This window comes from Malania oleifera, chromosome 5 (assembly GCF_029873635.1).
Source record: "Malania oleifera isolate guangnan ecotype guangnan chromosome 5, ASM2987363v1, whole genome shotgun sequence".
In the NCBI taxonomy this organism is placed as follows: domain Eukaryota; kingdom Viridiplantae; phylum Streptophyta; class Magnoliopsida; order Santalales; family Ximeniaceae; genus Malania; species Malania oleifera.
The window spans coordinates 94,480,890-94,769,247 of record NC_080421.1 but is presented as its reverse complement, the minus strand read 5'-3'; the positions used below and the strand labels follow the sequence as shown (position 1 = coordinate 94,769,247).

Genomic DNA, 288,358 nt, shown 5'->3' with positions numbered 1-288,358 from the left:
AACAAATTAAGTACACAACCACGTAGTTTATAAGTGCTGAAATTTAAAAGGAGTAGGGAAGAGAATGACACCGAATTTTTATGCGGTTTGGCTATATCTGCCTACGTCCTCGCCTTAGGCAACACACCTAAGGATTTCACTATACCACTCCTTTACGTGCAGAGCAAACCTTTACAACACTCTTTCAATAGGATAGAACCTTCCTCTCCAAGCAATACTTCACGCTTGGTACAATGATTCAACAACCTGAACTATAAAAAACAACAAGAAACAAGAACAAATTCTTGTGTACAAAGACACTCCTAAAATAAAGATGATTAGTACAAGTTAGAACACTAATATACTTCAAATTTAAATATAAATAAAGAATGAATTTAAAGCTCAAGAAATTAATCATCGGGTTTTTCTTTAGATTGAAAGAAGCTTTGTAAGAGCACAAGACCCGAGTGGTTGTATCAGTAGGAATTCAGTATAACTTCAGCAAGAATGTGTGAGTAGGAGAGCTTTGAGAATTAGAGACTTTGAATGCTTGATTGTAAGTAATTGTTGTTACAAAAATCCTTTAGTTTTCCATGTATTTATATAGTTCTAAAAGTAATTCCTTGTTGCCCAAGTTTACTTGGAGTATTTCCCAAGTTTATACAAAGATTGGGGCCCAAGAAAACATTTTTGAAGACTTTTCATCGTTGCTTTATTTTAAAAATTACGAACATCAGTCACCTGACAAAAAGTGTCAGTCGCCTATCACGTTAAAAATCAGCGTATTTCAAAAGTCAGTGCTCTGCCAGTCGCCTGAGTGTGTTCTGTCAGTTGCCTGACTACTGCCAGTCACCTGAGAAAGATTTGTGAGGCGCCTATCACAGTTCTGTTTGCCTTTCTTAAAAACATATAAGCTGTCAGTTGCCTCATAGAATTCAGTCAGCCGCCTGAGAGTGCAATTTCACTATTTTTAAAGTGTTGTTTCCGAAAACTCTTTTGGCTTTTAATCTTGGAAACTTTGATTTGAAATTTGAAAAATGTATTTCCCAAGGTTTTAAAAATGGGTCTCTTAGTCGATAAACATTCCTAAAGAGCTTCAAAGAATCCATATTGATTTTAAATTGAAGTACTTACACAAGACTTCCTTAAGACTAAAAACTCTCTAAGTGTGAAGTCTTCATGAATATCCTTCTGTGAGTCCTTCTTGACCTTGAGCTTCAATATTCTTTAAACTTTCATAAGATTTTTCAAACTTTGATCAATTGAGCTTTCATTTGATCACTTGTTTTTAATGTAGGCTATCAATGCACTCTTGATCTTGAACTCTAATATATGTTTCCTGAAATGTCATCACTTTAACCAAAACATGTTAAATTCTCCTAATGTGTTATCATCAAAATAAGATTCGTAAGCCTTGTTAGGCCAACAATCTCCCCCTTTTTGATGATGACAAATAAAGGGCAAAAGAGAATGAACCTCAATAAGGCTCCACTTTACAATAAGCATACTTTTAACAATATTTTGAAAAAAAATCTTCAGATACCATGTAAGTTCATTTTCCAAGATCGATATATCAATCAAGTATTAGTGCATTTGTCAAGTATTAGTTCATCATAATTCATTTCATCGTATCATCAAAATCATATCATATCTCGTATCATATACCATATCATATCTCATATGTTTATATAGTCTGCGTTTTAGCTCAATTTTGCTCTCATTTTTGCTCAAACTTTCTCCCCCTTTTGACATCAATCAAAAAGAAAAGTAACTCAGCAAAGGCAAATGTACCACACAAAATATATTCATATTCATCCAGAGGTGTACATAGTGTTAAAGACATCTGGAGATACAAATCAAAGTACAAAACAGAAAACTGAAATTTTAACACAAATACATATGGATAACTAAGATACAAAGCAACAGAAAGAGATATCAATCATCATTAGCTACATCATCATCAACTGCATCATCATCCTCAGTATTTTCTTCATCTTCTTCATCTTCTTCTGATTCTTCATCAAGTGCATCATCACTAGGAGGTGCAGAGCTGGTGTCCATAGGATCTCTAGTGTGTGAGGAACTAGCTAGATGTTGTTTAATACATCTAATTCTCTAATCAACTGAGGAATAGTTTATCTATAGAGATGCAACATTTTCTTGAAGAGATTTAACTCCAGACCTCATGTCACTACTAAAGGTGGTGAATTGGTGATAGAAAGGAAGGAACCATGAAGGGCTATCTTCTGTCTGAGGAGCATACTACTGCTCTGGATACTGAACATGTGGTTGCGATTCAAGAGCTTGGTAGCATTGTCGTCCTCCTTTGGGAAACGACCCTTGTTCATGTTTTTCATATCCCATCATCCTAAGGGTAGTGGCAGAAAAGATGTCATAGTGAGTCTGTTTAATAAATGAGGAGGATTGTGTGTTGAGATGAAAGTGTGCAAATATTAAATTTAGAATCCCACCATACGGAAGAACAATGCGACGAGCTTCTTCATTTGTAATCAACCACTTCAAAATGAGGCTTTGTAAATCCAACTTTTTCCCTTTAAGAATAAACCACATTACAAAACAATCTAGAAAAGTACATGGTCATGTGATCCAGCTCATGGTAAAATATTGTAGGTGATCAGTTTTTGAAGGACCAGAGCTTGGCGGTTTAGTTGTTTGTAAAGTGGGGGATTACCAAAGTAAACAGGTTCTTCTTTCATAACTAATGGCAGAAACTCTTCTGGAGTGAAGTCTTGAGCCATTATCCAGGGTTTCTTAGTATGACGACATTCAAAATAACCATGCTTAATATGGATAAATTTAGCTAAGGATTATGTGGTGAGAGTAATTGAACGCCCCATGACCTCAATGGCTAGTCCCAATTCTTGTTTGCTTAAATTTGCATAAAATATTTTGATCAAAGTTGGGTATTATCTAGTGGCTTGATATGTGAGAAACTTCTTCCATCCTAATCTTTCAAACATGGGCAATAGTTCAGGAAAATCGGTTGTAAAGAAGGATGTATCAAGAAATTTACCAAATATAGGATCCGTGAAGCGAAGGTGATTCGTATATAGTTGCTTGGCATGTGAAGAGGTCAGCCATTTTTCAACTTCATCATCTTCAACAGGCATGGAGGTTGAAGCTTTGTTCTTGTGGTATTTTTTTGTGGCATGATGATTCAATGAAAACCCTAGGTATTTGAATGAAAATGAAGTAGGAGTATATGCTACAAGGGAGAATCGAAGGTTTATAAGAAGTTAGAGGCTGGAAATTAAAGGAGAGGAAGTGTTAAATGAGTAAAGAAGCAGAGTCAGGTGGCTGAGGGTTTCAAAAAATGAGGGCTTTTCATATATAAGTGTACAACCCACCTCGTGTCCTGATGAACTTAATTTCATTAGGTAGTAGCGAGTCAATCACCTGACTCACATCACATACTCAGTCTCTTGACATGCAGAGTTCCTATTTTCTTCTTTAAATGTCTTCTCTAATATGTAACAATCCTAGTTTACGTCAAATAGAGGTAAATCGATCCTATGAAAGTGGTTTTGTAAAGATGTCTTCCCATTGATCATTTGTATTCACAAATTCAAGAATTATATCCTCTTTTTGAACATGATCTCTTAAGAAGTGGTGTCTTATATCTATATGTTTTGTTCTTGAATGTGATATTGGATTTTTAGAAATATTTATAGCACTTGTATTATCACACTTAATGAGTATAACTGAGTACTCTAAATTAAAGTCTTTTAATTGTTGTTTCATATAGAGTGTTTGAGCACAACAACTACCCGCTACAACAACATACTCAGCTTCACTAGTGGATTATGCTATGGAATTTTGTTTCTTGGAAACCAAGACACAAGAGATCATCCTAGAAAATGACAAATTCCACTTGTGCTTTTTCTATCAATTTTGCATCCCGTGTAATCTGCATCTGAATAACTAATCATCTCAAATTCAGTGTTCTTAGGATACCATAGACCTAAGTCAATAGAGCCTATTAAATGTCTTACAATTTTTTTTACTGCTATCTGGTGAGATTCCTTAGGAGCTTATTGAAACTGGGCACATATGAATACAGTAAACATTATATCCGGTCTACTAGCTATTAAGTATTGAAACATACTATTATCATACCTCGATAGTATTTTAGTTCAACTGGTTTTCCTTTTTCATCTTTATCAAGGCTTATAGAAGTACTCATTGGTGTTCCTATAGGCTTGCTACTTTCCATGTCAAACTTCTTTAGCATATCTCTCATATATTTTGATTGATTTATAAATGTACCATTTTTAACTTGCTTGATTTGTAATCCTTGGAAGTAATTTAACTATCCCACCATACTCATTTCAAATTCGTTTTGCATACATTTTGCAAATTCCTTACATAAATCAACGCTCGTAGCACCAAATATGATATCACCAACATAAATTTGTATGAGAAGTATATCTTTATTCCTAGGTTTTATAAACAAGGTGCTGTCAACCGTTCCTCTTGAAAAACCATTTTCTAGTAGGAATCCACTCAACTTGTCATACCAAGCTCTAAGAGCTTCTTTTAACCCTTATCATGCTTTTGTTAATTTCAATACATGATTAGGGTTATTTATATCTTCAAAACCAAGAGGTTGTGTTACATAGACTTCTTCATTTATAAATCCATTTAAAAATGCACTCTTTACATCCATTTGATAAAGTTTAAATTTTTGGTGAGATGCATAGGCTAATAACATTCTTATGGCTTCCATTCTTGTTACGAGAGCAAAGGTCTCATCGTAGTCTATTCCTTCTTGATTATATCCTTGAGCTATGAGTCTTGCCTTATTTCTTACTACAATACCATTTTCATCCTTTTTATTCCTAAATACCCATCTAGTTCCAATTATAGAATGGTCATCGGGTATAGGAACTAATTTCCATACTCTATTTCTTTCAAACTGATTTAATTCTTCTTGTATTGCTATTATCCATGAATCATCATTTAACACTTCTTCAATGTTCTCAGGTTCTTCATGGGATAGAAATGCATAATGATTACATAGGTTTTTCAATGAGGATCTAGTTGATACTCCTCGTGATGGTTCTCATATGATTTACCCTATTGGATGATTTCTTAAAAATTTCCATTCTTTAGGTAATTCAAAATTTTCAGTAGAATCATTATGTTGAGTTTCTTCATTTTTCTCTTCTTTCACTTCTATCATTTCTAAGTCTTCTTGTCTTTGTATAGCATCAGTCGTAACTTCTTCAATATCAATTGCTTGTGTAAATGGATTTAATTCATCAAAGGTTACATGAATTGATTCTATAATCGTGAGTGTCCTTTTATTATAGATTCTAAATGCTTTACTATTCATTGCATACCCTAAAAGGATTCCTTCATCTTATTTTGCATCAAATTTCCCTAAATTATCTTTATCATTTAGTACAAAGCACTTGCATCCAAATACATGAAAGTAAGCTATGTGAGGCCTTCTTCCTTTCCATAGTTCATAGGGAATTTTATTTAAGGTTGATCTTATGGAAACTCTATTCATTACATAACATGCGATATTAACCGCTTCAACCCAAAAGTACTTAGGTAATTTGTGTTCATTTAACATGGTCCTAGCCATTTCTTGAAGGGATTTATTCTTTCTTTCAACAACTCCATTTTCTTGTGGAGTTCTAGGTGCTGAAAAATTATATTTTATTCCATGTTCATTGAAAAATTTATCAACATCTTTATTATTGAATTCTCTTCCTTGATCACTCCTAATATTTTAAACACCATATCCTTTTTCATTTTGAATTCTTTTACACAAGTTTATCAACATATTGCAGGCTTCATCTTTTGAAGCTAAGAAGAGTACCCAAGTAAACCTGGAGTAGTTATCAATGATGACGAAAGCATATTACTTTCCTCCTAGACTTTGTGTTCTAGTAGGGCTAAACAAAACTAAGTGAATAAGCTATAATGACTTGCTAGTGGAAATATGTTTCTTATTCTTGAAGCTGGACTTAGTTTGCTTTCCTAATTAACAAGCATCACAAATTTTATCATTTACAAACTTAGTGCTTGGTAGTCCTCCAACTAAGTTCTTTTTAACTAGCTTTGATAGAAGGTCCATACTAGCGTGTCCTAGTCTTCTATGCCATAGCCAACTTGCTTCATTCATGGCTACTAAGCATGTGATATCTTGAGATTTTAGATCTTCAAAATTTATACAATACACGTTATCAATTCTTTTAGCGATGAATAGAACATTATTTTTTTCTCTATTTTCAACAATGCATTTGTCTTGTTTGAAAATTATGTTAAATCCTTTATCACTTAATTGGCTTATACTTAAGAGATTATGTTTCAATCCATCTAGCAATAAAACATCATCAATGGTCAAAGAAGGTTCTCTACCTATTTTTCCAATTCCAATGATTTTACCTTTTGCATTATCGCCGAACATGACGTATCCACCATTTTTTTCTATTAGTGTGGTGAATTTGGATTTATCTCCAGTTATGTGCTTTGAACACCCATTTTCCAAGTACCATTTGTCTTTTGATGGGGTTGTCCTAAAGCAAACATACAAGAAGGGTTCAATGTGTTACTTTTAGGTGCCTAAACCTTCTTAGGTCTTTTTATTTCAGATTTATTTTCTTTGACTTTCTATACTTTCTCGACTTTAACATTTTTTTCTTTTAAATGTGCATTCAAATTTTACATGTCCCTTTTTCTTACACAAGAAGCACATAGCCTGTTCATAAATATTTGTGGAAGATGTGCTTGCATAATACTTTGATTCCTTTACAAAGTATCCCATATATAGATTCTTTTTCTTTTTGCTCTTAATTTCATTATATCCAATTCTTTCTTTGTCTAATGACATTCTTTGGGTTCCAATTAACTTTTCAAAGTTCTCTTTTCCTTTTGTAAAATTGTAAATGATTTTATCCTTATCCTCAATTATACTTTTAAGGTCTTTTATTTCAAAATCTTTCTTACTTGCACTATTTACTTTAAATTTTACCAATTCTTGATACATCATGTTTATCTTCTTCATGACTTCATCAATGTGTGACTCATTTCCTTTTTCAATTGATTTTGAAGTTTCCAGTTGATTTTTGAGTGTTTCTTTTTGTTCTTTTAAAGCTATGTTTCTTTTTTTTTACTTTGATAAACCTATTATGCAATGCAAACAATTCAGCCTGAATTTCTTTATATGATGGCATACTTTCACATGAGTCACTACATGATTCATCACTTGATTCTTCAGATAAGCTAGAATAGTAATTTATCTCAGCATTTTTTGCCATGAAGCAGATGTTTGCTACTTCTTGTTCACTTGATTTGTTTTCCGATTCAATTGTTCTTGTGTCGTCCCATGTAGTAGCTTTCATAGCCTTCTTTTTCTTCTTTTTGTCTTTCTTGAGTTGTGGACAATCAGGTTTAATATGTCTAACCTTTTTATAATTGTAACATGTAGGAGGTTCATTCTTATTTCCTTTTTACTTATTTCTCCGATTTCGAATTTTGCACCTCTAAACTTTCTAGCAAATTTCTTATTTTTCTTGAAGAATTTTTTGAGTCTTCTAGTGAGCAATACTATTTCATCATCATCTAGTTCATTATCATCTTCTTCTTCACTAGAACTTTCTTTTGCAACTTTAAGGGCTATTGACTTCTTGTGTTTGTTATTGAGGGAGTAGTTTTTCCCTAAAACATTGAGGGAGTTTATTATATGAGTGAACCTAGTGTACATACTAGTGATAGTTTCATCCGGGTTCATCCTAAAAGCTTCATATTCGCTAGTGAGTATGTCAATTCTATTGTCTCTCATATCAATCGTTCCTTTATAGGTTACTTCTAATTTATCCCATATTTCTTTGGTTGTTTTGCATGCTATGACCCTATTGAATTCATTTATATCAATGGCACAATATAATGCATTTATAGCCCTTGAGTTTACTTGCAACATCTTGTGATCATTGTTGGTCATCTCCTTTTCTTTTTTAGGTATTTCTTTACCATCCACAATTTTTTGTTGGGACAAGGTCACCATGTGTGACAACTTTCCATGCTTTCCAATCCATAGTTTGTAGATAGATTCTCATTCTTTGTTTCCAAAAGGTTTAGTTAATCCCATAAAAGATAGGAGGTCTAGTTGAGGATTGACCCTTGGCAAAGGGAGATATGCCTAGGTGTGCCATAGAGATCTTTATATAACTTCTAAATTAAGATTTGCTATAACCCCACTCTGTTACCAATTGGAAAGATAAGGTGTACTCCCAAGACCAGAGGTGAATTGAGTTTTTAAAACTTTCTTTTTAAATTTTTTCTTTAAAAGTTCTTTTAGTTTAGTATTAACCCTTTTTTTCATTTTGAGTTAATTTGTAATCACAACAATCAACTTCACAAGTACAATTGATTAGTAACAACCAACACTCAAACTAATCAATGAAGTAAGCTTGATATTGCAATATGAAATACAATAGCAAATCCAACCAAGCTTCCAAAGTCCAAATATTGGTATCAAATAAGTATTTTGAATTTAAGTATGTAGCCAACCAATATATCAACGAGTTTTGGTATTAATCAATCAACGTACTCCCTTGTGGTTTTCACAATTTATTGATCAATCAATGTACTCCCTTATGGTTTCCATGATTCCCAAAGGAAAATTAATATCCAGCAAATTAAGTACACAACCACGCAGTTTATAAGTGCTGAAATTTAAAGAGTAGGGAAGAGAATGACAATGAGTTTTTATGAGGTTTGGCTACACCCACCTACGTACTCTCCTTAGGCAACACACCTAAGGATTTTACTATACCACTCCTTTAAGGGTGGAGCAAACCTTTACAACACTCCTTCAATAGGATAGAGCCTTCCTTTCCAAGCGATACCCCATGCTCGGTACAACGATTCAACAACCTGAACTGTAAAAAAACAACAAGAAACAAGAACAAATTCTTGTGTACAAAGACACTTTCATAATAAAGTTGATTAGTACAAATTAGAGCACTAATATACTTCCAATCTAAATATCAATAAAGAATGAATTTAAAGCTCAAGAAACTAATCACCGAGTTCTTCTTTGGATTGAAAGAAGCTTAGTAAGAGCATAAGACTCGGGTGGTTGTATTAGCAAGAATTCAGTATAACTTCAGCAAGAATGTATGAGTAATAGAGCTTTGAGAATTAAAGACTTTGAATGCTTGATTGTAAGTAATCGTTGTTATAAAAATCTTTTAGTTTTGCATGTATTTATAGAGTTCTAAAAGTAATTTCTTATTGCTCAAGTTTACTTGGAGTAATTCCCAAGTGTATACAAAGTTTAGAGCCCAAGAAAAGATTTTTGAATGCTTTTCAATGTTGCTTTATTTTAAAAATTATGAACCGCAACCACCTGACAAAAAGTGTCAATCACCTGTCATGTTAAAAATCAACGTATTTCAAAAGTTAGTGCTCTATCAGTCGCCTGAGTGTGTTCTGTCAGTCGCCTGACTACTGTCAATCGCATAAGAAAGATATGTGAGGCGCCTATCATAGTTCTTTTTGTCTTTCTTAAAAACATATAAGCTATTAGTCACCTGACAAAATTTGGTCAGCCACCTGAGAGTGCAATTTCATTATTTTTAAGGTTTTGTTTTTGAAAACTCTTTTGGTTTTTAATTTTAGAAACTTTGATTTGAAATTTGAAAAATTTATATCCCGAGGTTTTAAAAATGGGTCTCTAAGGCCATAAACATTCCTATAGAACTTCAAAGCATCTGTATTGATTTTAAATTGAAGTGCTTACACAAGACTTCCTTAAGACTAAAAAATCTCTAAGTTTGAAGTCCTCATGAATATCCTTCGTTGAGTCCATCTTGACCTTGAGCTTCAATATTCTTTAAGATTTCATAAGATTTGTCAAACTTTGATTTGTTGAGCTTTCTTTTGATCACTTGTTTTGAATGTAGGCTATCAATGCACTCTTGATCTTGAACTCTAATGTATGTTTCCTGAAATGTCATCACTTTAATCAAAACATGTTAAATTCCCTTGATTTGTTATCATCAAAATAAGATTCATAAGCCTTGTTAGGCCAACACAACTAGTTTCATTCAAGATCGTAAAGCATTTTATGTTTTAAGATACTAATTTTTCAAAATCAATAGAATAACATTCTCACAACAATTTGCAACAAAAAGTACTTCATGTTTTTCATTTTCAACAATACACTATCCTTTCTAATGGTAATATTATAGCCACCTTTATCACACAATTGATTAATGCTTAATAGATTATGCTCTGAACCTTCTACAAGTAAAACATTTTTAATAACTAAGGAAGGTTCCTTACCAACTTTGCCTATACCAATGATCTTACTTTTGGCGTTGTCTCCAAAGGTAACATATCCTTCTTGATTTGGTGTTAAGGATGTGAACTTGGACTTGTCTCCTGTCATGTGCATTGAGCATCCACTATCCAAGTAACATTTCTCTTTAGAGGAGGTGGACCTAAAGCATACCTACAAAAGGAAGTAAAGTGACTTTTTTTGTTACCCAAATTTTCTTGTGTCCTTCTGCGTTAGCACTAGATTTTTCCTTAATTTTTCAAACCATTTTTGGTTTCAAATTTGATCATTAAAATGGGCAATTAAATTTGATATGACCCTTCTTTTTGCACAAGTAACAAGTGGTATGAGTATAAACATTACTCGAAGAAGTACTAGCATAAAACTTAGATTCTTTTACAAAATAGCCCATGTAAATATTTTTATTTTTCTTATTTTCTTTACCATTATATCTGATACCTTCTTTATCTGAGATCATATTTTAAGAACCCATTAACTTTTCAAAAATTTTCTTTTCCACTCGTAAATTTATAAATTACTTTAGAGTAGTCTTCAACTTTTCTTTCTAAGCTAGAACCCTAACGCTGGTTTGTACTAGATCATTACCATTTACATGCATACTAATGAGAGGAGGAGCCAGCTGCAGCATCTCCATGATGTTGGCACAACATTTCTTCCATCTGTGCTTTCCAGTGACATGATCACACTACATTATCATATAAAACCTTATATTAACAACTTTGGAAGTGTAAACATATATAACACTTGTATTGTAATACTGAGATAGTTTTATAGAACTTAGCACTCAATGATGCACAAATGCTTGCAGTTGTATGCACATCCTATGTAGCTGCAGTATGAACAAAATGGAAAAGTAGATCATGATCTTGCAGTTCATGCAATTGCAATTGAATTAGGAAGAAGCATAAGTCGTTGGTTTCTTGTTATATGTCTTGAGGATATAAGGTAAAATGTAGAGTTTTTTCATTGTATTTATGAAATATAAATAGTAATTGCTATGGGAGATTTCATGCTAGTGAATTAAGGAAAAATAAATTTTGGTTCAAAATAAATTTCAGCTCTACTATTATCAGAATACCCCCTTTCCAAATTGATAGTTCATCTTATAAACATAGATGGTACATGTTAAAAAACAAAATTTCCACATTTAAATAAACTTTCTAATCTAGGAAATGTAAATTTTCACGATTACAACACACTAAGGAGCATAATCCAAGATGAAGTGAACGAATCTTATAGAAATAAAATATTTAAATAAATAAAAAAATCACTTCACAAAAATAAAGAGGTAGACAAAGAGGCACGTAGATCACTTACCGATTAAACGCGAAGGGTTCCGGCAATGGCAGTGGGTAGCGCCGCTATAGGGAGGAGGGAGGAGTGTGAGGGAGCTAGGATAGGGAAGGGTTCAGTAGCATAGTGAGGAGGGAGGAGTGCGAGGGAGCTGGGAAAGGGAAGGGTTCTGGCAATGCAGGGAGGAGGCAGGATTGCAAGGGAACTAGGAGAGGGAAGGGTTTTGGCAGCGCAAGGAGGAGGGAGGAGAGAAAACTGCGAAGGAGCTGGGAGAGGGATCTGCGCAAACCAACGGTGGTAGTGAGCATTGGCAGTGTAGCGAAAAGGGAGGAGGAGGAGGGAGGAGTGCGAGGGAGCTAGGAGAGGGAAGGACAAAGGGTGAAATGGGATTTGGGGGATTCAGTGTGAAGAAAAGAAGGCTTTTAAGAGGTTTTTTGGGTAAGGGTTTTAGTGACAGATTCAAAAGTAGTTACTTCATCATTAATACCCAAAAAATCGTTGCTAATATTTTCCTGTAATAGTTTTAGTGGGAAATCTACCTTTAGTGACAAAAGTATTAGTGACGATTTCATTTCATTTTCGTCGCTAATACGTTGACTATTATTGACGAATTTTATTTTCATCACTACGGCTCATTATTAGTGACAATTTTAGGTCCGTCACTAATAATTTTGTCACTCGCTATATAGACTTTTCTTTAAATTAGAGCCCAATTTGAGTTAAGGATATACTATTGTGACTAATTTTGAAGGATTAAATGACCATTATGGACCTTACTTTAAATTAGAGCCCAATTTGGGCTAAGGGCAGTCAAAGAGCAGGGTAACTTATCTTCCATAAATGCGCTAAACATATCAAGGTTGATTGCCACTTCATCCATGAGGCTTTTGAAGCTCAGACTATCTCTCTTTCTCATGGAGTCTAGCAATCTTCAAGTGGTAGATATTTTCACTAAGGCTCTCACACGGCAACATCATATATAATTTTCTTACGAACAAAAAATTATGCTTATGGATAACCTACATCAATTTGAGGTGGGATGTTAGTAAAAAGCCATAAATTATGCCTTGTTCATAAATAGGAAAGGAGATTTAGCTTACCATGTATAGCTTCCTAAAATGACTTTATGTAACTTAGTTGGCTTACCATATATAGCTTCTTAAGATCACTCTATGTAATTAACATGTACAGAGATTTAATTAACATGTCTTAGATCATACCAAGACATATGATACTTAATTCATTAGACAAGTCTCAATTTGCATAAATATATATATATATATATATATATATATATATATATATATATATGCTCATCTGATATTACTGAGAAGTAACAAGTTAAAAAAAGATACACAAAAGTACAAAGAAAATGTAACTGTCAAAACATAGTTCAATATCAAAAGACAATACCAAACACACACACACACACACATACACACACAAAAATACAGTAATAGAAGAAGAAGAAGAAGAAGACGAAGAAGAAGAAGAAGAAAGACGAGGGGGAGGGGAGGAGGATAAAAAGGAGGCACACTTTTTCGTAGGCGGCGGTAGGTGGAGGCGGTGCTGCGGCTTTCAGTAATGAAGCGGCATAGTGTGTCCAGTGGTGGACCAGCGGAGGTGGTGTGTCCAGCGATGAAGCGATAGCGGTGGGTTTCAATCATACACAGGGAGCACAGAGAGGAGGGAGGGTTTGATTGTGTAGAGAGGTTTGGGATTTCTGTGTGAAATGGAAATAATGGTTATGGGTAAGGGTTTTAGTGATGGTTTCAAACACCGTTGTTAATAGTAGCTTATTAGTAGACTATTAGTGACAGGTTTTTAACAACTGTTACTAATAGCAAATTATCAATGGCAAAAATTTTCGTCACTAATACCCAAAATGTAATGACTCGAAGAATAATGATATTTAAATAATAAAGAGGGAGGGAAATAGAAATAGAAACAGAAGGAGGCAACAGACTTCGTCGACGACATTGCACTTTGGGCTCGTTGATGAGGGTGTCCTTCGTCGACAAGTAGATACCGAGAATATATCTAGGCGACTATGAATTTTGTTGACGCGGGGGGAAGTTCGTCAATGAGATGCCTTCTTGACCTCGTCGACAAGGTGACGTGGCTCGTCAACGAAGGTCACGGTATAAATAGTGTGAAACTCAGTTTTTACGCAGAAAATTTACTAGAATCCTCTCTTTTCTCTCCCCAACGGTTCCTCTTCCCTTCTTCTTTGATTTCGGCCCCATTGTTTGCCAAATCAACGATCTGAGGCCACCACAATGCTCTTGGGGAAGTTCTCCCTAAGTCTGCTAGAGCATATCATAAGTGGGACGGAGTTGAATCTCATCCCAGATTCAGGATAAGGTCTTTTTGTCAAAATTTGGCTTTCCCGCAGTTGTAGGAAATGTAGTACACAATGAAATAGTGATATTTTGTTTTGGGATATTTGATTTTTAGGGTGTTTAGTGGGCAGCCTAGCGGGTGTAGGACCTATCACAGTAGGGATTTTAGTAGGAATTAGGTACGAGAAATACGTTAAGCTAGGCAAACCTATTATGATTCAGTATAAATTATATGTTTTCAGCAAATTATTATTTAGATTATTTATGCAGTTTCAGATCCTGATAATGTTGATATTTAATTGTGTGGCATGAGTTAGTATTAGCTAAGTACAAGGTTTCCATAATTTTTAGAATACCATGATTTTTAGCATACGTACAGAAACTTGTATTTTGCAGTATTTTCAGAATATTATGATATACCTATTTCAAAACCATAACATTCAGTTCATACAGTAAATCAGATATTTTGGTTATTCAGTTAAGCAGATATCTCAAAAACTTAATTATTACAGTTTACTCAACAATTTATATGATGTTATGGTAAAAACAGTATTTTTTTTAGAAATATCAGTTACGTATACAATATCAAACCCTGATGGACCATATTCAACAGCAGAGCACGATACCGTAGCTATATTCAGTTCAGAGTGCAACCCCTATTTAGATAATAGATGGCATTTAGAAGTCGATCGTGCCTATGTTGTGGACAAGCTCCCCATCAGATATGGGTTGAGGGGGCCAATCTGGCTGTCAGAGTTCAATTAACTTACCCTGATTGGCCAACCAGGTTAGGTCCCGCCTTCGGGCCGCACAACCCTGTCATGAGGGTTTAATTCATGACTTCAATTATCTATCCAGGCAAATTTTCACAGTTATTATTTTTATATATTATGATTAGATTTGTAGACAACAATTATACTTATAAGTATTATAAGTATTAGGAATATAAAATTCTAAATAATTAGTTATTTTAAGCTACATAAGCATGTTTTATATGATAATAGGTATACATGTTTTCTCAGTTTTGTTATATAAGGTATTATTTTGTTTAAATTAGATTTTCCAAGTAAATGACTCACTTGCTACACCCTATTAATAGCATGTTTCTTCTTACTGAGCGTCACCGTATCACAATAAGTTTACAATTTTCAGGTGATCCAATTAAGCGAGCAGATCAAGCTCGCAGGTAGAGGGGCTACAGTTCTACCCTGCCAGTAGGGTGAGTGTTTTTGGGAAAGAGGGTATTTTTTTTGTGTAGCCCTAGTTCAGTTATGTATGTATATTTTGAAGGCATTTAGCACTCTGGTATTCTATTGTACATGCATATGGTTATGGATACTTGAATTTAGCTCCACGCTGCTTAGGTTGATGTTTTTATTCCATCAGGAGTTATCAGCGCAGTTTAACTTAATATATAAATATATAGAATTTTAGCAGGCTGTTACAATTCAGTATCAGAGCCTAGGTTGTTAGGTTCTGCAGACTTTAGAGTGCAATGAAAGCAATACCAGAGTATATGAAAAGATTTGAGGTTTGTTCTATAGTCTAGGTATAGGATTACCGTGGTGGTTTCTGTTTTTTTCCTGGGGTGACGTTTTCAGGAAAACTATAGTAAACTATCATCGGATTGTGTGTCTAGGTTGCAGAACTAGATTCTGAATTAAGATTAGGGAAGGTAGTTAGTTATGAATATGGGATTTGAGTTGAATAAAATAGATTAGGTCTGTGTAGGTGATAAGATTTTTAAAGTGTGTTCTTTTTTTCAGGATGGACCCAAGACGCAGTGGCACGAATGCTGGGGGAGAAAGGCCAGGGCCTTCCAGCATGGGTGGTAGCGATACAGATGCAATACTACACAGCGTCACCCAACAGGTGATGGTTGAGATGGCCAGGAGGGGAGCGTAGCTGCACGATTGAGCAGTTTATGCGGATGAAGCCCCCATCCTTTAATGGAGGAGATGACCCGGTTGTAGCTGAGAATTGGGTCCAGGACATCGAAGAGACGCTAGTTGTGCTTCCATGTATAGATGAACAGAAAGTAGTGTTTTAGGTGTTTAAACTGATAGGAGAAGCGAAGCGTTGGTGGAGATCAACGCGACTGATAGAGGAGCAGAGACTGATTCCAGTACTAGTGACATGGGATTGATTCAAGGAGTTGTTCTTCGAGCGATATTTCCCCTCTATCATTCAGAGCACAAAGGCAACAAAGTTTATGCACCTAGTATAGGGGCAGATGACCGTATCCAAGTACACAGCTCAATTTATCGAGTTGTCTCTTTTTGCCCCACAATTAGCACTAGATGAAGAGAAAAAGGTAAGAAAGTTTAAAGAGGGACTGAGGCAAAACTTGTTTGAGCTGGTGATTGGTTTCAGGGCTCAGACATTTACAAAGGTTGTGGACAGAGTTGCCATTATTGAGAGTGGTATACAGAGAGGTATAGCAGCTCATAGTCAGAGGAAGAGTCCTGCGCCTCAGGGTTTCAGGCTGGCTCCAGCAGGGGCCCATGGAGAGGAGGCCGTGATAGGGGAGATCAAAGATAGACGATAGAACCTCATGAGAATCAGGGTGCACAGACCTTCCCGGTGTGTCAGACATGCAGAAGACCTCACTTCGAAGAGTGCCGGGCAGGGAGAGATGTATGCTACCATTATGGGAGACCCAGCCACATGGCATATGCATACCCAGGTCCACCAAAGCAATTCCTAGCTCCCAGGCTCTATCGGGGAGGATATCAAGCACCTCGTGGAGGCCAGCAGAGGAATATGGCCCCGACGAGGGTTTACGCTTTGACGCCATGTGATGTTGAGGTTGCTGCAGATGTGGTGATAGGTACTTTTACTGTTTTTTCACATTCCATTATTGATTTATTTGATTCAGGTGCTACTCATTCCTTTGTCTCTGCATCCTATGTTAAATTATCGAGAAGTGAGACCCAGTCATTAGATATAGAATTTTCAGTAGCTACACCATCAGGATCAGTGATAAGGCGTCAAAAAGTACTTAGAGGCTTTCCAATAGAAATTCAAGGGAGAGTGCTACCTGCTGACCTGATTGTGTTAGATATGTGTGGCTTTGATTTAATACTGGGCATGAATTGGTTGGCAGTAAATCACGCCAGTATTGATTGTCACTAGAAAGCAGTGATTTTTTAACCCTTTAGCGAGCAGGAATTCAGATTCGTTGGTTCACGTGTACGTGCTCTGACGCAGTTGGTGTCAGCCATGCAGGCGTGCAGGTTGCTCCTGGATGGAAGTCAGGGGTTTGTGGCTTTTGTAAAGGAAGTGTCGGGAAATGAATTGAATCTTGAAAGTACACTAGTGGTACGAGAATATCCATATGTTTTCCCAAAGGAGCTACCAGGGTTGCCTCCCGAACATGAGGTGGATTTTTCCATAGATTTACCTCCAGGGACGGCACCAATTTCTAGTTTCTTATCATATGGCTCCAGCTAAATTAGGAGATTTGAAGAATTAGTTGCAAGACTTGCTGAATATGGGATTTATACGACCCAATGCATCGCCATGAGGAGCTCCACTGTTGTTTGTAAAGAAGAAAGACGGGTCTTTGAGGATGTGTATTAATTACATAAAAATCAATAAGGTTACTATTAAGAATAAATATCCTCTACCCCATATAGACGATTTTTTTTATCAACTCCAGGGTACACGGGTGTATTACAAGATCGACCTCAAATCAAGGTTTCATCAAATGAAAGTAAAAGTAGAGGACGTCATGAAGACAGCCTTCAGAACCAGGTACGGGCACTATGAATTTCTCGTTGTGCCTTTTGGTCTGACGAATTCCCCAGTTGTGTTCATGGACTTGATGAATAGATTTTTCATCAGTATTTAAATCAATTTGTAGTGGTTTTTATTGACGATATATTGGTGTACTCGAAGAATTTTGAGGATTATGGGGTGCATTTGGGGCTAGTACTGCAGACACTTAGGGAGGAAAAACGTTACGCCAAGTTTAGCAAGTGTGAGTTTTGGCTTGAGTAAGTTGTATTTTTGGGTCATGTGATTTCAGGAGATGGTATTTCAGTGAATCCCAGCAAGATTGATGCGGTGGTGAATTGGGCTAAGCCGAAAAATGTGCAAGAAGTCAGAATTTTCTTGGGACTGGCAGGTTATTACCATCGTTTTTTTGAGGGTTTTTCAGCTTTGTCAAAGCATCTCACACGTTTGACCAGGAAAAATGCCAAGTTTGTGTGGGATGAAGAATGCGAGCATAGTTTTCACGAATTAAAGCAGCGGCTTGTCACTGCACTAGTACTGACAATTCCATCAGGAGGTGATGGGTATGTGATTTACAGTGATGCGTCTTTGGGAGGGCTCGGTTGTGTACTAATGCAGTATGGTAAAGTGGTAGCATACGCTTCCAGGCAGTTGAAAGAATATGAAAAGAACTACCCTACTCACGATCTAGAATTGGCTGCGGTTGTACACGCACTGAAGATCTGGAGACATTACTTATATGGTGAGAGATGTGAAATATTTTTTGATAATAAAAGCCTAAAGTATTTCTTTACACAGAAAGAATTGAATATGCAGCAAAGGAGGTGGTTAGAACTCATCAAGGATTATGACTGTACCATCAGTTACCACCCAAGTAAAGCAAATGTGGTGGCTGATGCTTTGAGCCATAAATTAGAAGATACAGCACAACTTACAGTAGTAGCTCAACACCCAATTCAGATGGACTTGGAAATACTCGGTGTGGAATTAGTGGAGGATGATCCTCAGGCACTTATTGCCATTGTGTGTGTCTGTGGATGGCAGCATCAGGAAGACAATTTTAGAAGAGGCACACAGATCTCTATACACTGTTCATCCTGGTAGTACGAAAATGTTTAGGGATCTGCAGGGGAATTTCTGGTGGAGTGGCATGAAGAGGGAAAAAGCAGAATTTTTGCAACAGTGCTTGATGTGTCAGCAGGTTAAGGCTAAGCACCAGAGGTCGGCTGGTCAATTGCAGCCACTTTTCATTTCGGAGTGGAAGTGGGACCATGTATCCATGGATTTTGTTACTGGGTTACCGTTGGTGCCGCATGGTCAGAATGCCATCTGGGTAATTATTGATAGGCTAACAAAGACAACTCATTTTCTTCCCATTAGAGTTAGCTACCCTATAAACAGGTTAGTAGAAATTTACATGCAGGAGATTGTTTGACCCCATGGAGTACCGATATCCATAGTCTCGGACCTTGATCCATGTTTTACATTGCAATTCTGGAGGAGCTTCCATGAGGCATTGGGGACTCAGCTAACATTCAACATCTCTTTCCATCCTCAGACAGATGGTTAAGTAGAGAGAACGATTCAGTTACTTGAGGATATGTTGCGAGCGAGTGTATTAGATTTTGGGGGTAGCTGGACTCAATATATGCCATTGGTGGAATTTGCCTATAACAATAGCTACCAGGCTAGCATTGGCATGGCTCCTTATGAAGCACTCTATGGTAGGAGGTGTCATTCCCTTTTATACTGGAGTAAGCTAGGCAAAAGGTGAGTTTTGGGGCCAGAAATAGTACAGCAGGTGTACGATAAAGTTCGACTCATTGGAGATAGAATCAATGCAACACAGATTCGGCAAAAAAGCTATACAGATACTCGCCGCCGGGAACTAGAATTTGAAGTGGGTGATCATGTATTTATGAAAATAACACCATTTAAGGGGATCATGAGGTTTGGGAAGAATGGTAAGTTGAGTCCTAGGTTCATTGGCCCATTTGAGATACTCGAGAGGATTGGGTTAGTGGCTTATCGGCTAGATTTACCACTATCTTTATTCAAGATTCACGATGTGTTTCACGTTTCTATGTTAAGAAAATATGTCCTAGATCCTTCCCATATTATCAGCTACGCAAAATTGGAGCTCAGTGATGTTCTAGCATATGAGGAAGCTCCAATACAGATCTTAGATAGAATAGAACAGGAATTGCGCAGTAAGAAGATACCACTAGTAAAAGTTCTGTGGAGGAACCACACGATAGAAGAAGCTTCTTGGGAGCTTGAAGATGAGATTAGACAGAAATAACCCCACCTGTTTAGTGGGTTATAGTAGTGATGTGTAAATTAAAGTAGCGGTAATTTTGTTTTGTACATTGTAATTGTAATGTAAAGTGTAGGATAGGTAGTATTTTTTTTTTGGGGGAACTTTACTTTATAGTTGTAATCTCCCAGAACTACCCATGTAACCACGGTATTCCTCAGCCATAAGTGAGGGCAGGTAATAAAATAAGTAGACCATTTTGCCTTTAAAGGATGATGAGTTATATAAATAGTAAATTTCGATGACGAAATTTTATAAGGAAGGGATAATGTAATGACCCGAAGAATAGTGATACTTAAATAATAAAAAGGGAGGGAAATGGAAACAAAAACAGAAGGAGGCAGCAGACTTCGAAGCGTTCGTCGACAATGTTGCACTTTGGGCTCGTCGATAAGGGTGTCCTTCATCAACGAGTAGATATTGAGAATATATCTAGGAGACTCTGAATTTCATTGACGAGGTGACGTGGCTCGTTGACGAAGGCCACAGTATAAATAGTGTGAAACTCAGTTTTTACGCATAAAATTTACTGGAATCCTCTCTCTTATCTCCCTTACGGTTCCTCTTCCCTTTTTCTTCGATTTCGGCCCCATTGTTTGCCAAATCGACATTCTAAGGCCACCACAACACTCCTGAGGAAGTTCTTCCTAAGTCTATTGGAGCAGATCATCAGTGGGACGAAGTTGAATTTCATCCCAAATTCAGGGTAAGGTCTTTTTGTCAAAGTTTGGCTTTCCAGAAGTTGTAGAAAATGTAGTACGCAAGGAAATAGTTATGTTTTGTTCTAGGATATTTGATTTTCAGGGTGTTGAGTGGGGGGCCCAGCAGGTGTAGGACCTGTCACAGTAGGGGATTTTAGCAGGAATCAGGGAAGGGAAATATGTTATGTTAGGCAAACCTATTATGATTCAGTATAAATTATATGTTTATTATACAGATTATTTATGCAGTTTTAGAGCCTGATAATGTTGATATTTAATTGTGTGGCATGAGTTAGTATTAGCTCAGTACAAGGTTTCCATAATTTTCAGAATACTGTGATTTTCAGCATACGCACAGAAACTTGTATTTTGCAGTATTTTCAGAATATTGTAATATACCTTTTTCAAAACCATAACATTCAGTTCATATAGTAAATCAGATATTCCAGTTATTCAGTTAAATAGATATATCATAAACTCAGTTATTACAGTTTACTCAGCAATTTATATGATGTTATGATTATTTCAGATGTTACAGGATCATGGTAAAAACAGTATTTTTACAAAAAATATCAATTACGTATATAGTATCAGACCCTGATGGACCATATTCAACGGAAAAGCATGGTACCGTAGCTATATTCAGTTCAGAGTGCAACCCCTATTCAGATAATTGGTGGTATTCAGAAGTCAATCGTGCCTATGTTGTGGACAGACTCCCCATCAAATATGGGTTGAGGGGGCCAATCTGACTGTCGGAGTTCATTTGACTTACCCTAATCGGCTAGTCAGGTTAGGTCCTGCCTTCGAGCCACACAACCCTATCATAAGGGGTTAATTCATGACTTTAGTTATCCATCCAAGGAAATTTTCACAGTTATTATTTATATATGTTATGATCAAATTTATAGACGACAATTATACTCATAAGTTTTATAAGTATTAGGAATAGAACATTCTGCATAATCAGTTTATGTTAAGCTACGTAAGCATGCTTTATATGATAACAAGTATACAGGTTTTCTCAGTTTTGTTATATATGGTATTATTTTTTTTAGATCAGATTTTCCAAGTATATGACTTACTTGCTACACCCTAGTAATAGCATGTTTCTTCTTACTAAGTGTCACCTCATCCTAATAAGTTTACAATTTTCAGGTGATCCAGTTAGGTGAGCAGATCAAGCTCGCAGGTAGAGGGGCTACAGTGTTACCCTACTAGTAGGGTGAGTGTTTTTGGGAAAGAGGGTATTTTTTTTTTGTGTAGCCCTAGTTCAGTTATGTATGTATATTTTGGGAGCATTTAGCACTCTGGTATTCTATTGTATATGTATATGGTTGTGGATACTTGACTTCAGCTTCACGCTGCTTAGGCTGATGTTTTTATTCCATCAGGAGCTATTAGCACAGTTTAACTTAATATATAAATATATAGAATTTTAGCAGGCCGTTACACAAAAAATCATCACTAATAATTTTCCCGCAATAGTTTGAGTGGGAAAAGGGCTTTTAGTGATGAAAGTATTGGTGAAATTTCAATTTCATCACTAAAAGAGCATTATTAGTGATAGTTTTAAAAATTGTCACTAATACTTAGACTATTAGTGATGAATTTGATTTTCGTCACTAATGGCTCATTATTAGTGATGATTTTAGCTCCGTCACTAATAATTTCATCACTAAAAACCCTTTTTTTTTTTTAGTAAATAATGGAGAAGAGCCAAAGAACGAAGGGCTCAAATTGTGGAAATTGGAAAAAGCTTGGCACTAGAAATTTAAGAGAGTTCAAGTAAAGAGAAGGAGCATATTTCGGTTTGAAGGGTTTTTTGAAGCGTAAAAGGTTAGTGCCCCTTTTCTTTTCAATTTTGTTTGTTATGAGTTTGGGTATTTAATTATTTTCATATCTAGTGAACTCAAAATTTAAAGGAACCAGTGGTTTTAAGTAGGGGTGGCAAAATGAGTCGAAACACGACGGGTGACCTGTGACCCATCCATTTAAAACGATTTTGGGTTTTATACAAGCCAACTCATTTATAAATGGGTCAACATGGAACTGATCCATTTATAAATGGGTAAACTTGGGTTTGGGTTGGGTTACTCACGAGTGACCCATTTATTTGGCTCCTAGCTGTCCTATATAAATCCATTAAACCACTCATGTTATAACCCTAAATACGAGGAAAACCTAATTCCTACAACTGCCTCCCCAGCTATCCTATCCACATTTCCACTCCTCCACAAACTAGGGCTCCACTCCAAAATCCCCACTTTCATGCTTGTGTGCCCTCGCTGAGCGTGCTACATGCCAAGTCGCCAACAACAACACAACACCAACTCCCTCACCCTCACACGCTCAGACGCTGAAGGATAGTGGTCATTCGACTCCTTCTAAAGATGCAAAGGTATACATGCTCAGATAGACACAAGCAGAGGTCCCTCATGGCCACAGATCAAGCTCCCTCACAATCCGTTGTAGCTGTTCGGTGTTTGTTTCGGCCTTCGGGTCCCAGACTCCCAGAGACACAGATCTACCATAGAGGTGGAGGTAAGTTACGAATTTTTTATTCTTTTGGGTTCTCAGTTATGACGGAAGAGATCACCTTTGCTCGAGTGCTCAGGCATTTATGACCTTATTATTTCCAAAATGTTGTAAATCTCAGTTCACTGGGAGTGGCTTCCCTCTTTAGAATAAAAAGAATGGACATGATTCCCCAACTCAATCAAACTGTAGCCACCAGTCTTCTTCAATCCTCTCTCCCTCATTAATTTCCTTGTATTTAAAACATCAAACCATCTCCCAACCAAATCATAAATATTGCATAACAAAACATAACCAACAGAATTTATATTTCATTTTACGTAAAATATTTAAATTTTTAAAAAATAAATAAATTATATTTTTTAAACAAAAAACTTGTGACCCACCCGTTTATTAAATGGGCGGGTTAGGGTTTACATGGTTCTGACCCATTTATAAATGGGTCAACCCGAACCCAAAATCGTTTAACCCCAACCCATTTACGACCCGTGCCGAACTCGACCTCTAAACCCATTTTGTCACCCCTAGTTTTAAAGATCAAAAGTCCACATTGAATCTTTACATCTTTGAATAAAAAATTTGTAGCAATCCTCAATACTAGACCTGGGTGTTAAACCTAGACCTAAAATTTTAGCCCAAACCCCTGAATAGCCATATTTAGATCTAGGTTCAATAATCCAAATCTGAGTACCCCAAATCCGAACGGGGGGACCCAGGTTAACTTGATTTAAGTTCAAATCCCTTAACCCATTGACTCATACCCTAATTGGGCTAACCATAATCTAGAAACAAACATGAAAATAAGATGTCATGAGCATCACATTGCCAAATATTCCGAAAGATTCTGTAAACCAAATAACACCTAACAGAATCATCTTTAGTAACTTACTTAGAAGAAAAATCATAATGATACTCGGACCATTAGCAAACTGCTATCCAAAGGGAAAACCATATCTGCTAGGACCTTAAGCTTTATCTTTTTTCTCTATCATGTGCGAATCCTACTTGGCTATAGGACACTAATTTAACCACTTGGGCATCGGCTCGGTTGGGATTTGATTTGTATACAGACTAATGTGAAATCTTTAGTTGTTGTATGCAATTGATTGTAACTTTTGAAGCCATCTTTAGAATCTAACTCCAACTCTGTAATGAAATTCTTCGTTCTACCATTAGCAACTCTTTGGCACAAATGAATATCACCCTTTCCTTTTTGGTCCATTTCACACAAGATTTATGCCACCAGACAATGTTCAATCACTGAACATAATTGACAAAACAACTCCATCTTTATTGTATTTTATACTGAAAAGCCAAGATACATGTTTATTGCATATTTATCCAATTACTGAAGCAAGATAATGGTTGACTTGAAGTTAGTATACTAGAACTTAGACTTGCCATAATTGCAATCCATGTTTTTCATTGAGGATGTTTTTTTTCTAACTATATTTTGATATTCAACATCCAACATAGGTTAGAAGTTGAGTCTTAAAAACTATTTGGAGCGAGAAAAAAATATATAATAAATTTAGAAACCAATTTGGTAGGAAAATAATACTTCACTCTGATTTTAAAGTGTGAGCATGTGCATTAGTATGGCATTGAAAAGGAATTGGATGATAGAATTCCAGGGAATGTTTAAAAGCTCATACAATTTTTACTCAAACAAATTACAAAGCTATGATGAGAGTTTTGAAGTACCTTTTATACATTTGATCTGACAGGCAAATGATTACACATCCTGGTCTAAGATGTCCCAGTAGGTATGATCCTTGATGAGTATGAGTTATCATTTTAAGTTCTCTAGTTAAAGATGAGGCTAACCATTGACAGTTACCTATTTATCATCCACCTAGTTGATTGTTTTCAAAAGAAAGTAGCACTTGGAAATCCAAATGGAGTGGTGGTTTCCTTCCAACCCATAAGCTCTCATATTTGACATCTTGAGTGCTTGTGAAATGATAGAATTTGGGCATATTCCTGGGGTTGTAACAGTAATGAAAGAAATATACGAGTTAACGAATCCCCAAACTTCTTTACCCATAGGTGATGAATTTTTTAGATATTCTTCCTAGATGATTTATTGTGGCTAACTCCAAGAGGAGATTGAATTTAATATTGAGTTGGTGCTAGGAACAGAGCTTATGTCAACGTTTTCATAAAGAATGACGTTAACTAAACTAAGTCAACCTAGGGAGCAACTAGAAGATTTCCTCGACAAGGAATCTTTTCGGCCTAGTATATCATTATAGGTTGCACCTGTGTTATTCACTAAGTGGGACCTTGAGGTTATGCATTAATCACTGGAAGTTGAATCACATTACATTAAGAATTGGTATCGATTTCCAAGGATTAATGAATTATTTGATTAATTGGTAAAATCCCAAAATTTTTTAAGATTGATTTGCAATCTAATTTTCACCAATTAAGAATTAGGAATTTCACATCTCAAAGACAGAACTGAGTACATAAAAAGGTCGCTATAAGTTTCTGGGGTTACCAATGCACCTTGCATTTTCATAGATATAATGAATCATGTTATTCAACCATACTTGGATTAAATTATTATAATTTTAGGGATAATTTTTGGGGTATTCAAAGACTCAAGAAGAGCATGAACAACATTTGTGATTAATTTTACAAACATTATGAGAGTGTCAGTTATATGCTAAAGAGGAAATGTGGGTTCTCGACAATTAATACAAAATTTTTTAGGCATGTCATTACCAAAAGATAATTATCTATTAATTATTATAGGAGGATGTAGTGATCCTAAAAAAAATAAAAATAAAAATAAATAAATAAATTAATTAATTAAAATTAAAAATTAAATCTAATTAATTTTTAATAATAATATAATATTATAATAATATATATTATATAATATATATATATATATATATGTATAACCTAAAGGATCTCAGGTGGATACAGAGACCCCCCCCCCCTTTTCTTTCCTTGTCTCCTCCATTTCCCCCTTCTCTCTCTCCTCTTTTTCTCGGCCAATATTCGGCCAATCGAAAAACTGAAGATACCGCTGGGTTCCTATCTCCGCCACCGACATTCCTATTGGAGCGAATTTATCGTGGGAGCGACGTAGGCACCACTCCTAGGAAAAAGTATACTCCCTCTCTTTCTTGATTTTCTCCTTGAATCTTCAGCTAAATTTACGATCGGGCACCACCACAAACCTAGTCTTGTCATCGTCATTTTGGTCAGAACAAATTTTCAATTTGGGGGTCTTAGGTACCACTCCAAAGTGAGAGTGGGATTTAGGAAATTAAGGAAATTGGTTGTTTTCAGGGGTTTAATTTTTATTTGAAATTTATAAGCCTAGGAAATGTTAGAATAATATTTTATTTAGGGTTGATTTGATTAAATTAGGATTATTGAATCAAGGTTCAGATGAGTGTCGTAGGCATCGTTTTAGGGTCCCTGCTGGCGTAGTTTAGGAAATCAGGTAAGGGGATTAAGTTAAGTTAGAAATTTTATGGAATTTGAATCAATTTAATTGTTATGTTTATATATATATATAACTTGATTTGAGAATTCAGAGGTTATTTTTTAAAACCCCGTTTAGATTGATTCATTTTACAAAATTAGGATATATAATATGTAATTTTGTATAAAATGAATGGTGGATAGTTGAATATATATATATATATATATAAGTGCATTTAAATGTGAAATTATGTGGTAGATGATCTGAATGGGTTGGAAATTATAAAATACTGGATTGTTTGAGAAATACTGGAAATGCTTATGAAAATACTGGAATTGTTTATGAAATGCAGGAGTTTGAAATAATGGTTAGTGGTCGGGTATTGTTTGATTGGCTAAGGGTCATGATTATTGTTTGACGGTCGAGGGCTGAGTTTTAATTAACGGTTATATGCCGAATTGTATTTGTGGCCGAAGGCCGAGTTTTTTGAATAACAAGAAATATATGTGAATTGATGTTTTAAATGGTGATTTTTATTATCTAAATTACATAATATGCTTTAGGAATCCTGGGGACCAGTGTATTGTGAGCTCGGTACCGTTGCTAGTGATTTGTTATGTGGTCGTGTGCGGCTACACCTGTGGTGAGAGGTGTAGGGTGGCCTTGCCTGATTTGCCTACGTGAGGTGAATGTACCCCCTAGGTAAGGGCAATCAAACGAGTAGTTGGAGCTGCATATACCCGCAGAGTATGTTAGCAGAGAATACAGACGACTATTGTCTGGGTGGATCCCCCAAGACATTAGTCAATCCTTCAAGCCGCACAACCTGTGCCATGGGTGAAGTAAATGGTGTGTTTGTCACAGGGAGTGTCTTATATGCATATTTGTTAATTTATGTGAATACGAGTAATTATTAAGATAAGTTCGAGGGCTTGCTGAGAAAGGTGAGTGCCCTAGTAGCAGTAATGGTATTAGAGCAGAGGGAAGCTACTTGAATGGGCGGGTAATCTTCCCTATCCTAGGCTAATTGTGTGTGTGTGAGTGTAAAATAAGAATGATTTCATAAATGTGTTTATCTACTTAGTGAACTAGTTATTTTATATACACTAAATGCATGTTGGCCACACATTGACATTAACCTAGTCTCTCCCTCATTGAGTTGTGCCTTACCTCTACTTTACAAACTATTTTTTTAGGAAATCCTAGGGATCAGGTCTAGCAAGCTAGAGGAGCCGAGCTAGGGGTTTAAATTTATGTAGGTGGTATGTATGGATAGAAATTTATTTTTTTTATAGTTTTATGGGATGTAATTATGTGAAAATGAAGATATTTGTGTATAAAGAGAGTTAGAAATCTAGTAATATAATTTGAGGATTTTTTATTTTATTTCCACTATGTATATGTGTTTCATCTATAAGGAATAAGGCATCAGGTACACAGACGTCACTAAAGTAGCACTCATGGCCCACGTGGCGGGTCAGGGCATTACATGTGTGATGATACTCAATCTAATGTTAATATGTAGTCAAGTTCAAGAGTGTATAATCAATCTATCTTTGAAACTATGTATCAATATTAATCAATCACAATTAGGGTTTCAAAGAGTTCCGATGAGAGTATTCAAAATATTTCAAAAAATGATTATCTCAAAATATTAGCTCAAGAGATATTTAAAGTATAAGCTTGTCAAAAATAATTTTATCACAATCAAAATACAAGCCTCGAAGTCTTGTAATACAAATGCCAAGAGTCACAAGCTTCAAAGTTTTCCCCACACAGTGAAGTTATTAAATAAATCGGGGGGAAAAACTTTGGCTAAAACTCTCAATACAAAATCAATCAAGCAATAAATCAATAAGAGTTTAAGCTAGTATAGACAATGTAAAATCACTCAAGGTACTCTCACCAAGCTAGATTTTGCAAGGGAATAATAAATGGTGAGTATATAGGCTTTGTTTTTGGAAGAGTGAGTTTTGGAAATTTCAGAGAATTTTCACTTAATCAAAAATAATAAATCACCCCTTAATTGAGAAAATGAACCTATATTTATAGACAGGGAAAAAATTATAATCGTTAGGGATACCACGGGGATTATTAAAACTGTTTTAAACGAATTTAATAAAAATAATCCTATTTTAACCTTGGTAAAAATCGAGCAATCCGAGAGTTTCAATCGACCATATTTGAGGTTCGGTTGACCAAAACACTAAGTTCGATCAACCGTGGCATTTTTGAACTGAGGTTTTGGTCAACCATATTTAGGCAATTTTGGACCCTCCAAGGTTCAGTCAACTAGGGCACGTTCAGTTGACCAAATTTTGAAGTTCCGTCGACTAGACCAAATTTTAACTAAAGGTTCAGTCAACCAAAGCGTTGGGAATCACCTGCGATTCAGTTCGGTCGACCGTATGAAGTCAAATTGTTGACTTCCGTATGGTTCAGTCGACCGAATTTTTATATTGTATATGTTCGGTCGACCAAGGCTTAAGTTCCTTAGTCAACAGTGCTTCGGTCGACCAACACATTATAACTAGGCTACTTCGGTTGACTGAGGTGCTTTCAATGTTCATTTTAAGTCCTGATTTTTTATTAAAGGTCACCCCTGTTGACATAGGTATAACTCTTAAGTTTTAGGGGACTTGTTATAAGGTGCTTAGGGACCTAAGGTTAGTCTATGGCCTAGGCTTTTAAATTAAGCCCAAAAAATCATCGTTAGTTGACTGAACTAAGGTCAATCTATGGTCTTGAGCTTATAATCCCTACCATGCATGTGATGAATTAATTATTACATACCTTTGAATAATTTTTACAGACCCAAAATGAATAAAATAAAATAAATTACAATAATAATCACTTTGGATCTCCATTGCCCTTCAAGTCACCATACGCCTCCATATAATTTTACCAATTAATCCTACACAAAAGCTCAAGACAAACATTAAATACCAAGGTATTTCACATAATCAAAATGGGATATGACATATAATGTCAACAATCTCCCCCTTTTTGATGATGACAAATACTTTATGCAAAAGTGGGTACAGTCAAGAAAGACTCCCCTTAAGAATATGCATAAAGAGATTTTTAAAGCTCAAACATGTAATGATTACCCAGTTTTGCCTACTTCTCCCCCTTTTGGCAACAACAAAAAGGGCATGAAAACAAACATAACTGTTTTTGAAAAATTTGGCAATTAAGCATACAAACAGTATAACTGGTCATATAAATGATTTAAATGGCATGAAAACTGAATTAAACCATAAATATGCACAAACCATTGTAATTGAAACATATCATAAGACCTGTGAAAGATTTGAATTTAAAGCACATGGCATATGATAGCAAATAGTTGGTTTGAATACAAACACAGTTTAACTAGTTCGCATGTATTTTTATATGAAGTTACCGAACCAGTTTTACAATTTTAAAAACATATATGTATATAACAGTAATAAGGCAAGAGATGAAGAGTTTTCGTTTTGAAATTAGATCTTGCCATAAAGTATTAAAATTAAATTCCCTTTTTGATATTATCAATGAAGTACTAAGGGTGATGCTTGCCCCCAAAAAAAATTAAAAGATCATGCAAGCAAGCAACATTATTTTGGTTTAACATTTAAACACATCCTTAATATAATCAAAAAAAGTAACCATATAAATCCTAAATTTAACTTCGGAATAATAACTAAAGACAATAACTTTAAAGCACAAACTTAAACATGCAATTAAGAAAATCAATCGAACACAACTCAAATACCAAATATTTTACGCAATCAAGAACTAAACAAAAATTAAAACTTTAACAATAACACTAAACGGAAACACGATAAACATTCAAACTTTAATTAATTAAATTTAAATTAAATAAAGCTCACAAAATTTAAATGTTAGAGAGGACAACTATTTAAAGCACAAAGGAGATCCTTTTTTCTTTTTTTTTTTCCCCTTTTTTTAATAAATCAACCCGGGCTTTAACAAAAGAAATAAACCAAGAAAATACTAATTCTAATGACAATATTAAATAGGAAAAAGAAGGAAAATATATAAGCTTTAATAATAAGATCCAACTATAAATAAAAATTAAAACTTTAAATGAAATCCTATGAAAAAAAATAACAATACTTAATTGACAGATTAAAAGAAAGAATAAAAGGGAGAGAGAGAGAGAGAGAGAGAGAGAGAGAGAGAGAGAGCTAGAGCAACAAGAGCCTTAAAAGAGTCCTCGAGTGGCTAGTGGCTGGCCATGGGTTGAGCGGAAGTAGGTTCTCACGAGTGTTCTAGAGCATTCAGCAGTAGCAACAGGTTCTCACAGGTTTGGGAAGCTTCACGGCACAACAGCAGGGGCTGAAGAAGCTAGATGTAGCTCTCAGGGTGTGGCTAGCTGGTTGTCTTAGGTGTGGCTGGTGTAGTAGGAGGGCTCATGGTAGCAGAGCAGCGGCTGGGATGTAGCAACAGAGAGAGAAAGAAAGAAGAGAAAGGAAAGGAAGGAGAGCAGGAAGAGGAAGGAGGAGAAGGGAAAGGTGGAAAGATAGGGGCAGGGCTAAGAAAGAAGAGGGAGAGAAGGGAGAATGAGAGAGTGAGAAGAGAAGGAAAGGAGGGAGCTAATTCTATGAAGGAAGAAAAAAAAAGAGATTTATAAGAGGGAGGGGGGCTGAGACCTACCTAGCGAGCCCAAGAAACACTTGAACCAAAGGACGCGACCCGGCTACATAGCTGGGTCACATCAAATAATTTTTTAAATTTTTTTTTTTTTTTTGTATTTCTTGGGGAACAAGGGTGATTTTGACTCACCTAGAGCCCATTTTACTTGAAGCTTAAAACACAAAAATTGTAAATAATCTTCTCGTATTTCTCTAGGAATTCGAATCATCTCAATCGGAGCTCAGATGGGAAAATTATGCACAAATTATGAACTAGTACCGGTTTTAGCTCCTGAAAATTTTCTTGCGATAAAAAAATTACCAAAAATTCATAAATTACTCAATAAAATCAAAATATTATAATTAGTACGCCGTGTTAACATAATGAGTGTAATGAGGTATTTAATTAAAAATATAAGCCCCAATACACAAATTAAAACGCCAAATTACGCAGTTTAAGCGTGTAATCACACCCCCCAACTAACGTTTTTCTAGTCTCCAGCAAATAACGTGAATGAATTTCAGGGCTGTATCAACAATTACCAACTCCAGTAAATATGAAATTAATGCTCATGCAACACAATCATACTATTTCATATACAGGAATATAACTGAATTTCACATAAGCTCGTTCATATTCAATGCACACAACTCTGAAGCACGTCACTTATGCAAGTTTCATCATTATATAGCATTTAAGAACAATATACTCACATGAAGTTAACCAGCGGTACAATTCAGAGTTAATGCGGTCATATAAGTTTGAGTATAAACAGGTAAAATCTCGAGCAGTGTGTGATATGTGTGACTCATTACACCTAGGATACCAGTGGATACCTACAGAATGATCGTTTTGACTCGGCCTAACTAGTATACCCTAAAGAAAACTCAAAAAGAATGGGTTCACTCATCATATGTTAGGAGGAGTGTCATGATCAAACATCCCACATATTGCAATGAACAAACGCCAAGTATATGGAGTCGACTAGTCTGAAAAGGATCTAGCCTATTTGTGAGGTGTCGGATCCTTCACCGTAGCATCTTCTCACCTACTCGTCATATCCAACTGAGACCACCCTAGATCAACTTATTCACAAACTTGGCGTGAATACATCTGAGGCATTAAATGGTTGAAGAATCTTTATACGTGAAGAACATGTGTCGTGTCCCTGCCTTTTTGTGGTATTTTATGTGGAGTCGGTATTAACCTTTCATTTCATGTACATTTCTATTTCTTATTCTTTCTTATGCTTATTCTTCAATTTCCATATTTTCTTGGTCAATTAGGACAATCATTACAGTTCTTTTGTTGTCTTCATACCACCAATGAGAATTAAGCTCGAATAGTGGTCCATGAACTAAGTCTATTTCTAGGGATGGTTCATCCTTCACATCTTGAGTGGGGCTATAAGACCTAGGTTTCTATCTCCCCACTAGGTGTCACCTCTAGGCTAGCAAGTCAAACACAGAGAGTAGTGTTCAAAAAATAGTCCAAAAGAAAAGAGAACTGAGTTTCGTGAACTCTGATTTGATGTTAACACTCAAAAGGACGATAAATAGCCCAAGAATATCTCACAAGGTATCATAGTCACCACGGGTGTTCTCTCAGTGCTCACAAGGAACCCTAAGTGTAATGAATCACGTGAATGTGTCCAGTCAGCCTCATGAGATGCTGTGTAAATACAAGAGTGTATATAGTCAGATTAACACAAGTGTACTACCAATCAATTCTTCATGAAGTTACAAAGTCATATAAAGAGAAACTACACATAAATGACCCAAGTGTGTAATTCTTAGGTTATATGCAAGTATGTGAAGGGTACAAGTCAGTGTTAATCATGGCATAGTCGTGTAATTCCTCAATATTCTTTCTTTCTTCCTTCCTTTCTTTTTATTTTTTATTTTTTTATTTTTTTTTCAAATTAATATATAAAACCCAGCAAGTATACGTGCACAGTGTCACATGCAAATGCTCAGCCCCTCCCCCCCCCCCCTAACTAAAGTGCGACATTGTCCTCAATATGAAAGCATTGGGGAAATAAAATAAAATAAAAACTGTGCACAGGAGAAGTAGGGCATACCTGGGTGGAAAAGTAATGGAAAATAAAAACTAAACTACAAGTAAATGTACCTGAAAATTAACTAAAAATAAAATAATATAAAACAAAATGAAAAGAAGGGAAAGAAAAACATCACAGCTGTTTAGCGGAGGCTCTGGAGGAATTTCGTCTAGTAGGTGCAGGTTTATAAATTGAACTAGCAGGTCTCCAAATTTGAGCTGCCACAATGAATCAGTCTTCATACCTACACGAAAGTCAGCCTCAAATGAATTAATACTCTTCAAAAGACCAGACAAGACATGTGCATATTGACTTTCTTGTTTTAATAAGAAAGGGTCTTTATTCAGCATATTTTTCGAGAAATTTACTTTTTTACGAATTGGTGTTTAAGGAAAAGTTGTTGGAATCGTTACTTTTAGTTCTTCAAGAGCATTAGCATTAAAAGTTTTACCTGATTCCTTGAAAGTTAAACATTCACCATTTTGCTCACCATCTTTATCAGGTGTTTCAGCATTGGGCTCTTTGACATTTATTCCAGTTGGGAGTGACAGTTCCACGACTGCCAAGCTCTGAGGATAAGCTACCACAGGTTGGTACTCCTTATTAATATTAGCCTCCTCATTAACTGACTGCTTCACTTCTTGACCCGCTTCCTCTGGCTTTTCTTTGACTTCATCTGTTTCAGCCGTAACTTCAGGTGTCGGGACAACTGGTTGTCTGGCGATGAGCATCTCATGTTGGGAAACATCTTTCCCACTTCTCAAAGTAATGATGGCCTCCGCTATCTCAAGAGAAACATTATGCATTTGTTGATGTTTATGCTGGTATTCTTGAGGACTAGGCTGAGGTTCCACTGAAAATTCCTTTTTTCTAAGATATCCAACAGCGTGCTTACCACATTAACAGTATCCCACAATTCATTTATGTCCTGAGCATACTGATTGATATGAATTTGCATGAATTTCTAGAAGACATCCTCAGGAGACATCCCTGGTGAAGCAGGTGCTGCATTATATTGAAATCTTGATGGTGCATAGCTCTGAGGGATCTGTTGTGGCTAATACTAAGGCGGAAGAGTGACTGGGTAATATGTTGGCTCATATTTATCACCACCATTGATTGGGCTAATAGGTTGCACTATCATGGGTGTCTGATTGTATCGTATATTCCATTGTTGGACACTTTTTGCTAGGTAATCAAAGAATGATAGTGCTTGATCTGGTTCCTTGCTCAAGAGTTCTCCATTGCACATGGTCTGGACAAAGTGCTAGCAATCAAAATTAAGAGTTGTATAAAAGCAATTAACTAACCTCCATGATTCAAACCCGTGATGTGGACAAGTACTTAGCAGATTCTTGAATCTCTCCCAGTAAGCCTAAAAAATCTTGTCATCCATTTGCATAAACTGAATGATCTGTTCCTGCAAAAATTGAGTTCTTTGTGAGGGACAAAACCTATATAGAAATTCACGCTCCATATAAGCCCAATTAGAGATAGAGGGAGGTCTCAAAGAATTAAACCACATCTGCACCCTATCCTTCAAATAGGCAAGAAATAAATGCAGTCTAGTAGATTCATCAATTCAAGCACAAAAGAAAAAAAATATTGCAAGTTAGCTCAAACTTTGTCAGGTGCCGATAAGGGCACTCAGATTCCGTCTCATGGAACTGAGGTAGCAACAACTTCCTCCTGCGCTGCATCATAAAATCAAGTTCGTTATTAGGTAAAACAGTGTAAGATGATGCAGTGGTGTGTGCAAACTGCAAAAAATCCATAAGTGTGCGTGGTGCAGGTGCAGTCATATTTATTTCAAAGCTCATTTATTCTTTTTTTTTCTTTTTCTTTTTCACGAGACTAATTAAAAATAATGAGAAAAACACTAATTTGAGACTAAAACCGACATTCCCCGGCAACGGTACAAAAAACTTGACTCACTCGAAAAATGAGTAGCTTGAAAGCTATCCCAAGTATAGGAGTTTTGTCTGTAATATTCAACTCAAATTTCAGATCGTCTCCTCAGCGAATGCGACCTAATCTCAAATCCTACGTATTTCCAATCGAAAATAAAAAGTTGTTGAACTCAGTTCAAAGTCAGGGTTTAGGGAAGAATTGAAACATGCATTTAACTCCAGAATAATAACTAAAGACAATAACTTTAATGCACAAACTTAAACATGCAATTAATAAATTCAATCGAACACAATTCAAATACCAAATATTTTACGCAATCAAGAACTAAACAAAAATTAAAACTTTAACAATAACACTAAACAAAAACACAATAAATATTCAAACTTTAATTAATTAAACTTAAATTAAATAAAACTCAAAAAATTTAAATGTTAGAGAGGACAAATATTTAAAGCACAAAGAAGATTTTTTTTCTTTTTTTCCCCCTTTTTTAAAAAAATCAACCCGAGCTTTAACGATAGAAATAATCCAAGAAAAGACTAATTCCAATGACAATATTAAATAGGAAAAAGAAGGAAAATATATGAGCTTTAATAATAAGATCCAACAATAAATAAAAATTAAAACTTTAAATGAAATCCTATGAAAAAAAATAACAATATTCAATTGACAGATTAAAAGAAAGAATAAGAGAGAGAGAGAGAGAGAGAGAGAGAGAGAGAGAGAGAGAGAGAGAGAGAGAGAGAGAGAGAGAGAGAGAGCTAGAGTAGCAAGAGCCTTAAGGGAGTCCTCAAGTGGCCGTGAAAGAGGTTGATGTAGCAGAGGCTTGGGTGGCTAGTGGCAAGTCGTGGGTTGAGTGGTAGCAGGTTCTCACGGGTGTTCTGGAGCATTCAACTGCAGCAACAGGTTCTCACGGGTCTACAAAGCTTCACGACATAGCAGCAGAGGCTGAAGAAGTTGGAAGCAGCTCTCGGGTGTGGCTGGCTAGTTGTATCGGGTGTGGCTGGTGCAGCAGGAGGGCTCATGGCAGCAGAGCAACAGTTGGGATGCAACAACAAAGAGAGAAAGAAATAAGAGAAAGGAAAGGAAGGAGAGCAGGAAGAGGAAGGAGGAGAAGGTAAAGGGAGAAATAAAGGGGTGCGGGCTGAAAGAGAAGAGGTAGAGAAGGGAGAATGAGAGAGGAGAAGGGGTCTATGGGGGCTGAGAGAGTCAGAGGGAAAAGGAGAAAGAAAAGGGGGAATGAGAGAGTGAGAAGCGAAGGGAAAGAGGGAGCTGGTTCTACAAAGGAAGAAAAAAAAAGAGATATATAAGAGGGAGGGGGGCTAAGACCTACCCAGTGAGCCCAAGAAACACCTGGACCAAAGGACCAGACCCAACTGCATCACCGGGTCACATCAAATAAATTTTTATTTTTTATTTTTATCTTTTTTTTTTTTTTTTGTATTTCTTGGTGAAAAAGGTTGATTTTGACCCACCTAGAGGCCATTTCTCTCAAAGCTCAAAACAGAAAAAATGTAGATAATCTTCTCATCGTTCTCTAAGATTTTGAATCGTCTCGATCGAAGCTCAAATGGGAAATTATACATAAATTATGAACTAGTACCGGTTTTAACTCTCAAAAATTTTCCTGCAATAAAAAAATGCCAAGAATTCGTTATTTTCTCAATAATACCCAAATATTATAATTAGGACACTGTGTTAACATATTGATCATAATTAGGTATTTAATTAAAAATATAAGCCCCAATGCACAAATTAAAATGCCTAATTATACAGTTTAAGCGAGTAATCACATCCCCCTAACTAACGTTTTGCTAGTCTCTAGAAAATAACGTGAATGAATTTCAGGGCAGTATCTGCAATTACCAACTCCAGCAAACATGAAATTAATGCCCATGCAACACAATCATACTGTTTCACAAACAAGAATATAACTGAATTTCACACAAGCTCGTTCATATTCAATGCACAGAACTCCGAAGCATGTCACTCATGCAAGTTTCATCATTATATAGCATTTAAGAACAATGTACTCACATGAAGTTAACCAGTGGTACAATTCAAAGTTAATGCGATCATATAAGTTCGAGTATAAACATGTGAAATCTTGAGGAGTGTGTGATATATGTGACTCATTACACCTAGGATACCAGTGGACACCTACAGAACGGTCGTTTTGACTCGGCCTAACTGGTATACCCTCAAAAACACTCAAAAAGAATAGGTTCACTCGTCATATGTGAGGAGGAGTGTCACAATCAAACATCCCACATATTGCAATGAACAAACGCTAAGTATATGGAGTCAACTAGTCTGAAAAGGATCTAGCCTATTTGTGAGGTGTCGGATCCTTCACCCTAGCATCTTCTCACCTACTCGTCATATCCAATTGAGACCACCCTGGATCAACTTATTCACAAAATTGATGTGAATACATCTGAGGCATTAAATGGTTGAAGAATCTTCGACCGTGGAGAACATGTGTCATGTCCCTGCCTTTTTTTGGTATTTATGTGGAGCAAGTATTAACCTTTCATTTCATGTGCATTTTCTATTTCTTATTCTTTCTTCTGCTCATTCTTCAATTTACGCCTTTTCTTAGTCAATTAGGGCAATCATTATACTTCTTTTGTTGTCTTCATATCACCAATTGGAATTAAGCTCGAACAGTGGTCCATGAACTAAGTCTATTTCTAGGGGTTGTTCATCTTTCACATCTTGAGTGGGATACAAGACCTAGGTTTCTATCTCCCCACTAGGTGCCACCACTAGGCTAGCAAGTCAAACACAGAGACTAGTGTTCAAGAATAGTCCAGAAGAAAAGAGAACTGAGTTTTGTGAGCTCTGATTTGATGTTAATGCTCAAAAGGATGATAAATAGCTCTAGGATATCTCACAAGGTGTCATAGTCGCCAGGGGTGTTCTCTCAGTGCTCACAAGGAACCATAAGTACAATGAATCACGTGAATGTGTTTAGTTAGCCTCATGATATGTCGTGTAAATACTAGAGTTTATATAGTCAGATTAACACGATTGTACTACCAATCAATTCTTAATGGAGTTACAAAGTCATATAAAGAGAAAAATACACAAAAATGACTCAAGTGTGTAATTCTTAGGTTATATGCAAGTATGTGAAGAGTATAAGTTAGTGTTAATCATGGCATAGTCGTGTATTTCCTTAATATTCTTTCTTTCTTTCTTTCTTTTTATTTTTTTATTTTTTTATTTTTTTTCAAATTAATATATAAAACCCAGCAAGGCACAGTGTTACATGCAAATGCTCACCCCCCCCCCCCCCAAACTAAAGTGGGACATTGTCTTCAATGTGAAAACATAGGGGAAATAAATAAATTAATTAAAAAAACTATGCACGGGAGAAGTAGGGCGTACCTAGGTGGAGAAGTAATGAAAAATACAAACTGAACTACAAGAAAATGTACTTGAAAATTAACTAAAAATAAAATAAGGTAAAACAAAATGAAAAGAAGGGAAAGCAAAACATCACAATTATCTAACGGAGGCTCTGCAGGAATTTCGTTTGGTGGGTGCTGGTCTATAAATTGAACTAGCGGGTCTCCAAATTTGAGACATCACAATGAATATGTATTCATACCTACACGAAATTTGGCCTCAAATGAATTAATACTCTTCAAAAGACCAGACAATACATGTGCAAATTGACTTTCATGTTTTAATAAGAAAGGGTCTTTACTCAGCATATTTTACAAGAAATTTACTTTTTCACGAACTAGTGTTTGAGGAAAAGTTGTTGGAACAGTTACCTTTAGTTCTTCGGAAGCATTAGCATTAAAAATTTTACTTGATTCCTTGAAAGTTAAACATTCACCATTCTGATCACCCTCTTTATCGGGTGTACTAGTAATCTTACCACTGTGGGGATTTGCTTCAGCATTGCGCTCCTTGACATTTACTCCATTCGGGAGTGACGGTTCCACGACTACCAAGCTCTGAGGATAAGGTACCATAGGTTGGTACTCCTTATTAATATTAGCCTCCTTATTAACTAACTGCTTCACTTCTATGCCCGCTTCCTCTGTTTTTCTTTGACTTCATTTGTTTCAGCCGTAACTTCAGGTGTTGGGACAATGGTTGTCTGGAGATGAGCATCTCAGGCTGGAAAACTTCTTTCCCGCTTCTCGAAGTAATGGCGGCCTCCACTGTCTCAAGAGAAACATTATGTATTTGTTGATGTTGCTGCTGGTATTCTTGAGGACTAGGTTGAAGTTCCACTAGAAATTTCTCTTTTTCTAAGATATCCAACTGCGTGCTTATCGTATTAACGGTGTCCCACTATTCATTTATGTCCAAATTATACTGATTGATTTGAATTTGCATGAATTTCTAGAAGGAATCCTCAGGAGTCATCTCTGGTGGAGCAAGTACCGCAGTCAATTGAAATCCTGAGGACGCACAGCTCTGAGGGATCTGTTATGGCTGATACTGAGGCGCAAGAGTGTCTGGGTAATATGTTGGCTCATATTTATCTCCACCACTGGTTGGGCTGATAGGTTGCACTGTCATGGGTGCCTGATTGTATCGTGTATTCCATTGTTGGACACTTTCAGCTAGGTAATCAAAGAATGATAGTGTCTGATCTGGTTCCTTGCTAAAGAGTTCTCCATTGCACATGGTCTGGACAAAGTGCTTGCAATATGGAGTAAGAGCTATAGAGAAACAATTAACTAACCTTCATGATTCAAACCCGTGATGTGGACAAGTACTTAGAAGATCCTTGAATCTCTCTGAGCAAGTCTAAAAAGTCTTGTCACCCTTCTGCATGAACTGAATGATCTATTCCTGCAAAAATTGAGTTCTCTGTGAAGGAAAAAACCTATATAGAAATTCACACTCCATATCATCCCAATTGGAGATAGAGTGAGGTCTCAAAAAATTAAACCACATCTGCACTCTATCCTTCAAAAAGGCAAGAAAATAAACGCAATCTAGTAGATTTATCAATTCGAGCATCAGAGAAAAAAATATTGCAAGTAAGCTCGAACTCCATCAGGTGCCGATAAGGGCACTCAGATTCTATTCAGTAGAACTGAGGTAGCAACGACGTCCTCCCATGCTGCATCATGAAATCAAGTTCATCATCGGGTAAAATAGTGTAAGATGGTGCAGTGGTGTGTGCAAGCCGAAAAAAATCCATAAGCGGCGTGGTGTAGGTGCAGCCATATTTATTTCAAAGCTCAATTCGTCTTTTTTTTTTTTTCTTTTTTATAAGACAAATTAAAAAAAATGAGAAAAACACTAATTTGAGACTAAGACCGACATTCCTCGATAATGGCGCCAAAAACTTGACTCACTCGAAAAATGAGCAGCTCGGAAGCTATCCTAAGTATAGGAGCTCTGTCGTGTAATATTCAGCCCAAAGGCCATCGTCTCTGCCTCGGGGAATGTGACTTAATCTCAAATTGTATGTATTTCCAATCGAAAATAAAAAGTTACAGAACTCAGTTCAGATTAAGGGTTTTCAGGATTGTCTGAGATTTCTTTTGACAAATTAAACGAACATGCAAATTAAACCCTAATCCTATCATGCACTGAATTAAATAACGAGAAACAGAAAACCTCTGTTTAATTAGGCAAGAATTGAAACATGCATTTAACTCTGGAATAATAACTAAAGATGATAAGTTTAATGCACAAACTTAAACATGCAATTAAGAAATTCAATCGAACACAACTCAAATACCAAATATTTTACGCAATTAAGAACTAGACAAAAATTAAAACTTTAACAATAACACTTGTTGGCCTAACTAGGTTTTTCAATCTTGTTTTGATGATAACAAATGTAGATGGTTTAACATGTGTTGTTGAGTGATTTTGTTTCAGGAATACATATCTCAACACAAGTGAAAGAAGCTATAAATCAAAGCCACATCAAGAGAAAGCTTCTCAAATAAATCAAGTATCAAAATACTAAAGCTTGAAGATAAAGAGAAACTCAATGAAAATCTCAGTATCTTAGAGTATCTCAAAGCTTGAAGAACAAAAGCATGAAGACTTGAAATGTTCAAGAATGGCAAAAAGCTTAGAAGTCTTTATGTAAGTGCTTTAATATTTAAATATCCTTTGGAATATTGTTGAAGCTCTTTAAGGGAAAAATATAAACTTAAGAAACTCATTTTTAAATCCCTAAAATATTTTATGAAAAATCAAATCATAAGTGTAAAGCTGAAATGGAAAATCAAAACGAAAAACCAGTCTTTTGTCTGTCCAGTCGACTGACTAAACCAAGGCAAAATTACTCAGCCGACCGACAGTCAGCTGACTGACTCAAAATGAACTGTGTCTTGCCAGCCGACTGACAATTTCTTGAAATAAATTCTTGGGAGACGGAATGGTGTCAGTCGCCCGTCCAGCCGAGTAACTCCACGGGTTTTTGTTTTAAAACTCCAACAGGCAAATTTCAAAATTTGGTTTTTCAAAATATGAACCCTGTAAAAACTTTGGAAACACTCAAAGTGACTTGGGGAACAAGGAAACTAATCCTAGAATACCTTTAAATACCTTTTTGAACCCAAGAATTATACAACAAGAAATCACACAAGCATACTTGCATCATATCTCTCAACCTCTTTCAAAGTTCTGAATTGCTGCTGAAATATCTACCAAAGGTTCTCATACTGAATTTTTCAAAGCATAAAGGAAACCTTGGTGAATTTTACTCTTAAGCTTCAATTCTATTTCTTAGTGGTATTTAAATTATTGAAGTACATAGAGCTGAAATTGTACTAATCTACTCTGTTTTGAGAGTGCTTTGTATGCAATATTTTCTTCATATTTTTGTGTAGTTCTTGGACGGTTCGAGGTGTTTGGATTGTTGGCTAAGCAAGCGGGTATTGCTTAAAGAGGCAGGTTCTAACCTAGTTAAGGAGTGACCAAGTGAGGGGATATCGCTTGGAGAAGGCAGGCTATAGCCTTAACAAAGGAGTGTGTAAAGGTTTGTTCCACCCATTAATGGAACAGGTTTAGTGAATCCTTTGGTAGTTTTTCCAAAGACGAGGATGTAGGCTGTGTTGAAGCCGAACCTCGTAAAAATCTCGGTCTCACTCTCTCTTTCTCTTACTTTTTATTTTTAGTACATATTTCAATTGCGTGGATGGTTTAAATTTGAAATCATATATACTACATAAACTTGGAAATCAAACAAACTCAAAGTTTAATTTTGATTTTGGATTGCGGAAATCGAAATTGAGTACGTTGGTTAAACCATTCTTTACGAAAACCTTACAGGAGTACGTTATTTGGTTAAACACCCAAAGATAAATTTATCAAGAGTTTATTTGAGTTCTAAAGTTTGGAAAGAGTGTGAATATTGTGTGGATTGAGAAAGCTAAATTATTATCAAAAGTGATTGCATTTACAACAGGGCTGCACACAAGTTGTAAAAGCTGAGAATTTCAATGTATATCTTCATTGAATGTGTTTGATTGGTTTGGATAGTGTGGTTGATTGAAAAATTGAGTGTATTGGTTACTTGGTTGTTTTATTAATTGTGTTGTTGATTATACAAAATGATTAAGTTGTTGTGTGATTAACAAACTAAACAAACAAGTTAAAGAATTGGTTAAACAATAAAAGAGGTTAAGAATTCCTAAAAGGAATTAAAAGAAAATTTTAAAATCCCATTCACCCCCCTCCCTCTTGGGCTGCTATCCTAAATTTCAACACTAAACGGAAACACGATAAACATTCAAAATTAAACTTAAATAAAACTCACAAAATTTAAATGTTAGAGAGGACAACTATATAAAGTACAAAGAAGATTCTTTTTTCTTTTCTTTTTTTCCTTTTTTTAAAGAAATAAACTCGAGCTTTAAAAAAAAAATAACCCAAGCAAAGACTAATTATAATGACAATATTAAATAGGAAAAAGAAGGAAAATATATAAGCTTTAATAATAAGATCCAACAATAAATAAAAATTAAAACTTTAAATGAAATCCTATGAAAAAAATAGCAATATTTAATTGACAGATTAAAAGAAAGAATAAAAAAGAAAAAGAAAAATAGAGAGAGAGAGAGAGAGAGAGAGAGAGAGAGAGAGAGAGAGAGAGAGAGAGAGAGAGCTGGAGCAGTAGGAGCCTTAAGGGATTCTTCGAGTGGCCGTGAAGGATGTTGATGCAGGAAAGGCTTGGGTGGCTGGTGGCTGGCCGTGGGTTGAGCGGCAGCAGGTTCTCACGGGTGTTCTGGAGCATTCAGCAGCAGCAACAGGTTCTCACAGGTGTGGGAAGCTTCACGACACAGCACCAATGGCTGAAGAAGCTGGCAATGGCTTTCGGGTGTCGCTAGCTGGTTGTCGCGGTTGTGGCTAGTATAGCAGGAAGGCTCATGGCAGCAAAGCAGTGGCTGGGATGCAGCAATAGAGAGAGAAATAAAGAAGAGAAAGGAAAGGAAGGAGACCAGGAAGAGGAAGGAGGAGAATGGAAAGGGCAATAGAGAGGGGTGTAGATTGAGAGAGAAAAGGGAGAGAAGGGAGAATGAGAGAGGAGATGGGGTCTGCGGGGGCTGAGAGAGTTAGAGGGAAAGGGAGAAAGAGAAGGGGGAATATGAGAGTGAGAAGAGAAGGCAAGGAGGGAGTTGGTTCAGTGAAGGAAGAAAAGAAAGAGATTTATAAGAGGGAGTGGGGTTGATACCTACCCAGCGAGCCCAAGAAACACCCGAACCAAAGGACCCGACCCAGCTGCATGGCCGGGTCACATCAAATAAAATTTTAATTTTTTTTTCTTTTTTTTTCTTTTTGTATTTCTTGGCGAACAAGGGAGATTTTAACCCTCCTAGAGCCCATTTCTCTCAAAGCTCAAAAAACAAAAATTGTAGATAATTTTCTCATCTTTCTTTAGAACTTCAAATTGTCTCGATCGAAGCTCAAATGTGAAAATTATTCACAAATTACAAACTTGTACCGGTTTTAGCTCCCGAAAATTTTCTTGTGATAAAAAAATTGCCAAAAATTCATAAATTTCTCAATAAAACCCGAATATTATAATTAGGTCACCATGTTAACATATTGAGCATAATTAGGTATTTAATTAAAAATATAAGCCCCAATGCATGAATTAAAATACCTAATTACACAATTTAAGTGCGTAATCACGGTACCTAAACAACCAGGTCAATTAGCACAGGGCTGACCTCAACCTTTACAATCAATCCTCACCGGACTGGATTGCAGCCCCCTTAGGCCACGCCTTGAATACAACAGTATTCTCACAATACAAACAGGGTACAATGATTATAGTTCTCAATCAAGCATATATGTACCAAATGTAATCAATCAACCACACATCAACAATATAGGTAATGTAACCTCTGTGATGTGATTTTTGTGCAAGCAACACTCAACAAGATATAATCACACATATGCTCAAGAGTGTATAAACAAGCTATTGCTTTGAAACAAGATATATCAAATATCAATGCAAAATTTGGGTTTCAAAGATGCTAATCAAATATTTCAATCAACTCAAAAAATATTTTCCTTAGTAAAATAGGCACAATAGTTGTTTGAAAAATTATAGCTTGTAAAAACCTTTGCACATAAAAAATGATAGCTATAGGAATCTTGCAAAGACAATGTAAAGATCCTCAAGCTACTAGGTTTTTCCAAACAACAAGATTTATTAAATAAAATCTGTGGGATAAACCTTGCTTAACTCCCCAAAATAAATAAATCAAACAAACAAGAATAATGGGAGTATTAAGTAATTTATACTAAGCAATAACACAAGCAAGAACTCTCAAAAAGTTAAGATTGATCAAGGGAATGAAGGTGTGAGAGTGTTTGGAAGTATTATAGGCAAAATAGGATTTTGGGTTTCAGAGGATTTTGCACTAATGATTTTCTTAATTTCTTGCTAATCCACGCAAATGAAGCCCTATATATAGAAGTTGGGAAAATTATGAACATTTAGGACATGTAGGGTATTATTAGAATTGTTTAAAACCAATTTAGAAATTTTAGCCCTATTCAAGCCTTTTAACCTCGGTAAAAAAGTAAGCAACCTGAGAGTTTTCGGGTGGCTGAGCCTTGGTTCGGTTTCCCGAATAGGCTCAATTAAAAAATCATCTTTTGAACGTTTAGACGCCCGAGTCTGGGTTTGGTTGGCTAACCCAAGGCAAAAATCATTATATCCATATTTTGGTTGCCCGGTCTATACTTCAGTTGACCGAACTCAAGTGTTCGGTCGCCTGAGGGTAAAATGAACGTGAGGTTCGATTGGATGAGTTGGTGAGAACAGTCACCTCAGCGGTTCGGTCGCCCATGGACGGTGCGGTCAAATATATTCGACCGCCCGAATCCAAGTCAACATATTGACTTTTCCACGATTCGCGTGCCCGATGTGTTTTGAGCATAAAGGGTTCAATCACCCGACCTCTCTCACTTTTTATTGTTAATTCCATTTACACTTCAATTTGTTCCCCTAATATTATAAGTGATTATGGGGACTAGTTTGTACACTTGTGTAGGAACCTAAGGTCTGTGAGCTTACAGTTAGCCTATATGCATGATATGCAGAGATTTATTATAGAAATTTTTCCCTAATTACTATTATAGACCTAAATTGTATAATAATGAATTACAGTATAAAATGATATTTAGGGTCTTCATGCTCTATTTCATGTGCCATCAAAGTGTCTATGATTATAAGCCTGCACATAAACTAGATAGTCATCAAATACTTGAGTATTTGTCATTATCAAAACCGAGTGTGACCTATGAGGTCAACATTCTCCCCATTTTTTATGATGACAAATACACCATATAAAAAGTGGGTATAGCCTTGAAAGGTTCTCCCTAACAATATGCATAATGTAAAAAAAAATTTCAATGCAAATGACTTGTCAAGTACTAAGTAATGCTGCTACCCAATTTTTGCCTCTCATCTTTATCTCCCCCTTTTGGCGACAGCAAAAAGAGCTAAAAAATATAAATAGCCAAAGGCATTGGGTATTATGCATTAATACACAAAATAAGTTTGAGAAATTTTTTAAAAATTTTGGCAGCATGTCGTTTGAAAGTAGGACATTTTTAAAAAAAATACCTGTATAAAAATGACCTATTTTGAGTTTTAATGTTAACAGTTTATCCACAACTATTTAACCCAAACAGTTCCAATATAATCAAGATGTAAAACATAAACACAATCATCTTCATGCAGTAGATATGAGAATTATGCATTGCAAAGCACAAATAAATTCATAAAGTCTAAACCGATGAAAGATACCAATAGTTATATCAATTGTTAGACTTAGGATTTGTTAGAAAACTCCCCCTAAGTTGATATACTCTATCAAATGTCTAGGAAGCATCTCTACTATGCATAAGACCTAGTTCACGTCTAATTTGTATGAACCTATCTTCTGGAAGTGGTTTAGTGAAAACGTCAGCCCATTGTTCATTTGTGCACACAAACTCAAGTGCCACATCACCTTTCTGCACATGATCATGAAGGAAATGATGTCTAATCTCAATGTGTTTAGTTCGTGAATGTGAGATAGGGTTCTTTGAAATATTGATTGCACTAGTATTATCACATTTAATTAGTATTGTATTATAGTGCAGCCTAAAATTCATAAATTGTTGTTTCATATAAAGAGTTTGAGCACAACAAATTCCAGCCGCAATATATTTTGCTTCGACTATGGATAAGGCAACTGAATTTTGTTTCTTGGAGAACCGAGAAACGAGAGATTGTCCTAAATAATGACAAGTGCCATTTGTACTCTTCCTATCAACCTTACTGCCGAAAAATTCAACATCAGTATAGCTAACAATCTCAAAGGTCGAATGCTTAGGATACCATAATCCTAACTGTGTGGTTCCAACTAGATGCCTAAGGATTCGTTTTATAGCTAATAGATGAGATTCCTTAGGAGCGGCCTGAACCCTAGCACACATGCACACACTAAACATAATATCAAGTCTACTAGATGTAAGATATAGAAGACTCCCAATCATGTAATGATACAATTTCACATCAACAGGGATTCCTTGCTCATCTTTATCAAGTTTGATGGAAGAACTCATAAGAATACTAAGAATTTTACAATCTTCCATATTAAATTTCTTTAGCAAGTCACTGACATATTTAGATTGGCATATGAAAGTTCCATATTTAGCTTGTTTAATTTGCAGCCCTAAAAAGAAATTAAGTTCACCCACCATGCTCATTTCAATTTCACTTTACATGCATTTGGCAAACTCATTACACAACTCATCATTAGTGGCTCCAAAAATGATATCATCATTATAAATTTGAACGATAAGCATATCATCATTTTTGGATTTGATGAAGAGTGTAGTGTCAATTTTACCACGGGTAAACTCATTTTCTAGTAGAAAACCACTAAACCTCTCATACCAAACTCTAGGAGCTTGCTTCAATCCATACAAGGCTTCAGACAACCGGTATACATGATCTGGATATTTATGATTTTCAAAACCGGGTGGTTGTTCTATATACACTTCTTTATTAATATATCCATTAAGAAAAGTTCTTTTAACTTCCATTTGGAATAATTTAAAGTTTTTAAAAGTGGCATAAGCAAGTAGCATACGAATGACTTCCATCCTAGTAACAGGAGCATAGGTTTCATCAAAATCAATTCCCTCTTTAATATTTTTAGGTTCTTCTTGGGACAAGAAAGAAGAATGACTCACTAAGTTTTTCAAGAAAGATCTTGTGGCTACACCATGGGAAGGTTCACCTATGATTTGATCTATAGGATGGTTCCTAATGAATTTCCAATCTCTAGGCAACTCCTAAATTTTATTCCCAATGTTATTATCTTCAGATGATTTATCATTAATTTCTGAATTCTCACTTGCATTGTTTTCAATAGATAACTTGTCTAAGCATTTTCTAATGTCAATGTCATCTTCATCATTTTTCTTATAAAATGGATTTGATTCATCAAATACAACATGAATAGATTCAATGATAGTTAAGGTTCTTTTATTGAAAACTTTATATGCTTTACTATTAATAGAATAACCTAGGAAAATGCCTTCATCAGATTTAGAATCAAATTTTCCTAGATGCTCATTATCCCTATGCACAAAGCATTTACCACCAAAAACATGAAATAGGAAATATTAGGCCTATGGTTGTTCCACAATTCATAAGGGGTCTTATTTAGTGATGGTCTAATCAACACCCTATTCATGACATAACATGTAGTATTTATGGCCTCAACCCAAAAATATTTATGTAGTTTATGCTCATTCAACATGGTCCTGCCCATTTCTTGTAAAGACCTATTCTTTCTTTCTACCACGCCATTTTGTTGAGGGGTCCTAGGTGTAGAAAAGTTGTGCGATATACCCTCTATGTCACAATAATCTTCTATGCCTTCATTTTTAAATTCAGTCCTCTATCACTTCTTATATGAGTTATCTTATAGCCTTTTTCATTTTGAATTCTCCTGCAAAGCTTAGTAGACTATTCACATTATTCATTTTTATGTGAGAGAAATGGCACTCATATGAACCTAGAATAGTCATCAACAATGACAAAAGCATTTAATTTTCCACCAAGACTTTGCACAAAATTAGGACCAAACAAATCCAAGTGAAGCATTTCAAGTGGTCTAGTGGTAGATATAAATTTCTTTTTCTTAAAGTTAGATTTTGTTTGCTTACCTATTTGACATGCATCACATATTTTATCTTTCACAAATGGTGTTTTAGGAAAGCCGCTAAATCTTTTCTTACTAGTTTTGACAACAAGTCCACGCTAGCGTGTCCTAAGTGCCTATGCCATAATCAACTAGTTTCATTAATTGCAGAAAAAAAAAGTTACTTGTTGTGAAGCTAAATTATCAAAAGTAGTAGTATATACATTTTCATGGCAATCTGCAGTGAAAAGAATTTTATAATCTGATTTTCTTTCAACTATGCATTTATCATTTTAAAATGAAACTTTATATCCTTTATCACACAATTGACTAATGCTCAACACATTATGCTTCAATCCATCAACTAATAGAACATTATCAATAACTAGGGAAGGATCATTACCGACCTTACCTAGGCCGATAATGCGTCCCTTTGCATTGTCACCAAATGTCACATACCCTCCATCATTGGGAGTGATTGAAGCGAATTTTGCCTTGTCTCAGGTTATGTGCCGTGACCACCTGCTATCCAGGTATCACCTGTCCTTGGAGGAGGGCGATCTCAAACACACCTGCAAGATAAACTAAGTAACTGGCGCTAGTCCCCAAATTCTATTGGGTCCATGGGGGTTAGTGACTGATCACCTTTAACTACCCACATCTTTCTAATTTTTACATGTCTCTATTCCTAAGTGGGTAACCAAATTGAATGTGAACGATTTGCTTGCATTTAAAACATTTCATTCTACACTAAGGATCTTTTGGTGGAATTTGAGATTTTGATTCACGTGTGAAATGCCCCAAGTAAAGATTAGGTCATCGAACATTCTCAAAGCCATTAAAACCAAGACCCTCTTTATTGAGACAATTTCTTTGGGCTTCAAATAGTTTTTCAAAATTGTGTTGGCCATCAATGAATTTAAAAACAATTTTGGAGCTATCCTCCAATTTTCTTTCAAGCTCATTAATTTTCAAATCCTTTTTTTAAAGAATCGAAGCATGAGAATTTTTTACCATTTCAAATAATTTTGACCAATTTCTGCATTTCTTTTTCAAAACATCATTTTCCTTGGTCATTTTATTCAACAATTTAGACACACGAATATATTTAAATTTCAATTCTCTAAAAGTAGGCATGCTATCAGATTGACAATCATCAGATGAATAATATGAAGATGAAGAGCAAAAAGATGATACCTCATCATCATGTGCCATCAAGCATAGATTGGCAACCTCTGAGTTGCTACGGTTTGAGTCTGAGTCACTGCTACTTAGTTTATCCCATGAAGTGTCTTCTTGCATGGCTTTCTTCTTTTTCCTAACATCCTTTTTCAGTAGTGGACAATCCGATTTGATATGCCCAACCTTGTTGCAATTATAGCACATAGGAGCATTTGACTTTTCCTTTCTTTTACTAAACTCTCCCTTATCAGATGCAAACTCCCTATATCTTTTGTATGGCTTTCTATTCTTCCTAAAGAATTTGCGAAATTTTCTAGTTAGCATGGCCATATCATCCTCAGAATCAGGTTCGCTGCATTCACTAGATGATTAATGGAAGTTTTCAATATAGACATCTTCTTCACCCTATTATGTTCGTTAAGTCTCTCATTTATAGCTAGTTCATAGGTGATCAATGAACCTATCAATTTGTCTAATGTCATTGCCTTAAGGTCTCTACCCTCAGAAATGGTCGTAGCCTTAGCTTCCCAAATAGGAGGCAACCCTCTAAGGATTTTCCTAATCATCTCATATGTAGGATAGGTCTTACCTAATGCATGCAGTGAGTTTATAATGAGTGTGAATCTAGTGTACATACTTTGAATGGACTCACCTACATTCATCCTAAAAGCCTCACATTCACTAGTCAGCATATCTATCCTACTATCTTTTACATCCCTAGTGCCTTCATATGTGACTTCTAATTTATCCCAGATTTCTTTTGTAGTAGCACATGTCATTACTCTAGTAAACTCATTTACATCAAGACCACTATACAAATTATTCATAGCAGTGGCATTTAAACTAACAACTTTCATATCATCATCATTATATTCTTCCTTGGTTTTAGGAACTCTAGCCTCACCCTTTGTTTTCATTGGAACATAATTTCCCTTAGAGACAATCCTCCACACCTTCCAATCTATATTTTGAAGGTAGATGCGCCTCCTCTGTTTCCAAAAAGTGTAATTAACACCACTAAAAATTGGAGGTCGTGTGGAAGAGGGTCTCTCAAGGAAAGGAGTCACGGTGCTATGAGCCATCCTAGATCTTTTGCAAATTAACTATTAAGTCTATGCTACGTGGCTCTGATACCAATTGTTATCTTTACCGTAATCCCAAGAGGGGGGTGAATTGGTATTTTCAAATTTTATACCCTAGGTCAATCCCTTAACAGCAGTGTTACACAAGCCTAGGGTCAATCTAGTGCAAATAAGTAAATCAATATAAATATACAGTGGAAATTAAACTGCCTAAATAATTTAGCTAAGCATGCACAACAAAGTAGTAAATAGAGATGACACCCATAAATGTTATCGAGGTTCAGCAAACTGCCTACGTCCCTGCCTTGACTAACAAGCACAAGGATTACCACTATAAGCTCACTTAAAGGGTGGAACGACACCAAAACAACCAGGTCAATTAGCACAAGGCTGACCTCAACCTTTATAACCAATCCTTACTGGGATGGACCAAATGTAATCAATCCTTACCAGGTGGCTAAACTTTGGTTCAGTCGTCCGAATAGACTCAGTTAAAAAATCAACTTTTGAACGTTCGGGTGCCCGAGTCTGGGTTCGGTTGGCTAACCCAAGGCGAAAATAATTTTGTCTGAATTTTGGTCACCCGGTCTATACTTCGGTTGACCGAACTCAAGCGTTCGGTCGCCCAAGGGTAAAATGAACGTGAGGTTCGGTTGGCTAAGTTGATGAGAACGGTCACCTCAACAGGTTTGGTCACCCGTGGACGGTGCGGTCAAATATGTTCGACCGCCTGAATCCAAGTCAACATGTTGACTTGTCCACAGTTCGCACACCCGATATGTTTTGAACACAAAGAGTTCAGTCGCCCAACCTCTCTCATTTTTTCTTGTTAAGTCCATTTACACTTCAATTTGTCCCCCTGATATTATAAGTGATTATGAGGACTATTTTGTGCACTTGTGTAGGGACCTAAGGTCTCTCTAAGGTCTATGAGCTTATAGTTAGCCTATATGCATGATATGCAGAGATTTATTACATACTTTTTTTCCTAATTACTATTACAAACCCAAATTGAATAATAATGAATTATAACATAAAATGATCTTTAGGGTCTTCAAGCTCTACTTCATGTGTCATCAAAGTGTCTGTGAATATAAACTTGCACATAAACTAGATAGTCATCAAATACTTGAGTATTTGTCATTATCAAAACCGGGTGTGACCTATGAGGTCAACACTAAGAACAATCCATACCTTTTTATAAATCTTTAGGAGCTAGATACGATGTTCAGGATACTTAGAAGAGCCTCAATATTCAAAAAAGCATAGCATGATGCATACGAGTCCATTAGGCTCCTTTCCTAGGGACAGAGCTGAGCTCCTCTAAGTGTTCGATGATTATGCCACGATGAAGCTTAATGTTTTTAGTTTGCACTCATCCTTCCAAAAATATTTTAACATTTATTCTAACATAATCATTTATGTATGAGGTTTTACTTTGGAAAAATTCCTATCAAAATTTCGGCAGCATGTCGTCTGTAAATCAGACATTTTCCCATAAACCTATACCTGACAGGCGGTTGTTTTCAACAAAATAGATCATACAAAGCATGCAATAACCTATAATCTACCACCAACATGCAATTTACATCCACTGCATCCGCCATGTAAGAGGCATTCAATTACAAGCATGCAAACTAGTGGTAATCAACTCAAGATATTCAATATAACTCAATAGTAGTTCACACTAGGAAAAGACAAACTATCCATCAAATAAATTTTAACCATTTATTGAATCATGGATAGTGCTGCAATACTATACACATATAGGCATAAAGGCATAAATGATTTAAGAATATGAGAGCATTTTGATTTATATAGATATGAACGATAAATGCTCCCCCTCAATTATGTACTAATTTATTTTATGCCTTTTTGAATTTTCAAAGTTTTGAGCCAAGTGTTTTAAGATTTTCAATTATTTAATATTGGCGATGAGTGCTTTAGGCTTTAAAGGACCAAAAAGTCACAGTGTATATTCGTTTAAGTGTGATAAGCCTGTTTCTGTCTCTTTTCTTATAAATCTCAATATATGTGAGAGGCGCAAGGTTGGATGGCTTTGAATTTAATTGCATGTGCATAGGTCTCTTTGAATTTTCATTCCATCATCTAGATTTGAAACCTAGTGCAACCACATTAGCCATTCAACTTCATCATTGGGATATGAAGCTCTAAGGATTTGATTTAAAATTTTGAGAGCTATTGAAGCGAGATGGAATAAATACTCTTAAAAATTAAATTATCATTAAGTTCAGAAGAGTATTTAGCAGACGTTGGACATCTTCCAAAATATTTTCTTGATAGTAATCATGTCCAAGCTTGGTCACTGAGCATATAGGAAAATATGAATATTTTTTAATAATGCTCTTTGGAGATTGAAATGTATCCTTCGAATATGATCCCAATTTTTGGAGTAAGGATACAAACCAATCAGAGGATGGATCTTTATCTGATATGATTGTGGTGTGGTAAATCTTTCCAATGATGGAGAAGATGAACCAATTTTTAATTTTGATTAAGAGAAAGATGTCTTTTAATAAGCACCAGAAGAATAAAAAGATGTGATCAGCAGTGCTTAAGCTTAAAGTGATGACTAAAATTTTGATCACTGATTTAAGGCTTTCAAGATGAGTTTAGGATTAGATGATATTTAGCATGTTTAATTTCCTAAAACTCAGTCTTGTGCAATGGATAATGTATGCATAACTTAAAGGTTTACATTCAAGTGTGAATTAAGCATTAGTAATTATATATTAGGCAGATATGTCTTATCCATTTGGAAGTGGATTTTCTTTGCCATGTTTCTGAGATGTAACTTAGTAAATTTTGCATACTTTGGCAAAAATCTTCATATTTTACACAATCATTATGATTTTTCAGATTGGATATATGACTTGAATTTCAACATTGGCTTGATTCTCAAATGATCTTAGTATTCAATATTGCGTATAGTGAATGCATCTACTAAGAATTTTCATATTAAGCAACAACCACTTCCCAAACCTGCAGTCATCACTACCTTCTATACCTAATCCTATGCACTAAGGAAGCATTTGATAACTAGGTAATTTCAATTTGAATCTGATCTTCCTTTGGTCCTAAGAGGTTTGCCTTTATGATTACCCACTTCATTTTCCTATCTAAGCCTCTGGCATTTCTACATAGGTAGGTAAATTTAGTGTGTCATATCATTCTAATGAATAAGCAAGTTTTATGTATATGTGAAGAATCAGGCTTACTCATACTATTTTCATTGGACAAGGCATTAAAAAGCTTATGGGATGTGAAGGATGAACCCTTTTTGAAAGAATTATTTCTTTTGCCTCATAACGGTTTAACATGATTATTCTTTTCATATTTAACTTTGAGTATGACTCAAGAATAATCACCAATTTCTTTCTCTAAGCAGATAATGTTCAATATCTTCTCAATCTTTTTCTTTTATAAGCTGGCATGATAATCCTTTAAATCTTTTAATTGTTTTACCAGTCTCTTATTCTCATTTTTCAAAACACCTTCTGCTTAAACATCCTAGCTGTAATCTTATAAGCATTAATAATTTTATTTTGAGGTTTTTCATAAGATATCTTGCTTCCAATATCATATGCAAACAATTCATCAGAAGATTCAACACACAAATTATCTAAAGAATCAGTGTATGGATTATCAACAATACTACAACATGATTTAACAATGTTTCCACAAGAGGCATCAAATGATTCAACACATGATGTATAGAATTTTTTATTATAGGAATCATCAATAAGATTAGAGAGAATATCATATACCTCGTTATCTGCTAAAACTACTTGCTCATGATTCACCACTACCTGATCATTTAAGCTTGGGGCTTCTGAAGTGGCGATCTCCTTCTCCTGGGACTCTCCATATTTCTTTTCTAGTTTATCCCGGATTTCCTGTGCACTCCTACATGCCACAATATCAACAAAAATATTATAATCTAATGCAAGATATAACATGTCCATGGCATATATGCATGCATTAACCTAATGTCATTTTCATCCAAGGGTATACGAATTCCATTAACAATCACCCGCCAGGCCATCCAATCCTTAATTTTATAAATACGCTCATTCTAATTGTCTAAGTGGTGCAATCGACACCACAAAACAATGGAGGGCTAGTAGGTAACTGTCCCTCTCCAAATGAGGATACACCAATACGAGTCATTGTGATCTTTTGCAAAAGAATGTTTAAGTCTAGTGCAACGAGGCTCTAATACCAATTGTTGGAGCTGATAAAATCCCAAAAGGAGGGTGAATTGGAGATTTAAAAAATTTCTCCCCTAGGTTCAACTAAACCAACAAAAGTATTACACAACTTAGGGTCTTTATAAAAATAGGCTCAATTCCCTAAGCAAGTATGTATGCAAATATTTAAATCAATTAAAACATTTATAGCCATTCAAGTACTAGCATACATATGCGGAATTGAAAGTGCAGAAATTAAACAGAGAGCTGACAAAAAATATGTTATTGGGGTTCGGCCAATACTGCTTACGTCCCCGCCTTTGCTCACAAGCCCAACGATTCCACTATGCCTCACTTAACAAGTGGAGCGACACCTAATACAATCAGGTCAAATTAACACTAGGCTGATCTCAACCTTTACCACCAATCCTTTTGGGCTGGATTAATGCCCCCTCAAGCCATGCATGGAATACACCAATTCCAACAACTATAGTCGGGTCAGATGCGCGCAACTTTAATTTTGACTTTTCCTGTATTCTATTGGCCTAGCTAGGTTTACAACTCTTGATTTTGATGATAACAAAGTAAGACTATTTAATTTGCGTCCAAGTGATGCTATTTCAGTTATTGAAGGCAAAGATGATTTCAGATGAAAAAAGAAACAATTCCGAAAGCTTTTTCAACTTAGACTTCAAATGACATATCTTGAAAGCTCACAAGGATCATATGGAACATGGAAGGCCTTACATAAAAGAAAGTGATCCATAATGAAAGCTCAAATAAGTTTTGTGACAAAGTGAACACAATGCAAAAAGGAATCACCTCAGTGTTTAGGACAAGCTTTGTAAGTACTTCAAGAATTGTTCAAATATGAATTTTCATTTTGAAGCTCATTAGGCAAACAAGACTTAGAGACCTTAGTTTTAAGTCTTGGAACTAATATTTTAAATAAAAACAGATTGAGATTCCAAGTCTAAATAAACAAAGAAAAGAGAAATAAAAAATGTCTTGAAATGATAAATAAGTGTTTTCCAGGCAATTGACTGCACATGGGCAGTCAACTACCATGTTAAAATATCTTTAATAAGAAGACAGTAGCTTAACAGACGACTGTCTAGTGCTTGATAGATGACTGTCAGGGTAGAATGAGACAACTGTGTGTATTTTGCCAGTCATCTGTCACTCTTCTGAATGTTTTAAGAAAATTAGGTTGTTCAGTGCCAGGTGCCTTACTGTTTGGTGATAGCTGACTGCCACCTTACTGGTTATACATTTTTAACATAGAAAACACTGACAGCCGACTACCAGGGTTCTCACAGTTGTCTATCACGCGACAAATTTTAAAATACTCAACGGACATATTTTTAAAATTTCAATTACTTGAGGCTCAAACTAATATAAAACTTGGACCCTACTCCAAGTAAACTTGCTGAGAGAGTTAAATACCTTACTACATCTATAAATACCCTCAAGTTACTTTGATTCAATACCAAGAATTCAATTTCAGCAATCAAACTCTCTCTCAAGCATTCTGAAAATCAAAGCTCTTTGTTACTCACAACTCCCACGAAGTTTACCAAAGTCTTGCTAGTTTTCACACTGATATTGAGCCATAATTGCCAATTCTTTCGTCCATTGAAAGAATCATACGGTGAAAAATTTCTAGAGCTTCAATTTGAATTTCGTATTATGAATTTTATTGAAGTATATAGTTTTTTTATCTGTACTAATCTGCTCTTTGATGAGCAATTCTTGTTCATCTTATTTCAAATCTTTGTAGAAGATTGATAGACGGTTCGAATGTTGAATCTTTGGACCAAATAAGGGAATATTATTTGGAGAAGGCGGGCTCTAGCCTTAACAAAGGAGTGCTGTAAATCAGTGTTGTTTTGCCCTATAAAGGAACTACGATAGTGAATCCTTTGGTGGTTTGCCAAGGGCGAGGACGTAGGTTGTGTTGAAGCTGAACCTCGTAAAACCTTGCGTTTCTCTCTTTCTTCCCTACTCTTTATTTTTCCGAAAAATTTACAAACTGCGTGGATGCTTTATAAATCTCTGAATTCTGAGTGTTTGGTTGTTAAATAGATCGGAAGATAATTTGTTTTGGTTTGATCACCATCGATTGCGGAAATCGAAAGGAACTACGTTGGTTGATCATCCTTAACTTATTAAACTTAAAGTTTATTTAAAAGCTGAACATTGGGAAGAAGTGTATTTTTGGATTTTGACGCAGGGATTATACATATTCAACAAGCTTTACATATTGATAGAGGGCTATTGTTACAAGAATCAAGTGGTTGGTTATTTTTTTTTGGTTGTGATTAATCTGAATAAAATTTGTGATTGTGTTTGAAGTGTTTTTATTGTTATAACTCAGAAGTATTAAATTGAAAATAAAATTTTTAAATCCCAATTCACCCCCCCCCCCCTTGAGAAAATATCCTACATAGGAGTAGCTCCCTTTAGGGAGGGCCAATCCTTAACTCATCCACCAATCTTCTGTGGACGTAACTATACATTTTGGAAAAAGAGAATGCAAATCTATCTCCAACACATGGATTGGAAAGCTTGGAAAGTAGTTATGGATGGAGACTTAATCCCTACTAAGATAGTAGATGGAAAACAAATTCGCAAAGAGAAAAAAGATGTGACCGATATAGACTATAAGATGCTCCAAATAAATTCAAGTGTTATAAATGTCTTATATTGTGCTTTAAATGCTAATGAGTTCAATAGGGTCATGGCCTGCAAAACGGCTAAAGAAATATAGGACAAATTAGAAGTAACATATGAAGGAATAATAGATGTTAGGGGCAACAGGATAGATATGTTAACAAGTGAGTATGAGGCATTCAAAATGAATTCAGATGAAACAATCTCTAGTATGTATACCAAATTTACCCACATAATCAATTCCTTAAGTGCCTTAAGAAAGACTTACACTACCTACGAAATGATTAGAAAAATTCTAAGAGGTCTTCCCTCCATATGGGAACCAAAGGCTACTGCTATCACGGAAGGTAGAAACCTTAAGACCACCTCACTAGATGAACTCATAGGTTCACTACTTACCTATGAAATGACTTTAAAAGAAAGAAATCCTGAACCTAAGCATAAAAAGTCCATCGCATTAAAAGATTTCAGTAACAGCTCAAATGAAGACGAAAACGAATCAAGCGACTTAGACCAAGATGAATTAGCATTCATCACTAAAAGATTAGGCAAATTCTATAGAAGAAACAAAAGATTCCCTAGAAAGTTTAATAAAAAGAAATCTGAAAAAGGAGAGACAAGTAAAAAAGAAAATAAAAGTAAAAATGACCCTCTTATATGCTATCATTGCAAGAAACCAGGGCACATCAAACCGGACTTCCCGTTAGTCAAGAAAGACAAAAAGAAAAAGAAGGAAGCTATGAAGGTCACATGGGATGATTCAAGCTCCAGAGAGATAGAGAACGAGTCAAGTGGACAAGAGATGACGAATATATGCTTCATGGCGAATGACGAAGAGATAAATTCCTACTACTCCTTAATAGAATCTAACAATGAGTCTTGTAATGAGTCTTGCAATAGCATGCCCTCCTATAAGGAATTACAAACTGAGTTGTTTTCTTTACATAAAAGACTCATAAAAGTCTCCAAGAGAAACATAGCTTTAAAAGAACAAAATAAAGAATTAATGAAGCAACTTGAAACATCTAAAACCATTGAAAAGGAGAAAGATTCTTGTATTGAAAAGTTAGAAGAAGAAATAAAAGAAACTACTCAAGAGATAGGCAAAATTAAAAAATTGATAAAAAAAAGTTAGAGATAATTGAACTTAAGAAATCAATAGAGGATAAAGAGAAAACAATTTATAACTTTACCAAAGGAAAAGAAAATTTTGAAAAAATGATTGGACAACAAAGATTATATGGAAATAGAGAAGGAATAGGTTATAATGGTAAAACAAATAAAGGTGTAAGAAGCTATACATGGGATATTTTGTCAAAGAAGCAAAGCACTATGCTAGTACTTCTTCTAACAACAAACATGAACACACGACTTGCTACATGTGCAAGAATAAAGGTCATGTAATGTTCAATTATCCACTAAAAAGAAAATATGATAAAGTTCAAGGAGAATGGAAAGTAAATAATGGAACTAAAAATAATTCAAAGAAAGTTAAGAGAATTTGGGTTCCAAATACTAACACTATGAATCCATCATTGTAGGTGTGCTTTAGGACAACACCATCAACAGATAAGTGGTACTTGGACAGCGGGTGTTTAAGGCACATGACCAGTGATAGAACCAAGTTCACCGCATTAAAATAAAAGGATGAGGGATACGTGACCATCGGCGACAATGTCAAAGGTAAAATTATTGGCATCAAAAAAATAGGTAAAGAACCTTCTCTTACTATTGATAATGTGCTATTGGTAGAAGGATTAAAACACAATCTTTTAAGCACTAGCCAATTAAGTGACAAAGGTTTTGAAATAACTTTTAAGAAAGAAAAATGTGTTCTTCAAAACCCTAAGAACAATAAAACCTTATTTATTGCTCATAGGATAAATAATGTATATTGTATAAACCTTGAGAGCTTAGTAAATCAAAATGTAACTTGTTTGGCTACAATGAATGAAATAAGTTGGCTTTGGCATACGAAACTACGACATGCTAGCATGGACCTATTATCTAAACTATCAAAGAAAAATCTTGTAAAAGGGTTACCAAATAAAAAATTCATAAATGACAAGATGTGTGATGCATGCCAATTAAAAGACCTTTAGAACTCTTGCAGCTAGACCTATTTGGTCCCACTAGAACCCTAAGCCTAGGAGGCAAACAATATGCTTTTGTAATTGTAAATGACTATTCAAGATTTACTTGGGTAATATTCTTAGCAAACAAAGATGAAGCTTGTAACTTGCTAATCACCTTATGCAAGAAATTACAAAATGAAAAAAGGTTATAATGTAACTAATTTTTGAAGTGATCAAGGTAGGGAATTTAAAAACAAAGATGTTGATAAATTTTGTAATGAACATGGAATAAACCATAATTTTTCAGCACCAAGGACTCCACGACAAAATGGAGTTGTAGAAATAAAAAATAGAACTCTCCAAGAAATGGCAAGAACCATGATAAACGAAAATAATCTACCTAAATACTTTTGGGCAGAAGCTGTAAATACAGCTTGTTATATTATAAATAGGGTATCCATTAGGTGAAGCTTAGATAAAACACCATATGAACTATGGAAAGGTAGAAAACCGAACATTTCCTACTGTCATGTATTTGGGTGCAAATGTTTTATTCTTAATACTAAAGATGATTTAGGAAAGTTCGATGCAAAATCTGATGAAGGTATCTTCTTAGGTTATTCCACAAATAGTAAAGCCTATAGGGTTTATAATAAAAGGAATCTTATTATTGTTGAATCCATTCACATAACTTTTGATGAATCAAATAATTATGACAAAGAAGTTAAGAATGATGAAAAAGAAGATATCTTACAAAAAGAAGAAGATCTTGAAACAAAAGAAGAAAACAATGATGAAACCACAAATGAAAGCATCATAGAAAATCAAGAACTACTGAAAGAATGGAAATATGCTAAAAATCACCCAAAAGAACAAATCCTTGGAGAACCATCAAAAGGAGTAACCACTAGAGCATCAATAAAAAATATTTGTAACCATTATGCTTTTTTATCTCAAGATGAACTCAAAAAAATTGAAAAAAACCTTAAAAGGAGATTATTGGATAATAGCTATACAAGAAGAACTCAATCAGTTTGAAAGGAGTCAAGTTTGGCAACTTGTACCTAAACCCAAAGAACAATCAATCATAGGAACCAAATGGGTGTTTAGAAATGAAAATGATGAAAATGGGGTAGTTGTAAGAAATAAAGCTAGGCTAGTAGCACAAAGCTATAATCAAGGAGAAGGTATCGATTACGAAGAAACCTTTGCTCCTGTAGCAAGAATGGATGCTATAAGGATGCTTCTTACCTATTCAACTTATAAAGACTTTAAACTATACCAAATGGATGTAAAAAGTGTATTCTTAAATGGATATATAAATGAAGAAGTTTATGTTAAACAACCTCCAGGATTCGAAGACTCTGAAAATCCAAATCATGTACTCAAGTTAACAAAAGCCTTATATGGGTTGAAACAAGCTCCTAGAGCTTGGTATGAAAGGCTAAGCAAGTTTTTACTCAAAAATAATTTTTCAAGAGGAAAGATAGATAGCACTCTATTCATAAAAACCAAAAATAACAATATGTTTATAGTACAAATTTATGTTGATGATATCATATTTGAAAAAACTCATGAAGATTTGTGTAACGAATTTGCTACAACTATGCAAAGAGAGTTTGAAATGAGCATGATGGGAGAGTTAAATTACTTCCTAGGGTTACAAAATAAACAAGCTAAAAATGGAACATTCATAAATCAAACTAAATATATTAAAGATATGTTGAAAAAGTTCGATATGGAAGAAAGCAAACCCATAGGAACTCCTATGAGCACTTCAACAAGTCTTGACAAAGATGAAAAAGGAAAACAAGTAGACACCAAACATAACCGAGGAATGATAGGAAGTCTACTATATTTAACAGCAAGTAGATCGGATATCATGTTTAGTGTATGTATATGTGCTAGGTTTTAATCAGCTCCTAAGGAATCACATCAAATCGCATTTAAACGAATACTTAGATATTTTCTAGGCACACTCAATCTAGGTTTTTGGTATCTAAAGGGAATTGATTTCGAAATGATAAGTTATTCAGATGCGGATTATACAGGGTGTAAAATAGATAAAAAGAGCACTAGTGGGACTTGTCACTTTCTAGGACACTCACTAGTTTAATGGTTTTCAAAGAAACAAAATTTCATAGCATTATCTACAGATAAAGCAGAATACATAGTAGCTGGGAGCTGTTGTGCCCAAACGTTATATATGAAACAACAATTAAGGGATTTCAAAATACAATATCAAACAATTCCTATAAAGTGTGACAACACAAGTGCTATAAATATTTCAAAAAATCCAGTATCACACTCAACAACAAAACATATTGATATACATCATCACTTCTTAAGAGATAATGTAGATAAGAAAGAAATAGTTCTTGAATTTTTTAACACACGCGATCAATTAGCTCATATATTTACAAAACCACTAACAGAAGATTAATTTGTATTTATCCGACGGGAATTGGAATGTTAAATTATACAAGAAGTCAACTAAGAGAGAAAAGAATTTTCCTACAGGGCAAACAACTGCATGATACTAGGCAGGTGCCTACCAGGCTACTGTCAAGTTGGAAAATCACTCGACAGCCGACTGTCACATTGAAGACAGACGACTGTCTCGCAACGGTTCAACAACCTTACATGAGAGAAACACTCATTTTAAAGTCCCAAACATCTATCCATTCGTATAACCCTCACAAAAATACTTTCTCTATAATTTTTCACTAAGATTCTCTTCTCCAATCCCCTTCCCACTTCACTCCAATCAAACCCTGAATTCTTCTCACCTAGGGTTTCTTCAAATTTTGGCTTCATCAACATGCCAAAAACCAAATCAGTCGCGAAAAAGGACAAAGCATCTTATTCTTCAAGGCCATTTAGCAATGACGAAATTAAAAAATGGTTAGTCTCAGCTCACACAAAAGCTTTGTACCAAAATCACATCTACACTATCGATCCAATATTTGGTAAGGTTCTAGATGTTGCTTTCTTTGAAGAGAATTTTCCTGAGATTCTTAAGCTATTAAAAAACATAGGATGGGACAAGTTTATTCTACACCAAATTAAAGGATATTACCCTGATCAAATCAAACTTTTTTACTCTAACTTGGTAAATAAAGATGTTGGTTTTTCTATCCGAAGTATTAGGCCAAAAGATTACCCTTACTCCACATTTACTAAGAAAAATACTTCGTATAAAGCATGGTGATTTTGAGTGCAATCCCATTGAAAAAAAATGGACAATGGAGCAAGGTTTTACTCCATAAGAATTTCTGCCTCTTGTGATGAATGATCAACCTGTCTATTTTGGAAATCCTCCACAATATAAGCAACTCAATCTGCAAGCTCAAATTCTTCACAAAATTGTGGCTTATAATATACTTCCTAGAGCAGGATCCTTTGATCATATTTCCTTCTTTGATTGCTTCATCATGTGGTGCATACTAAAAGGAAAGAAATTGGATTTAACAAGCCTCATACTTAAATGGATGGTCATGAAGCTAGAATCTACTAGAATTGGACTTCCATATGGTGGCGTACTTTATTTGGTATTTGCTCACTTCCAAGTTGTCACTCCATCCTCCAAAATAGTGAAGCGAACCCATTATAATATATTCTCCTCTACTACTCTAAAAAGAATGGGTTACAAGAAGTACATTGAGGGATGGATGTTTAGGGTAAATAGGCCTACACGACCAGCACCAGAAGAACCTTATCCAGTTCCAGAAGAAGCTGATATGCCTACACGATTTATTCCCTTCTATCAGCACTACTCCAGTTTCAGTACTGACATGAGGGCTGGTTTTGCTTCTCTTCAAGACAAGATCTCAAATATTGATGATAAGTACTCTTTACTAGATAAACGCCTTGACAAAATTGAGCAACGTCTCACTAGTTCAGCACCAAATAATTCTAATTTCGATAAAGAGAGTGATGAAAATGATAATGGCTCACAAAAATCATTGGATGAAGGTTCTCAGGCCAAATAAGAAGAAGAAGAAGAAGAAGATAGTGATACAGCTTCTGATGCTTAACTGAAGTTTTTTTTATGATGTTTGAACTTTTTGTTGTTTTGAATATTACATATGCTCTGCTTATGGTTGTATTATGCCTTTTTGTTGATGTCAAAAAGGGGAGTATATGTGTGCGCAAAGTATTATGTTTCTAGTTTGATGAACTATGTTTATATGTATTTCTATACTTCTATGTTAAATCTGAAATTGAGCTTTAATGTAATAATACTTTATGAAATTATGCTTATTGAAAAGGGAGTATTTTCTGTATCTTTGCTCCATATTTGTCATCATCAAAAAGGGGGAGATTGTTGGCCTAACTAAGTTTACAACTCTTGATTTTGATGATAACAAAGTAAGGCTATCTAATTTGCTTCCAAGTGATGCTATTTCAGTTATTGAAGGCAAAGATGATTTCAGATGATAAAGGGGACAATTTCGAAAGATTTTTCAACTTAGACTTCAAATGACATATCTTGAAAGCTCACAAGGATCAAGGAACATAGAAGGCCTTACATAAAAGAAAGTGATCCATAATGAAAGCTCAAAGAAGTTTTGCGACAAAGTGAACTCAATGCAAAGAGGAGTCACCTCAGTTTTTAGGACAAGCTTTGTAAATACTTCAAGAATGGTTCAAATATGATTTTTCATTTTGAAACTCATTAGGAAAACAAGACTTAGAGACCTTAGTTTTAAGTCTTGGAACTGATCTTTTAAAGAAAAACAAATTGAGATTCCAAGTCTAAAAAACAAAGAAAAGAGAAATGAAAAATGTCTTGAAATAAGAAATAAGTGTTTTCTAGGTGACTGACTGCACATGGACTGTCAACTTCCATGTTAAAAGATCTTTAATAAGAAGACAGTAGCTTGACAGACGACTGTCTACTGTCAAGGTATAATGCGACGGCTGTGTGTGTTTTGCTAGTCGTCTATCACTCTTCTGAATGTTTTAAGAAAATTAGGTTGTTTAGTGCCTGGCGCCAGACTGTTTGGTGATAGGCGACTGCCACCTTACTGGTTATACATTTTTAACATAGAAAACACTGACAGCCGACTGCCAGGGTTCTCACAGTCGTCTGTCACGCAGTAAATTTCGAAATACTCAACGAACATATTTTTAAATATTCAATGACTTGAGGCTCAAACTAATATAAAACTTGAACCCTACTCCAAGTAAACTTTGTAAACAAGTTAAATACCTTTCTACATCTATAAATACCCTCAAGTTACTTTAATTCAATACCAAGAATTCAATTTCAGCAATCAAACTCTCTCTCAAGCATTCTGAAAATCAAAGCTCTTTATTGCTCATAACTCCCACAAGCAATTCTTGTACGTCTTATTTCAAATCTTTGTAGCTGATTGATAGACGGTTCAAGTGTTGAATCATTAGACGAAACAAGGGAATATTTTTTGGAGAAGGCGAGCTCTAGCATTAACAAAGGAGTGCTGTAAATCGGTGCTGTTCCGCCTAGTAAAGGAACTACGATAGTGAATCCTTTGGTGGTTTGCCAAAGGCGAGGACGTAGGCTATGTTGAAGCCGAACTTCGTAAAACCTTGTGTTTCTCTCTTTCTTCCCTACTCTTTATTTTTCAGAAAAATTTACAAACTGCGTGGATGCTTTATAGATCTCTGAATTCTGAGTGTTTGGTTGTTAAATAGATCGGAAGATAATTTGTTTTGATTTGATCAGCATTGATTGCGGAAATTGAAAGGGACTACGTTGGTTGATCATCCTTAACTTATTAAACTGAAAGTTTATTTAAAAGCTGAACATTGGGAAGAAGTATGTTTGTGGATTTTGACACAGGGCTTATACATATTCAGCAAGCTTTATATATTGATACAGGGCTATTCTTATAAGAATCAAGTGGTTGGTTATTTTGTTTTGGTTGTGATTAATCTGAATAAATTTTGTGATTATGTTTGAAGTGTATTTATTGTTATAACTCAGAAGTATTAAATTGAAAATAAAATTTTTAAATCCCAATTCACCCCCCCTCTTGGGAAGCTATCTTAATTTCATATTTTTTGTTATCTAAACAGAATTTTTTTTATTTTTTAATTTCAATTTATAAATGTATATATGTATTTGAATTTTGAATAATTTGTATTTGAATTTTGAACAATTTATGAATGTTTTAGCAATTTTGGTGTAATTTTATGTATGCTAAAATGTAATTACAGATTTTTAGAGGAATTTTCAAAAAAAAATAATTATTTCAAAATATTGGTGACGGTTTGAAAAACCGTTACTAATAATAGAAAGATGAAGTATTAGTGACAGTTTCTAAACCATCACTAAAAGACTAAAAGCGTTACTATAGAATCAACATATTCTGGGCTCAAATTCATCACTGAAGGCCAAATATTAGTAACGGTTTTATAACCATGATGGTTTTATAAGCATGGGCTTTAGTGACGAATTTGAGCCACGAATATGTTGATTTTATAGTGACGGTCGTAGGCTATTAGTGATGGTTTTTTTTGGCCACTAATACTCCACTATTAGTAACAGTTTGTATAATTTGTCACCAATAAGTATTTGTCAAGGCGGATATAGTGACTAATTTAAAATCATCACTAATACTGATAAAACCATGACTAATACTATTAGTGATGGTTTTTTTATTATTAGTGATGGTTTTAAATTGTCACTAATTACCTTATTTATTGTAGTGTTGTTTGTCTCTGCATAAAATGAAAGAAATTGAAATAAAAAAAAATATAAAAACGAAAAGAAAATAAAAATTAAGAAGAAAAGGGGATTTGTTTTTTACCTATTGATGATCCGAGCTTGGATCTGAACTCCTTGCCTATTTTGACTAAGATCTACAAGAAGGGAAAAACAGAGTGAGGATAAAAAGAAAGAAAAAGAAATCGAGAGATGAGAGAGAGAATGGTTCAAAGAATGAGAAAGAGGAAAAAGAAATCAAGTGGGAGAAAGATTGAGACTAAGGGGAGAAAGGGAGAGGGGTTCAAAGAGTGAGAAATAGATTAAGAGAGAGAGAGAGAGAGAGAGAGAGAGAGAGAGAGAGAGAGAGAGAGAGAGAGAGAGAGAGAGAGAGAGAATTCAGAAGGGGAAAAGGAAAGAAAAGAAAAGATAGAAGAAAAAGAAAAAGAAAAATTATATATATATATAAATTATTTTTTTTAAAAATGTTAGTTGGACACGTGTCACTATACAGACGGTGACATGTAGCGCAATAGGTGCGTCTGGGAAGCAACGTGGTGCGATTTGGATCGCCCGATCTATATTTTCTCTTGACGGTCAGATCGCTCCCATATCAGTGATCCAAGTCAAGCATACAGTGCCCATCATGTTTTGCCACATGGTGAGTGACGTCACCATAATTTGATCATGCTTCAATAAATTGAAAAATAAATAAATAATGAAAAATAAAATTTTGTGCCACGTGTCGTCACCTTCAACTGACATGTGGTAACCCATTCCTAGATCAGGTCAACCTAGATTGACTTGGGTTACCTCATTGACTCGATTCAACCTAGTTAAACCGATCTGACATATCTTGAACCGTCGTTTTATGTTCAATTTTAAAAATTAATGTTTAATTCTTTCAAAAATTTTAAAAAAATTTAAAAAAAAAATGGTAAAAAAAATCATAAAATCAAGAAAATTTATTTAAAAATTAGAAAAAATAATTAAATTTTATTTGAGTCAATTTTTACTCGTATAAAAAAATGAAAATGAGAAATAGAAAAAACAAATAAAATGGTGGAAAGTTCTTTAAAAGTTCAGGAAAACTACAAAAAAAAAAAAAAAATGCTAAAACAAATTCAAGAAAATTCATGAAATTTTTTGAAATATTTAGGAGTGTAAAGTTTTTTTTTCTTTTTTTTATTTGGTGAATTTTTAAGCATCTTATGTATTAAATATCTGTATATATTTTATTTGAAGTGTGTGTGTGTATCATGATGATTAGAAAAAGTGTAAAAAGGTATTCAGACCTCACTCATATTAGTTATGAGGGGGTTTTATCTAATAAAATCCCCTCCTTTGGAGCAGGGCCAACTCTTTATAATATGGGGTCCTAGGTGAATGATTTTAATTAACGGACCTTAATATTTTGTTTAATTTTTATTTTTATTTAAAACTAATTTTTCTACCTTTTTAGATGCAAAATCACTAATCAAAATTTTATATTCAAGAGTACATTGAGACTTGAAAAAGAAAGAATTAAATTACATTTACTTTACTTTTCAAAATACAATTTCATTTACTTTTGAGCTAGTGGGAAAATCAATGTATGAGAAGAGATGACATCATAAATAATATTAATATTAAAAAAAATTTTTGGGGCCCAAACTTTTGAGATAGTGGGAAAATCAATATATGGGAAGAGATGACATCATAAATAATGTTAATTTTTTTAAAAAAAATTAGGGACCCAAACTTTTGAGATAGTGGGAAAATCAATATATGGGAAAAGATAACATCATAAATAATGTTTGTTAGAATTGGTGTATTCCCAAGAGGGGGGGGTGAATTAGAATTTTAAACTTTTCTCCTAGGTTGAACTAGATGTTAGTTGAATATACAACCTAGGGTCTTTCTATGCAATTCCAAATGCGCCGATAAATATAATATGCATAAATTTAAATCAAGCGCATCATTCACATAATAACATACACGTGCAGTAAATATAAAGTGCGACAATATAAACAAACACACAATATGTAATCGGGGTTCGGCCAACTGTGTCTACATCCCCGCCTCTAGCTCGCAAGCCTGAGGATTCCACTAATAGCTCACTTAAGGGTGGAGCGGCACCGATTACAACCAGGTCAATTAGCACAGGGCTGACCTCAACCTTAACCAGGTCAATTAGCGAGGCTGACTTCAACCTACACGCCTTAAAAGGATGACACACCTAACTTTCCTAATCGGGTCTAAGCCAATCAGGGACTATTCCAGGGCTAGTCTCCCTCTTCAAGCCCATGCCTGGAATACAACAGTTTTGCTCAATAAATGAAACGGTATAGTGATTATGCTTTCAAGCAAAGCAGATGTGTACCCAAATACGCGCAATTACATACACCATAATATGATTTAATATGTAAGCTCAATATGGTCCAATATCTCAACTCTCAGATATATGTATATATATATATATACTATCAGTGTAATGAGTGCGTAAGAGTATCAATCAAGCAATCTTTGTATCACAAGATATTCAGCTAATAAGTTCACACAAAGATGTCAAGTCTCAAATATTTCAATCAGCAGGATGTCTCAAGCATGTAAATATCAAATAATGTATATTGCTTGGTTTGAAAAAGATGTGTAATCTTTGTATTCAGCAAATAATATATGAGTGAATGAATATTGCAACAAAGATCACTATCACATAAACAAATATCTTCTCAAAGTTATATCAAAATAAATACCACAAGATATTTGAAAATGTTTTGAAGAGATTTTGCAATCGACAAACAAATACAAACTTCTCAAGTTTTTGCAATGGATATGCAATACTCAAAAGTTTAATACAAGTCTTCTTAGGTGAGACTTATTGATTACGCGCCGAAACTGCGTAATTGGACGTTTAACCCGAGCTTTACGGTTTATATTTTTAATTAAATGTAAAAATTTTTCCAATATTTTAATAAAGTACCAAAATTATCATTCTTGAACTTTATTGCACTATTTATAAAGTTTTGGTAATTTTTTGTCGCAGGAAAATTCCCGGGAATCAAAACCGACACCTGTTCGTATTTTGTACATAACTTTCCCGTACGAGCTCCGATCGAGACGATTCAAATTTTTGGAGAAAGAGGAAAGGATCATCTACAACTTTAGTGTTTTGAGTTTTGTGAGATATGGACTCTAGAAGAGCAAAATTTACAACAAACAGAGAACAAATAAAATTAAAAAAATTAAAAAAATTGGATAGTTGATGTGACCCGACCATGCATAGCCGGGTCGGGTTGGCTAATTGGGTAGGGCTTCTTCTTTTCTCTTTTTAAACCTCTCCTTCAGCACAGCCTCTCCTGTCACGCTGCCTCTGTTTTTCTTCTTCTTCTTCTTCTCCTTCTTCTTCTTCTTCTTCTCTTCTCCTTACTTTTCTTTGCTGTTTTTGTCTTCTCTTTTGGTATTTTCTTTTAGCCTTTCTATCTTCCATTATTTCTCTTCTTCTTTTTCCTTCTTCTTCTTCTCCTTTCCCATCTTCTTCCTCCTCTGTTTTCCTGCTAAAACTCCCTTTGCTTTAGCCAAACCCGAGAGCCTTCCCTGCTGTCCCCTGCTAGTCCACCATCATCCGAGGCCAGCACCACCAACTGCTGCAGGAATTTCATACGAACACAGCAGCAGCCTTCATCACTGCCAACCCGAGAACCCACAGCCACCGAGAAGCCTTTCAGCATAGCAGCAACACCACACAGCAGCAGCCTTCTCGTCCAAAACCAGCAACATACCAGCAGCCTTCTCGTCCAAAACCAGCAACCCGCGAGCATCCAACACACAACAGCAACAGCCCCAGCTCCATGATTTGTTGCTGCAACCTCCACACACCCGAAGCCTCAGCCAGCTCCTCCACAACAGACCCGAAGCACTCCATGGCAGCCATGCTCTGTTTTTCCTCTCTCTCCCTCTATTTTATTTTAGTTTATTATTTGTTTGGTTGTTCTTACTTCTTCCATTCTCCTTCAATGTTTAGTTGTTTTTTTTTTTTTATTCCAAGTAAAGTTTAAGTCAAATTGTTATTGTTTAGGGAATTTAAATTCTTTGTTTTATTGAGTATTATGTTTCCATTAAAGTTATTTTTTTGTTGGTTTTGTTTTTTCATGTTTGAGTATGTTAAGTTTGATTTCTTGAATAAAATACAAAAAGAAAAAAAAATTGTCTTTATTTTAGAAAGTAATTTAGTGCCTTTCTTTCGTAAAATTTGATTTTTGATTGAAGTTTGGTTTAATTTAGGTTCGGTTTTTATTAGAGTTTATGTTTTTATTTATCGTATTCTGTTATCGGTTAAATCATTAATAGTTTATTTTAGTTCGAGTTTTTAATTCGTGTTAAAGGTTCGGTTTTTATTGCGCGTGTGTGTGTTTGGTTTAGCTTCTATTGTGTGTTTTTAATTCCATGTTCTAGGTTACCATCCTTAATTAATGCGTGCTTTGATGTTTCCTTGAGTAGGTTAGGGTTTCTCGTTTTTATTCTTTAGTTCAATACATGTTAGTTTTAGGACTTTAATTTGCATGCTATTTAATTTGTTAATAGTAAAATCAAACAATTTTGAAAATCCGAATCTGAACCAAGTTCAGTGCATTTTCAATTTTGATTGGGAGAACGTAAAATCTGAGATTAAAATGCATTCCCTGAGGAGACGATCTAGCCTTTGGGCTTAATATTACACGACGTAACTCCTATACTTGGGATAGCTTTCGAGCTGCTCATTTTTCGGGTGAGTCACTTATTAACAAAGTCCCCTAAGAATACTTAGGTTTAGCTCTCAAGAAAATTATATCAAACAACCACCAAACAAGGAGAGCAAACCAATAGAACAACCACACTTAAATCACACTTACAAAAGTATTTGAGAAGTAAGATCTGGTAAGAATAAGTGTTGGAGGCTCAAAGATAAGTATTATGGGTTTTGGGATTTTCAAAGAATTTCACCCTAATCAAATCTGCTAATCACTTGCTAATCCTAACAAATGGTGGGCTATATATAGACATTGGAAGAATTATAGTCGTTAGGACATGTAGGGTATTATTAATATTGTTTAAGATTATTTTAACCTTAATTAACCCTATTTAAAAATGTTTAACCGCAGTAAAAATCAGGGCAACCCGAGAGGTCTGGTCGACCAGATCCATTTCGGTAGACCAGAGTTTATATTGTTCGGTCGACCAAGACACTTTTGAACTGAAGACTCAGTCAACTGAAAGTGCCTGTTCAAAGGCCGATTTTCCATTTTACCGAGGTTCAGTCGACCAGGCCATTTTGAACTGAATGGTTCGGTCGACTAGACAATTAAGATTTATCCCGAGGACCCTCCGTCGACTAGGTAGATGGTATTCATTTTTAGCTCGATCGACCAGATGGTCAATTCGTTAACGTCAGGGGGTTTCGGTTGACCGAGGATTTAGACTACACTGGTTTAATCGACCGGGACCTTGGTCAACTGTTAACCTAGGCCTGTTTCGGTCGACTGAAGTAGAATGAACTGCCAAGGTCAGTCGACCAAAAGTGCACAATGTGTACATTTTGGTCCTGTTTTGAATCACACAAACCCTAATTAAGTGCCTAACATACATAGGTGCAATGGTGTGTGTTCTAGGGTCATTTATGTCCAATTAAAGACACCAAAAAATTCTGGTGTCGGTCGACCACCCTAAGGTCATTATAAGGTCACTTTTAGTTTATGATTTGTTTGAGCTTACGTATTATATCATGCATGTGATGTGTGTGACCTTGTTACAAACCAACCCCTATTTACTATTACAAACTGATTACGGGTCAAAACTGCGTAATTGGTCATCTTAACCCGGGCTTTACGGCTTATATTTTTAATTAAAATATCCAATTATGTCTAATATTTTAATAAAGTGTCGAATTTAGTATTCTTGAGTTTCATTGCACAATTTATGAATTTTTGGTAATTTTTTTATCGCAGGAAAATTCCTGGGAACCAAAACCGACACCTGTTTGTATTTCATGTATAACTTTTCCGTCCGAGCTCCGATTGAGACGATTCAAATTTTTTGAGAAAGAAGAAAGATCATCTATAACTTTTGTGTTTTGAGTTTTGTGAGATACGGGCCCTAGAAGAGCAGAATTTGCAACGAACAAAGAACAAATAAAATGAAAAAAAAATTAAAAAAAATGGATAGTTGATGTGACCCGGCCATGCATAGCCGGGTCGGGTTGGCAAATCTGGGTAGGGCTTCTTTTTCTTTTCTTTTTAAACTCCCCCAGCGCTGCTTCCAAGGTGGCTGGACGGCTCCTCTGTTCTTCTTCTTCTCCTTCTCCTTCTTCTTCTTATTTTAGTTTGTTTTTCTTTGTTTTTTTAATTCTTTGCTCCTTGCTGTCTCTCCTTCAACTCTCCCTCTCGGTTCCCTCTCCTCTTGTCTCCTTCTCGTCTCCCTCACCTTCTTTCTCTGTCTCTCCCGTAGCTCTCTGCCCCTCTTGTTTTCCTTAACTCTCTATATATCCCTCTCTTCTCTTCCCAAGCCTCCCACGGATTCCCCGCTGCAACTCCTACCTGCAGCCCCTACTAGCCAACCGAACACCAACAGACTCCAACCAAGAGACCTGCTGTCACGCCAACACCAGCAAGCAGCAGCAGCACTCAGCGACTCTACCTGAGTCCCTGTTCCATTCCAGCGGTTGCAGCAGGTCCTCTGCTATTTGCTGCAATTTTCCAGCACCCAGCAAAGCCCTCTCGGCCAGCCAACTCCACTCCATCCTGCTACAACCACCAGAGTAAGACACTCCAGCATCCCCTGCTCTCGGCCAGCTCAGCCCGCGAGTCCAGCCTCTCTGCGGTCACTCCAACAGCAGCCCCTGTTTCTTTTTTTTTTTCTCTCTTCTTTTCTTTTCTTTTCTTTTAATTGCATTGAATAATATGTCTTTTTTTTTTGTTTATTTACTGAAGTTATTCACCGGTAGAATTTGAATAAGTGTTAAAGTGATTTTAATTTTTTTTATTAAAGTTTAATTTTTATTTATTTATGTTGCTATTAACTAATGTTAGTATTGGTTTTGAACAATTTAAATTTACTTTTTTTTTATTCTCTAGTTAGGATCGGTTTGATTAAAGTTCATATTTTTCTTGTATTTCGTTATTATTCAAGTGTTAGGTTTGTTTTAAATTGTTATCTTTCATTTTATTGATGCAATGAGCCACCATGGAATTAATTTAACTCGAAAAGTGTGTATTGTAAGCATGAGTGGCTAAGTTCAGTAACTCGGATTGTGGGTCAAAGTCGTTTGTTTTCCATGGTTTGTTAGTTTCCCTAAAATATTATTGTTAAACTTTTATTTGGTTGAAACCGAAAATTTACGGCATCGTTGATAAATCGCTGGCTCTTATTTCTTGTTTGTTGTTGACGTTGGGCACATCAAAACCTTGATTTAATCTAGGATTTTCATCAACTAATTTACACGACATTCGGTTGATGCTTAATGAGAGTTTATATTTTCTTCCGTTTGGATGTGGCCAATTTACTCGATCTTTAGTGACAAAAATTTCATCTTATTAATGCCTTGATTGGATTAACAAGAAGAGGAGTAAGGCCTAGGAAATTAGTAAACGGTGGAAGCAAGCAGACATTGACCCGTAATCCGAGTATTTGGTAAATTGTTTCAATTAATCTGTTTAATTTGATTGCGTTAGTAGGTTTACATTTTTGGAAAATTTATAAAATTTCATTCTCATTTTGATAGTTTACTCAAGTATCTCCCACTTTGTTTACTGTTTTCAAAAGCATAAAAGATCAAAAATATTTTCAATCCATATTTTACAGCAACAGGATTTCGCTAAACTTTCACAAATACTTTGATACTCAGTGGTCCCTGTGGAATACGATCCTGGACTCATCCTTGATACAACTTGACACTTCTGCACTTGGAAGCAAAACTCAGAACGAGTCACAAACCCTTTGCATATGAATTATATTACAACATGAAATATAGTACAATATGAAATGGGTCTTCCAACTTTAAGCTTTCACGTGCCATCAATATATCTACTAATATAGACCTGCACATGAACTAGATATTCATTAAATACATGAGTATTTGTCATTATCAAAATCGGGCGTGACCTATAAGGTCAACAATGTTAATATTAAAAAAAAAATTGGAGGCCCCAAAGATTTTGGGGCCCTAGGCAAAGTGTTCAATGGCCTTATGGTGAAGCCGACACTGCTTTAGAGTCTTATTAGACATTCCTAAATCGCACACTATTTTACATTTTATTTATAAATTTTAATATTTTTTTATTTATTTGGAGTTAATTAAGCACTGTTTGATTCAATTAGGGATAATTCATAATTAATTAGGTACCATTCGTAGAACATATGTGTAGGGGGTAGTAAGGGGTGTTAATAACTTCCCCTTACATAAATGAACTTCCAATCCCATTTTTGGTGAAAGAATAAACTACTGGTTCCTTGGTCTTGGGAATAGTTTAAAGACTAATCAATGAGTAGTGTGAAGAAAAGAGGAACAAAAGAAGAAGATGATGATGAAAAACAAATATTTTCCTTTGTAATTGCGTTTAATTTTTATCATATGGTCTGTAATAATGCATGCATCTGCATAATATGATTTGAATGCTCAAACAGCACCATATACTTACTGTAGGGAATTAAAGGTCATAGACAGACCCTAGGGACCAACACTTTTCACAGAAAAACTTTTTTCTTAATAGCTAATTAGTTAGGGTTAAAAATTAGGGCTAAACTGAATTTGACAAAGACTTCAGTCAACGTTCAGTCGACCGATGTTGGATTTATTAGTTAATTAAATAGCCCAAGTCGACCGACCCATTGACGTTTAAATCACCACGGTTGACCAACTGCTCTATAGGCCAGAAGTCAAACAATTGACTAAAGCCTCGGCCGACCAACCTTAATTAGAACATTGCTTCCACGGTCGACCGACCAATGAAGTTTGACCTTTCTACTTACCCCAGTCGACCATCCTCTAAGCTCAAAAATGCCTCGGGCAACCAACCCTCAAGAACTGGCAAACCAACCTTAAGACCAGGCAGCCGAACCTACGAACGTTTGGAAAATTGCCTTGCTCAACCGACCGGTCGATCCCAAAGCTAATCGAACCTGCTTCAAAATTCAAAATGGTTGTGTGTGTTTGGTCAACTGATGCTGAAGGTCAGCCAACCAAACCTCTCAGGTTCCAAATTCGTTAAGGGCTTAAACATAATTAATTTTTAATTAAACAAATTCTAAAATTCCCTATGTGTCCCTCAACGATCAAAATTTTAGAAAATTTATAAATAACCCCTTCATAACTTTGATTAGCAACTTTGATTAGCAAATTTTTTCTCTCAAATTTTTACTTAATCGAAGTTCCCCAATATACACTTTTATTTTATAAATCATTTTGGGGTTAAATTATTCACTCTCCAACTCTCTTTGTTACTTTCTTTGAAATATTTTTTAAGAGAGTATTTTGTTCGACCATTTGTTTTTAATTGTGTTTGTTGTGATATGGATCATATAATGAAGACATGCAGCAGAATAAACAACAAGTAAATGTAAATAACACACAAAAACAACCAGAACAAGATCAATACAAAGATTTACGCAGTTCAGTAAAACCTACATCTACGGAAGCAATGACACACAAATTTCACTAAGGAAATCAAAATGTACGCAACACACTTCTCTAATGATCATCCCATCTCTCAAAATATGCCCAGATGACATATATAGAAGTTCCATGGAGGTTTTCCCCCGTTTTCCCAACCACCCAACATTCAAAAATTCAAAATTCAAATAAAAAACTGCCACAGCCCAGGTGCCTCTAATCGACGAACACGGGGCCTTGTCGACGAGACCAAGAAGACCCTTAGTCGACGAATATAGGGCTCTCGTCGACGATACCAGAAATCTGAAAGTTTCCTACTCTCGGTAATTGTTCATTAACGAGCTTCATAACCTTCATCGACGAACCTTTGTTGTTCCCTCGTCAACGAGCATAGGCTCCTCGTCGACGAATCCTGCTATGCTGCCCCCTTCATGCTTTTCCTCCTTCCTTCTTTGCTTATAAAAAAAAAAAGCATAAGAGTCACAAATAACAATCTCCACCTTGGCGATTATACGCCTCTTAAGAGAATCTTAAACACATGAATTGCTTCACTTTGAACTTTAAAAACGTTTGGTTGGGTATATCTCCCTTCTATCACCTGGAGACATAGAGTAAGTCCAAGCAATGCTTGAACTTCTCTGAAGTAACTGATTTGGTCTGAATATCTACTGCATTATCTGATGTGTGAACTTTCTCCAACACAAATTCACCCGAAGCAATTAACTCCCAAACCCTGTGGAACCTCACGTCGATGTACTTGGTCCTAGCATGGTATGTCTGATTCTTCACCAAGTAAATGGCACTCTGACTATCACAATGCAGCACCACACCATCTTACTATAACCCCAGCTCTTTGACTAAACCAGTAAGCCATAAGGCTTCCTTTGTAGCTTCGGCAAATGCCATATACTCCGCCTCAATCGTGAACAATGCAACCAAAGATTGTACCATGGATCTCCATTATACCAGTCCTCTTACAAGGGTAAACACATATCCTGTTGTAGACCTTCTGTCATCCATATCACCAGCATAATCTGCACCAACAAACCCCATAACTGAAGGACAACCCTGTTGCTTGCCGAACATGATGTCATATCCCGATGTACCCCGCAAGTATCTAAGTATCCATTTGACAGCTTCTCAATGCTGCCTTCTTGGATTAGAGAGGAACTTGCTCACCACGCTCCTCATACATACCATGGCATATATTAAACTCCCCGTAGCACTAGCATAGGGGACCTTTGACATGTCTCGAATTTCCTCATCCAAACTTAGGCAAGCTGCAATAGACAACTTGAAATGATTCGCTAGAGGTGCACACACCGGTCTTGCATCAGCCATGCTAAACCTCTCCAACACCTTCTGCACATAATCGCACTGAGATAACCATAATCTCCCTGCAGTTCTGTCTCGATAAATCTCCATCCCAAGTATTTTTTTGGCTGAACCAAGATTCTTCATGTCAAATTTCTTATGCAGCAGATCCTTTAACTGATTCACCTCAGTTAAATCTCTTGTAGCTATCAACATGTCATCGACGTACAATAACAAGAAAACAAGATAACCATCTTCAAGTTTATTCACATAAACGCAGCAATCATACTCACACCGTTTGTAGCCAATCTTCATCATGTATGAATCACACAGTTTATACCATTGCCTTGGAGACTGTTTCACCCCATAAAGAGTTTTTTTCAACTTGCAAACAAAATTTTCTTTTCCTAGTTCAATGAATCCCTTCGGCTGTACCATGTAGATTTGTTCCTCCAAGTTACCGTAAAGAAACACCGTTTTCACATCCATTTGTTCCAAATGAAAATCATAATAAGCTACAAACCCCAACACAACTCTGATAGAATTATGTCGGATCACTGGAGAAAAAATCTCATTATAATCTATTCCCTTCTTTTGTGAGTATCCTTTTGCCACTAATCGTGCCTTGAATTTCTCTCCTTCTTTTTCTGAAATTGCCTCCTTCTTCCTATACACCCATTTGCAACCTATCGATCTCTTTCCATTTGGAAGCTTCACTAAATACCAAGTTAGGTTCTTATGTAATGATTCCATCTCCTCAATCATTGCTCCCATCCACCTATCTTTCTCGTGATCGTACACTGCCTCTTGAAAAGAAGTTGGATCGTTGCAATAAGTAAGGAAATCATAAGATACTAACTCATCAAAATCATACCTTGATGGAGGCTTGATAGTGCGTTCAGATATCTGTATAGGAATATCGTCGACTTGCTGGTTTCCTAAGCTAGAGCACCCTGCAACCATGAGACCATGATCATTTTCGTTGCCTTGAGCTTCCAACTCCACCTGCACAACATGTTCATCACTGCCCCAGCTTTCTACTCCTGTTTTTGTTCATCAAACTCTTGAGTGCACTTCACCATAACCTTTTCATCAAAGATTATGTTGACCTAATAGGTCACGCCCAATTTTGATCATGAAAAATACTCTGGGTATAGATGATTGTACTAAGGCTTGCATGCAGGTTCGCTGTGCACATGTGTTCGTACTGAAAGACATACCATGATGGCGTGCAGTGTTCGTGCCAAAGAATGAAGAATTTTGTATTGTATTTGTATTTATTATTTCATTTCTTCATTATGGATGTAATATTGTCATGGATTGTACACTCTACGGCTTGTAATAATTTGTATCATGCATGGTAGGTAGGTATGCTCATATTGACCCTAGTTGGACCTTAGGTACCTACACTTAGTGCACAAAGTCCCCAACATCACTTTTCGTAACAGGGGAATAAAATCAAGGCTAAAATAAACTTTAAATTGAAATGATGAGAGGGTTCGAGTGACTGAACCCAAGCCATGTAAAACGAGTCAGGGGACCAAACAAGTCAACATGTTGACTTTGTGTTCGGGAATCCGAACCACTTTTGAGCGTATCTCCCTCGGACACCCGAACCTGTGTTAAGTTCCTTTTCAACTATCACGTTCAAAAAGGGCTTGGGCGACTGAATTGCTTGGTTCGGTTAACCAAATATAGCCTCGGGCACCTAAACCTCAGACATTTGGCTACTGACTTTGGTTTAGCCAACTAGTCCTCAATTCGGACACCCGAACCTCTAAAATTTGAATTTCTGACTGAGTCTATTCATGCACCCAAACCTCAGACCAGGCACCCAAATCTCGGGAGTCAAATTATTTTTTATTGGGGTTAAATTTAATTAAACAAGGTTAATTTTCCTAAACAATTTTAAAAATATTTTAAGAATACCCTACATGTCCCCAACGGTCAAAAAATCCTCCTTACTTATAAATACCTGTTCATTTGTCATAATTAGCAAGGGATTAGCAAAATTATTAAGGCTAAATTCTCTCAAAATTTCAAAATGTTATTTTAGCCTATACCATTCAGGGGGAGCAACGACACTTCCGATATAATCACTTGGTATTGCATTAATCAACAATTGGATACATTTAAAACCTTAAGATTTCTAAGGGGAGAAAAACATAAGGGTACGTCTACTCATGCTTTATTTGTTTACACCTTTTTGTTGATGTCAAAAGTGGGAGAAAAATCAGGAGAGCAAAAATAATAAACACACACAAATTTTGAAAAGAAAAACGAAAGCAGAAATTGTTATTGAAGTCATGCAAAGAGTGAGATATACAAAAGGGGATTTCATATCTCATTTGGATTCAGGCTAAACATTGTGTATATGAATATGAGCATATTGTCATTTACTGATTATTTGATGCATAAATTGAGGGGGAGCCTTGTTAGGTGTAACCCATTATATATTTTTTCTCGTGCATTTGCATTCATCAAAAAGGGGGAGATTGTTGACTCTACGAGTCCAATCCTGTTTTGATAATGACATATCACTTGTTATTTGATCTGTGCATTGAGTTTGTGAACAGGACCTATATTAAGCATGCACGGAAAGATAACGAGTCATGGAAGCCATAAAGTAAAGCTGATACATTTTAGAAAGCACCATGGAACTGAAAGAGTACGAGAATCAAGATGCAAGCGGCAAAGTTCAAGAATATCTTGGAAATGAGTATTTAGAACTCATGTACTTACATTTTCGTATTATTTAATTTAAGACTCAACATAACTTATAATGATTTTAGGATTCATGCATTTCATGTACGTCATTAGAGAACTTACATTGGGTTAGAAAAGTTTTTTAAAAATCATGGAAAACTTGTTGTATAAAAGACCCAAGCAAAGAATCAAAGCAAAATTTTAAACTAGAAATGAATAAGTGAGAAAAAAGGGACTTCGGTAGCCTTAATTCAACCTCAGGCGCCTGAAGAATTTCTTTGGTAGCCTGAAGAATTAAATGGGGAAAACAGAACCTGGCAGAAGTACTTTGGTCGCTTGACCCTAGAACCTCAGGCGCCTGAAGTTGCCACTTCAAGAGCCTGACCCCTACTTCGGTTGCCTGAACCTACGGGAAACTTAAAATTCATATTTTTATTAAAAAGACTCGCGAGCTATTTTATTGATCCAACAGCTAAGATCAATCCTAAGGGTAATATACTATATATTCTGAATATCTAAACCCTAGAACATAAGTTAGACACACAAGAAAGAGAAGAACACACCTTGTTGCAAGAACGTTGAAAATCTACTCCTAGTGCTATACGATTGCTTACACTTCAATCTCTAATCTTCAAGCTTGGGCAAATCAACTTAGATTCTCAAAGGAAACTTGTTTACCCTACTGTACTTCAATCTAATATTGAGGTTTGATTTTTCAAGTTATTAGTCCTACGAACTTTTCATCTCATCTCATTGCTTGTTCTTGACTAGCATTGGAAAAGTTTTGATCTTGAGTGTGCTTATTCGTATAAAAATTAATTTTTGAAGAGATCATTACTTGAGAAAGGTCATTTAACTTGGTTGATTGAATTTTGATTCAAGAGTATATAAATATACATATATTCTTCAAAGAGCTCATTATTGAAAAACCTAGTTTGATTAAAAGGGTGATCTTGAAAGTACCTATACATATACATAGCTATTTTAAACAAGATCATTATTTGATTTATGTTGTGTGATTGATTGAAAGGTTTGATTCAAGCATGCGTTTGCTAAAGGATCTATATTTTAGATATATTAACGATTGATTAAATATCCTTGAAACTTATAACTATACATTTCATTGAAGGATATATTCTGGAAAATAATATATTCAGTTTGTGATTAAATACTTGAAATAAAACTTTATGATTTTAATTGAGTTTATATTCAAGACAAAGTTTTTGTTAGTAAGTTCAAATCAAACATACTTGTGCATTTTTGCAAAGTGAACCAAGAACCCTAGTTGACTCCAAAACATTTTAAATATATCTTTACTTGGGAGTTATGGTAAAATAGGGATTTGTGTGTTGAAGCATATCATACATAAAACGATTGTATCGTTTTCATACATTCATGAGCTTCAAGTTATATCATATGCTAATCTATTAGGAAATTAAATTGTACTTACAAGATTTTGTTAGAAGCATTGTTTTGAGTATAAATTTTCAGATTCTATTGTATACACGATTCGGTGTGTGAACCGGTGTGTGAGGAGAGAGTTGTATCTCTTGTAAGCAGCGGAGTAGGAGGGAGTTGTACCTCTTGTAAGCAGCGAATTGTAAGGGAAGCTCCGTCCCAATTTAAGGAGCAGGGATTTAGTGAATCCTTGAGTGATTGCTCAAGGCGAGGACGTAGTCCAAGTCGGCTAAACCTCGTAAAATTGTATTTGTCTTCTTTCTTCTCTTTACTCTTTATTTTCAGTACCGCATTTAATTTGTGTATATTGCATGTATAGGTTGGATAGCCTTACACATAAGTAATTGAGTAATAAGAATTCATTGGTAAATATATAAGAAGGGTTTAAGAGGTAAATAAGTGTCAAAGAATTTTTAAATACCCAATTCACCCCCCCCCCTTGGGATTACACCTAATTCAACAAATAGATCTTGTGTGGGAAAACTTAGAGGCTTGTGGTTCTTGCATTGTCATTGCAAGTTACCTTAGCCCTTATTTTTGTGTGCAAAAATTATTTTTCAAAACTTGTATTCAAACACTCCTTGTGCTTAGTACATTGAGAATATATTGTTGAGTTTGTTTGAATCAACTAGCTAACATGTTTGAAACTTTGATCTGATTTTGTGATATTCACATACTGTGTTTCAAATCTTGCTTTGATATACATTCTTGATCTAGATTGATTATCTATACCTATTTGAGTGTTTAGCACACATATTAGAGCACTGAGCATATTTACATATCATACGTGCATGCAATATTGTTTGAGTTATACTAGTGTACATATTTGCCTATGAAGAAGCATATTTCCGTGTATAAAAATTTTATACACATTTTTTGTATTCGAGGCGTGAGCCTGAAGAGGGAGACTAGCCCTGTGGAATAATTTCGGACTGGCTTAGACCCGGTTAGGAAAGTTAGGTGTGCCATCCTGTTAAGACGTGTTGGTTGAGGTCAGCCCCTTGAATTGACCTGGTTGTAATTGGTGTCGCTCCACCCATTAAGTGAGCAGTGGTGGAATCCTTGTGCTAGTGTGGCCAAGGCGGGGACATAGGCAGTATTGGCCAACCCCGATAACATATCGCATGAATTCTTTACTTTTCCGCACTTTACTTTTATTGCACGTGTATGTTTGTTTATTGATCACATAGACTGACCCTAAGTTTTGTAATACTGCTGTTAAACCAATTGACCTAGGTGATAAATTTTAAATACCTAATTCACCCCCCCTATTGGGATTGCACCAAAACTAATAGATTGCATCTCTACTGATCACCACCTTGTTTTCTACTGGGTCCCACAGCTTATACCTCTTTACACCCCTTGGATATCCCAAGAAGATGCAACAATGAGACTTCGGGTCAAGCTTAGACCTCTCCTCACTAGACATGTGGACATAGGTTGGACACCCGAATACCTTCAATTCGATGTAGTCTACTACATTTCTTGTCCAAACCTCTTCCACCACTTTACCCGCTAGTGATGCCCTTGGTGATCAGTTAACCAGAAAACAAGTCATACCAACTGTCTCAGCTCAGAAGTTCTTCGGTAGCCCTGCATTTAATCTGAGACACCGAGCCCTATCAGCAAGAGTTTGGTTCATCTGTTCTGTCACACCATTTTTTTAAGGTGTCCGGCGAACTGTAAAATGTCTCTTGATACCTTGCTCCGCACAAAACTCCATAAACCAAGAATCAGCATACTCAGTCCCATTATCTAACATTAAATATTTGATTCTCCTCCCTATCAAACTTTCCACTTCAGCCTTCCAAATCTTAAACTTGGCAAACGTACACAAACGTACTAGATTTGTGACGCATGAAGTAAACCCAAACCTTCCGTAAGTAATCATCAATGAAACTCACATAGTGCACATGTCCACCCTTTGATGCAACTCTAACTGGACCCCAAACATCTGAATGTCCATAATCAAGAATTCATTTCATCTTGTAAGAAGCTTAACTGAATTTTGCCCTATTTTGTTTTCCAAGAACAAAAAATCTGCAAAATTCCAATTGACATTATTTTAAACCTTTCAACAATTTTCTCTTGTGTAGTTCTTTCATGTCATGTTCTCCCATATGCCCAAGACGCATATGCCACAAGACGGTTTCATCTGATTCAGCATCCACGACTGCAACTTCATCTACAACGGTAGTTCCCTGCAATGTGTAAATATTCCCATCCAGTTTCTTCCCTTTCATCACAATCAGATTACCTTTCCATACCGTCAAGACTCCACCTTTGGACTTGTAATTAAGGCCATTTCAATCCAAAGTGCCAAGAGATATCAAACTCTTTCTCAACTCAGGTATATGTCTTACATTACATAATGTTCTTATAGCACCATCAAACATCTTTATCTTTACATTTCCTATGCCAACGTTCTTGCAAGAAGCATCATTACCCATAAGAACTGATCCAGACTTTACTAGCCTATAAGTGCTGAACCACTCCTCGTTTGGAGTCATGTGATAAGAACATGCCGAGTCAAGTATCCAAGAGTCCGTTAGATTATCCAACTCCGCTGAAACTGATAGAACATCACCATCCGCTGAATCCCCTTCTTAAACAACATTTACAGATTTAGAAATCCCCTCATGCTTATTGGCATTTCCCTTCTTCCAATCCAGACACTCCAGTTTCACATGCCCCTTTTTACCGCATTTATAACACTGGATTTCTTTCTTCTTCTTTGATTGATTTATGAGTTTCTGATTAAACCCAATTTTAAACTTTCCTTTGCCTCGCTCATTAATGCCCTTTGCCACAAGTCATTCTCCTTCATCACATATTTTGAATTTTGATGAAAATTTAACAAGACACTTCTTACTTCAGTATGAGTTGAGGGCAAAGAATTTAACAGCATCAAAGTCTTATCATCCTCATCAAACTTCACATCAACTCTTATAAGATCACTTATGATTTGATTAAACGCATTGGTGTGTTGATCTAAACTAGATCCTTCAACCATCTTAAGTCAATATAAACGTTGCTTAAGAAAAATTTTGTTGTTGAGGGATTTAGACATGTACCAACTTTCTAACTTTCACCAAATAGCCACTGGAGAATCCTCCTCCATCACTCGATAAAGAACTTCATCAGCCAAACACAAGCGTATTGTCGACGCTACCTTTGCTTTCAAATCTACCCATGTTATCTCATCCATTCCTTCCGATTGAGTAACAAACAATGCTTTAGTCATTCCTTATTGCACTAGAATATCTTTCACTCTCCTCTACCATAAACTGAAGTTTCCGGTTCCATCAAATTTGACAACGTCAAATCTTGCAGAAAATGATCCCGATACAACTTCGCTCTGATACCAATTTGTTGTGATATGGATCGTATAATGAAGATACGCAGCGGAATAAACAACAACAAGTAAATGTAAATAACACACACACAACCAGAACAAGATCAACACAAAGATTTACGTGGTTTGGCAGAGCCTACATCCACAGAAGCAATGACACACAAATTTCACTAAAGAATTCAAAATGTACACAATACACCTCTCTAATGATCATCCCTTCTCTCAAATATGCCCAGATGACATATATATATATATAAGTTCCATGGAAGTTTCCCCCCATTTTCCCAACCACCCAACGTTCAAAAATTCAAAATTCAGAAAAAAAAAATTGCTGCAGCCTAGGCACCTTTAATCGACGAACACAGGGCCTCGTCGACGAGACCAAGAAGACCCTTAGTTGACGAATACAGGGCGCTCGTCGACGATGCCAGAAATCTGAAAGTATCCTACTCTTGATAATAGTTCTTCGATGAGCTTAAGAACCTTCGTCGACGAACCTCTGCTGTTCCCTCGTCAACGAGCATATGCTCCTCGTCGACGAATCCTGCTATGCTGCCCCCTTCATGCTTTTCCTCCTTCCTTCTTTACTTATCAAAACAAAAGTATAAGAGCCACAAATAACACTGTTCATTGCAAAAACCTTTTCTGAGCACAAATTCTAACTTCTCCAAACATATATTATTCGAATCTTTGTTGAAGAAAATTTTTATGGCACTTTGATCTTTGAAGTTTGTCGTTGCATATATATATATATATATATTCAAAGATCATATCTTTGCAGAAATATTTTTGAAAAGCAAACACCCTATGTTCTCCTCAGTTTTATTGAAAATTATTATAGAGAAATATATGTTTGAGTTTAATTCTTTGAAGTGCTTATTATATAAATCTTTTTCAAAGATTGCAAAATCATTTTGAGAAAAACACTCATACTCTACTATCCACAAAAATCCATATCATACTAGAGTGCATGTTTTAGAACTTCATCGTTGTACATCTCTGCTTGTATTTAGAAGCATGTATTTTGTACAAAAAAAATTTTAAATGTACCAGTTGGGTTCAACCCGTTAATTGAACTTGGGAGTCTCTACCCCGTATGGGAAACCGGTTGAGTTTAGCTTGTAATTGAACTGGGTAGTCTCTGCCCCATAAGGGAAACCAACTCAGCTCATCATAGTAATTGAACTGGGTATTCCTCACCCCGTAAGGAGAAGTGTGTAGGTTGGGGTCAGCCGTGTAATGTGACTGGGGGTATTCCTCGCCTAGTAAGGAGAGGATTGTAAGTGGCGTCGCTCCGCACAGTTAGAGTAGTACTTAGTGTAATCCTTGGGGGGTATGCCTAAGACAGTAACGTACGTAGGCTAGTTTGGTCGAACCTCAATAATAAATATCGTGTATCTCTCTCTCCTTATTTCATTTATTTTCTATACCTTAATTTCCATATGTGTATACCTGTTTATTTACAATTATAATTATTTGCATGCACACATTTGAATTAAATGAGATATGTTCATGTGTATGTATGGACTCATGGTTTAATCACTTTACATGCACGCTTTAATTAAAATGGGATATGATTTGTGATGAATCGGAGAAATGTTTAAATTAGCCAAAAAAAAAATTTTAAGAAAAAAAAAAAACTTAATTCACCCATCTCTTGGGATCACACTAATTCCAACACAATGCATTATTCTTTAGCAACTTCCTTGCCAAAATACATACTACACAGTGAAAAAATAAATTAAATACACTAATTAAAATGTGAAAATTCTTCACACGAGTGCTTGAATTCATTAAATAAGTATTTACTGATTAAAGTATATATATATACATTAAAAAAACTAATTAAAAAATAGTATATTAAGATGTTAATAAATATCTAATAAATTATCTGCTAATTAAGATGTTAGTCAATAAACTATTTCTTCTTTAAAAAATGCATTATGTAGACTACTATATATGTCAAATTGCTAAATATTGGATTATAAATTTTGGTTAAATTAGTATCGTAATTGTGGATGCCGAGATGGAGCCGTCCAAACAAACAATTTCTTTTGAGCTTCGATTTTTCAACCCATGCATTAATTAATTGCACATCCCTAATAACAAGATTGCTACCTAACTAATTACTTTGTGACTGAAATACATACTGGATTTAAAAAAAAAAATCTAAATAGAACTGCTCAAAATGTGAAAATACTACAAATTAAAAGCATCTAAAACAATACTCGTGACAAACGCAGTTTGACCTACATGCACAATCCATTATTGCACGTCAAGTAATACTATCCAATCACTCCATTGTGACGTGTGTGGACCTCCCAAAAAAATTTGTCCCCCATGTATATATATATATATATATATATATATATATATATATATATGTATGCATGTACACACCGGCTGCCCGTATCTCTTTCATTAATTCGTGTTCATACTCTGATTTCTTCAACTCTTCTTATTCTTATCCGATCAATAGAAGAGCAAGAAAATGCAGGAAGAAGGTGCAATCATCGTTGGAGCCGGGCCGTCCGGCCTCGCCGTCGCCGCCTGCCTGAACCTCCTCTCCATCCCCAACACGGTTCTCGAAAGAGAAGATTGCTTTGCTTCTCTGTGGAAGAAAAAATCCTACGACCGTCTTCATCTTCACTTGCCTAAGAAATTCTGCGAGCTCCCTCACATGTCATTTCCCTCCTCTTGTCCCAAGTACGTTCCTAGGGACATGTTCATACAGTACTTAGACGACTACGTCTCTCATTTTAAGATTAGTCCCCTTTACCAAAGGCTCGTTGAGTCGGCAACTTACGATGACGGCTCCAAAAAATGGTATGTTAAGGTAAAGAATGGCGGTTCCGGCAGCACCGAAGAGTATTCCGGTAGGTTTTTGGTTGTGGCCACCGGAGAAACAAGCGATGCGTTTATTCCGGCGGTCGATGGTTTGAAAGCTTTCACGGGCGATGTGATTCACTCGACCCAGTATAAATCTGGGAAGGAGTACAATGGAAAGAATGTTTTGGTTGTAGGGTCTGGGAATTCTGGCATGGAGATTGCACTTGACCTATCAAACCATGGTGCAATGACCTCCCTCGTGGTTCGAAGCCCGGTAATTATTTTTAAACTTTTTTTATTTTTAAGAAGTATTGCTGGAGCATTCTTACACGAAACAAGTTGGGTGTAGGATGGATGTCGGGTGCATGGTCTACATTTAATCCGATGTGATTATGTCTTGTCGGATGTATTCTAAATTAAAATACATATAATGAAAAAATGCTAGCATTTTAGTTTTCTTAATTTCTATATATTACTGTCGATCCTAAATTTTTGAATTTATGTTTCAAGCATGCATTTTTTTTTTTTTTGGGTATATGAAGAATAATTAAATGTGTGCAGGTTCACATTCTGTCAAGAGAAATGGTGAATTTGGGGTTGACTTTGTTAAGGTACCTTCCCTTCTACATGGTGGACTCTTTGCTTGTCCTGCTCAGCAAGCTTTTCTATGGAGACCTTGGCCGGCATGGGATCAGTAGGCCTCAAGAGGGTCCATTTTTCCTTAAAGTGAAGGATGGAAAATATCCTATTATTGATGTAGGCACGTGCAAGAAGATTAAGTCTCGTGAGATTCAGGTATTTACGTCATATTTGATTCATGAAATCAAACGAAACGTTAAATGAAAAATATATATATGTTAATCGATAAATTAGATTATGCACTTTTAAACCCAATCATGTAGTGAGCAGTTTGAAAAGAAAAAATATATATTAATTTAGAAGTTTGAATACTACAAGAGAAAGGAACATAAAATTTTCCTTATATAATTGTCTAGCTAGCTAGGAATGATTCGCTTTAAATAGTAATTCCTCATAGGATAGCTTGAGTATTGATAGCTATATAAAGGTAAGATTGGCACGATTTGGGAGTTCAAGTCTCTTACTGATTCCGGTAAGATCAAACTTAATTTACATTAATGACATATTGTTAGCTATCTAAAACTTAACTAGTTAGGTGTTTCAAAGTAAATAGTCAACTACCTAGTCATCCAATATGTATGTACTTTTACTTTATAAATATCACACTTTTATACATATTACTATATATGCATGTACGATCCAATTATATATAGTAGGTATTTTGAAAGTATAATATTTAGATGATAAGTATAATACTACTTAAATAATAGGAAAAAAAAATAGTATGCTCTTTTATGAGGTGAGAATTGGAAGACAATATTTAAAAAAAAAAAAGAAAAAGAAAATAGCGCATCATTAAAAGAGAGAGAGAGAGAGAGAGAGAGAGAGAGAGAGAGATATAGTGTTTGAGTTATATATCATTTGCTTGCTTGACTTGATAAGGTTCCCTTAGAATTAAGGGCATTGACTTAATCAATTAGATCTAGGCCCCTTTGCAAGTCCACTTGCACATGAGGAAATTTACTAAAATAATTTCGTTTTCTTATTGAAAAATTAACTTAATTTTATATTTACTATTCTATATTCTAAATATTTGTAAAACTTCTCTAATCATGTTTTGATGTTTTAATTACTTTACTATTATTTTTGTTATTATATTTATTAAAAATATGGTTTTGAACAGGTCTTGCCAGCAATGACTAGCATAAAGGGGAACGAAGTGCAGTTTAAGAATGGCATGTCACATCCATTTGAGGTTATTGTTTTTGCAACTGGCTTTAAAAGATCAACAAATATGTGGCTCAAGGTAATAATAATTAGTTACCATAATTAACAAAAGTAAATATAGAGCACTTAGTGTCCCATAAGTTACATTTCGAATAGACACATAATGAGTCTTAAGACATAAGTTAATTATATCTAATAGACACATATGACGTGAAATGTAATTCATATGAACAATCGGGACATTAATCATATATTTTTGTTAGGTGTGTAGACCCTAACTACACTTCGTGTGTAGGGAATGCATGCATGTGATGTGCTAATGCAATCTTAATTTTAAAAGCTGAGTGGTTGCTTTGTTTGAATGTTTGGTAGGGAGACAGTTACCTTTTAAATGAGGATGGGATACCAAAGCCAAGTTTTCCAAACCACTGGAAGGGCAAAGATGGTCTGTACTGTGCTGGACTGGCAAGGAGAGGCCTTTATGGAGCTGCCATGGATGCCCGCAACATTGCCCAAGATATCAGCAAACTCTTCTAAGCTTCATTATATATATACACCCATGATTATATAATTATTAAGGAGTACTGTGTTACATACATACATATATATGTTAACAATGCATCACAGCTCGGCATACTCAATGAGAGTGATACCGTCGATGGTTACATCGACGGTTTCAAACAAAAACAAACTCTAAAAAAAATTATCGATGGTGTCATCAAACTGTCGACGATTTTGTCCGTTACAGATTTAAATGTCAAATATTTGAGATAAATCAGTCAAAGATCCAAAGTCAATTATCTGGGGATCATGACAATAAATCAGAGTTTATTGATTCAGAGAATATCTAAGGAGCAGATATGTCCATAAAGCAGATTGTATGGACTCCTAATAAAATATGTGAATATTTTAGATTCTATGGGATTCATATTATCTCAAATTTCATGAGATTTAAGATGTCTCATGTATCATGTAGTTTAAATATCCCTACTTGTATTCTCGTTATGCACTTAGTGTTCACGGTTCAGTTATTACAATAAAAATACCATTGGTTCTTCATGTTGTAGTTTTTCTTATATATATATATATATACCCAAGATTATATTTAAGGAGCACTATTTGGCTTAGGGTTGTGAAAGTTTAGTAGTTTAAGCTTGGTGATTCTTCACTGTAGAAATGCTAAATTATGTTTATATATATATAAGTCTTTTTGGAAAGGAATTTGTTTGGGAAAAGAAAAAGAAAATAAGAAGGAATTGAAATTCATTTTCTATTATATTTTCTCTTTAAATCAAATAGCATTACAAATGAAAATATCTTTTTAAATGATTATAAATTTAAAAAAATTAAATATTAATAACGTTTAAAATTAATTTTTTATTCATTGAATTGGTATATATTCTTATTTTATTTTATTTTTCACTCTCTTCGATCAAATATGATGAAAAAATGGTTTCCATATTTTTTTTTATTTTTTTTTTGGCAAAAAAATAGGTTCCGTTGTAGAGTAGCCTACGTAACTAGAGTGTCTATCTTCTTTTGTTGAGGCAAATTGGAAAGAAAGAAATGAAAAGAAGGAGCTGCAAATTCAAAGAAAACTCAATGTCGGAAGAAATTGAGACATGAAAAAGAAAAAGCTTCCTGAATGCTTTTACATCAACAGCATTCCGTGAAAGTGTAGGCCATGTTTACACCTAGACATAAGTTGTACCCACTTGTATTCTGCATCTTATCCCGGTGTTGCTGGTTCAATCGGTTTTGGGTTATATTGGGCCAAAATATTCAAACTGACCCAAGCTCACCCTAACGATTTGAGACAGTTTAATTATTTAGTTAGTTGGGTAAGGTTGGTAGTTTAGTTTTTTCTTTTTTTTTTTTTTTTTTTTTGGATTACGCACCGGGTTTCCACGTATCCGTTTTACGGTCCACGTGACTAATCTCGCGTTCCTTGAAGCCGACCCCACAACTCCAAAGGGAGGTAAATTTTAGGAATTCAGGAGCGAAAATGAACCCGGGAGGGTTTGAAAACCTGACCTCGTGAGAGGCACTCCCGCAGCCCGCACTACCACCTGAACCACACTCTGAGGGTTAGTAGTTTAGTTTTTTAGTGTTGTAGTACGTGGCTCATATCGAGTGAAGCACATGTACAGAGAAAGTAGGCTAAAGAAAATAAGGATGGTAGTTTAGTTTTTTTGTGTTGTAGTATGTGACTCATATCGAATGGAACACATGTACAGAGAAAGTAGGCTAAAGAAAACTAGGAAACTAGTATATGAAGAAAATCGTTGACAGTTTTCCATAGGTACATCGATGGTTTTGTTCGGCATCATTTTTGATATTTAAACTAGGACGATTAATAGGTTGGGGTGTAGGGGCAACGCCTCCGCGATACGGTATAGAGGTATTTGAGGAATTTTGTAATACCTCTGTGTGGTTAGGGTTGGTATAAATACAACGATGTAACCCTACTTTCGATGAGAGTGAATTTCAGCCGCCGCTCACTTCCGTGGACGTAAGCATACTGTCGAACCACGTTACATCCAAGTGTTTCTTGTTTTCGTTATCTCTGTGTTTTTCATATTTTTGATCATAATTGTTGCACCATTTTTCTTAACAATTGGTATTAGAGGCCAAGTTACGATGGATGGGATTTTTTCTGCAAAGTTCAACATGATCAAGTTCGACGGAACTTGAAATTTCATATTATGATAGAGGAGGGTCAAGGATTTGTTAGTACAACAGGACATGGTGAAGGCATTATACGGAAAGTAGCCGAAAGGCATGGACGACATTAATTGGAAGGAACTGGAAGCAAAGGTTGTGGCAACTATCAGACTTTGTCTGGTTGATGACATGATGTATCACTTCATGGATAAGGAATCACCGGTGGCAGTTTGGCTAATACCGAAAAGTTGGTATATGTACAAGTCGTTGATGAACAAACTTTATCTTAAACAAAAATTGTATAGTCTTAAGATGTTAGAGGGTTTATATTTGAACCAGCACATCAACGTGTTTAACTAGATCATCGGTCATTTGAAGCGAGTTGATATGAAGTTCGAAGACATCGAAGACAAGGCATTGATGTTACTGAATTCCGTACTTGCTTCTCTCATGTATAAAAATTTGGTTACAACTCTATGTAGGGAAAAGAAACTCTCAAATTGGAGGAGATCACAAGTGCCATATTAGGTTTTCATCAGAGGAAGAAACTCTGTGATTAGAATATAGGCTTCAAAAATTCGGCACCAAATTTTGGGACTTTCGCCGAAAGAGCCACCGCTAAAATTGAAAGGCCCGCTGGATCTGCGATTTTTGCCGAAAGAGCCGCCGCCAAAACTGAAAGTACTGGAATTGGTGTATTCCCAAGAGGGGGGTGAATTGGGTATTTAAAATTTTGTCCTAGGTTCAACTAATCCAAAAATTTGTATTACATAAACCTTGGGTCTTTCTATGTAATTGTACACCCAATCATATATTCAAACAATAAACATAAACATACAGATGCAGAAAGTAAATTGCGGCAAAAAAAATTAACACCAAATATGTTATTGAAGTTCAGCCAATACTACCTACGTCCTTGCCTTGGCTCACCGGCACAAGGATTCTACTAATGCTCACTTAACGGGTCGAGTATTACTGGTTACAACCAGATCAATTACCAGAGCTGACCTTAACTTACAACCGCACCTTACCAGGATGGTGCACCTTACTTTCCTTACTGGGTTTAAACCAATCCAAGACTATTCAATAAGGCTAATCTCCCTCTTTAGGCCTACATCTGGAATACAACAGATTCACAATATGATTTGCGTACAAGTAAAGTGTTTCTTACACAAAGAAGATTTGCACCAATATGCTCAACCAAATAATGCACTCACATATGATAGGATATTAAGGTCAAGTGAGATTTTGTTAACCAAGTGTTAATTCACAGTAGATATATATCAATGTGAGCATGTGAGAGTGAGATATCAAGCTAATATGCTTCTAGTGTGCACAATCAAACAGTCTCTATGACCCTAAACAAATATCATAGAAAAAATATTTATCAAATGCAAAGCATAGTAGATAATAGGATTGTAAGCTTGCTGAAAATATTTTCATCAAAGCACAAATCAAGTTTATGAATCTTGCAATGAGGATGCAAGATCTTAAGCCACATAAGGGTTTTTCCTAATCAAATATTTATGAATGAGATATTATTGGAAAATCTTAAGCAACTCTCCAAAAATCAATACACTATGAAATATAAGTAAGGGAGAGTGTGAACTTATATAATGAGTATGTAAAAACAATCTCACTCAAAATAAATAACCAATGAATATAGGGGGTGGATTTTGGCAATGAATTTGAAGAAATATGGAAGTATGGATGATTTTGGCCAAAAAGATTTTTAGAGAATTTAGGCTAATCTCAACACCCTAATCTTGTTTTAATTTTGCAAATGAAGGGGTATTTATAGAGATGAGAAGAATTATAGTCGTTGGGGACACGTTAGGTATTTTGGAAAAAGATTAAGTGAGTTTAATTAAAATTAACCCAGGTTTACCTCGGTAAAAAAATGACCAACTCGAGAGGTTCGGTCGATCACTTTTGTGGTTCGAGCGATTGTGGTGCCAACTTCGGTTGATCAGGATAAAATTGAACTACAAGTACGATCGACCATACTTGAGGCGATTCTTAAACTCCGAGGTTCGGTCGACCAGACTAAGTTTGGTTGACCGAACTTTATGAACTTTGGTCGACCAAGTCCTTTTAAACTTGATGATTCGGTAGACTAGGACGTTGGGACTTCCCACGTGTCCGTTTGGTCGACCAGGGCGTTACTTTACATTTCTAGTCGGTCGACCAAAGGGTCACCCCAAAGGATGTTCCATCGACCGAAGGGCCCTAAGTATTAGGGTTCGATCGACCGAACATGCCAATTTGGGCATTTCAGTCCTTTTCTTCTTATAAGATTGTCCCTATTCATATGATGATTAATTTTAAGACAACAGGGCACATTTTTATGGAATATGCTAGTAGTATGTGCTCGTTTAAGGTCTTTCTGACTTCCACTTCACTTCATGTGTGTGATCTGAATAATTAACCTGTTCAAGTACTTAAGCACACATATTAGTAACATGCGGTTTGTCATTATCAAAACCAGGGATCGAACTCAAAAAGTCAACAATCTCCCCCTTTTGGATGATGACAAACGCACCAGAGCAAAATGGGATTTAGCCTAAACAGGCTTCCCCTATGAATATGCATAACTTAAATATAAACAATATAGCACATGCATATTGACAAAAGAAGATAGTTCAAAAATTTGCATTCAGATTTAGAAATAAGGCACAAATACAAACATGCATGCGGCTCATATAATTACCCCAAGTCCTTAAAAAATTATCCCTTTTGGCCAAACATTTTGCTCATATAAATTCTTCCCCTTTTGTCATCAGTAAAAGGGTTAAACTAAGTTAAAGAGATTTGGTCATGAAAAAAACTTAGCTTAATAGAAACTTCCCTCTTAAAAAATATTTACCCCTTTTTTAACATTTAAGCACACAAAAAAAATTCTCCCTTTTTTATCAAATAGAATTTTGGGCATTAAAAATAATTTTAAAGATATAGCATTTAGGCACATAAGTAAGAAAATAAGATGTCACATGTAAAATCACAAAAAAATTTAATTTAAAGTAGATGCGAGAAGAATTTTTTTTAAAAATATTTAAGCACAAAACAACTCATGACCAGAAAAACGCAGCCATACGAATTCTAAAAATTAACAATCAAAAGCAAGATTATATGACAAACAAACAACTTGTGGCAAAGCAATATATTTTCATTTAAAAATATTTAAAAAAAATACAATTAAGAACATGCCATAGTAATCGCAAAACAAGTCTAAGCTAAAGGTATGGGTTAACATGATATAATAGGATTTTAGTTTTGTATGTTCCCCTTATCGATTTGAATTATAGTTTAGATGAAATGAACTACTTATACTCATCAAGATTGATTTCACAAGGTATGTTAAGAGTATAAGTCATTCATTTTAAATCCTTTAAACTAACCATACTAATGATTTATCAACAATATTCTAATTAGTATGGTCATCCCCATAGGCAACATGTAGTGATCAAAAAATAATTAATTAATTAATTAATTAAATATTATTTAATTGAATTGATTAAATTAAGTTATGTGAATATTATATATATATATATATATATATATATAAGTATAAAATATAATATTATTATAATATATAACAAGGTAAAAAAAAAAAAGGAAGCTAGAAGCTTCATGAGAGATTTCAAATTGAAATCACCTCTCAGGTCTGCAGACAGAATAGAAGCCCCCCCCCCCCCCCTGAAACATCTCTCACTCTCACGTCTCCTCATCACCTCTCTCTATCTCCGTCTCTCTCTCCCCTCATTTCTCAATGGATATTTGGTCGATCGGGAAACGGAAGGTACCATTGGGTTCCTAGCTTCGCCACCGACATTTCTACTAGAGCGGATTTGTCGTGGGAGCGGCGTAGGCACCATTCTTGGGATAAGGAAACATTTCCCCATTTTCTCAATTTCTCTTTAAATATGCTACTAAATTGACAATCAGGCACCACCACGATATCCTAGTCGTGATCGTCATCATTTTGGCTAGAGTAAATTTTCAATTTAGGTTTCCTAGGCACCACTCCAAAGTGAGAGTGGGATTTGGGAAATTAAGTAAATTGGTTATATTTGAGGGTATAATTATTTATTTGGAATTTAAGGGCCTAGGAAATATTAAAATAGTATTTTATTTAGGGTTGATATAATTGAACTAAGATTATTGAATCAGGGTTCGGGTGAGCGTCACAGGCATCTTTTCAGGGTTACTATTGGTGTAATTTAAGAAACCAGGTAAGGGAAAAAATATATATTAAACCATAATTTTTATGAATTTAATGGAAAATAAATTGTGTTATATATACGTGTATATGTTTCAGTATGGATTTAAAATGCCAGCCATTTAAATTATATTTTTCAAACTTAGTGCTGTTTATTAGATACCTATATGCGAAAATGAACTGATGAAAGTGAAAGATATTTTCAAGATAATTATGTAAGATAAGAAAGGTATATTTTGAGTATATGAATGTTAAATGCAGGTTGACTTATTTTATGGGGAATACATATATATATGAATTTTGCTGCTAAATGGTGTGGCATGAGTAAATTGAACCTTATATGGGACTATGTTATATGTATGAGATGCATGTTATGCAAGAAATGCACTAAACTGAAACGCTATATGGAATATGCTGCATGTGTTTGTTAATGTAAATCATGTTTACGACAGCCAAAAGAGAGTTGTGGATCACATTTATGACAGCTAAAAGGGTGTTGTGGATTATGGTCATGACAGCTAAAAGGGAGTTATAGATCATGTTAATGATAACCAAAAGGGAACTATAGAAATAACAGCCAAAAGGGAGTTGTTGTAATTAAAAGGCAATGAGAATGATAAGGAAATATGAAATGCGAACAATGTGAAATGGAATAAGCGACGTCAAGTGAAATGTTATGAAATAGTTAAGCTAAGAACATGAACAGTTAAGAATTATAGGATAACAACAGACAGAATAATGTATTATGGTATTATCATTATGTATACTAGTAGAACATGTTACGTTTGGGCGGGATAAAATCTTCGCCCGAGGGCTTGCTGAGAAAGGCGAGTGCCCTGGTAACTATCAAATGTGGTACTCAGCTACATAACGTGTCAGGGCAGAGGAAAACTATTTGTATTTGCGTGTAGATTTTATTATTCTCGAGGCTTTCGTTGGTAAACCTTTGTACGAATTGTGTGAGTACGAGATTATATCACTACCTAGGGGCTTACTGAGTAAGGTGAGTGCTCTAGTATGCTTCAGTTATGACCTTTGGGTTACCTAAAGTATCATAGCAGAGGGGTGCTACTTGTATGGGCGGGTAATCACCCCTATCCTTGGGCAATTTCATGGGTAAAACGTCTTGCATGTGTTTGATTAGGAACAAGAAATGATTTCAGAAATTATGCTAACGATTTGCAAATGATGAAAATGTATGCTTATGTTATTTACAAACCTCATGTTTGCCACACACAGTTTTAATATATTGTTTCTTCCTTTACTGAGATGTGTCTCACCCGAATATGAACTTATCTTTTTTAAGACCTCCACGAGATCGAGCTTAAAGAGCTCGAGGTGTTTGTAGCATTTTTGGGATATAAAAAAGAAAGGGTATATACTTAGCTGATACTTTGGGTTGTATGTAAGTTATGTTTTATGTTTTATGTTTTATGTTTTAAGTCTTCTGAGATATGAATGGTTGTGAAACATACTGGTGTTTGTGAATACTGAATGTTTTTGGAGATATGTGCATATATGAGAATACAAGTGATGAATAGTTATTTTGGATTGTAGATAGAAATAGTAAACTCTTGTATTATATTTGTGGAGATTATATTTATATTTTCCGTTGTGTACATGATATTAGAATGTGGATTATCAGGTAAATGAATGGATTAGTAGCACTCCGAGCCCACATAGAAGGTCTGGTTGTTATAGATGGTATAAGAGAAGGTTTCCAGCTGGAAGTGTGATTAATTTTACATCACCTGGATATGGAAATGTTAAAGTATTAGGTTAGAGATGATTTATACCAAAGTATAGGAAACAGTTAGAATGGGGATGCTAGATGGATAGGTTAGGTTAGGTGTTGAGAAGTATGTTTGGTGTAGGAAAGTATAGGATTTTTTTTTTTTTTTATAGTTTAGAGGTGGAAATACGTCAAAGATTTCCTGTGATTTTTCTGAAACACTCAATGGCCTCAAAAAAGCCACGGTAAACCTTAGATGATTTTGTTTCTAAGCTTTGAGACTGGTCCTTATATGGAGAATGTATATTGGATTTAAATTATATAATTGTATTGTTGGAATTATGATATGAGGTTCTTATCTCTTTTCTATCCCATTTTCAGGATGGATCCGGGAGATGAGGACGTAGAGGCTGAAGAAAGGGATGATTCAGACACTTCCAGTGAAAAGGATATTAATACCTCTAAGATGTTGAGGGGTATTTCCCAACAAGTCAGGGTAGAAATGAAGAAGGAACCTAGAGAAGGGAACAGTTCATCTATAGGTCTAGATTGCAGCATTAAGGATTTTATGAGAATAAACCCTCTGGCCTTCACAGGAGGACCTGATCCGGTGGCTATAGAGAATTGGGTACAGAAAATAGAGAAGATTATGACTATACTCGACTGCACAACCGAGCAAAAGGTCTGTTATGCTACCTTTAAGATGACCGAAGAAGCAAAACAATGGTGGCTTTCTACAAAGCTGCTAAAGGAGCAGAGGCTGGTAAAGATAGCTCTAACGTGGGAAAGATTCAAGAAGCTATTTTTTTATAGATATTTTCCTTCATCTGTCAGAGAGGAAAAGATTGAGGAATTCACTAATTGAACCAGAGGAATATGACAGTTGCGGAGTATGCAGCTAAATTCGTGGAATTGTCGTGTTTTGCTCTATTTTTTATCCCGGATGAGGCAAGGAAGGCCAGGAAGTTTGAAAATGGCCTCAGGAAAAGAATCTATGAATTGGTGGTTGGGTTTTAGGTCTAGAATTTTTCCAACTTGGTTGATAAGGCTTCAGTGCTAGAAAAGAGCATCCAGAGCAGCACAAAACCTTCAGAGTAGAAGAAGAAGCCTGCACCATCCAATTTTCAGGCTAAGGGCGGTCAAGGATCAAGAAAGAAAAGGAAACATGCAGTTAACTTGAGGCAGGAGACAGGAGTTCAGGGTTATTCTGCTCCGCAAGGTAAACAGTATATTAAGAAGAACTATTCGGAATTGCTACCTATTGTACCTGCACAGAACCAGGACCAAGGGAAACAGTAGATACCACTAGGTAGGGGTCGACCAGCACATGTTTATACGATGGTCCTAGATAAGGTAGATAAAGCCAAATTAGGCAAGTATGAATTCAAGTTTAAGATAACAATGATTTTATTTAATTATAAATGATGTAGAAGTGTATTTGGTGATGTGTTTACTGAATGATATGAGGTATAGTAAATCGTAAAATTATAGAAATGAATAATTAGGTAACAAATTTCGAGGATGAAATTCTTTCTAGGAGGGGAGAATGTAGTGATCCAAAAAAATTATTAATTAATTAAATATTATTTAATTAAATATTAATGTGATGATATATATATATATAAGTATATAATATAATATTATTATAATATATAATAAGGTTTTAAAAAAAAAAAAAGGAAGCTAGAAGCTTCATGAGGGATTTTAAATTGAAATCAACTCTCATGCCTGCAGACGGAACAGAAGCCCCCCCCTAAAATGTCTCCTCGTCACCTCTCTCCATCTTTTTCTCTCTCTCCCATCATTAGACGGATATTTGGCTAATCAGGAAACAAAAGGTACCCTTAGGTTCCTAGCTCCGCCACTGACATTTCTACTAGAGCGGGTTTGTCGTGGGAGCGACGTTAGCACCATTCCTGGGGTAAGGCAACCTTTCCCTATTCTCATAATTTTTCCTTAGATATGCCGCTAAATCGATGATAGGGCACCACCACGAGATTCTAGTCGTGATCGTCGTTATTTTGGCTTGAGTAAATTTTCAATTTGGGTTTCCTAAGAACCGCTTCAAAGCGAGAGTGGGATTTAGGGAATTAAGTAAATTGGCTATATTTGAGGGTATAATTTGTTGACCCTATGGGTCATACCCAGTTTTGATAATGATAAATACTCTTGGTATTTAATGTTTTCCAAGTTTGTGTGTAGGTTCATATTGGCGAAATCAGCTGATAGCACATGAAGACTTGAAGAAAACAAACACCCTAAAGCTTTCTCTTTATTGTACTTTATATTATTGCCTTAAGGTCTCTACCCTCAAAAATGGTCATAGCCTTAGCTTCCCAAACAAGAGGTAAGTCTCTAAGAATCTTCCTAATCATCTCATATGTGGGATAGGTCATACCTAATGCATGCAGTGAATTTATAATGTGTGTGAATCTAGTGTACATGGTCGAAATGGACTTACCTACATTCATCCTAAAGGCCTCATATTCACTAGTCAGCATATCTATCCTACTATCTTTCACATCCCTAGTACCCTCATATGTGACTACTAACTTATCCCAGATTTATTTTGTCATAGAGCATGCCATTATTCTATTAAACTCATTCACATCAAGACTACAATACAGAATGTTCATAGCAGTGGCATTCAAGCTAACAACTTTCATATCATCATCATAATATTCTTATTCAGTTTTAGGAACTCCAATTGTACCCTCTGTTTTCATAGGAACATAATTTTCCTTAGAGACGATCCTCCACACCTTCCAATCAATATTTTGAAGGTAGATGCGCATCCTCTATTTACAAAAGGTGTAATTAATACCACTGAAAACCGGAGGTCGTGTGGAAGATGGTCCCTCAGGGAAAGGGGTCACAAAGCTATGAGTCATATAAGATCTTTTTCGAAATAACTATTAGTGTAGTGACCTAGAGAAATTATCGTATTTAATAATAAAAGAGGGAGGAAAATGGAAATATAAAAAGGAGGAATAGCATGCCTTGTCAACGAACGTAGCACGTTCATCAACGAAGAAGCATATTGGGCTCGTCGACAAGGATGAATTTTGTCGACGAGAACTTACCGAAAGGCTATTTCACAGCTTTGAATTTCGTCAACGAGGAACAAGCGTTCATCCACAAACTTCCTTCATGACCTCGTTGACGAGGTGACGTGACTCTTCGACGAAGGCCAATGTATAAATAGCCCTAAACTCAATTTTTCAGCGGATTTTCATGCAAAATACCCTTCCCTCTCTCTCTATTTGGTTTTCCCTCCTTCTCTCTAGGATTTCGAGCTAATCTTTTGTCGGTTCGACAATTTGAGACCACCACGACACTCCTGGGAAAGTTCTCTTCAACTCTTCTAGAGTGGATCGTTGGTGGGGCTAAGTTGGAATCCATCCCAAATTCAGGGTAAGGCTTTTTATTTGAGATTTGGTCTTTCCATAGTTATAGGAAATTTTGTACATGAAAAAATACTGAAGTTCTATTCTGGGAAAAGTTGTTTCCAGGGTGTTGAACAAGGAACCCTACGGGTGCAGGACTGATATACTTTTGGGGGGCTTTTCAAAAGTCAAGTAAGGGGATAAACTAAGCTAGTTATTTTTATGAAAATATATGTATAATCTTACAGCATTTAATTTCAGGAAAATAAATATATATTAGCATTATGTTTGGGAAATACCGCTGTAAACGATGATATGTTTTAAATATGTGTAATACCCATTTTGTGTGGCATGAGTAGAATTTATTATGAATTACTGTTTTCTAAGAAAATATTAAATGATACAAAGTTTTACTATGATATACCGACGTACGGGCCAAAAGTTTTTATATGATATACCAGCATATGGGCTGAGATTTTTATATGATATACCGGCATACGAGCCGAGAATGTTCTCACATGATATGTCGACGTACGGGCCGAGCCTTTTATATGATATGCCGGTGTACGGTCCGAGCCTTTTATTTGATATGTGATACGGCGTATGAGCCATGATTAATAAAATACGAAATGCCGGTGTAAGGGCTGAAGATTTTTATAATATGCTATGAACTGTGATATGATGATATTGATTTGACAATTATTATTATTATCAAATAGCAATGCATCACAATTTGAAATATGTTATATTTTTTCAAAACATGGTTTGTTTGGTTTAGGCTTACACGAGCACGGTACCGTGGCTATGTGATCATGATCATCATGATGTTAGTGTTATCGCTATCGTACGGGGCAGCGTGAGGATGGATAGTCGATGTGGTTTATGGTAGTGTTGGCACCCCTAGTGTACAGACCAAGTCTCGGAGACCCATCGTACTTACAGACTTTGCTTTTGACTTGACAGTGGTCGGCCAGTCATTATCAGGTCCCTCCTTCAGGCCACACAACCCAGTCATGTGAGGGTAAGACATGACACTAGCTGACTAACCTTCCAAGGTTGTTTTTGTATTATTATCATATGAGATGAAATATGTTTATGGAAATCTAGTACGTTCTATCACGATATGATTATATATATGTTTCCCAGATATGATACAGATGGTTTCACTGAATACATTTATGTATGGTCTTATGTATAACACGGAAATACTTATGTTGCCATACACTGGTTTTAATTTATTTTCCCTTATTGAGAGGTGTCTCGCCCCAAAATTATACAAACATTTCCAGAGCCCCAGGTAGGAGAGCGGATAAAGCTCCACAACATTAGAGTTCAGTCATTTTACCCTTTCTGAAGGGTAAGCCTATTGCTAGGGTTTGAAGGATTTGTGGGCGGCAACCCTATGCCATTTTGGACATTTTTGGGTTATGTGTATTTTTATGATATATGTAGTAAACTCCAGTATTGTACTGATTTGGTGTTGTGGTATGTATATGATTTTATGTTTCCTACAACTTAGGCCTTTGTGTTGTATTTCTGATGTATCCTTGGTACCCACGGGTTCAGGTTGATTATGGTCTACTAGACTTATTATAACGGTTTTTATTATCATTGAAAAAAAAGGTAAAATAAGCAGGTCATTACAGTTTAGTATCAAAGCCTAGTTTGATAGGTTCTGTAAACTTTAGAGTGCAACGGAAACAATACCAGAGTATAGGAAAATGATTTAAGGTTTTGTTCTACAATCTAGAGGCAAGACTTTTGTGGTAGTTTCTGTGTTTTTCCTAGGGTGATGATTTCAAGAAAATAATAGTAAACTATTGTCGGGTTGTGCTCCTAGAATGTAGAACTGGATTTAGAAAGGAGATGGGGATGTCAAGAGGGAGCTATGTTAGGCACATAAATTATAAGGATAGGGTTTCTAAATCACGTTTGTTATTTTTTAGGATGGACCCTAGAGGAGGTAGTGCCCATGCGAGTGGCAATGATGGAGCAGGGCCCTCAAGTGTATCCAGGACTGATTCTGATGCAGTACTACACAGCGTGGCTCAACAGGTTATGGCTGAGATCGCTAAGAGCTCCAAAAAGCAGGGAGGTCCATCTGCAGGCCATGGATGCACTATAGAGAAGTTTACCAAGATAAATCCTTCAGCATTTTCAGGAGGGGTTGATCCTGCAACTTCCGAGAATTTGATACAAGAGATTGAGAAAGTCTTGGCGGTGCTACAGTGTACGAAGGAACAGACGATCCTCTTCGCCACCTATAAACTAACAGGGGAGGCTAAGAAGTGGTGGACTGCTGTGAGACTTTTGGAGCAACAGAGGATCATGCCAATAGCCATGAGATGGGACCAGTTTAAAGAATTATTCTTTGACAGATATTTTTCAGCTATTATCAGAGAGGCTAAAGTGGAGGAGTTCTTGAGTCTGAAGCAGGGACAGTTGTCAGTCCAGCAGTATACGGCGCGGTTTATAGAGCTCTCTCGCTTCGCTCCGTATATTGTTTCTAATGAGATAAAGAAGGAGAGACAGTTTGAAAGAAGATTGAGGAGAGGCATATTCAAGCAGGTGGTAGTACTAAAGATTCAGGATTTTTCCAAGTTAGTTGACAGAGTAACCTTGGCAGAGGTCAATGAGCGTATGGATGCAGAGGAGTAGGGACAAAAAAAGAGATCTGCATTTTCAAGCTACCAGTAAGGTCATAGGCAGGGCCAGTGGAGGAGAGGAAACTATGGCAGAGGGCGGAGGCATGAAACTGAGGATTATGAGGTTCAAACAGTGTAGAATCCTCCTTTCGGTCAGACTTATGGGAGGAGGCACTAGGGAGAGTGTTGAGCAGGACGAGCTGTGTGCTATCGCTGTGGTAGACAGGGATATCTAGTGCAAGACTGCCTTTTACCACCAGATATTGCTCTTGCCCCTAGACCGTACCAGGGAGGCTATCAGGTGCCACGTGGAGGCCAGCAGAGGAATATGGCTCCAGCTAGAGATTTTGCTTTGATGCCGGGTGATGCTGAGACAACTGATGACGTGGTGATAGGTATGGTTAGCATTTTTTCCTTTAAAGTTATTATATTATTTGATTCAAGAGCCACACACTCGTTTGTATCTCTGGAGTGCACTAGACTATATGGGGCAGAAACACAGTTATTAGACATTGAACTATTAGTATCTACACCGACCGGGTCAACAGTAAAGTGTAGTAGGGTGCTCCGGAGTTGTTCAGTGGATATTCAGGGGAAAATTTTGTCTGCTGATTTAATAGTGCTGGACATGCATGGGTTTACTGTAATTTTTTATATGGATTGGCTAGCAGCTAATTTTTTCAGTATAGATTGTCATTCACGAGAAGTGATATTCAGACCTCCAGGAATAGCAGAATTCAGGTTTTTAGGTTCGCGAGTGCACTCTCCACCTCAGTTAGTTTCAGTTATTCAGGCGAGGAGACTACTGCTAAGTGGTTGTCAGGGATTCGTGGCCTTGGTGAAGGAAATTTCAGGGAATGAATTAAAAATTGCTAGTACGCTAGTAGTAAATGAGTTTACAAATGTGTTTCCAAATGAGTTACCGGGCTTGCCACCTGATCATGAGGTAGATTTTTCTATTGATCTACTTCCAGGTACAACGCCAATTTCTAAAGTACTTTACCGAATAACGCCAGCAGAGTTGGCAGAATTAAAGAATTAGTTGCAAGATTTGTTTGATGAGGGCTTTATACGACCTAGTGTATCTCCGTGGGGAGCTCCAGTTCTATTTGTAAAGAAGAAAAACAAGTCTATGAGGATGTGTATAGATTATAGGGAGATTAATAAAGTGACAATTAAGAATAAGTATCCTCTAGCCCGTATAGATGATTTGTTTGACCAGTTCCAAGGTACACAGGTGTATTCTAAGATTGACCTCAGATCAGGCTACCATCAGGTGAAAGTGAAAGCAAAGGATGTATCGAAGACTTTAGGACCAGATATGGGCATTATGAATTCCTTGTTATGTCATTTGGTCTAACGAATGCTCCTACTGCATTTATGGATTTGATGAATAAAGTTTTTCACCAATATTTAGACCAGTTTGTTCTTATTTTTATTGATGACGTACGGGTCTATTCGAGGAGTTATGAAGAGCATGAGACGCATTTAAGGCAGATTCTACAGACACTTCGGGAAAAGAAGTTGTACACTAAATTCAATAAATGTGAGTTTTAGCTCGAGAAAGTTGTGTTTTTGGGGCACGTCATATCAAGGGATGGAATTTCTGTGGATCCTAGTAAAATTGAGGCGATAGTGAATTGGGTTAGACCGAAGAACGTCTAGGAGATTAGAATTTTCTTGGGGTTAGTTGGATATTACCATCATTTTGTTGAGGGATTCTTAGTGCTATCGAGACCTTTGACATGACTAACTAGAAAGAACGTCAGGTTTGAGTGGGATGACAGTTGTGAGCAGAGTTTTTAGGAATTGAAGCAAAGACTTGTCATATCACCAATGTTGATCATTCTATCAAGGGGTGAGGGTTATATTACCTACAGTGATATGTCCTTGAAGAAACTTAGATGTGTACTAATGCAGTATGGCAGGGTGGTAGCGTATGCTTCCAAGCAATTGAAAGAATATGAAAAAAACTACCCTACCCATGATCTTGAATTGGCTGCAGTAGTACATGCATTGAAAATTTGGAGGCATTACCTGTACGGAGAATGGTACGAAATCTTCTCCGACCACAAGAATTTAAAGTACTTTTTCACCCAGAAGGAACTGAACATGAGGTAGAGAAGGTGGTTAGAGTTTATTAAAGATTTTGACTGCACTATCAGTTACCACCCAGGGAAGGCTAACGTGGTAGCTGATGCTTTGAGCAGAAAGTCTATGGGACCAGCATTGGCAGCTGTGGGGATCCAATATCCAATTATGATGGATTTGGAGCGACTCGGCATAGAGTTGGTTAAGAGTGGTTCTCAAACTTGTATTGTTAGTTTAGCGGTGTAGCTTACTCCGCAGGAAAGGATTAAAGCTGCTCAAAAAGATGATCTAGAATTAGCAAAGGTAATGGTCAGAGTATAAAGTGGTTAAGGAGAGGAGTTTAGCATCGCAGATGATGAGGCTTTGCAGCTCTGTTCTAGATTATGTGTTCCTGCTGATGCTGATGTCAGGAAGACCATCTTAGAATAGGCTCACGGATCTCTATATACAGTTCATCCCGGCAGTACGAAGATGTATAAAGATTTGCAAGAGGCTTATTGGTGGAGTGGTATGAAGAAAGAAATTGCTGAGTATGTAGCCCAGTGTCTAACGTGTCAGCTGATAAAAGCTTAGCACTAGAGATCGGCAGACCAGTTGTAGCCACTTTTTATCTCAGAATGGAAATGGGATCACATATCTATGGATTTTGTTTTAGCGCTACCATCGGCATTGCATGGCCAGAATGCAATTTGGGTGATTGTGGATTGTTTGACCAAGACCGCCCATTTCCTTCCCATCAAGATCAACTACTCCATAGACATATTGGTAGAGATATATATTCAGGAGATAATCCGTTCTCACGGCGTGCCAGTGTCTATAGTGTCAGACAGAGACTCACGTTTCACGTCATAATTTTGGAGGAGCTTGTAGGAGGCTCTAGGGTCTTAGTTATCTTTTAGCATGGCGCTCTATCCTCAGTCAGATGGGCAGACTGAGAGGGCGATTTAGATATTAGAAGATATGCTTCGACCATGCGTGCTAGATTTTGGGGGTAGTTGAACTCAGTTTATGCCGCTGGTGGAATTTACGTACAATAATAGTTATCAAGCTAACATTGGCATGACACCGATTGAATCGCTTTACGATAGGAGATGTCATTTTCCTTTATTTTGGGATGAAATGGGTGAGCGGCGATTTGAGGGACTAGAGCTTGTTTAGCTAGCACGAGATAAAGTTCGGCTTATTAGAGATAAAATCAGTGCAGCTTAGAGCCGACAAAAGTGTTATACCGATAACCGCCACAAGAAATTGGAATTTGATATCAGTAACCATGTATTTTTTAAAAAATAGCTCCATTAAAAGGGGTTATGCGATTTGGGAAGAAAGGTAAACTTAGCCCTTGGTTTATTGGCCCGTTTGAGATTCTAGAGAGAGTAGGGCCGATTGCCTACAGGCTAGCTTTTCCACCTATGTTGTCCAGGATTCACGACGTATTCCACATTTCCATGTTGAGGAAATACGTCTCAAACCCTTCTCACGTGATCAGTTATGGTGAATTAGAGCTCAGTGATTCACTAGTTTATGAGGAGGTGCCAGTACAAATTTTGGATAAGAATGAACAAGAATTACGTAATAAGAAGATTCCTCTAGTGAAAGTCTTGTGGAGGAATCATGCAATAGAAGAAGCTTCTTGGGAGCTCAAGGAACAGATAAGGCAGAGATATCCACAATTATTCAGGGAAGTGTAATAGTAGGTAATGTTTCTTTTGTAGGTATATGTAATAGTTTAGTTAGTGAGTAGTATTTTACTTTTGGGAGAATTTTATTTTATATATGTGAAATCTCCCAGGACTTTGAATGTAACGACAGTATTCCTTTGCCATAAGTGAGGGTAAGTAATAAAATAAGTAGATCATTTTGCCTTTAAGGGATGATGAATCATATGAATAGCGAATTTCGAGGACGAAATTTTATAAGGAGGGAAGAATGTAGCAACCCAAAGAAATTATGGTAATTAAATAGTAGAAGTGTGATTACGTGCCACAGTTGCGTAATTATGCACTCAATTTCATGCATTCAAGATCATAATTTTAATTAAAATGCCCAATTTTGTCTAATAGTTTAATCATTGAGCTCACCCGATAATTTGTTTGATTATTGTAGGATAATTTTTTTTTTAACATTAAAATTGAAATTAGAACGTATGCGGGTCATGAGCATGAAAATGTGCCGTGTATATGAGGCGGATTCCAAATCAAGATTGTGAGAATCCGGGATTTTCATGAACATTTAAAGGATAATTTTTGGAAGCTGAGTCATGCACGCAAAGAGAGGCTATTTTCAATACCACTTCATAAGCTATGTGTAACTCTCTCATCTGACCTCCGATTCAGATGATTCAAGATGCCATAGAAAGATATTAAAATGATCTACAATTTTTATGTTTTGCATTTTGTGAAATACTGGCTGCATAAAGGTCGAAATCAGACCTAAAATTACATACGCTGTTTTCTAGACTATTTCAACAATTCTCCATAATCTGGGCGTAACTTTCTCGTCCGAGCTCCGATCAAGACAATTCAAAATTCTAGGAAAATATGAGAAAGATGTCTACAATTTTTCCATTTTAAGTTTTGAGAGTTACTGGCTATATGAGGGTCTAAATCGGGCTTGAAGGTGGAGGGCAGACCGTGTACCTTTAAAAAAATAAAAAATAAAAAAAGTGAGTTGTGACCCAACCATGCAGCCGGGCAGTCTTAGTAGGTGCACTGGGTGAGATGCTCATGGATAGGAGGGGGAGATAACACAAATGAAAATAAAGAAAAGTCAAAGAGAAGGGGAGGATTTTGGGAAGAGAAAAAAAAAAAAAGTAAAGAGACATCTTTCTTTTGGGGTTTCTTTCTTGGAGATATAAGGAGGCAGCAGGCGCTGGGGTTCAAGGGAGGTTTTGTGCAAGAAGAGAAAAAGAGGGAGTTTGGGAGTTTATTTAGCTGCTGGGAGAGGCCGCACCACACATTGGAAACGGGGGAATTGTCTCTCTTCTTTTCGAGAGTATTCTATAAGGAGAGAAGGAGGCCACACCCAAGGAGTTTTCTTTTGAAAAAAAAAAATTATCTTTTGGAGCTGACGACACGTAGAAAATTTAAGACTTTTCAGAATCGTAAGGCGGCATTGCGGTGAATAACAAACACAATAGCAAGGGAGAGTTAGCGGCACGCAGAAATTTCAAATCTTTTCGGAACAAGAAAGTGGCACGCGGTCAATGCTTGGGGTGTTCAGTGAGCAACAACAATACTACGAGTGTTGATTTTTCCCGTATGCTCCAAATAGAAGAAAATATGGTGAAATCTGTTATGTTAATTTAATTTTCGGAATGAACTAAATTTTTGTATTCTAGGAAAACGATGTAGCCAGTTTCGAACTATACTTGCTCTTTGATGCTAATCTGAAATATCTTTCATTAATGTTTGTTTGAGTTATTCTGCGCTTAATGCTTTTAATTAACTGGACATTAATTAAATGATATTAGTCTTGTGATTTACTACCGAAAGGGGGGATTATAGGATAGATCTTGGATAATTCAGCGTAGGTAAATATAAAGATCGAAAGACTTGTGTGAACCTACGTAGCATTAAACATCGAGGGTCTTATTGTGTTCTTGCGTTATTAATTTGCATAATCGTATGTTAAATAATAAACAAGAATAGGTTCTGATTGACTATCGAACGAGGCTTTTGGAAAAATTGGAGATTTGCTAATAAACATAGAATACGAATTCGAATTGGCTAGATGAGTAAAGCATAGTGAGAAACTAGGTGAAATCGGTTTCTTAGAAGTTTTCACCATCGGTAATTTGATACGCGGCATTCAATTTTAAATTCTCTTGAATAGTGTTTTTAAAGTAGCTTTATTTAAATTTTGCAGTCTAAAATTATTAATTTTTATAAATAAAATCAAGGTTATTATAAATTAGGTACTTGGTAAAATTAAGACATCAATCCCGGAGGACGATACACTACACATCATAATATTATAAAACTATGATACTGTGCACTTGCAGTTTGCAACGATCAAGTTTTTGGTGCCGTTGCCGGGGATTGAGGTTTTCTTATTTTTGCCAATATCGATACAAAGTCATCTTGGTTTTAATTTAGAATTTTAATTTTATATTTTTATTTATTTCTTTTCTTTTTATTTTATTTGACTTGATTTTATTTTATTTTATTTTTCTGTTTTTTTGGTGTGTTTTTTATGTTGGATGCGCAGTGCTAGAACACGTGCCACTATTCCTTTTGATCCAGAGATTGAAAGAATGCTTAGAGTACTGAGGAAAAATAGGGTATTAGCCATGTAGAATGGACAAAATAATGCACATCCACGCGCCTTGAAGGATTATGTACAACCAGTTGTGAATGACAACTATTCGGGTATCAGACGCCAGCCCATTAATGCCAATAATTTTGAACTCAAACCTGCAGTAAATGAGCATGGTGTAGCAGACCCAATTTAGTGGTTCGCCACTTGATGATCTTAATGTCCATCTAGCAATATTTTTGGAGATCTATGATACTGTGAAGATCAATGGTGTTACTGAAGACACCATTAAACTAAGATTATTCCCTTTCTCTTTGAGGGACAAACCAAGAGGTTGGCTACAATCTCTACAACCAGGGAGTATCACGAGTTGGCAGGACATGGCAGAAAAATTTCTAGCTAAATTCTTTCCACTTGCAAAAACAACTCAACTGAGGAGTGAGATTGGTCAATTCAAGCAACATGATTTTGAATCACTCTATGAAGCATGGGAAAGGTATAAGGATTTGATTCGATGCTACCCACAACATGGTTTGCCGAATTGGTTGCAGATGCAGATGTTCTATAATGGGTTGAATGGGAAAATGCAGACTTTAGTTGATGCTGCATCTGGGAGAACTTTGATGTCAAAGAGACCTGAGGGTGCTACTACTCTTTTGGAAGAAATGGCCTCAAATACTATCAATGGCCAACTAAAAGAACTATGGCTAAGAAAGTTTCTGGAATTCATGAATTAGAGTCGTTTGCTGCACTTTCTGTTCAAGTTGCTTCTCTATCCCATCAAATTTCAGTTTTGACAACCCAAAGGATACCATAAGGTGCAGAATATGTGGCAGCCACAAGTAGGATAGATTCGAGCAATGAAGTGAGTCATGAACAGGTTCAATACATCGACAATCGGAACTATAATTATGGTGGTGATCCTTTGCCACAATATTACCATCCAGGGCTTCGAAATCATAAGAACTTGTCTTATGGAAATACAAGGAATGTGTTGCAACCTCCTGCAAGATTTGATAGTCAACAAAGTGAGAAGAAGATGTCACTCAAGGATGCCATGGTATCTTTTGTTGAGGAGACAAAAGCAAGGTTTAAAAAGATAGATGCACGACTAGACAACATTGAGACTCATTGCAACAATATGGGAGCCACCATAAAGAACCTTGAAAAGCAAATTGGCAACTGGCCATGACTATAAATTCCCAATAGAGAGGAACTTTTCCTAGCAACACTGAAGTGAATCCAAAGGAACAATGCAATGTCATCACACTTAGGAGTGGAAGAGAAATTGAGAAATCACCATCAAAGGAAACCATGTCCACCCCTACAGCTGAAAATAATGGTCAAGGCAAGAATAAAGTGGAAGAAGAGGATATGGTGGATGACACACCAAGAGAGACTGACACGTCACCAGCAATTTCATTTCCTGACAATCCTCCATTTCTCTCTACTCCACTTCCTTATCCTCAACGTTTTCAAAAACAAAAATTAGATAAGCAATTTTCTAAGTTTTTGGATATTTTTAAGAAAATTCACATAAATATTCCTTTTTTCAGATGCCTTGGAACAAATGCCAAATTATGTCAAATTCTTGAAGGACATCATTTCCAAGAAAAGAAGGTTGGAGGAGTTCGAAATAGTGAAACTTACCGAGGAGTGCAGTGCTATTCTTCAAAAGAAATGGTCTCAAAAATTAAAAGATCCAGGGAGTTTTACTTTGCCTTGCACTATTGGAAATTCATTTTTTGATAAAGTTTTATGTGATCTTGGTGCTAGCATTAATATTATATCACTTTCTATTTGCAGGAAATTGGGACTTGGAGAGATGAAACAAACAACCATTTCCTTGCAACTAGCAGACCGATCCATCAAGTATCTGCATGGAATCATAGAAGACGTATTGGTAAAGGTGGATAAATTTATTTTTCTACTGATTTTGTGGTATTAAATATGGAGGAAGACCAAGAAGTTCCACTGATTCTTGGTCGACCATTCTTGGCCACTGGAAGGGCTTTAATTGATGTTCAAAAGGGCGAGTTAACATTGAGAGTGGACAAGGAAGAGGTTATGTTCAACATCTACCAAGACATGAGATTCCCAGAGGATCCAAGCACTTGCTTTTGGGTAGATGTCGTTCAGCAAGGTGTAGAAAAAGCCTTTCAAAAAGATATGCTAGCTAATCACCTAGAACGATCCTTGCAGCAGATTACAACACAACAGCATGTGAGGAGGCTAGAACCTATGGTAGCAAAGACGGATTATGTAATCTCTAAAGAAAAGATGCAGCAACCTATATCTCCAAAGTTGAAACAATCCTCTGAGCATCTTCGCTATACATTCTCAGGTGATGCGTATGAAAATGCAAAAATCTACAAAGAGCATATGAAGAAGTGGCATGAAAAACAGATTCTTAGGCGTGAGTTTGCTTCAGGACAACAAGTTCTACTCTTCAACTCACGATTAAAACTCTTCTCATGTAAGTTAAGGTTAAGATGGACAGGTCCTTATACAGTTGATAGAGTTTTCCCTTTTGGAGCAATAGACTTAAAGGACAAGAAAGGGAATATATTCAGAATTAATGGTTAGATATTGAAGCACTGCTATGGAGAACAAATGAAAAGGAACTGTGCATTTATTCTTCTTGGAGATCCTAGTTGATGAAGATTGAAACGTCTGGCTGGAGATGTTAAAACAAGCGCTTATGGGAGGCAACCCAAAGAGTTTTTATTTTTCTTATTTATTTTATATTTATTACTTTGTTTATTTATCTATTCACTTTTGAATAATTTAAATTTTTTTATGCAGGTTTATTTGGCACAAGTATAGAGTTGAAAATTTAATTCCTCGACAGATTCACCAATAAGTCAGGGAAGTTTCTTTCTTTTCTTCAATCTTTCTCATCTTTGAATGGCATTGAAAGAAAAAAAAAAATGTGTGAATATGGATGATTAGGCCATGAGTGACACTACTTATGCCCTTCACATATTTGCATATAACCTAGGAGTACACACTTGGGTCATTTATGTGTAGTGTCTATTTATATAGCTAAACTAGGAATTGTAAATCATTGAAAGTTGATTGATAGTTCAATTGTGTTAATCTGGCTATATAAACTCTTGAATCTATATGGTATCTCTTGAGATTAAAAAAAAATACACGTTCACGTGACTTGTAGAACTTAGGGCACCTTGTGAACACTAAGAGAGCACACATGGAGACTTTGACACCTTGTAAGGTACTGTTGAGCCATTTATCATTCTTTGAGTTTTTTATGCCAACTTAGAGTTCATGAAACTCAACTTTCCCTATTTTTTTCTGGATATTCTTTGTACACTAGTCCTGGTTTTTGAATTGCTAGCCTAGAGGGGAAATCTAGTGAGGAGATAAAAACCTAGGTGTAAGAACTCGAACTGTTATATATAGGTTTAAATAAATAAGAGAGGGATAAAATATGAATTTGAACAGGCTTCGTTGACAAAGCCAGAGTTCATCGACGAAGGCCTTGTATCTCTCGTCGACGAAGTTCAGAGGCTCGTCAACGAGGAGAAGTCGAGAGGTTTTGAAAAACCAGAGATCCCAAACTCATCAACGAGGTCTTGGTCTCATCGATGAGAAGACTATAGAGCCTCATCGATGAGGACGCAATTCGTCGACGAGAAGTGGCCGGGTCAAAGGGCTATAAATAGAAGTTTCATTACTTCCAAGCTAAGAAAACTCAAATATCTTTTCTCTCTCTCTCTCTCTAGAACTCTCCCTACTCTCTATATTTCTAGATTTCTTCGTCGTTTTTCGTGAGAATCATAAATATGAAGTTACCACGAGGATCGTGGAAGGATTTTCTACAAGTTCTACAGATCGGAATCCCGTTTCAGAGATTTTCGAGTTTCAGCTTAAATCAAGGTAGGGTTTGGTTTTTAATTCTAATCTGATAGTTTATTAGAGAACAGTGTTGCGAGTATCTTCTGTAATGTTGATTGTAGGTTTTGGAACTCGGTTCGCTGTTTAAGGGCCTTAGAGTTCGGGATTTGCTATTTTGGGGAAAGGTAAAGGGAATTGTGTTTATATCGGTTATTTTTGAAATCAGACTCGGTAGAACTGTGATTCATCGTCCTCTGTATGATTTGGCTACTCATTTTGGGGGATCTAATAGGGAAAACTATGGGTTTTTCGTGATTACTATTTTGGGAAAAAGGGGGCGACGGTTTGCATCCCTAGTTTTGTTGAAAATCGAGCGTATATGTTGATTTATACTATGTTATAGGAATGGTCGTGCCTTGACTTGTTTTAAACTGTATGTGTTCGAAAAGCCATGATTTTAGATTACCAAATGGGTGTGGTTTGTTTGGTTATATGAGCATGCATGTGTGTGTGATTGGTTGAAATGCTAGTAAGAACGTGGTTCCAAAATTGTTCTAGGTACTAAGAGTGTCCGGCTCTATATCCGAGGGCATATGAAATCGCTAGGCATAGATTGGTAGAGTGTACGGCTCTATATCCGAGGGCATGAGCCTATCCCAGCAGATCAGGCTGAAGGGTGTGGATCTACCAATTTAGCGCCGGTACGATGCCATGGGAGTCAGGGACTAGCTATGTGCCGATGGTACCGTGTTCGCGGGTTGGCTATAGGCCAACGTCGTATGTCGCGGGCCGGCTTCAAGTCGATGGGTGTGACAACACCGGGGATTGCTGATCATGTGTGTGTGTGCATATATGCATTGTTGTGAAATTAGTACTAGAACTGCATTTAACTTCGTGTATGTTGCATCATGATAATACTCAAATGCCACACACCAATATAACCTGTGTTCTTTCTTACTAAGAGGTGTCTCACCCCTACTGCACATACATTTTTACAGGTCCTTCGAGTAACCGGAACTAGCGTCTTGGTGTAGGGAGCGTAGTGGCCGGTGTACTGCGATTAGCGCATAGGTAAGTGCTAGGGTTATGTTTTGATGGGTTGCCATTTTGGGATGTGTTGGGCACCTAGTTGTACGTTATATGATAGAACCTGTTTCTGCTCTTGTATAGACTCTAGTATGGTACCATATGTATATAGAATGACCGTATTTCCGCTGCGTATATTCTGTTGTGTTTGGATGTGTATAGGGTGCCTGGGAACCCCACGGGGTCAGACCCTCATCCTTGTTTTGTATCTTGGATGTTTTGTGTGATACAGGAACTGATTGGTTTACATTTTCACCCTTGGGTCCCATTTCCGGGTTCGGGGCATGACACTAGGTCTTGTAGCCTACTCAATATGTGAAGGTTGAGCCACCCTTAGAAATAGACTTATTTCTTGGACTTTTGCTCGAGCTTAATGTACATGGGTGGTATGAAAACAATAAAATAAGTGTTATGATTATCCTAATTGACCATGAAAAGAAAGAAATTGAAAAATGAACAAAAGAAAGAAAAAGAGAAATAGAAATACCCCAGAAGAGGTGAAAGATTAATACCTACTCCACACAACTACAACAAAAGTCAGGGACATGACACATGTTCTCCACATATGAAGACTCTTCACCCGCCTAATGCCTAAGATGTATTCACGCCTGACTTATGAATAAGTTGATTTAGGGTGGTCTTGGTTGGACATGGTGAGTAGGTGAACAGATGCTAGGGTGAAGAACTTGACACCTCGTAAATATGCTGGATCCTTTTCAGAAAAGTCCACTCCGTACATTTAGCGTTTGTTCCTTGTAGTATGTGAGATGTTTGATCATGACACTCCTCCTCACATACAATGAGTGAACCCATCCTTTTTTAGTGTTTTTGAGGGTATACCAGTTAGGCCGAGTCAAAGCGACAAGTTCTGTAGGTGACCACGGATCTCTTGGGTGTAACGAGTCATACACATTACACATACTTCGAGATTGCGTCTATTTATACTCGAGTTTATATGACTACATTAACTCTCAATTATGATTACTGGTTAATCTTATGTGAGTATAATGTGCTTAATGGCTATATAATGATGAAACTTGCATGAATGACTTACTTCAGAGTTGCGTGTAATGTGTATAAATAAGCTTGTGTGTAATTTGGTGATATTCTTGTGTATGAAGTGGTATGGTTGTGTTGCATGTGTGTTCATTCATTGAAATTTGTGGGTACCACCCTGAATTGCATTCATGTTACTTGCTAGGGACTAGCAAAACATTAGTTGGGGGGTGTGATTACATGCCACAGTTGCATAATTATGCATTTAATTTCATGCATTCAAGATCATAATTTTAATTAAAATGCCCAATTTTGTCTAATAGTTTAATCATTGAGCTCACCCGATAATTTGTTTGATTATTGCAAGATAGTATTTTTTGAACATTAAAATTGAAATTAGAATGTATGTGGGTCATGAGCATGAAGATATGTCGTGTATATGAGGTGGAGTCCAAATTAAGTCTATGAGAATCCAAGATTTTCAAGAACATTTAGAGGATAATTTTCGGAAGCCAAGTCATGCACGCCAAGAGAGCCCGTTTTCAATACCACTTCGTAATCTATGTGTAACTCTCTCATCCGACCTCTGATTCAGATGATTCAAGATGCCATAGAAAGATAAGAAAACGGTCTACAATTTTTATGTTTTACATTTTGCAAAATACTAGCTGCACCAAGGGCGAAATCAGACTTTAAGTTACATACGCTGTTTTCTGGACTATTTCGACAATTCTCCATAATCTGGGCGTAACTTTCTCGTCCGAGTTCCGATCGAGATGATTCAAAATTTTGGAAAAAGCTGAGAAAGAGGTCTACAATTTTTTTTTATTTTAAGTTTTGAAAGTTACGGGCTGTAGGAGGGTCTAAATCGGGCTTGAAGGGCAGACCGTGTACCTTTAAAAAAATTAAAAAAAAAAAAAAAAGTGAGATGTGACCCGGCCATGCAACAGGGTCATCTTAGTAGGTGCACTGGGTGAGATGCACATGGATAGGAGGGGGAGATAACACAAATGAAAAGAAATAAAATTCAAAGAAAAGGGGAGGATTTTGGGAAGAGAAAAAAAAAAGTAAGGAGACATCTTTCTTTTAGGGTTTCTTTCTTGGAGATATAAGGAGGCAGTAGGCATTGGGGTTCAAGGGAGGCTGTGCGCAAGAAGAGAAAAAGAGGGAGCTTGGGAATTTATTCAGCTGTTGGGAGAGGCCGCACCACACATTGGAAACGGGGGAATTGTCTCTCTTCTTTTCGAGAGTATTCTATAGGGAGAGAAGGAGACTGCACCCAAGGAGTTTTCTTTTGAAAAAAAAAATTTCTATTTTGGAGTTGACGACATGCAATAAATTTAAGACTTTTTGGAATCGTAAGGCGGCGCTGCGGTGAATAACAAACACAGCAGCAAGGGAGAGTTGGCGGCACACATAAATTTCAAATCTTTTCGGAACAAGAAAGTGGCGCGCGGTCAATGCTAGGGGTGTTCGGCGAATGACGACGGTACTACGAGTGTTGATTTTTCCCGTATGCTCCAAATAGAAGAAAATATGGTGAAATCTGTTATGTTGAATATAATTTTCGGAATAAACTAAATTTTTGTATTCTAGGAAAACGATGTTGCCAATTTCAAACTATGCTTGCTCTTAGATACTAATCTAAAATAGTTTTCATTAATGTTTGTTTGAATTATTATGCACTTAATGCTTTTAATTAACTGACCATTAATTAAATGATATTAGTCTTGTGATTTGCTACCGAAAGGGGGGATTATAGGATAGATCTTGGATAATTCAGCGTAGGTAAATATAGAGATCGAAAGACTTGTGTGAACCTACGTAGCATTAAACATCGAGGGTCTTATTGCGTTCTTGCGTTATTAATTTTCATAATCGTATGTTAAATAATAAACAAGAATAGGTTCTGATTGACTATCGAAAGAGGCTTTTGGAAAAATTGGAGATTTGCTAACAAACAGAGAATACAAATTCGAATTGGCTAGATGAGTAAAGCATAGTGAGAAACTAAGTGAAATCGGTTTCCTAGAAGTTTTCACCATCAGTAATTTGATACGCGGCATCCAATTTTAAATTCTCTTGAATAGTGTATTTAAAGTAGCTTTATTTAAATTTCGCAGTCTGAAATTTTTAATTTTTCTAAATAAAATCAAGGTTATTATAAATTCGGTACTTGGTAAAATTAAGACATCAATCCCTGAGGATGATACTCTTTACATCATTATATTATAAAACTACGATACTGTGCACTTGTAGTTTGCAACGATCAAAGAGGGAGGAAAATGGAAATTTTAAAAGGATAAATAGTAGGGTGAATTTCGTCGACGAGGGTGAATTTTGTCGATGAGAAGTTACCGAAAGGCTATTTCATAGCTCTGAATCTCGTCGACGAGGAACAAGTGTTCGTCAATGAACTTCCTTCGTGACCTCGTCGACAAGGTGACATGGTTCGTCGACGAAGGCCAGTTTATAAATAGCCCTAAACTCGATTTTTTAGCGGATTTTCACGCAAACTACCCTTCTCTCTCTCTCTCCTTTCTGTTTTCCCTCATTCTCTCTAGGATTTCAGGCCGACCTTTTACCGGTTCGACGATCCAAGGCCACCGCAACACTCCTGGGAAAGTTCTCTTCAATTCTTCTAGAGTGGATCGTTGGTGGAGCTAAGTTGGAATCCATCCCAAATTCGGAGTAAGGCTTTTTATTCGACATTTGGTCTTTTTATAGTTATAGGAAATGTTGTACCTGAAGAAATACTAAAATTTTTTCTAGGAGATGTCGTTTCTAGGGTGTTGAACTGGGAACCCTACGAGTGCAAGACTAATATTCTTTTGGGGGGCTTTTCAAAAGTCGGGTAAGGGGTAAACTAAGTTAGTTATTTTTATGAAAATATATGTATAATCTTATAGCATTTAATTTCAGAAAAATAAATATATATTAGCATTATGTTTGGGAAATACCAATGTAAGTGATGATATGTTTTAAATATGTGTAATACCTATTTTGTGTGGCATGAGTAGAATTTATTATGAATTACTATTTTCTAGGAAAATATTAAATGTTACAAAGTTTTACTATGATATACCGGTGTACGGACCGAGAGTTTCATATAATATACCGGTGTATGGGTCAAGGATGTTCTCACATGATATGTCGGCGTACGGGCTGAGCATTTTATTTGATATGTGATACGGCGTACAGGCCGTGATTAATAAAATACGAAATGCCAGCATAAGGGCCGAAGATTTTTATAATATGCTATGAAATGTGATATGATGATATTGATTTGACAATTATTATTATTATGAAATAGAAATGTATCACAATTTCAAATATGTTGTATGTTATCAGAACCTGGTTGGCTTGGTTTAGGCTTACACGAGCACGGTATCGTAGCTATATGATCATGATGATCATGATGTTAGTGTTATCGCTGTCGTATGGGGCAGCGTGAGGATGGATAGTCGCTGTGATTTATGGTAGTGTTGGCACCCATGGTGTACGGACCAGATATGGCAGACCCATCGTACTTACAGACTTTGGTTTTGACTTGGCATCGGTCAGCCATTGTCAAGTCCAGCCTTCAGGCCACACAACCCAATCATGTGAGGGTAAGACATGACACCAGTCGACTAACCTTCCAGGGTTATTTTTATATTATTATTATATGAGATGAAATATGCTTATAGTAATCCAGTACGTTCTATCATGATATGATTATATATATGTTTCCCAAATATGATACAGATGGTTTCACTGAATATGTTTATGTATGGCCTTATATATAACACGAAAATACTCATGTTGCCACACACTGACACTAGTTTATTTTCCCTTATAGAGAGGTGTCTCACCCCAAAATTATACAAACATTTCAGGAGCTTCAGGTAGGAGAGTGGATAAAACTACACAGCATTAGAGTTCAGCCGTTTTACCTTATCTAAAGGGTAAACCTATTGCTAGGGTCTGAAGGATTTGTGGGCAGCAACCCTATGCCACTTTTGGACATTTTTGGGTTGTGTATTTTTATGATATATGTAGTAAACTCTAGTATTGTACTGATTTGGTGTTGTGGTATGTATATAATTTTATGTTTCCTGCTGCTTAGGCTTCCATGTTGTATTTTTTATGTATCCCTAGTACCCACAGGTTCAGATTGATTATGATCTGCTAGATTTATTATAACAGTTTTTATTATCATGGGAAAAAAAAAAGGTAAAATAAGCAGGTGGTTACAATTAGTCTATGTTACGTGGCTCTAATACCAATTGTTAGCTTTACCGTGATCCCAAGAGGGAGGGTGAATTGGTATTTTTAAAATTGATGCCCTGGGTCAGTATCCTAACAATAGTATATTCAAACCCTAAAGTCAATCTAGTGCAAGTAAAATGAATCAATTGTAATATACAGCAGAAATTAAATAACGCAATTTAATCAACTAAGCATGCACCAAAAAGCAGTAAAGAGAAGTGACACGCAGAAATGTTATCGAGGTTCGGCAAATTGTCTACGTCCCCGCCTTGGCTAACAAGCACAAGGATTACTGCTATAATGCTCACTTAAATGGGTGGAGTGGCACCTAAACAACCAGGTCAATTAGCACAGGGCTTACCTCAACCTTTACACAATTCTTACTGGGCTGGATTATCACCCCCTTAGGCCACGCCTGGATATACAATAGTATTCTCTCAATTAAATGGTACAGTAATTATGCTTTCATGTAAAGTAGATATGTATCCAATACGCGCAGTTACATACACATCAATGATATGGATATAGTGTAAGCTCAGTGATGCAAATAGTTGTGCTATCAACACTCAATATGGTGTAATTAATGAGATGCTCAAGAGTGATCAACACAAGCAATATCTTGGAATTTAAGCAAAGTACAGTTTAGTAACAAATCAATATTCCAAAGATATGAATCAAATAATCAAACTAGTTCAAGAAGATTTTTCTCAATGAAATAAGTACAATACTTATTTGAAAATATTTTGCTTGTTGAAAAATCTTTGCACAACAAAAATCAAAGCTATTGGACACTTGCAATAACAATGCAAATATCCTAAGCTTACTTAGTTTATCCCAACACAAGATTTATAATATCAAAATCTATGGGATAAACTTAAGCTAAACTCCCCCAAAATAATACCACAATCAATCAATTAAATGGGAGTTTGTAGCAAACTTTAGCAATCACAAGTACTCTAAATATTTTCTCTTAATCTCAGAATGTATCAAAGAAGTAAAGATTTGAGAGCATTTGGATAAAGAGTATATTTTGAAAAGAGAGGATTTTTTAGCTGATCAAATTGCTAATTCTTGCTAATCCTCGCAAATAAGCCTATATCTATAGGCAAGGTAAAAAATATAACCGTTTGGGACTTGTTGGGAATTATTAAAAAAGTTTCAAATAGTTAAAACACCATTACCCCAACTTAACCCGTTTTTACTGCAGTTAAATTAATTTTAACGCGCCGAGGTTTGGGTGGCTAAACCGTGGTTCGGTCGCCCGAATTGACATAGTAATAAAAATCTTTAAATTTAGTTCAACAGCTCAAGTTCAAGTTCAATGGCCCGAATCAAAGTCAGAAAGATTGCTTCATAACTTCGGATGCCCGGTCATAGGTTCGGTAGCCCGGCCGCGTGTGTTCAATCGCCCGAGGCACAATTTGAACTATATCTTTTGGTAGCCTGAGTTGATGGGTGGAGAGGTACACTCAGTCATCGGATGTGACTGAAACTCAGTGAGGATAAATACCAAACAAGTATATTTCAATCTGGAAAATAATACAAAGGAATTCAAAAACAAAATCTCTCGCTCACTCACTGGCTTTACACTCTCAACACACCACACATATACAATGCACACACACTCACCTATTTATAGAAATTACAGAAAACAAATAATCAACAAGGTGGCTAGTTTGGTAAGGTTGGTGGCCAAATTTTGCTTAACTTCAATGGAGGTGGGCTGCCGTTTGATGAAGCTTCTGCAGTCAAATTTTGCTGCCACCGTCCCACTGTTCTCAAGTTTAATCTTCAACATCCCCCCTTAAACTTGACTCTCCTAACTTTTTCATTCCGAGCATTGTCTTCAGTCTTGCAAAAATATCATGGCTGAGTGGTTTTGTGAAAATGTCAGCAATCTGATCATACATTTTGTAAGATATCAATTCCACTTCTTTCTTCCTGTAACCCTTGATGACATGTTTTGCTTTGTATCTCTGGACTTCTCTTTGAGTGTTTTTCTTGGTCTTGTAGACCCATTTTATACCAATAGTTTTGCGGCTCTTTGGGAGATTTGTCAACTCCCAAGTCTTGTTCTTCTTGATGGATTGAATCTTCTCATCCATCATTTTTCTCCATTTGTTTTCTTCGTTAGCTTTCTCAAAGCTAATTGGGTCGCTAGTTAGCAACAGGTAGTTTAGAGCAACATATTCTTCCATTGGTTTTGTATTTTCATACAGATCAGCTAGATTTCGAGCACCTCTAGGTCTCATGTCTGAGATTTCATGCTCTATTGGTGATAGAGCTCCATTCCTCTATGATGAAACTTGTGGAGGTGTCTGCAGCTCGGGAACTTGTGGCTCGATAGCCACTTCTCTTGTCTGTGTAGGTTCTTCTCCTTCAAGTGTCAATTCCGCATCTTTGGAACATTCAGCTTGGTCCCATTTCCAGGATTCATTTTCTTCAAAGATGACATCCCGGCTATGAAAGACTTTCTTGTTGATGGGATTGTAGAGTCGATATCCCATGGCGCTGTCACCGTATCCTACAAGGATACACTTCTCTTTTTTATCATCCAGCTTTGTCCTTTTTGATTCTGGGATCTTGGCGTAGGCTATGCAGCCAAACACTCTCAAATGAATCACACTGGGCTTGTGAGTACTCCAGGCTTCATATGGTGTCTTTGTATCAAAACTCTTCGTCAGACACCTATTGAGCAGATAGACTGCACATAACACTGCTTCTGCCCAAAAACTCTTGGGCACATTTTTATCCTTTAACATACTTCTAGCCATGTTAAGGATTGTGCGGTTCTTCCTTTCGGCTACACCATTCAACTGGGGAGTGTATGATGGTGTGAACTGTTTGTGAATCCCTTGTTGTCTAAGGAATTCCAGGAAAGCCTCGTCTTTGTATTCTCCTCCTTGGTCTGACCGGAGTGACTTGATGCGGTAGCCACTCTGTTTCTCCACAAGAGCTTTGAACTCTTTGAACTTATCGAATACCTCTGACTTCCTTTTCAAGAAGTAGATCTAGGTCTTCCTACTGTAGTCGTCGATGAAGGTGAGGAAGTATCGATTCTGTCCATTCGAAAATGGTCTTAGTGGACCACACACATCTGTGTGTATTAGCTGGAGTGGCATGGTTGATCTCCAGTCGGCTTGCTTTCCAAAGCTGTTTCTGTGTTGCTTACTCAAAATACAGCTTTCACATATCACATTTGGATGATGGATATTGGGTAAGCCCTTCACCATCTTCTTGCTTCCTAATTGTTTCAAACTTTCAAAGTTTAGATGCCCATACCTTAGATGCCATAGCCAGTCTTTGTCGCTAATGATAGCGCTCAAACACCTTGGCGTATCATGTTGGATGGCGAGCGGAAACATTCGATTCTTTGCCATTTGAACTCGAGTAACAAGCTTTCCTCGAGCATCTATTATCACCATCTTCTTATCACTGAAGCTAATTCGATAGCCTCTCTCCACGAGCTGTCCGAGACTAAGTATATTAGTCTTCATGGCTGGCACATAGTAGACGTTGGAGATGTAAGCATGATCTCCAGACTTCTGTTTGATCAAAACATCTCCTCTCCCTTGGACTGGGATTTTAGAATTATCGCCGAAAGAGATCTGCCCCTGAAATTTCTCATTAAGTTCAAAGAATAAGTTCTTTCTACCAGTCATATGGTTGCTGGCTCCAAAATCAAGGTACCAAACGCTTTGGTCCTGGGGAGTTGAATTGTGTGCCATCAGCATCAACGACTCTCCATCTGCATGATGAGTTTCGGCAAGGTTGGCCTCCTCGCTAACCTTTTCTTGTTATCGCCCCCAACATTCATTGCTATAGTGTCCATACTTGTGACAATTGTAGCATTGAATGTTTCTTTTGTCTACATTCGAGCGATTATTGTATCCTCCTCTTCTTCCTTGTCCTCTGCCTTGTGGGACATAGTTCTATTGATTTCCTCCTCCTCTAGTGGGACCTCTTCTGCCTCTACCGCCTTCTCTAGAATCAAAATTTCCAGAATTTCTTCTACGAGATCCTCAGTCTCGTCCTCTTCCTTGTTGTGACGTCCCCCCTTTGTCGTCTCGTCCTCTTCCTTGTTGTGACGTCCCCCCTTTGTCGTATCTATCTGTAGTGAAGGGACAACTTCGTTTGAAGAGCTTGCTCCAGTGCTTTATCATCACTTCTTCTATTGACTTTTTGCTCATGGGCTTGGAGTGAGCCCACAAGTTCTTCTACAGACATTGTTTCCAAGTCTTTTGTTTCCTCTAGGGTCATAGCTATATAATCATATTTTGGATCTAAAGATCGCAAAATTTTTTCACAAATTCTCTCATCATTGAGAATCTCTCCATTTCTTCTCATTTGATTTGATACTACCATTACTCGTGTATAGTAGTCTGCAATGGATTCAGTAGAATTCATTTTGAGAGATTCGAACTCACCTCGCAATGTCTAAAGACGAATCTTTTTTACTTTATCTGCATCTTTGTGTGTTCGATGGAGAGAGTCCCAGACTTCTTTGGATGTCTTCGCGGAGGCGATGATTTCGAATGTGGCCTCATCAAGGCCTTGGTAGATTATGGATTTTGCCTTGCAATCTTTCTTTTGATCGGCTCGCAAGGTCGTTCTTTGAGCATCGGGCATAGCTGCTTCGACTTCTTTTGATGGGCTTTCTCTGTATCCATCTTCAACGATATCCATGACATCCTGAGCACCTAGAAGGGCTCTCATTTGAATCGACCAATTGTTATAATTCTCTCGGGTCAATTTTGGAATGACCGATTGGATAGTACCGTTAGCCATTGAATTCAATATATAAAAACAGAGAGATGGGAGCTGATTTTGGTAAATCTAATGCCACCAATAAATTCAGAAGATTGAAAAACCTCAAGAACCGGTTTTGGTTTGCAAAGAACTAGTCTAAAAATCACTGAACCGACTATAGGAAATTCTGGTGAATTTTTAAACTAACCGGTTTAACTTAACGGCCGTTTAACGGCGTCAATGATCCCGTTATGCCACGTGGCATTCTATGCTCGTGCCGTGTGTCCGCTGCTGGGAGGCGGGTCGGATGCGGGTCAAGTCTCGGGCATGGATCCGGCTTGCGAGTCGCGGATCCGGGTTGCCAATTGGGCGAAGAAGATGCGTGCGGGCCGTGGGAAAAGCTCTGTCTTCATGGGAGCGCATGAAGAGTCCTCCGATTTCCATTTGAGATGTGGTTTTCACCTTTGGAATCATCTTGAATCGAATTTCAAAATGATAGGCTCAATTTTGAATTTTGAGCAACTTAAAAACTAGGAGAAAATCGGATTTCTCCTCTGTTCGCCTCTGTTTGAAGAATTCCAGCGTATCTGGACGCTCTGATACCACTGATGGGTGGAGAGGTACACTCAGTCACTGGATATGACTGAAACTCAATGAGGATAAATACCAAACAAGTATATTTCAATCTGGAAAATAATACAAAGGAATTCAAAAACAAAATCTCTCGCTCACTCACTGGCTTTACACTCTCAACACACCACACATATACAATGCACACACACTCACCTATTTATAAAAATTACAGAAAACAAATAATCAACAATGGTGGCTAGTTTGGTAAGGTTGGTGGCCAAATTTTGCTTAACTTCAATGGAGGTGGGCTGCCGGTTGATGAAGCTTCTGCAGTCAAATTTTGCTGCCACCGTCCCATTGTTCTCAAGTTTAATCTTCAACATAAGTTGGTGAAATGTCCCTTTCGAAGGGTTCGAGTGCCCATAGACAACATGCACAAATATATTCGGTCACCTGAGAGCATAAGTCAACTGTTGACTTCTCAACAGTTCGGGCGCCTGAGGAGTTTTGAACTCCTGTGATTCGATCGCCCGAGCTCTCTCAATTTCCGTATATAATGATGTTCAATTTAAGTACATTCTTAACACTCTTGTATTTAGTATGATATATGTGAGAGTGTTGGGACCTAGAGTCATACTATGGTCTTACTAAACTTACCATATATCCTATATGCATAATATACAGGTAATTAATACAGACCATATTCCTAAGTTACTATTACAGACCCATATTACAATAATTGAATTGGCAATACAAATTAAAATCTTCAAGGTTTTCATGTTGCTTCAAGTGTTATTCCTTGAGATACTCATTTAAACTTGTACAAACACTTGACAACCATCAAATACCTAAGTATTTGTTATTATAAAAAATGGGTGTGACCTATAAGGTCAACAATGACGGCTCTAAAACCGTCACTATATGTAGGTCAATAGTGATGGTTCTAGAATCGTCACTACAAGTTAGACAATAGTGATGGTTTCTAAATCATCACTACAAGTTAGACGATAGTGATGGTTTCTAAAACCATTACTAAAAGTTAGACAATAGTGATGGTTTCTACACTTTCACTAATAGTAGGTTTTTACTGACAATTTTCAGCCCAAAAATAGTATTAGTTATAGCAACAGTAATACATTATTAGTGACAGAGGTGAACCATCAATAATAGTGAGTTAAAATGGCTGTTATAGTCACCAATCCGTAAGCGTCACTAAGTCGTCACCAATAATTAATAGTAACACTTTTCTATTAATAGTGACGATTTTAAACCGTCGCTAAAAGTTTTCTTTTTTTTTTATATAATCTTTGGTCACCTAGTTAGTCTCTTTCACATTTTCCTTAAATAATAGGGTGGGATTTTTTGTATAATTATTATTTTATGTTAATATTGTCCCCATTATACAATTGTGCATTAATATTATCCCCTATATATTAGTTATATTTTTTTTAACAATAATATATAATATTGCATAATTTATGAATAATAATAATGTTCATAATATTATTAAATATATTAGCAATAATTATAATGATTTTAACTTAAAATCTTTGTTATTTATAATTTTTTTTTTTTTCAATTGTTTTGCATAATGATTGTTGAAAATTAAGAAAGATCAAAATTAAATGTTCAATGATCGATACTAATTAATAAATTGAAATTCCAAAGTAAAAAAAAAACAAAAAAAAAAACCTTGTTGTCTATGCCATGAAAACATTGGCATATATTACTTGATATGTTTTTGAGTCTATTTTGTTTCTTTATTTATTATTAAACTAGCCTATAGTATAGAATTCTTGATTGCGGATGTGAAATTCTCTTTGATTTTCGGAAAGAATCATTTTTCACTAACTCTCCGTACTTCAGGGGTACAAATTTGTAACTTCGACACAAACACAATATATCAATTAATTTTAGCAGAAAAGGGAATGGTTTAAAGAGTCTAGTCTTATCAGTTAGATATTAATGGTTATTAGGGTGAACAAATCATTGCAAGATTCAAATCAAAATGATATTTTAGATTTAATATTTATTATCTTATAAAAAATATTTTTAAGGTCTATTAATTAAGTTTTCTAATTTATTGCTTTGTGGTTGTTCATTTTCTATTTTATTTTGGTTTCGACATCTACCATCAAAGCTTTTAAGAACATGTTTTATTTGCCGTCTAAGCAAAGGTAGATTAGGACATATCAAAGAAGTTTATCATTTACAATTTCAATGCATTTAAAATATCTTGAGTGCAAAAGATTAACATATTTTTTAAAATTGATCTGGGAAAATATAAATCGACCAAATACAATAATATTTTCTGATCTATTAATATTTTTTTATATTTTTTTAGTTGGTATTCGGTATGTATTATCAAAAATGTCAAAAAATCATTTTATTAGGTCTATTGTTCATGTAAATGCCTGTGAATAAATTTATTTATTTTTTCTTTTTTACACACTCCTACATGTGTGCGTGTGTACATACACACAGAGGTTGTGCGTGTACATTTGATGTAATCAACCAATGTAAGTAGCACGTTGAAATTTTAATTGGGAGCAAATGCAGAAAGTTTTGCGTGTTGGATAGATCTTGGACAAATTGTCTAAATACAACAAAAAATTCTAATTTTTTTTTGAATATTTAGTCAGCAATAGGAATGTATCATTGATTGGTATTTAACCATTTTAAATTAAATATTTAGTAAAAAAATATTTTCCACGTATAACAAAATCGAAACAAATACAAAGTCAACTCTTTCTACCTCCATCTTGGAATCATTATCGTCTACGCATACAAACAAGCAAACATAAAGGCAAGAGCCATACATGAAAACCCAGGGCATTGAAGCAGTGATAAAGCAGGGGGGTTCACATGGAGCACTGGAGGTTCAAGTCCCAGTGGTGACAAAGATTTCAAGGCGCTTTGCTAAACGTCCGGCTTGAGTGTGTATAAGTTGTGACAACATCTGATTAACTCGGATGAGGAACCAGGAGGGGAAGGCTGTCGTTCCTTAAGTTTGCTATCGCACTAGAGGGTTCAAAGGGCTCGTCAGTGGGCTGGACTTCCCACGTCAAAAAAAAATGGTCATACATTCAAACCTCATACAAGATGCTTAGAAGCCCATACCTAGTTAAACAATCACCCATCCAACTCTCAAATCCTAGTCAAAGGCTCAAATTGGACCTTAGTTGGTGGATTGAGGCTTAATTAGTTTAAACACTCAATTAAGTCATTAAAATAATGAATTTATATTTTTACTTTATATATATATATATATATATATATATATATGTGATCATTAAAATATTATTTTAAATAAAAATTTGTAATTTTAAAGACTCAATTTTTAATTAATTAATTATTTAATTACGAGAGAGAGTTTTGAGTTTATCATATAAACTATCCTTAAAAACGTTGAAAAAAAGGACATAGCCAACAGAACTGACAACTGATCCAACCATAGCCACGGGAACCCCCAAGCATGGTACTCCAAATGAAAAGGAAAGAGATGGGGAGCGCCAGCAAATTTACTTTTCAACCCCTGCAGGAGCCTTCTAGCTTCAAAGGTCCTGGCATGATCTCTGGGGCAGCTATGGGGATAAAATAGTTAATTCACCACACAACCTCCACGCCACGTGGAGAAATATACCACCGTTGGATTCCGAGGAAAGATGACAATCTGCCAAAATTTTTAATTCTTATATATATATATATATATATATGTAAAACTCATGTAAGAAAATTTTCAATTTAGCGTAAATTTTAAATAGTAATAATTTTGTACTATTTTTGTTGTTAGCTTGCCCTTTTTTAAAAAAAAAAAAATTTAATTTCTCCTCATACAATAATATTAATAATATCTGTAATAATAATAATTATAATTATAATTATTATTATTATTATTATTGATAATTTTGCGGACATGATTCAATATTATTGATAAATTTGATACAATAAACCTAAAGAACTTAACCCAAGTGCATTAAGTCGTGAAGGAAGCTTACTACATTTTTTTACCATACCATTATAATTTTATTAGGATTAAAATAGTTCAATCTAATATTGATCAAAAATTATTTTTCAAAGTATGCTATTTAGCTAAAAATAAATTATCTAAATGTAGTTTTTACAAAAGAAAATATTAACCACTTTCTTTTAAATTTGGATGTAAGTTTAAAAGATTCAAACCACTTTATTTATTTTGAATAGAATTAAAAAATAAGAAAAGACGAAAAGAGATAGTTAAATAGACTTCTTATATGATATAATTAGAAAATATTATAAAAAATAGGATTATGAGAAAAGTGGATGTCACCTCATCTTCCACCACTTTGATTTACACTCCAATAAATATAATGTTATCCATATTACCCTATAAAAGAGTATCCTACTCCTTGAATACTCATTTGTATGTTTGAAGTAAGCAGGGTATATAAAAAAAAGATGAGAGATAAAGAGAAGATAGAGATATCTTGTACAAGACCGGTTCCATATCATATTGTGATTCTTCCGTGATAGTGAAGTTTTGATCTCATCTGCCCATGTAATAGACATAGTCGAACCACGTAAATTTCTGTCTCATCTCTATTTATTTATTTTTTTATTTATTTTTTATATTTTTTATAACAGAAAAGTCAATAGTATTAATTAGGAGCCTCATATTGCATTTAGCAATCTCAATTTGGCTTGAAAGTAAATCTAAAATAACTGATAATACATTTTACTTCGAGATAACATTCAATTTTCAAAATTTGATCATAAAATAATAATAAAAAATGTTTTTTCTATACGATAGTTGTAGGGGTGGCAAAACTAATCGGAACCCGATGGGTGATTCGTAATCTGCCCGTTTAAATAGGGTTTGAGTTTAGTAAAAGGCGACCAGCTTATATTGGGTCAACTCGTATCCGATCCATTTAATAAATGGGTTAGGTGAGTTTTAATTGAGTACCCGCGGAGTGATCCGTTTACTTTGATATATATATATATATATATATATATATATATATATATATATATATATTTTTTTTATATTAAAAAAAATATTAATTAAAGATATGTGTTATTTTCTATATTTTATGCCTTTTTGTTAAGATATTAATAAATAAAACAAATGAGTGTTGTTTTTTTGAAAAAAACAAATGTCACTTTATATGAAATGTTTTAAAAAATTAAAAATAAATAAGTTATATTTTTAAACAGGTTAACGGGTAACCATTTATTAAACGGGCAAATTTAGATTTATATATTAGTCACCCATTAGCAAACGGGTCAATCCGAACCCAAACCCAAACACATTTAACCCTTACTCGTTTATGACCTCGCTAACCTGTTTTGCCACCACTAAATAGTTGCTAATTTTTTTTTTAATTTTACCAAATAATCAAACAATTTTTATTAAATTTAATTCCAAGTTAGTTACTCCAGTTGGAAAGATAAATCCTAAACAAGGTTAAACAAAAACTTTCCTATAAAACTGCAGCACTTTTTAAAAAATTTATTTTTCTTAATATATATAGGGAATTTTTTGTTCAACTTTGTTTAGGATTTATCTTTCGAATTGTAGTAGCCTCTCCCTCGCTGGTTCATATTTGTATGGGTCCATCCATCTTCTCAAGCACACTGAGCAAAGAAGAAATGAGCATGGAGGAGGAGGACGAGGAGCAGAGAGCCATAATAGTGGGAGGCGGTACCTCCGGGCTGGCGGCCGCTGCCTGCCTCAACCTCCTCTCCATCCCCAACCTCGTCCTCGAAAGAGAAGACTGCTTCGCTTCTCTGTGGAAGAAGAAAACATACGACCGCCTCCACCTCCACCTGGCGAAGCAAGTCTGCCAGCTTCCCCACATGACCTTTCCCTCGTCCTATCCCAAATACGTCCCCAGAGACCAATTCCTCCACTACCTGGACTCCTACGTTTCCCATTTTAACATCAATCCTCTCTGCAACACACTGGTCGAGTCCGCCGCCTACGACGAAGCTTCCGGCAGATGGCGCGTGAAGGCCAAGAACACTTGCTCCGGCGACGTCGAGGAGTTCCGCGGGAGGTTCCTCGTTCTGGCCACGGGAGAGTCGAGCGACGCATTTGTTCCGGAGGTGGAAGGGCTGAGTGGTTTTACCGGGGAGTGGATTCACTCTACGCAGTACAAATCCGGGAAGGAATACAAAGGGAAGAGTGTTTTGGTTGTGGGGTCTGGAAATTCTGGCATGGAAATTGCTTTTGGTCTGTGTAATTGTGGTGCCAGAACTTCCATTGTCGTCCGAAGCCCGGTATAATTAATTGCTGGAACCCAAATTCTTTAATTATGTGTTTAATTGGAGTAGATTAAGCAACTATCACATGTCCAGAAGATGTAAACCCTATTCCAAATGTTAGAGGTGGCAAAAATCATTTGGTTTTTTTTTTTTTTTTTTTTATCGATTCTTGTTTACTTATGTGGTTCACATTAGCTCTGGGTTCACCCAATAATATATAGACGTTTCTTAGATATTTTGTGTAGGTTCTTAGAGAATGTAGTGTAAAATTATTTTGATTTATTTTCTGATTCATGTTGTCACTTGTCAGTGTGTTGATCAGTATACAAAGAATCTGTCGATTTTTACATTTGTTAGTGTCGGATATATAAGGAGTAGAGTTTATTACGTATTTTATATTTAAAAATCAAACGCATGAGTAAATAGAGGCACAAAATCTTATATAATTTCTCGTATATGTGCATGTCAGATCCATATTCTGTCGAAGGAGATGATGGATTGGACGCCATTTCTGCTGAAGCATCTGTCGATGGAGAAGGCGGAGTGGGTGATTGTGATGTTGAGCAAGCTGTGGTATGGGGACTTGAGCAAGTACGGAATTGGGAGGCCAGAGGAGGGTCCCTTCACCATGAAAAGAAAATACGGCAAGTACCCAATTATCGACGTCGGCACCCATGCGAAGATCAAGTCCGGCGAAATTCAGGTATGCATTCGAAAAGATGGATCGGGAAAAGAACTGGCTAGATTTTTTTTTTTCTGTTCCCCTTTTTTTGAGCCCATCAATCATTTTAGTTTGTGTTGTGAGAATTAATTTAGGTTAGACTGGAATATTTGGCACATGCGTAATATTTACTCAACTGCATCAGACCTTAATCTCGTTTGACTAAAAAGGCAAAGCTACATTTCCTGGACCGTCTTCAAGTTAAAGCAAACATAGAATTGGAACTCACCTCCGGGCGTTACTCCTGTGTGGGACTCGTATAATCTTGGGAGTTGGGACACGTAATTTGATTGGAAAAAAATTTTATTTTCGTTGACCAAAAAAGACACAATACTCGAGAAGGAAATTAGAAAAATTTACACAAATATACCCTTAAAAAAAAAAACGTCAACCACCAACTACTCACAGATATGAGGGAAAATCAAGAGGGTTAGGTTTCATGAAGCAGAAAGGGAGATAGGAAGAGAAGAAAGACATATCACACCAATTTTATAAATGAAATGTGTAGGAGTAAAGGGTGAGCGGGCTAATGAGTGTTTACCTAATATATTTCTTAAAAGTAATATATATTTTAAGAAGACAGTTTTGCGTGATGCGTGTAGGTCAAAACGTTTTCAAAACAATTTTTGTTTTTTATGTTTAGATTTTTGTGCAAGTTTTTTGTTTTTTGTTTTTTTGTTTTTAAATCCAAAACAACTTTTGAAAATGCGGTGGTGTGAGTTTTATCACAAAGAATGTCACAATCGTAATCGGTGTCCAAGGATGACGAGAGGTCATGACGAAGCTGACCCATCACATTAATTGTACTTAATGTGTAAATTAAAAATAATTTTTGAATCAAATAATGGAATAGAAGAAAAGTGTAATGAAATAAAAAAATTATAACAAATATATATATATATAATTACATACACTAATTTAATTTTATTTCATTTTAAATTATATATTAAACAATTTTTTTATGTAATTAGGAAGTAAGATGTCCTTTTTTGTCTTAATATTCCCAAAAGTAAACTATTTCAAAAGTTTCTGTTATTGTATTGATTTTTATATAATATTTTGAAATTTAAAAATTAACTTACTTTTTTTAGTTCATTTGAAAAATAAATAAAAAGTAAAAAATATTTTTTGTATTAAATGACACTTAAAAATATTTTTTTTTATTTATAAATTTTTATTTAAATATTAAAATTTGAAAAATAATATATATTTTTATTATTTAAATTAAAAAAAAATTTACAATTCCCACTCTAAGGTGGGATTTGATTTTTTAGGGGGGGGGGGGGGGTTGGGGTTTGAGGTAGGGGGCAAAATCGGGGGGAGGGGGGAGGCTTGTTGCAGTCAAGAACCGACTTTTAAAAAGTTGGTTCTCAATTTATTTATTTATTTTTGCTGACAAGAATTGACGGTTGACTTTTTTTTACATTTGTGTAAATTTTTCCAATTTCCTTCATATTTGTGTTTTTTTATTTTTTTTTAATATTTTGATAAAAAACTCCACAACACTCTTAAATTTTTTTTTACCAACTCTCTTTTATCATTTTACAGAAACATACAAATTTTCTTTAGATTGATTGTGCAATTAAATGCGTGCGGAAATGAACGATGCAATGCAGCAACTACGATGAATAATACGAAAACACATAAAAAGAATAAAAGCAATAAAAGATACAAGAATTTTAATGTAGTATGTGAGACGTTCATAGTAGCAAGCGACAGCTGAAATTCACTATCTGTAAAAATCAGGATTACAACGTTATACTTATGTTAACCCTACACGTACAAAGGGATTAGAAAATTACCTAAATACTCTTGTATCAATTCTCGGAGGATTTGCTTCTGTATCCCTAACATAATGATCTTCCTAGTTCAAATTTCAAAAATAGCGTCAATCAAAACCATCAACAGTTTCATCAAATCATCGACAACTTTCTTCCTAATTAGCTTCTATCTAAAACCATCGATGTAACCATCGATGGACTATGTAAAATCGTCGATGGTTTTCTTTTTGATTTGGCTTATGCTTGAAACCGTCGATGTAACCATCAAACCGTTGACGAAATTTCTTTAGATCAGCTTCCTTGTTTTTCCTTAGCCTGCTTTCTTTATACATATTTTCACTCAATATGAGCCATATACTTCAACAATCTCTACCTTGGCGAATATACACCCCTTATAAGAATAAGAAAACATAAATCTGTCACTCCACTTAGGACAATAGGTTGGGATGCCTCCCATCTAGCATCTGGAAACGTTGATAAAGTCCAAGTAGTGCTTGAACTTGCCTGTGATAACAAGCTTTGTTAACATGTCTACCGCATTCTTAGAAATGTAAATTTTCTCAAACAACAGTTCACCAGAAGAACCTAATTCCCTGATCCTATGAAACCGCACATCTATGTGTTTGTTCCTCGCATGATACACCTAATTCTTTGTCAAATAAATGACCCTCTGATTATCACAATGCAACTAAACTCCACCTTGCTGAAAACCTAGCTCCTTAATCAAACATATAAACCACAAAGCTTCTTTGGTAACCTTAGCCACTGTCATATAATCTGATTCATTAGCAGATAATGCAACTAGAGATTGAACCTGGACCTCCAACAAATAGGCCCCTCCACAAGAGTGAATACATACCCTGTGGTAGACCTCCTGTCATCCAAGTCCCCTACATAGTCTGCATCCACATATCCCGCAAATGAAGGATCACCTTGTTATTTGCCAAACATGATGTCATAGTCTATAGTACCCCTCAAGTATCTGAAAATCCACTTGAATGCATCTCGATGTTGTCGTCCTGAATTTGATAGAAACTTGCTCACCACACTGACAGCTTGTGCCAAATTTGATATTGTACAAACCATCGCATACATCAAGCACCCCACTACACTAACATATGGAACCTTTGACATGACTTGAACTTCATCATTTGTATTCAATCACTGGGTGGTTGACAATCTAAAATGATTCTCCAACGATGTACTCACTAGTTTTGCATTATCCATGCTAAACCTCTCCAACACCCTCTCAACATAGTTATGCTAAGATAACCACAAATTCCTGGAAGCTCTGTCCTTGCAAATTTTTATCCCAAGAATCTTCTTGGCCGCACCCAAATCTTTCATGTCAAATTCTTTACTCAACTGGGTTTCAAATTGTTGACCTCACTCATACTCTTCGCAAAAATCAATATTTCATCCACATAAAGCAACAGAAAAAATGAATGAACCATCATCAAGGATCTTCACATTAACATAACAATCATACTCACATCTCCTGTAGCCGCCAATCCAGATCATGTAGGATTCAAATCTCTTGTACCACTACCTCAGAGACTGTTTCAACCCATAAAGTGATTTCCTCAATTTACAGACCAAATGTTCCTGTCCAAGCTGACTGAACACTTCAATCTGGCTATAACACGTAAATCAGTTCCTCCAAATCACAATGGAGAAACGTTGTCTTTATATTCATTTGCTCCAAATGCATATCACAATGCGTTACCAATCCCAACACTGCCCTGATGGAAGTGTGTCTTACCACAAGGGAAAAGATTTCATCATAATCAACTCCTTTCCTCTATGAGTAATCCTTTACTACTAGACGAGCCTTGAATTTTTTCTTCTTTTTCTGATACTACTTCTTTCTTCCTATACACCCATTTGCTTCCAATCGCTCTCTTCCCCTCTAGAAGCTCCACCAACTCTCATGTCTGGTTCTTATGCAAAGACTTCATCTCTTCCACCATAGTACCCATCTATTTACTTTTCTCTTGGCTGTGCACCACTTCTTGAAAAGTAGTAGGATCCCCGCTACTAGTTATGAGTGCATAAGAAACTAAATCATCAAATCCATCCCTAGGGGTGGCCTCATAGTGCACCTTGGCCTATCTATAACTATATATATTGTGATGCTTCTGGTCTCCTGGGCTAGAACTCCCTGTGTTCTAAACATTGTCATCTCTACCTTGAGTCTTTAGCTCCACCTGTGCCACATGCTCATTGCTGCTGCAGTTTTTTGACACCTATTTCTTTTCTTCCTGAGTACGCTGCAACATGATTTTCTTATCAAAAATCACATATCTAGTGATTACACCTTGTTTGCCTTTGGATCGCATAACTTGAAACCTTTCACCTCTTTCTAATACCCCAGAAATATACACTATCTAGACTTTGCATCAAGCTTTAATCTCTCCTAATTAGAAACATGCACATAGGCTGGACATCCAAACACTCTCAAACCAGAGAAGTCTACCGCACTGCCCATCCACACCTCCTCTGCTACTTTCCCATCTAGTGCTACCCTTGGTTACCTGTTAATCAAGAAACACGTCACACTGTTTCTGTCCAAAAGTTCTTTGCAAGCCCTACATTCAACATGAGACACCAAGCACTTTTAGTTATTGTTCAATTCTTCCTTTCAGCCACACCATTTTGTTGTGGTGTCTTGCGTACTATGAAATGTCTCTTAATGCTATGCTACTCGCATAACTCCATGAACTTTGAATCTGTGTATTCGGTACCATTTTCAAACTTGAGGCATTTGATCTTCCTCCCATTCTGGTTTTTCACTTCAGCTTTCCACAACTTGAACTTGGCAAACATCTCTGACTTGTGCTGCTTGAAGTACACCCAAATCTTTCATGAGTAATCATCGATAAAACTGACAAAATAAATATGTACTCCCCGTTATGCTACCCTTATTGGCCCCTAAACATCCATTTGACCATACTCTAGAATTCCCTCCGTCTTGTGTGTGGCTGTCTTGAACTACACCCTATTATATTTCCTAAAAACACAATATTTGTTGAAATTCAGCTTGCATGTTTTGATACCCTTCAAAAGATCTCTCTTATGAAGCTTCATCATCTTATGCTCACCCATATGTCCTAACTGCATATGCCACATGATAGTACTATCTGACTCACACTCTGTAGCTGCAACTCCACCCACAACTGTGGTACCTAATAGTGTATAAATATTTCCTGCTAATTTCTACCCCTTTATCATAGGTAAGAAACCAGTACTCACTTTCATTACTCCACTTACAGACTTGTAATTAAACCCATTACAATCTGAAGTGCTAAATGAAATCAGATTCTTCCTTAAATCCTGTATATGCCTAATATCACACAACGTTCTAACAACACCATCAAACATTTTAATTCTAATATTTATTATTCCAACAATTTTACATGATGCATCATTACCCATTAGAATAGAACCTGAATTTAATAACATGTAGGTGTTAAACCAATCTTTATTGGGTGTCATGTGGTAGGAGCATGGTGAATCTAGGATCCAAGAATCCATCAAATGATTTGAACCAAATGAAACAGAAAGTATATCCCCCTTATTGCTATCTGAATGTTCTTCTTTCACTACATTCGCAGATTTTGATGAACCCTCTTTCTTTTATGCATTCCCCTTCTAATTTTTCTCTAAATAATCTTGTTTTATGTGGGCTTTTTTCTCGCACTTAAAACACTATATGCCCTTCCTTTTCCTAGAATTGGACCAAGATTTATTGTTACTCGGTCCACTCCGGAACTTGTTTCTCCCACGTTCTTAGTTACCCTTCACCATAAGCCCTTCACCTTGTAGATTCTCATTGTTGGCTTTCTTCCTTTGATGAAAACCTAAAAGAGCACTTATGATCTCCTCCAATTCGAGAGTTTCCTTTCCCCACATCAGAATTGTAACCAAGTTTTCATACGTAGAAGACGCGGGTAGGGAATTCAGTAGCATCAACGCCTTGTCTTCGTCTTCGAACTTCACATCAACTCCCTTCAAATCACTGATGATCTAATTGAACACGTTGATGTGCTAGTACAAATCCGAACCCTCTGACATCTTAAACCCATTCAGTTTCTGTTTAAGATAAAGCATGTTTGTCAAGAACTTGGACATATACTGAATTTTCAATTTCAACCAAACTACCGCTGATGATTCCTCATCCATGACGTGATACATCACGTCATCAGTCAAACAAAGTCTGATAGTCACCATAGTCTTTGTTTCCAGTTCCTTTCAACTGATGTCGTCCATGCCTTCCAACTACCTTCCGAATAACGCCTTTACCATACCCTGCTGCACTAACAAATCCTTGACCCTCCTCTACCATAGGCCGAAATTTTCCGATCCATCGAACTTGGCAATGTCAAACTTTGCAAAACAAATCTCATCCATTGTAACCAATAGCTCTGACACCGATTGTTGTGCAATAAAATGCGTGTGGAAACAATCGGTGCAATGCAACAATTACGATAAGCAATATGGAAAGGCATGGAAATAATGAAAGTAATAAAAGATACAAGAATTTAACAAGGTTCGACAAAATGCCTACGTCCATGGGAGTAAGTGGCGGCTGAAATTCACTATCTATAAAAACAAGGATTACAATATTGTATTTATACTAACCCTACACCTACAGAGGGATTAGAAAATTCCTTAAATACCCATGTATCAATCCTCAGAAGATTTGCCTTCATATCCCCAACCTATTGATTTTCCCAGTTCAAATTTCAAAAACAGCGCTAAACAAAACCTTTGACAATTGCATCAAACCATCAACGGTTTTATTCCTAATTAGCTTTTGTTTGAAACCGCCGATATAACCGTCGAAGGATTATGCAAAATCATTGACGATTTTCTTCCTGATTTGGTTTCTGCCTAAAACCATCGATGAAACTATCAAATTGTCGACGAAATTTCTTTAGACGAGCTTCCTTATTTTTCCTCAGTCTGCTTTCCCCGTACATGTGTTTCACTCAATATAAGTCACACACTTCAACAAGAATTTTATAGAAAGGTAAAAAAATTTATTTATATTTAATTAAAAAATAAATAGAAAGAGTAATATAAGTATCTCAAAAATCAAATATTATGAAAATTTTTAAGTTTTAGGAAAAATTATTAATTTTTTTAAAACTTTTTTTTTGTTAAACTTTAGAAAGATTAATGTCTTTCACTTTAAATATATATATAGTATTGAAGAAGATAATACCTATGAAACTTAGGTGTGATTTTATAGTAGTCTAAATATTACTTACATATATGCACACAGAAGAAAAGCAAGAAGAAAATAATTTGTGGCTCTGCATGGAAGATGCATGAGTGGATTCAAGAACTTTCATGAAGCTTATTCCACAAAATCTCCTTGGGCTTCACTGCAGATACATATGTAGCTGTCGTATGGATATGGACCACAATTCAATAATTGGTATCAATTACAAAGGTTGGTGGGGTTGGTATGATTTTTCTTGAAAACTCTTAGCGACTTAAGTTACACATACAGGAGAGGGAAGCCCATGAAATTACACGCACATGGAGTTGACAGGCTCCAATATATCTATATATATCTGAAAATAAAAAATCTGAAAAAATATATGAAAAAAATTTTCTTCTTCATAGGTTTAGATATTATTATTATTATTATTATTATAACTCCCTCTTATAGCTCCTCAACGCCCAAATCGCCATCTCCAATAGCCAACAAAAGATTTATATGTTCAAAATTCAAATAAATATAAATTTTGAATTTTGAATTAATGCATCAACTTCTCTTTTATTATTTATCTTTTTTTTCAGCCCCCCAAATATTCGGGGTAGGCCTATAAAAAGAACTAGTCACCTACCCAAATCTCAATCCTCCCTCTCATTTACGTCTAGGCATTCACTTAAATATTAGAAATTACGAAAATGAAGTTGTATGGTATATATTTTTTTGGATATGACGGTGTCTTATCTAATGAAAATACAGATAGAGATTTAAGTTATAATTATGAAAAAACTATAAAATTTAGGGAGTAAGAAATAAGATCAAACATACGAGTTTTAATACTAAACTTGATAGTAAAAAAATTGCTAGTTCCAATAGATTCAAATATATGTAAGATGTTACCCTCAGGGTGTGATTTAGGTGGTAGTGCGGGCTGCGGGAGTACCTTTCACGAGGTCAGGTATTCAAACCCTCTCAGGCTCGTTCCCACCCCTGGACTCCTGAATTTACCCTCCCTTTGGAGTTGTGGAGTCAACTTCAAGGGACGTAGGATTAGTCAAGTGGACCGTAAAACGGACGCGTGGATACCCGGTGCGTATTCCAAAAAACATATATATATATATATATATATATATAAATGATGATTGACATGACTTATGCACTACAAACATAGGTCAAATAACACGAGCATTTAGCTAATTAAGTTAAATACAGTAAGACCTAATAGGGGTAGTAAAGATGTCACAACTTTCCAAAAAGATATTGTTGTTGCAGCTCATTATCTATTTGATTGCCATATTTCCTCATCAATCTCGATACATTTTCTTGCGTTTTTTTAATTTTTATTCTTCAAAATTTGTACTGGAATACAAACACAGGTTTTGCCAGCAGTAAGCAACGTAAGAGGCAATGAGGTGGTGTTTGAGAACGGCAGCTCACATCCCTTTGATGTAATTGTTTTTGCCACTGGCTTTAAGAGGTCGACATGGAAGTGGCTTCAGGTAAAATTTAACACACTCCTGGTTCAGGGATTGAATTGTGCTCAGAAATGAAATGAAGTCAAACTGTAAATTCGATTCTACTCCTGTTCAATTGCATTCCGTTCTTGCAAAGAAATATAACATGCTTTTTAAGCTAGGGATGGTTGTATTTGTGCAAATAATATAATATATATTCGCATTAACCTGCAGGGAGGCGATGGCTTTCTAGACAATGAGGGATTCGCGAACCCGAGTTCTCCAAACCACTGGAAGGGTAAAAATGGTCTCTACTGCGTCGGACTGGCCAGGAGAGGGTTCTATGGAGCTGCCATTGAAGCTCAAAACGTGGCCGACGACATCAAGAAACTTCTTTAATTTCAATATGCACATGTATAATATATATAGACACACCGCACCCTGTCCAGGACTGGAGATGAATCTTCATCTTACCTAAATTTCAAAATGCCACTAGCATGGGCAACCCTGTATTACTCCTGATGTTGGAACAAATTTGAAATTTAGTGCCAATTCAGAGTTGCATCAAAATTTAAGGTGCTTTTATTTTTCCTTTCAAATGAATCATTACAATAAATCGTCAATATCCATTTTCACAGCAAATAAATATACATCAATGCCTTCAAGGCAGATATCAGGCACATCTGCATACCTTCGTGCTCTTCCCCACAAAGGAAGATGTGCGGAACAATGTACTAGCAACATTTTCAAACAAAAATAAAAAATAAAAATCATGGCTCAAGGGGCAGTGGCGTCAACAGCAGAAGAGATGAAATTTTTAACGGCTTAGAAGCTGTGATAATGCCTCCCAAGTATCGTGATATCAGGAAAATTCACGTTGGCCTTCCAACCAAAACTGATCACGCCCAGAGGAGTCCGTCAAATCCAATTTCCAAATTTGAGATCGGGCTCTCCCCAAAGTCCTGATCAAGCGCATGATTGTCTCCCAGAGAATCCACATATGGCTCCAACAGATCAGGAGACCTTTCTGATGGAATCCCATAGTTTTTGAGGATGCGGGATGAGGCTGCCATTGCTGCCTCTCTTTCCAAAGCAGCAAGGTAATTGTCTTCAAATTCAAAAGTGAGGTACTTGTCCTTGCATGCTGAATAACAGCAAAAGTGAGAACAGATTAATTTAGAACAGAAGCCAATAGTAGAGATATTAGTAAGGTTTTTGTCTGGCTTACAACGCACATTACTGCTGCTTGCTACACTATTTACAACTCAAACAGAGAGAGGAGGAGGCGTGAGGGCCACTAGCACTTACAATCAATAAGATGCGCTAGGTGATGAATGTTTTTGATTCGAATCCCATTGAATTTCAAAACCTGCCGTACAAAGATTATATGTATGACCTAATAAAAGTAAATCAAAGTGGACAAGGGAACAAATTAACTTGCCTGTTGATTGCCCATATCCTCATAGCCGATGTTAACTTCATTTGCTAAGACCTATTAACAGTAACGCAGCATTTATATAAACAAAACAAACAGTTTGAAAATATTAAGAAACACAATCAGTAGATAGAATTGTCGAAGTATTGTGTGAGTGGCCGAATGGTTTGGCCTTGAGTTCCGTATATTATATATAGACTTTATAAGAATGCTATACATGGAAAGTAAATAAGTTCTAGCATGATTCTAGCCCTATACATGTAAACTACTTATATGCTAACTGTACAAAATAATGAATTGAGAAATAAGGAAATGATTGTGGGCTGAAGTAAGGAAAGAAATCTTTTGCTTTGCTGTTTGCTGTTCCGTTGACAGCCCCCCTCAAATTGATGCAGGTTGATCACCAAGCATCAATTTCCTACTTAGGAAGCAATGTCGATGACGAGTGAGAGTCTTGGTGAAGATATCTGCAATTTGTAATTCAGTGGAAATATGTGAAATAGTGATAACACGAGCTTCAAATGCTTCACCGATAGAGTGACAATCGACTTCAATATGTTTCATGCGCTCGTGATAGACAAGATTGACCATGATGTGGATAGCACTTGTATTATCGGCATTAAGAGGTGTAGGACCGGTCTCAGAAAAATCTAGCTCAGCAAGTAAACCTCGAAGCAAAATAATTTCAGAACAAGCAAAAGACATCGCCCGGTATTCAGATTCCGTCGATGACTAAGAAACTCTGTCTTGCTTCTTACTTTTCCAAGAGATCAATGCATCACCTAAGAACACACACTAACCTGTAATGAAGCGACGTGTATCCAGACAACCAGCCCAATCAGCATCGCTATAAGCAGCAAGGCGAGTAGAATTGCTGCGGTGAAGAATAAACCACGGGGAGAAGTGCCCTGAACATAGTGTATTGATCCTACAGACAGCAGCCAAATGAAGATGACAAGGAGTCTGAAGAAATTGGCAAAGTTGCTGTACAGCAAAAGAAATGTTTGGTCTAGTAATGGTGAGATAGACAAGACTACCCACCGACTTCCTGTATAAATTGGGATCAGCAAGTAAGTCACCCTCCTCTTCGCAAAGCTTGACATTTAATTCCATGGGAGTATCAACAAAAGTACCCTCCTAAAGGCCAATTGTGACTACCAAGTCACTAGCATACTTATGTTGATTGAGTGAAATACCAGAGGGACTATGATTCACCTCAAGACCAAGAAAATGTGTGAGACCCAAGATCTTTCATATGAAAGGACTCTAAGAGATGAGTCTGGAGCTGAGCAAGTAAAGCAGAATCGGAACCAGTAATCACAATATCATCAACATAAACCAAAAGAACAACAATACCCATGTTTAATTTCCGAAGAAACAATGAAGTGTCATACTTGCTCTGCTTGAATGAAAATTGTAATAAAGTGGTGCGGAATTTATCAAACCAAACCCTCGGAGCTTGTTTGAGACCATAAAGAGAGCGACGAAGCTTACACACATGTGAAGTCAGAGAGGGAAACAAGCCCAAGGGTGGCTTCATATAAATACATTCTTTAAGATCGTCGTGAAGAAAAGCATTCTTATCCATTTGATGTAGAGGCCAATCACTAGAAGCAGCAATAGCCAGAATCGTACGAACAATAATCATCTTAGTCACAGGAGCAAAGGTCTCTTCATAATTGACACCATATTCCTAATTATTCCCAAGCGCAACTAAGCGAGCTTTGTAACGATCCAGACTTCAATCATATTAGACCTTAACTGAGGAAACCCATTTACAACCCAGAGGAACAATGGTGGGAGTATAAGGCTCAATGTCCCAGGTGTGATTGGCCTCTAGAGCAGCAATTTCTTCCTGCATAGTCGGGGTCGCCAACAATCATGCTTTGCAATGTGTGAGTAGGACAATGCAGCAATAAAAGATGAAACAGAATTTCCAGAACTTGAAGAGGGAAACCCATACCTATCCAGGTGTACAGACACTTGAGAAGAACAACGTATCAAAGGCTCTTAAGGAGCTACCACTGACTGAATCTGGAGCGTGGTAGGATCAGATACCGGATGAGCTACCGAAAGAGACTGGGTGAGAGTGTCGTGTATACACAATGTCTAGTGGTTTAAAACGAGAACTAACTTGATATGGATCCGAGAACTGCTCCTCAAAGGAGGGGAGAATCACAGCAGAAAAGGAGGAACAGAGGACACAAGAAAGAAATGTTGATTTTCAAAGAAAATAATATTCCTTGAAATGCATGTACGATGTAATGTAGGATCATAGCAAACAAATCCCTTTCTACACACATTATATCCCAAGAATGCACATCGAAGATTTAGCAGATAATTTATGTCGCTCATGAGGAGGTAAATGAACAAAACATACACAACCAAAGGTAGGGAGGTAAACAATTAATCAAGTAGCAATTTTCAGAGCCTCAACCCAGAACAAGGATGGAATAGAGGTTTCTATCAAGAGAATACGTACCACATCTAGGAGATGACGATTTTTCCATTTGGCTACTCCATTTTGTTGGGGAGTAGCGGGACATAAACATTGATGAATAATACCTTTAGAAGCCAAAAATGCCTGAATTTCAGTAGACACATACCACCAAAATATGTGTGTAATGTCTTAATAGAAGCAAAAAATTGATTGTCAACATACGCTAAAAACTCAGTGAAAGTACGAAAACCTAAGATTTAGAGCGATGAAAGTAGACCCAAGTAAATCTTCTATGATCATCAATGAAAGTTACATAGTATTTAAATTTTTCATGTGAACTAACCAGGGAAGGTCCCCAAACATCACCATGGATAAGATCAAAGTACTGAGCAACTCCACTAGCATGCAAAGGGAAGGGAAGGGTTTTGTTTTTGCCAAGTTTGCAAAAGGCACACTCAAGAGACAAAGAAGAATGCTCTTTATTACCAAGTAAACCAGAGTTCAATACATGAGATAAGATTTGAGTATTGGGATGGCCTAAACGATGATGTCATGTCATACTAAGATCTGAAACATTATTACAAGCAAAAGACTTAATAGAAGAAATTGGAGAATGTGCTGGAATAGGCAAAAGGAGTGGAAACAAGCGCCCAACTTTAGGTCCCTTCGCGATCAGCTCCCCTGTTACCTAGTCCTACACAACACAACCATTGCCAGAAAAATTAACAACACAACTGCTATCAACTAATTGATCAACAAAAATAAAACTCGTGGAAAACTGAGGAGTAAGAAACACATCAATGAACTTAGAAGAGGCATCTCTGACATCAGCTATTGGCAAAGAACTGCCATTGGCAGTCTGAATAGCAAATTAACCAACGTAGGGCCAAACATGACATAGGGTAGTGGAATTGTTACCTTGGAGCCTCATTGCTGATAATATCGAAATTAGCATTTGTTGCACCATTTCGGATGTTCAGTTAATTCACTATAGAAGGTGCAGGAACAGAGGAGTCACCTGAAAAGAGCCAAGGGCCAAAAAAGTCACTGTGGGGGATACAATAACATAAGTATATAATGCCTGGGCCTGACGATATGACAGTCTTTGATAATGTGACCTTTCTTCTTACAATAAGAGCATAATTTCTTGGAACAATTAGCAGCGATATGCCCAAATTTTTTGCAGCAAAAACACTACAAGGTGCTAGAATGTGCAGGCGGTCCTCATCGTTGAGCAACGCAAGCCATAGGCACAGACCTTGAACTACCATGAGATTGTGCTAGAGTAACTTGAGTACTAAGTCATTGTTCTTCATGAAGTAACTCACCAAAACAAACATCAACAGAAGGAACAGGAGAGCGATTCAACAGAGACGAGCAAACAGATTCATACTCAGGGCGGAGTTTCATAAGAAACTAATCACGAAGACTAGTCTCGTGAAGACGTTGAATAATGAGAAGAGAGGCCACCACAGGAAAATCTGTAGTAACTAGATCAGAATATTCGTTCCAAAAACTCAGAATCCCCGAGTAATAGTCTTGGATGGAACGACTTTCATGTTGAAACATGGCAATCGCATGCTCTAACTGAAAATGACGGGCACCGTTATCTTGATGATATACTGTTTTTAAATAAGTCCACATGGATTAAGGAGTGTGATAAGGTCACAAGTTGGGGCAATATGTGGCTCAACTGAGCCAAGAAGCCAAGACATAGTCTGAGCATCAAGCACAACACATGAAGGACAAGTCGCTGAATCCTTGGCACCAAGCACAACCCAGGAAGACAAGAACAAAAAAATTCCAGAAGAGAAAAGAAAAAAAAAAAACACAACAACCCCAGAAACGAGAGACACCTCTGAAACCGAGAAGACAAAAAAATTCGAAGGGAAAATTAAAACTTATTAGTCAACTGGCTCTGATACCATGTCAAAGTATTGTGTGAATGGTCGAATGGTTTGGCCTTGAGTTCTGTGTATTATACATAGACTTTACAAGAATGCTATACATGGAAAGTAAATAAGTTCTAGCATGATTCTAGCCCTATACAGGTAAACTATAATCTATCAAGCCCTATACATGTAAACTAAATATATGCTAATAGTACAAAATAATGAATTGAGAAATAAGGAATAATTGTGAGCTGAAGTAAGGAAAGAAATCTTTTGCTTTGCTGTTTGCTGTTCCGTTGACAAGAATAATCCTATTTTGAAAGGAAAATGAAAACTTAAAAGGCTCCTTGTCTTGTCCCTAGAGTTGGAACTGACATTCAAAAGAAAGATAAAAAGCATTCATTGACATAAAATAGATCATGTGTAGGGAAATTCAAGCTGGATTACAAACATATATCACATCATTCCATGAAAACCATAGAGTAGAAAGAGCATAGCTACCTGTGATAGAATCACAATCTGTTCCCCCTTGAACCTTGCCAAAGAATATCGTGCTTTTGCCAAGAGTTTCAACTAAACAGAAGAGAGCAAATTATTTCTGGGGGGGAAAAGCACAAAGCATTTTTAATTTAAAGATGACAACTTACCCCCATAGCATCTTCACATTCCTCACTGTAAAAAATAAAATACAAATAAATATATAAATAATAAAAATAATTGAAGTCCTATCAGTAATTTAGCAATAGTAATGCCCAAATAGAATCCATATAAAATGGAACTGCACATTGTCATTGTTCAAGAACCTAACATACCCTATGAGTGGTTCTGAGAGAGGGGTAAACACCAAACCAGCAATAATAAGATAAGAGGGTTGACCACCTTCAATGTGATAAGGCACCTTGACCCAGAGAACATAAGGGACCTAAACTTAGTATTGATACGTAAAAATTAATGAAATTGACATGAACTCTGCACTATCTACATACCAAATGCACACGTGGATTTAAGACTGCCTGAACCTTCATGAAAGCCCCTCCTCTAATAATTCCAAGCTCTGCTACATCACCTGCAAATCTGTTAGAATGTCATTAGAGTTATCAAAGGTAAAAGGATAATGGGGTCCTGCAGGGTAATAATAGTACAAGAATAAAATTGATTGCACAAGCCAGCTAAAACCTACTCACTAGCCCTACTAGGTCTTTTATTCTGTACTAAATTATTTTGATCATAATTAGTCTGATAACAGAAAATGTTTCATTCCATATTACATGTATTTTATAACTTGAAGAATCCCCATCAAAGAAAGCAAAATGTTAGGGCAAGCATAGTCCAGGAGTGCATCATATGTGATGCAGAAGCATCAACCCACCCCGCTCGAAACCCACCCCACCCCCCCTCTCCCCCACCCGCCCAAAAAAAAAAAGAATTCTAGAAGGACCAAGCATAAATGTATTATTTTTTGTTCTAATTTTAACCTCTAAAGAAGATTAAGGCCTTTACTTTTGACTTATGAGGTAGCAAAATGTAATACGTTCGGTTGACCGAAATGGAACTGTTCCTTCACACCCTACATCAACACCATCAAAGCTTACAATCACGTCCCCCTGAAAAAATAAATGAATAAATAAAGAGAGGAATCTAAAAATTTAATAAAACTTCTTGGTATGCCACAATATTCAGCATCATAAACAGCTCTAGAGGAGAGCTGAAGTCACAAACATTGTGATTCAAAAAGAAGAACAATGTATGAGGCAGGACAATAGTTGCATAGAATATGGAATGCATTACAAGATCTTGTTTTCTTTTTCCTGATAAATAAAGAATTGTATTAAAGATAGAAAGGCCATGGACAACAGAGAAAAGATAAATCACAAGGAGAACCAAGGTATCCTCTAGTAACAAAAAGAAAAGAAAAGAAAAGAAAGAAAATAAATGCAAAAAACTCTAGAGAAGCAAAGCAATCCAATTGCTCTGCAAGTTTTCAAGACAACATTACCAAACCAACCATTCACTGAGCACCAAAGTCGCAAGAAACACTACTCTACTCCACCAAATGATAGCAAGAATGGTGCATCTCCAGAAAGCTTTCCTCTCCTTCCCACCCCCATAACCTCTAAAAGCAATAGCACAGAAATCCTCCAGAGATAAGAGGCAAACCAATTCTTGCCAAGTTACCAAACAAATTATTGAAAAGAGTCTAAGCAAAAGGAGAATATGAGAACAAATGAAGGGCAAGTCCCTCCACTCAATAAGGCAAAGGAAATAAACATCTGGTAATAGGGCCTTCTTAGGTCTCTGCGTCTAAAGCAAGTCATTATTACTGAATTTCTTGAGTTAACAGTCCATGTGAAAGTCCATATCTTCGATTGGAACTTTATCTTTCTAAATAAATAAAAAATGTAAAATAAAAAAGAGGATTAGAATTAGGACTTAGAAGCATGAATCAAATTAAGGGAATGACTTGCAAGAATAGCCCCCGAAGAATCTAAACTCCAACTTCTCCAAATGCATATGAAAAGGATCAAGCACGTTTGTGCCAGATTGTTCATCTCTCTCAGTAAGGTTCCTCACCAAATGTAAAAATAAGGGTAGATAACTGAAAAGAGATGAGGCCACATTCGAGTCAAGAAGCCTTCCAAATCCAGTGATCCTCCCAAAAACGAATTTTCCCCCCATTACCAACTCTATATCAAACATTGGGGAAGAAAATACAATAAATCTGTGACAAAAATTTCCAAGGACTCGAGTAAGTGATTTATTTCCAACTTTGGAATTTCACACATTCTATTAAATTCCAATTTACTACGAATTAGCCTATGCCAAAAAGAATTAGATTGTAAGTGGAAATATAATAATCAGTTGCCCACCAACGGGGGAAAAAGACCTTTCTCAAAATGGATCAGACCTATCTGCAAAACTAGAAAAGCACGCTCTATGTTATGCTACTGACTTCCTGCAGCTAACATACATGGAAATGCAACCCAAGGTCGTAAATTTTGATTTTGACAAAATTTTGAGGCTTCAAAAGTACGAAATTTCTACGGAAATTTCAACTAGCAATGTCCATCCCAACTTCAATTGTTAAAAAATGATGGAAATATGTAGTAAACATGGAATTCTTTTATGAAGCTTTAGAAACTATTAATAGACATAATAGTGCACGATTTAGGATAAAAATATCATAAATAAAATACATTAAAGACAGGAATGCAGTGTATAATGTGCAATAACTGTAATATAACAAATGATTTTAAACATAATGAATATAAATGAGATTCATAAGTCAATTAAATATTATTTACAATAGAAATAAGATAATTCAGACATAAATGGTCAAAAAAATGTTGTAGCTAATGCTTCTAGGTTTAATTTTTCATGTAATTTCAAAAGTCTGAAAGATATTCAAGAAGAAGAAAAGATAACTTACTAGAAAATGTTCAATCTGGATTTTGAATCTCAAAGTTGAATTTCAATGAAAATTCGTTCTACAGTTAAATTTTTGACAAATTTCGCTGAAATTTTAAGATTTCGATAAATTTCAGGTGATTGTGAAAAATTCCAAGAAAATTTTATAAAATGGAAATTTGTTGCCATTTCAATTTCAAGTGGTGGAAAGTGGAAATTATAATGAAAATTTTTTGATAATTTTGTGGAAATTTAGACCATAATGCAACTCAAGGATGTTATGCAAGCCCTTAAATTTACAAATGGCCAGCATACCTCCTTTAGGACATTATTCACATCAGAAGTGGGTTCGACTCTACGCACCAGCACACCCTGCACAAAACAGATAGGGAATACAACATGCAAGTTAGATTAGTCAATTGATAAATTTTTTGACAGCAAAGAAAATTTTACTAATAAGAGAAAAATTTACAAGAGGGAGAATGAGACATCTCCCAAAGAAAATCTGGAACAAACCAGAAAAAAACAACTAAAAACTACAGAAAGAGAAGAAAATCAACAAGCCAGAACATTCCTCCAATCTCTTTGAATCTCCTGGAAACTATTTCCTCTAAAAAACTCAAACCCAATGCACCACAGTGATGCTAAATACAGGATTTTATCCCAGACCAGCTCCCAAAATAATTTTTTCTCCGAGGCTAGTCAATTGACAATTGTTTGCCTCCTTCACATCTTGAGTATGAAAACTGAAAATGCAAATTTGTATCAGATGTATCTGACGAATTCAGTGAACCAAATTAGGGTGGCCAAATGCTTATCCTAGACAAATAATGCATTGCCAGCTTCACACAGCCTATGAATTAACATGATGAAAAGATGCTACTCGTGAACCAAACCCACCATTCACATCTAGTGTCAATATCCCCATTCACTGCCTCATTTTTTTGACAAACAAAAAGATTTATTAGAAGGGATAAGAATGCACAACTGAAAAAGAAAAATAAAAAAGAGAAAATAAAGAAGGAACAGCAAGAATAATAAATCCCCCCATTACATCAAAAGCAACTAGTTACAAAGAAAGCACAGCATAAACCAAAATCCAGCTCAATGAAGTAGAGCCAATCAATCCGCTGCAGAAAATCCAAAGAAACATGACAAAAAAAGCCATTAACCAACACCTGCAGCTGCACAAGATAAACTACTCTACTCCAAAGCAAGTTGTTAGCAATAGCCACACCTTTGAAGATTCAAGAGCTTCTATCCAACCAGACACCAAATAAGATCCATAACAGTGCATCATCACAAGGCTTTCCCATCGTTTCCCTTGGCAAAACCCCTAAAAGCGATTGTTCAAAAAGCCTTCAAATTGGAGGGCCAGATCCAGCTTTCACCAAATATACCAAATAATTATTCCAAACAACCAAAGTGAAAGAGCAGCGAAGAAGCAAATGTCAGTAAGTCTTTCCACTCCTCAAACAAAGGACACAAACATCAGGTGACAGAGCCATATTAGGCCTTCTCTTCTAAAGCAAATTAGTGGTATTGAATATTGATCCTTTCAAATAGAAATTGAAAAATGGATAAAAATCCATTAATCTGAACTGAATCCAATCTGCTAAAACTAACTTGTATCCACCCATTAAATGAGTCGCATATGGAATACAATTTGGCTATCCAACCATCCGCCTATCCATCATAGATTATCCAATCCAATCCGTTTTTCTAGGTTCATAATAGGCGCTATAACATTACGAATAAAAACACAACAATTGATTACAAAGGATGGTCTAAACTTATTAAGAAATGTGCATTGGTAAATTTGTTTAAGAATGAGTTTTCAAAATATTTATGCCTCTTATATTTAACTTTATATGGAAAATTATATTTTAAATTGTGAGTTTTTCAAATTTTTGAGAATAACATGTTAAGAATAGCATAAATTGGCGAAAAAGGATTCATATAGCCGACCCCACTTAGTGGGACTAAGGCTTGGTTTTGTTGTTGTTGTTGTTGTTGTACATGTTAAGAATAGTTATATTTTCTATTTAAACTTAGATGAATATTACATTTATGATTGCAGTTTTAAAAAATAATAATGTTTTTTTGTTTAGTGAATGTTTATAATTTACCAAATTAGAAATTCAGATGCAACTTCAATTATTATGCTATGAAATAAGTTATCCACCAAATTAAAAAAAAAGGTTATTCCTAGGGTGATCGTCCACCAACCCGGATTATCTAATCCGAACCACCACTTAATTGAGTAGAACATGGATTTGTATTTACTTACCCAATAATGTGCCTCACCACAGATTATCCAACTCAAACAACTTTGTCTACTTTCAAGTGTCGCCGTCCAAACAAAAGCTTTTATTTTTTAGGGAGATTTAGCTTTCCACATCAAAGAGTACAAAGCAAAAAGATCCACATTAGAGTCACAAATCAATAGGGGAAAAAAATTACAAGAGAAATCCCCAAAAGGATCTAAACTCCAAACCCTTTTATCATTCCCAAGTTGAACATGAAACGAGACCGGCAAACTGATTAAAAGAGCCAACTCAATATCTCGCTCTAGTTAAGGTTTCTCCCAAAATGGAAATTCCAAGAAAAACCATCCCCTTGCAAAAGAAGAAAAGCAAAGATAGGTATCACGAAGATTAGATAACCCAAATAGACAAGGAAAATTAATATAGCCAAAGGCATCTCCCCAACCCAACGGTCCTCCCAAAAATGAATTCTTTCCACACTACCCACCATAAACTGGACTTCCAAAAAGAAATAATCATAAATTTGAGATATGAACTTCCAAGGACTCAAATAAGTAATATTAAGCCCCAAATAATACCATTCAGCGTCTCATGACCAACCTGAAATCATGAATGCAGCAATTTATCAAGGCATCCTCAACTTTCAGACAAACAAATTATTCATCTCTAAGGGTGGGTTTGGTTTGCAACATCTTTCAACAATACTGGGAATATGATATTGTCGATGTCCATTTTGACTTGACTTAGTTCTGGAGTCTCTTCCTTTGTTTTGATAAATAGGGGGTGCCTTGCACTAATTTTAATCTTTGATTGGTGACATTACCAAAATATCCTTGGCACCTTTTGTCATAATGTAGGGCCAGTTAGTTGAAAGTCGAGCAATTCTTAGTTAATTAGGCAATTAATTGGTCAAAGAAGGCAATTAATAGAGAATTTTCTATCTCCTTCTAGACTTTCACAAGCATATCTCAGACTTTGGTTAAATTTATGCCTCAATTTTACATATTGAGCCCTCCCTATTGTTTAAGTAGAGAGTTATCCCTAGCCCAAATAGCATTTTCCTTGACCCAAATGCCCCTTGGGGCAAGGAGGGAAGTTGCTCATTCCTCAAGGGGGCATTTTTGAAAGGGGTAATGGAAGGTGAAACCCTAGCTTCCTAAAGTCTATAAAAAGGCAATTTTATGTCTCCTTCTAGACTTTCACAAGCATATCTTAGGTTCCGGTTAACATTGTGTCTTAATTTTACCTTTTCAGCCCTCTCTATTGTTCAAGTTAAGGGCTATCTCTAGCTCAGATAGCATTTTCCTTGTGAGATTGGGGGTAGAGTTATGCCCAAACGTGCCCCTTAGGGAAAGGAGGGAAGTTCCCTGTTCCTCAACAGCCAGGGCATTTTTGAAAGGGTAATTGAAGGTGAAACCCTAGCTTCCTTAAGTCTATAAGGAGGCAATTTTCTGTCTCCTTCTAAAATTTCAAAAGCATATCTCAAGCTCCAGTTAAATTTGTGCCTTAACATTGTGTCTTAATTTTACCTTTTCAGCCCTCTCTATTGTTCAAGTTAAGGGCTATCTCTAGCTCAGATAGCATTTTCCTTGTGAGATTGGGGGTAGAGTTATGCCCAAACGTGCCCCTTAGGGAAAGGAGGGAAGTTCCCTGTTCCTCAACAGCCAGGGCATTTTTGAAAGGGTAATTGAAGGTGAAACCCTAGCTTCCTTAAGTCTATAAGGAGGCAATTTTCTGTCTCCTTCTAAAATTTCAAAAGCATATCTCAAGCTCCAGTTAAATTTGTGCCTTAATTTTACCTTTTGAGCCCTCTCTATTGTTCAAGTTAAGGGCTATCACTAGCTCAGATAGCATTTTCCTTGTGAGATTGGGGGTAGAGTTGTGCCCAAGTGCCCCAATGGGGCAAGGAGGGAAGTTCCGTATTCCTCCAAGGGGCAATTTTGAAAGGAAGAATTGAAGGTGAAACCTGCTTCCTAAAGTCTATAAGGAGACTAGGTGGGAGACATGGATGCATGGTCTTAGGGAGGGAGAAGAAATGTATGTGAGGAGTTTTGGTGGAGAACAAGGCTTAGACTTGAATTTCCTTTCTCCCTCCTCCATTGAAGGTACACCTTCATCCTTTCTTCTCTACATTGCCTTGCCTCTTTATTTTTATTTTTTTTTTGGTGCTCAATCAAGCCTTTTCCTTAATGCATTGTTGCCATATTCCACGATTGTGAGCATAATTGTTTATATTAAATATGATTTTGCCATGATAACGTGTAAATTATTAGCAAACTCAAGCATGCTTTGTGAATGTTGTTTAGATGATGGTAAGGTTCAAGAATAGCAAAATCTCATCTCTAAGATAAAGGTCAAAAGGTTAAATGAATAAATTGCATTTCTCGATCATGCATGCCAATGTCTTTTTTTAGGTTTTATCGTCATTGTATTAGGGTTATGCTAGGGTTTAATTAGGCTTCCTCTTTTTCTTGTTCTTCTCCTTGTTCTTTTGTGTATTAACAACTTTAGGCTTGCAGAACTACAATGTCTAGAAGGTTAGCTACAGCAGCAGCGGCACTATTGCCATAATTGGCAAGAAATAGAGAGCGAGAGAGTAGAACTTGAAGGGAGAGAGATACATGAGTATGAAAGAGGAAGGGTGAGCAAGAGGCGCAGAGGATCATGTAGCCTTCTCGCAGGGCAGGTGGCAGCGGCGCGGTCTGCAAAATTCTCAAAAAATCAATAAATCCCCAAAATTCTCAGAAAAAATTCAGAAAACCACAAAGAAAAATTCTTAAAGACCACTCGAGGTTTTGGAGCTCATTTTGTGTGCAGTTCAGGTCTTTACTTGGTATTTCCTTCTTGGGTTTTTCTTTCTTTTTGATTGACCCGTGATGAAATCCTTAGATTCGCTTTTCAAAAAATCCAATCATGCTTTCAAAACCGTATCTTTCTCAACTCAAATTTTCAAAAAACTTCCCTTTCCAAATATGGACTTTTAAATTCAAATTCTTTCCAAAAACAAATTCAATAAATGTCAATTTTTTTTAGTTGCAATTATGAGACCCTCCTTTCCCTCCTTTTTTTCAAATTCTTTTCATCTAAAAACCATATATAACTTGACAATAAAGGCCCCATGCGCCATCCCAAAATCAAACCATTATTGGTGTCAGGTTTGCACGAGGAAAGCATTCCTTCTTCCCTTTCTTTTTTTTTTTTTTCAAATTCTTTCCATCTAAAAGCCATATGGCTTGTGGACATTCGTAGGAATCTTACAATGCAAGCTAAACGAAAATATTATTTCTTTTAAACTGCATTGACCTGTGTCCATAGTCATCTTCTTGTGCTGAAAGCACCTTGTACCTCAACCAAATCCATATTCCTTACCAATGCATCTAATGGTCTTAGGCACATGTCCAACCCATCTCAAATGATTAAAAACTAAGTTCCATCAATGTACGAAGTATGTAACTATTCCTTTTCCTCACAATGAATCATACTGCCTTCTTCCCAGACCACTTCCTCCATCACTAGCAAATCTCATCATCCCAAACAACTAAATAACTGTATAGAACTTCACTCCACCAATGCAGAAACCAAGATCAGTAGAAATGAAAAGAAAAATAAGTATATATTAGTTAGTTCAAAGCAATGTGCACCAAATAATATCCCAGCAAAAATGACTAAATAAATAAATAAATAAAACTGGCTAAACTTTTTCAAACTAGATAAGGAGTTGAACCTCATTAGACTCCACTTTTAAGCAGGCACGTAGCGCTGGATTCTCCAACTTCTGCAACAACACCCCAAGGCAAGGGAAACCTGCAAATCCGTGTATATTAGCAGTGATTTCATTTTCGTTGTCAAGATCAAAGTTCTTTTACTTTGAATCTTAATATAGTGTGAAGAAGTGCTAATATATATGAAAAAAAAAATGAAAAAAAAAATGAAAAAGAAATGAAAAAATGAAAAAAAATTATTATTAATTAATGAAAAAAAAAAATAAGGTAACACTGACCAACAGAAAGAAGTGACCATTTTTTATGCAAAAAATTGTCATGAAGACTGGATCATTTATGTTTTAACTCTAGCAAAACGAAGTGTGATTGTGACGACATTATTACCAGTTTGTTTATGCTGGCATTCAAATTACCAACAAGAATGCAATCGCCATGGACAAGTTAGCATTTTATTATAAAATAAGTATAGGTACATAAATCTATATGCACATAAAATTCCATGCAATAAAAAATGTAAGGAACAATATATCCATTGCATAGGAAAAAAATCACAAAATAAATGGTCCATGATTGCATAAATTGGCGGAAAAAGATTCACATAGCCGGCCCCACCTAGTGGGACTAAGGCTTGGTTTTGTTGTTGTTGTTGTATATGAAAAGAATCAAGGATTCTACCATTCAACTTAACCTTGATCATGGACACTGAATTAAGAAAATGAGGGAACAAACAACAAGAGTAAGGACACCTTGTCAAGATTCAGTTACCAACTCAAACTGTGAACAAGCCCTAGAAAACAACAGACAGAAATGTAAGTTTTTTCTTTTATGTTATACATACCTTGTAACTGAAGCATTTAAATGGTGCAAAACTTTTGAAAAGAAATCATATATTATCTATGTGAGAAACAACATAACGAATTATATAGGTTATTATTAAAATTCAGTAGAATGAGAATAAGGAGCATTGAGAGTGTGGAAATGAAGCACAACGCATAGTGATAAGAGGTTTATATTTTAGCTTTTTCTATCCTTAAAGCACTCAATGTGGGTGAGCGTCATATTCTTCATCAAAATCCATTTCAGGTAATAATTGAATTTAAATAACAAGCAGAACTCATACTCCATGCCCATCATGTACCTAGAGCATGGCCTCTAAATGATTGAAATATGAACTGACGAAGTCGAGAAGAGTAACTCACCAGAGTACTTCCCATTCCTATTATAGTCATTCAGAAAATGAGACACAACTGTTGTTGGAATAACATATCCAATATTCTCGACGTCATCAGACCTGAAAACCTAAAGGGACTATCTCTTAAAAACATAATAGGCTGAAAACAATTTATGAAGAGAAGTCGTGAATTATGTCATGAAAAAAGAAATGATACTTTCTTCTTTTTGTGGACTTCATCCAATTTTTCCTTGTTTTTGGGGGGGAAGGGCTGAAAACCTGAAGGGACTCTCTCTCAAAAACATGATACATTTAAAACAATTTATGAAGAGAAGTCATCAATTATCAGTAGACATAACAAAATATTTTATGAAAAGAAAAGGATACTTTCTTTTTGTGGACTTCATCGATTTTAAAGGATACTTTCTTTTTGTGGACTTCATCGATTTTATCTTTTTTATTTTGTGTTCATTTGGTGTTTTGGGGGGTAGGGGAGGGTGAGGGGGAAGGGAGGGAATGTTGTCTCCTGCAAGCGCATAAAATTTTAGGATGCTAGCTTCATACATTACATACCTTTAACTATATTAAGCAAGAAACTAAAAAGGAAGACTACATTAACTTCGGCAGCTTCCAGAAAGTCTACCTGAAATGCTACCCCAATACACTCTCCTTGATCATTAAATGCAGGACCACCGCTATTACCTGAAATTTAAGCAGTACAAACACCAGCAACAGTGATCCGGATAAAGCTAAATATAAGCTACTTTCAAAGTAGAGTGTGATGGAAACACACACACACACACACACAGATGATCAAAGAAGTACCATACAAAAAATGGAAGGTAAACAAGTATTAGCATTTACTGACCAGGATTGATCGCTGCATCTATCTGAATACCCAACAATTCAGAGGATCCATGAGCATAAGATGTAACCTGGTATCATAATATTTAAAAAAACTTTGATATGTTTGTCTAGAACACCTTGGCACACAGAAACAATGTCAATGTATAACTATCACTTGCACCGAGAGTTGTTTTCTTCACATAAAACCAAGCAGGAAGTTGTTTCTCACATTTAAATCCAATTCTCAACATCAAGGCTATTAACTTTATTCTCCCATACAAACTATTAAAGCCAACATCCAAACAATTTAATTGTCTCTACTCCTAGAATAGAAGTAAAATCGAAATTATGAGGGATATTGAGGTATAGCTGATCTACTTCCAGCTGTTCAAAATAATCAAGTTGCGAAAATTTAGAATTGAAGTGAAGGACTTGGTAGCATGGAAACTATCATAACTGGGGTATGGACCAGGAATATTAGATAATAATGTGTTGAAGTGAACTGGTGTGAATGTTTTACACTGCAGGTGGAATTAATTTTTAAAAGAGAAAGAATTGCAATCACAAAATGGTTTGAAGGAAATATAGACTACAAACCATTTACTGAATAGGGGCATCATAAAAGTGATAAAACACTGACAAGTGAGCAAATATTTAACCATGATATAATTTGAAAATATAATGATATAGATCAAACCTCTATCCGTGATACCACCCCCTTTGTCACTGAAATGGTGTCTCCACCAAGGGGATATCCTACAACAGTTACTGCATCCTACACATCAGGAAACAGCATATAGAACAACATAATAAGTTCGCACATATAATCAATGAACAAGAAGAGGATAGATTCCAATTAATAGAAATACAGTAGTTATTTGATCGAAAATATCTCCTGCACATGCCCATAAAACTAGGCTTCTTGCAACAATGCCTCTATTTGTTTATTTGATTGCAACTATCTCCTGTGTATGACCATAAAACTAGGCTTCTTGAAACAATCCCATGGATAAATGAGTAGGATAAAATAGAGAAGCTACGTGTGACATTGTATCCCAAGAATCAAAGCATGCATTCTTTGACTTGTTCCAGGTTAAACATTTCAAGAAACTATTACAAAAAAACTGACAATGACTCATTTAGATCTGTTCACAATGCCCCACTCTGCCGTTCCCCCTTGCCCACCCCTCCTCCCTGGTTCATAACGAAGGACTCCTCCCTTTTGCGACGACAGGAGACATCCTTAATCCAGAAGATCCCTGTACTTCTTATCCCCCCCCCCCCAACTCCCTTCCCCTGCCTTCCCCTTCTCTCTTCATCAAAAACCCTAAACCCTCGGTGGTACCTTTCCCCTGTGCTGCAATACCCTAGTAGAATCGGTAGGTTCTTGTTTTCAAACAACTAGGAGTTTCCTAATCTTTCTCAAGTAGTATCACCTAGACCCACTTCTGATCATTTTCCTATCTTATTGGAATCTAGGAAAGTGCCTTGGAGCCCCACCCCTTTTAGGTTCGAGAATATGTGGTTAGATCATGGCTACTTTTCGACCTTGGTTAGGGATTCTTGGAGTGAGGATGTGCGAAGGGATTGGGACAGGTTTAGACTTATGAAGTAGTTGAAGAGGTTCAAAGAAAAACTGAAAGTGTGGAATAAGAAGGTGTTTGGAGATACCAGGTTTAAAAACTTTATGATTCTAGGAGATTTGGAAGAGTTAGAAAGAAAGAAAGGAGTGGCCCTTTCAAGGGAGGAACAGGCTAAAAGCGTTTCTCTGAAAAATGAATTGGAAGAGCTAATCTTTAAGGAGATAAGAAGTTGGAGGCAGAAGATGAGGTTTAAATGGGTTGAGATGGCGACGGTAATTTTAAATTTTTGTATAGGATAACCAATGAAAAATGAAGAAGAATTTGATAAGGGAGATGAAGGTGGATAGGCGGGTTATTATCCTAAATTCTACTGTAATTGCCTCTGATATCACTGGTTTTTATTATAATCTGTATGCTAAGGAGGCTGAGAGTAGACTGATGGTGGAAGGATTACATTGGGATCCTTTGCCTGTTGATAGGATAGCCTACTTAGAGAGACCTTTCGAGGAAGAGGAAGTTAGGACTACAGTTTTTGGGATGGAGAGGGATAAAAGCTCTTGAGCTAGATGGTTTTAATTTAGCTTTCTATCAAGATTTTTGGGCGGTGGTGAAGAATGACCTGATGAAGGTTTTCAATGAATTCAATTGGTATGGAGTTTAAAGTACGAGTATTAATCCTACTTTTATCACCTAAGTGCGTAAGAAAAGTAGGTCTATCAAGATTTCTAATTATAGACCAATTAGTCTAGTTTTGAGTGTTAATAAAATAATCACTAAAGAGCTAGCTAAGAGATTAAGTGTGGTGCTTGATAAGACTATTTCTAAGGCCTAGAGTGCATTTTTGGGGGGAAAACAGATTGTGGATGTAACCCTGATTGCCAATGAAACTGTTGAGGATATTAGAAGGAGGAAGAAGGGGCCTGTTTTTAAGTCATATTTTGAAAAAGCTTACGATAGAGTGAGCTGGAACTTTATGGATAAGATTTTTGTGAGGATGGGGTTTGGAGAGAGATGGCAAAGATGGATGAAAGGTAGTATATCCAATGTGAATTTTGCGGGTGATAATCACTGGTGAACCTAAATCTTGGTTTAGGGCCACAAGGGGATTAGACAAGGGGATCCTCTTTCTTTATTTTTGTTTGTGTCAGTGGCTAATTTTTTGAGTAGGATGGTTGATAGTGTGGTGGATAAAGGTCTAGTGAAAGGTCTAAAAGTGCATACGGAGGAGATCATGGTGTCACAACTTCAGTTAGAGGATGATACTCGAAGCTAATTTTTTCCTGAGGATCGTAAACCTTGTTTCCTTAACATTTTGGAGTTTCTTCAAAATTTTGAAAGTGCTTTGAGGCTTAAGATTAATATGGGAAAGAGTGCTATTGCGGCTATTAACGTGCCTGCAGAGTACAACAACAAGCCTTAAGTCCCACTAGGTGAGGTCGGCTACATGAATCATTTTCCACCAATTCACCCGATCAAGAGTGTTTTCCTATATTAGATTAAGGGCTATTAAATCCTTACTCGCTACCTCATTCCAAGTTATTTTAGGCCTACTGCTACCCCTTTTCATGCCAGAAACAATAACGTGCCTGCAAAGTGCATTAGGGAATTACCCTTGGAAGCTAGGTGTGCTGAGTTGGCTATTGTTCTACCTAGGGATTTCTTTGGGGAGTAATCCTAGATTAGCTAAATTTTGGGATTCAGTGGTCGAGAGAGTGTCCAAGCGTTAAGATGGAAGGGAGCCCTTTTTTCTTTGGAAGGGAGAATTGCTCTAATTCAAGCTTGTTTTCTAGTATATCATTGTATTTTCTTTCTATTTTAAAGTTCCAACAGGAGTCACTAGTAAGATAGAGAGGATTATGCGAGATTTTCTTCGGCCGGGGGTAAGGGGTTCTAGGTACCATTTGGTGAGTTGGGAGGTGCTTTGTAGGACTACGAGGGACGGTGGTTTGGGTCTTGGAAATTTGGTGTCTAAGAACACAGCTGTTCTAGATAAATGGCTTTGGTAGTTCCCACTATAGGTTTCTTCATTGTGGCATAAATTTATCAATAGTAAATTTGGACTTGATGGGAATGGATGGGATACTAATTAGGTTCTAGACGTTCTTCGAAAAGTCCATGGAAAGCTCTTTCATAGATTTACCCTTTTTATTCCCCATACAAAATTTGTTTTGGGTAAGGGCTATAATATTCCTTTTTGGAAAGAGCTTTGGATGGAAAATGTTGTTCTGTCCACCTCTTTTCCTCAACTATTTCACTTGAGCTAAGGGAAAAATGATCTCATTTCTTCCTTTAGTATAGACTCTGGCGGTCCTTTAACTTCTTGGGATTTTCACTTCAAAGAGCCTTGAATGATAGGGAAACTATAAAGTTATCTTCTTTGTTGGTTATGTTGAATAATTGTAGGGTATCTTCTGAAAATGATAGGTGATCTTGGTAGTTGGATTCTTCGGGTGTTTATTCTAGCAAATATTTTGGTGAATTCTTGGTTGGTACCAATTTCTCCTTTCCACTCTACAAAGTTATTTGGAAGGTCAAAATCCCCCCCTAAAATCAAAGCGTTTCTTTGGTTGGTTATCTTAATAGGATAAATACTAATGACTTATTCTAGATGAGGAGACCTTTAAAGGCTCTCTCTCTCTTGATATATGTATGCTTTGTTATGATTGTTTAGAATCTATTTCACATCATTTCTGCACTGCAATTTTGCATGGAAGGCTTGGAACAAGCTATTCAATTACTTGAAGAAAGTTAGGTTTGTCCTAGAATAGTGGAGGAGCCCTTGGCAATATCTTTTGTGGGTTTGAGAGGAGGGAAGGAATTGCATAATGGAATTGTGCTTTATTTGCAGTGTTCTAGGGCTTGTGGAAGGAATGTAACTTGTGCATATTTTCAGGGAAGAAGTTACCACATTGATTGGTGTGGGAAAAGGTTCTTTTTTAAGACTTCTTTATGGTGTGTGGGCAATGGAAATTTCAAAAGGAAGTGTATTTTAGATGTTCAACGTGATTGGCTGTCTCTACTTAGGGTGTGTTGATTTTATTTTGCTATCTTTTAATTTTGTTTAGGAGATGTCTTCTCTTCTTATTGTACATTCTTTCTTTATCTAATGAATTTATTTTTATATTAAAAAAATAATTCATAGCATTTGGCTAATTTGGAGGCAGATCCCCTCGAAGTGATCAACCCATTTTTCTCTTACTATTTTCCTTTCTTTCAATTCCCCAAATTTCTCTATGATAAAACTCTAGGGTCTTATCAAGGAGGAAGTAATCTTAGAAACCATTGGGCAATAATAGTTGGATACCAATAGGGAATTAAAATGCTTGCAATGCTCAGTGAATTATAGAAAGACAGGAGGATGCTCAGAAATTTCTGAGACATACAATGGCTGGATCCCTTGTGTTAAACCATGTTAAGGAAAATCATTTCTTAGAATGTGATGGGACTCAACGACAAATCCAAGAGAGTAATCAAGTCCTTTCTTAAGTATTTAAGGGGCAATATCATGTGCTTGCAAGAAACTAAGGTGGGGAGAGTGGAGCAGCTCCCAATCAAAGACCTCTGGGGCCAAGATGCTTGTGATTGGATATCCCTTGAAGTAGAGGGGAGCACAAAGAGTATTCTTATCTTGTAGAATCCTAGTGTTGTGAAATTAATGGATCACTCCATTATTTCCTTCTTAGTCTCCTATTTGTTCAAGAACAAGAATGATAACTTTCAATGGATTTTCATAGGGGCTACGGGCCCAACTGAAGGACCCTCCAAATATCTTTTCTACAATGAGCATTTCGAGATTAGGAGTAGATGGGAAGCTCCTCAGATCATTGGAGGTGATTTCAACATGGTAGTTTATTCACATTAAATAAGTGAGGGCAGCCATGAGACTAGTTGCATGAGAGAACTTCTTGACTTTATGAGCATGAATGCCCTCACTGATCTCCCTCTCATTTGCAGCAATTTCACTAGGTCTAACTCTAGAGAGTTGTTTTCCTTTTCAAGGATCGACAAGTTCCTAATACTGGTAGTCTAGGAATATCGCCTTCCTAACGTAGTTCAAAGCCTGCTTCCTAGGCCCATCTCAAATCACTCCCCCGTCCTCCTTGACTTTGAGGGAGTTAAATGGAGGCCAACCCCTTTTCACTTCAAGAATATATGATTAAAGCATGACGGGTTTGGAGAGTTAGTTAAAACTTGGTGGTCCTCCCTTCATGTCATGGGGAAAGCTAGCTTTGTGCTTACCTCAAAATTGAAAGAATTGAAAGAAAATCTAAAGATATGGAATAGATGCACCTATGGAAATGTTCAAGCAAAGAAGACTGTTATCCTCAATGGCATCAAAGAACTTGATGAGCAAGAGATGATCCAAAACCTAACGATGAAAAGAGGGCAAAAAGAGTGTTGCCCAAGAAGGAATGAACAAGGTTATTAACCTTAAGAATTATCTTAAAGGAAAAAATCTAGAGCTTTATGGCTCAAGGAGAGGAACTAGAATACTAAATTCTTTCACAGGACAGCAAATGCTCATCTTATATGTTACACCTTTTCCAAAATTGAAATTGAGGGATTCACCTTGCCAAGAAAGAGGATTAGAAAAATAAAATTGTGATTTTTACAAAGATCTTTGCTCTAAACCTGAGATTTAGAGATCTACAGCGGATAGAATCAATTTCAAATCTTAGTTCCCCCACTGCGAGATGTCTATAGAGACCCAAGCAGAAATCCTCCAAGCTATTAAAAATTGCAATGAGGACAAAGCGCCTAGTCTAGATGGTTTCTTCTTCGCTTTCTTTCAGGCTAGCTGGAGCCTTCTAAAGCATGACATTATAATCATGTTCAATGAGTTTCATAGACCATGAACATTTATCCACTACATCGATACCACCTTTCTCTCTTTTGTTCTAAAGAAAGTTAGGGTTTTTAACATCAAGGATTTCGACCTATTAGCTTGGTGGGGAACATTTATATTATCATTGCCAAGTCCTAGCCAAGAGGATTATAAAAGCAATATTGAAAGTCATTCGTCAGTATCACCATGCTTTTGTGGCTAGAAGATAGATTATGGATGATGCCTCTATTGCTAATAAGGTGGTGGATGCCTATCAAGAGGGAAAAAGGAGAGCACTGTGCAAATTGAATATGGCAAAAGCATTTGATCATGTCAACTACGCTTTCCTTCTTTATCTTCTCAGGAAAATGGGCTTTCGAGAGCTCTAGTGCAATTAAGTAGTACAATGCATCAAAACTCCAAGCTTCTCAATGCTCATAAATGGCTGCCCTTTTGATTTATTTCGCACCTAAGAGGATTGAGATAAGGGGATCCATAATCTCTTGTCCCCATTTCTATTTATTTTAGTGACGGAGCCACGGAGGTGTTAAGTCTCATGCCTCTCAAGGTGGGCAAAAATGGAAGGCTTACAAAAGTTTCTCATCTCCTTTTCGCAAATGATACAATCATTTTTATTTTTTTTAATGAAGATGATCTCCTTCATATCCTCAACCGCCAATGCATTCTGTTAGGGTTGGAGGTTGTCCCTAGGCTTGAAAGTGAACCTTGGTAAAACTGAGCTCATTCTTATAGGAGAGAACTCTAGGGGGTGGGGAGGGGGGTTGTTGAGAGACCTTGATTTCTAGCCTTCTAGGATGTAAGATGGGATCCTTTCTCGTTAGTTACCTTGGTCTCCCTTTTGGAGCCAAATTTAAAGATAAAGGACTTTGGGATCCTATTATCAAGAAGTTTGAAAGGAGATTGGTAGGCTAGAAAAGAAAAGCTAGCAGACTCAACCTTGTTAGGAGCACTTTGACAAATCTTCCAGTTTATTTCATGTCCCTCCTACCCCTATCGGCCTCAATTTCTAGGTGACTAGAAGGAATGCAAGGAAGATTTCTTTGGAAAGCTTAATGGAGAAGTTTAAATATCACCTTGTTAGATGGGGAGTGGATAAACAACCTATATGTTAGGGAGATTTGGGCAGAAATCCCTAAAACACTTTCAATAAAGCTCTCCTCAAGAAGTGCTTGTGGAGGTTCATAAAGGAGAAAGACCACTTTTAGTGGGAAATCATAGCTTTTAAATATGGGCTTGAGCATAATAGTTGGATCACACGAAATAGTAAGGGACCCTATGGAGTGTGAGTTTGGAAATTCATCAGGCTAGAATTGGATGATTTTTTTTCCAATATGTGAGATTTCAAGTGGGGAATGGGTTCAACATTTACTTCTGGCATGACGTATAACATGGCAACAATAACCTTAGAGCTGCCTTTTCTTCCATCTATAGTTTGGCTTGTGACAAAGATGCCCTCATCAGTCATCATCTCCAAATCACTTATTAGGGGTTTTTTCTGAAATATTTCTTTTACTAGGAATGTGCCAAATTGGGAACTTCATGCACTATCCAACTTTTACAGCAATTTCTATACTTTCCAATACTAAAACATCCCCAACGAACTAAAATGGGCTTTGGACAGATTTGGTGTTTTTTCACTATTAGATATTTCTGCAAGAAGCTCTCTTTGATGGGAAGAAATTGCAACAACTCCCCTTGGATTCATATTTGGAGGGCAGCAGCCCCTTCAAAGGTGCCTTTTTGCATGGGAGTCTACACATGGAAATATTTTAAACTTAAACAATCTACAGAAAAGGGGGTTTACAGTTACAAATAGATGTTTTCTTTGTACGATTGATGCAGAATTAGTCAATCAAATTCCTCTCCACTACTCCAGGACAAGAAATTTGTGGAACAAGGCTCTGCCCTTGGCTGGATATCAGAGGGTTATTGCAAATTCCATTGGAGGGTTGATTTGGGCTTGGAAAGGCATCAAAGCCACCGAGGAGAAGCGGAATACTTTGAATCTCATTGCTCTCGGCATCTTTTGGTGTGCTTGGAAAGAAAGAAATAAGAGAGCCTACAAAGATGCAGTTACTCCACTTTATATTAACAAAAAATCAGTGGATTGTTGTTGTTTCCAATTGGCATAGTGAGCAAATTGTGAATGATCATAATGAAATTCTTGATGTTTGTGACACTCTACAAACTGGTTGATGTTTTGTACCACGGGATGGAATCCCCTTGATGTCTAGCTAATAAAAGTTTCTCTTTACAGATCAAAAAAACAAAAAATATTACCATTTGGATATCATTGAGTTTACCATACACGTATGAATAATTTAGAATAAGAGATCGATTGACAAATGAGGAAAATCTAAAAATTTGAAATTTATTTGCAAAATTAAAGTTAATGAAGTTAGGCATTAAAAAAGATGAAAAATGAAAAATCAAGATCAGATGACATCCCAATTGAAGTTTGGAAATGCCTAGGTGAAAACAAAATTATATGGTTAAAACTAATTTATTTAACACAATTATAAAAACTAAGAAAATTCAAACTAGAGGAGGAAAAATACTTTAATACCTATATGTAAAAATAACGGAGATATTCAAAATTCTAATAGCAATTGTGGAATTAAATGTATAAATCATACAGAAATTGTGGGAAAGGGCAATTGAGCAAAGACTAAGGTTAGAAACGAGGTTCTAAAGAATTCAATTTGCCTTTATGCTGGGTAGATCAACTATAGAACCCATATATGTTTCGAGAAGAATAACCAAAAAGTTGGGAAAAGAAGAGACTTGCATATGGTTTCTCTTGACTTAGAGAAAGCCAATGACAGGGTGTACCTAGGGAAGTTCTATGGTGTGTTTTATAAAAATAGAGAGAGAAAAAAAAGAGTATATGGTAGGTATACTAATGTCATTAAGGATATGTACAATAGAGTAATGACTAGCAAAAGAACTATTGGTGAGGAGTCTTGGGCATTTCAAATCATAATGGGTGCACAGCAAGGGTCTGCTTTGAGCCCTTACCTTTTGGCACTAGTGACAAATAACTTACTAGAAGTATTTAAAGGCTGTTTTTAGATGATATTGTCTTGATTGATGAAACTAGGGATGGAATAGAATCTAAGTTAGAAATTAAGGCGAGAAGTTTTAGAATCAGGTCTTAGGATAAGTGGAAATAAGACAAAATATATGAAATGCAATTTCACTCATGGTAGGAGGAATATTGGAGAAAAAGATCAGACTTGATGGTCAAGAAGTTAATAACACTACTAGATTTCAATTACGACAATCTATTATGCAAGTTGAAGGAGAAATCAAAGAGGATGTTATACATAGAGTTAATGCAAGGTGGGTAAAATGGAGTAATGCTCCAAACCTATTGTGTGATCAATAAAAGAAAAGTCTTATAGGATGGCTATAAGCCCAGGTACGTGTCACGAGCTAAGCTTGTTCAGGGCATTATGCTTGCCTGTGACCGCTTATCTCGTGTGCTTAGGATGGGTTTCCATCATGTAAATACTAGTGTAGGGTTATTTTTTGCTAGTAGAGTCGTTGTAAGCCAAATAAGGCAGTATGACTCCTCGGTCACTTTGATGTTTCCTAGTGCCAAGATGATAATTACATAAAAACCTCTTTAGGGGAGGGTGAGTGTTCATCAGTCATTGTAAAACTCACTAGCAATTGTCAACGTGCTTAGCCTACTTGCCTCCCTCGCTAAGTACAACATGTCAATGGAGGATTTGTTAATGGATTACGTTTGCTTCAATGCTTACTGCTTGGTTGCCACGGCTTTCATGAATTGATTATTATTTCCGCTGCTATCTGATTGAATGTTAATGAAAGTGCTTCGTGCATGAATGTTGGTAAACGATAGGCTGGCTAGTTAAGCAAGAGTGCTTTAGCTAGCGCCGCACGGCCCTTCACAACAGTGTGAAAAAGGCAGGCCGTGACACTACGCTACGTAGACCAAAATCGGCAACCAAGAACAACATATTCAAAAAGTTGTCGAAATAAGAATGCTAAGGTGGATGAGTGTTATAATGTTAAAAGATCAGTTAAGGAAATAACAAATTCATGGTAAGTTACGCACAGCACCTATAGGAGATGAGATAAGGCAGGGGCGTCTCAGATGGTTTAGGCATCTACAATGTAGGCCAAATAGTGCACCGGTGAGGAATGATATAGTTACTGTAGTGGCAATAGAAGGAGTATGGGTAGACCTACATACTTGGAATAAGATAGTAAGTAAGGATTCAAACGCCCTTAAATTATTGCAGGAAATTGCTTAGTTCATGTAAATTAGCTGAAAAGGATTCATGTACCCAACCCCGCCAAGAGGGACTTAAGGCATGATTTACTGCTGTTTGTTGTTGTCGGATGTAGTTAATAATTTTCAGCATTTTGGCATTTTCCTTTATTTGGGTTAAGCTATTATTTCCCAAAGTTGTTTCCTTATTTAGGGATTTGCTCTTATTTCCCAAATTATGTTTCTCTTTTAGGATTTGCTATTGTTTCCCAAATTATTTTTTTCTCATTTAGTATTAGGAGAAGTTTATAATTAAAGGCTTGACATGCAACCATGAGAGGCAGATTGCAATATTGAGCATTAAGCACTACTTGAGTTTCATCTTCATTTTTGCTCTCCCTTTTAGTTTCCTATTTACTTTCTTATTGGACACATATCTTCTCATATGGTCACTGCCCCAGCACCAGCACCAGCAACAGCAACACAAACCCTGCCCTTCCATCATCCATAAACCAATACCCCAAAAAACTGCTGCTGTATCGCCACCATCTTCATCATCGAAGAATAGGATCAACCACCAAATCTTCTTAGTTGAATCCCAAATCATCCCCTTTTCCCCTCTATCATGAACCACAACCAGGCCGTGACATCTTCCACTTGCACGTGCTAAGAAGAAGAAGAAGAAGTTAGGATTTTCTATTGTTTCCCAAATTATTTTTTTCTCATTTAGTATTAGGATAAGCTTATAAATTATAATTAAAGGCTTGACATGCAACCTTGAGAGGCAGATTGGAATATTGAGAATTAAGCACTACTTGAGTTTCATCTTCATTTTTATGCTCCCTTTTAGTTTCCTATTTACTTTATATTGGACACATATCTTCTCAGAAGGAGAAGGAGGAGAAGAAAAAGAACAGCAGAACCTGTGAGAGATAAGAGACAGAGAAGGAAACTGCAATCTGATACAAACAACAACTGTACAAGAGAAGAAGGAAGAAGAAGAAGATGGAAGAAGAATGGGAGAGAGAGACAGGAAGAGGAGGAAGAAGAAGAAGAACAGCAGAACCTGTGGGAGATAGAGACAGAGGAAACTGCAATCTGATTCAAACAACAACTGTACAAGAGAAGAAGGAAGAAGAAGAAGAAGAAGATGGGGAGGAGGAGGAAGAAGAACAGCAGAACCTGTGGGAGAGAGAGACAGAGAAGTAAACTGCAATCTGATTAAAACAAATGTACAAGAGAGGAAGGAAGATGAAGAAGATGGGAGGAGTAAGAAGAAGAAGAAGAAAAACAGCAGAACCTGTGGGAGAGAGACACGGGGAAACTGCAATCTAATTCAAACAACTGTACAATAACTTATATGTCCAACACTTATACCACTACAACTACTAGCACATATTTACATAAAAATCCCAATAAAACAAGGAATTACAAAATAACCTCAAAGTACTTAAAGAAAGAGGAAGAAGAAAAACAGCAGAACCTGTGGGAGAGAGAGAAAGAGAGGGAAACTGCAATCTGATTCAAACAACAACTGTACAAGAGAAGAAGAAGAACAGCAGAACCTGTGGGAGAGAGAGAGAGGGAAACTGCAATCTGACTCAAACAACTGTACAATAACTTACATGTCTAGCACTTATACCACTACTACTACTAGCACATATTTACATAAAAATCACAATAAAACAAGGATTTACGATATAACCCCAAAGTACTTAAATACACAAAATAAACCTAAATTAACCAAACTTCTAAAATAACAAGAGTTTTCTCAAACTAAAATATAAAAACCAAGATACAATATGAACATCTAAAATTCTCCATTGGTGGTTCTCCATCACCTATGTAAGGCCCCATCCTCTTTTTTCCGCTTTTCCCCTTCGATCTTATTCCCTTCCTGCAAAAAACAACAAAGCTCAGCCCATAACCATATAAGCCCAACTAGCTTTTACTGATCCACCTATATCACCTAACCTGTTGACTAGCCCAACTCAAGCTGCACCTAGAGCTGGGCCAACCCAGCTTTAACGCCATGATGCAGATAAGTTCAGGGGGTAAAAACACAACAGAGAGTACAAAAACAAAACATGGTGATCAAGGAAAAACTCAAGTCGGCTCAGCGAGATGTGCCCAAACTGAAGGTCTCAAGAGCTATCCATGACCTTGCAGATGGACTAATCTAGAAAGACAATATTGCACCAAAGGAAATCATGGACTTTAATACCAAACTAACTGAAGTATTACCCCATTTAGTTACATGGATTTACAATCTACTCCGAGCTACTGAGTATAGCAATCAAGGCAATATTATTAAAGCTCACAATGTGGTTGACCAAAAAGATTTAAGTGTTGAAGAAGAGAAAAGATATGTAGCAATGCTCAGTGAGCCCATGTCGAAACTAGAGCTGCAACCAGTTGTATTAGAAACAAGATCTGAAGGGATAAAGGACATTCCAAAATTGACATATATGTCCAAAAAGGGATTTGAGGATGTAGAAATTGCAGAGAATAAGCTATTCATGGAGGATAAGTCCATTGAGTTCAAGGCTGAAGATGTGGGAAAACTATGGGAAATGTTAAGAGATCACGTATGAGCAAGATTAAGGCATTTGGAGATCTTTACATTTACCATATATGTATGCATAATTTAGGAAAATTGGATTTAATTATGTAATTTTCAGCATTGAGGAATTTGCAATTATGCTACATTTATCACTGATTTTCTATTATTACCCAAATTATGTTTCTTAGGGATCTGCTATAATTTCCCATTTCCCAAATCAGTTCTAATCTAGTATTAGAGAAAGCCTGTATAAAGGCTAGATGTGTAACCATGAGAAGCAGATTTGAATATTGTGCACTAAACCCTAACTAGTTTTATCTTCATTTTTACTCACTCTTTTTAATTTCCTATTTATTTTCCAATTGTTTTATTTTGTTTTCCTGCATCCTTCTCTTGTGCCAATGGGTCCAGCATTGCCACTCCAACTAGATTGCCCAAAAAATAGCAAAACTGCACACCATCATAATCTTCCAGCATCATTTAGGCCTCCAAAAACATTCAAAATATGTAAGGTCTTCTTTTTTAGCAATATTCTACATTTATAAACTCGAAAAGCTAATTCATTAGTATTTTAGCAGAAAGCAGAAAGAATCATATCCCACAGTTCTAGCTTAGAATAATTGTCACTACTAGAAGGAACCATATGCAATAAAATGCAAGTTCAGATTATTAGCTCTTCAGCATATATTGTACTACCTGCCAAATTGCACATATATGTCATATGAACATGTAACAATCAACAAAAATAACTGGGGCTCAGAGAACATCTAGACTGATAAACAATCAAGTAATCATTTCCCCTCCAATCAAGAAGAACAACTTAATCCAATTAAAATGTACCAGTTGAACAGTTAAAAAAACTGTTAATTTATAAATGCTGTAAAGCTATAGATGGAGGTTAGAAGGAGAAAAGAAGAGGAGAAGAAAAGAGGAGAAAGAAAGAGACAGGAGGAAGCAGTAGTTTCTTGGAGTTACATTCAGCTCCAGGTCTGCCCTTTAATATATTAATAATAAAAAATCTTGAAGATAAAAACGCCCCTACTTACACCACATAATTACTAAAATAGCCTATTTCTTCTTACACTACCCCTCAAGCTGGAGGTGTATAAATATCACCTATCACCAACTTGTTACAACCAATAGATAAAGGCATGCTTTAATAAAGCCTTCGTGAAAACGTCGCCCAACTGATCCATAGACTTCATGAATGGAGTCATTACAACCTTCTTCAAGACAGCATCCTTCAGAAAATTAAACTCAACTTCAATGTGCTTTGTTCTCTCATGAAACACTAGGTTGCTAGCAATAAAAATGGTAGCTTCATTATCACAAAACATATCTGTGGGCTTCTTGACCAAGAAACCCAACTTTGACATAAGAGACCTCAACCACATAAGCTCACACACAATACCAGCCATAGCTCGATATTCTGCTTCAGCACTAGATCTAGCTATAGTAGCTTGTTTCTTGCTACACCAGTCAATTAGTAGACCTTCAATCATCAACTGAACCAGTCAATCTGCATCAGAGTATCCCATGATGTCACAGTTTTTGTTACATTAATATATCAAACCTCTACCAGAAGAGCCAATGACATACCTGAGAATCCTACAAACAGCATCCCAATATGGTTGTTTGGGATTTTCCATAAACTGATTCACCATCCTCACAGCAAAGGACATATTAGGTCTAGTGACAGTCAGGTAGGTCAACCTAGCAACCAACTACCTATATCAACTTTTATCTTCAAAGTCTGGTCCAACATCCCTAAACAGCTTCACATTAGGATCCATGGGATTATCAACTGGTTTATCTCCAACATACAAATCTCACTTAGCAAGTCCAAGGTGTATTTTTGCAGAGATAGATTCAATCCTTTGTTAACACCATACAATCTCAATACCAAGAAAGTAACATGGAGTAACCAAGTCCATATTTGAAATTTTTCTTGGAACTATTGCTTGACATTTGCAATCCCACTTGTCACTGCTAGTGATGATGAGGTCATCGACATAAACTACTAGAAGCATTACATCTATCTCATTTTGGCAAATAATGATTGAACGATTAGAGTAGCACTGAATGAAACCAATTGAGAGACCACCTCACCAAATTTTTCAAACCAGGCTCAGTGAGATTGATTAAGACCATAAATGGCCTTGTGCAACTTAAATACCTTACCAGCCTCCCCCTAAGCAACATACCAAGGAGGTAGCTCCATGTATACCTCTTCCTGCAGATTTTCATACAAGAAGGCGCTCTTCACATCCAAAATTAACAAGATCAAGACACAAGCAAAATTAAGTCTAGCAACAAGAGAGAGGTTCTCAAAAAATAATCAATACCACATGTTTGAGTGTACCCCTTGGCAACCAATCGAACCTTAACCCGTTCAATAGAGCCCTCAAGAAGATTTTTGACAGTGTAGACCCAACATCTAACCAACTCCTTATTAGGAGAAAGATCCACCAAATCCCATGTTCCCCAAGTGGTCAAGGCATCCATTTCTACATCCATTGCATGTATCCACCCACGGTTAGCAAATGCCTCAGCATATGAAGAAGGGATAGAGACATATGTCATTGGCAAGGCAAAAGAACACATAGGACTAGGAAGGTGTTAAATTGAAACAAAATGAGCAACATGATAACCAACTAATGACTGTGTGTACATGTTCGAGTACCTTTTCATTATGCAATCGACAAATCCAAATCACACTGGGATGGATCTCCAAAACTAGAGGTCAAAACAATGGAGAGCAAAGGAGGCAGCTGCACAGTGGTAGTGGTGTCTGTGCCTGTTTTCGTCCTTCATAAACCCTCAATTGTTTTTGGATCAATACCTGATGGATCTAGAGGAGCATCAATAATTTCCTCTAGTGGAATAAGGGGTCAGGATCAGAGAATCAATGCACGAGGGGGAGACATAAATCACTAATGGACCCAAAATGTATTCAATGAGGACGCAGCACTAGAGAAATAAGGTGTCCCCTCAAAAAAGGTAACACCTGCACTAACATATTTTTTGCGAGTGTGGGGATCATAACATCTATATCTTTTCTGGATCCTCAAGTAGCCAACAAAGACATTTAACAGAACAAGGAGAGAATTTGTCCTAACCCATGCATGGAGCATGAACAAAACATGTGCACCTAAAGACACAAGGCACAATAGAGAACATGGATGTTTTCAGATACAGGATAAAGAAGGGATTTGTGCCCCTAGAACACTAGAAGGCATCCTATTAAGCAGAAAACAAGCTGTAAGAAAAGTAATGATCCAAACAATTTTAGGAACATGCATATGACGAGTAGAGAGCATGTTATGTCAAGTAAATGTCTATTTTTATGTTCAACTACTCCATTTGCTAAAGGGCATGTACACATGATGTTTGTGAATAATCCTTTGGCCAAGAAAAAATTCCAAAGCACATTTTGAACAAATTCAAGTGCATTATTAGATTGACAAATTTGAATACTAATGTCAAACTGGGTTTATGTTTCCTCATACAACTAAGTAAATACATTAAGAAATTCAAACTTGTCTTCAATAGATAGATCTAGGTCATACGCAAAAAATTAGAAGCATTGACAATCATTTTGGAAATTCCATTTTCCTTGCAATTAGTATCTTCCCTAGAAGGATAAGAAAATAGCGATCTCATAATTTACGATCAATTCATTCAATATTACCTTTTTCAAAGGACAAATTATCCCTTTAACTTATATGTCAAATATACTAAAACCCCATCCCATTCATTTGGAAATCTTGGTTCAAATTCTTCCCTACTAGGTGAAAGATACCTCTTTGCATTTCACAAAATATTGATGACCAGTCAAATTGTTGACTCTACATGGACCCCAAATATCTGAATGAATAATAGAAAACAATGATTTACAACAAGACTCAACTCTAGATGGAAAAGATGTTTTGTTTTCCTAACTGACATGAAGAAGACTCAAAATGGGAGACTTGAACATAGGAAAAACATGTTGCAATTTTTGAAGTGATGGATGACCCAAATGAGCGTGTCATTGATCTAGAGAAATGCCATAGGTAGAAATTGGAGAAGTCGTATGACAAGAACTGGATCTACCAGCACCACCACCACCGAAATAGCATAGACCATCCTTCTCAAGCCCTCCACCAATTATCTTCTTTGTTTGGAGATCCTAAATAAAATAATGAGAAGGAAACGTTGTTATAGAACAAAGACATAATTAGTCAATAACCAATAACAAGTTCAAGGGAAATTTTGGCACATATAACATAGAAGATAAAGTAATATAAGGAAATGAAAGAATATTCCCACAGCCAGAGACTGGTGTAAGCAAACCATCAGCAAGAGTAATAGTAGTGTAAAGTAGTAGGTTTATGGACTAAAATAAATTATGAATGCCTATCATATGGGAGGAAGCACCAGAATCAATATCCCCTGATGAGGATGATGACAAGGAAAGAAGCCTGGTTGAACCTAAATGGGCCATAGTAACACTAGATGTAGAAGATCGGGTTTGAAGTTGTTAAATCATGCAGAGCAGATTGTTATACTCCTCTCAGGACACAGTAATACGATATACTCAATTCCTTAGTGGAATGGTTAGGTGCACTAGGAGTGTCAATCATAGAATGACCTTCCGCAAGACTTATTGACCCAAGTAGGTTTTCCGTGAAGATCCTAACATCGATCAATAGTATGATAGCCCCTGCCACAATGTGTGCAAATGCGAGAATTTCCAAAACCTCGTCCTCGTCCTCTAACACTTCGCGAACTGCGGTTAATCATATTGCTAAGTGCTAACCATGGCTAAACTATCACTTGAAGTAGCTTGAGAAGAAGATAGAAAGCCATCTTTGATGATCCCTTGGATTCTAGCATATGCTTCATTCATAGATGGAATGGATTCACCAGCAAGAATCTGATCGCAGATGGGTTGTAGCTCAGGACTCAACCCAGCTAAAAACTTGGCAGCCAAGAACACTGCACATTGCCTCTTAATCATCTCAATATCAAAACTAATTGGTTGATAAATGTTGAGTTCCTCCCACATAGGTTTACCTTCTTGGTCATGCTTGAAAAATTTTTCATATAGGTCAAAAACATGAGTTTGATTTTTATCTTGTGAGAAGCTTTCACAAAAATCATCCCATACAACCTTTGTTGTTCCATGAAACATCACATTCACAGCAATTCGTGGCTCCATGCTACTCCACAACCACACAAGTAATATGTCATTTTCTTTCATCCAATCTTCATAATCCTTAAGTCTGGAGATAGAGGGGAATGCAACAAATATTTGGACTTCCCTCACACATTATATACACGCGTACTGCCTGAGACCATAGCAGGTAGTTAGAGGATCCAACAACTTTGATGGCTGAGATATGTATGTTAAAAGTATCAGTCGAAGCTCTCTCTGTAGAGGCCACCAAAACCAACCCCAATATGCTACAATAAATGCACAGCAGTGCTGGAATGCACAACAGAGCAACAATGCAAAATCAGGCAGCAAACACAAGCGAAGAGCAGTAGTTTAGAATTTCAAAGGGCTGCTCTCACTATGGAAGAGAAGTTACAACATCCTATGAGGAATTACTTTACCAGGAGGAAGTGGGTAGCCCATAACAAGCACCACAGGAACTTGATAACAACCTGGCAGAACAGCAGCTACAGGTATGATGGCCGGTAGCAACTAGAAATGAGTGCCGGCAAGAGCAGGAAATAAAATCTTTGAACACCAATAAAAAAACACCAGAAACTGATACAAGATTACAGCAATCAATCATGTACACACAGCATCACCATGCTACAACCAACCAGCAAACAGCAGCACAGCAACAGCAGAGACCAGAAACAGAATTTCACACAGCAACAGCAGACACCAGAAACAGAGCGTAACTTCACATCAGCAAATCACCATGAACTCATGAATACACATAGCATCCTGCCAGGGATGCTGCACAGCGAAACCAAGATGCAAAAAATGACCTTAAACAACTCTCAAACCAACCAGAAAATCAGATTTGAGAGCTAATTAGGGGAATATAAGAAAGAAAATGAAAAACAGAGTATCAAGGAAAAAACTCAGAAAACCAGATTTTGACGAGATAAATGCTCTGATACCATGTTGTAAAGTTAGAGATGGAGGTTAGAAGAAAAGAAAAGAGAAGAAAGAAAGAGAAAGGAGGAGGCAGCAGTTAATTGGAGTTACGTTCAGCTCCAGGTCTGCCTTTTTATAGATTAATTAGTAATAAAAACGGTTGAAACACAAAAATCCCCTACTTACATCACATAACTACTAAAATAGCCTATTTCTTCTAACAATAAATCAAGCGCATCTTCAATAATTATTCCTTCTGGTGTCTACATAAAGTACAAGGTGAATAAATCAGGTGCATCTTCAATAATTATTTCTTGTCTGGCTACATAAACTACAAGGTGAAGTCAAGGCTAATGCATGCACACATGAAGAATGTCCATATGCATCAAATACAGAAATTGATTCTAATCCTCTTTGAAAGAAAAAAAAAGGTGGACCTGAAGGTGTGGCAAGCGCCCAATTTTGAGTGGCTCAGCTCCTTCCCAGAAGTCCTTACTTTCCACTGAAAGCAAAGCTAAGTCACATTCCACACCTCTAGCTAAAACCTGGGTCACCAAGAAAAATTATGCTGCCATGTTTAAGTAACATCCATTACAAATTAAACATGTTAGACTAAAGGACAAGAAAAAACAACCACTTTGTAAAAGTTTAATCATCCAAGTAAAATTCAAAAAAAAAAAAAAACATTCTTTCACTAACAATTTTAATGTGATCATTTTCCATGAAGGTATATGCAGAAAAATGAGATCATTTCATAAGATTCAGGTCTAGATTTTTCTTTTCTTTTTTTACAGCTCTTGAAATGAATCCGTGATATTGTATGTATAAGACCCTCTGAAGCATTTCATGAAATGTATTTTTTTTTTCAACTTCTCTTATCACGAGTGGTGTCATTCAATACGGCAGGATGGCCAGTGCCTTAAAATGTTTGGGACAACAAAATGAAGCAATAGTATTCCCATAAGATGTCCAAACCCCCTCAAAAGATCAAATATATCACTCCTGAGCCACCACCAAAAAAAATTATGTTGACATCAAAAAATAATGAGGCACCATGTCATTCTTTCTGAAGAAATACCTTGGCCACATATTTCTTATCATCACCCCTTCTCTTCACTTTGACCTGCAAATATGGAATAACATTGAAACAGATTTTATATGATTAAATGGTCAGCATATATCATGAAATAGACTTGCTTTAACCAAGAATATATTTACACAATTACTAAGAACTAAATGTAGATTGGGTAAATTATAGTATCACAAACCATTATGTACATATACTTGATGGAACTTATAGCAAAAAGGTCAGGAACTCCACACTGCCACCAAGCCAGAACTTGATGATATTGAAAAGAAAAACTAAAATCAAAGCCACGTTACTGATAACATAATTACATATGCACCAAACTCTCTAGTCGGTAATCAAAATGGGCATCTAGTACTTCAAAAACCCGGAACAATTCTTATGAAATCCCCTAATAAAGCAAGTTTTGTCATAGTCTAGGACAAGCCCTATATGTCAATAACTAGCAACAAATCCATGTGATACACTCCTTTGACATGCTTCATCAACAATAACAACAACATGCCTTAAGTCCCACTAGGTGGAGTCAGCTACATGAATCCTTTTCCGTCAATTCACATGATCAAGGGCATTTTCCTCGGCTAGCTTAAGAGCTATTAAATCCTTCTTCACTATCTCATTCCATATTATTTTAGGTCTACCCCTACCCTTTTTACTACCAGCAACAATATGTAACTCACTTCCCCTCACCAGTGCACTACTTGGCTTACAATTCAAATGCTCAAACCATCTAAGCAGCCCCTCCCTTAGCTTATCTTGTACAGGTGCTATGCCTAATTTACAGCAAATATGGTCGATCCTTTATTTATCCTTTAATGTGTTATACCACTCATCCAACACAGCATTTGCGTCGACAACTTTCACTTTTTGGATATGTTTTCTTAGTTGCCCAATATTCTGATCCAAAGGGCAAGGCTAGTCTTATAGTCATCCTATAAAACTTTCCTTATAATGTTAAGGGTATTCTATAATCACACAATACGCCCAAAGCACTCCTTCATTTTACCAACCTACTATAACTATAGGTATTACATCCTTTTTAATTTCTCCTTCCGCTTGCATAATAGATCCAAGGTATCGAAATCTACTAGTGCAATTAAATTCTTGATTACCAAGTTTAATCTTATCTCCAATATTCCTCCTTACGTGGTTGAAATTACATTTCATATATTCTTTCTTATTTTTACTTATCCTAAAACCTGTAGACTCTAAGTTGTTCTCCATAGTTCTAACTTAGATTCTACTTCGCTCCTATTTTCATCAACCAGAACAATATCATCTGCGAGCAAAATACACTATGGGATCTCGTTTTGGATATTCCTAGTGAATTCATCAATTTATAACGCATTTAATGTGCTTAAATAATAGGAAAAAAAAAAAAGAGCAACATTATTATCCCTAGCATATGATATTGGACCAAGGGTCTCCTTTAAATCACCCGTCTTTCATAACGCATGAAATGTACATATTTATGGAACCTAAAGTGTTATCATCAAAAAAAATATAAAATGGTATCTAAGTTTCTATTAATACATTAGTTAATAATACAGAATCTCCTTTATTTCAAGCGACACTTAATGTATGTGTATAGAAGTGAACTATATTTACCTCACCGTGTGGTACTTAAGGCTTGATGGTTGTTGTTGTACATACGTGAATTGTGTGTGTGCACGTGTGTGTGTATGAGAGAGAGAGAGAGAGAGAGAGAGAGAGAGAGATGCAAGAAAGACGCCCAGCAACTTTAATGCTCAATTCAATCTTTCCAAAACCAATACATATGAGGCTTTTTTATAGGCTTACTATGCTTGGAGAATAAGCAAACTAGTTTAGGAAGCCTAAATAAACTAAATACTAGTTTCCAAAATAATAATTTTTTTTTATAAAAGACAAAAATATTGTTAATAATCGAGAAGCAGAGTATATGACTTAGAGGACAAGAGTCCTCCCCAGAGATCTAGAGTATAGAAAAAGCATAAGTACATCAAAGATATAAAAACAATAAAAGTATTAATCACAAAAGTGCTGCCTTCCAATTCTGTCTTAAGGTCAGACAACGATAATCCCCAAAAAAATCCAAAGTGCACACCAAAGTAAGCTAAGAAAGTCACTCTATACCATAATAGCCTGGAGCAAGTTGAACAAACTTTAAAAATCTTAGTGTTCCTTTGAATCCATAATGTCCAAAGGATGGTGAAAACAACCAAACTCCAAAATGGGGGATTATAATCAAAACAATGGCAAACAATTTGTCCTATTGGAGGGAGAAGTTTCGAAGGATGAAATGGACGATCACAACCCTATTTCCTTAGGATAATGAAGGGCTCCCTATTGACAGCCTCTGTAGAAGAATGATTTCTATAAATATGATAGGAGCAAAGATTTAGAGAGTCCCATAATTGGGGTTCCATCTTCTAACAAAGCTCACAAGTCTTCTTTCCAGGGTGTACCAAGTTCAAGTTCTTTCTTTTGTGAGCCAAAACACTAGAATCTCCTTCTATTTTTGTTCAAAAAATTTGGAGTCTCCTATCATACCAACTCATTCCCCATTCATCACTCCTTCAATCTGGGACACAAAGCTCTTGATGAAATGCAAGATAGGCATGTCATTGCTACATGTAATCCACCTATTCCGTTAGAATCTCATAATAGCTTGGCTACACCTCTATGCTATAGGAAGCCATTGGAGGTGGGTTCTTCCTCATCCTTAGACCTATTAGAAGACAAAAGGGATAACCTCGAGGCCGAGGAATTCCTAGAGGAGCTGAACCTAGCTTTGGTTAACTCGAGAGGTAAGAAGATAAGGCTTAGGAAAGAGATTAGAAAATAGAAAGAAGACTAAGAAACTTCGGCGAGAGTTAAGGAGGTTGGTTTTGCCGATTAAATATGACAAGGGAGGTAAGTCATGCAAGGCTCTTCTTTGTGCAAAATGAAGCTCCTTTCTTTGAACATAATAGGTCTAAGTAGTCGGGGCAATAGGAAAGTGAGAGTGGATAAGAAACCTTATCTATGGGCATCCTTGATATATTGTTCCTCCGGGGAAACTAAGCAAAGGGAAGTTGATTCCTTCATAATCAGAAGCTTCTAGACAAATGAAATAAAGACTAGGCGCATCTTCCTTCATCAGGAGATCAAATTATTGTTTGGGATACTAGAGTAGCATCCTTTAAGAAATGCTCCTTGACACTAGAGGTGTAAAGGCGTGGTGGTTCACTTATATCTACGGACCGACTTTGAGGAGTCAATTCATTGAGGAGTTAGTAGATGTTTTTGGTTTGTGTAGCCATGGGCCAACTTTGAGGAGTTAGTAGATGTTTTTGGTTTGTGTTGCTCTTCATGAGTTGTTACGAGACTAAGGGGAACTTGACTTAAATGTGTCTCACAGCTCTAGAGAGATCCTTGGGAGCCCTAGGACCACTACGAGCATGAGAAGTTTGACTTATTTATCTAGTATTGTGGGCCTAGAGATATCCTTATTGATAATGGTAAATTCACTTATAGGGCTTCTAAGGATACGCAGGCTTACTCCCGTATTGACATATTTATGTTCACAAATGAGTAGGAGGATGTGTTTCCACACCTTGTCGATAGTCATTTTTTGACCAAACAAATAATAACCCAAATGAAGATATCAAAAATCAAACAAAAAATAAAAGAGAAAGGAAAAGCTTCACTAGGCAGTCAACTGGCCTTCCCTCCATTTCTAGCATTTGCCCCACTCATAAGCGATCAACTGGCTCCTTTAGGCAGTCGACCAGCCCTGTCAAAATTCGAATTTTTGAGCTGTCCTCAAATGATTAGCCAAGGAACTTGGGTTTGCCATGTACCCCAATCATCCCACATGTCAAGCAACAACATTGGCAGTTGGTGGTTGGCAGTTACTGGTAGTTTTTTTTTTTTTTTTTTTTAATTTGGTTTTCTAAATTCAAATTCAAAAAGGTATTTCCGTCCACTCCATTCAAGGTCTATAAAAGGACCTCTACGGGGAGATAAATGGGCATGTCAAAGTGGGGCAAAGTGATGTTTATAAGGATTTTTGAAGGGATCAAAAGGTGATTTTCATTGAAAGAAGATAAGGAGAGAAAACCATGTATCTCTTTGTTTCGGGTGTTTTGGGTGTGAATTGAAGTAAGGGTGTCCTCCACATGATCTACAGAGGATTATTCTTCAATAAGGTTAGTGCCTAATTCTCTACTTAATCTCTTTTCACTTGTTCCTTAAGTCTTGATCTGTTGAAGCATATAGATGATTCTTTGAATGTTATATTCGATGTTTCATGATTTTTCCATTAATTCGTGTCAAAAATACATGTTAAAAGTACTAGGACATGTTTTTATCTTAATTGCATAGAAAAAAGCATGTTTGAAGATAAAATTTTGGCATGTTCGTGGAAGTTTGTTTGCAAGCGATCAACTGGCCCATGTAGGTGGTCAACCAGCCCCTTACAATTTTAAAAAGTAGCTGGTCAACCGTCAAATCCTAATATTGTTATTTTTTAGCATTTTTTCTTGATTCTCTTAGGAATTTCAAGTGTTTTTGGCTCTCTACACTCAGTAGAGTACATTTGATTGAATTTGAATGCTGTCATAATAGATGTTTTCATGGTTTCTCTACAAAAAAAGAGTAATATTTTCATCAAGAAATGAATTTATGTGAAGTTTTCATAAAATCTTCCATATTCTTTGTAAAGTTTTCAAAACATTTTTGAAGTAATACATTCATGATGCAGCATTTGGATGTTCTCCGAATTTTTTAAACAAAATATCAAGGCAAGTTTGTGATTTTCCCTTCAAAAATCTACACTTTTCAAGTTAGGCTTTTATAATTTTTCTTCCAAAGAAACCAAAGCACCTCTTAGAAAATTTAACTTTTTAATAAATCATTCATGATGTGGTTGTTGAATGGATTAAAATCCTCCTTTCTAAAAAATAAATCAAGAGTTTTCAAGTTGAGTTTTATGGTTTTCCTCCCAAAGAAACAATTCATTCAAATTCAAGAGTTTTTTCAATAAAACAACCCAAAGAATGTTTTTTACATTGAAATTAAAAATGTTTTTTGGGAACTAAAGATGGCCTGATTCTTCTTTTGAGGATATGTATGCAATCTACTTTGTAGATCCAGTCATACCAAACAAAAAAACCCAAAAAGGTCTTTCTTTTGTTTATTCATTATTTTCTAATTTATGCATGTATATGTGTTTGTTTTGAATGGGCATTATGTAATAGGATTTTCATGAGGTTAAGTCCTTTGTATGAGTCCTACGAAAGCCTTTTCAAAGGGGTTAAGGGTCAGAAGTTTTCTAAGAAGGACAAGCAAAAGAATCGAAAGTTATAAAGGGGCGGTCGACCGCTTGATTTTGCAACATGATTTTTCAAATGCTTTTTAAATTCCAACCATTTCTTTTAGAAATTTGTTAAGGCTACACACATATACACACAAGGTAAGCACAATAACCATTCATAGAATAGGTGTTCTAGGGTGCTAATTCATTAAATTCCAATAAAAAGAATTTAAAGTATTACCGTCCCTATCCACAAAAGTACTCCCGAACCTAATCTCTTTTCAAAAAGGTTTTCTTTTATTTTTCCTTTTCAAAATTAAAAAAAAAAAAAGTGACGACTCTGTTTTCTAAAATAAATAAGTACCAATGGTTTGACTGTCTATACTTGTTTGGTTTGTAAATGGTCATCAAATTGTTGACAACTCAAATGGGTTCAGCAAATCTTCCATAGACCCACATAGGATCACTACCCTCTCCTTTTAGAGTCTAACCCTATGAAGTGGGGCCCACCACTTCCATTTCGAGAACATGTGATTAACTCATCCCTTCTAAGAGATAGTCAAAGACTAGAGGAGTGAGTGTCAGGTGGAAGGGTGAGAGGGTTTAAAATTCATGAAGAAACTGAAATTTGGAAATCTAAGTTGATAATTGGAATAGACTCTTGGGAATCTCACAATTGCAGAAAATAGTATCGCTACAAAATTAAGAGTGTGATCTTCTTGAGGAGCATAGGAGCAAGGGGGACAAACTCAATAATGAGTTAGAAATCTTCTTATTGATACAAGACATGTGCTAGTTTTAGAAGTATATAGCGAATTAGGTGAAAAGGGGGTTATAATTCTCGTTATGTTCACAGGGTAACAAATAGGAGGAGGAATTTTACATCAAGGAGCTGGGTTTAAAGCGTAGCTAGGTGGTTAGGGGTCAATCTCAGATCAGACTCATCGGAGTTGAGATCACTAATTTCTATAAATTTTTGTTTTACAAGGAGACCCCAAACAGATTGATGGTGGAAGGCCTTGATTGGATCCCCATCTAAGAGAGTTCTGCTCGGTGTCGATAAAGGCCTTTTCAGGTTGAAGAAATTAGAAAAATGGTCTTTGACATGTGTAGAGACCCTGGCTTTCTTTCAAGATAATTAGGGAGTGTTGGAAGTTAATATCTTAAAAATTTTTGAAGAATTCCATCATAAGGGTGTGGTGAATACTAGTATGAATTCCACATTAACACCCTCATTCCCAAAATGGACCAAAAAAGTCTGGGACTATAGTCCAAACAACCTAATTACTAGAATGTATAAAATCATGTTTAAAGCCGTAGCTAAAGGACTTAGACTAACCTTGGGGGACACTATCACCATGGCATAGACCACATTTATCCATAATAGACAAATCCTAGATGTTGTGTTGGTGGCTAATGAGGTGGTAGAGGATGTGACAAGAAGGGACAAAAGGGGGCTTCTCTTTAAAGTGGAATTCGAGAAAGCCAATGACAAGGTCATCTAGGGCTTCTTAGCTAAGGTGTTTGAGTAATAAAAAAAAGGCTTTATGGACCTGTGGAGAAAGTAGATCAAGGGTTGCCTTAGTTCAACCCATCTATCTATCATTTTCAATGGTTAACCAAAGAGTAGTTTAAGGCCTCCAGGGATCTTAGACAAGGGAGTCCACTCTCCCTAATCCTGATCACCCTAGTTGTTGACAGCCTTAGTAGGACGCTTCTCCATACTCAACAAAAGGAGGTGATCAAATGCCTACATGTAGGGAGGGAGGAAGCAGAGATCTCAAATTCTTGCACCTCCATTTTGGTTGACACCCTACTCCTTCTTGAGGACAATTTAGCAAAATTATGCAAAGTCATGTTCTTGCTCAAAATCTTTGAGCAAATTCCAAGCTTAAAGATCAACCTATCCAATAGTGGCATAGTCGACATCAACATAGGGGAGAGGTTAGTTCAAAATTTCAAATTGATTGGGGATTGCGACTCCCTTTAGTGGCCTCTATCCTATCTTGGTGTCCCTCCGGAAGGGAACGCATACTTCAAAGCCTTTTAGGATCCACTGCTAGAAAAAAGTGGCTAGGAGATTGAGTATTGGAAGAGGGCATATTTCTCTTTTGGGGCTGAGCCACTCTCATTACTACCTTACTCTCTAGAATCTCTTTTTATTACCCCTCGTTATTTAGAATTCCCTTAAAAGTAGGCAAGTCACTAGAGAGGTTGATGCAAGATTTCCTTTGGTTGAGTCTTGAAGAGGGTGGGAGAGACCATCCAGTTAGCTGAGAATTGGTTAGCAAACCTAAGTCAGAGAGGGGAACTGAGCATTAGGAATGTGGTATCCAGAAACATCTCCCCTATAGGAAAGTGCTATGGAGGTTCCCTCCCAAAAATTGATTCCCTATGCAATAAGATGATTGAGAGCAAGTATGGGATCAAACAAAATAGGTGGGAGACGAGAGGCAATGGCATTATCTCTCATGTGTGTCCCTATCATGTTCCAAGTAGCTAGTCAGCTCTTTCTTCTTATCGACTCAAAGTAGGTAACAGGAAAAAAGTTCGTTTTTGGGAGGATGTGTGGGTAGGGAGGTCTTCCAAGGTGGGGTTTTTCCTCTTGGGATTTACATTTCTTTAGAAATATCAAAGAAGAGAGGTTGATGAGCTCACTATCGTTCATTCATTGTTTGACCATCTATCCCTTCCATTAGTAAGGATGAGAGAGTGTAGGAGGGTGATTTTTTGAGTATATTCATTTCTAAATCCTTTCTCTCTCGCCTTTTAAAATCCAGCACCCTTAAGCTTTTTCCTTGAAGCCACACTCTTTGGAAGACTAAGGTGCCTAGAAAGATTCATGCTTTTGTCTAAATTGTGATTCTGGAAAGGATTACCACACATGATTCCCTTCAGAGGGGAAGGCACTACAAGGCTCTCAATGCTAACATGCACATCATGTGTTGTGAAAACAACGAAACGAGTGCACATTTTTATATCTTTTAGGGTGGCATAGCAGCTTTGGAAAACCCTTTTTTTTTTTCATTTGCAAGGGAAGAGTGGGTGGCTTTGGGAAAGGTGGGAGAGTTTTTATTGATTAACTTCAAAGGCTTTGGAAAGAATAGAAATGGAAGAGCTCTTTGGAGTGTGACTGTGTCCACCATCCCTTGGGTCTTGGAGATTGAGAGGAATGCTACAACCATGATGGGATAAAGCAACTTTCCTCACTTCTTTTTGGGTGCACACTTTTAGACTTTTTGGGGCTTAATGGTGTCGTAAGAGATTGGCGAGCAGCACTTTTGAATTGATACACATATTGTTTTTTCTATTTTTCTTTGGTGTATTATAGTTTTTCTATATCTCTAGGTCTCTAGAGAGGACTCCTTGATCCTTGTTCTCTAAATATGTGCTTGGATTCTCGATTTTGTCTTCATTTACCCAAAAAAAACAGCCACACTCCAAACTCCAAAGAGCTTTACCATTTCTATTTTTTCAAAACCCCTTAAGTTAACCAATTTAAGTTCTCCCCCTTTTCCTGGTGCCACCTACTCTTCCCCCACAACATATGAAAAGACCACGTTCCAAAGCTACGAATGTCACCCTTCGATACATAAAAAGAAGAGCATTTGTGCCCTTGATTTCACAACATTGATGCACATGTCAGGATTAAGGGCCTCATAGGGCCTTCTCCTTTGAAGTAAATCATGCATGTTAATCCTTTCAAGTATAACCATCCAAACAAAGCTCAAAACTTCTTGGGCACCTTAGCCCTCCAAAGAACCTGGCTCCAAGGGAAAAGGTTAGGGGAAGGGCATTTCAAAACGTGTCAGAGAAAGTATTTAGAACTAAACATACCCAGTGAATCATCTTCACACACTCTCTCATCCTGACTATGGAAGGAATAGGTTGGTCCAACAAACAAGGATAGTGAGATTCCTACAAAACTAGAAATCCCAAAAACAGGAACCTCCCTCAAGGAAATGAAGGAGTTGATGGCAGTGTTATGTAGCAAAGAGAGTCTAAATAAATGAGGAACCTTCAGCTCCAACAAGAACTTCCCCATCCACACATCCTCCTAGAAATGAACCTTTTTGTTGCTACCCCCTTTGAACTGGATCAAAGTATAGTGTCCTAAATAATAATGCCCTAGAATCTTGCTTCCTAAATAATAATATCCTAGAATCTATAAGATATGACCCTAATAAGGTTATCCTAAATAAAGCAAACGAAAATACAAAAAAAAAAAAAGGAAATTATAATAGATCTTGTTTGCATGTTGCATCGTTCTCCACCAATTAGAAAAAATTTAACCACAAATTTTAAAAATCCAGAGGACAAACCCAGATCTTGGCCACGCTTGAAGGGGGAGTTTTTTACAAAAATAGGGTTATAAAAAAGAAAAAGAAAAAAAAAATAACAGAAATAGGGCTTATCAGAAACAATATACAAAAATAGGGTTATTCGCACCTTGAAGATGCTGAAATAGTGGTCCCACAAAATTATGGAGAACTTGCATCTGCATCTCCAATTCGCAGACAAAATTATCGGTCTCACACTGACAGTGTCTGACAAGCGGGCCCCATAGATCATAAATAAAACAAAAAAAAATTGGTGTCCGCATGTCAAACATGCAGAGACAATGGAACCCACAAAAGAAAACCAAAAAAAAAACAAATCAAATATACTGACAAAGCAGAATAGTCAAGACATCAGCCATGTCATGATTAATCAAGATGAGTGATGCATGCATGATTAATTAATAATATAGAAGTAGACTGATGTATGTCATTACTAATCAATGTAAAAATAAAGTGTGAACGTGATTGATGCATGCCTTGAATTAAAACTTTTCAATTTCCTTTCCCATGCATGTTTCTTTAACCATTTGAATTCCCTCCCCCAATACATGCAAATGGGTGGGACATCTACCCAACCCCCACCCCACACACACACACACAAAGTCACAAACCTCTTTTGCATTAACGAACAGCATGAATTAATTCTTTTTTAATTTTAAAAAAAAATGCTAAAAAACTCATGGTAAATGCATGAAAGTTAAGATTTTTTCTCAACTCCCCCTTCTCACCACACACACACACATACACACACCATTCTTATTTATTTTTTAACTCTTAAATACAAACCACCTAATTAATATGTTAATAAAGAAATCTTCTTCTACTTCCTCTATATGATCCCAGTGCTAGTCACTCTCAACTTCACCCCAACAACTCAATTACAATTACCGAAACTCTATCTTTCTCCCAGATTTTCTTTCATCTACTTTCTTATATAAATTATTTAATTTTTTTCTACCAGTTATGATAATTCTACAAACAACATTAGGATTGCTATTCGGTTCGACAACTCCCTTCTGTTTTTGAGTTGGATCAATCAAGGGCAAGACTGTGGATTCGGAACACTCAAATTTAATGACAATCTGACTTGGATGTAACAATATAAGAATTGAGAGAAGGTATCTGAGTGGTCAATTTCTGAATTTGCTTCTTTGGCCGTTCTTTCCACTCAAACATTTGAGTCGCAACGTGCACTACCAGATCAAATTGATCCTTCATCACTTTCTTTCTTCTCCTTTTTTTTTTTTTGGCGATTCAAACCAGTCTGCATGGTCTTGCCTCACTGACTGGTTCAGTTGTCTGGTTGGAGCCAGTTCAAACTAAACCAATTATACTAATCAGAGTAAAAAATTAAGGCACTGCTTGGCTGCTTTATCTCCCCTCTTACAGGCACTCCATCTTCAGCTGCTGTGGTCAACAATGAGTCATCAGTGTTTGACAAAAGCAGGGACTCTGCTCCAGCATCGGTGGTGATGGCATGGTTCCTCTATGTGAAGAACTCAACGAAAAACTTGCTTACTGCAACGACGTGAAGCACTCAGGAACTAAAGATAGCATTCCTCATTCAGACCTTCATTTGGCAGTGATGATGATGACAACGGCATGGAGGACTTGGGGATTCCGGAAGCACAGCAGCAGTAGCTAATCAATGAAAAAGGAGAAGTCTTTTGATTGCTTTGAAGGGATTCAACTGAGGCCGCAATTTTTTAATAAAAAATATGCTGGGAGTATTGCAAAAGATGGATCAACATAGTGAATGGTGGAGGGAATGATGGTGGTTGATAATGATATTGAATGGTAGTGGTGGTGTAGATGGCAGCAGATGCAAAGCAATTTAAGTCAAAATCGTGAACCCTATAAGTTCGAGTTAAAACTCAGACGACCCTATCATAAACCGACAGCCATGGTGATTTGAGTTGAAATCACAAACCCTGTCAAATAACACTGACAGCAGTGCCAAAACAGAGTACGCTCTAACACCACTTGATGCAGGACTAAGGTCCAGCAACTTCAATCTCAATTCCAATCTTCAAAAAACTAATACAAATGAGCCATTTATAGGGCTACAACACTTGGAGAATACGCAAACTAATTTAGGAAGCCTAAATAAACTAGTTTCTTGAATAAGAATAACCTGAATCTTGCTTCCTGTAATAAAATCCTAGAACATTAAAGATACGACCCTAATAAGATTACCTAAATAAAACAAACGAAAATACAATAAAAAGTTGGAATTAAAATAGATTTTGTTTGCATGCTGCAATTAAAGATACGATCCTAATAAGATTACCAAAATAAAACAAACGAAAATACAACAAAAAGCAGGAATTAAAAAAGATCTTGTTTGCACACTGCAACAGAGAGAGGTGTGTGTGTGTGTGTGTGCGCACATCCTAGCCTGGGAAATGGAACAATGTCTTGGAAAAATGAGTTTATCAACTATTATATCGTGTCTATGTCATCTCCTACAAATTGCAGACATTTACGGACATTTATTTTTCAATGTTAATGCTAGTTCCAAATCAGTTCCCTTAATGCAGCTAAAATGTATGCAACTATTCACAGGCATTTAAAAGTACAGTACAACTATTCACAGTTAAAAGTATCATACATCTAAAATATTCTTTATATTTTAAAAAAGATTACCTGCGTATCATGCTCGACACAATGTGCATTTGTCAAAAGTTTTCCATCACCAATCATAAAAGCACTGCACAAAAATAAATCAAAAATTCAATCCTCATTGAATATTTCTTATTGTGGAATATCACAAGTCTTAATACTTAATAGACATAAGAAACCACAATAATTGAATGAAGCAACTAAAATAACAACCAAAGCCCCCAAAGAAGAGATAGTACTTTTCACATATTTCAGGCAACAAATAACAAGTTCAAAATATTCATAGCGTGCCTTCCAGTACTTGTATATTGTTTTAGTTTTTGCCAAGGAAGGGAATAATCTGGCGCAGTATGCGTGCAGTAAACCTAGAAAAATATCAACATAAAAGAAGGATTAAAAACAGCCATCGTCTACAAAAGAGTACATATATAAGTAGAACCTAAGAAGTTCAACAAATCTCATGTAGGATCCTGAAATGCAAGCATTAACATAAAATATCAACATGAATGAAAATTACATGCCCATGAAGAAGCAGATTGCCAGTAGATTCTGCTTCTTCAAGATACATGCGACCACCATATACCAGCATCTGAGGATCTCATAAATGGAGTAAACCATTGACTCAATTTAGAAGATCCCAAGACCCAAATTGGCCAAGGTTGAATATCTCAATAATACAACATATCACCATACTTTAAGTAAATATAACCAACATGAGAAATGTACTAGAAAAAACAACACAAATCAAATTTTAAGGGCCATCTGCTCAGTTATTTTGATATGGGAGGACCCCTAAACAGAATTTGCATGAGCTCTGCAGCAGAGCAAGGTGCACAAAGCATGATGAAAGAATATCTTAACCATGCAGCTTGAATCATTCCCAATATAAATATACAAGTGAGGAACAGCTAACCATGCATGGAAAGACAAGTGCACATCCTGGTCCAAACTACATGACAGAGTTTAATGGAGAATGCAATCTCTAAGAGAGATTTGAAAGAGGGGAAAAAGAATACCTTTACAACAGCATTAAGAAAAGCTGCATCTTGGAAATTCCCTGTTTCGACCTGGGAAAAAAATCAGCGCAGCTTAGATTGAATAACAAACTCATGAATATAAAAGCTGAATAAATGGATATCAAACATCCCAAAATTTATAACTAAAACAAAATATACACGTGACAAATGAAGGAACCCTTATGATTTCCTAAAAGCCTGCAAAACAAGTAGGCAAATGTTACAGAAACTGCGATTCCAGGTCTCAGGAACCCTTTTTACTAAAAGTACTTAAAATGAGGAAAGTAACATTAAATCTAAAAAAAATCCCTATAACAACAACAACAATAATAACAAGCCTTAAGTCCTACTAGTGGGGTCAGCTACATGAATCCATTTCTGCCAATTCACCCAATCGAGAGTGTTTTCCTCTATTAGATTAAAGGCTATTAAATCCTTCCCCACTACCTCATTCCAAGTTATTTTAGACCTAGCCCTACCCCTTTCCATGCCAGAAACAATAACTAACTCAGTCCTCACAAATGCTCTGCTAGGTCCATGCTTCAAATTCCCAAAAGCATCTAAGCCACCCCTCCCGTATCTTGTCTTCGACCAGTGCTATACCTGAATTATTGTGTATATGCTCGTTTCTTATTTTATCTTTTAATGTTATACCCCTCATCCACATTAACATTCGCATTTTAGCTTTTTTACTTTTTGTACATGTTTCTTAGTGGCCCAACATTATGAACCATAAAGCATAGCTGGCCTTATAGCCATCTTATAAAACTTTTCTTTTAATTTTAAGAGTATTCTACGATCACATAACACGCCTAACGCACTCCTCCCTTTTACCCAATCTATTTTAATTATATGTAGCACATCTTCTTCAATTTCCCCTTCAACTTGCATAATAGATCCAAGATATCTAAATCTATTAGTGCTATTAAGTTCCTGATTATCATGTTTAATCTTCTCTCCACACTACTCCTTATATTACTAAAATTACATTTCATATATTCCATCTTATTCCTACTTATTCTAAAACTTTTAGACTCTAATGCGGTTCTCCAAAGTTCTAACTTAGATTCCACCCCACTCCTATTTTCATATATCAAGACAATATCACCTCCAAGAATTGTAAAGTTATTCCATGTCAAAGCCTAACCACAAAACATAGAGTTTTAGTGTTAGATATATGTATTAAAAAATGGAAGAAAAAGGATAAAATAAACCTATGTAAGAAAACTAGATGGTGGAATCTAAAATGAGAAAATATAATAAAATTTAAAGATAAAATGATCAAAGATGATGATTGGACTATAGAGGATGGGATAGATACAAATACTCTTTGGAGTAGATTAGCTAGCTCTATTAAAAAGATAGCAAAAGAGATTTTAGATGAAACAAGGGGAAGATTCTCGAATAGCAAAGAAAGTTGGTGGGAGGAAAAAAGATGTATAGAAAACCATAAACACAAAGAATTTGGTATAAAACGTGGCAAAAATGTAGAACAGGGATAACTTTGAAAAGTATAAGGAGGCAAGAAAAGATGCAAAAAAGGCTATTAGTGAACCTGAATATAGATCATTTAATAGTTTGTATGATCGATTAGGTACAAAAGAAGGGGAAAGAGATATATTTAAACTTGCTAAAGCTAGAGAAATGAAGAATAAGGACTTAAGAAATGTAAAATGTATAAAAAGTGAGGATGATATTGTCTTGATTAAGGAGGAAGACATTAAAGAAAGATGGCAAAGTTACTTTAGTAACTTGTTTAATGAAAACCAAATAGAAGGCTTAAACTTAGAATTGTCAAATGAGAAAAAGACTAAAAATATAAGAATTTTTTGCAAAAATTAGAGTTAACGAAGTTAAGTTTGCACTAAAAAAGATGAAAAATGGGAAAGTTATAGGACCAGATAACATCTCAATTGAAGTTTGGAAATGCTTAGGTGATAACAGAATTATATAGTTAACTAATTTATTTAATACAATTATAAAAACTAAGAAAATGCCAGATGAATGGAGGAAAAGCACTTTAATACCTATATACAAAAATAAAGGAGATATTCAAAATTTTTATTAACTATCGTGGAATTAAACTTATGAATCATACAATGAAACTATAGGAAAGGGTAGTTAAACAAAGATTAAGGTTAGAAACGAATGTCTCAAAAAATTAATTTGGTTTTATGCCTGGGAGATCTACCACATAAGTTATTTATCTTTTAAGAAGACTGATGGAAAAGTTTAGGGAAAAGAAGAGGGACTTGCATACGATATTTATTGACCTTGAGAAAGCATATGATCGGATACCTAGGGAAGTTCTATGGTGGGTTTTAGAAAAAAACGGTGTATGCAGCAGGTATACCGATGTCATTAAGGATATGTACGATGGAGTAATGACTAGTGTAAGGACTATAAATAGAGAAACTAGAGAATTTCCAATCACCATAGGTGTACATGAAGGATTTCCTTTGAGTCCATATCTTTTTACTTTAGTGATGGACCAATTGACTAAGAGTATTCAAAAGTCGGTTCCATGGTGTACGTTGTTTGCAGATTATATTGTATTAATTGACGAAACTAGGGACGGAGCAGAGGCTGAGTTAGAATTATAAAGAGAAGCTTTGTAATCTAGAGGCTTTAGGATAAGTAGAAATAAGACAGAATATATGAAATGTAATTTTAGTAATGATAGGAAGAATATTGGAGACAAAGTTAAACTTGATGGTGAAGAAATAAATAGCACTTGTAGATTTCGATACCTTGGATCTATTATACAAGCTGAAGGAGAAATTGAAGATGATGTAATGCATAGAGTTAAAACAGGTTGGATAAAATAGAGAAGTGCTTCAAGTGTGCTCTGTGATCGTAGAATACCCTTAAAATTGAAAGGAAAGTTTTATAGGACAGCTATAAGACTAACTATGCTATGTGAATCGGAATGTTGGGCGATGAAGAAACATAATATCCAAAAAGTAAAAGTTGCCAAGATGAGAATGCTTAGATGGATGAGTGGTATAACATTGAAAGATAAATAAATGAATGAACATATTCGCAGTAAGTTAGGTGTAACTCCTATAGAAGATAAGATAAGGGAGGAACGATTCAGATGGTATGGACAATTACAACGTAGGTCACATAGTGCACCTGTGAGGAAAAGTGAGTGAGTTACTGTAGGGGGCAGTAGAAGGGGCAAGGGTAGACCGCATATCTCATTCTTTTATAAGACCCACCAAAGAACTGTCCTAGGTACTCTATCATATGCTTTCTCTAGGTTAATAAAAACCATATCCAAGTACCGCTTCTTTTCCCTAAACTTTTCATTACTTTTTCATTAAACTTCCTAAATGATAAATAGCTTTTGTTGTTGATCTCCCAAACATAAAACCAAATCGATTTTCCGAAATCCTCGTTTTTAGTCCTATTCTTTGTTCAATTACCCTTTCACATAATTTCATCGTATGGCTCATAATCTAAATTCCACGATACTTATTACAATTTTCAATATCGCCTTTGTTTTTGTATAAAGGTATTAACGTACTTTTACTCCATTCCTATAGCGTTTTCTTGGTTTTTATAATAATGTTGAATATAATAGTTAACCAAATATTTCCTTTATCCCCTAAACATTTCCAAACTTCAATTGGTATTTTATTTGGTCCTATCTATTTCCCACTTTTCGTCTTTTTAAACGCCATCTTAACTTCAAGGACTCTAATTTTAAGAATAAATCTCATATTTTTAATCTTCTCCTCATTTGTCACTTCCAAGTTCAATCTTTCATTTTGATTCTCATTGAACAACTTATCAAAGTATCTTTGTCACCTCTTTTTTATCTCTTCTTTTCTAGTTAAGACATCATCATTCTCATCCTTTATACATTTTACATCACCTAAATCTTTGCATTTTCTTTCTTTAGCTCTAGTAAGTTTATAAATGTCTTTTCCTCCTTCTTTTGTATCTACTCTAGTATATAAAGTATCATAAGCTCTATGTTTAGCATTAATATTAATCTTTTTTGCATTTTTTCTCGCCTCTTTATATTTTTCAAGATTTCCTATATTTCTATAATTTTTCCATATTGTATACCAATTTCTTTTTGTCTTAACGGCTTTTTGGATTTCTTGATCCCACCACAAACTTTCTTTACTACTCGAGTATCTACCTTTGGATTCACCTAAAATCTCTTTTACTATCTTTATAATGGAATTAGCCATTTGATTCCAAACAGTATTTGCATCTACCTTACCCCCTACTGTCCAATCACACAATTTGATCATTTTATCTTTAAATTTTGGGCGAAAGACGCTAAACTCCCCTGAGGTTTGACAAAGACAGAAACCTCCCCTAAGGTTTCAAAAATCCCAAGAACCTCCCCTGAGGTTTCTAGAATTCCAAGGACCTCCCCTTAGGTTCGTCAAAAAGACACAAACCTACCCTTATATTTTGTATGAATACAAGTCTTTTGAGGGGAGGTTTGTGTCTTTTTGGCAAATCTCAAGAGAGGTCTGTTGCATTTTTGAAACCTCAGGGGAGGTCAATGGGAATTTGGAAACCTTAGGGGAGGTCCTTGTCTTTTTGCCAAACCTCAAGGGAGGACAATGTCTTATGCCCTTGAATTTTACTATATTATGTCCCTTTAAGTTCCACCACCTAGTCCTCTTGTGTTGATTTATGTTACTCTATCTCTTTCATTTTTCAATATGTATATCTGATACAAGGACTCTACATTGTGTAGTCAAACTTTCACCTAGGATAACTTCACAATCCTTAAAAGATGGACATCCCTCTTCCTAGTTAAGAAGAAATCTATTTAGCTTTTACTAAGCCCACTCTTGAAAGTTACTAAATGTTCTTATTTTTTAATGAAGCAAGTATTCAATATAACCAAATCGTAAGACATGGCAAAATCTAAGATTGCATACACCAGCCTCATTTTTATCTCCATATCCATGGCCTTCGCATATCTTCTCAATAGCCTATATTATACTTTCCAATGTACCCATTTCAATCAGCTCGTGCGAATGTCTTTTTAAACGTTGGTATCCTTTGTAAAATACTATCCATATCTTCACAAAATTGTCTTTTTAAGATTTTATTCTACGCCTATATGGGGAGCATACACACTAATGACATTTACTATCTCCAAGCCTAGAGCTATCCTGATTTTAAAGATCCTCTCCCCTATTCTTTTAACATCTATTACATTATCTTTTAGGTTTTTTTCTACAATAATTCCCACCCCATTTTTATGTTTCACTTTTCGAGTATACCAAATTTTAAATACTAATTTTTCAATTTCTCTAGCTTTCTTCCTTACCCATTTCGTCTCTTAAAGGCAGATTAAGTTAATTTTCCTTCTAAACATTATTTTAACTATTCCATACTTATACCCGTAAGTGTCCCTATATTCCAAATTGTTAATCGAATCCTAGTTTCTTGTGCTAACTTCTTAGTCCTCTCCCTTCTACACTAACTTGGTCTATTCTCCTGACCTAGGTGAATTTGGTAAGAATTCATGATAATAAGATCTGACAAAGTTTTGTGATGGCTGTCAGCTACTTAATACAACCCTGCTCCTCTATCCGGGCTTAGGACCGGCTGTGTGTACAAAAATAATTCATGTTACATAGGCAAAGTTCAAGTTTGAGCTTCTTTTCTATTTAATGCAAACTTATTTCACATAGACAATTTTCTAAATCACACCCTATAACAAGTAGAAACCACACAAACAACACAATGCATTTAAAAATCTAAAGCATACAATTTTGGATGTGAATCCAAGTTAGACTAAAATTTTAAAATAAAATTAAAAAAAAGGTGCAATAGTACTTTTTGAAAAATTGTATATACTCCAAGATTTGCTAATGCAAAACACAAAAATGCATATATTAAGCCTAGAGATCATGAACACAAAATCTATTCTACTAACCAATTATTGGGAAAAAATAATAATAAGAAGAAGAGAGGAGAAGATCTCAACAGTGGCTAAAACTAAAAGGCAATGACAACCGAATGAAAATACTAAAATAATTACCCTTTGGCGCCAGAAATTTGATGATCCTAACAAAAAATCAATTGAAGAATATTGAAGCAATGAGGGATTGCAAGAATTCTTCAATCTAAATTCAAGATTGGCGATCAAGTTGAGCAGTACATGATGCCGACATAAACTCTCACTGCACTCATGCCCCAACACACATAAGCTCAATCAAAGTTGGATGTTCTTTTCTGACACGATCTTGAGCTAAAATGTGCAATCTTGCATATTTTCAATCGAAATGTTATTGACTCAATCCTTTGGAAGAACTTTGAATTGGCATTTCAAAAGAGACAAAAATACATAACCACAAAAAAAATTGAGAATTTGATTTCTTCACTACCAAAATAATAAAATTCAAGAAGTGGGGGTGTGTATGTAACTCAAGATTTCATATTAGACAAGTCAGATGACAAAGAAAAAAAGAAAAAAGAGAGAAGCTCTGCAAGATGATGAAGAAACTTATAAAAGAAACCACCTTGAAGAACACCAAAATGATGGAGAGAGAGGGAACAGAACGGAGGGCAGCAGGCAGAGTCCAAGATGTCAAATTTCTTTCCTACTACAGCGAGCAATGGCCATACCCAAACAAAAAGCCATACAAGAACATCAGATGAAGCATCAAGAGAAATCAAGAAACCAGAATTGCTGTCGAAAATCATCAGCAAGACGGGCATGATAATATATATATATATATATAGAGAGAGAGAGAGAGAATCAAGAAGAGAAGTAGAGGAGGAGAAGCAGAAAAGAGAAGAAGGAAGAAACGAGGACGCTGGACAAAACAGAAAGCAGACCAGAATAGAGAAGAGAAAGTTTAGATCAGAAACAGAACAAGGGAAAAGAACTGAGGGTTATGAACAGAGCAGGAGAAGAGATTGGAGGAGGAAGAAGAAGGAAGAAGGATAGGAGAGGGAAAGGTTGCATAAGAGAGAGAGTTCATATATAAAAAATTCCCTATGAATGCAAAAATAAAAACATTTGATAAGAACTTTGAATTTTGCCCTCAAAAACCAATTGGCTTCTTCTGAAATGTATCCACCAAGTCAATCATCAGCTCAAACTACCCATATGTTACATTTCAAAGAAAAACACACTGGCATATAATGGCAACCCTTAATATTCTTTTTCAACATTTCCTTCTCACATCCAGAAGCAATGAAGGAAATTGTGGATGCCATCAATTCACCAAGTGCACAAATGAATACAGCATGCATAAAACATTTCAGCCCTTTCTTAAACTTTAATCATATCAAAACTAATGCAACAAGAAGCATATTGATGCAGGATCAATGTCCAACACAAAATAACTGGAATTCAACTCTAAATGAAAACTAATACATGGGCGTAAGAAAACTAATTTTAGAAAGCCAAGGGGCCGTTTGGTATCATTGTCAAAAATTTTGAAATGAAAAAAAATTCAAAAACGAAAATTGAAAACTAGAAATAGAAACTAAAAACTGAAAACCAGCCCTCTTTGATTAATATTTATAACACTAAAACAAATTAAAAACCTGATTAAACAAATGTTCATTCTTTTCCTTGAATCAAATGACAATTTACGAAATACGATTAAAATAAAAAAAGTACAAAATAATATAAATTAAAAATACTATAATAAAAAGTTAAATTATCATAATAATTTGACTTAATTATTATATTTAAAGATTCATTTTACAAGAATAATCTTATTGTACATGATAATTTAGAAATAGTAAAAATATTTTGAAAATGGTTTTCATTATTTTTTTAAAATTTTTCAAGTAATTTTATGGACATTTTTATTTTAATTATATTTTAAATTAATATAATCATTTTATTTTTATTTTAATAAAAAGTATGTATAAAATTAATTATTTAATTTTTAAAAGTTAATACTAGATATTGAAATATTCTAGCAACAAGTTGCCAAAACAACTTAACTATAAAATCTAGTTTTCAGTTTTTTAAAAAGAAACAGCTAAAAACCAACGACAGAAATAAAAAACTGACAATGTAAACAAACACATTCTTATAATTTGTTTATTCATTGTGCAAAAACAAAAAACAATAACAATACCAAACAAACCCTAAATAAACTAAAATACTAATTTTCTAAATAAAAATATCCTGAAATTTTTAAAACATGATCCTAGTAAAATATCATAAATAAAAAACAAAAAAAGAATTATTTCTCCATGCCAGCTACATCAATCTCCAACACTATTAAAAAAAAAAAACAAAAAACCAAAAGGCCCAAAAAAAAAAGAAACAAAAAAGAGAAAAGAAACTTGACCTTAAGTGAAAGAGGACAAGCGTGCTAGCTAACTGCTAGCTAACATTACCCTTCTCATTTTCATCCCCTAGAATACTCAAGTCCATTCACAATTTTGGTCATGGATGGAGCTCCCTCAATCTTAGGCTCAACTTTCAGATCTTCAACAGCCTCCACTACAGCCAACCGAGCCTTCACAAGACAATTGCAATCAGAGCTCTCTCCAACATGCTTGGAATCAAGCAAATCAAGCAGCTTGGTAGGTGCTGATGGGTTAAGTGGAATTGACATTTTCTTACAAATATCCTTTCAATATTTACTCTTTCTCAACAATCCTAGCAAAGGTAGGGGATTGACCAATGGAATGAAAGTTGCAGGATTGCAGCTCAATGTGTAACCCATAACAAAACCCCCCAATGTACTGTATGATGCGACATTTATCTTTCATTAAAAGAACATCAAGAAATTAATTTGTGAAACTCACGCATCAACATCTTTATTATGTTGAGTCAGTGCATACAACCTAGAGTACATCTCTCACTCATAATTGATGAGGATAAATTTTTCCTCCATCTTATTCCGCATAAGATTCCACTTAGTTATTGGAGTTTGCCTTCGAAGTCGGTGCTTATGAATGAAATTATTCCACACGGTACATGCAAGGCCCTAAATACAAATAATTACCATACCAACCCTTTTCTTCTGGTCAGACACTGCAATAGACAAAGTCATTTTTTATTTGATTGAACCAATCAAACATCTCCAAATCCCCCTCACCTATGAACTCAAGCAAAGTGATGCCAATTCCACAATTCGGCTTGCTAGAAGCTAGTACTGGAGTACGTGGTGTTATGGACGTGAGCAATATTTGGGATGCAAGAAGGATCATCAGGGAAACAACTCCCATGTATTTTTAGTACTGATCAATAATGGGCAAGAGAGTGGAAATCTTGGACTCAAGACCAAACTCTGATCAGATTTAGAGACTATTAGATTTTAAAATGTAACAACTAGATAAGCTACCTAGATTTCAACTCATGGATTTGCTTTTCCACCCATTCCTTCCATTCATGCATTTGAGCAACTTTGTGTGCAACAAATGGTCCTTTGTCACCATCTTTTTTGCCTGTTTGGCCAGCTCAGATCTCAGTTCAAGCCATTCCAATTTGATCCAATCCGGTTTGGTTTGATCCAATTTTCTAGCTTAACTAGAACAATTCGGTCAGACCTTGTCGGTCTAAATATTTTAAAAGCCTCTTCCCCTTCAATCAAAACCAAAAAGTGTTAGGGCTATGCTTAAGTTGCTCTGATGAGTGATGACAGGAAGAGGGGGTTCATTCCCTGATGACAACAAACCTCATGTCAGTAGAAACTGCCCTGTGAGAACCACCAGTCTCCAGAATTGAAAGCAGCAAGAAGGAAATAAGGAATCACAATTGGAGCTTGGCCCCACATGTTTTGTCAACAACAACATGGCCCATCACTAAAGGTTGATGGTGAAGAGCTACAGCTAATCGACAACAAAGATGTCAATTGTTTCTTGTTTCTTGATCTTCGATTTCAACCGAAAATTCAGCCAGGGTTTCAAAGTGTTCTACGATTGGCTTCATTAGGGCTTGAGGAATCAGGTGCTTCACATTTTTTTGAAAAATCATTTTTTTATCTCTGTATTATGGTTTCCAATGGAAGAAGGCTGAAGAGTTTGACCTTCAGCTTTAAGGGATTTTTTTAATTTTTTGGTTCTAGTGGTGAACAAAGGTTGGGATTAAGAATAAAGATATTGTCGGTAATGGTGGTGCTGGAAGCAGGTGGTGGTTGTGAAGGAAAAGAAAGGATTATGGATCAACGATAGAGAAGGTGAAGGCGACAGTTTATGTTGAACTTTTGAACCTGATGAGTTTTAAGTGGAAACTGAGAAACAACCTGCCAGTCAGTGACAGATGTGGTAATTTGAGTTAAAACTGCAAGCTGTCAAACATTAACAGGAAAATCTGATATGTGCCAATTCCACTTTGATGCAGGTCCAATGTTACCAAGAATGCATAATGTTTCAGTTGATGGAACAGGAACTGGATTTCAGTACAGCACATACTATAAAAATGTATGGCACTTGTACTATTTGGAGAGAGAGTTGAGGTGGTTCTAAATCTAGAAGAGATTTTCTTTTGTGAAATAGATAAATAATGACCGAAAATAGATTCATATTGCCATAGCTCTCCATTTTAATCAAAAAATTAAAAATGTGAAAATACTAAATTAAAAGTTTGGACTGTTAGATTTAGGGTCCCGGAATGAAAATGCATGACATTTGGAATGTACCAATTCGTGGTTTGCTAGGGCGTTCGAAACCTACATAAACTAAAATGTTAATTTCCTAAATAAAAATATCTCGAAATTTTGAGGGTATAGTCCCAAGACTCCTAACAAAATGCACCATACAATGAATTTAAAAATGAAAAAGAATTACTTCACTATGTCAAATACATCACAAATACACAATCACATGAACTACAAGCTTTCACTAATGATACTGAGAGAGAGAGAGAGAGAGAGAGAGAGAGATTATAGAATAAAGCTGCCCCTCCATGTGGCCATGCACTTGGTGTACCCAAGCACTCATCACGTGGTGAGGAGTCCCACACTCCCACTCTTTTTAGTTAAATGAATTTTTATGAATTAAATTAAGTGAAAAGAATAGGGCTCACTGCCACATGATAAGGACTGGATACCAGGTGCACAGCATCATGGAGGGATAGGCCCCTCTACTACTTTGTGTGTGTGTGTGTGTGTGTGTGTGTGTGTGTGTGTGTGAGAGAGAGAGAGAGAGATGCTAAAATCAACCGTGCAGATTGAAAAACTACAAACTTCCTATATTTTCATCCCTTCATTTGTGGAATCAAATTGTGAAACTTTAGGCACTCACAAATCAAGCACAGCCAAATTGTGCTTTAGAATTCAGCCACAAGTTGAGTTTTGGCAACAAACCATATATATAGAATAAACAGAATTCTCAAGATCTAAAACCATGATAATAAAATTTCAATCACAATGAGTGCCACAGGTTATACCTGTTGCTCCTTTAAGTCGTAAAGGAAACCCTTCTTGTCTTTTCTCTGCACACCTATTGATTTGAATGCTGTTGATTCATGTCCTCTAATAGCTCCTCTGGCACTATTGCCATCAGTATTCAAATATGGCTGTCCATCTCTGGATTTTCCAGGAAACTTTTTGCGGGAAGTAGCACCTGGCTGAACATGAAATACCAATTTTTGTCACAATTTCAATAAAATAAATAAAAATAATAATTTACCAAGTAAATTCACTGCAACTTATAAGTGTAATATGCCTATGGTGAGAAAGATCTTCATCCATCCTTCTCCTCAGGCCAAACCCCAAGCCAAAAGAAGGGCCAGGAAGGTCTGCAAGTGGCTAGTCCAAGCACACAAGCTTAACTGTATATCTACAAAGAAGCAGCCAGCAATGAGTTATCATCTCCATCACTCTCCAAATCTGTGTTTGGGAGCATGGATTTCAGGCCTTGGATCTCGATTTGGGTGGATTTGGACAAAATTCAATATAATTTTGTATTACACTTTATCCAAATCCACACAAATCCAAATCCAAGGCCTCTCTCAAATATAAGGTAAAGGTATTTTCATTCTCATTGTCACATAGAAAATTACAAAATAAAGAAAAAAAGTTATTGGTTTTCAAAATTCAACAAGCAATTAATTTAATATAATGGACATACCAGGTACAATAAAGTCCATGCGCAAATAGTTTCTACTTTTCTATAAATTAAGGTTGTCGTCAGTCAAGCATGTACAGAAAGTTTGCCCAAATTCAGCAGCTGATTTTAAGAACAAGTTGAAAATTTCAAGGCCGCAAATACAGAAAGGATGTGAAACAAGAAGTAAGACCACGGGAGGTCCCTGTTGGAAAAAAATTTATAAGAATTGGGTCAAGGGATTGTTGGGTTCAGTTAATAGTTTAATTTGTATAATATTATGTGTATTTGGGAGCTTGTTTGTAATATCTGTGTATTTTAGGTGTATGTTTGTAATTTCATCTAGTTTTAGGGGTAAATGTGTAGTTTGACATATTAGAAACTTTCTTATAAACATGGTTATCAAGATCTGGTCTCGATCGCATAATCCTACAATCCAAACTTGCCTGATTAATCTGGATTGTATGTAGAATAATCAAGTAGGATCTCAATAGGAGCGTGGGATCCTAATAGGATTGTAGGATCGCAATACTTTTCCACCCCTCTAATATTTTACCCACTCTCTTAATCATAGGTCCCAAAAAAACATCCAATAAAGGGTTGCCCCCTAAAGGAAGACCAAGATAAGACAAAGGCCAAGCCGAAGACTCACAAACTGCTGAAGATTTAAAAATCTCAAGCTCCCTGCTACTCAAATTAATACAAGCTATTCCACTCCTAGACAAATTTATCTTCAGCCCTGTGATTTTTTCAAAAATTCTAAGCAAAGTAATAACCTTCCACAATTTCACAGCATAATTCTCAAGGAACAAGAACGTATCATCAACAAACTGAAGATAAGAGACCTCCACCCCCTCCCCTCCTATAGACAAACTATTAATAACCCCCAAGTCCTGGGCGCAAGAAATCATCCTGCTAAAAACATCAAAAACAAGAGGAAACAAGAAAAGGGATAAAGGGTCTCCTTGCCTTAACCCCCTTGAAACACCAAACCAATCCCTGGGCTGCCCATTAACAATCACCAACATATGTTGAGCTCAGATACCCTTTTATCCACTTGTGCCAAAGATTCTCAAAACCGTTTTTCTGAATAACATTCTCCAAAAAAACGCCAATTGACAATTTTATATGCTTTTTCGAAGTCTAATTTAAAAACCACTCCCTTTTGAACTGCATTTAAGATTTGTCTATCCTTCAGAAAGCAGATTGGGCTAAAGACACCGTATCTCCCTACACCTCTCTCAACCTTCTCGAAAAAACCTTCGAACTTTATAAACTTGTAAGCAAACTAATAAGCCTAAAATCCTTCACCATCTTGGACCTATCCTTTTTCGGATGAAGGTAATGCAAGTAGAGTAAATGCTCTTACACCACTCCCCTATGAAACTCCTAGAAAAACTTCTCAATGTCATGTTCCACCATTTCCCAACTCTCCACAAAGAAAGCCATTGTAAAGCCTCTAGGAATTAGGACCTGGTGCTTTATCTTTATCCATATAAGTCTTCTAACTTCCTCCAAACTAAAAAGTCCCTCTAGCAACTTAGCTTCCTTAATCCCAATTAGACTCCAATTTAACCCATCCAACATTAACCTATTCATGCACTGATCATTACACAAATATTTTAAAAAATCAGTAATCCCATCCCCAATTTGCTTATTATCTCTCACCACCCTCCCCACCTCTACCTCTAACTCCTTATAAGAATTTTCCTCCTCACATTGACAACCCTATGGAAAAGCCTAGAATTACAATCCCCTCTCTAACCTAACTAACCCTCGACTTTTGCCGCCAACTTCTCTCTTCTCTCAACAAGCACCTCAAGATCATTATTAAGGCAAACTCTTTTCTTTCTATATCCTCCCCCAAAAGGCCATGCTCCTCCAACCTATTCAAATTATCTATCTCCTCCAAAATATTGTTTTTTTCTTTCCTTAGTATCCCCAAACACTTCTTTATTCCATCTCTTAAGCTTACATTTGACAAAATTCAGCTTCGTCATAATCTTAAAACCCTACCGCCCCTAAATGAAACACTCTTTCCACCAAGTTTCAATAGTATCACAAAAAGAAGGGTGAGAAAGCCACATATTTTCAAACCTAAATAATGTTAGACCCCACTGAATAGGATTAAAATCCAAGAGTATTGGGCAATGATCAGAGGTAGGTCTACCTAACACCTCTTGCATGATATTCAAAAATAAATCTTCCCAAGCATCACTAAAAAGAAATCTACCACTACGAGTCAATGATTGTATGTCCCCACTAGTCATCCAAGTGAAACTACCATTATTCAAAGGGATATCTCTCAACCCAATATCCCTAATGAAAGAGTCAAAAGATCTTACACGACCCGTCACCCTCGATCCCCCTAACTTCTCCCTAGAAGTTCTAATAACATTGAAACCCCCCTACCACCACCCAACAAGGACAAGAAAGCCCATACAAGCTAGCCAGCTCTTCAAAAAAACCACGCCTTTGGGAGTGCATTGTAGGGCCATAAACAACAGCAAATCACCAATCCCCAACCCCCTTGAACTAAAGTAGTAAAGACAAAGAGAAGGAACCTAAAACACAATTCTAACTAACACCTCTTGCACAATATTTGGAAATAAATCTTCCTAAGCATCACTAAAAAGAAATCTATCAATAAGAGTCGATGCTTGTCTATCCCCACTAGTCATCTTGGTGCAACTACCATTATTCAAAGGGATATATCTCAATCCACAATCCCTAATGAAAGAGTCAAAAGATCTTATACTACCCATCACCCTCGATCCTCCTAACACTAGAAATTCTAATAGCATTAAACCCCCCCCCCTACCACCCAACAATGACAAGGAAGCCCACACAAGCTAGCCAACTCTTCCAAAAAACCACTCCATTGGGCATGTATTATAGGGCCATAAACAAAAGTAAACCACCAATCCCCAACCCCCTTGACCCCAAGCAGTACAAACAAAGAAAAGGAACCTAAAACACAATTCTTACAAGACATAACTCTTGTATCCAAAGCCACAATCAACCCCCTTGAAGCCCCTAAGGAGGGAAGAGACGTCCAATCCTTAAAATTGAATCCTAAATAGTCCAAAAAATGAAGGAATTAGCATCAGTTTAGACTCTTGTAAAAGCAAGATATCAAGCTTCACTTTATTCACTAGGTCTCTAACAACTCTTCTCTTTTCTAACTCCCTTGACCTCTAACATTCCAGGATAAAATTTTCATTTGGTAACACTGTCAACCCCCAAGCATCTACCACAATCTCATAGTTCACTAAGGTTGTTAATCCAACTAATTCTCTACTCAACTAATTAGATTTTCCTCTCGCCCTTATCCCCTCCTCCTTAATGTTACGGAGATAATTTAGGATAATTGGGCTATAAATAATTTAATTGAAATATTTTAGTTTATATTTAGATTGTATATAGCAGAAAATTAGGCTGTAAATAATGCTGAGAATCTTGCAGCATTTAGGCACTGAAAATGTGCTGAAAATTAGGCAACAACTATGTAAATTTCTTCTATATATAATGAAAGCAAACCCGATAGAAAGGGCATTCAGACCAAAATTAACATGGTATCAGAGCCCCTCTTCTGATTCCGTCATTTTGGTCCTTAATCACTGGGTGCGATTCTCATCGCTGTTTTTTTTTTTTTTTTTAAATATCTCTCGGTTTCAGCAAGTTCTTTCTTGCTTTTTGTGGGCGTCAGCCTTCTCTATGGCCACTTGGGTGGTTTTGAGTTTTGTTGGGGGCCAGCGGAATTTTTTTTTTTTAGTTGCGCACGCTGTCCTTGGTTGGGGACTACTCATCTCGGTGTTTTTCTCGTGGTGGCTGGGCATCTTTGTGGCTATCAACAGTTTCTGTGGTGGTCAGCAGCTTCGACTTCTCCTGGTGTGATCGACAAAGGTGCTGTGTTTCACACAGGGCAGGTATTTTGAGATAGGCTTCCGTGTTTGATCTGGTCTTTTCATTTCTGCTGGGCTTTTGTAATCTAGTTGTGTATGTGGACCTCTTATTATTTGGATTTGGACCTGATTTGAGTTAGGCTTGCCATTTATTTGGTTGACTGCTTGGGCTTTTTTTTTTTTCAATGCCTTTCATCATGTCTATTGAAAAGACTATTGTTTGATTTACTAGAAAGAATTTCCCTACATGGGAATTCCAATTTAAAATGTTCTTGAAAGGGAACGAATTATCAAATCATATTGATAGTTCTGTTCAAGTTCCCACTGATGAAAAGGAATTTGGACAATGGGAGGTCAAAGATGCTAAGGTGATCTCTTGGCTGTTGGGGACGATTGAGTCTCACCTTGTGACCAATCTTCGCTGTTTTACTACGGCTCAGGCTATGTGGGATTATCTCCACCGTATTTACCACCAAGATCACAGTGCTCGGAAGTTTCAATTGGAGTTGGAAATTAGTAATTACAGTCAAGGTAATTTACCTATTGAACAATTTTATTCCGGTTTTATTAATATTTGGACTGGTATTCTACTATTGTTCATGCTAAGGTTCCCCCTATGGCACTCGCAGCTTTTCAAGCGGTTCATGTTGAGAGTCAACGCAATCAGTTTTTTATGAAACTTCGACCTGAATTTGAGCCTGTTCGAGCTAGTTTATTGAACCATAATCCGGTTCCTTGTTTGGATATTTGTTTGGGAGATTTATTGCGTGAAGAACAGCAGTTATCCACTCAGATGGGTATGACTTCTGAGAAGGTATTTTCTGAGGCTATGAATGCAGCATATGGAGCACAAAGGAGAGGGAGAAACAAGTTGCAGTGTTTCAGTTGCAACGAGTTTGGTCATATTGCTCACAACTATCCTAAGAAAGTTTGTAACTACTGCAAGAAAGAAGGCCATATCATCAAAGACTGTTGAGTGCGGCCTCAAAATCTCCAATCCCAAGCTTTTTCAGGATTTGTTCAATCCTCTTCTTCTTCTTTTGCGCCACCCACTATAAGCTCTGATTCGTCTGTTCTCACACCAGCAATGGTCCAACAAATGATTGTCTACTTTTACAGCCTTAGGCCTACAAGATACGGCTCCTAACTCAACTTCTTGAATTGTTGATTCGAGTGCTTTTAATCAATGACTGATAATATGATGAGTCTCCATGGTGTTCGTAAGTATAGAGGCACGCAAAATATTCAAGATTGTTGATGGCAGTACTCTTCCAATTACTGCTGTTGGTAATTTGGGCTCTTCATTTCGCAATCTTTTTGTCTCTCCTGGATTGTCTGCCAATTTGATTTCTATTGGACAACTGGTAGATAATAACTGTGATGTTCATTTTTCTCTTGGTGGTTGTCTTGTGCAAGATTAGGTGTTGGGGACAGTGATCGCGAAGGGGCCTAAAGTGGGACATTTATATCCTTTACAGCTTTCTATTCCTAATGTTGTTTCTCTCGCTTGTATGGCTACTGCCAATAATAATGAATTCAGGCATAAGAAATTGGGTCATCCTAATTCAATTGTCTTGACTCATCTTATGAAACATGGATTTTTGGGCAATAAAGATTCCTTATCTTCTTCTCCTGTATCTTTTGATTGTGCTACTTGTCATCTTGGTAAAAGTAAAACTTTACCTTTTCCTGCACATGGTAGTCGTGCTTCTAATTGCTTTGAGATTGTGCATATTGATGTTTAGGGTATTAGTCCTTTTATTTCTCATGGTCAGTATCATTATTTTGTGACATTTATTGATGATAATAGTCGATTCACTTGGATATATTTTCTCCGCTCTAAAGCTAATGTGTTTTCTGTCTTCTATCTTTCAAAAATTTGTTGCGTTTGTCAAGAGGCAGTTCAGTTGTTGTATCAAAACTTTACGCTCCAACTCAGGTGTCTCATTTTTTCAGACTTTTCTTCAGCAAAAGGGGATCATTTCCCAGCTTTCTTGTCCTTATACCCCTCAACAAAATGGAGTCGGTGAGTGTAAGATTCGTCATCTCTTAGATGTCGTTCGTACTTTGTTGATTGATTCTTCTATACCCTCTATGGTCTAGGTAGAAGCTTTATCTACTGCTGTCTATGTGATCAATCATTTGCCTATTGCCACTCTAAATTATGATCCTCCCTATTTTCGATTATTTGGCATATCTCCTGAGTATAAATCCTTTCATACTTTTGGGTGTGTTTGGTTTGTTCATCTACCACCTGTTGAGCATCACAAGCTTGCCACCCAATCTGTCACGTATGCCTTTATGGGATATAGTCCTACTCAGAAAGGATTTGTTTGTTATGATGCTCATGCAAACAAATTCTGGATCTCCAGGAATGTGATTTTCTTCAAAAATCAATATTTCTTTCAATCTTAGGTTATTTCTGATACTCCTATCACTCTTCTTCCCGCTTTTGATCATGCGTCTTCTTCTATTGAGCGATTTAAACCAAGTGTGGTGTATCATCGACGTTCTCCACCTTCTTCAACACCCCTTCCAGACACTAATTCGTAATCTGATTCTACAGTTCCTCGACACTCCATTTAGGTTACACATCCACCAGATAGGTATGGTTTTCCTCATACCTTGCTTACTACCACTCTCGACACTGTTTATGTTCCTCACTCGTATACCCAAGCAAACCCAAGCATGTTGGGCAGCAGGCCATGCAAGAAGAAATCCAAGCTCTTCAAGATAATCACACTTGGGATCTTGTGACTTGTCCCTCTGGTGTCAAACCTATTGGTTGTAAACGGGTGTACTCAGTCAAGTTTCGATCTGATGGGTCACTGGACAAATATAAGGCACGTCTCATGGCTCTTGGGAACCAGCAAATGTATGGTATTGATTATGAAGAGGCCTTTGCACCTGTTGCCAAAATGACTACTATGCGGACTATCTTGGCACTTGCTGCGTCGCAGGGGTGGTTTCTCCGGCAGAATGCTTTTCTACATGGGGATTTGAAGGAAGAAATCTATATGTCTCCACCTCCCGGCATGTTTTCTACACCTTCCTCAGAGGTTTGTCGACTACGCCGATCCTTGTATGGATTGAAACAGGCTCCGCGTGCATGGTTTGATAAATTTCGCTCTACCCTGCTTGCTTTTCATTTTACTCGGAGTCAGTTTGATTCCTCTCTTTTTCTTCACAAGACTTCTGGAGGAATGGCATTGCTTGTGGTATATGTTGATGACATTGTGATTACTGGCTCTGATACTGAGTTAATTAAGCAATTACAACAGCATCTCAAGGCCTCTTTTCACATGAAATATCTTGGTTAACTGCAATACTTTCTTGGCCTTGAGGTGCTGCAACTTACTCCGACTGGTATGTTGTTACACCAGCACAAATACACGCAGGAAGTGATTTCATTGGCTGGTCTCCAATCAGGTAACTCTATTCTTACTCCCTTCGAGGTAAATCTTAAGCTTCGTCAAGAGGAAGGCGAGCTTCTATCAGATTCATCCTTGTATCGGCAGTTTGTTGGGAGTTTGAATTATTTAACGATTACTCGGCCTGATATTTCTTTTGTTGTGCAGCAAGTCAATCAATTTATGCAGGCATCCCAACATCTTCATTTAGCCGATGTCTACCGCATTATCCGATATCTGAAGGACACCTCTACACACGAGTTGTTCTTTCCTAAGGAATCTTCCTTACAGTGGTGGGGTATAGTGATGCTGATTGGGCGGGATGTGCGGATACTCGTCACTCTGTTACTGGTTGGTGCATGTTCTTAGGCAATGCACTCATTTCTTGGAAGAGTAAGAAGCAAGACAGAGTTTCCAAGTCCTCCACTAAGACTAAGTATTGTGCTATGTCTTCCACATGCTCTGAGATCACTGGCTTTGTGGGTTATTAGGTGAACTTGGTTTTTCTCAGCTTCATTCCACTCCTCTTCATGCTGATAATACCAGTGCTATTCAGATCGCCGCTAATCCTGTCTTCCATGAGCGTACGTCGATTGCCATTCCATACGTGAATCCTTTAACAAACAAGTGATTACTCTTCCTCACATTTCCACCGAACGTCAAACTGCTGACATATTCACTAAAGTTCTTTCTCGGCACCGGCATCAGTTCTTGGTTTACAAATTGATGCTTCTTGGTCTATCAGCATCAATTTGAGGGGGGATGTTATGGAGATAATTTAGGATAATTAGGCTGTAAATAATTTAGTTGAAATATTTTAGTTTATATTTAGATTGTATATAGCAGAAAATTAGGATGTAAATAATGCTGAAAATCTGGCAGCATTTAGGGCTGAAAATGTGCTGAAAATTAGGCTGTAAATAATGCTGAAAATCTGGCAACATTTAGGCTCTGAACATGTGCTGAAAATTAGGCAACAACTACGTAAATTTCTTCAATATATAATGAAAGCAAACCCGATGGAAAGGGCATTCAAACCAAAATTAACACTTAAGTCTAACCAAAGCGTAGAGGGAGTTGTCAAGGACAAACCCAATTCATCAAGAAGTTATTGGGCAACTTGGTTTTCTCTCTTATTTCCCAATAGATCAACAATATTTTGGTTTCGCTCAAATTCTAACTCCTTACGGCACTTCAGTAAATTAGAGTTAATATGGGAAAACAAAAAATTAGAATGGTTACCTGTGGTAGTTGCAATGTTCCCCACGCTTGCTCCTGGATCATTATTGCCCAAATCCTTATTCCAAGGAGTGGCATTTAGAAGGGGAGTAGAAAGTTTGAATTTTTTTAGGGAATGAAAATCTTTAGTAGCTGTGGATAGGCTGATTCCTTCTGAATTCTTGCCAGCATCTAAACCTTTAATTCTCGAACCTAGACCAACGCAAAGATCTACTAATGAAGGAAACCCTGAACTTAAGCCTGTATTGACTTCTCCATCCTTCAACAAGATCTTGCCTTCATCCTTGCCTCTTTCTTCTTCTTCTCTCCTCAATTTATCAATAACAAATCCTTGGCTTCAAGATCAAAAAAGGATATTGACTCCTCCCCATCTTCTGTAAAATCAAACCAGTCATCCATTTGATTCCCTGATTCCATAATCTCTTTTTCTTTTTCCCTTCTCATGAAAATTCTCCTCTCCCATCTTCGTCTTCAGTTGTTCATACATTTCCGATAGTCTTTTCAAGAACATTGACTGTTTAACTGTTCTCTTAGACGCACTCGAAGCCTCTTCCATCTCACTATCAAACACCTCTTTTGTTGCATCTCTAGTTCTCCCTGTACCCTCTTGTTCCCATTTGTCATCTTTGTTATTTAGCAATTCCTCCAATTGAAGTGTACAAAAGTTCCTTTCCTTCTCATTTTTTTGGGCCCAAAAGTAAACATTCAAAAAAGGAGTGCTCCTGTCCACTTAAGTGTACAAAAGTCTAAATACCTCCCACCCCAACGAAGCTTTGGTTTGTGTTAATATCCGTTTGGGCCTTAAAGATCCCAAATCTTCTATCCTGATTTCAACACTCACCAGTAAGTTGCTCCCCCATTATTGGGCCTAGATTTTGCAGGTTTAGGCCCACTGCCCACTGAAATTATTCACTCTAGACCAATTAAAGTTAGACCCGCCATAGTTATTCCTATTTGTTCATTTAATACCTGCATCCCTTCTAACCATACCAAACTTGCCCCGAAAAATCTTCCCCCGTAATTACGATCATTACTTTGTTGATACTCAAAATTCCAGCGCTGAAAAAGCTTCCCCTGTAATTACGCCCATTATGTCACTAAATCCCAAAATTTAGCACTAAAAGAATCTTCCCCTGTAATTATGCCCATTATGTTGCTGAATCCCAAAGTTCCAACACTGAAAGAATCTTCCCCTATAATTACGCCCAATATGTTGATGAATCCTAGAATTCCAGTGCCAAAATCTCTCACCACTCTCCCTATTCAAGGTATGGTCAATCCTGCCAGGAATAGATTCATTCCCTTGTTTTGTTTCTTGATTACCTTCACTAGAGTTCCTCTTTGCTGATCTTCGTCAAAAACCTTTCCTTCCCTCTAGTTTTTTACTACCCCCAAATCTCTGACAGACTGCTTGTTCCAGCTAAAAATCTTATCAGTACAACCTATGCTCATACATTTGTGGATCCGCAGTTCAAACAGTACATTATCGCCCTCTCACTAAAGTTTATGCTTTCGTTTGCTTGTTTTCTTTAAAAACTTTGATTATATTGTAAAACATTATCCATCCCCTACCTCCCTCCCTTCTGGTATGCAAACCATACATATCACACCTTCATTTGGGATCCTTCCAGGGATAAGAACTGGCCAAAGGTGTTAGCTCTCAACCGAAACAAGAAGGAGTGTTTTGGAGCTTTGAATGTCTTAACCCAAGGATCCTCACCATTATTCACGAATGAGAACCAGCTTCTTACCAAACGAGCAATTGATCTCTCACCAATTCTTCAAAATAGACAATACCTTGTTCAATGTGACAATAGAAGAAAGGTTTTTGCCAGAGAATCAAAATTGCAGAGCAACTCTGGAGAATCAAAATCTCAAAGCAACTTCAACAGTGAAGAGGAGAACCAAAATCGCACAGCAACTTCAACAACAAAGAGCAGAATCATAATTGTGAAGCAGCTTAAATTGCAAATAGATTTTGCTGATCATAATCTTTTCTTTTCTATTGCCTTAGAATCAAAATTGTGAAGCAACTTTGACGGTGAAGAGGAGAATCAGAATTGCAAAGCAACTTCGGTGGTGAGAACATTTCACCGGAAGCCATCACGAAACAAAGTTTCATTTTTCTATGAATCACTTATATTATTCCTGATTCAGTGCTCAGTAAATAAAGAATATGAATCCCAAAGACAAAGAAAATCATGCCCAAATTTGGGAAAAAGCATACAATTTCACTAAAAAACTTAATCATTCTGATATACAATGAATTTTGGAGTACTGATACCCTTATCGCTAAAGCCATAGGAATAAAAATAACAGCAGTCCAACCACATATTCTCAAATCTAAAGGGAATGCATCCCCATTGAATGGCAATAGAATCTAGGAGAATAAGGCTATGATCGTAGGTAGGTCTATTGTTTAACCAGCACCTCCTGTAAAATGTTCAAAAACAATTCTTCCCAAACATATGTAAATAGGAATCTATCAATGCGAGGGCAAGCTCTAACCACTAAGTCCACCCAAGAAAATCTGCCATTATTTAAAGGAACATCTTTAAGGCCACAATCACGAATAAAATTATCGAATCTTCACATCCCACTGTTCACCCAATAGACCCCCAACATCTCCCTCATATTACAAACAGCATTAAAACCACCCCCACCACCCACCGCAGGTTATGAAAACAAGCTAGCCAACTCTTCAAAAAAATCTTTTTCTGCTGAGAAGAAATAGTACAGCCATACATAGAAGCAAACCACCACTCTATAACTCCCTTAATATCTAACAAGAAGAACCAAGTAAATAGCTTATGGACAACAATTTATGAAAAGGAAACAACAACAACAACAATACCTTCAAAACCAAGCCTTAAGCCACACTAGGTGCAGTTAGATACATCAATCATTTTCCACTAATTCACACGATTGAGGGCATTTTTCTTATACAACTTAAGAGCTATTAAATCCTTCCTCACTTTCTCATTCCATGTTATTTTAGGTCTGCATCTACCCCTTTTACTACCAGTGACATTGACTAGATCACTCCTCCTCACTGGTGCATTATTAAGCCTACGTTTTAGATGCCCAAATCATGTAAGTCGTCCCTCCTTATATTATCTTCTACTAGTGCTATGTCAAATTTGCAGCGAACATGTTTGTTCTTTAATTTATCCTTTAATGCTATTCCACTCATCCACCTTAGCATTCACACTCAGCCATTTATGAAAGGGAAAATGAATTTTTTTTTATTAAAAAATTTTAAAAGTAAATAAATAACAATTTTTTGTTGTAGCAAGTGTGCAGCAGTTCTATAATACCCGTACGTAATAGCAGTCCATAGCAGGCGCTACGACTGTATTTTTTATTCATTCAGCGGTGTAAAAGTATCAAGAATCCAAAAATACATTACATAATGTTTGTGGAAACTATTTAAAACCATGATTTCATTTATTCCATCTCCTCATTGATCAAAGCTTGGTATATAATAATTTTCCATTTTCCCCTTATAATTCTACTAAATATTTTTCTTTCTTCCTCCCACCTACTCTCTTAAAGATTTGGAACTTTTAAAAGCTATAAGCTGGCTTTTCTACCAAATTATTCTATTTTACAAGTGTTCTTAATTTTTAAAAATATTAGAAAATCACCAGCACATTATTTACATTTCCCAAAAGAACATATCCATTTTAGTCATTTTAAAATCTTCAGCCATCTTACAAGTTCTTTACCAAATACTCTAGATTAAATTCTTATTTCTAACAATTTCTTTTTCATAGGGGGTAAACAATTTTCACAACCACTTGAATAAGGTCCTTTTCATCAATTCTTTTATTAAAAGCTCCTTTCCATCAGCCACAAGGGACCAAACTATTCCTTAGTGTTAGGCATCATGGAGAGTAACTATTTGTCCTTGATGAATGATGATTCAATATAGCTACCATAGTAACTATAAAAAAGCCATTAACCACACTATGCAGGCGTTAGTTATATGAACCATTTTCTGCCATTCAAAATTATTTTTAATCCATAAAATTTAGGTCTGCAATCAAATAAAACCACGAAAGAAATTTTATTTTCTAATTTTTATTCTGTTTTAGACTTTGGCCGTTGCTTGAAATTCTTAGGATGGAAGGCTTAAACATTTCATTAGATTTAATTGCTGTTTTTCTAGTTGGTAGAACACAATCTGGTCTTATGATCTTATCCCAAAAACATCTCTACTATTCAATCTAGGATCCTGCCTTTGATAATATTGATAATCACGCATTCATCTTTATTCTCCTGATAAGCGTTTCGTTTAATATATACCACGTCACCCATATATATCTAGTTGCCAATATCATAAACCCAAAATAACCTGCAAATGGAACATTAATGCACCTCAATTTCCAAGCAGCCTACAGCATTCCATCAGTACATGCCACAACAGAACCCCTAAGAGAGAGAGAGAGAGAGAGAGGGCCTTGGGATTTACCTCTGTGGAAGATGATGAACCTTTTTTTGAACTTCTCTTCCTGCAATTAGTGATTATTTTGGAAGGGTAGGGAGCAGTGGAACTGTGCAAGGCGGCGAGTCGGCGTTGGGAGGGAAGGGAGCAGCGACGAGACGTGTCGGCGGAGGTGAACACTGAGAAGCAGCAGGTGGCGGCTGCTATCGCCATTAAGATCTAAGCAGCGAGCAAAGCCGCAGAAGAAGAAAAAGGATGGAATGGCAGGGCACTCCCAGTCTCGGGTTCCCTTATCCTCTTCCTTCGTCGGATTGGGTTGAGCCACCCTCTTAATTTTTTTGGCGCCTTCTAGCTTTTTAATAAATCGGACATATTCTTTCCCCCAATGCAAAGAAAAGCAATGGAGTCAGAGAAAACCTAGTCATCATCACATTTTATCCTCACTAACAAATATACATTTTTCAAGTTTAAAATAAAATAAAATCTTAATATTAATGATTAATAAATTAAAGTTTTATTAGAAAATAGTCATTCCCAACTCTACCAACTTCTCTAAAAGAATGTCAAATGTCTGTACGAGCGGAGTGTAGCTAACCAACTCAATGCATCTTTAGCCAAAGCTAACCTTGCTAATAAGTCATTGGTCAGTCTGTCCTTGATGACATGTAATAGCTCAATGAGCTTTAGGTTTGTGCCAAGATAATTAGAGCGACATATCATCAGTTGTTTATAAGGGACTTCAATATCGTAGGATTATTTAGATTATTTTTCAATGGACTCATCCCATCATCGATAGCCCCTTTCATCACTCTCCATATGCCGATTTTTTTTGTTTGGAACTATATGTGTGTTAAGATTAAAATCTTTTGTACTAATACAACTGTACACGGGCATCCTTTTTATAGGGTACGAGGAGGCATACAAGGGTACAAGAGTACAAGGATATTTTAGGAGTATTTTAGGGAGATATACTAACATCGCCCCTCAGACTCAAGGTGGCATCGAAGATAACATCTGGAGTTTGCAGACTAAAGCACGATGACGACCAGGTGGATGAGCTTTCGTGAAGATATCAGCCAACTGATCAGCAGAAGGAACTGACAAAAGGCGAAGTGTCCCATCCTGAAGATGATGACGCACAAAAAGACAGTCGATCTCGATATGTTTGGTGCGTTCATGAAAGACATCTTTGTGAGCAACGATGATTGTCACAATAAAGCAGAGTGCTTAAGGGTTGAGGAACTCCCATATTGTGGAGAAGCCAACGAAGCCAAAGAAACTCAGAAGTAGTATTAGTGAGAGCCCAATACTCAGCCTCAGTGCTAGAGCAAGCAACAACAGTCTGCTTTTTACTCCACCAAGAGATAAGAGAGTCACCAAGTAAAAAAAAGAAAACCAGTGGTAGACCGACGATCAGTAGGGTCCCCTGCCCAATCAGCATCTGAATAAACTTGTAACGTCAAGGATGAGTGAGAGGAAAAGAAAAGGCCATGAAATAAGGTGCCCTTCACATATCGCAAGATGCGAAGAACAGCTGCACAGTGAACGAAACGAGAAGCCGACATAAACTGGCTAACAAGGTGCATCGCATAGGCAATGTCTAGTCTAGTGATAGTAAGATAAATCAAGCCGCCCAACAAGTTGTCGGTAACGAATGGCATCAGGAAGAAGCTCCCCATCAGTAGAACAAAGTTTGATGTTGGGTTCCAGCAGACTATCAGTTATCTTACAATCAGTGAGGCCAGCACGTGTGAGAAGATCATAGGCATATTTAGCTTGGGTCAAGGAGTAGCCATCAGAGGTTGGAGACACTTCTAAGCCAAGGAAGTAGCGAAGAAAACTAAGGTCTTTTATCTCAAACTACCGACACAAAAATTGATTGAGCTCATGAATACCAGAAGTATCAGCACCAGTAATGATCATATCGTTAACATAAAGTAGGAGAATAGTGATGCTAGTAGCAGTGTGACGGGTAAAAAGAGCAAAATCATAAGGGCTAGAGGCAAACCCAAGCTGGGCAATAGTGGAGCTGAACTTGGCAAACCAAGCACCGGGAGCTTGCTTAAGCCTATATAAAGCACGGTGGAGACGACAAACCTAACCAAGAGAATGACGATACCCAGGAGGGGGCTGCATATATACCTCCTCAGTCAAATCATCATGTAAGAAGGCATTCTTGACATCCATCTGAAATAAAGGCCACTGTCGAGCAGAGGCAATAACCAAAAGAGAGCGAACGAAGGTAATACGAGCAACAGGGGCAAATGTTTCCTCATAATCAATGTCATATTCCTGAGTAAAGCCCTTTGCCACTAAACGAGCTTTATGTCGTACTTCAAAACCGTCAAATTTTGTTTTTCGTTTATACACCCATTTGTTCCTAACTACAGTCTTACCAGGAGGCAGGTCAACCAGGTCCCAAGTATGAGTTTTGTGAAGTGCGGCAAGTTCTTCAGACATAGCTTGCTGCCAAACAGGAACAGAACAAGCTTCGCGATAATTGTGAGGCTCATGAAGGGAGTCAAGAGTAGAAAAGCAGTGAAAGTCACTAAGATAGGTAGGAGGTGCCCTTACCCGACTAGAACGACGAACATCCAAATTAGTGGACTCAGGCGGAGTGGAAGCGACGGCAGGATCATCAGACGGTCCAGGTTTGGGAGCAGTTGACGCAGAGGGATCACTCGATGAGTTGGCATGACCTGCATTAGAAGAGAAAGCGAGAGAGGAATTGACGGCAGGATCAGTGAAAATGGGGGAGTATAAGAGACAATCGGAAGAAAATGGAGAGAGACTAGCAAACATTTTGTGTTCCCAAAACTGAACATGCCGAGAGACTCGAAGACACTTGGCTATGGGGTCATAGCACCGATAACCCTTGTGTTCAATGCCATAACCAAGAAAGCAACAGAGATGAGAGCGAGGTTCAAGTTTAGCATATTCATGAGGTGGAAGCAAAACAAAGCAAGCACAACCAAAGACTTTAAGAAGAGAGTAATTAGGTACCTTGCCATAGAGAGCCTCATATGGAGATTTATTGGAAAGAGTAGGGGTGGGAACCTGATTAATAGTGTAAACAGTGGTAAGAGCAACTTCTCCCCAAAAGGATTCTGGGAGGGATGCAGAGAGGAGTTGAGAGCGAATAGTGTCAAGAATGTGACGGTGCTTACGTTCGACACGACCATTCTGTTGGGAGGTGGATGGACAAGATCGATGGGATAAGGTGCCGGCCTCTCGAAGTTCTTCAAGGAAAGGGGTAGAAGTATATTCCAGGGCATTATCAGACCGAAAGACTTTAATGGTACGACCAAACTGAGTTGTAATCATCTACTTAAAGTCACGAAAAACATTAAGTAACCTAGTGTGATCATGCAAAAGATAAATCCATGTATAACGAGAGTAATCATCGATAAAAATGACAAAATAACGAGACCCGCCCTTAGTAAGGACAGAAGCAGGTCCCCAAATATCAGAATGAACCAGATCAAAAGGTGTAGAATACAAAGAAGTACTTTCATTAAAAGGTAAAGCTTTCTGTTTGCCAAGTTGACAAGGCATACAATCAAAAGTTTCAAATTTAACATCTCATAAGTAACCACTAGAAGCTAAAGACTGAACACGAGACAACGAGGCATGACCGAGACGAGAATGCCAAACACTGGAAGACACTGCAACAGAAAGAGACGGAGGAGAACACGAACGAGGCAAATGCAGAAATGTGAGCTCGAAAAGGCGACCAACGCTACACCCTGTCACAACAAGCTAGCATGTCTTCAGATCCTACACATCACAACCTTTGTGAGAAAAGGTTAAAATCAAACCACATTCAACAAGTTGACCAACAGAAAGAAGGTTGAAAGACAAATTAGGCACAATATATGTGTCAGGTACAGAGAAAGTAGGAGTAGAAATCTTTTGTACTAATACAACTATATACGGGCATCCTTTTTATAGGGTACGAGGAGGCATACAAGGGTACAAGAGTACAAGGGTATTTTAGGGGTATTTTAGGGAGATATACTAACAATGTGAATATTTTTAATACTTGTTGTTCATTATATGTTGTGTGAAAACCAAAAGTTATGACACGATATTAATGTAACATTGTGCTTGAAGTTCAAACATGACATCAAAATTAATGTGCTTAAGTGTATAAATGTTCTTAATATTTATCAAATGTATACATTCATATTACCTATGAATTCACTATATATATATATGATTGTATTTTTATGAATCAATACACTTTTGTCATGGAAAACAAGCTATGATGGCACAATTGAGGTTTACTCTTATGGAGTCTTATATTCTATTATAGTGCTTGTTAATACATGCGGATGTGGAGGTTAGCCTTAACATGGTGATGAGAAAAATTGTCTATTTACCCATTGCACTAGTTTGATGGAGTCATTGCTAACACATTATTTATCCTAAGTGTGATTGAGTTACCTAATTAGAACTATTTGAATAAGGACTACGGGGGCGTTTATTTGCTCTAAGTGGCCTCTAAATAGAGGATGTGTGAATTGGTTCACTAAATAAGTGACAGGTTGAACATAAAAGTGTTTGGTGATAACTTTGAACTTTCTTAAAATTCCTATAATAGAATCAGACATAAAAACATGTCTAATGTAGATTCAAAGATTACTTTTCTAGTTTTATCCCTTACATAAAATAGAAATGACAAAAACTCATTACCCAGGTCATTAAAATTAAAATAAGAAATATAATTTTTTTTACAACAACAAATTATATTATTTTTAGTTATAATTATTAATTAAATATATGACAAGAAAATATTACTTTTTGTTAAATTAAATAATTTAACTTATGTAATTGCTTATTAATTTTATCAAATGTTTATGCTCTCAAGCATTGAAAAGGTTAAAATTTTAAAACAACACATATTTAGATATTGCACACCAAACAATTAAAATAGTTAAGATTTTAGATTCAGTGACAAATTCAAGTTCAAATTAAAACTGGTTTACAAAATTATATTTGAATTCAGTGTTTAGAACTTAACGTTTAATTTTACCAAAAGCTCCCCTAGCTAAACATACATACATACATACATATATATAGATAGATAGATATTAAAAGATAGATTTGTTGGTCTCTAAGCTAAAATTGAGTTTAGGAATGTGATTATGTAAAGGGAAGGCATTAGTACTTCCAACACATCCATCCCACAAACAATATATTGATAATTTCAATTTTCTTAAATCTAGTTAAACAATATCCTCAATTTACTCATCAAGATATGAGGGTTACCTTCCAATTAAATATAAAATTCACTTGCACTCATATGGTATGCTAGCTAGGCATATAAAGTTCTTTCTTCGCATAAAAAAAGTCTTGAAAAGGGCATTATCACACATTTTGAGTTCTGTCATCAACCACCCCTCAAGAAATTTTTTTTTTTTTTTTTTTTGGCATTTCACACATTTTTAGCTTTTTAAAATTTTTTGGGTTTTGGAGAATTTTTATGTTTTTTTTAGAATTTTATGATTTTCAATTGGTTCTTAATGATTTTTATTTTGTGATTTTTTTAGGATGTTAAATACAAAAAATATAAGAAAATATATTTTTTTATTTTTTTTAAATTTACAATTTTAAAATTTCTTTCTATTACTAAAAGTAAAGACATACAACATATGTCGATAGATAAACAAGTAAGAAAGATAACTAAATAAACAAAGCCCCCTAAATAAGGCCAACTTTTTTGTTTTTATCATTGACATTTGGGTATAACTTTCTTTTAGGATTTTAAAAGATTTAAATAGTAAAACATAACAATTTCAACAACACAACATTGGTAATAACAATGATAACAACAAAGGATTAAAATAATAAAAAAAAAAACATAGCACTAATGCGAGACCAAAATAAAATCTAATAATGATGACAAAGTCTGAAATATAAATATAATAATAGTAATATTAGTAGCAATAGTAATAATAACAACAATAACAATGGAAAACTACAAAAGCAGAATAAAAAACCAAACAATAATAACAATAACAATAATATAGCTTCATGAAGAACTTATGGTTTTATTTTATAGTTCTCTAGATTTTTTTATGCACTTACACCCACATTTGTATGTTTGTGTATGTGCGTGTATTACATATCATATTTCTCGCACCATGGTTTCCCAAAACCCCATCCTTACAACATATATAGTTGCACTACCATGACCCTCGCCATAGTAACAAATACTGCTAGCACCACCATCTTAAAAACTAATAAAAAGGCTATTATGGTAATGGGTGCATGCATGGGGGTTATAGTACAAAAGATAACGATGATGATGAAATGATATAATGGTAATAGTGATGAAAACATGGTAGATCATGATACAAAGAGGTGAATGATGGTGGAGATGATGGTGATGATGAGGATGACATGATGTTGATGAAAAATGATATATATGGTGGGATAAGAGGCTAATTTTGATAACATTGAGAATGGTCGTGATGATGTTAGTGATGAGATGATGGTGGGATCGATGAATGATGGTATTCGAGATGATATATCATGGTAGTGAAGATGATATGGCGATGATGGATATGGACTTATCACATAAATGAAGATAGCAGAGGTGATAAAGATGGTGAAGTTGATGGAGGAGGCGATGTTGGAATGGAGGTGTATGGAAGAGGAAGGAGAAGATGATGATCAAATAAAGGGGGCTAGCCATTGTGGGTCCACTCCTCACCGTAGCCGCTATACACACATTAAATATAGTTCTAGGGTTAATAATTATAGGGTTAAGGGATAATACAATAATTGTCATTAATCCCCTCATGTTATATGACTCTTTCTTTCCTTAAAAGACCTTTTTGGTGCAAAGATATGAAGGCATTGCTCCTACCATGTGTATCCAATGTGAAATATCCAACTTTAAGAGGGTGACATATCTAGTACTTGGAACATGACGTTGAAAATACATGGACTGTTTTGAATTCACACCTCAATATCCTCCAATGACCTCATGCATTGTACAATAAAAAGCTCTTACCACTATACTACTATGATGTATAAGTGCATAAGATAGAAGCTTCTACAATGTGGGTCTTGGCATAGCATCCAAAGAACGCCACTTTGTTAGTCAATGCTTGTGCTACTATATGATTAGTGCCAAATTCAGGACCTACAATTAATGAGGGCTAAAGCTCTCATCCAAGACACAATTTAATTTTTTTATTTATTTTATAAGATTTATTTTTTTGCAGTTATTCTTTCATAATCATGAACTGTTATATTATTAATTTAGACCTAGGATTGGATCACTAATAAAAAAAATTCAACTTTTCACTAAATTTGTTTTGGAAAAAAAAAACACACCTTACAACTACCCACAATGAATTCTCATGTTTTGGAATTACTCCATGATCAACTTATTCACAATATGCTATTGAAAATCTCTCTCTCTCTCTCTCTCTCTCTCTCTCTCTCTCTCTCAAAATAAGTGGCTAAATAATTTAGGGTTCAATATGGAAGAGATATAAATTTAGAATTCACCTCAAGTTAGGACCCACGATATAACAACTCAAACTGCATTTAGGAATCACTACAAAAAAAAAATTGATTTTTAATGACAAAAGTATTAGTGACGGTTTGAATTTCGTCACTAAAAGTGCATTATTAATTACAGTTTGTACAAACCGTCACTAATAACATAATTATTAGTAACGGTTTTAACAACCACCACTAATACGACACTTTTAGTAATAAAATTCAAACTGTCACTAAAAACTAGTTTTCCCGCTCAAACTATCGTGGGAAACAACTTTTTGCGCTCAAACTATTTCGAAAAAATATTAGCGACGTTTTTGAGGTCTTAGTGACAGTTCATGGACCATCACTAATAGTGTTTTATTAGTAACAGTATAAAAAAACCATCACTAATAATTTTGTATTAGTAACGGTTTATAGAACCGTTACTAATAATGCATTTGTTGACTGAAAAAAAGGTCAACAATATTAGTGACAGTTCTTAGAAACCGTCACTAATAGTATATTATTAGTAATGGTTCTCATAAACAGTTACTAATGGTATTGTATTAGTAATGGTTTGTAAAATCGTCCCTAATGATGCATTTGTTGATTGAGAAAAAGATCAACAATATTAGTGACGGTTCTCAGAAACCATCACTAATAGTCTATTATTAGTAACGATTATCATAAACTGTCAGTAATGGTATCGTATTAGTAACGGTTTGTAGAACCATCACTAATGATGCATTTGTTGACTGGAAAAAAGGTCAATAATATTAGTGATGATTCTCATAAACCATCACTAATAGTTTATTATTAGTAACGGTTTCATAAATAGTCACTAATAATCTTGTACTAGGAACGATTTATAGCACCGTCACTAATATTGCATTTGTTGACTAGGAAAAAGGTCAAAAATATTAGTAATGATTTATAAGAACCGTTACTAATAGCCTATTATTAACGACAATTTTTCTGAACCATCACTAATAGTCTATTATTAGCGACGATTTTCTAAACTGTTACTAATAATCTTGTATTAGTCTTGTATCTGTGTGAAATTTTGCAATAATTGGACTAATTTTTTAAATGCAATAGAGTTTGATAGATCTTTTGAAGCTATTCATCACAATAAAAAGGAATTAGATGCATGAAAAAGAATTACAGCGCGCTTTGTTCAAATATCTATGCATAGGTGGGTTGCTCGTGAAGATGATTACAATTTGGAAGGGTCGGCCAGTCGGAGACTATCTTCAAAGCAGTGGACAGATAAAAATAGTTGCTTATACTGTCTAGGATGCAACATAGGATAGAAATAATGTTGTGGCACACCTAGCCAGTCTGCCTGATACCACAAAAATGAGAATCTGGATGAGTTGAAGATAAAATACAACGAAAAGAGCATGTCCTTAAGTAGAATGCTTGAAGAGAAAGACCGTCACTAATCATCTTATATTAGCTAGTGACGGTTCTCATAAAATGTCACTAATAATGCATTTGTTGACAGGAAGAAAGGTCACGACTATTAGTGACGATTTTTCTATATTATATATTAGCTATAATTCTTAGCCTTTAGAATTTTCCTCCATATCCAAGAAGCAATAGAGTCTTTTATAACCCAGTACTTCTTCCTCTAAGTTTGTAGGAATGAACCCAAACAACACATAAGAAATTTTTTGAAGGGTTTGTTGGCCTTACAAGGCTTAACATCATGTTTTGATGCTAACAAACAAGTGGAACTTAACATATTTAGTTAAGTGATGACATTTCAGGACTCAACTATGAAAATGCAAGGTCAAGGATCCATTGCAAGCTTATACTTCAAAGAAGGATGATCATATGACGCTTAGAGCATGAATTTAAGGACGACTTATTAAATCTTGAAGAATATGAGAGCATGGATGTTAAAGAGCTTAAAGTATACCAAAACTTGAAGAAAAAGTAAGAGAACTCAAAGGAAAACAAGCATGAAGACTCAAGCATTTAGAATGTCAAATGTCCTAAGAAGTTTTTTTGTAAGTGCTTCATATTTTAAATATCTTTTGAAATATGTTGAAGCTCGTTAGGATGCATCATAGACTTAGAGACCAATTTTTTTAAAACCCTGGAAAATGTTTTTAAAAAGTCACATTCAAGTTTTTCAAATAATAAAAGGTTTCAAAGCTTAAAAAAATAGAAGTTTTAGAAAAATTGACTGGTCAGCCAACTGACCAGAAGACACTGAATTTTCTCATTTGACTTACAAATATAACTGTTGATTAACTGCCCAGTTGATTGACCATTTTGAACTACGATCAGTCAGCCGACTGACTCTTTTTGAACTGTGTTTAGTCAGCTAACTGATAATTTTAGTGAAATTAATTTCTGGAGACAGAAAGGTCTTAGCCGCCTATCCAACCGATTGACCCTGTGTAAAATGCCTACCCAGTCACCTATCCAGCCGACTGACCCTACGGGAATTTGAACTTTAAACTTCAACGAGAAAATTCTAAAAATTAGTTTTTCAAGTATAAACGTTATAAAAACTTGGTGGACACTCCAAGTAACTTGGGAAACAAGGAAACTCATCCTAAAAAGTCTATAAATACTCTTTTAAACCCAAGAAATAAAATAACCAAGCAATCACACAACATTTAAGCATTCAACTCTCAATCTCTCACAAAGCTCTTTTTTGCTCACACTCCATCTGGGAGAAATCATCTGAATTGTTGCTGATTCATAAGCCTATGGTTCTAATACTGAGTTTTCTCAATCACTAAAGAACCCTTGGTGATCTCTAATCTTAAGCTTCAATTCTATTTCATCTTGATATTTAAATTCTTGAAGTACATAGTGCTGAATTTGTACTAATCTACTCTGTTTGAGAGTGTTTTTGTACGTAGTGTTTACTTCATTTTTCTTGTAGTTCTTGAACAATTCAAGGTGTTTGGATAGTTGACCAAGCGTGGGGTATTGCTTGGAGAGGTGATTACTCTAGCCTATTGAAGGAGTGCCCTAGTGTGGGGTATCGCTTGGAGAGGTGCAACTCTAGCCTATTGAAGGAGTGCCTTAGCGTGGGGTATCGCTTGGAGAGGTGCAACTCTAGCCTATTGAAGGAGTGTGTAATGGTTTTGTTTCCGTCTGGAAAGGAACTGGTTTAGTGAATTCTTTGGTGGTTTTCCAAAGGCAAGGACGTAGGCTGGGGATAATCTGAACCTCAAAAAAACCCAATGTCACTCTCTTTCCCTTACTCTCTTTATTTTCAGAAAACATATAAACTACGTGGTTGTTTTTAATTTCTTAATCATAAAAACTACATGGATTGGATATTAAATAAACCAAAGTTTAATTTTGATTTAGGATTGCGGAAATCGAAAGGGAGTATGTTGGTTGATCAATACTTTGCGAAAACCTCAAAAGAGAGTACGTTGATTGGTTAACACCCAAAGATAAATTAACTAAGAGTTTATTTAAATTTTGAGTTGTTGGGAATTTGAGTTGTAGTTTGCATTGAAGAAACAAATTTCATTACCACAAGGCTTACATATATTTACAGGGCTGCAAACAAGAAAATATCTTAAATTCTTGAAAAGCTGATAATTGCTAAAAAGCTATCTTGATTGGGTATTTGTGGATAGAACATTTTGATTGTTGAATGGTTGGTTGATTGTTTAAGTTTTATTTACTTGTGTTGTATTGGTTACTTTGTTGGTATATGATTATGGATTAAATATTGTTTTAAGTATTTGTTGTGTATTGGATAAATCAACAAGAAGTCAAGAATTCATTAAAAAAGTAAAAAGAGGTTAAAGATTCTTGAAAAGAATTAAAAGAAATTTTTTAAACCCAATTCACCCCCTCCTTTTGGGACTACACCTTAGTTTTCAGAGTTTATACAGAATCAATGTCATGCTAATGAGAACAAAAAAAAAAAAAAATGTAAAGGGGAAAAAATCCCGGTGGAATTCAAAAAGTAACTCCTAAGAAAATAAATGGAGAGAACCGAAAGAGTAAAAGAGGAAAAACCCGACATTGTTTTGGGAAGAGAAGTAAAACACAAATGTCAACAACTTCACCTCGATCGGTAGAATGCACTTTACAAAGAGGACACTCGGAACCAAACTCGTTCGATCTGGGAAAGCAAGTGTTGCGTGATCAAATCCCAGGGAAAAAAATAGACAATAAATCAAAACAAAAAAATAAAACACAATAAAATGTACAGGGTAGCAACATTGGTCGAATGAAAAAATTTAAGCTGCAAAGTCAACAAAAAGCATCGTATCAACATTAGAGACACCTTTTAAAACCAAAAACAATCACAATTTCAAAGAGATAGAGACCAAATGGGGCATTTGAGCTCAAGAGCAAGCTTCTAGAGATAAAGAACCCATGGGTTGAGGAAGCGAGCATGGTTGGGAGAATCTACCATGGGGGTGGGGTTGAGATTTGGGAGGAAGAGGGAGAAGTACTCAACTACAACATATATCTCACAGAATATATACTTATATTGTCAGCTTTAGAAAATCCCAAAAATCGAAAATGCATCATGGCACAGCCACACAACCTTGGAAATACATTTCGCGTTTTAGGGAAATGATATGATATTTTTGACGATATGATATTTTGATATTGTGTGGTCAAACTATTTTATACTTAACCCCTTTATTCTCTCTATTTCTTTTTGTGTTACTTTTAATTTATGCTTCTTACATTTATTTGATACTATAAATTTTGGAATTTAAAATTAAATTTGTGCAGACTTACACAAAGTTTAAAATAAAATATTTACCATACTATTCATGCAACAAACAATCCATTCATTAAAGTTATGTTTATAATGAGCGAACACAAACATAAAAATGACCTTGCCTTAGCAATGAAAATACTTGAAAACTGACCGTACTGATGAGTCGGACCAAACATGTTGCCCTGTTAAACTAGCAGTACCGATATTTCAAACTTTAGAGCGGAATGATATATATATATCTGGTCATGGACTGGGATTGTTCTTAACATAGTGGACGAAAAAGATGGAAGAGTCGTCACTGATAGTGAATATTGGTTGATTAAAATCTCTAACTTTAGACCTCTTGAAGTTCATACCTTTTTCGAATGCATGACCATGTACAGACCAGGGAAGTTGTAGTGAAGCTCTACAATGACTGGAATGATTTTTCAAATGCAATAGAGTTTGAGAGATCTTTGAAGATGTTCATCATAGTAAAAAGGAATGGGATGCACGAAAAAGAAACAGTGCCTTTAATTCAAATATCTATGGGTGGGTTGCTTGTGAAGATGGTTACAATTTGGAAGGACTGGCCAGTTAGAGGATATCTTCATAGCAGTGGACAAATAAGAGCAATTGCTAATATTGTCCAGGAAGCAAAACATGATAGAAATAATGTTGTGGCTAACCTAACCAGTCTTCCTAACACCACGTACAAATGAGAATCTGGATGAGTTGAAGAAAAAATACAACGAGAAGAGCATGTTCTTAAGTAGAATGCTTAAAGAGAAAGATCATCACTAATAATCTTATATTAGCTAGTGACGGTTCTCATAAATCGTCACTAATAATGCATTTGTTGGCAGGAAAATTGACCTAGCCGATGAGTCGGACCAAACACGTCGCCTTGTTGAACCAGCGCCCATATCTCAAACTCTAGAGCAGAATGACATATATGTCTGGCCATGGACTAAGATTGTTCTTAACATAGTACTGGACGAAAAATATGGAAGAGCTGTCATTGATAGTGAATATTGGTTGAAAAGATTCTCTAAATCTAAATCTCTTGAAGTTCATACCTTTTGGAATAATCATGTACATACCAAGGAAGCTGTGGTGAAGTTTTGAGATGATTGGAATGGTTTTTTAAATGCAATAGAGTTTGAGAGAGATCTTTTGAAGCTGTTCATCACAGTAAAAAGGAATGGGATGTATGAAAAAGAAACAGCACGCTTGGTTCAAATATCTATGGATTGGTTGCTTGTGAAGATGATTACAATTTGGAAGGGTCGACTAGTCGGAGGCTATCTTTGTAGTAGTGGATAGATAAAAACAGTTGCTGATATTGTCCAAGAAGCAAAATAGGATAGAAATAATGTTGTAGCACACCTACCCAGTGTGCTTGACACCACGTGAAAATGAGAATCTGGATGAGTTTAAGATAAAATACAATGAGAAGAGCATGACCTTAAGTAGAATGCTTAAAGAGAAATATCATCACTAATAGTCTTTTATTAGCTAGTGACTGTTCTCATAAACTGTCACTAATAATGCATTTATTGACAGGGAGAAAGGTCAAGAGGTTACTAAGTACAGAGGAATCATCTCTGCACAATCTCACCTTTAAGAAATTATCCTTTTAAACTTTAAATGTCGATTAATTAAGATCCCCAAAAGGGTGTCATTCATGGGGGTATGATTTGAGTAGAATATAAAAGGTTTATCTCTGCTTGACGAACGTCAGCGACGGAGACATTGTAAATTGGTCTGCGGGCATCGCGATAAGTCCTCTATCCTACTACAGGTGCCGCAACAACCTTTATTTGAGTAGAATATAAAAGGTTTATCTCAATTCAATTGTTTAAGACACCCGCTGAATCAATTTTGTAAATGCGCACACTTCCACTTGTATTCTTACAAAATTTAATACACATATGTCATCATTCAAAGTACGTATATGCAACTTTTAATTAAGATCGGAGAATTGTTGTTCCATGAATACTCCCACCTCTCTCTCTCTCTCTCTCTCTCTATGTTTTTGGTAAAAGATAATCACACAAATGCCTTCACCCAAATGCACAAAATATGAGAAATATAAATATGAAAAATTTAGGCACAATATTAATGATGGTTTATAAGAACCATAACTAATACTATAAAATGTCAAATCCCTAAACCCGCTCAAATTTCCCCTAAATTTTCCAACACTTCTTTCCTTCCTCTCTTTCCTTTCCTCCTCTATGGTCCCACCTCCTCCTCTTTGCGCATGTCGTCTCTGGCCACCCCTGCCATTCTTTCCTCCTCCTGTCGCTGTCACCGCCGCTTGTGTAAGCCACTCCCACCACCGCCACTGTCGAGCTTCCCTCCTCCCTGGTTCTTCTTCTACAAATGGACGTGTGTGTGTGTGTGTGTGTGCGCGCGCGCGTGCGCACATGTATGCGTGTGTGAGTGTGTGTGTGTGAGAGAAAGTGTGTGACTGTGCGCGCGTGTGTCTATGACAGTGTGTGTGAGCGCGCGCGTGTCTATGAGTGTGTGACAGTGTGTGTGTGCGTGTGTTTGTGTGTGTGTGATAAATAACGTACTCTATTCCTATTTGCAAATAATTGAACTAAACCTGCAATTTGTGATTTACATTATTTCTTTTCCTTATTTCCATTTTTTCTTATGTTGATTTACTCTTTAATAGTTTCTATATGTCTGATAAGTGTACTTGTTTATTGTTCTTTTCTTTATTGTTTTGACATCATTGATTTGCACATCCCCCTTTTAAGGTGCTATATGCTTACCCAGTAGGTGCAAAATTTTTTATAAAAAGGTCGTTCATTGCACTGCTTTGCACTAACAAACTAAACTTGTTGAATGTCGTGGACGTGTGTGCATATCCTATGAGTTATATTCAATTTTTATTATCTACTTTTAACAATTTATTATCAGTCAGAACCATACTTAAGGGACCATGGGTAGGGTTGTGGTACAGTATCTAGAACATTTACCAAGGTAGCTTAACTATTCACCACTTGTAATCACATATATACATGTCTCCAAAACATAATCCCCAAATATCAGTATTCTCAATCATCCATATCTTAGAAAACTTAAAACATAGAACATAAACATAAATTTGTACATCTTAAAATTAACATAAAAATATACCCTTTTATCTTTCTATTTCCCAAAAATGCTATAAAATTTCGAGCTCTCTAAGCTCGATCTCGAAGAAATCCTGAAAAGGATAAATTCATATTCAGGTGAGACACATCTTAGTAGGGGAAGAAACAATATATTAAAACAGTGTGTGACTAACATGAGTTTATATAACAACATAATATTTAAGATTTGAAAATCGTTAACATAATTTCTAAAATCATTCTCTGAACCTAATCAACCACATGCAAAAGATTTAACCCACAGGATTACCCAATGATAGGGGTGATTACCCGCCCATACAAATTGCACCCCTCTACTCTAATACATTTAGCAACCCAAAGGTCACTACTAAAGCATATTAGGGCACTCACCTTACTCAGTAAGCCCTCTAGTGTTAGATTGATCTCGTACTCACACAGTTCATACAAAGGTTTACCAGCGAAGGCCTTAAGGATAGGGAAATCTATTCGCCCATACAAGTAGGTTCCCTCTGCCCTAGTGCGTTATGCAACCTACTGCTACATCTAATACTACTAGCGCACTTGCTTTTCTCAGCAAGCCCTCGGGCGAAGAGTATATGCCTCACCCCAGTTGTAACATATTCTATTAGCATAAATACTTCTAATATCATAATACATTATTCTTTCTATCATTATTCAATCATTAACATCCGTTCATGTTCATATTTTAACATTTCATTTCATTTCACTTTATAAGTGACTTTTTCCCATTTACATTGCTCACATTTCATATTTCATTCCATTGTCATTTCAATGTCTTTTCATTCCATTTTCATTTCATTCATTCGTACTATAGCTGCTTTTTAGCCGTCATCAATTAGTCCACATAAAAATGCGCTAAAATCTACTAACATAACTCCTTTTAGCTGTCATCAATTAGTCCATATAGAAATGCACTAGAATATGCTAACACGACTTTCAGCTGTCATACATTTACATGGTTGCATTAACATACACAAGCAGCATGGTTCATATCATATTTCATGTTTAATGCTTTACTTACTTAGCCTGCATATCATACATTTAACATATATTTGCACAGAACTTACATTTACTCATACCACACAATTTAGCAATAAAATTCATACATTTCCATAAAATAAACCAACCAACATTTAACGTTTATATATCAAAAATACCTTTCATTTCTTACATAATTATCTTGAAAATATTTTCCACTTTCATCAGTTCATTTTCCCATATACGTACCTAATAAACAGTTCTAAGCTCAGAAAAACATAATTTAAATGGTTGACATTTTAAACTCATACCGAAACATAAACACGTATATATATATAACACAATTCATTTTTCATTAAATTCATAAAAATTCTTGTTTAATATATATTTTTTCCCTTACTTGGTTTCTTGAACTACGCCAATAGGGACCCCGAAAAATACCTGCGATACTCACTCAGACCCTGAATCAAAAATCCTAATTCCATTAAATCAACCCTAAATAAAATACTATTTTAACATTTCCTAGGGCTATAAATTCCAAATAAATAGTTATACCCTCAAATATAACCAATTTACCTAATTCCCCAAATCCCACTCTTTGAGTGGGGCCTAGAAAACCTCAATTGAATATTTACTCACACTAAAATGGTGAAGATCACGACTAGGACCCTGTGGTGGTGTCTCTTCACCGATTTAACGACAGATTTAAAGAGAAATTGAGAAATTAGGGAAATGTTGCCTTACCACAGGAATGGTGCCTACGCCGCTCCTATGACAAATCCACTCCAATAGAAATGTCGTGCCGGAGCTAAGAATCCAATGACACCTTCTATTTCCAGATCAGCCACAAATTCGTCGAAAAATTGAGAGAGAGAGAGACGGAGACGGAGAGAGTGACGAAGAGAGAAGGAGAGAGTACTGGAGAGGCGCTGAAGGTCTGTTGTTCAGTTTAATTGAAATCAGGAAGCTGAAGCTTCCTGATGCTTTCATTTCCCTTTTTTTTTTTTTTACTTTATTACATATTATAATGATATTATATTTTTTACCTATATATATATATATATATATATATATATATATATAACTTTTTCTTATACATTTAGGCATTTATATTTAACCATCATATAACTTAATTTAATTAATTCAATTTAATAATAATAATTAATTAACAATGAATAATTTTAATTTAATTTAATTTAATTTTTTTACAATTCCTTTTATTTGTTTATTTAATACACTAATTTAATAATGTTTAACTAATAAATTGATTAATAATTTTAATTAATTAATTTAATTTTTTTAAAACAAATTTCCTGGTTATTACATTCTTCCCTCCTTCAAAGAATTTCATCCTTGAAATTTCTTTACTAATAAATCATTTCCTCATTTCAGACATTCATTAACTCACTATATCCCAATATTTATCCAATGAATTGCTACATTATCTACAATGAAATGAAATCATCATATAAATTTCTCAATTATTCATAGCCAAATTAAATCATTATTATCTTAATCATAAACCTATACCTACCCCCTTGGCATTATCTGGCTCAGTCAGGATCAACGAGTACACTCGTGCTGATCCACCTCTACCTAGAGGTACCTACTGGTTTCCCCCGATACCATAACCTCTGAAATCAACTAACCAACCTCATACCATATATTTTCATAACCTGCAATTTAAATATCAAACACCCAATTTAACCACAAACCATTTAATCACATCACCTAAATTATTCTCCTTCAAAGATTTTCTTCTACAAATCAACCAACCTAACCTCCAAGTTCAAATTCCAAGTTCTAATTTCTTTACTCGAAAACATCGCCATCAATGAATTTACCATAATTTTCTAAAGTTAGCTACTTCTTTACAAAAACACCGAAGACCATCAAGCGATTTCTACCCCCAAGCTTACGAAACACAACTTAGAATCCTTAATGGTATCTTAATCTACCAATCCCTATCCCTCTCGCAACTTAATCCTAAAATGAGGAATAGCTTCCCAAGAGGGTGGGTGATTTGGATTTTTTTTTAATTTTAATGATTTTTAAGCTATTGATTTTAATTACCCAGAAAACAAGATAGATAAACAATAACTACACTTAAAAATACTGAAATTTAAATTCACAAGTCAATTAATGAAATCAACGTAATTCAATCACTCAACCAAAAATATTAGAGCTTTAATTGATTTTTTCTGTAAACTCTTAGTATGCACTTTACTTGATCAAGATTTCCGCAGCTTAACCAACGTACTCCCTTTTTGGGTTTCCGCAAATGATTAATCAAAACATACTTTCTAAATATCAAGTACCTTTGTTTCTTTCTCACTTAAGAATCTGCAACCTGCACATTTAAATCATACCACAATAGTAAGTAAATAATATAAAGTAAAGCAGAGAGAAAGACACAAGATTTTTACGAAGTTCGGCTTCAACACAGCCTACGTCCTCGCCTTTGACAAAACACCAAAGGATTCCACTATATCAGTTCTGTTACCTGGTGGAACAATACCAATTTACAATACCAATTTACAATCACTCCTTCTGTCAGGCTAGAGCCCACCTCTCCAAACAATAACCCCTTGTTTGGTCCAACGATTCAACAACTCTAAATCGTTTAAGAATGATGATAAAGAAATTTGTGTACAAAAGAGAACTTTCACAATAGAGTAGATTAGTACAATGATCAGCTCACTTATACTCCAAAGTAATTCAAATATAAGAAATTTGAAGCTCAACGCTTAGTATGAATTACCAAAGGATTTTTCAAAGAAAATGAAAGATTCTGATTTTTTAAAGCTTTGCTTCAAAAATATAAATCAATATCAGATCATAAAGTTTAAGCACAAGAAAATTTTAGATCCTTTGAGAAATTTGAATATTTGAAAATTACTTGATCTAAAAACCTTTAAAAAGTAGCTTGATCTAAAAACCTTGAAGGTTGCTTGATCTGAAACTTTGAAGATTTCTGGATCTGAAACTTTTGAAGATTTCTGGATCTGAAACTTTTGAGAGTTGCTTCATTTCAAAAACCTTTCAATATTGCCTCTATGATCATTATTTTAAACCTTTGAAGCTTTTGACTATTTATAGATGTTTTTAGAAGCCATCCATTACTCCCAAAGATTCCTAAAATTCATTTCCGAATATTTTGAAATAAATATGTTTAAAAACATGGTTTAAAAAATCTTCCCTTCTTAAGCCCTTTATATTTATAAAAAAAAAAAAAATACTTTTTAGAGTATATATGTTTAAAAAAAATATTTTTGATTTTCTATGAGCTTCAAACCACTTTATATTTGAGTTTAACTTTTGAAGTACTTACATTAAGAACATCCTAAAATATAATCCTTTAATCTTCAATCTTGTTCTTTCATCATCTTTGTTGTTTCAATCTTTTATTTGAGCTTTTCACCAGTATAATTTTATTCCTCATGCTCTTTGTAATCCATAAGCTTTTCTTTGTGTTCTTCAAGGATTCTTTGTAATCCATAAACCATACTTTTGTTCTTCAAGAATTCTTTGTAATCCATAGGCTTCTTTATGCACTTGGGCTTTGTCACTTTCCTGAAAAAATTTTACTTGAAACATATTAAACATATCATTGATTTGTTATCATCAAAATAAGAATTGTAAGCCTTATTAGGCCAACAATCTCCCCATTTTTGATGATGACAAATCGAGAGCAAAAATAATAAGATTTTAATATTCATGGCTCCCCCTATCAATAAGCATGAAACAATTCATGTATGTAAGTCCAAAAGATAATCCATGAATAAACCATACATACACCTAAAAGATTCATCCATCCATTTAAAAGGTATTTAAAAGGTTTTACAAACCATTATATATCATATTTTTGCACTCACTTCTCTTAAACATTTTCTCCCCCTTTGGACATCAATCAAAAAGGAAAAAGAGAGACAAAAACAAAGAAATGCTGCAAGTCAAAGTACTAGTTTTAGAAAACCAAAGATAGCCTTGCCGATAAAACTCGAATTACCGAAAACACATAAAAGTGATAGGTAAAGGCACATTAGTCAGAGGCTTCCATATTTCCACTTTCATCATCTTCTTCTTCTTGTTCTTCAGATTTATGATTTCCTTCCTCTTGTTCACTATCATCTTCTCCTTCTTCTTGTTCACTTTCATCTTCTCCTTCTTCTTGTTCTCCAGATTCATCCTCACTGGATGTAACAAGACTGATACTCATAGGAGATTTTCCTTTAGAGGAACTGGCCAACTGTTGCTCAATCTTTTCAACTTGCTTATCAATTTGTGAACAATGAGTTTCTATGGATTTAACCTTCTCTTGCAAAGTACTGAGGCCAGATTTCATACCATCACTAAATGCCATGTAATGGTTAAAAATGGAACAAACCATGATGGAGTATCTGGATTAACCTGAACTAAAGGTGTGTGGATATATGATGAAGAAGGTGGTGATGCGGATGAGACATTCCTATGTCCTTTATGGAACCACCCTTGAGGAGAATTTTTATAGCTTATCTGTTTTAGAACGGTGTTAGAAAAGATATCATAGTACGTCTTGCTAGTAAAGTTGAATGATGGAGTTAAAACATTAAAATGAGCGAAAACCATATTCAACATTCCATATGGTAGGACAACACAGGGAGCATCAACTTTCATGATAATCCACTGAATGATCAAACTTGGAAGATCCATCTTCTTCCCTTTGAGGATGCACCACATTACAAAACAATCCAGAAACGAAATGTGATCGTGAGAACCAGATCTTGGTAAAATGTTGTTTGTAATAAGCTTGTGCAAAATGAGGGCTTTCAAAATAAGCTGCTTATAAAGTGGAGGATGACCAAAGTTTACTGACCAAAGTTTACTAGAGTGTCAGTCATAACCAATGGCAAAAACTTTTGTGGTGTAAAACCTTGAGCCTTAATCCATTGCTTCTCAATAATATGAATCTCAAAATCCCCTGGCTTAATTCGAAGAATCTTTCCCAAAGATATGGGACTTAGATGGATGTCTTTCTTAATCAAATTTGTTTTGATTCCATTATCACATCGCTCAATGTTTGCATAAAAAATACGTACAACATTGGGACAATAGCCTTTAGCTTGGTAGGAGATAAATTTATCCCATCCAGTGTTCTTGAAAAGTTCCACGATTTCGGGAAAATCAGAATTGAAGAATGTTACATCGAGTACCTTACCTAATATCGGTTCAGCTGAAGCAATTTGATTTCGGTAAAGGTGCTTGGCGTGTGGAGTGACCAACCATTTCTCCACCTCATCGTTATTTATTCTTGTGGAAGAGGAAGATCCTTTAACACCAACAGATTTTGATCTAGGCATGTTTGGATGAAGAAGAAAATCAAAGAAACTCTAAGTTAAGCTCGTTGTTTGTGTGGAGGAAGGATTTGATACTAGGTTGCAAGATGCTTTAAGCAAGATTTGTGTATGGAAAGTGATGGAGACGAAGGGTTTCAGAGAAGAAAAAATGAATGGTCAGGTGCCTGGTGGGTTTTAAAATGACTTAAAATAGGGTTTTAAACCCTACTCGCCGAGAGGCAATCACCTGCTTCAATGTGGCAGGTGCCTATCTTTGTGGAATTTTGAAAGACAGTAGCCAGGCAGTCGCCTAGTACCTTGGTGGCAGTCGCCTGCCAACCATAACAATTTCTAGATTACTTCATGACTGTGAAGCATGCCCAATTCTCTTCTTATAAATATGAATCTTTCTTCTGACAAAGGTTTTGTAAAAATATCTGCTAATTGATCACGTGTATTTACAAATTCTAGTACTATATCTTCATTTTGTACATGATCTCTCAAGAAATGATGTCTTATATCGATGTGTTTTGTTCTTGAGTGAGATATTGGATTTCTTGAAATATTAATAGCACTTGTGTTATCACATTTGGTAGGGATAGTTTGATATTGTATTTGAAAATATTTTAACTGTTGTTTCATATATAATGTTTGAGCACAACAACTTCCTGCAGCAATGTATTCTACTTCTACTGTGGATAATGCTACAGAATTTTGTTTTTTTGAAGACCATGAAACTAGAGAATGTCCTAGAAAATGACACATTCCACTTGTGCTTTTTCTATCTATTTTACATCCAGCAAAGTCAGTGTCTGAATAACTAATCATTTCAAATCCAGATTCCTTTGGATACCATAAGCCTAGTTCAAGAGTACCTAGGAGATACCTAAGAATTCTTTGGACTGCTATTTGATGTGATTCCTTTGGGGCTGACTGAAATCTTGCACACATACATACACTAAACATAATATCTGACCTACTTGCTGTTAAATAAAGTAGGCTTCCTATCATTCCTCGATAATGCTTAGTATCAACTTCGTTTCCCTTTTTCATCTTTGTCAAGACTAGTTGAAGTACTCATAGGAGTTCCTATAGGTTTACTTTCTTCCATATCAAACTTTTTTAACATGTCTTAAATGTATTTAGTTTGATTTATAAAGTTTCCATTTTTTGCTTGTTTGATTTGTAATCCAAGAAAGTAATTTAATTCTCCCATCATACTCATCTCAAATTCTTTTTGCATACATGTGGCAAATTCTTTACATAGATCTTTATTTGTAGCTCCAAATATAATTTCATCCACATATATTTGAACTAATAAAAAATCTTTATTTTTAGTTTTAATGAATAAGGTACTATCAACTTTTCCTCTTGTAAATTCATTTTTAAGTAAGAATTTACTTAATCTTTCTTACCAAACTCTTGGAACTTGTTTCAAACCATAAAAAGCTTTTGTCAATTTGAATACATGGTTTGGATTTTTAGAATTTTCAAACCCTGGAGATTGTTTGACATATACTTCTTTTATATATCCATTCAAAAATGCACTCTTCACATCCATTTGATATAACTTAAAATCCTTATGGACCGCATAGGCTAAAAGCATCCTAATGACTTCCATCCTTGCCACAGGTGCAAAAGTTTCATCATAATCAATTCCTTCTTCTTGATTATATCCTTGTGCCACTAACCTAACTTTATTTCTCACAACAACTCCATTTTCATCCTTCTTATTTCTAAACACCCATTTAGTTCCTATAATTGATTTATCTTTGGGTTTTGGTATTAGTTCCCATACTTGACTTCTTTCGAATTGATTTAATTCCTCTTGCATAGCTATAATCCAAGAGTCATCATTTAAAACATCTTCAATATTTTTTGGTTCATGTTGGGATAAGAAAGCATAATGATTGCAAATATTTTTTAGTGAGACTCTAGTAGTTATTCCTTTGGATGTTTCACCAAGAATTTGTTCTTTTGGGTGATTTTTGTCATATTTCCACTCTTTAGGAAGTTTCAGTTTCTATGAAAGGTTTTCATTTAATGCATCATTGTTCTTTTCTTCTTTTATTTCAAGAACATCTTCCTTTTGTGAAGTGACTTCTTTTTCATCATTCATATCTTTAATGTTATAATGATTTGATTCATCAAAAGTTATATGAATTGATTCCATAATTGTAGAAGTTATTTTATTATAAATCCTATAAGCTTTACTATTTGTAGAATAACCTAAGAAAATACCTTCATCCGACTTTGCATCAAATTTTCCTAGGTCATCTTTAGTATTTAATATAAAACATTTGCAACCGAATACATGAAAGTAGGATATATTTGGTTTTCTATCTTTCCAAAGTTCATATGGTGTTTTATCTATTTTTGATCTTATTGATACCCTATTTACAATATAACATGCTGTATTTACAGCTTCTGCCCAAAAATATTTAGGTAAACTATTTTCATTGAGCATTATTCTTGCTATTTCTTGCAAAGTCCTATTTTTCCTTTCAACAACTCCATTTTGCTATGGAGTTTTAGGTGCTGAAAAATTGTGAGTTATTCCATGTTCATTACAAAATTTATCAACTTCCTTATTTTTAAACTCTCTTCCTCGGTCACTTCTAAAGCTTGTTACATTATAACCTTTCTCATTTCGTAGTTTCTTGCATAAGGTTATTAATTGATTGCAAGCTTCATCTTTGTTTGCTAAAAATATTACCCAAGTAATCTTGAAAAATCATCTACTATTACAAAAGCATATTGTTTTCCACCTAAGCTTAAGGTTCTAGTTGGACCAAATAAGTCTAAGTGTAGGAGTTCTAGGGGTCTTTTGGTGGATATGAATTTTTTCTTTTTAAAGCTTGTTTTTACTTGTTTTCCCTTTTGACAAGCATCACATATCTTGTCTTTTACATACTTAATATTTGGTAATCCTTTTACAAGATTTTTCTTAGATAATTTAGATAGTAGGTCCATGGTAGCATGTCCTAATTTCCTATGCCATAACCAACTTGCTTCATTCATGGTTGTTAAACAAGTTATGTTTTGATTTGTTATTTTCTCAAGATTTATACAGTAAACATTAATTATTCTATGAGCCATAAACAAGGTTTCTTTAGTTTTGGGATTCTAGATGACACATTTTTCTTTCATGAACATTACTTTGAACCCTTTATCACTCAATTGATTGATACTTAAAAGATTATGTTTTAGTCCTTCAACTAATAGCACATTATCTATAGTGAGTGAAGGTTCTTTACCAATTTTACCTATATCGATAATTTTACCTTTGGCATTGTCGCCAAAGGTGATGTATCCCCCATCTTTTCGTTTTAAGGTGGTGAACTTGGTCTTGTCACCGGTCATATGTCTTGAGCATCTGCTATCCAAGTACCATTTGTCTGTTGCCGTTGTTGTCCTAAGGCAAACCTATAATGAGGGACACTATGTGTTAGTTTTTGGAACCCAAATTCTTTTGAATTTCATTGTTTTACTATTGGTTCCATTATTTGTTTTCCATTCTCCTTGGACTTTAACATATTTCTTCAAGAATTCTTTGTAATCCATAGGCTTTTTTATGCACTTGGGCTTTGTCACTTTCCTGAAAAAATTTTACTTGAAACATATTAAACATATCATTGATTTGTTATCATCAAAATAAGAATTATAAGCCTTATTAGGCCAACAAATCCTATACTCTGATATAAATCATTCCTAACCTAATACTCTAATATTTCCATATCCAGGCGATGCGAAATTAATCACACTTCCGGCTGGAAATTACTCTGATACCATTTGTAACGCCCCGACCCCCTACGTGGGCTTGGAGTGCTACTAATTCATTCATTTACCTGATAATCCACATACTAATATCATGTATGTAACTGAAAACATAAATATAATCTCCACAAATATAATACCAAAGTTTACTATTCCTATCCATAATCCAAATTAACTATTCACCACCTGTAATCACATATATACATGTCTCCAAAACATAATCCCCAAATATCAGTATTCTCAACCATCCATATCTCTAGAAAACTTAAAATATAGAACATAAAACATAAATTTGTACATCTCAAAATTAACATAAAAATATACTCTTTTATCTTTCTATTTCCCAAAAATGCAATAAAACTTCGAGCTCTCTAAGCTCGATCTCAAAGAAATCTTAAAAAGAATAAATTTATATTCGGGTGAGACATATCTCAATAAGGAAAGAAATAATATATTAAAACAGCGTGTGGCTAACATGAGTTTATATAACAACATAATATTTAACATTTGAAAATCGTTAACATAATTTATGAAATCATTCTTTGAACCTAATCAATCACATGCAAAAGATTTAACTCACAAGATTACCCAACTATAGGGGTGATTACCCGCCCATACAAGTAGCACCCCTTTGCTCTAATACATTTGACAACCCAAATGTCACTACTGAAGCATATCAGGGTACTTACCTTACTCAGTAAGCCCTCTAGTGTTAGATTGATCTCGTACTCACACAGTTCATATAAAGGTTTACCAGCGAAGGCCCCAAGGATAGGGAAATCTACCCGCCCATACAAGTAGGTTCCCTCTGCTCTAGTGCGTTATGCATCCTACTACTACATCTGATACTACTAGCGCACTTGCCTTTCTCAGCAAGCCCTCGGGTGAAGAGTATGCCCCGCCCCAATTGTAACATATTCTATTAGCATAAATACTTCTAATATTATAATACATTATTCTTTCTGTCATTATTCAACCATTCACATATGTTCATGTTTATAGCTTAACATTTCATTTCATTTCACTTTAAGTGACTCTTTCCCATTTACATCGTTAACATTTCATTTCATTGTCATTTCATTGCCTTTTCATTCCATTTTCATTTCATTCATTCGTACTACAGAAGCTCTTTAGCCGTCATCAGTTAATCCACATAGAAATGTGCTAAAATCTGCTAACACAGCTCCTTTTAGCTATCATCAATTAGTCCACATAAAAATGCGTTAGAATATGCTAACACGGCTTTCAGCTGTCATACATTTACATGGTTGCATTAACATACACAAGCAGCATGGTTCATATCATATTTCATGCTTAATGCTTTACTTACTTAGCCTGCATCTCATACATTTAACATATATTTGCACAGAACTTACATTTACTTATGCCACACAATTTAGCAATAAAATTCATACATTGCCTGTAAACTAAGCCAACCAACATTTAACGTTTATATACCAAAAATACCTTTCATTTCTTACATAATTATCTTGAAAATATTTTCCACTTTCATCAGTTCATTTTTGCATATACGTACCTAATAAACAGCCCCAAGCTCGGAAAAACATAATTTAAATTGTTGGCATTTTAAACTCATACCGAAACATTAACACGTATATATAACACAACTCATTTTCCATTGAATTCATAAAAATTCTTATTTAATATATATTTTTTCTCTTACTTGGTTTCTTAAAATACGCCAACAAGGATCCCGAAAAATACCTGTGGCGCTCACCTGGACGCTGAATCAAAAGTCCTAATTCCATTAAATCAACCCTTAATAAAATATTATTTTAACATTTCCTAGGACCATAAATTTCAAATAAATAGTTATACTCTCAAATATAACCAATTTACCTAATTCCCTAAACCTCACTCTTGAGTGGGGTTTAGAAAATCCCAATTGAAAATTTACTCATGCTAAATGACGACGATCATGACTAGGACCCCGTGGTGGTACCTAATCGTTGATTTAACGGAAACTTTAAAGAGAAAGTGAGAAATTAGGGAAATGTTGCCTTACCCCAAGAATGGTGCCTACGCCGCTCCCACGACAAATCCACTCCAATATAAATGTCGATGACGGAGTTAGGAATCCAACGACACCTTCTGTTTCCCGATTAGCCGCAAATCCGTTAAGAAATTGAGAGAGAGAGAGAGAGAGAGAGAGAGAGAGAGAGAGAGAGAGAGAGAGACGGAGACTGAGAGAGAAGGAGAGAGTACTGGAGAGGCGCTGAAGGTTTGTTGTTCAGTTTAATTGAAATTAGGAAGCGGAAGCTTCTTGGTGCTTTCATTTCCCTTTTTTTTTTTTTACTTTATTACATATTATAATGATATTATATTATTTACCTATATATATATATATATCATTTTTCCTTATACATTCATGCATTTATATTTAACCATCATATAACTTAATTTAATTAATTCAATTTAATAATTAATTAATTAATTAACAATGAATAATTTTAATTTAATTTTTTACTATTCATTTTATTTGTTTATTTAATACATTAATTTAATAATGTTTAACTAATCAATTGATTAATAATTTTAATTAATTAATTTTATTTTAAAATTTTTTTTTTCCGAGGTTATTACAGTTATAGTAGGAATGAATGAAATGGAAATGTGAATAAAATGGATGTGAAATATGAAATGTGAACGATGTAAAAGTGAAAGGTTATATAAAGTGAAATGTTATGGAATGCTAAAGTTATGAACATGAACAGTTATGGATGATTGAATAACGACAAACAAAATAATATATTATGGTATTATCAGGTATTTATGTTAGTAGAACATGTTACGCTAGGGCGGGGCAAACTCTTCGCCTGAAGGCTTACTGAGAAAGGCGAGTGCACTATTAGTATCAGATGTAGCAGTAGGCTGCATAACGCACTAGGGTAGAGGGAAACTACTTGTATGAGCAAGTAGATTTTTCTTATTGTTGGGGGCCTTCGCTGCTAAATTTTGTATGAATTGTGTGAGTACGAAATTAATTTATTACTTAAAGGCTTACTGAGTAAGGTGAGTGCCCTAGTATGCTTCAGTTGTGACCTTTGGGTTGCCTAATGTGTCATAGTAGAGGGGTGCTACTTGTATGGGTGGATAATTACCCTTATCTTTGGGTAGTCTCATGGGTAAATATTCTGCATGTGTATGAATAAGATCAGGAAATGGTTTCAGAAACTATGTTAATGATTTGTAAATGATATTAAAATGTTGATATAATCTCATGTTGACCACACGCTGTTTTAATATATATTGTTTCTTTCCCTTATTGAGATGTGTCTCACCTGATTACGAATCTATCTTTTCAGGACCACCACGTAAACGAGCTTAGAGAAGCTCGAGGTCGATAGCATTTTTGGGGTTCTAGATAAAGAAAAGGATATAAATATTTTTGATGATATTTTGGGATGTAAATAAGTTACGTTTTATGTTTTATATTTTAAAAGTTTTCTGAGGCATGGATGATTGTGGAACATACTGGTGTTTGTGTATACTGAATATTTTTGGAGATATGTGGATATATGGGAATACAGGTGATGAATGGTTATTATGGAATACAGATAGAATTAGTAAACTCTGGTATTTATTTTATGATTGAGGATCATAGTTATGTTTTCTGCTATGTATGTATGATTTAATTATGGATTATCAGAATTTAATCAAGTATAATGCACCGGACCAGGTTTAAGGGTTTGGGGCGTTACAAGCACCATTTATGGCATTATGATCCCCATTTAGAAAATTTTCTTCATTTTAATTTAGGGGGCAATTTGTTATGTCATGCCTAGAGTTAGTACAATCGCAACATTCAATGCATTACTCTTCTTTTTCTTTTTCTTAAGTTCTCTTGTGAAGAATGCAATATCATTATCTTCAATTATTTCTTGTTGATTAGCACAAGATGATTCTAAGACAAGACCATTTTCTATCTAAGGTTTTTCTAGATTTCTTACTTCTTCAATTGTCATAGATGACTTAGGTAAAGATTGGAGAATTTTTTGAATATAATCTTCAAATGAATAAATTCTACTAAATGCTTTCAAGTTGTTTATGAGGTGTGTGAACCAAGTGAGCATGGAAGAAATTTCTTCACCAAATTCTCTAACTAGCATGCATATTTTTGTTTGTTCATTTTGAGATGAGTTTCCATAGATGTTTTCAAGTACATCCCACATTTCTTTTGCGGTTTGACATTCGCAAATAAGACTATATACATCATCATTTAAACCACAAAGAATAATATGCTTTGCTTTAAAATTTAGTTCAACTAACCTTTTTTCACTTGGTGATTGTTCCAATAAAGCCTTTGGAATATCCTCATTTTTATTTTTATTATTTATTTATTTATTTATTTATTTTTTTGTGATTGAGAAGTCTCCTTTGAAGATGATCTCCCACAAATCCAAGTCGTATGCTTGAATGAACGCGGACATTTGATTTTTCCACACGTGGTAGTTTGAACCATTGAACATTGGTGGTTGATAAATGGATCATCCATATGAAGAGGTGCTCACCGAATACTCCATTTGATCTTTTAAGATTTGGATTTTACTCCGAAAATACAAGCACCTCGCTTTGATACCACTTTTTAGTCGTCCCAGCCCCATGAGTATATAGTCTAGAGGGGGGTGAATAGACTCTTTTCACGGAATGCGTATTTCTCTAAAAAATAAAAACTCTTGGCAAGATACAAGAAATTATATTATAGTATAAGTAAATGTAAATCATGCACACAACAAATAAAATAAAGAGAAGGGTAGAGAAAACTAACACTGGTATTTTTACATGGTTTAGCACCAAGCCTACGTCCACGCCTTGGAACCAAACCAAGGATTCAACAATCCACTAAGGAAATCCTTCACTAGCGGAGAAGCCTTACAACTCGAGAACAAATCCCTACCACGCTCACAAAGAGCCTTCACTCGGGAACAAATCCCTATTCGTTCACAAAGAGCCTCTACGGTTCAGAAAGAACCTTTACCAAGCGGTTCACAAAGAACCTTTACAAGAAGATGATGGAAATACAATATGATGCTCCTCAAATGAGCTAATATTAAATACAAAGCAAACCTCACACTATCTCTCAAGTAATGAATCAAACACAATTAAAGAGCAAGAGAGAATGAGCACTTGTGAATGAAGAACAACAATGCAAAGTGCTAGGTGCTTAGGCATTGGTATAAAAAGATGTTTTTCACTAAGAATGATCAAAAGCCTTCAAATCCATGTTAATACAAGTCTAATAGCTTGTATTATAGCCCAAGAGCCAAAGGAGCTATTAACTAGCTGTTGGGGGGGAAGAAAAGATATTTTATTTGGTAAACTAGCTGTTTTCCACCCATTAGTATCATTCTGCCTATTGGACTCGTTGACGAGCCCTTGCTCTCATCTGTTAATCACACACTACAACGCGTCAACGAATCCCCTGTGATCATTGACGAGTGCCCTGAATTAGAAAAAGTCATTAACATGAAAGTTGGGGCATTTTTGTCTTAACTTTCTAGGGACACCAAGATCGTCTTTATTAGACTTTTTTTAGAAAAAGTTATACCCAAAATACCGAAAGGTATTTAGGACTCAAGGCTGTATTACTATAGTGACGATTGTTTTGTTTTTCCTTGTCAAAAAGTGTTTTAATGACTCAAAACATTCTTGGACAAAGTTATATGAAATATATTAAGTCTAATGAAGATTAAAACTTGTCCAAATGAGTTTCCTTTTGAATATAAGATATCTTGATTAATAAAGCACGTTTGAAAACCCATTTTGATATCTTATATGCTTAGTATGTCCTTTTATAAATATACTTGACTTTTTTTGAACTTTTAGGACATAAAACTAGTTTTAACACAATCAGGATTAAGTATAAAAATGTTCTTAAAACTAGGATGTTAAAAACTTGTCCCTTTGAAAACATATTTGAGTTTTAGGATTCAAATGACAAACTCTTATTTTAACTTAAAAAACTATGAATATTGAGTTAGTGACTTTAGTGCAATCATATATACTCATGTGTCCTAGTATGCATGTATTTGCTCAACTCTTGCTCAGAAATTATGCAGAAACGAAACGCAAGAGTTACAAACTGAACTTGCCACTCACACAACCTTATTACATATAATTCAACAATGAACCTGCCACTCACACAACCCTTATTACAAATAATTCAACAATTTTAAAACATTCGTTTGTGCTTGGGTCCTTCTGGGTATGTGTACATTTGATCTTTCCTTATTGACGCCTACTCGGTCCGATCTTTGCCTCTCACTCAGTACTTCAAGCATTTGCCACTTGTACTTCTACTAACCATAACTGCAAAGATAGGAAAAAAACTAGTAACACACAAATAGGTTAATATCATCAAAACACATTAAATATGATATTGTAGCCAACAAGGCTAACACAATTGTTGTATACGAAAAAGTTAACTTGATGATAAAGTTGGCACTGGCAAACCAATCTGTTGTATATGTATTTGTGCCGATATTATTATTTTATGCTTTTGATATGTTCTATCTTGAAAATTTAACTTTTATTTAAAATTAAAGAGAAAAAGGTATGCAATGAAAATGTTTTATTCGCTAAAATGATAAAGCAAGTAGCAAATATAATTAAAATATTTTTGAAAGTATTTTCTTTTGTTTTTCAGGAATTACAATATGAAATTGAACAATGGTATATGAAAAAGTTAACTTAAAAGATTATTTAGTTTTTACTCACAAACAAATTTGAATTTGATCTTATTAATTTTATGTTTTAGAAATTTTTTATATTAAAAGGTTAACTTTTACTTTAAAATTAAAAAAGAAAAAATATGCAATAAAAATGCTTTTAGAATTTTTTTTTATCTTGAGAAGTTTTATTTCTTATGAAAGGCACATATATTTGTCAAAATATACAAAAGTGAGTTTATGTGCAATGTCGGAGCATTAAATTAATAATTATTTTGTGATGACAATAAAAATTTCTATCCACAAGTAGTGCCAAGCTTACCACCAAATATCTCACTTTTGGTTACCCACAATCTTATATAAATGTATCATACACAATAGAATATGCACAAAACAATGATCAAATAAAAGTGTGACATTTAAAAAGCAAATTTAACATTCTATTTTTAACCACACATAGACTTGACTTGGACTCTCGTATCCATGTGTAGACCCCACACCTGCTTGTGGTTAGGAAGCTTATAAACATAAGTCTTTTGTAAATTAAAAAAGTAAGGTCACTTGTATTTGAGCATATTATAACGGAAATGCAACTGTAGACACCCCAATTTTAATTGGGTCTCTTTTAAATAGGATTTCTTTATTTGTTTCCTCATCTCATGGAAAAGTGAAATAAACCTACAGGGTCCTTTGTAACCACTTTGCAATACGAGGTCAATTTTTATAACATTTTTATTTCAAGAATTTAAGGGTCACTTTGGAAAACATTTTATTTATTTTTTTATTTTAACCCAATAATAGCATTTTTTCTTTCTAAATTTAGCTAGGCCCTTTTATATTTCTCTTACTATATCCCTGATTTCAATTAACTCCTTTTCCCTAGCCATCCCTTTGTATATTAATTCCACTAGGTCTTCGTAATCAAGTGCGGGTATTTAAGCAATTATTTATTATTATTATTATTATTATTATTATTATTATTATTATTATTTGATCAGTAAAGGGTAAATTGTATTGGCAAATGGAATATGTATAGAGATACCAAACATACACTGTACGAGGAACCAAAATTCCCCATCCAAAATACAAGCAATTTGAATTACATCCAAACTTGGGCATACCCGGGGGCACAAGGCCATTTCATACAATAATCATCAATATAACATTAGAACCAAAGGGGGAAAAAACAATCCCTATCAAGTGCACTACATGTCATTCGTGTGTAAGTCAAACTTGTCAAATACGACTCTATAAATGTGTCTTTGGTTTACTTCAATCATTCCCTCCAGGCTAATATCCTTATTCTTTAACCTCTTCTTGTTCCTGAAGTGCCATAGGAAAAAAACTGTAGTAGCTAGACCAACCCTTTTCCCCATTACCTTTCACCCCTTTATGTAGCCACTTCACTGCAGCTTTCAGTGTGGACATGGTCCTTTGAATTCTTAACCAGATCCTAATACCATATCATACATGTGAAGAGAACCTGCACTTAAAGAAAATATGATCAATAGTTTCAGTTTTCACTCTACAAGATACACAAATATGATCATCACTTCCCCAACATATTTTGTCACTTGTGAATAGCTTCCCTTTAATCCCCAACCATAATGTAAAAGAGTGTTTAGGGGTGCTCCCATTTTTCCAAACTTCTTCAACCCAGGGGACCTTGGTACCCTTTAGTCTCCAGAAGTCATAACATTGTGAGGTACTGCTGTGATCTAAATTCCACCCCTCCAACATTCTTTCTGCCATATCAACTTGAGTCCCACATTTTAGAAGTAGCTGGTTCTTGATATCAATCAATTTTTTGAAAAGGGGGGGGAGTCATCTTGTTTCGAGTTCTTCCCTTAAATATTTGAGCCTTTCAAATAGAAATGATTAACCCACCTAGACCACAACGAATCTTTTTTGGCCTATACATTCCACAAGGCTTTGGTAAGTAGAGTCTTGTTCCATGATTTAAGATCAAAGACCCCCAACCCACCTTCAGCTTTTGGGAGACAAACCTCCTTCCATGCCATTGATGGTTCTTCCTTCCAGCCCATAGAAAAGCCCTATAAAGTTTAACCACTTGTTAAAGGATATTATATGGAATGGGGAAAATGGCAAGCCAAAAGCACTCTATACCCAGTATAACAGAGTTGATCAATTCCAGCTTTCCTGCATAAGATAATGTATGGCTAGGCCAATTCTTAAACATGTTTGCAATTCTATTTACCAATGGATGATATTGAGCCGCATTGAGTCTAGAAACAGCAAGTGGAGTGCCAAGGTATCGAAAAGGAAGTGCCCCTTCATTAAACCTAGTCATCTGTTTGATTTCCTCCAAACCATATTCTTTGATGCCTGCATTGTACAGATTAGACTTGAGGCAGTTAGCAGACAGACCAGAGCATTCTGAAAACTTTCCAAGACATTCCATTAGCAGTTTAACAAACTGGCAGTCCGCTCTAGAGAAGAGAATTAAATCATCTGCAAAAGCCAAGTGTGTAATTTCCAACTTATCACATTTTGGGTGGAAGTTAAAGTCTGACTTTTGCACCATATCCTTCAATAGCCTTGATAGATATTCCAAACATATCACAAAAAGGAAGGGGGGTAAAGGATCACCCTGTCTCAAGCCTTTCTTTCCCTTAAAAAAAGCCATGAAAACTCTCATTCAAGGATAAAGAGAAAGCTGTAGTTGAAACACATTCCATAATCCATCTAATCATGATATGCGAGAAGTTTAAGTACAACAGCATCTCTTTTAAGAATTTCCATGAGGGTGAATCATATGCCTTCTTAAGGTCAATCTTAAGCATGCACCTTGGAGATACCCTTTTCCTTGCATACTTCCTCACCAGCTCTTGAACCAGATAGATATTCTCCACCATACTCCTCTGCTGTAAGAAAGCAGACTGGGCAATGTTGATGATCCCTTCCAAACCTGGCTTAATTCTTTCAGCTATAATTTTGGCAATCACCTTATACAACACATTGCAGCAGGAGATGGGCCTATAATATCCAACTGATGTAGCATGATCAGACTTGGGAATCAAGGCTATCACAGTGTGATTAATCTATTTAAGTAGCTTCCCAGCATCAAAGAACTCCTTAACAGCTCCGGAAAAATCACTTCCCACTGTATTCCAAGCCTTTTTGAAAAAGCATGCAAAAAAAAAAAACCATCATGGCCTAGTGATTTGCTATCCCCCAATACTGAACAAGCCCCTTTTAATTTCTTCATCGGATATGGGAGCAATCATGCTTTCTTTTCGAGGATCAGTCAACAAAGGTCCATTACCAACAACAATTCTGTCAACCCCAGCAGTACTCACCTCCATACCCAGAAGTTGATGGAAAAATCCCAGAAATTCCTCAACCACCTGCGACTGAGAAGTGGTTTATTCAACATTGCTTTTTGAAATAGCAGAAATATGATTCCTACTTATATGTCTTCTCATGAGCCCATGAAAAAATGAGGTATTCCAGTCACATTCTTTCAAGTATTTGAATTTAGCAATTTGAGATGTAAACATCCTGTTAGCATCAGCAAGTCTGATAGCCACAACTTTCTTAGCACTCAATTCCCTTTGCAAATCTAAATCAGTAGGAGAATCATAAAGCCTCTATTGCAACTCAAGCACTTCATCATTTGCCTTTTCAGCTCTAAAGGAAATATGGGAGAAGTGTGCTGTATTCAGGGATCTGAGAGGTCTCTTTAGAGTTTGAATTTTTTTTTTTTTTGCAAAAAAGAACCATCTGGTGCCCTGAATATTTAAATTCCAACCCTCCCTTATCACCTTTTGGAAACTGTGATGTAGAGTCCACATGTTGAAATATTTGAAAGGCTTCCTGATTTTTTGCTCCTCCTCACATAGAGTTACAATACCCATAGAATGATGAGATAAGATCCCCAGGAACTGAAACTCAGCATGTGCTCTCAGGCCTGCCAAATGCTAGAACTAATTTACCATAATTCTATCTAGTTTACACCAGATATTTCCATTTGTCCAGGTCAAAAAACTTCTTGTGGATCTTAGGTTTGACAACCCTATATCAAAGAAGCATTCTCACATGTCCTTAGTTTCATAATTGGTTACGGGCAAGCCATTCATCTTCTCATTTGCTGACATTACACTATTAATATCCCCTAAGAGAATCCATGGTCTCTGGGTATTGCTACCAACCTGGTAAATATCATCCCACAAGGATCTCTTTGCCATAGTAGAATAAAACCCATAAATGAAGCTAATAATAAATCTGTTTATAGTAATCAATAATTCAACAAAAGAGTGTTAAGGGGTAAGGGGGTGAATCCAGCAACATACACAACCGCACGAAACACACAGAACACAAGGAAATTACGTAATTCGGCCAAACTCGACCTACATCCATGGGAGAGAGGGAGTCACACTATATGATCAATAAAGAAAAAATACAGTGGAGGAGGAGAACACACTCTCACTCAACTCTAGCTTAAACCACTCTGCCTCACGCACACATCACACAACAATCTCTATTCTTTCTCTATTGTATATTTTCTTTTGCACACACACATACTTTACAAAGCATTGTACATATAAATATATCAGAGAGGAACATTGAGATGGAGCAGCAATAAAGACAAACTGCATGCTCTGCGAGCTGCAACTTCCCAAGCAACAATAAATGCACCCACATGGGTGGGTCAAAAAATCACCCCCTCCAAACATATGGGGGCAACCAAGTGTCTGCTAATCTGATGCTGCAACATTGTGACCTCACCCTAGACTCAAGGCAACTGCACTCCCTTGAGAGAGTGCCCACACCCCCTTGCTGAGGTGCACATGCAGGGATCATCTTCTGGATGGTTTCAATAGATCTAGAAGACCCACTGAATCTGAGCATAACTCCAATTTCTCTCTAGTCACTGTCTTTGTCAACATATCTGCTGGGTTTTGACTGCCAAGGATCTTCAAAACGGCTAATATCCCTTCATCGAGAAGAGATCTGATGAAGTGATAGCGGAGTCCAATGTGCTTGGTATTTGAGTGGAATGCTGAATTCTTCGCCAAGTGTATAGCACTCTTACTATCACTATACAAAACACTCTTCATCTACTCGAAACCCAACTCTATCAACAAATCCTGTAACTAGACCGTCTCTTGCTCGCTTTTGTCATGGCCACATACTCTGCCTCTGTAGTGGATAAAGCAACAATTTTTTGAATCTGTGATACCCAACTAATGGCAGTAGCACCTACTGTGAAAACATATCTAGTAGTGCTTCTTCCGTGATCTATCTCGCCAACAAAGTCTAGATCTACGTATCCTTGTAATGTCAAATCACTTTTTCCAAAGCATAAACATTTTTTAATTGTACCTCAGAGATATCGAAATATCCATTTTACCGCTTCCTAGTGGATTTTTCCTGGATTTGACATGAATTTGCTGACGGTTCCCATTGTATGACTGAGATCTGGTCTCGTGCAAACCATGGCGTACATTAAGCTTCCTAGAGCTGAAGCATATGACATTTTGTCCATTTCTTTCTTCTTTTCCTCTAACTCTAGAGACCGAGTTTTAATAACTTGAAATGACTAGCTAATGGTGTGCTAATTGCCTTAGCATCACTTATGTTAAACCTTCTAAGAAACCGCTTGATGTATTCGACCTGAGACAACTACAAGGTTCCCTTCTTCTCATCTTTAGTGATTCTCATCCCAAGCATCTACTTTGCCAGACCCAAGACTTTCATTTCAAGTTTAGTGGACAATTGCCTTTTCAATTTTCTGATCTCATCCATGTCTGATCCTACAATTAGCATATCATCAACATAAAGCAAAATAATTATGTAACTTGATTTATACCTCTTGAAATAACAACAATGATTAGCGTTGCATTTGCGGTAGTCATTCTTTTGCATGAAGCCGTCAAATTTCTTATACCACTGCCTTGGAGCCTGTTTTAAACCACACAGACTCTTATTCAACTTGCAAACAAGTTTTTCTTTGCCTTTCTCTGCAAAACCTTCAGGTTGGTGCATGTATAGCTCCTCCTGTAGATCACCATGGAGGGAAGCAATTTTTACATCTAACTACTTTGCTGCAACAATGCTTAAAACTGTCCGAATGGTTGTGTGTTTCACAACTGGTGAGAAGATTTCTGCGTAGTCAATACCTTCTATTTGTTGGAAACCTTTGACCACGAGTCTTGCTTTGTATCTTCTCGAACCATCATGCTCTTCTTTTATGCGGCACACCCATTTGTTTTGAAAAGCTTCTTTTCCCTTAGGCAACCTAGCTAGCTCCCAAGTCCTATTGTCGGTGAGTGATTTCATCTCATCTTTCATGGCAAGTTCCCACTTGCTAGCCTCATCCACCTGACATGCTTCATCATAGCACTCTGGTTCACCTGCATTAGTTAGTAATAAATAATCCAACTATCTCCTATTTGGTACATGCGGTCGGGAAGACCTCCTCAGAGTCAGAGTAGGAGTCGAAGTTGGAGTCTGTGGTGCTTCAGAGTACTCCTCTGTGATAGATTCCTCTGTCTAGGAATTATCAATAGACTGTTGTGCCATGTTGCTGTTAGTGAAATCATCCAACTCTACAATATCAAGGTTATATAGTCCGGGATTACTTAATGATGTTGCGTCTTTATACATAACCTTTTCATTGAAAACTACATCTCGACTTCTGATTATTTTCTTGTTTTGATCATCCCAGATGTGGTAACCAAACTCATCTTCACCATATCCAAGAAATGTGCATTTTTGAGATTTTGGATCAAGCTTGCTCCTAGCCTGATCACTTATACGTACATAAGCAACACAACTGAAAACTTTTAAATGTGAAAGTTTTACCTCCTTTTTGCAACATACCTCCTCCGGTAACTGGAACTACAATGGCACTGATGGACTTCGATTGATTAGATAAGCAGTTGTGTTGATAGATTTTGCCCAAAACTGCTTTGGTAAACCTGCTTGTAATCACATACTTCTGGCTTTCTCAGTCAAAGTTCTGTTCATTCGTTCTGCTACGCCATTGTGTTGGGGTGTACCTGGCATGGTTCTTTCAAGTCTGATCCCATGCTTATAGCAAAACTTTTTGAATTCTCTATCTTCATATTCACCACCATTGTCTGATCTCAGCTTTTTGATTTTCAAGCCTATTTCATTTTCCACCATGGCCTTCCATTTCCTGAAAACATCATACACTGCATATTTATGTATTAAGAAATAAACCCATACCTTCCTGGAATGGTCATTAATAAAGGTGACAAAATAGGATTTCCTGCCTATAAACGAAACTGGGCTCAGTCCCCAAACATCGGTGTGCACCATCTGTTGACCTTATAGGTCGCACCTTGTTTTGATAATGACAAATATTGATATTTGATGTTTGTTAACTGTTTGTGCAAGTTCAAATCAAACTTCCTTGATGGCACTTGAAGAAACAAGAAGACCGTGAAGCTTTGTAATTTACATTGTAATATATTAGTCATTTATGTAATAAGGTATGTAATAGTAATCTAGGATATGGTTTGTATGGCTATCACCTGCACATCATGCACACAAGATATAGTGTGAGCTCAACTTGACCATAGTAAGACCCTAGGCTCCAACACTCACACACACATTGCATAAAATATGATTGTGAAATAATTGTGCTAAAATTGACAATATCTAAGCAAGCTATGAAGGGTCGGGCGACCGAACCTATGGAGTATAAAACTCCTTGGGCACCCGAACTTAGACAAAGTCAAATTGTTGACCAGCCCTTGGGCGACCGAACCATAAATACATGTATCTTCTTCGAGCGCCCGAACACTTTGAAAGGGACTATTCATCAACTTGGGCAACTGAGGATTGTAGTTCAAAACCAGCCCCGGGCGTTCGAACACAAGAGTTCGGTTAACCGAACTCAAGATCGGGCACCCGAACCTATGAACAAATGTTTCTGACTTTTGTTTGGGCTCCCGAGCCAAAATATGAGTGACCGAATTAGCTTAAAACACTTTTATTACCGTGTCTGTTCGAGTGACTGAACCTCGGTTCAGCCACTCGAACTCCAGCCGGTTAAAATAAAATAACCACAGTAAAATATGGTTATTTCGCGCTAATTGAATTTTAATCTTTTGATACTTTTTAATAATACCCATTATGTCCTGAACGGTAATTATTTTTTACTTGGCTATAAATATGAGTCCATTTGCTCAATTAAAAATTATTAGCAAAAAGTGATTAGCAAAAATTCTCTCTCTCTTGAAAATCCAATTTTTGCCCTAATACTCTCAAACTTGCATCTTCTTGATCAAATCCAAGATCGTGAGAGTTTCATTCATGTTTATTTGATTGTTGCTCAGAGCTAATACTCCCATTGTTGTGTGTGCTTGAGATTTATTTTGTTGGGAGCATAGCTTAGGCTTAGCCCACAGATTTTCATACTATAAATATAGTGTTGGGATAACCTAGTAAGCTTAGGATATTTGCACTTCATTGCAAGTATCTAATGGCTTTGCTTGTGGTATGCAAAGATTTTTTAAACAAGCAAGCAACCTTTTCGAACTAGCTTTGTGCTCATTTCAATGAAGAAAATCATTCAAAAACTAATTTGATTATCTGCATAGTATACTTGGAATATTGATGTGTTGTTGAAATATTTTGTTTAGATTCCAAGTCATTGCTTGTGTTGATTATTCTTAAGCATCATACTGATTGTATTGTGTTAAATACTCTTGAGCTTCATATTGACTATACTGTGTTGAGTATTGATAGAACAAACCTTGCATCACTGAGCTTACACTATATCCTTGCTTTTGATGCGTATGTGATTGAGCGTATTATTTGGGTACAAATATGCTTTACGTGAAAGCACTATTTCATTGTACCATTTGATTGTAAATCTGAGTGATTCTAGGCGTGGCTTGAGGGTGAGGTAATCCAGCCTGGTAAGGATTGGTATAAAGGTTGAGGTCAGCCCCGTGCTAATTGACCTGGTTTGTATAGGTGCCGCTCCACCCGATTAAGTGAGCAAGTGATAGTGGTAATCCTTTTGCTTGTTAGCCAAGGCGGGGATGTAGGCAATTGGCCGAACCCTGATAACATTTTTGTGTGTCACTCTTACTTTATTGTTCTTCTGGTGGATATGCTGTTAATTAAATTGTTTCATTTAATTTCTGGTATATTTATATTACTCGCACTAGATTGACCATAGGGTTGTGAACATACTGCTATTAGGAGGAATACCTAGGGGTTAAATTTTAAAAATACCAATTCACCCCCCCTCTTGGGATCATGGTAAAGCTAACTCCATCTCTAATTTTTATTTCTTTGGAGTTCTGCCGAATGTTTGAAAGCTGGCTCTTTTTTGTTTGCTGAGGATGCAGCTCTCACATTGGTCAATATTAGCTGACTGGAGACCTGGTATCTTTCCATTTAAGTTCATGATTTTAAAACCTTTCTCACTTATGTGATTGAGTCTCTGGTGCCATAGGTTTGAATCTTCATTCCCTACACCAACTGAAATTGACATGCAAGCATCTGAGGTCATATAAATAGTACCAGTTTTCTTACTGCGCAAGCATGTCATTGCGCCTTTGGAAAATTTCCAACTATTGCATCAAAAGGTTGTAGTGTAACCTTCACTTGTAAGCTGTCCAACAAATATTAAATTTTTCTTGAGATCAGGGATATATCTGACATCAGTCAAACTCCAAGTTGTACCTGTCAAATTTATTTTTGCTTCTCCTTTTCCTGCAATTTCACAAGGTTTGTCATCACCAAGATAAACATTGCCAAGATTTTCAGGTACATACCTATTAAGCATTTCTTTGTTGCCTATTGTGTGATATGAGGTTCCAGAGTTTAATACCCAAGACTCTCCCTTCCCTTCCAAAGAGCATGACAGTGCATCTCTTTCTCCTGAAGAAGAGGCGACATTTGCTTCGGTCTTATTTTCTGGTTCCTTCGTCTGGGATCGACATTGATTTTTGTAGTGGCCAATCTTGCCATAATTCCAACACTCGATCTTCTTTTTATTCTGAGTGTTGTTGGAATTTCCTGGAGCTCTTGATTTGGACCGTCAACTTCTCGATCTTCCACTATTTTGATTTCTATTTTGATTTCTACCCCTTGTTTGTTTCTCATCTTGTGTAACCAAGGCATGCCCGTGGAGGTTTACAGTTGGCTTTCTGAGGGTGTCAATATCCTGTAGTGAAGTCATCACTTCTTCCAAATTCAAGGTTTCCTTACCAACAAGCAATGCTGTGATAAGACTATCATAAGAACCTGGTAGAGATGCCAGGAGAAGAAGTACTTTTTCTTCTTCTGCAACTTTTATACCAAGACTCATTAACTGGGTCATGATCTTGTTGTAATCATTTATGTGGTCAATTATATTTACCCCTTCTTCCATTTTTAGCTGATAGAGTTTCTTTTTCAAAAATAGCTTGTTTGTTAGAGATTTTGACATATATCTTTGTTCTAATTTATTTCATAGCTCAACAGGTGATGATTCATCTAAAACAGAATATTTAACTTCATTTGACAAGCATAAACGAATAGTACTAACCACTTTCATTTCCATCTCTGCCCAATCATTATCATTGATATTTTCTGGCTTCTTACCGATTAGCGTCTTGATCAAGTCACGTTGAATCAAGATATCCTTGACTGTACTCTGCCATAAATAGAAATTGTTCCGACCGTCAAATTTTTCCATGCTGAACTTGGATAAATTGTCATCTATTATAAAACATTAACTTAGAGGCTTGGCAAAATTGACCGCACCAATGCGTTCGAAATGGCCAAAATAGCTAGGAATTGGTTTGTCCCGATATGTGGGTTCCATTAGAGACGTGGAAGGTGGGCCCTTGGTGACGTGGCAAAAAAAATATTGGAATTTCTAATTTCTGTGGCGCGTTAGCAAACACATCTGCACACACTTTTCCAATGCAAAAGAACTCCAAAGCAATTATTGTCAAAAAAGTAAGACGTGACTCTTTAAAAAAAAAAACTCCTTTGAATGGGATATGATATGTGGTGAATCGGCGTAATTGTTTAAATTAGCGAAAAATGATTTAAAACCCAATTCACCACCCCTCTTGGGATCACACCAATTCCAACATGAAATCAGTGGGATAAACTTGACTAAACTCCCCAAAAATAAATCACACAATCAACAAGAATGGTGGGAGTTTAAGAACTATCTAACAATCACAAGCACACTCTACAAGCTCTCACAATATCAGGATGTATAGAGGGAATAAATATTTGAGAGTATTTGGGCAATATGAGTTTTTGAAAAAAGAGGATTTTGCAGTAATGATTTTTGCTAATTATTGCTAATCCACACAAATGAACTCATATTTATAGGCTAGGGTAAAAATATAACCATTTGGGACCTTCAGGGTATTATTAGAAAAGTTCTAAAATGCTTTAGGAAATATTAACCCAAATTAACCTATGTTTACCTTGGGTAAAATAAATTTAACCCGAGAAGGTTCGAGTAGCTGAATCAAGGTTTGGTCGCCCGAACAGACTCATTTTCAAAAATACTTTAAAATAGTTCGGTAGGCCCGAGTCCTGATACGGTAGCCCGAACAAAGGTCAGTAGCATTTGTTCGTAGGTTTGGGTGCCCGGTCAGTGGATTTATAGCCCGAACACAGAGGTTCGGTTGCCCGGACTAGTTTTTGAACTAAACTCTTTGGCAACCTGAGTTGGTGAGGCAACCCTATTAGAGGGTTCGGGCGCCCAAGGGAGATAGGTTCAAAAATGGTTCGGTCGCCCGAGAGCTAGGTCAGCTGTTGACTTGTCAACAGTTCGAGCGCTTGAGGAATTTTGAACTCTTGGGGTTCGGTCGCCCGAGGTCTCTCAAATTTCCCTAAAATGTTCAATTCAGTTTATATTTAACACTCCTAAATTCAGTATGATATATGTGCATGAGTGTTGGGACCTAAAGTCATACTAGGGTCTTATTGAGCTTGTCATGTATCCAGTATGCATGACATGCAGGTGATTATCACAATCTATAACCTAGTTACTATTATAGACCCATATTACATTAATTGAATTTACAATATAAAATAGAATCTTCAGGGTCTTCATATCTTGCTTCAAGTGCCATTCCTTGAAATGCTCATATAAACCCGCACATACACTTGAAAACCATCAAATACCTAAGTATTTGTCATTATCAAAATCGGGTGTGACCTATAAGGTTAACAACTTATGTTGCCACACACTCATATTAGTTTATTTCCCTTACTGAGAGGTGTCTCACCCCAGTTATATAAACATTTCAGGAGCCCCAAATAGAAGACCAGATAGAGCTCCGCAGTGTTAGAGGTTGATGGTTCTGCCTTGTTAGAAGGGTAAGTTGTTACGCTAGGGTCTGATGGATTTTTGGGTATAGATCCTAGAGCCCTTTTTGGTCTTTTTGGGATGTGTATATGTTAAGGTTTGGTAGAACTCTGGTATGTGTTGGTTGGAAGACTAGATATGTATATGATTTTATCTTTTTCGCTGCTTAGGTATCAAAGTTATTTTTCAGGTATATCCTTAGTACCTATGGGTCCAGGTTGATTATGCTTTATCAGTTGAATAGGATATCATGAATATCATATTAAATGTTATTATGAAAAAAAAAGTTATAATAAAATAGGTAGGTCGTTATAGTTTGGTATTAGAGCCTAGGTTGCTAGGTTTTGTAGACTCTAGAGTACAGCAGAAACAATACCAAAGTATAGTAAAAGGATTTGAGGTTTTGTTCTGCAGTCTAGAGGCAGGACTTCCGTGGTGGTTTCTGTGTCTTTCCTGGGGTGATGATTTCAGGAAGGTTATAATAAACTATTGCTGGGAGTGTTTCTATAGTGTAGGACTGGATCTTGAAATATGATAAGGATGTCAAGATAGGGGATTTTAGTTAGATGCGTAAATTATAAGAATAAGGTCCCTAAGCCATGTTTATTGACTTTTCAGGATGGACCATGGAGGAGGTTGTAATGACCCGAAGAATAATGGTAATTAAATAACAATAAAAGAGGGAGAAAAGGAAATAAAAAGGGGGCACAGCAAGCGTTCGTCAACGATGCGCCATATTGGGCTCCTTGACGAGGGTGCTCTTTGTCGACGAGAAAATACTGAGAGGCATTTTTGGGGGATTCTAAATTTTGTTGATGAGGAGATAGTTTGTCGACGAGTTATCTTCATGACCTCGTCGACGGGGTGACGTGGCTCGTTGACGAAGGTCAGTGTATAAGTAGTCCTAAATGCCATATTTTGGTGGCTTTTGGCCGCATAAATCTTTTCTCTCTCTTCCTTCGGTTCCCCATACTTTTCTCTTAATTTATGAGTCCATTCTTCAATGGATCGACGATCCGAAGCCACCACGACACTCCTGGGGAAGTTCTTTACATATCTGCTGGAGTAGATCATCGGTGGGTCGAGTTGGAAATTAATCCCAAATTCAGGGTAAGACTTTCTACGCAGTATTTGACTTCTTGACAGTTGTAGAAAGCATAGCATGCATAGAAATACTAAAGTTTAGTTTTGGGGAATGTCCTTTTAAGGGTGTTGAATGGGAAACCCTATGGGTGCAAGACTGTTTATTTTAGGGGCTTTTCAGGACTCAGGTAAGGGGATAAACTAAACTAGTTATTTTATGAAAATATGAGTACGTTATTACATCATCTGATTTTAGGAAAATAAAAATATTTATATATGCTTTATGTTTGGGAAACACTGCTGTAAAAGATGATATGTTTCAATATGCATGAAACCTATTTTGTGTGGCGTAAGTATAATTTATAATGAAATACTGTTTTCTGGGAATATGATAAAGATATGGATATGATTTGTAGGTGTACAAGCCAAGCTATGGATATGATTTGCCAGCGTACGGGCCGAACTATATATATGATTTGCCGGCGTATGGGCCGAGCTATGGATATATTTTTTGACGTACGAGCTGAGCTATGGATATGTTTGCCGGCGTACGGGCTGAGCTATAGATATGATTTGCCGGCGCATGGGCCGATGATTTTATGATGTATATAAATATGCAAAATGATATGATGATATTGATTTGACAATTAATAGTATGAAATATCCATATATCACAGTTTGATTATATGCTATATATTATCAGAACCTAATTGGCTTGGTTTAGGCTAGCATTTGCACGGTATCGCTGCTCTGTGTTTGTGATCATCACAATATTGTGCTAATGCTGCTGTATGGAGTAGCATGAGGACGGATAGTTGATGTGGTTTTAAGAAGTGTGAGCGCCCCTAGTGTATGGACCAGGTCTGGCAGACCCATCGGACTTACATATTGTACTTTTGACTTGGTAGTGGTCGGCCAACCATTGTCAAGTCCTGCCTTCAGGCAAAATAACCCAGTAATGTGGGGGTAATATATGACAACAACCAGCTAACCTACCAGGGTTGTTTTCGTATTATTATTATGATATGAGATGAATTATGCTTGTAGAAATCCAGTATGTTCTCCTATGCTATGATTAAATATGTTTTTCCCAGAAATGATTAATATAGTTACTGAAAATGTTTACCTATATGATTCCATGTATAACACAAAATTACTCATGTTGTCACATACTAGTATTAGTTTATTTCCCTTACTAAGAGGTGTTTCACCCCTAATTACAGGATTATTTCAGGAGCCCCTGATAGGAGAGCGGATAAAGCTCTACTGAGGTAGTTACTGTAACGACCCGAATTTAAATTGGAAATTTGAGTAATAAAGAGAAAGGGAAACAGAGATAAAAATAGAAGGAGGCCGTAGACTTCATCGACGACAATGCATTTGGGGAATAAAATAATTTTAAAGAGATTGCCTGAACTCTTTGATGAACATAGGGTTTCGTCGACGAAGGCTTAAAGGATTTCGTTGACGAACATAGGGCTTCGTTGACGAAGAAATGTCGAGAGGGATTTTTGAGCTGACTGAATTTCGTCGACGAGGAGTGGATTTCGTTGACGAAATTTGTGAAGGACTCGTCGATGAAGGTCGGGCTCATCGACGAAATCCCTTGTATAAATATGTAAAAACCCGATTTTTAATCACTTTTCACGCTTCTCTCTCTCCCCTTCGGCCCTCTCACTCTCTCTCTTCGATTTAGGCCCCATGAGTCCCCGGATCGAAGATTTGAGGCTACCACGACGTTCCTGGCGAAGTTCACTACGAGTTTGCCGGAGCGGATCGTTGGGAAAATGAAGTTGGAAATCATCCCTGGGTTGAGGTAAGGATTTTTAAGTCAAATTAGACTTTGAGGTAGTTATAAAAATTGATGTACGCATGAAAATACAGATGTTTAATACTGGGAATTTCGAGTTTCAGGGTATTGAATAGGAAATCCTACGGGGGTCAGGCTAGGAATTTGAGGGGCTTTCTCAGTAGCCAGGTAAGGGAATAAACTAAACCAGATATTTTCCATGCAAGCTATTAAAATTTATAAGTACATTTATTTTCAGAAAAGCATATGTTATATTTATTTATCATATATGAAACGTATGTTTGGAAAATACTGCTATTATGATTAAAAAGTATATGTATGTACGAGATGCTAGAAATGACGATTTTAGAACATGAAGCATGACTTTAAACGGCATATGTGTGGCATGAACATTACTTTTATGTGAAGTGAATCATGATGTGAACGATTTTACGAGCGAAGCATATTTTCTGATATTATGAAACGATGAGTATATGGTGATAGTTTTGACGATTATTTGATGAACGATGTATTTTCAGAATGTAACTACCTGAAACGATTGCGGCACGAGGCTGTATTTATTATATTGTCGGCACGAGGCCGTATTTATATTTTGGCGCGAGGCCACATTTATATTATTGGCGCGAGGTCGTATTTATTATGTTATCGGCACGAGGCCGTATTTACTATGATCTTGGCACGAGACCATATGTATGATTTCGGCGCGAGGCCGTATCTATGTCTTTGGCACGAGGCCGTATCTATGTTTTCGGCACGAGGTCGTGATGATGTTATATATGATTATGTACTATATGTTATTATAACCAGGATGTTAGTTTAGTTTAGACCAGGAGCTCGGTACCGTAGCTATGGGTAGATCAGATTTGGAACGAGGCCGTATTAGTGCTAACCATTCCACAAGGGGATGGGAGATGGATAGTCGATGTGGCTTTCAGTAGAGTGTGGACGTCCACTTGGCAGTCCGGACCAGGGTGTGGCGGTCCCATCGTACTTACAGACATATTTGATTCGGCAGTGGTCGGCCAGCTATTGTCGGGTCCCGCCTTCGAGCTGCACAACCCGTCATGGGGGGTAATACATGACATTAGCTAGCTATTCATCCTGGGTTGATTTTCAGTATTACAAGTTATAACAGATGTTTATGTATGTTATGATTTATTAACGAATATGAAAATACATGATTATCCAGTATGATATTATGATTATTTCTAGAGTTATGAAATGTATGCTATATGTATAAGCACCTTAAATGTTCATGTTCCACACAGCTGTATTTAGTTTATTTTCCCTTACCGAGAAGTGTCTCACCCCCAACATTTATATATTTTTCAGGAAACCTAAAAAAACCGGCGGGTCAAGGCCGCAGTTGAGTGAGTGGAGCTTCCCTACTAGAAGGGTAAGCTTTGTACTAGGATTAGTAGATTTTTGTTATATGGTCCTAGTGTCCTTTTGATATTTTGAGGATTGTATATATGTACAGTACTGAAAGATGTAGTAAACTCTGGTATTATGTTTTTAGTAATATGTTTTATGGATGGATGTTTGGAATTTTCATGTTTACTGCTTCTAGGTTTTTCGCTGTGTATGACAGGTGTCCCTGTACCCATGGGTTCGGGTTGACTATTATATCCATGATGTGACATTTTATGTTAAGAAATTGAGGGACGTTATAGTTACAGCTGGTTTGCCCTTTCTAAAGGGTAAGTGTTTTGGGTGGGGGTAATGAATTTTGTGAAAAGTGATCCTAGGTTTCTTTTGGGTAGTGTACTATGTATATATAAATACAATGGATATGGTAACTATGGTATTGTAATGAGTAATGATGGGTATATGATATTTTATGATTTTATGTTTCCTGCTGCTTAGGCTTCCATACGATACTTTTGATGTATCCATGTACCCACGGGTTCAGGTTGATTATGATCTGCTGAGCTTGTCATGTTGGTTCTATTATATTATGGAAAAAAAAAAAAGAAATGTGGTAATTAAGCATGTCGTTGCAGTTTGGTATCAGAGCCTAAGTTGCTAGGTTCTGTAAACTTTAGAGTGTAGCAGAAACAATACCAGAGTATAGGAAAAAGATTTGAGGTTTTGTTCTACAGTCTAGAGGCAGGACTTCCATGTTGGTTTCCGTGTTTTTTCTAAGGTGACGATTTCAGGAAAACCATAGTAAACTATTGTCGGGTTATGTTCCTAGAATGTAGGACTAGGGTTAGAAATAAGCTGAGAGTGTTGAGACAGGAGGCTAAGTTTAGCAGGTAAATTATAAGGATAGGATTATTGAGTTGCGTTTGTTTTTTTTTTTTCAGGATGGATCTAGGAGGAGGTAGTGCCCATGCGAGAGGCAATGATGGGGCAGGGCCCTCAGGTGCAGGCGGGACAGACTCTGACGCAGTATTACGTAGTGTGGCTCAACAGGTTATGGTTGAGATCGTAAGGAGCTCTAGGGAGCAGGGTTGTGAAGCCCCGATTTTTGTTCCAATTTTTTTTTTCTTAAAATCAATAAATAAATAATCAATCGTCATCCACAACATCCACAAATCGGCCACGTCAACAACCCTATTATCATTCATATGACCCGACCCGCATTGTGTACAGGTAAAAAGTTATTCCATTTATAAAACCTAACAGCGGAAGATAGTATATACATATGAGTCAGAATACAATACCTAGAGTATCAATATACACATATACACAATACTATCTCATACCCAAAAACAATACAACCCTAGTCCAAACTCACCCTGTATATCAGGGTTCCAGTTCCCTACTATCACTGAGATTTATCACCCGGTCGGTCTCTGTTCCCTAAAAAAATTTAGATAAATTGGGTGAGACACATCTCAGTAAGAAGGAATAAATTATTTACAGTGCGTGGCCATATGAGTTCAATTATAATACACTTTACTTTTCAAATCATCATTTCATTTGAGAAAATACACTGATATGCACATTCTCATAATCATATAGATATACAACACAAGCTTTTATAAGCTTTAAAATCATTTCTCAAATTCAATAATTTACAACACATTTTTGCCGCAAAGTTCTTGAGAATAGGGAAGATTACCCGCCCATACAGGTAGCTTCCCTTTACCCTAACATGTTATGCAGCCGGGTATGGCCACATCTGATACCTATCAGGGCACTCACCTTACTTAGTAAGCCCTCAGGCGGAGAGTTTCACTTCGCCTCAATTATATATGTCATTAACTCACATAGTTCATTTCTCATATTTAACATTCTTTATTTCTCAATTTCCATTTTTTCTTTCATTTCTCATTTTAGCCAATGTTATCATTTTTTTACTTTTGGTTTCCATTTTACTTTTCGGCTCGTGAGTATCCTCGGTATCAAATACCAACATCGTGTCTGTAACTCATGGCCACCCTGAGGATCTTTCTATCCACGCCATACTTCCCCCCATGGTCAAGGTTGTGCGGCCCGAAGACTGGATCTAAGAGCAGTTGGTCGACCCGGTTATATCAAATATTATATCACATATTGCGTTTATAGTATGACTGGCCGACCTATAAACTTGATTTGGACTCAGGGGGCCCAACAACCCTACAAAATGGCACAGTCGACTTTCACGCCACACGCTCCAAGAGTCCGTGTGGTTGCACTAACACCACTAGCAACAGTACCATACTCAATATCATAACCATCCAACAAGGTTTACCATCACATACCCGCAATCATTAGGCGGTATTGACATTTTATCATTCATATTTTACGTATTTCCACATTTCTCATTTTCATATTGCAGAATTAACATTGCAATATTTTCATTTCACATATTCACATTTCAATATCAGTATTCTCAACACATTTTATCATTTAAATGATATTTTTTCAGTTCATAATTCATCTCATCTAATACTATCATATACATATCTTATTTCACAATTACTCAATATTTCTCAAAACACATTTCCATATTTCACCTTTCTTCATTTTCTTAGAGAATACATTTCTTACACATTTCACTTTCCTCATTTTCCCACATTTCAATTCTCATATTAAAACACATTTCAGTATCACATATTTCACAAGGTAAATCATCTAACTCAGTTTTAAACATTTCTCAATATAAATCATAGGTCACATAAATTTCATATGATATTTATATCATAATAAATTTCAGGTAAAATAACGTACGCCATTTTCACATATTTCTCAACCCATAATTTTCATAAAAATACTGTTATAATTGATTCCCCTTACCTGACTTATTGAGAGTCTCGCTAGAATCCCAAATCCTACGCCCTTGGCGCCCGAAATTCAACTCTTGCAATTTACATTTTCCCGAGATTAATTAATCTATTCTCAAAAATAATACTCATCTAGCCTTCTCTAGGCTCCATACACTTCAAATTAATATTTAAACTATTATTTAACACCCCCACTTAATTTTTTGAATTTTGCCTGCGGGTCTCAAAATTACACCCGCGGCGCTCACCCGGTCCCTAAATTTCAGAAATCCTATTTCAGCCTCAGATGCTCAATATTTTAGCATTTCTAAATTAATTCTAATTAATTAAAAATAAGCCCCTTAATAACCCCCGTACCCCAAATTTGGGGTTTTGGCCCGACACTCTCACGAGAATTCCGTCCCGCTAAACTTGTAGAGAATCATCCCTAAATTCTCGTGGTGGTGTTCATTTGTTAATTGAGCTTATAATTTGTAAGAAATTAAAGAAAAAAGGAAAATTGACTTACCCTAAGGGACATGCCTACGCTACTCCTACCACCGATACACTCTGTTAGAAATGACGACAGCGGAGAATGGAGTCCAGCGGTATCTTTGGATTTTCGATTGGGCGAAAATCCATCATGAAATTGAGGAGAGAGGGAGAGAGAATGAAGAGTGAGAGAGAGAGAGTCTGTCGTGTAGAAAAACAGCAAAAAGAAAAGAAGAAGAAGAAGAAGAAAGAAATCTTGAAGCTTCTAGCTTCAGGATATAATAATAATAATAATAATACATTTCATTAATATTAATAATAATATATTTTATTAATTAAAATAAAAATAAATTTAATTATTATTTTTTTCTTTTTTTTTTAAAATTTGATTAATTAATTAATTAGTTAATTAATTTTTAATTAATTATTTATTTTTTTGGAATCACTCCCTAATCTTCTATATCCCTTTTTGGGGTTATTACAAAGGTGGTCCATCTGTAGGCCATGGGTGCACTATAGAGAAGTTTACGAAAATGAATCCTCTGGCATTTTTAGGAGGAGTTGATCCTATAGCCGCCGAGAACTGGATGCAGAAGATCGAGAAAGTCTTAGCTGTGCTACAGTGTACAGAGGAATAGAGGGTCCTCTTCGCCACCTATAGACTGACAAGAGAGGCTGAGCGGTGGTGGACTACTGTGAGACTTCTGGAGCAGTAGAAGACTATGCCGATAGCCATGACTTAGGATCGGTTTAAGGAATTGTTCTTCAATAGATATTTTCTACCTACTGTTCGGGAGGTTAAAGTGGACGAGTTCCTGAGTCTAAAGCAGGGATAGTTATTAGTCCAGCAGTATGCGACACATTTTATTGAGTTCTCTTGCTTTGCTCCGTATATTGTACCTGATGAGGTAAAAAAGGCGAGACAGTTTGAGAGAGGTTTGAGGCGAAGCATATTCAAACAGGTGGTAGTGCTGTGTGAAATTAGGAATAGCTTCCTAAGAAGGGGGGGGGGGGTTGAATTGGATTCTAAAAATTTATTTTAATTCCTTTTAAGATACCTTAAACTTCCTTTATTTCTTTTAACCAATTCTTGATTAAATTGTTTAATTCTTTAATCAATTAAGAATTTAGTTCTTTTATCCAATCAATAACACAATTAAACAACCAATCAATTAAACAATATCTTCAAGCCAAACAATCAATTTATTTTCCAAGTACAAGTTAAATAACAAACAACCAAACCAAGATATAAAGTATTTAGTACTTATTTAATATAAAAAACTCAAAATGGTTGTTTGTTGATATTAGCCAAATATGAACCAAACCCTATAGTGAATGAGAATTTATACTTGTTGATGTAAAGCCCTGTATAAATGAATCCAATCAATCTTTCCAAATATTTAGAACTCAAATAAACTCTTGATAAATTTATCTTTGGGATGTTAACCAAGTAAAGTACTCCCGTATGGTTTCTGTAAGATATGGTGTAACCAACGTACTCCCTTTCGGTTTCTGCAACCCAAATCAAAATTAAACCTTAAGTTTGTTTGATTTCCAAATATACGTAGTTTATATGATTTTCCAATTTAAACCATCCACACAATTTAAATATGCACTGAAAATAAAGAATATCTTCCCAAGAGGGGGGGGGGGGTGAATTGGATTCTAAAAATTTCTTTTAATTCCTTTTAAGATACCTTAAACTTCCTTTATTTCTTTTAACCAATTCTTGACTTGTTTGTTTAATTCTTTAATCAATCAAGAACTTAGTTCTTTTATCCAATCAATAACATAATTAAACAACCAATCAATTAAACAATATCTTCAAGCCAAACAATCAATTTATTTTTCAAGTACAAGTCAAACAACAAACAACCAAACCAAGATATAAAGTATTCAGTACTTATTTAATATAAAAAACTCAAAATGGTTGTTTGTTGATATTAGCCAAATTTGAACCAAACCCTGTAGTGAATGAGAATTTATGCTTGCTGATATAAAGCCCTGTATAAATGAATCCAATCACTCTTTCCAAATATTTAATACTCAAATAAACTCTTGGTAAATTTATCTTTGGGATGTTAACCAAGTAACGTACTCCCGTATGGTTTTCGCAAGATATGGTGTAACCAACGTACTCCCTTTCGGTTTCTGAAATCCAAATCAAAATTAAACCTTCAGTTTGTTTGATTTCCAAATATACATAGTTTATAATCAAATTTAAACCATCCACGCAATTTAAATATGCACTGAAAATAAAGAATAAAGAAAGAGAGAGTGAGACGGGGATTTTTACGAGGTTTGGCTTATACCCAGCCTACGTCCTCGCCTTTGGCAAACCACCAAAGGATTCACTAAACCTATTCCGTTGACGGGTGGAACAAAACCTAATTACAAGCGATACCCCACACTCAAACACTCCTTCACTAGGCTAGAGCCCGCCTCTCCAAACGAAGTCCCCTCGTTTGGTCACTCCTTAATTAGGCTAGAGCTCGTCTCACTAAGCAATATCCCCTTGCTTAGCCAACCATCCAAACAATCCTTGGAATGTCAAAGAACTACAAGAAACACAAGATAAGATCTGTGTACAAGTATACTCTCTCAAAGAGCAAGTTAGTACAATTTCAACATTATATACTTGAATGTAAAATATCAATATGAAATAAAATGAAGTTCAAGTGTAGAATTCACCAATATCCTTATTAGATGAGGTTTAGTAGTAGGAATTCAGAGAAGGAAGGATTAGCACTTCAGAATATCTCAGCAAAAGAGATTTGCAATGAGTGAGCAAGAGAACTTTGGAAGAATAAGATTGCTTTCAGCTTCTCAAAACATATTTTTCAATTCATGGTGTGTTTTGATTTGCAAAGCCATGTATTTATAGGCTTTCAAACAAGTTTCCTTGTTGCTAAAGTTTCCTTAGAGAATTTCCCAAGTTGTTAGAAAATTTGGAGCTTAAACGGCTATAATTTAAAATATTAGATTTTAAAAAATTTGTCCGTTGAATAGTGTTAAGATGTCTGAAGAGAGGGCTCAGATGTTTGAAGTGTCGAGTTCAGATGTCTAAAGTGCTGGGTTTAGACGTCTGAATAGCTATTTCCTGTTTCAGTTCTGTCCCAAAAAATCTTCAGGCGTGTGAGCTTATTCTTCATACGTATGAGGTCGTTCTGTGTGCTGTTCAGACAGCTGAAGTCCCTCCCATGAACAGTGTTTAGATGGTTGACAGCTATGACCCTACTTTAGTTTTTTGGCCATAACTTTTTCTGTATAACTCAAAATTAGGTGTTCTTGGTGTCAAAATAAATCTAAGAGAAAAATCTACAACTTTCTTGTTGAACATAGTTTAAACTAAGGAATTTTTGATAGAGAAAAATTCACCTCAATGAGGATGTATAAAAACTGATAGCATTTGGAAAAACTCTTTTTGGTGCTTTTCATTCCAAAAATGATTCTAACCCTTCTAAAATAATTTTTGACCATATAACAATATTTTTCAAGTATTTTAAAAGGTATCTAGGTCCAAGAAGTTAACCTAAGAGCTTCATAATATTTCAAATGATATTTTAAATATTAAAGCACTTACATGAGACTTCTAAGACATTAACATTCTAAACGCTCAAGTCTTCACGCTTGCTTTGGCCCTTTCTTGGTCTTCAAGCTTTAATATTCTTTGAGCTCTCTCACTTTGCTTTTCTTTGGCTTTTTTGACTTTAAACATTCCTTGGCTTTCAACAAATCATGCATGACCTCATATTCTTCAAAGTTTAATATATCATCTTTAATTCCATGCTTTGACTCATTTAAGTTTCATTTGATCCTTGTGAGTACTTTAACCTTACTTTCTCATATGTGAGCCATGAAATAACATTGCTCATACAAATATGTTAAATTCCACTTATTTCTTAGCATCAAAATAAGATAAGAAGATTTTAAGCCTTGTAAGGCCAACACTGCGGATCCAAGATTTTGTTGAGTTAGTCGACAGAGCGGCCCTGGTAGAGGTTGGTGAGCGTCTGGATGCAGAGGAGTAGGGACAGAAGAAAAAATCTGCATCTACGGGCTACTAGCAAGGTCCTAGATAGAATCAATGGAGGAGAGGAAACCATGGTAGAGGACGGAGGCAGGAGACTGGAGGTCGTGAGGTACAGGTAGTGCAGGGTCCTCTAGTCTGCTAGACTTTTGGGAGGAGACATTAGGGAGAGTGTCGAGCAGGTGGAGTTGTCTGCTACCGCTGTGGTAAGCAGGGTCATATGGTGCGAAATTGCCCTACACCACCAGATGTAGCTCTTGCTCTTAGACCATACAGGGGAGGTTATTAGGAACCACAAGGGGTCCAACAGAGGAATACAGCTCCAGCTAGAGTGTTCTCTCTAACGCCGGGTGATGCTGAGACATCCGGCGACGTGGTGACAGGTATGGTTAGTATGCTTTCTTCTGCGGTAAGCAGGGTCATATGGTGCGAGATTGCCCTACACCACCAGATGTAGCTCTTGCTCCTAGACTATAGAGGGGAGGTTATTAGGAACCATGAGGGGGCCAGCAGAGGAATACGGCTCTAGTTAGAGTGTTCTTTCTAATGCCGGGTGATGCTGAGACATCTGGCGACGTGGTGACAGGTATGGTTAGTATGCTTTCTTTTAAAGTTATTGTATTATTTGATTCAGGAACTACACACTCATTTGTGTCTTCGGAGTGCATTAGACTTTGTGAGGCAGTAACACAATTGTTAGATATTGAGTTGTTGGTATCTACACCGACTAGGTTAGTAGTGAGGTGTAGTAGAGTGCTCCGGGGTTGTTGAGTTGATATTTAGGGGAAAATCTTGTTTGCCGATTTAATAATGCTGGATATGCATGTGTTCGATGTAATCTTCGGCATGGATTGACTAGCAGCATATTTTGCCAGCATAGAGTGCCATTCACGAGAAGTGATATTTATACCTCCGGGAAGAGCGGAATTCAAGTTTGTAGGATCGCGAGTGCAATCCCCGCCTCAGCTAGTTTTAGCTATTCAGGCCAGGAGACTACTGTTGAGTGGTTGTCAGGGGTTTGTGGTAGTTGTAAAGGAGATGTTAGAGAATCAATTGAAACTTGCTAGCACGCCAGTAGTAAAAGAGTTTACAGATGTTTTTCTAGAGGAGTTACCAGGTTTGCCACTTGATCACAAGGTAGATTTTCCTATCAATCTACTTCCAGGTACAGTGCCAATTTCTAAAGTACCTTACCGAATGGCACTAGCGGAGTTGGCAGAATTGAAGGATCAGTTGCAAAATCTACTTGATAAAGGCTTCATACGGCCCAGTGTGTCTCCATGGAGAGCTCCAGTTCTATTTGTAAAGAAGAAAGAAGGGTCTATAAGGATGTGTATAGATTATAGAGAGATTAATAAAGTGACAATCAAAAACAAATATTCTCTACCCCGTATAGATGATTTGTTTGACCAGCTCCAGGGTACATGGGTGTATTCGAAGATTGACCTTAGATCCAACTATCATCAAGTGAAAGTGAAAGCAGAAGACGTCTCGAAGACGGCCTTCAGGACCAGGTATAGGCATTACGAGTTCCTTGTTATGCCATTTGGTATGATGAATGCTCCTGTTATATTTATGGATTTAATGAATAGGATTTTTCATCCATATTTAAATCAGTTTTTTATTGTGTTTATTGATGATGTACTGGTCTATTCAAGGAGCTATGAGGAGCATGAGGCGCTCTTGAGGCAGGTTTTGTAGACGATTCAGGAAAAGAAGTTGTATGCTAAGTTCAGTAAATGTGACTTTTGGCTTAAGAAGGTCATGTTTTTAGGGCACGTTATTTCTGGAGATGGAATTTCTGTGGATCTTAGTAAGATTGAGGTGGTTGTGAATTGGGCTAGACCGAGGAATGTCTAGGAGATAAGGAGTTTCTTGGGGCTAGTTGGGTATTACCATCGTTTTGTTGAGGGATTCTCAGCACTATCAAGACCTCTGACACGACTGACTAGGAAGGATGTCAGATTTGAGTGGGATGACAGCTATGAGCAGAGTTCCAGGAATTGAAGCAGAGGTTAGTCACAACACCAATATTGGTCATCCCGTTAGGGAGTGAGGGTTATGTCATTTACAGTGATGCGTCCTTGAAAGGACTTGACTGTGTATTGATGCAACATGATAGGGTGGTGGCGTATGCTTCCAGGCAGTTGAAAGAATATAAAAAGAACTACCCTACCCATGATCTTGAATTGGCTACAGTAGTACACGCATTGAAGATTTGGAGGCATTACCTGTATGGCGAGCGGTGTGAAATCTTCTTAGACCACAAGAGTTTAAAGTACTTTTTCATGTAGAAAGAACTGAACACGAGGCATAGAAGGTGGTTAGAACTCATTAAAGAATTTGACTGCACTATTAGTTGCCACCCAAGGAAGGCAGATGTGGTAGCTGATGCTTTGACCTAGAAATCTGTGGGACCAGCGTTGGTAGCTATGGAGATTTAGCATCCGCTCAAGATAGATCTAGAGAGATTCGGTATAGAGTTGGTCGAGAGTGGTTCTCAGGCTTGTATTGCTAGTTTAGTGGTGAAGCCTACTCTGCAAGAGAGGATTAAAGCTGCCTAGAAGGAAGATCCAGAATTAGCAGAGGTGATGGATAAAGTGCAGAATGGTTAGGGGGAGGAATTCTGTTTGTCAAATGACGGAGCTCTGGGTTCCGTTTCAGATTATGAGTTCCTGTTGATACTGAGATCAAGAAGGCTATTTTAGAGGAGGTTCACAGATTTTGTATATAGTTCATCCGGGTAGTACAAAAATATATGAGGATCTGTGAGAGTTGTACTGGTGGAGTTTTATGAAGAAAGAGATTGTTGAATATGTAGCCCAGTGTTTGACGTGCCAGTAGGTAAAAGCTGAGCACTAGAGGCCGGAAGGGCAGTTACAACCATTATTTATCCTAGAATTGAAGTGGTATCATATATCTATGGATTTTGTGTCAGGACTGCAGACGGCGTTGCACGGTCAGAATGTCATTTTGGTGATTGTTGACCGTTTGACTAAGACTGTCCACTTTTTGCCTATCAAGATTAGCTACTCTCTCAATCGTTTGGCAGAGATTTATGTTTAGGAAATAGTTCGGTCTCCTGGGGTGCCAGTATCTATTGTGTCAGATCGAGACCATCGTTTCACGTCACGCTTTTGGAAGAGTTTGTAGGAAGCACTAGGGTCTCAGTTGTCTTTTAGCATGACATTCCATCCTCAGTCGGATGGACAGAATGAGAGGACGATACAGATATTGGAAGATATGCTTCGAGCGTGTGTATTAGATTTTGGGGGTAGTTGGACTTAGTACATGCCACTGGTAGAATTTGTGAATAATAACATTTATTAGACCAGCATTGACATGACACCGTTTGAAGCACTGTATGGTAAGAGATGTCGTTGTCCTTTATTCTAGGATGAGATGGGTGAGCGGCATGTTGTGGGGGCAGAGCTGGTACAACAAGCGTGTGATAAAGTTCGACTTATCAGAGATAGAATCAGTGCAGCTCAGAGCAGACTAAAGAGTTATGTTGATAATCACCGAAGAAATCTGGAATTTGATGTGGGTAATCATGTATTTTTGAAGATAGCTCCATTGAAAGGGGTTATGCGATTTGGAAAGAAGGGTAAACTTAGCCCTAGGTTTATCAGTCCATTTGAGATTCTAGATAAAGTGGGGCCGGTTGCCTACAGGTTAGCTTTGACACATGTATTATCCAGGATGCACGACGTATTCCACGTTTCCATGTTGAGAAAGTACGTCCCAGACCCTTCACTATTATCAGTCATGGTAAATTAGAGCTAAGTGATTCATTGGTATATGAGGAGGTACTAGTACAGATTATGGATAGGAAAGTGCAGGAATTACGTAACAAGAAGAATCCTCTGGTAAAAGTTTTGAGGAAGAATCATACAGTGGAAGTGGCTTCTTGGGAATCCGAGGAGTAGATAAAACAGAAGTACCAGCAGTTATTTCAAGAAGCTTAGGTAGTTAGGTAATATTTCTTTTGCAGGTACATGTAATAGTTTTATTAGTAAGTGGTATTTTATTTTTGGGAGAATTTTATTTTTTTTATGTAATCTCCCATAACTTAGAATGTAACCACGGTATTCCTCCTCCATAAGTGAGGATAAGTAATAAAATAAGTAGACCATTTTGCTTTTAAGGGATGATGGATTACATGAATAGCAAATTTCGAGGACGAAATTTTATAAGGAGAGGAGAATATAATGACCTGAAGAATAATGGTAATTAAATAATAATAAAAGAGGGAGAAAAGGAAATAAAAAAGGGGCACAACAGGTCTTCATCGACGAACGCTTCGCATTTGTCGACGACGCGCCATATTAGGCTCATCGACGAGGATGCTCTTCGTCGACGAGAAAATAACTAGAGGAGGTTTGGGGGATTCTAAATTTTTTCGACGAGGAGATAGTTCATCGACGAAGGCCAATGTATAAGTAGTCATAAATGCCATTTTTTGGTGGATTTTGGCCGCAAAAATCTTTTCTCTCTCTTCCTTCAGTTCCCCTTACTTCTCTTTTAATTTCTGAGTCCGTTCTTCACTGGATCGATGATCCGAAGCCAATACGACACTCCTGGGGAAGTTCTCTGCATATCTGCTAGAGTGGATCGTCGGTGGGTTGAGTTGGTAATTCATCCCAAATTCAGGGTAAGGCTTTCTACGCAGTGTAACGACCTCAAAATTTATATCATTTTTTTTTTCATTTCTTCGTATTGTATATATATATTAACTATTTTGATACCCTCTGCTATGAAACTCAGGCTTGTATACAATATTTATACCTACGCAGTGAAAACATAAACCATACATCCATACATACTATACAATACCAGAGTTCAATACATTCAGACCATAGTAATATAAAACAACTCCCTCCAATATCACCTATCTCAAAAATACAAAACTCAGTCACAAACTCACCTTAAAACTAGGGCTATCAAGAAATCTCTTTATCTGCGACCCTGATCTGCTCATCTAGCTGGGTCACCTGAAAAATATTAAAGTAATGGGATGAGCCAACGCTCAGTAAAATGCAATATGTTGTTGCTAATGTGTGGCAAATGAGTTACAATACTATGAAAATCTATTACTATATAATCATGTATCACTAAATCTATAAATACAATACCAGTAATATAAACCATCACCTTTTCCCTATTGCTTAACATATTTGTACTTTAGGTTTCTACTCAAAATACTTCTAATATATATAAGTATATTTTCTGTCTCTGTAAATCTGTATATACATAATAATAATTGAAAACTTCCTTGTGGATAACTGTATGTCATGATTTAACCCCTCATGATAGGGTTGTGCAGCCTGTAGGCGGGATCTATCCTGGTTGATCGACTAGGATAAACCACTATACTCCATCAGTCTGATCAGCCCTCCTCAACCCATATCTGATGGGGAGCCTGTCCACTCGTGGGCTCTATATGATCGACTTATATACCAAGTATTATTTGAATAGGTGGTTGCATTCTATACTGTATGTAGCTACGGCACCGTGCTCTGTAAACTGTAATGGTCTAACAGGGTCTGATACTATATAATACATTTCTATATATAACTATCTGTTTTACCATGATTCTGTAATAGCTGTCTTAACCATGACGCTATGATAAACTGTATTTGTAGCAACTGTATTTCTAAAATGAACTGTAAAACTGTATGTCATGGTACTGTAAACTATATAATCATGGTATTCAGTAACTGCTATAAAACATATCCACTGTCTATATATTCTGTAAAACATATCTTTGAAAAGCACTGTAAAGCATGTTTGTGTACTATATCCATATTCTCAAGCTACATAGTAGTTTAAAACATATTATTCGTAATTGATAAATTGTATGTGAATATTAATCTGGTAAAAATATACATTTCATACTGAAAATCATTTTAAAACTGCCTAGCATAGCATATTTCCTTTACCCATTTTCTACTAAAAATCGCCTACTATGACAAGTCCTACACCCGCAGGGTTCTCCACTCAACACCCTGAAAATCAAATATCCCAGAATGAAACATCATTATTTTTACGTTTACTGCATTTCCTACAACTACTGGAAAGCCAAATTTTAACAAAAGGTCTTACCCTAAATCTGGGATGAAATCCAACTTCGTCCTTCCGACGACTCGCTCCAGCAGACTTGGAGAGAACTTTCCTAGGAGCGTCGTGGTGGTCTCAGATCGTCAATCTAGCAACTAATAGGGCTGAAATTGAAGAGAGAGAAAGGGGAGGCCGTAGATGAGAGAAAATGAGAGAATTTTGTTGAAAATTATGCATTTAACCCAGATTTAGGCTACTTATACTGTGGGATTCGTCGACGAGCCACGTCACCTTGTCGACGAGTCCTGTAGAAAGTTCATCGATGAACCTGCACCCTCGTCGATGAATTTCAGACTTCCCAAAAATCCTCTCATGGTATCTTCCCATCGACGAGGCGGGACCTCGTCGACGAGATCCTGAAGAACCCTCGTCGAAGAAACCCGTGTGTTCGTCAACGAGGCTTGGAAAATTTCTTGGGATTATCACATTCAAAATGCAATGTCATCAACGAACGCGAAGAGTTCATCAACGAAGTTAGTTGCCTCCTTCTATTTCTGATTCCATTTCTCTCCCTCTTTATTATTTAAATACCATTATTCTTTGGGTCGTTACATTCTCCCCTCTTTATAAAATTTTGTCATCGAAATTTACTATTCATATAACTCATCATCCCTTAAAGGCAAAATGGTTACTTATTTTATTACCTGCCCTCACTTATGGCGGACGAATACCATGGTTACATGGGTAGTTCTGGGAGATTACTAGTATAAAAGAAAATTCCCCCAAAACCAAAATACTACCTATCTTATACACTACATTACAATTCCACTATGTTAAACAAAATAAAATTACTATTACTTTAATTATATATTACTATTATATTCACTAAACAAGTGGGGATATTTCCGTCTGATCTCATCTTCGAGATCCCACGAGGCTTCTTCTATCACGTGATTCCTCCACAAGACTTTTACTAGTGGTATCTTTTTATTGCGCAATTCCTGTTCTTTACTATCTAGGGTCTGTACTGGAGCTTCCTCACATGTTAGATCACTATTGAGTTCCAATTCCGCATAGCTGATGATATGGGAAGAATCTGGGACGTATTTCCTTAATATAGAAACGTGAAACATGTTGTGAATTCTGAATAGAGATGACAGTAAAGCCATCCGATAGGCAACTGACCCAATCTTCTCGAGTATCTCAAATGGGCCAATGAACCTAGGGCTCAACTTACCCTTCTTCCCAATCCTCATGATTCTCTTCAACGGTGCTATTTCCAGAAATACATGATCACCTACTCCAAATTCCAGTTCCTGATGGCGAGTATCTACGTAGCTTTTTTGCCGACTTTGTGCTGTACTGATTCGATCTTGAATGAGTCAGACTTTATTGTACGCCTACTGAACTATCTCTGATCTCAAAACTCGCCTCTCATCCAGCTCACTCTAGTACAAAGGGGAATGACACTTCCTACCATAAAGTGCCTCATAAGGAGCCATGCCAATGCTAGCCTGATAGCTGTTGTTGTAGGCAAATTCCACTAATGGCATATACTGAGCCCATCTACCCCCATAATCCAAAACACACGCTCGCAACATATCCTCGAGTACCTGAATAGTTCTCTCTGTTTGATCATTAGTTTGAGGATGAAAAGCGGTGCTGAATGCTAGCTGAGTCCCTAGTGCCTCCTACAAACTCCTCTAGAACCGCGATGTGAAACATGGATCATGGTCCGAAACTATGGATACTAGAACTCCATGGGGTCAAACAATCTCCTGTATGTAAATCTCTGTTAACTTGTTCATAGGGTAGCTAACCTTAATGGGTAGAAAGTGCACTGTCTTCGTCAACCTATCAACAATTACCCAGACGACATTTTGACCATGCGGCGCCTGTGGTAGCCCAGTAATAAAATCCATGGATACGTGATCCCACTTCCACTCAGGAATGAAAAGTGGCTACAATTGACCAGCCGACCTTTGGTGCTTAGCCTTAACCTGCTAGAACATCAAACAATGCTGCACAAACTCTACTATTTCCCTCTTCATGCCACTCCACCAGAAATACTCACGTAGATCCCTATACATTTTCGTACTCCTAGGATGGACAATGTATAGAGATTTGTGTACATCTTCTAGAATCGTCCTCCTGATACTATCATCTACAGGCACACACAATCTAGTGCGAAATCTCAGAGCCCCATCGTCAGAAATGCTGAATTTTTCCCCCTAACCATCTTGTATTCTGGCTATCACTTCTACCAATTCCGGATCATCCCTTTGAGCAGCTTTAATTCTCTCATAAAGTGTAGGCTGTACAACCAGACTGACAATAAATTCTTGAGGATTAACCTCCACTAATTCCACGTCGAATCTTTCCAAGTCCATCAGAATTGGATGCTGAACTACTGCGGCTAACTGTGCTGTATTTCCTGATTTATGACTTAAAGCATTAGCCACAATATTTGCTTTACCTGGGTGATAAATGATGGTACAGTCATAATCCTTGATGAGTTTTAACCATTGCCTCTAGCACATATTCAACTCTTTCTGTGTAAAGAAGTACTTTAGGCTCTTGTGATCCGAAAATATTTCACATCTCTCACCATATGAGTAATGTCTCCAGATCTTCAGTGCATGTACAACCATAGCCAATTCCAAATCGTAAGTAGGGTAGTTCTTTTCATACTTTTTCAACTGCCTGGACGCATACGCCACCACCCTACCATGCTGCATCAGTACACAACCAAGCCCTTTCAAAGACGCGTCACTATAAATCACATACCCATCACCTCCTGATGGAATCGTTAGTACTAGTGCAGTGACGAGCCATTGATTTAGTTCTTGGAAACTTTTCTTGCATTGTTCATCCCATACAAATCTGACATTTTTCTTGGTAAACCACGTGAGTGGTCCTAACAAAGCCGAAAATCCCTCTACAAATCGATGGTAATAACCTACTAGTCCTAAGAAACTTCTGACTTCCTGCACATTCTTCGGCCTGGCCCAATTCACTACCGCATCGATCTTGCTGGGATCCACTGATATACCGTCTCCTGAGACCACGTGGCCTAAAAGTGTGACCTTCTCAAGCTAGAACTCACACTTGCTAAACTTGGCATAGAGCTTCTCTTCCCTGCGAGTCTGCAGTACCTGTCTCAAATGCATCTCATGATCCTTAAAACTCCTTGAGTAGACTAGTATATCATTAATAAAAACCACCATAAACTGGTCTAGATACTGGTGAAAGACTCTATTCATCAAATTTATAAACACAGCTGGGGCAGTCATCAAACCAAATGACATAACGGGGAATTCGTAGTGCCCATACCTGGTCCTAAAAGCTATCTTTGCAATATCCTCTGCTTTTACCCTCACCTGATGATAACCTGATTTGAGGTTGATCTTGGAATACACCCGTGTACTTTGGAGCTAATCAAACAAATCGTCAATATAGGGTAGAGGATATTTATTCTTAATAATAACCATGTTGATTTCTCTATAATCAATACACATCCTCAGAGACCCGCCTTTTTTCTCTACAAACAACACTGGAGCTCCCCATGGCGATACACTGGGTCATATAAATCCCTTATTCAGCAAGTCTTGCAATTGATTCTTCAATTTTCCCAACTCAGCTGGAGCTATACGATAAGGAACCTTAGAAATCGGTGCCGTCCCTGGAGGTAAATCTATGGAAAAATCCACCTCGTGTTCGGGAGGCAACCCTGGTAGCTCCTCTGAAAAAACATCTAGAAATTCTCATACGACTGGGGTACTGTCAAACTTCACTTCATTCTCTGACACTTCCTTTACAAAAGCCACAAACCCCTGACATCCATCTAGGAGCAATCTACTCGCCTGCATTACTGATACTAGCTGCGATGGAGCACGTACACGAGAGCCAACAAACCCGAATTCTTGCTCACCAGGGGGTCTGAACATTACTTCCTTCTAAGAACAATCAATACTGGCGTGATTAGTTGCCAACCAATCTATACCCAGTATTACATCAAACCCACACATCTTAAACACAATCAAGTCTGTTGGTAGCATTCTCCCCTCAATTTCTATTGGATAGCCTCCAAGTACCCTTTTACACCTCAACACTGACCCTAATAGTGTAACTACTGACAATTCTCTATCTAATAACTGAGTCTCACTTCCAGATAATTTAATGTACGATGCAGAGACAAATGAATGAGTAGTACCTGAATCAAATAAAATAATAATGGAATGTGATAAAAAAGTAAAAGTACCTGTCACCACATCCGCAGTAGCCTCAGCATCACCCTGCGTCAATGCGTAAACCCTCGTCGGGGCCACATTCCTTTGCTATCCTCCACGAGGCACCTGATATCCTCCCCGATAAAGCCTGGGAGCTGGGACTTGGTCTGGCAGTCCTGGGCATGCACGTAGGGGGTGAGCAAACGGTCAGTTTGGCCAAATTCGGTTAATTAACCGAATTAATAGAAAATTTTGGTTAAAGAATACTCTAAACCGAACCGACCGAACCATTTGGCCTCACCGAACCGAACCTAACCGAATTTATTTTTTGGGTAATTCGGTTAACCGATTTTAACCATGAAACAAGGGAACTAGGAAGGGGGAAAGGTGTACTGGACTGGTGTATGTGTATGTGTATCCGTCTGAAACAAGGGAAGGTGGGGGAAGGTTGAAGCCTTGAAGTCCTGAGTCATTGAGTGTAGATCCATCGCCATGCCCACGCGAGGGAAGAGCCAATCAAAGAGGGATTCGGGATCGGGACGGGTCACGAACTGGGAAGACTGGAAGAGGGGCTCAGGCAAAGTCGCGAAGCCAGGAAGAGGCAATTCGCGAAGAGAGAGAATCGGAGAACTGAGAAGTGGAGATTGATGTGGAGGAAAGGTGGTTGGTTAGGGAGACGATTGGGCTCGGGCAAGCTTGATGCCAGTGAGGAGGAGCCGTCGAGCCGGGGTGGCTCTCGGTGAATTGCTCTGTGCGCGAGACTGTGAGAGAATTAAAATGAGAATGAGAGGGAGCTTGTGTGCTGATGACGATGGTCAGTAACGACGATGGCGATGGTCGTAGGCGATAGCATCGTGTGAAGATGGTGGTGCGAACTGTGGTGGATTGAGCTCGGGTGAGCGAGAGATAGGCAATGAGGGAGGGCCTTTTGACTTCTGAGTTTTTGAGAGCACTGAGAGTGAGATGGAGAGTGAGAGGGAATGGAAATATAGAAGATAACAGGAATTTCATTTACTAATTTAAATTTAAAATTTAATTAATTATTAATTCGATTAATCGGTTAACTAAATTAATGTTTTCTATTCACCGAACCTAAACTTGATTCCCCGAAATATTGGAATGTATAACCGAATCGATCGAATTGATTTTTTTAACCGAACCGAACCGACCAATTTCGGTCGGTTAATTCGGTTAATTTGGTTTTTTCCCCGAATTATGCTCACCCCTACATGCACGTGCCATATGGTCGGGTCTCCCACATCGATAGCATACATCTCTCCCTACCCGGCACTCCCTCAAATGACGTCTCCTGCATGTTTGACATACCGAGATGATCGGTGCACCCTGATTCCCCCGAGGTCCCGCCATCTACCTTTGATCTCCCCTATTGCGACCTCCTCTCCATGGACCGTTACTGGAGCCAGCCTGAAAGCCCTGAGGCGCAGGCCTTTTCCTCTGACTCTGAGCCGCTATACCCCTCTGTATACCTCTCTCAATGATCATAGTTCTGTCTACAACCTCCGTAAATGTCTGAGTTCTGAAGCCAATCACCTGCTCAAATAAGTTTTGCATCAGTTTTTCTTTAAACTTTCTTGCCTTTTTCTCTTCATCAAGTGCTAGATGTGGAGCAAAACGTGACAACTCGATAGACCGAGCCGCATACTGGGATACTGACATCTGCCCCTATACCAAGTGTATAAACTCTGCTACCTTGGTGTTCCAAACGATAGCAGGGAAATACCACTAGAAGAAGAATTCTTTGAATCGATCCCACGTCACTGGCACTGGAATCGGCCTCTGCTCCTCTATCATTCACGCTGATCTCCACCAGCGCTTTGCCTCCCTTTTCAGCTTATATGTTGCAAATACTACCTTCTGCTCATCCAAACAAGGAAGCACTGCCAACGTCTCTTCGATGTCCTGGACCCAATTCTCAACTACAATCGGGTCATCTCCTTTAGCAAAGGATGGGGGCTTCATCCGCGTAAACTGCTCAATCGAGCAGCCATGCTCCCCAGAGCTTCTGGCCATCTCAGCCATCACCTGCTGGGTGACGCTACGCAGTACTACGTTGGTATCTCCACCCATGCTGGAAGGTCCTGGCCTGTCTCCCCCAACATTCGTACCACTACTTCCCTGGTCCATCCTGAAAATAAGAAACACACTTAAGAACCTTATCTTCTACACAGACCTATCCTATACCAATTCAAAATTAACTACCTTTCCTGACCTTAACTCAATATCCAATTCTATCATTTAGACACACAACCCGAAAATAGTTTACTATGGTTTTCCTAAAATCATCACCACATGAAAAATACAGAAACCTCCACGGTAATCCTGTACCCAGACCACAAAAAAAACCTCAAATCCTTCCCTATACTCTAGTACTGCTTCCGCTACACTCTAAAGTCTACAGAACCTAGCAACCTAGGCTCTGATACCAACTGTAACGACCTCAAAATTAATATCATTTTTTTTCATTTCTTCATATTATATATATATATATATTAACTGTTCTGATACCCTCTGCTATGAAACTCAGGCCTGTATACAATATTCATACCTACGCAGCGGAAACATAAACCATACATCCATACATACTATACAATACCAGAGTTCAATACATTCAGATCATAGTCATATAAAACAACTCCCTCCAATATCACCTATCCAAAAAATACAAAACTCAATCGCAAACTCACCCTAAAACCAAGGCTATCAAGAAATCTCTCTATCTACGAGCCTGATCTACTTGTCTAGCTGGATCACCTGAAAAATATTAAAGTAATGGGATGAGCCAACGCTCAGTAAGACACAATAAGATATTGCTAGTGTGTGACAAATGAGTTACAATACTATGAAAATTTATTACTATATAATCATGTATCATTGAATATGTAAATACAATACCAGTAATATAAACCATCCCCTTTCCCCTGTTGCTTAACATATCTGTACATTAGGTTTCTACTCAAAATACTTCTAATATCTATAAGTATATTTTCAGTCTCTGTAAATCTATATATATATAATAAAAATTGAAAACTTCCCTGTGGATAACTGTATGTCATGATTTAACCCCTCATGACAGGGTTGTGCGGCTCGTAGGCGGGATCTATCCTGGTTGGCCGACTAGGATAAACCACTATACTCCATCAATCTGATCAGCCCTCCTCAACCCATAGCTGATGGGGAGCCTGTCCACTTGTGGGATCTATACGATCGACTTATATACCACATATTATTTAAATAGGTGGTTGCACTCTATACTGTTTGTAGCTACGGTACCATGCTCTGTAAACTGTAATGGTCCAATAGGGTCTGATACTTTATAATAAATTTCTGTATATAACTATCTGTTTTACCATGATTCTGTAATAACTGTATTAACCATGATGCTATGATAAATTGTATCTGTATCAACTGTATTTATAAAATGAACTGTAAAACTGTATGTCATGGTACTGTAAACTGTATAATCATGGTATTCTGTAATTTCTATAAAACATATTCACTGTCTGTATATTCTATAAAACATGTCTCTGAAAAATACAGTAAAGCATGTTTGTGTACTATATCCATATTCTCAAGCCACATAGTAATTTAAAACATATTATTCATAATTGATAAACTGTATAAAGTTCTGCTGTGAATATTAATCTGGTAAAAATATACATTTATACTGAAATCATTTTAAAACTGCCTAGCATAGCATATTTCCCTTACCTATTTTCTGCTAAAAATCCCCTACTATTACGGGTCCTACACCCATAGGGTTCTCCACTCAACACTCTAAAAATCAAATATCCCAGAACAAAACATCATTATTTCTACCTTTATTGCATTTCCTACGACTTTTGGAAAGCCAAATTTCAACAAAAGGCCTTACCCTGAATCTGAGATGAAATCCAACTTCGTCCCTCCGATGATCCGCTCCAGTAGACTTGGAGAGAACTTTCCCAGGAGCGTCGTGGTGGCCTCAGATCGTCTATCCGTTAACTAACGGGGCTGAAATCTAAGAGAGAGAAGGGAGAGGCCGTAGGAGAGAGAAAATAAGAGAATTTCATTGAAAATTATCCATTTAACCTGGATTTCGGCTATTTATACTGTGGGATTCGTCGACGAGCCACGTCACCTCGTAGACGAGTCCTGTAGAAAGTTCATCAATGAACATGCACCCTCATCGATGAATTTCATAATTTTCAAAAATCCTCTCTCGGTATCTTCTCGTCGATGAGATGGGACCTCGCCGACGAGATCCT

At 36.3% G+C, this 288,358-nt stretch overlaps 3 protein-coding genes and 1 non-coding gene across 7 annotated transcripts; 2 read left to right on the top strand and 2 right to left on the bottom strand.

The window, feature by feature from the left end:
* Positions 1–87,732: 87,732 nt before the first annotated feature.
* Positions 87,733–91,021, top strand: LOC131155466 (probable indole-3-pyruvate monooxygenase YUCCA10). 2 transcript variants are annotated; one of them, XM_058108630.1, is made up of 4 exons: positions 87,733–88,430; positions 88,718–88,951; positions 89,919–90,041; positions 90,335–91,021. In XM_058108630.1, exons 1-4 carry the CDS (start codon positions 87,819–87,821, stop codon positions 90,497–90,499), a joined length of 1,134 nt encoding a protein of 377 aa, XP_057964613.1. In that variant the 5' UTR covers positions 87,733–87,818; the 3' UTR covers positions 90,500–91,021. The 2 variants fall into 2 exon arrangements, with proteins under 2 accessions (XP_057964613.1, XP_057964614.1); XM_058108631.1 differs by lacking the exon at positions 89,919–90,041.
* A 20,360-nt stretch (positions 91,022–111,381) lies between these two features.
* Positions 111,382–111,488, bottom strand: LOC131156804 (small nucleolar RNA R71). Its single transcript, XR_009137076.1, has one exon. It is a non-coding gene; the product is annotated as a small nucleolar RNA R71 (small nucleolar RNA).
* Positions 111,489–131,965: 20,477 nt separating this feature from the next.
* Positions 131,966–142,462, top strand: LOC131155353 (probable indole-3-pyruvate monooxygenase YUCCA10). Its single transcript, XM_058108418.1, has 4 exons — positions 131,966–132,727; positions 133,182–133,415; positions 141,815–141,937; positions 142,127–142,462. Exons 1-4 carry the CDS (start codon positions 132,056–132,058, stop codon positions 142,289–142,291), a joined length of 1,194 nt encoding a protein of 397 aa, XP_057964401.1. The 5' UTR covers positions 131,966–132,055; the 3' UTR covers positions 142,292–142,462.
* Positions 142,452–218,163, bottom strand: LOC131155352 (protease Do-like 2, chloroplastic). Of its 3 annotated transcripts, none has more exons than XM_058108417.1 (21): positions 217,783–218,163; positions 204,096–204,275; positions 192,746–192,796; positions 192,021–192,094; positions 191,754–191,817; positions 179,481–179,525; positions 178,840–178,947; positions 159,768–159,845; positions 159,093–159,159; positions 158,868–158,926; positions 158,253–158,352; positions 157,056–157,135; positions 151,380–151,436; positions 149,160–149,263; positions 148,646–148,733; positions 148,472–148,557; positions 148,307–148,331; positions 148,161–148,232; positions 143,334–143,384; positions 143,201–143,261; positions 142,452–143,036 (listed from the first exon to the last, which is right to left on the bottom strand). In XM_058108417.1, the coding sequence occupies exons 1-21, from the start codon at positions 217,966–217,968 to the stop codon at positions 142,792–142,794; spliced, it is 1,881 nt and encodes a 626-aa protein (XP_057964400.1). In that variant the 5' UTR covers positions 217,969–218,163; the 3' UTR covers positions 142,452–142,791. The 3 variants fall into 3 exon arrangements, 1 of the variants encoding a protein (XP_057964400.1); XR_009136786.1 differs by having other exon boundaries at positions 142,919–143,036; positions 143,121–143,261; positions 217,783–218,111; XR_009136787.1 differs by lacking the exons at positions 142,452–143,036; positions 143,201–143,261; positions 143,334–143,384 and adding exons at positions 146,229–146,461; positions 146,686–146,785 and having other exon boundaries at positions 217,783–218,111.
* Positions 218,164–288,358: the final 70,195 nt, after the last annotated feature.

Coding starts and splice junctions, on each gene's coding strand:
- LOC131155353 (XM_058108418.1), top strand. CDS start 132,056: ATGGGTCCATCCATCTTCTCAAGCACACTGAGCAAAGAAGAAATGAGC. Junction 133,416..141,814: donor TCAAGTCCGGCGAAATTCAG/GTATGCATTCGA, acceptor ATACAAACACAG/GTTTTGCCAGCAGTAAGCAA. Junction 141,938..142,126: donor CGACATGGAAGTGGCTTCAG/GTAAAATTTAAC, acceptor ATTAACCTGCAG/GGAGGCGATGGCTTTCTAGA.
- LOC131155466 (XM_058108630.1), top strand. CDS start 87,819: ATGCAGGAAGAAGGTGCAATCATCGTTGGAGCCGGGCCGTCCGGCCTC. Junction 88,952..89,918: donor TTAAGTCTCGTGAGATTCAG/GTATTTACGTCA, acceptor GGTTTTGAACAG/GTCTTGCCAGCAATGACTAG. Junction 90,042..90,334: donor CAACAAATATGTGGCTCAAG/GTAATAATAATT, acceptor AATGTTTGGTAG/GGAGACAGTTACCTTTTAAA.
- LOC131155352 (XM_058108417.1), bottom strand. CDS start 217,968: ATGGCGATAGCAGCCGCCACCTGCTGCTTCTCAGTGTTCACCTCCGCC. Junction 158,353..158,867: donor GTATTGGGGTAGCATTTCAG/GTAGACTTTCTG, acceptor TAGTCCCTTTAG/GTTTTCAGGTCTGATGACGT. Junction 148,332..148,471: donor CTCTCAGAACCACTCATAGG/GTATGTTAGGTT, acceptor TATTTTTTACAG/TGAGGAATGTGAAGATGCTA.